This window comes from Watersipora subatra, chromosome 1, assembly GCF_963576615.1.
Source record: "Watersipora subatra chromosome 1, tzWatSuba1.1, whole genome shotgun sequence".
Classification (NCBI taxonomy): domain Eukaryota; kingdom Metazoa; phylum Bryozoa; class Gymnolaemata; order Cheilostomatida; family Watersiporidae; genus Watersipora; species Watersipora subatra.
The window spans coordinates 8820165-9039660 of record NC_088708.1 but is presented as its reverse complement, the minus strand read 5'-3'; the positions used below and the strand labels follow the sequence as shown (position 1 = coordinate 9039660).

The 219496-nt window shown below is 36.9% G+C and overlaps 10 protein-coding genes across 14 annotated transcripts; 5 read left to right on the top strand and 5 right to left on the bottom strand.

Moving 5' to 3' along the window:
- Nucleotides 1-12163: 12163 nt before the first annotated feature.
- Nucleotides 12164-42634, bottom strand: LOC137410542 (proteasome assembly chaperone 3-like). Of its 3 annotated transcripts, none has more exons than XM_068095975.1 (4): nt 42553-42634; nt 42356-42457; nt 42136-42219; nt 12164-12764 (listed from the first exon to the last, which is right to left on the bottom strand). In XM_068095975.1, the coding sequence occupies exons 1-4, from the start codon at nt 42592-42594 to the stop codon at nt 12621-12623; spliced, it is 372 nt and encodes a 123-aa protein (XP_067952076.1). In that variant the 5' UTR covers nt 42595-42634; the 3' UTR covers nt 12164-12620. The 3 variants fall into 3 exon arrangements, with proteins under 3 accessions (XP_067952076.1, XP_067952078.1, XP_067952077.1); XM_068095977.1 differs by lacking the exon at nt 12164-12764 and adding an exon at nt 35716-35856; XM_068095976.1 differs by lacking the exon at nt 12164-12764 and adding an exon at nt 41114-41341.
- Nucleotides 42635-46998: 4364 nt separating this feature from the next.
- Nucleotides 46999-80493, top strand: LOC137409269 (phosphatidylinositol 4-kinase beta-like). Of its 2 annotated transcripts, XM_068095551.1 has the most exons (14): nt 46999-47130; nt 50085-50594; nt 51339-51456; nt 64370-64656; nt 65971-66276; nt 71057-71193; nt 71839-72081; nt 73271-73303; nt 73730-73885; nt 74445-74627; nt 75187-75452; nt 76940-77075; nt 77731-77851; nt 79912-80493. In XM_068095551.1, exons 2-14 carry the CDS (start codon nt 50114-50116, stop codon nt 80094-80096), a joined length of 2652 nt encoding a protein of 883 aa, XP_067951652.1. In that variant the 5' UTR covers nt 46999-47130; nt 50085-50113; the 3' UTR covers nt 80097-80493. The 2 variants fall into 2 exon arrangements, with proteins under 2 accessions (XP_067951652.1, XP_067951653.1); XM_068095552.1 differs by lacking the exon at nt 73271-73303.
- Nucleotides 80375-86640, bottom strand: LOC137409296 (cytochrome b-c1 complex subunit 7-like). The gene is made up of 4 exons (XM_068095553.1): nt 86590-86640; nt 83421-83486; nt 82799-82971; nt 80375-80643 (listed from the first exon to the last, which is right to left on the bottom strand). The coding sequence occupies exons 1-4, from the start codon at nt 86600-86602 to the stop codon at nt 80563-80565; spliced, it is 333 nt and encodes a 110-aa protein (XP_067951654.1). The 5' UTR covers nt 86603-86640; the 3' UTR covers nt 80375-80562.
- Nucleotides 86641-95386: 8746 nt separating this feature from the next.
- On the top strand, nt 95387-110742 carry LOC137396666 (protein hunchback-like). The gene is made up of 12 exons (XM_068083011.1): nt 95387-95487; nt 106009-106217; nt 106338-106545; nt 106700-106725; nt 107133-107273; nt 107407-107555; nt 107639-107809; nt 108167-108447; nt 108939-109212; nt 109340-109511; nt 109654-110122; nt 110225-110742. Exons 1-12 carry the CDS (start codon nt 95387-95389, stop codon nt 110505-110507), a joined length of 2484 nt encoding a protein of 827 aa, XP_067939112.1. The 3' UTR covers nt 110508-110742.
- A 123-nt stretch (nt 110743-110865) lies between these two features.
- Nucleotides 110866-128521, bottom strand: LOC137398685 (uncharacterized). The gene is made up of 14 exons (XM_068084880.1): nt 128349-128521; nt 123382-123548; nt 119685-120263; nt 117983-118300; nt 117523-117701; nt 116930-116979; nt 116506-116618; nt 116315-116402; nt 116039-116124; nt 114946-115070; nt 114646-114719; nt 113182-113425; nt 111580-111682; nt 110866-111300 (listed from the first exon to the last, which is right to left on the bottom strand). The coding sequence occupies exons 2-14, from the start codon at nt 123528-123530 to the stop codon at nt 111066-111068; spliced, it is 2343 nt and encodes a 780-aa protein (XP_067940981.1). The 5' UTR covers nt 123531-123548; nt 128349-128521; the 3' UTR covers nt 110866-111065.
- A 333-nt stretch (nt 128522-128854) lies between these two features.
- Nucleotides 128855-141425, top strand: LOC137401647 (nuclear transcription factor Y subunit alpha-like). Of its 2 annotated transcripts, none has more exons than XM_068088101.1 (8): nt 128855-129017; nt 130240-130354; nt 130515-130688; nt 134464-134577; nt 135623-135743; nt 137879-138021; nt 140425-140709; nt 141046-141425. In XM_068088101.1, the coding sequence occupies exons 3-8, from the start codon at nt 130551-130553 to the stop codon at nt 141088-141090; spliced, it is 846 nt and encodes a 281-aa protein (XP_067944202.1). In that variant the 5' UTR covers nt 128855-129017; nt 130240-130354; nt 130515-130550; the 3' UTR covers nt 141091-141425. The 2 variants fall into 2 exon arrangements, with proteins under 2 accessions (XP_067944202.1, XP_067944210.1); XM_068088109.1 differs by lacking the exon at nt 128855-129017 and adding an exon at nt 129042-129147.
- An 80-nt stretch (nt 141426-141505) lies between these two features.
- Nucleotides 141506-149988, bottom strand: LOC137401637 (transcription factor SOX-5-like). Its single transcript, XM_068088089.1, has 11 exons — nt 149835-149988; nt 148118-148490; nt 146989-147034; nt 145703-145759; nt 145285-145398; nt 144416-144645; nt 144017-144170; nt 143754-143909; nt 143505-143610; nt 143160-143299; nt 141506-142665 (listed from the first exon to the last, which is right to left on the bottom strand). Exons 1-11 carry the CDS (start codon nt 149867-149869, stop codon nt 142544-142546), a joined length of 1533 nt encoding a protein of 510 aa, XP_067944190.1. The 5' UTR covers nt 149870-149988; the 3' UTR covers nt 141506-142543.
- An 8941-nt stretch (nt 149989-158929) lies between these two features.
- LOC137385837 (poly(A)-specific ribonuclease PNLDC1-like) lies at nt 158930-187753 on the top strand. Its single transcript, XM_068072411.1, has 19 exons — nt 158930-159087; nt 159899-159950; nt 160385-160458; nt 160674-160707; nt 167150-167225; nt 167679-167726; nt 168196-168391; nt 172080-172165; nt 172613-172695; nt 174520-174580; nt 176632-176787; nt 178094-178220; nt 178421-178516; nt 180823-180865; nt 184221-184323; nt 185511-185600; nt 185750-185838; nt 186110-186208; nt 187617-187753. The coding sequence occupies exons 1-19, from the start codon at nt 159003-159005 to the stop codon at nt 187681-187683; spliced, it is 1665 nt and encodes a 554-aa protein (XP_067928512.1). The 5' UTR covers nt 158930-159002; the 3' UTR covers nt 187684-187753.
- Nucleotides 187754-188056: 303 nt separating this feature from the next.
- Nucleotides 188057-190467, top strand: LOC137385838 (uncharacterized). The gene is made up of 3 exons (XM_068072412.1): nt 188057-188174; nt 188455-188742; nt 189708-190467. The coding sequence occupies exons 1-3, from the start codon at nt 188152-188154 to the stop codon at nt 190426-190428; spliced, it is 1032 nt and encodes a 343-aa protein (XP_067928513.1). The 5' UTR covers nt 188057-188151; the 3' UTR covers nt 190429-190467.
- Nucleotides 190461-204324, bottom strand: LOC137385839 (CD2 antigen cytoplasmic tail-binding protein 2 homolog). Its single transcript, XM_068072413.1, has 7 exons — nt 204155-204324; nt 196535-196646; nt 196282-196400; nt 194357-194489; nt 193251-193445; nt 192470-192619; nt 190461-190917 (listed from the first exon to the last, which is right to left on the bottom strand). The coding sequence occupies exons 2-7, from the start codon at nt 196635-196637 to the stop codon at nt 190661-190663; spliced, it is 957 nt and encodes a 318-aa protein (XP_067928514.1). The 5' UTR covers nt 196638-196646; nt 204155-204324; the 3' UTR covers nt 190461-190660.
- Nucleotides 204325-219496: the final 15172 nt, after the last annotated feature.

The window sequence follows — 219496 nt, the reverse complement described above, 5'->3', positions numbered from 1 at the left end:
GCACTTATTAAATAAATGATGTTTATTTGTTTCCTAATCATACTAAAACCCTGAGAGAAAGCCGAAACACGCCCTGCTTACAACAGCCTGTCTTTTAGTTTAGGCTACATTGGCTTCAATTACTAAATAACGCAATACATTATGATATCAAGAAAAATATGCATTGCGAAGTTTCAACATGTTTATGGTTGTTTTAATCAGCTTCAGTTTCTGCTTAACATTTTGCAGCCTACGCTTCAAATACTTATCAATACTAATTAGTGGGCAGTGTTACCATAAAAAAGGTTAATGTTGTTGCAGCCTATCTATACTTTACACTAAATCATTAGTGGACTTTATTGGAGAACTGGTGGTCATTTATTGTTCACTAGGTTGTTAAAACTACTTATTAGGTATTTTAACAAGTTATGGGACCTATGGAATTACTTTTGCAAGATTGATGCTTAAGTTTAACAAAAGACATTTTGTTCTAAAAAAATTGCATCAATTACCAATTGGCTAATTGTTTTAACACTACAGTACGTGCTCCTTCAATGTAAATAATCCGTTCCAGGAACACTTACGTTAGAGAGATTTTGTGTTATAAAAACAGTAAAATACATGTAAATTACTTAATTCGTTTCAAGATCTTTCCAAACTCACCCCTTTGGGCAAACAAGAAGGAAAAACTTGACCTTTTCAATTTGTGGGCTGTACTGTAACTTCAGCATTACCAGTTCACACAGACAACTTTGCTCTTTTTATGATCAACCTTACTGGTATTTATAGACCATGATTGTGGTAATTCTACAATAAGTTGATACGTAACATTTTTGTAGTTGATACGCACATCTTCGACATTCATTTACAACTACTTGCTTATTCATCTAAACAGCAATATGTACTTTTCAAAGTAAAACTAATAACAAATATTTTACACGTTTACAAAAAAGCAAAACAACAAAATATTTTATCCCATGTTTCCAGGGGTCAAGGTTAGGATAAAAGGGAACTTTCGACGATACTCGGATATTCGTGACATTCGGATTGGTGGACCGACACTGTAACACCTGCACCAATCGATTGCCTTTGTATTTATGAACAATGCGCAGCTACCCTATTCTATGTTTTGTCGACACGCCTGACGTCTATCGCGACGAACTAAGTTGTTGCAAAAGTTGTATTAGTATATAATATGTAGGTACAACGCTGTACGTACGTCGTTTTTTCTTTTGCAACTGCAGTCACATAAATTAACGTTCAAATCGACTTTGAGAACTCGCCTGACTTGACAATTTATGGAATTTTTACGCCGTACGTAACAATAACTTCACATAAGTTTTTTACATTATCTGGAATTTATGTTGTACAAAGTATACGTTATAGGAGCCTCTACTGTATTTTGCGCTGTCTCATGTTGTTTCTATGAGCGTTACAACTGTTGGAGTTGCTAAGTTTTAGCTACAACTGCCCTCAATATTTCTTTGTTTAATCGACATTTCAGAGTCAGTTTCAATCAGTGTTCTACAAATTAATTCCAATGTGCAAATAAATTTATATTCAACTCTTTAATTTGCATCCATTTGATTAAAATCTAAACCCATGAGCTACAACTTCCTGAAGACTCTGCGTTAATAGCATAATATATCAGATTGTGTTGAAATTAGCTATACATGTATATCCAAAGTTAACAACTATGAGTGGAGTAAAAATTTGATGTACCACACTTGGGAGAGATTCAGGAACACAATTTTATGAATGAAAATTGAGAAATGGCTACAAGAAATCTATTAGATAGCGGCACACACATTTTTGAGCAATTGTTCGTATGATATGTTTATATTGATAAACTGAGTATTTTCAGATGCTTGTGAGATAAGTCAAATATAATACACCCCTGGAAAAGGTCCATACTAAATGGGGAGTACTCATGAACCAATATTGGTGAACTGGAATCTTTTGCTTGGATGGCAAAACCATGTTTTTAATAGTCATCATTTGTGATTGCAAATAGTTGTCGCTGTTGTTGTTCATACCTAGTTTTCTCCTTTTCAGAATAAAGGTTCCCTCCCTGTGACTAAACTAAATTCTTTGAGTATCATGTAGCTAAAACGTTTAGTTTATTGCGCTTGTCGTTATTACTGCAACTCATGTTATGTTGCTATTCCATAACGTATCAAACATTGATGAACTTGATGTCGACATATTTCATACACATGGTGTTTAAATATCAAGCTAATGAAAAATACTGTCTCCGTATTTAACTAACTGAATATAATAAAAAAAGCTCAATTTTTTCAATTTTTAAACAAACTGCTTACTGCATAACATCTAGCAAAAATCACAAGGAGCAAATCCAAATTTTTTTTACTTTCAAGTAACAAAAATTTTCTTAAAACTCTTGTTTTACCATTACATTTTCTGCCGACATTCAATTTCATAAGTCTCCCAGTGTTCATATGTTTGTATGGACTAAACAATAAAACAATTTGGGATCATTTAAAATGGCTGACTGTATGAGTATCTTGATGGCTATGCGATAACACGTCATCTGTATTTCAACACCATTTTGTAAAACTTGCTTCCTGTGTAAACAAAATATCATCAAAAAGCTATTATTTTATTACAAAAAACTCTTTCTCTTGCTATAAAAAAGTTGGATGAATTGTTTAATGAGTGTATGAATTGCGCGCATAGTATTTTGCATGTATATATATATAGAAGCAAGCTTGTTTACTTGCTCTTTAAACCAGATAAAATTTTTCCTTGGGTTCATTGTCATATTCATACCCTCTTACACATTGATGAGGCAAGTTATAGTTATTAAAATCATCCCTTGAAAACTTCTTCTGACCACACGGAGTTGTTTTTCCTATTATTAAGAATTTCTCTCTACTACAGTGTTACTACTATGGTACATTGCTGACTTAACATGACATTTTGTTTAACAAAATAAGGACTTCAGCAGCATATCTTGCCGATTCGCTTGTTTTAAATTGAATCTAAAATGTGCATAGTGAGTTATGGCCTTCTAGCTGAGAAATAATTTAAAATTTAATGGTTACAAGGATTTAAATACTGTGGATGCACCTGTCCAATATCTGTTACTTATAACCCATGGATGATGTGATGGGAATCATTGCAAAAGTCGCAATGCCTATAAATTATAATCAGCAAATAATTTCTATGCTATCTAAAAGTATCATAATAAGGTCACTGTTTACACGTCCAACTAAGAGTATTTTTATGCTAGTATTGGAAGATGACGCTGCAGAAGAAATGTTTTTTTGTTGCTGTGTGAAGTATGAGGGAGAGTTACATCATTACATATCACTTGGAACACTTAGACAGCATTATGGAAACCTCTATAAAGCAGTTCGGTTACATTAGATGTGTATTTAAAACCACTGGCAAGCTTGCAAGAACAGATATTAAACAAAAATTGAGATGGAGCATTTCAATTGTAGGAAAACCCGTTTGCGTCCATGTTTTGTTGTATGGCCATTTTTTGGTTTATTGATTATGAACTATAGTCACCTGAGCATAGATATTCTTATCTGATTTATATCGGTCAGGTCTTGTAATTATCCTAGTCGATGTGGAATTGTAAATTAATGCGTTTGTAAATCTCACACTTTTTCCCTTGCATACAATTTGAGATGTACATTAACTAGCACTCATGGCTTCACTGCTTATTAGATGAAAAATGGCAATGTGATCTCTGGCAATTTTTGTAAGCAAAATTGTATGTAAAAGAATTTTACTAGAAGAATAATACGTGCCCAAATTTTACCAAAATGCTATGACTATACCGGTATGTATAGATAGCATGAACTTAATTAAAGTTACAACACACAGAGAAATAAATGAACACCTTTATACTAAAGTTAGAATGGTATATGCTGATTAAAACTAAATATTCTGCACAAAAACTTATTTCATTACCTGTGCAATGCAGGGAATTCAACTAGTTTAGTGTTTATGACACATTTGCTAGGGATAATGTGAGCCTAATTCATAATGTCCTTTACCCACATACGTAGCATTGCTTCTAAAGTAAGGTAACAAGAGGTTTTACAAAGTATCATACATAGGCTTTACGATTACAATGAAACCTCTATTTGAACGTCGCCATATATTTGAACATCACTTTTAATAGAGCACCACCTTTAATAGAAGTAGGGGTGAAAAATACAGCACCATCCTTTAATTGAATGCCATCTCTATTTGCCCGCCATTCTGACATTCTATGATCTTGACAAACCTATAATAGAAAGTGATCAGTAGAAAAATGTCCACAAAATAGTAATAATAATGACTCCGTTACATCAATTAATTACCTGATTAATTTGTTCTTTGTTGTGGTAGCCATGATGTTAGTGATGGTGTACCTGAGAAGATCAATCGTCACAATCATCAGAACTACACTCCGATTAAGTCTCTAAGGTCTAAATAATATCCATCGTTTTCAGATTTGTCCATAATGTGGTTTACAATCTTACCTGAAGACTTTGAAGTATTTTGATGAATGATGAGAATATTCTTCAGGAACACCGTCTGATGTAATAGCAACCATTGTTGTAGCGTATTTTAACTTTAGAACATTAAAAAAGTCTTAAAAATGAATAATGTTATGTCCGTTTTTTTATCTCAAAACCTTTGCGGTTTTTGCGTTGAAAACTGAAAGTAACACCATCAAAATAATTAATAACAGTACCACGCTAATATTATATAATCAAAGAACAAAGTTCTTTGTTTAGCTCGTTCTGATACTTGGATGTATATAACAAAATGGTTTCGCAAAAATGCTAAGGCCGATAGCATTAATATCGATCTGCATGAAGGAGAGTACAAAATATAGGCAAAATTAGCACCACTGCGCCTGTAAAAGGGGTTGAATTTATTTGTTCAAAATTTTGATGTGCTAGTCCAAAAAACTGCCATTTTTAATTAAACGCCACTATAGACAAAAGGTTGAAAAATAGAGCGTCATGGCGTTCCAATAGAGGTTTTACGATGCATGTCTAATGGAATCTGTAGTGGTTTGAACACCAACCGCTATGTGGGCATTAAATTAGTCTAGGATTCTTCAGATTGTGTTCACTAGTCTGCAGTTGTACGGAACGCTTTTGAACGAAATCATAAAAGTATACAATGGCTATGCTGTTATTTATAATGTGTCACAATGAATGTAGCACTTCATACGAATTTGGTTGCATTGGTTTATAGCCTACCAATAAAGGCTTGGCTTGGTCAACCTGCTATTTTTTGCTTTCGTTTGCGTTCTGTTTTATTGGTTTATCTTCCTTAACTTTTTTATTCTACCAATATGTAGAAATTTGATCAGTTAGTTTATAGTTCAAGCATTGTTTATAGTAAATAGATTAACTATAAACATGTTCTTCTGCGCAACCAAACAAGCGAATAGCTTATAGTCACAAAACCTACAATCAATCACCTTGCTACAATACGATTACACACTTTAAAATTTTCATATGCATGTATGTATCTTAGACTTGAATATCTTGCAAAATATTAATTCAAGTTTTTGCACCATTTTCTTTACTTGAGCAATTTTTATATCTCAAATGTAAAATTTTACATTGTACTATAATAGTAATGAAGCATTAACGCTCAGCATGCCTGTTTCCTTTTCACAATTTATTTATTATTTGACTCAAGACACCACCAAGCTAAATGGTCATGTAATAAAACTGTTCTGATTGGCAAGACATGTGTAATAACTATAAAACAATAAATTGCGTCAACCCAATGCTGTTAGATTGCTGATGATTATCGCCACTCAGCCAGCTCAATCTACACTTTACACATTGAAAGGTTATATTAGACTGTGATTGTATGATCTCCTACAAAAACATCGGGTGCATCCTTTCCTTTTTTGTTATGTTTTGCTTCCGACAACTAAGATTATTTTCTCACTGAAATCAGTACGATTACTTTAGGGTATTTTGAGTGGTATTTATGACTGGGATTTGTGACAATCTGATAGATTATGTAAATAGATGCATGCTATGTACTCAACTCGGAGATCTGTTTGCAAAAGAACACCTAAGCTTTTACACCCTTCCTTTCTATATGTGTATTCTATTTCATTTTAAATAACACAGCACTCTTAGTAACCTGATAATCTGCTGCTGTACTGTATAGTGCTATAATAGCATTTTTGCTCTATGCACACAAGCACATGCGCACCTTTTACAATTTATGAGTTTCTTAATATCAGGGCCTTTTGAACAGCCTATCAAGTAATTTGCTTCTCTCTATGGTTGTTGCATGAAAGCTGCAACTACTGTGGCTGCGTATGTATGACTATATGTTTCACATTCTGCCTTCCGGGAAAATGAAAAAAGTTCCAATAAATAATTTTGGGGATGAAAATATGTCAGGCTTGCCAACAGATGTGATTGGTATGAATAGAGGGCAGTAATTGGAACAGTGATTAATTATGTCTGATTTTCTGACTACATGAGTTTTGTCTAATTATCGTGCTACTCATTGCGTTATTCTTAACGCAATAATTCTCTTGTATCAAAGTTCATAATATAGTGTTTGTTTTTTCATCTGTAATAAGGTAGTTCACCACAGACTGAATTTTATCATGGTCTATCATTCCAAAGTGGCATACGGGTGCCCTCATGGTTTATCCAGTCTCTCATTACAGTCAATAGGAATTATATATCAACAAGAGTATTCGAATGTTTAGAGATTGGAGTTGTTTTGCATGTATTTAGAAGAGCTGCTGATGTTTTATCTAAAGGTGCTTTTGGAATGTAAAATTTTACACCTAAGCATTTAATTATACAAGCTTACCCTGCGTTTACTTAAAAATGACTTCACTCACGTGGTTTAAACATGTGCTTGATATACGCTATACACAGATTAGTCAATACACATATTGCTATTGGTCTTTCGATAAATGTTGTGATAGTTTGACTATGCGAAATAGCAAACACCCAGCTGATTATGACATTACGTGCATAGATATTAAACTGCGAGGAGCAAGAATTGCGCCTAACGGGTTATTGACCATTATATTGGTAAAACAAGCCTTTGCAGAGCAGCAAGTGGCATAGCTCAGGTCTAGGACAATCAGCTTCTTAATAGACCTGAACATTCAGGTCTGGCTTGGTATAAAGCTGCCATATAAACCAATAAATGTAAATGGGTTAGGAATCTAGAAGTATGCATAACGCATGGATGGATATGAGTCGATGCCAAGGGCTTCATAGTCTGATAGTAAGCCTGCTTGGTCATAATATCTACTATCTTTAGAATTTATAGTATTAACATATGCTTGTACGGCTTTGCGTCACAGCTCGAATTTCTTGTTTATTCATACTGCTTTGTATTGAAAATCTATCTATTCACAAACTGCAAATTTTTATTTATATCCACAATACACAATTCTATGTAACGTTGTTAGTGCAATGTCCAATCACTCGGGTATAAGCTGAATGGAGGTGTAATTCATAGGAATTGAGTTTATTAGAAAAGTAAAACTTGTTTACTAACTTGCTTTGTGAAGGATGAAAGATTAAAAAGTAAGGCTGTAGTTACTATTTATTCAATGCAATAAAATCCAATTTTAGCATGTACTAATCACACATTGCTTTTGCTACACAGCGCTCAATTTTTCTGTCGAGCATATGTAGAAGTTATTTTGAAGAATGTTAAATTCATACTGATTCATAGTTTAAATTGTCTGATGAGGTTATAAATATGAAAATGCATAAATCACTCGCGCCTCATTGCTTTATATTGTTGGTTATATTGGGTTTATAGTCTACAAAAGTTACAGAGAGAAGACTCCTGCTCTCCATTCTTACATCCATAATTCAATGCCTTATGCATCGCTGTCCAACATACATTTACTTGCTGGTTACATTAGTGGTTAAGTGATTATGGTGCAGTGTTACTAAAACGTGATGTATAGATTTTCTGTCCTAGCCTACTAAATCATTCATGAAAAGGTCATTTCTAGCGGATGTAGCCGGCCAGTGTGACAGAGAAAAAGATCACTACAGCTGTAGGATATTACACGCGTGCTCATTTAAAAGCATTCTTGTCCAGCAAGCGTATGTAGGGTAGACGTTGCACCCGTATGTAGGGTAGACGTTGCACCCGTTGCGATTTTCTGCTGCCCTGAAGGCTTACCAGTAGGTAATCTCTCTAGTAGATGTAGGTAGTAGAATGTTGTTGGCATCCATTTGTTTTTGAACCACTATCGCTGCTCTGCTGAATCTTACCAGCTGCGCATGTAGTTTCAGTTCTTGCTTACATTCACTTGTAATCAATAAAATGTTTGGTATTGGTGTTTAAGAAATCATTAAATTAACTTTTATAATGTGTCACACTTTGGAAAAGTTACATGTGGCACGCTAGCATTGACCTAGCTGGCATTATTTGCATAAAATGCTTTCTTCGGACTACACCATTAGATACTATTTGCAATCGCACTCAGCATAAATTAAGCTTCCTGTAAGTGAAGAACAAAACAACTTTTCGAATGTACTTGTGCTTCCTAGAATTTCCATTGCTAGAACAGTATTAGCACTCACAAGTAGGAAATAAAAGTATAACAGGCAGCCTTTGAGAAGTAGTGATAAGTTTGTACCCCATTTTTAATTAGTGTATTAGCAGTGTTTTTAGTTCTAGTTTACTAGAAGGTCCTGTTGCCGAGTATTTGTTACAAAGCATCGGAACTATGTGTGTCATGCTATTGGCAGGTTGGTAATTCTCATGTGGGCTTGCGAATTTTGTACCATTCATCTCATTTCCGTGTGCATGTTTGAGAAATCAGAAACGATAATCTCTTCACAATGATTCTAATCACCAAGTAGTTCTTTAGTTAACCATGCATGCAAAATCTACTGTAATGCGGTGTTGAATTTTTTATGACCCTATGCATTGACGCTTGAAATCATTTATCTGCGTCATACATGGCTGGTATAGTTAGCCAATCAGTATGCATTGTTGTTCAATTGAGCTATATAACAGATACGCCATAAGCTTGATCCATTACTGTATGTAAATTGGCTACGACTTATCATGCTCTTTGACTTGATGTAAGTATGTTTTGGTTGTCATAATGAAACTGAAAGGTTAGCTCTGCTCTCATGAGGATAAGTGACTCGCTAGTTTGCTATGGAGTGGTTCAAATAGTCACATATTTGCCTTCCTATAATAAACTATTGATCAGGCGTGGAAGAGATGGTGGGGAGTCGTGGCTGTTGGATTGGCTTGAATTTTCAAGAGGCAATTATGTTTATTGATTACCACGATCCTTTCATAGCATAGACTTTGGGACGGTTGATGCTGACAGGATATGCCCTAAGAGTACCAGTAGTAATTATTTGCATGCTAGCTTTCACCGCAGTCAGCCTAAGGTTAAGGCGTAGTCAGGTACGTTGTGTAGTTAGTGACTGCCAATGCTTTCATAGAGCAGCTCTAATGGTGGTAGTATAAGACAGGTTTGTGTTGCAGCCCCACAAGCCGTGTAGGCGTAGTATGTGACATGTCTAACCATGAAGTAGAAAGTGGAAAAATCATAGAGGAATTTGCCAGAGCAGGACGTACCGGCCGTCGGAATGCGCTACCTGATGTATTCAGCTCATCGCATGCATCATGTGGAACGACAGATGTTACAGCAGCTCTGCAGAAGCTCCAAACTGTTTCCGGTTAGCAGATATACTCTTATGTGTTGGATTTTAGTGCTGTTTGGATTAACTAGAGCGGATAAATTTCAGAGCAGTCATACATCAAATAAGATATTTTGCTGAGATTACTTCTACAGTTGTTCATTCAATGCCTGATGCCAAACATTCATGTAACTTTTCTGTGATTGCAGGGGCAAGTAATAGTAACGGTGCGGCAGCACAGGGTGAATCCGAGCTAACGGAAGAGAACAATAAATGAGTTTTTAAGATCAGCCGGGTGTCCGTAATACATCGGAATCTCAAGTATGGGATGATTTATACACAAGGGCCGAAGTGGAGGTGTAGTGCGATCAAATTCTGTTAAAAGACCTGACACCGTCGGACCACCAGTATTGCCTATGATGGTGTTAGCATTTTTGCACGTCGCTAAACATTGTTGTTTTCATCGCATTGTAACTTTGTGCCATCCAACAGGTGAGGTGACAGTATATAGATGTGCTATGACTGCTACAGTTAAGCCTCATCATCGTCATTCGATGTTTTTTTTTACCTTTGACAATCATCTAGTTTATATGGACAATTTTTGTTATGTCATTGTCGGCTTCGACTATAACGAATGGTCAACCTGCTTGACATACAATTACAATCGTTGTTGTTGTAATCATTCTATTGCTAAATGTGCCACGAGATTGTTCGTTTAATTGCAAGCTATTCATGTACATACAAGCTCATCAAATAATATAGTACGGTTTTTTGACAAAATGTCGCAAAAATAATACTTGTTTTACATAACACATTACACTCTGTATAGCTATAGAAGTAATGCAGTAGTTATTTTCTTGTGGTTCGTGAGACACGTTATGACAATCCAGCAATGCAGGTTGAAATATTGCAGCTAGGAGCTGCTTTTTACAAGTACACCTGTCATATCCTTTTACATGCAATACCCTACCTGTTAGTCGAATAAAAGCATTAATATCAGACTAATTCCTACAAACTACCAGCATGTCATGTTGCATAAATGAACAAGATTGATACTAAGCAGTGCCTTATAATTTTGCGCAGACATGTGTGGCACTTGTCTGCCCTAACATGGCAAGTTCTGGAATAATCAATACACCCATTAATACAACTCTTCCGTTTAACAGTATTAGTTTACCTCTGTTATAACCCTACAGATAAGGCGGTGTGTATATAGATACATATATACAAACAAACTGGTTGATCAGCTATACTCTTGTTGAATGCAACTGCCATAACCAGTCTTGGGAATGGGCGATAAAATTACAGTACATGTATCTTTGGTAACATTTAGTCGGTTGGGAAAGCATATCACCAGCAATCATTAATATGCAAAGCTAAATCGACAACTCGAAACTGTTCGCTGGGAAAACAGTGACTAATGTCGACAGGTATCCTAATTTGAGCATACTGCAAGCTGATTATTCAGATAAAGTCAATGATTGTGCACAGATGTCCTCGTAAGCTTATTATCCAGATAATAAAAAGTTGCAAAAGATCATCAAATTTGTTAACAATTGAAATACCAAAGCGCCGAACAAGTTAAGCAAACAACTATGCAAAGTAAATGAGACTGCAGCCATCGATAGTGAGTGATTTACACTAGTGGAACACAAAGTTGCTAGAATACGGTGCAAGAGTGTAGAATGCCAAACCACTACATACCATACTGAGTCATAAAAATTGACAAAATCCAAAATGCTGAAAGGAAATCCAAACATCGAAGAGTGAATTGATGGTCTTGAGTGCCGAGCTCATGCTATGACATCTCCAATACATAATCTGAGTGGCTGTTGTGTTGACACGAAGGATTAACAGTTGTTGTCTAGGAGAAGCTTGAGCTTGAGTTAATACACATGAATCACTCTGAAAAACTCCAGCTTAGGTTCTGTTGACAGGCGCAGAGATAGTAAGCTACGTAAAATTCAGCCAATGGTTACCAAAAGACAATTATATTCTCGCCGTGACAAGTATTTTGGACACCATCTTGTGGCAGTTACATGAAAGATGAATTAAACTCACATGACTGAGACGTTGTTATAACAGATGTCAGGAGTTGGAGAAAGTCTGTAACAAGTTTGTAACAAGAAAGATCTAGCTGGTAGACAGCGGTCTTCAAAATTCGAAAAGCTTACATAAACTACATCAATCCTGTCGATTTATCATCTGTTCTACTAATCTTGTTCAAAACCGAAAGTTTGAAATTTGACTTCTAGTAGAAGTCAATTTTAATTTCATTATTTTAAACCTCTTATGCCTATCTAATTAGTCACATTAAAAATTGAAAACAAATTTTTTGGTCACATGTTAACTTTTAATACTTTGATTTTTGCCCAGTTAGTTCCATATCTGTACAAGAAATCTGATAATACAGACCGGGTATGCAACATTAATGTTTTTTTTAGTTGAGATAAGCTTGATAACTGACCATCCTTGCATATACACTACTGCAGCTGTAAACCACTAAAGACATCTTAAAAGAAGGCATACATGTATATATTTTGTTTCGAAGCTGAAAGCCATCTGCAATGTATGTAATAGCCAACATTGAGCGAGGATCAAACGACTGCTATATAATATGAATTACAGCCACTTATTGCATTCTGATGGTTTACTAATGGTTCGCTTTGCTTATGCATTCTCCCTGAACAAAGAATGGCTGGCGGGCATCCTGAGATGTATAATCAATAAAAAAACGCTGCTATCCAGGACATCCAAATGTGAGGGAGACAAATATTTGACCAGAGCTGATGACTTGTGGCTAAATAACAGGGTACGCGCACGTCACAAGCTGATGCGATATCCAAAAAGTGCATAATTTCCTCGTAGTATTTGGTTCCTATCCAATCCCCTACGCTAAAGCAGAAGTGATTAACTGTGAAAGCGAATTTTAAGGCCTTGACATTGCTATCAGGTATCTGCAGCTTTGACAACACGACAGTGTCACCTCTTTTGCAGCTTTGACAGTTCTTGACAGATAGCTTGAACCATTTCTTTACTCGTGTCTTTGAGAGCTGCCGTGATGAGCACTGGCTTCTTTACTTGACACGTTTTAGCGAAGCACATCGCTACCACTTGCGTAATGTTCTAAAAACAAACCACAGTTATAACTAGACAGCAGATACGCTGTTGGCAACAATCCATGATACAGATGAAACATTTCATACTTGAAGCTGGCAAATAATAAATACGATGCTTCAAATTAGAAAACTTAGACAAGTAGGCATGAGCTATGTTACCATATAATAACACTATGTTACCATATAATAACACGGTTTCCTGAGGGAGGAGAGATTTATGTACTGGCCACTAGGGATACTTTATTGATAAAAATAGTGTTTCAAGAATGAATGGCGCAGGTGAACTAGTAATAGACAGTGCAATAAAAACTTTCAGATCATTTACTTGTAGACGCCCCCGCTATAGTACTGACTGTTTAGAATAAAAATAAGGCAATGCAACAATGTTTCAAATAAATTTTTTCCATAAACTGAAATTCCGCAAGAGCTTGTAATGAGTGACAGTCCATATATACATTGTAGACACTACTAGATAGCTACTAGCTAAAAACAAAATGCTTGAACAACAGGAGTCAGACACCCATAACCTGAGCAGCACTCGCAGCAGCGGCTCCCAGCGTCACCGGAGCAAACGACACGCAGCAAACGCTCACAAATCTAGTGAGCAGGACAACAGGTACCGCTATTTAATGTAGCTATGCCAACACTCAGATCAAAAGGCAAGATTTATGATCATCATTGCAGTCTGATAGTAATGACAGGAACATCTCTCACCATTCATTGCAGCAGTTTTTACTCAAAATTTAAAGCAGTAAAATCCCTGGGCATTCCGCCAACAGAATCATTGTCGACTGACTGGGTGACAAGCATCAACAGGCGTCGGGTTAGCCTAATCTCCATCTTTAACCACCGGTATTGGTGATGAGACGGCGAGACTACCAGTTTCCTCTGAATTATCAATGCCAGATCATGTCATGGTCTCCCATTAATGCTCTATCCAAGGGATTATATTAGATTTTGCCCTTAATAGTTGTACGAGCTTAACAGAATAAAATCTGCATGCGTATGAGAATTTAATGCAGTCAGGAAGTCAGTAAAGTTTCTCACAGGCAATCTGCCTAACCACATAAGGCGGTTAGTTTGTTTAAGCTACGCAGGCTAGTGTTACAGGATATGATGTAAGGGAAGCGAGCACTCTCTCATACGCAAACCCAAGCATAAACAATCAAGTCCAATTGCAGCAATATTGTTTGTAAATAAAGAAGCTTTGAGAGGGGAAAGACCGTGTCATGAGGGTCTAGATAGAAAACGTTTGACATAGTGAGAAAGAACAGGTGCTTGCATGCGTGTGGGAGTGAGATGAAATCAACGATTTCAAAATCCTAAGATTATCTGTTGTGAAATAATACTTTAGTACTTGACAAGCATTGGCAAGATCATTACTACTCGCAAGACAGGAACATCGATTGATGAGGCTGTATGAGTATATCCCATGTAGATTTTATGCAGTGTTCAATGCGGTGAGGGTGGTGAGGACTGCGATACTGTGTGTCCGTACCATTTGAGGCAGCATGTAATTGCATTTGCATTTTTCAAAGATTAGTCTTTCATAGCATCCTTCAACGAGTAGAAACTGAAAACTCGAAAAGTTTCTCTTGCAAAGAAGGCTTTACCACGGGTTCTTTAGTATCAACCTAATGAGGTCTACAGCAGTTAAAGTTTTTGTAGATTAGGCATACCAATTCACTCGTCAGTGCATCCTTTATGACGCTCTTTTTTTTTAAAAGAAAAGACAATGAAGGAGCCGTCAACAAATGGAACAGTTATCTTCAAAAACTTCAGCTGCTGAGAGTGACACCCAGTTTACGTGAAAGACTCGCAACTTTGCAATCATAAAAATTAATTTATCACAAATTTAATTTGTAACATTCATTCTTGAACTCTGATTATAAACGAGTCACTGATGTAGAATCGATAGCGATAAACAACGTGAACGGGTTAACAACCTTGTAAAGTATTGCATTTGGATAATAGGTTTGCGTATGCTTGGTCTCAGCATAACCATCAACTAGAGCTATTAACATTTTGTTACCTGAGTTCTACTCTGTCTGCTTGACAAGTATAACCTGCCCCGGAAGTATTTTCTTGATGGAATACAGACTACTGCCTTATGCAGTAGTCTGTATTCCATCAAGAATTTACGATTTAGGCGTAAAAACTCTGGGATTAGTAGTCTGACCGATGGTGCCTTTATAAAATTCATTAAAAAGGACATTTTATGCTGCCACTGACCCTGACACCGGCATAAAGATCAAAACACTCTGAATCTCGTTTCCTCTCAGGCTTGAGACTAGCTTAGAAATTACATAGCGTGCTGTAGAGGCTTTGTCCGTTTAAATTACTCATTACACTTGTACCATTCGTTATATTGACTAGATTAATCCAAGAAATGTATCAACAGCTGTCGACTGCATGATTAGTGTGGCTAATAAATGAAGGTGTGGCGACGGCAAAGTCAACACATTTTATGAAAAATGTCCTTCGCAGACAACTTGACATCAATTACGAGTAGCTTCCTCAAGAAAACATTCGTAATCGCTCGGCTCACTTGCGTAACAGTAACACGGATAAACAACGAACGCAAAGCCTTGTTGTTATAGTTATATAACTGAATATTTACTCAACTAAAACTTCTAATGCTCTTGGCAACACATTCCCATATTGTCTGCTGAGTTGTTTAAAAAACTTTTGAAGATAGCCTAATATTCATTGAAGCAGTGAATCCTATTGCGAATGTACATGTAATTAAGTGTGTGTTATCATACTTTTCTAATTTATCAAATAAGCATAGCTAAAGCCTGGCTCTCATATATGTAGCAAAGCACCGGCGACAGCACCGCAGGCTATTGCGGTGAAATGTGAACCTACACACCGGTACCGCGGTCAACGCAAGAGTTTAGGGCTGTTCAAATTTCGTGAAAAGCCGCAGGCAAAACCTTCCCGAAATGCACTGTACAGGTGAAGGTCACCATTATCGAAACGGCGTGGCGAGCGAACATTTCATGTGATTATGCGATTATGTTTAGCGATGCAGCTTTATATGTGAACAGAAGCCGCCGAGCCTAGTGTCACAAGCGTTTTGCTGCGCAAGTTGCCGCCGTAGTCTCGCAATCATTATGGGAACCAGGCTTAAAGAATCAGTCTATTGGGTGTTGCTGCCTAATAATGTGAGTATAGCTTATTGCTGTTGCCATCGTTCAAAAGCAAGCAAAATTGAATTCTAGTTTAATTTTCGTTTAGTTTTTATAAAATATATTTAACTATAAAAAAAAACAACGCGTGCTAAATATTTTATGAAAATTGCACAACAAATACATAAACAGCCCAGTTCTTTCATTTTTTGCTATGAATGCATATTTGAAGTACTCAGTACTCGGAGATCAAAATGTACTTGTCAGCATTTCGACATCCAATTGCGCAAAGGGGGATAAAGGAAGGCAAATCTACAATTGGTTTTGGTCTAAAGCATGACGAAGTTATTACTATACAAATTTGTTAAAATTGTCATGCCAAACCACTTTTAAATGCTGACCATTTTATGCAACTCTGGCTAGAACACAGCCTTTGATCATAAACAAGGCAGAGGGGGTAGAGCGATACACATACAACATTTCTATCACTATGTTTCCATGGTGCGCATCATGCAGATTTGGAGTTGCGTTACCATGCGAATTAGATGTTTCTAAGGACATTTGCATGATGCGGATTGACTCAAGCGCCTTGTTGAAAAAAGGTAAGGAATTGTATGTCATAAGTTAATAATTAGCGATGCAGTTAGCTACACAAATAAGTGAAACTCAATCGAGAAAGGATGACTGAAGTATTGAAAATGTTTAAAATTGAATAGCTAGCCAGAATTTTAATGCGCATCGTTCGCAAGAGCTGTTTCCATTATTCGCAAGTCGCAAGCATGATGGATTCAATAAAGTTTAGCGAAACGTAAAACTCGCTTACCTTGCGGACTTATGCCGTTTCCATGATGCAGTTAACTTACAAATTGGCTCAAATTTAAGAACCATTCATGTCATGGGAACATAATGTGTTTGCTCTGCACATGATATTGAGTAGCGTGGTACCAAAGCCCACCAATGTCATGCTGAAAATGTAATGTTTGCTTGACAGTGAGCCGCAGAGAGAAAGGGACCATGCGACTAGCGGAGCAAGAGGAGGAATCGTCAAGAGCAATGGTTGGTGGCACTAAACACGATCTGAGGACATTAGTTTTCCTTACAATTTTCTATTGGCAGTTATTGTCATAAACCTATCAACTATACTTTAATAGTTAATAGTGTATAGTGAATAGGTCTATGGTTATTGTATAGGACTATAGGCTAATACTTCCTAGTCAAATTTAGAAATATACAATGCTTTGTAGTTGCTATAGGCCCTGCCTCCTTCAACTGATAATCTACGATTTTTTGAAACTCATTCCAAAATTTATTCGTCAAATTACATTTCAAGTGAATAAACTTTGTAAGCCAAATTTGTTGCAGACTAATTTACCCCTGTATTTAATGATCCAATGCCCTAAGTCTGCAGGTTAAAGGTTAATTGGTCTTCACCACTGCTTACCCCTTGAATGGTACATTTTTGAACAGGAGATTTGGCAGAATAAGGTTTCATACGCATAGGATATATGCATTTGGGGTATGGATTACAATCACGTACCTTTTACAATTACAGTAGTTAGGATTCACAACGGTAAGCGATAACTAAGGTAGGCTTAGCTGACAGTGAGTAGCTTGTGCCCCTTGATGTCACACTGAAAACCATGGATCTAGACCTTTCTAAATGTAGCAAATGAGTTTAGCAAATTCTAAAAATACTTTTATTGTATTCATCAATTAGAGATCAGGCATTAAGGATCAGGCATCATTTATAGTGGTATGTAGAAGACAACTCCAACTTGATGGATATGCAGACTCCTAAACTATTGCTCATGTACATTGCATACTTTCTTAATGCTAGACATTTTTCAAGCATGTATCAGAGAAGCATGCGTAGAGAACTTTAAAGCACCTTAAATCTTTTATGAATTGTAAACTTTATGTAAAATGACTGCCAAGCTAAGTAGCAAAGGCAAATATTGTTATCAAATAAGATTTAAAAAATTCCATGTACGTATGTTCTTTGCTAACTAACTGAGATTTTAGTGTTTTCAATCAAATTTTACAAACAATTTTCATTTAATTTCTGAACAGTCAGTCTAATTCTCAGAGGTACCGTACCAATTGCAGTGTAGCTACCATACTGCTTATAGAGCAACCCAAAACTTACCATTATTGTCATGACAAGTTTGTGACAGCCTAGCTCTATTAGAGAATGCAACTCCAGTTTATATTACAGTAAGCATTCTCTCAAAAGCTGTTAAGAAGAAACTGAAAAAGATTAAACGCGGCACCGCGAAGGCATTGGGAGTTGGAAATGAAGTTGATTACGGTGAAATACAAAACATTCAAAAAAGACGAGCAGATAACTTTTCCGGTGTGACCAGGGTAAGTGAGACCAAGCAGTGTTTGTAAGAAAGTAACCATAATACTGTATGTTAGGCTGACCACAGCAAGCCCATGTACATGTAATACCAATAATACAATTAGCGCTTGAACACAGCTCCTACAGAATACGGTGCACAATATTCCACTTCTTTGTCTCACACATTATACATTAGCAGATGATAGCTTCGGTGGTTAGTAGCTGCGGTAATATTTGGAATGTACATACACATTTATGTACATGTACAGTGGTGTGCATAAACTTGGAATCACATTGTTTTGTTCAATCTATATCGAATGAATCTTCCATTTGCTTTCTATTTTTCCGCCAATTATGATGCCATGCCAGATATTATATATCAATCTGATCAGCAGAAGATGTGGTTGTTCTCAGAAGGCAGTCTACACAGCAATCAAGACTTGGACCTCCAATGGCAGTCTTAAACCCACCTACTCTGCTGGACGACCCAAGAAGACTATCCGTGAAGATTGGTACCTGGTACAAAGATCCCTCGCTGACAGACATCTGAACAGTACTCAACTTTGTAAGGAGATCAAGGACAACAGAGATATTGAGATTCACCCCAGTACAGTGCGAAGAAGACTGCTTGCAAATGGTTTGAAAGGCTGCAAGGCAAGGCGCAAGCCCTTAGTTTCTGAGAAACAGCGAAAGTGTCGTCTAGAGTGGGCTAAAGATAAACGGTTCTGGACAACAGCCCAATGGCAAAGGGTCTTGTTCAGTGATGAGTCAACATTTACCATCCAAAACCACTCTGGAAATTGTTCTGTGAGGAGACGACCTGGAGAGGAGTACAGCCCGGCTTGTACGCTACCAACCATCAAGCACCCTACTGGAGTCATGGTATGGGGTTGCATGACAGCTTTTGGTGTGGGAAGACTCTCCATTTGTGAAGGCATGATGAATGGAGACAAATACATCAAAACCATGGAAGATGTCATGCTTCCAAGTGCTCGGAGCCTGTTCACCGGCAACGACCAACCCTGGTACTACCAGGATGACAATGCACCCTGCCACCGTGCCAAGAGAGTCAAGGAGTGGATGACCAGAAGTAATATGAGGGTAATAGACTGGCCAGCACAAAGCCCTGACCTGAATCCCATTGAAAATCTTTGGCAGCGTATTGGTGTGATAGTCAGCAAAGATAAACCAAAGACAAAACGGGAGCTCATAGAGGAGATTATTCATGCTTGGCATCACATCATCACTCCTGAAGAGCTCAGAAAGTTGGTAAACAGCATGCCTCGACGGTGTCAGATGGTGATCAAGAACAAGGGCTGGCCAATAAAATACTAATGCTCAGCTCAAGACACCATACTAGTCCTTCTGAAGACCAACAATAACCCAACGGCCCTTTTCAGGGCCACCAATTTGTATAAAAGAGTTTGTTTGTATCCTATTTTATCAATTTTCACTAACAACATTCATAGCCTGCAATAAATCTGCCTTTCGGTAGATCCACCATCAGCGATAAAAATCTGAGAATATTTTTGAATATTTGGCATCATCTTGTTCTTCAGAATTTTCCCTTTCAAATGATATATATATATTGATGGGGTTGAGGCACTTAACTCCAAAGAACTTCTTAGACAACAGCATATAAACATACATATTTGAAGATTTAACTGGTGATTCCAAGTTTATGCACACCACTGTATGTTGCACTGGCACAGCTTATCTTAACCCCTCCCTTGTTGAGAAAGCTTGTGTTTGAAGTGTAAATTTGAGTGGGATGAGTAACATGTTTTCTTAGTCTGCAATTTTATGAACACTGGTGAGATCTGAATTGGTTCCTTGTACAGGTTTTAGTTAATTTTATTGGTGTTAAACTTACACAAATGTTATACTCAAAATCATTGGTTTCGCACTTAAACCAGAATATGTTACTTATTTATTAAAACCTTTTCAAATTACTAAAGCACTAACAGCGCATTTATCTTAGAAAACAAATTGATTGGGTAAAGCTTCTGGGTATGACCTAACAGAAAACTACATGTACAGCCAAAAAGATTATAGCGGTCATAGATTCACAGCTCTGAATAAGTCTTTAAACCAAACTGAGCAACAAACCAGATCTGAATATTAGAGCGGAAACCATCAGAATCGTGTGCATCGTTAAACTTTTGGAAACTTCTTTTTATAGGAAGACAGGAATGCCGAGGCCCTTGTTAAAACCTTGGCAAACAAAGCACAGCTACAAGATAATCCAAGGCTAAACCAGCGGCTACGTTCTCGAGAAATAAAAGCTGTAAATAGAGCATTTCAAGAAGACCTCAAGCATTTTCATCGTAGCGGAAGTGAGAACCACGAAGACAGGGCATCACCTCAACTGGCACGATTCACCAACCGGCAACCCTCATACATTAATATTGATGAGGTGTGAGTTTAGCGGTAGCATACTGTTGGCTAGTGATTGCTGACTAATGAATGTTGACTAGTGACTCTTGACTAATGAATGTTGACTAGTGACTCTTGACTAATGAATGTTGACTAGTGACTCCTGACTAGTGACTTTTGACTAGTGACTTTTGACTAGTGACTCTTGACTAGTGACTCTTAACTAGTGACTTCTGACTAGTGACTCCTGACTAGTGACTCTCGACTAGTGACTCTTGACTAATGAATGTTGACTAGTGACTCCTGACTAGTGACTTTTGACTAGTGACTCTTGACTAGTGACTCTTGACTAGTGACTCTTGACTAGTGACTCTTGACTAGTGACTCTTGACTAGTGACTCTTGACTAGTGACTCTCGACTAGTGACTCCTGACTAGTGATTTCTGACTAAGAACAAGTGAATGCAGATAAAGGACTATTGCCTAGCAATGAGTGATACTTTAGTAGTTACAACTGACTACTAACAGGTGACTGCTGACAGGATGTAATGTTGAAACCATTCATTTGCTGTCATATATGTATTTCTTTTCGGCAAATGATAAAACAACCAAAATTTGTGTCTCAAAGGTCATAGATCATGGGGCGGATGTAAATGAAGAGGTCTATGATAGTCTGCTTGCCCATCCATCGGACCCTAAACTACGACGAGCAAATGTCTTCAAGGAGTTTAAGAGAGAACAGAAGGTAATATTAGCTAGTAAATTTGTGAGCCTAATAGTGACTTGCAGTCAAACATTCATTCACACTAATACTTTATGTATTTGGTCAGCTTTATCATTATAGTATCATACAGCTGCACACATTATGGAACCCGATACTGTTGTTACTTGGACAGATTAGTAACACTCCAAACATTAGACGCAACAAATCAATAGAATCTTACATATCGAGGCACCTCATGCATAACAGGAGTTGTCCAAACAATTAATAATAGACCTATTCATACTGTTAACGATATCACTTGTGGCTCAATACGCCTTAAGCTGATTTCTGTGCGCTAATGGGAAGTCGGGCAGTGTTGCTATTTCCACAGTGGGCAACCATAACCCTCTACATCTACCGTTAGTTAAATCTATCAACGCTGTGTGTGGAGTCTGACATTAGAACTAAAGCTCATATGAGCAGCTTTGCCCTGTGTTATTCATTTTTTTATTTCATGTTTCGGTACTCCTTTGTGCTACACGCGCAGACGACTCTTAAATTCTTAAAATTTTTAACATTTTGTGCTTATGATTAGGTATTTTAAATATATCACAAAATTATTGTTAGATGAGCAAAACTTTGGTAACTTATTTAGTTTTATTGCTAATGTATGAATTTCAATGAATTTATTGTGATTTTACACACTCGGCACTCAAAGCTGATTAAAAATTCTAATGTTTTGAATATTTTAAAAATGAATAGTTTTCAAGTTACAGTAGTAGCTTTGCACTGGGTTACTCAATTTTTTACAATAAATTTTATAAATAAAAATAACCGTAAATGGTGATTTTTTTAGTAAGTTATATACAACAATGTATAACTTGAAGCGAACTACATCTGTAGCGAAATAACACACCCTAATGAAAATATATCTTCAGCTGTATGTCAATTGCACAACCTATCATATAAGCTAAAGGGCAGCGACGCGTAATTACTTTTCCCCAGCCGGGTGGTCTATTCGTGAGACATCTAACTGGCATCTCACTGGTGGAGCATTCTAAAAAAAACTTTTCTTACATGATGCTGTCCGTGAAGTGCTCTAATCTGAGTCATCCCCCATGTAACGGTGGTACGTGTCTGGCTATATTACGAGCTTGCAGATGAGGCATGTCCAGCAGGTGCTGACGTTTATGGATTGTGAGCACTTTATTTTAAAGTGAAATGCAGGCAACAGTATTGTAGCAAGTCGGAGACAAATACTATATATACTGTATATACTATATATAGTAAATATAGTATATATAGTATATATAGTATATATACTATATATACTGTATATACTATCACCTATTGACAATTCCTAAGCATGATGTAAACTCAAATACATATACCAAGTTTGGGATATAAACTAAGCACTCATTCAAACACTAGATTTAATCACTACTCCACAAACAGGAAGTATATACAGTACTTGTAAATGATCGGTAGTGAAAATTCATAACATCTAATAATTTCCCATACTGTGTTAATTCTCTAGTTGTGCGAATGACATAGAGGAGTTCCTAATATAAAAAATCACTAAGATTTAGGCTAGAAGGATCATGAAAACTGGGTCTACCGAAATCTGCAGAGGTGTCCCAGAGTTTTTAATTAATCCATACGCAAAAACTTTTTTAAAAATATGTAATAGAATTACACATGGGCTGCAAATTTAGAAAGGAAATAGCTGTACAACTCCTCATTGCTTGGGTAGTAAAAAAAAAGGTCTTTGGACAGAAAATTTATTTGTATTGAACATAATTATAACAACATTTGCAATTCTAACTTTCAAACTACATATCATGATAAAAACAACTGTAAAGATTTTCAAACTGTCAAATAACTGCAACTTTCAAGCCACATATCATAAGGAGAATTTATTGCGCTGGTGAAATGAATTTAAAAAAAATAAAACAACTATAAAAGGGTTTAGATGTAAATGTAAAATAATTTACAAGTAAGTAATAGCTAAATTAAGTCTGTTTTGCTATGATTACAATAAAATATGATTCGGTAATGATACAATTAATACGAACTGAGAAAACAAAATAAGAATTCTGAATATGTAGAATTAATAATAACAATTCTTGCATAGAAGTGTGTGTATAAAAAAGGTTACTGTTCTATCAGAAGCTATCCATCAAAACTTTGAATACGAAGATACTGGTAAAAATGAGATATCGTACAGTTTTTGTCTGATCGAACGGAGAGAGAATGTCGAAGCTCTTACCATAAATGTCCGCGTGGGAAGAATTGGCCTTGGTCCCATATATAGTAATTGAACCTTTAAAAAAAATTCTTAACAGGGGCATCGTAACGCGTGGGGGCAGTGCTAAAATAATAGCTATAGCTGGACAATCAAAACAACGAATACACGAATATACATACGACCAATTTTGAGAAATATAGATTAACAAATCGCTGTCCCACTTGTATAGAGAACTAGGACTATTAGTGCCAGATGAACCCTAGATTAGCTGTTACAGTAACAGTTAATTAATTAAGGGCTTTAAAATTTAATATTGTCAGGCTGCTTATAAGATTTTCCCAATTAATGAGCAAGGATCAGCCAGACTAGCCCCACAGAATGCCTTGTAACAACCGTACAGTCTCCGAGTCCCACAAGCAAAGCGTGAGATTTTATTATACCCTAGGACACTTACATTTCGCTAGTATTTAGTTTCATGAGTGGCATACAGAGTAAAATTTCACTGCATCTTAATTTCGCAGCTCTGATGAGTGCGAAAATATAGTGGTGTGAAAATAAATGCAGTGGAACAAACATAATTAGATTCCTCAGGTTCAGTTCACTGCAGGCCTGTATTCACTGGTTGCAAGTTGGGGCGGCTAATGTTAGGCGACTAGTTATGAACACCTGGGGGTGTTGAGGGGGCGGTGTAAGCCCCAACAGGTTTTTCTTATGTAGGGCCTCAGCTGGGCCTCTCGTGTGAAGTTTTAAAAAATTTTATCGGAAAGTATCAACATTTTTTTATTTTTTGAGATTTGTTCTTTTTTAGGCAATGTGACTGACGAGACGTTTTAAAATTAAGATAGGCAAAACATGACCGCAGTTAACACGCTCAGAAAAAAGACATCTTTTTCTTTTGAGCGTTTTAACAAAGATCAAATTTGCCGATTTTATTTTAAGTTGTTTGGTAAAACTTGATATTTTGCAAACCTTTATAAAGGTCGTTAACAAGAATACTTTGCAACTGGTGATGATAATAATGACGCCTAAGAACTACTAAAAGTTGATGTTTGTCTCTATGGCGTCGAATAAAGTGATATTCTACAGCGATAAAAACCGTCTCTATAGCCATTGGGCAAATAACTTTTCGAATAAATGATGTTGAGGTCGAGTTATCTGAAGCAATTTATCATTGCGTGGGAACGGACCAAACAAATCCGTTCGAGTTAACCTTGTGTTTGAGATTAAATGTTACATTTTATCCGAGGGCGAGTTATCAGAGTTTGACTGTACTTAGCCGCGGAAAGTTCCTAAAAAGTTGGGACGGCTCAGCCGGCCAGCCGCCCCAGGGAATACGGGCCTGGTTCACCGATAAAAAAAATTTCAATTTGGGACTAGTTTGTAATTGTGAACCGCAGGTAGAACGGTATGGGCGAGGTCGATAATGCAATTGGATCGCTTGCTGCCATTTGTTTCTCAATGAACAAAGCTATTTAATTTCGCGTTTTCGCTCATTCGTTATGATAGTTTAGTTTCGCGCATAAAATTTTTGCGAGAGGATGACTCCGCGAAAACGCGAAAGTTAGATGAGGCGAATACATGTGTCCTAGGGTAGCTAAATTCTCTTACATTCAATCAAGCAAAACGCATCTTAAATTGAATTATAATAGAAATACTTTTCTTGCTCCGAATAGAAACATGTTGACCTTGACATCACCAAAATAGAGTTCGTATGAACCACGTTGGGACTGAGAGCACGTTATTGACTAATTTGTCAGGTGTTCTCAATTACCATAACCCCAGTTCTTTTGCAGAGGGAAACTAGCAGTGCTAGATTAAAATCTGCTGAGGAGTTTCAAAAGAACTATATATCAGCATCGCCGGTGCCAGTCATGTCAGGAGAGTTCGATACAACGAGAGTGAGTCGCAAGAGATCGAGTAAGAGTACCACAACGCTCTACGAAAATTACTGTGAGCCAAAGACTGTCTCCAAAGCTGGCTACTGCACTGCCAGGTTCATCGCAAGAAAGCAGGTAACGTAAAGCCCCGTGTTCATTCCTTTACCCTTCTGCACATAGACAAGCCTGTTTTAGAAGAATTTTTCTAAAATGATCTAAGCGGGGGTTATTGTGACAGAGCAAATGTCTTTGACGATTTTATAAGCTGCTCTCAGATTTCCTATACACGTTCGCTGACGGCATAACTGCAAAAAGATCTGTTGATAGCCGGTAGTATGCGATCACACAAGCTTCCAATCGCAACCTACGAGCGGAGTTACTACTGTTATGAACGAATCTAACCACAGTATTTCTACCAATAAACATGTCTGTTATGCGACAAGCAATAGATTATTATAGACTACAAACATAAAATATTGACAAAGATCCCTTTTGAATGACACAATGTTTAGGCCAAGGCATACTGCCAACATGGAATGCCCTAGAGCTCAATGTTTGCATACCATCAGGTACCAAAACAATCGGAAAATTTTTTTCTGATTGTTCTAGAATTTGAATGGTAAACTATTGGAAGCCGAGCTCCATAAGCATATCCCATTCAAGTAGAGACTCCAAACATTCACATTTTATTCTGTACTTACCAAAATATGCCCTCAACAATTATAGTGCTAATTCTCTTAAAATTTGGTCAAAAGAATTAAGAAGTATACATAAGCATAGTAGTTTCAAGTCTTTGTATAAATTTTGTTTTTGCGTTTATGGCATCACATGGCAATACCTCTCCTTTATTCATTTTATCTTTTATGGCACGATACGTAAAAAATTTAAATAAAAGATTATGGACTGCCCAATAAAATTGTATATACATTATCCATATATATATATTTCTCAGTTTGTTGTGTATATATCCAGCTATAAAAATTAAAATCTTCTATGAATGAAAAATCCGCATTGCAGAGGATTGATCGCAATCACATTGCAACGAGAGGGTCTCTGAATCTCCCGTTCGAAAGACCGACAGGATCTTCGAACCTCCTGTGCACTGTATATACACAAACTTTGAGATTCATATACAGTGAGTGCACCCTCAGGATACGACCACCCTGATATACGATTTTTCACTTTACGAAATGGAACATGATGATTTTTTCACCTCACCATATAAATTTTATTTTACCATACGAATTCAACAAAATTTTCGCTCGAGTTCGAATTTGGCAGTCAGTATGCTTACTACATACGTCAAAATAACAAAGACACCATGATGCAGTTCGCCAAAAATATTTTCACAATGCTTGAAAGAGACACAATGACCGATTTCTTTCAGTTCAGCAATTCTCGTGTGTAAAATACGGTAGTAGACCTGAAATATTTTCTCTTCAAAACGAGTAGCAAAGTTGGAGTTGCAACCTCTTCATACAGAAGGTCCCGTGGTCAGACAACTTCTTTTAACCTGCTAATAAAAATCTACATCATTACAAAACAACATTGTTCGGATTTTCTTGCCGAATTAGGTTGAAAAGTTTTACAGATTGACTTGCAACAAAATTCACATTACAGTTATTTGGTACCAAAAGATTCACCATGTCTTACTCTGTTGTGTTGTAGGTGCCAAACGCGTGGAAATGGGATTACAAGCTCTTAAAAGCTCAAAAGCGAAAAGCCGCCATAGATTGGAATCTCTTTATTTATTTGACGTATTCATTACAGTTTGGTTATCGTCTTGTCAAGTGATGTCCTCACGTGAATTGAAAGGCCAATAAAAAGCTCAATATAAAACTTATTGTAGCACTAGTTTATGACAAACACTTCGGGTTTTACCGAAGACCCCGTATCAAATATAGATGCTCACTACTTTACAGTTTTGTTTCGGCTTGGACTAATCGTCAAGTCGTAATCTGATCATGTGACCCAATACTTCGAAAATAATTTTTGCAGCACTTTTCGATTATCACAGGTAACCAACAGGCTCGTCATGATTATCAGACAATGATATGTACTCATTCGAGCTACGGTTGAAAAGTTTAACGATTTCTTACAGTAAGTTGTAAGATATCAGTGCTAAAAGTGACAGCATTACAATGACGATAAAATAGACGCGTAAGAACAATAGACATGGTTTTATTGCATGCGTGAAGGATATTTGTGAAAATATTTTGACGAATGAGATTGCATGAAAGTGTAAACCAAAACCATCCTGTAACAAGTACGTCTCATTTGAGTCGTTTTGGAAAGAGAATCCAAACTACAGCGGTCTCGTGTGGCTACGATTAACTGTTCGTTTTTTAGCTTTGAAGAGCTTGTAATCACATTCCCACATATTTTGCACCTACAACACAACAGAGTAAGACATGGTGAATCTTTTCATATCAAATAACTGTAATGTGAAATTTATTGCAAGTCAACCTTTAAACAGGTCCGCCAAAAGTTATAGCAAAATCGAAGGCAGAAAATGATAAGTGATAAAATTTTAGAGATAAAAAGTTGAAAATCAGTAAAAAAGTTAATAATATGTACTAGAACTTAGTTTTAAGTGTGTGTGTGTGTTTAGTAAGTCAAACTTATTTGAAGTGAATTCAAAGTTTTTGCTATACGCTATAAATAACTAAACTGTTAGAATAGGTTTAAGCTACTTATCTTTTTTCTGGTTGATGTTTCTTTCTGGGGTCCCGCGACAGCTCTGTTTCGTGCTTTTGCACCCTTCAGGTGACTAGTGATGTATCTTCAGGTGACTTGTGATGTATTTTCAGGTGACTGGTGGTGTATACATCACAAGTCACCTGAAGAGTGCAGAAGCACCAAAAACATAACTGTTGTGTCCACGGAGAGAAACACAAACCTGGAAAATGATAGTAACTTTAACCTATTCTAACACTCTACGTAGTTATCTATAACACTCTGTACTTTTTTGTGTGTGTGTGTGCGCGTCTATCAAAGTACAGTGGAACCTCGGTTCTCGAACATAATCCGTTCCAGAAGGTTGTTCGAAAATCGAGTTGTTCAAGATCTGAAACAAATTTTTCCATTAGAATTTATGTATGTAAATTTGAACCCGTTCCAAGTCGAGAAAAAAAACTTTGGTAAAGTATTATTTTTAACATTTTACACCATAAACTGTATAGTATACTGCATACTATAAATAAAAATGAGTAGATATAGATCGTGTTAAATTAAAAAAAAGATTTTCTATCTATGATGCTGAAAAAAGAAAAAAAACAAGTAAAAATTTTGTATGCTTTGCTCTTAAAACATCGAAAACATTAAAGGTTAAGGTACAATACCAAAAACGCAGAAATTGATAATGAAACAGCAAAAAATGCTCAGATAAGTTATATTACAAATCTTGTGAAAAAGAAAATATAAACAGCATGGCACATTTACTTCACATCTTTGAACGAGAATCCTCCTCCAAAACAATTTAGGGTAACTCGACTGGAAGAGTTGACTCCTAGCAAATCTCTTCGGCAGAGGAGACGTCGTCCCAGATGGTTCCTTCCTTTTTGTAAAGATTTTATGAAGCGTAACTTGCTTCTCCCTTTGTTAACGAATGTTTCCATGCTGTTTACGGAGCTGTTCCGAACATTTAATTTCAATGCGCATGCTCCGATTTGGTCAAGAACCAAAAATATGTTCGAAATCCAAGACAAACAAATCTCAAATTTTTTGGTCGAAAACCGAGTTGGCCCAGAACCGAAGCGTTCGAGAACCAAGGTTCCACAGTATGCAAAGCATCTTTGTGTTTCTTTACATTATTGTGATAAAAGAACATACTCACTATTATGCCTTGATGCTAGTCAGATAGCAGAAAAGGACCCAACTATGAATTATGGGGTAGCGAAGAACTGGTCAGCGAGGAATCTCTTATAACAAGTATAAACAAAGACTACGACAGGGCAGTAGAGAGGGAAACAAGAATACAACCAACCTTGGAACTTAACAATAAGGCGTTATTGAATCCAGACTACACTAATATGGAACAAAAGAATACAGGTAATATGATCAAAGCTAAACTTGAGCACTTGCTGGGCGTGGCAGCTGTGGACTAATCTAATAACAAACAGTATCTCTTTTAGACAAATATAGGTGATAGATGTGATTGATACAGATCGCATAGATATGCATATTTACCGTAAGTTAAAATGCCAAGTTTTGTATACAAAGGTTTAGGATAAAATGAGCATTAGAAAAAACTGTTTAGCGCTTCCAACAACGACATATTCACGCACAAATATTGAAAACCACACAACAAGTGACTTATTGAATATATTACTGAGCGTTATGAGCTCTCAGAGAAATAAAATGACAACTCCTAGCTTGCAGTTCATCAACGCGATCAAATGAATCACTCTTGTACTTGTAGCCAGTTCTTCTTCGAGCAAGGAATTCCAAGAACTCAACAGAAAAAAGTCACCAGCAGGAAAGAAAAAGGAAAATCAGTTATTGTATGGCCAGCAGGGTTACAGACATTATCTAAAGTTTTTAGATTATGAAAGAAACGTCTTACACAAAGCGCAGATGGCATCAAAAGAGGCGACTAGAATGGGGCTAATTAAACAGCGCGTAGAGATAGAAGAGGCTTTAAAAGCTGCTAAAGGTGAGTTTTCTGATGAAGAGCAACTAGACAGAGTTGTGTGAACTCTGTTAAAACCAAATACCATTTGAAGACTGGTTCACGCTGTATCCAGTATGTTGGTGTTTTCCTTTTGGCGGTTATTGTGCACCATGAACTGATGATACTGTCAAAGCAACACAAATACGTCGTGAAAAATTGCAGCTGACAAACTTTACAGATAGTTCGCCGAGCATCTGCGACAGCCCGTGCGATGTGCATCAAAGTGGCTGTCGTGGATTGCTTGATCACATGTATTTTCTTTCATGGTAGTTGCTGCTGGACTAGTATTTAATCATTTCCGCGAATTAGTTTGTGTTAGTGTGAACATTGTTACCGCAGACGATCACTGAAGTATTGTGTGACCAATACTGACATACAGTGATAGAGTGTGAACCAGCCTTAATGGAGTCAAATATATGAAATTTAGGAACATTTGTTTACTAGAGTAGGCTAAACAACAAGCCAGCATGCTGAATAATTACTATGACATCATTCTAGCGCTGTGTTTATGAATTCTCGTAGAACATTATTCTGATAACCGAGAAGAAAAGTCTAAATCGGGAGCAAAAAAACGATTAAAAAAAATTCGAGCAATATTTGGGGAGATAGGGTCTGAAGATAAACTCGAAGCAAAGGACAAAGAAATGGCCATACTCCGGACTCAACTGAGCAACATAAAGACCTACACACCGTGGTTCATTTTTGTTGTAACTGCACTACAGGCATTGCTGATCACAACCCTGCTTGCTATTGGAGGCGTCACACAGATTGGCATCACTCCCATCCGACGCATTTCATGTGAGTCCAATTACCCCCACCAATTCATATCATCAGCCATGGGCATATCCATAGTTAAACATATCATTAGCTGTGGGCATATCATCAACCGTGGAGATATCATAGGTATGGGCATATCATTAGCCTTGGGTATATCATTTTTTAGCTATAGGCATATCTAAGACGATCCAAGTAACACATTATACTATGGAATCCATTGGGATATACGTGTAATATTTCATGGTAACAAAGAATGGTATTTCTTTATCCTAAAGAAAAAACTATCTATAAAATATTATTCTACAAAGAGTAACTAGAAATTCCACTGTCATACAGCCCACGACCAAAGTGATAATGGAAAAAAGAAAGGGTACTGATGGTTGTTGAAAAAGTAGTTCTCAGCAGGAATTGCAGAGTATAGTGTAAATGAGACTTGTTTGAGATGATATAAAATAAATTTGAGGGAGCACGACTCTAAAAAAGTGCAACTAACAATTTATTTTGGAGGTAAAGTTGGGTTGAAACCATTAATGCTAATAATGCTAATTTAATAATGTAATTTAACAACAATTAACAATAAGGAAATATTTTTATTATAACTATGAAATGCAAAATTAGAAGTAAAATGGCAAGCTACTGTGTACTACTATACACAGTTTGACAAGTTGGTTGACAACACAAGTTGGTTGCGTTGAATGTAGAATGGTTTTGATAGCGATCTTTAACAGAAAGCAAGTATGAGCGTTAACGCTTCTGTAAGTTTTCTGCAAACTGGAGCAAAATAAAAAAAGGTTCTCGTCATAAAGGTGCGTTGTAGTTCAGCCCTAGCTTGTACATAAGTTGTAAAGAATTTCGGCTAACGTTTTAAATAATGAAGCCTTCGGTGATTAGACAAAAAACATAAGCTGATAAACTGTGTACCACAATTTCGTACCTATAAATCGGTCAACGCCTCAAACGGTCGACGTTTATTACAGAAACCTTTGAATAAATTCGATTACAAGTAAACAATGCCATAGACTGGTGAAATGTGCACGTTATTTTTTCGCGAAATGCGCACGACTTCATCGTTCTATTCTCTGTCGACCGCCGTTTCAATTTCCGGTCTTAACTTTTATTAAACCAAGCTTTTCAAGCGTTTTGTGACGATTTTCGTCCTAATAAATCTGTCTATTTGTGTATAATCCGATCAGATGGGTAAGTTTTTAGAGAATTTCGATAATTTACAAAGACTTGGTAACATATTTAAATAGGCCTATATGTGTTTTGTATCGTTATTATACTTTAACTAATCTACAAAACGATGGTTAAATTTGTTGATGAAATTTTCAAACAAGGGTTCGTCTCATTGTTGATGAATAATTTTCATAAGTTGTGTGCACATGCATTTATCATAAAAACTCCCACACTTCGCATCCGCTCGTTTGGTTGTGGGGTAATATTAAACGATTAAATTGACATGTCATTAAGGAGAACAAACTGGACCATATTAACAGATTAAAAACAGTTAGGTGTATTACTTTCTGGCCTAAATTCGGATATATTATCACATGGAAGAAACTGGAATATTTATGTAGTATCTCATAGCACAGATATAAAATCCTATGGAATAAACTGTGAGATATTGCTTGAGATATGTTGCCTGAAATATATCAGCCCATAAGAATGCTATTTCTATAAACCAAGCTGAGATACACACAATTAAAATATATTCTTCTTGAAAAACTAATATGAACTATCCTAGGGATTCAGTTAGATATATTATTCCAGCTGCCATCTGAAATAAGTTCTGAATGCATTACATGTAAACTGCATTACTGATTTTCATTCACATTATGCCCATAAAATGATTTACTTTGATGATATTGTAGACCAAGAAACATGGGGCGGGGAAGAAGAAGTGGAAGAATTTGATTTGCCTAACATATGGATAGGGCCAAACGAACTCATAATGATTAGATTTGGAGCAACGTTCGCTCCATGCATGAGATTCGACATAGCAGTATCCAGTAAGATAGCTAAATGGCACGGTGTGACTGAGAATAGTCTTGGCTGTTGCGAGCTCTTTGGTATCGGGGCAGGTAACTGGACTTTTAGTGCCTCTAAGAATATCCATCTTTTAGGAGTTCCTTGCAAAAACAGTAACTAATTTGTAACGTCATGCCAGTCTTTAGTCTAATCTTTTATGATCTTACATGAGTCGGCAAAAATTCTTACAACTGAATTTATTCTGAGGTTTAATATTTAGCATCTAGAGCTTGGTTCCCATAGTGGCCTTGAGATGCTGTATGGGTCTCATGAAGCAAAACAATGTGAGATGACGCTTGGTTGCTCGTGCCCACTTGAACACAGAAGTTGTTTAGTGGGATTCCCATATCGGCCAAGCTGAGTCGAACGCAATTTCATGCGGGCCTTCACTTGTTTAGAACATTTTTGGAAGGTTTGGTCTGTGGGTCACCTGCAAAAGTTGAACAGCATTCAACTCTTGCTATCACTGTCCGCCGCTAACCGTGGTTTTTGAAGCATAGGTTTCTATTTCATCACATTAGTCCATTGAGCTTGTTGCCGAGACATGAAGCTCATATGAGAATGCACCTTCATCCTGTGATGATATCAGCTTGCATGTTACAGGTACAACAACGGAGACCGAGTGTGATGATCTTGTAAAAGAACATAAGGTTCCTAATTACTTGTGGCGGAATGGGACAACTTGTGATGGCAGAAAAAAATTGGTCATTAGAGGGGGATTTGAAGTTCACAAATTTAAACCTTGTTGCTATGGATATACAGGTATTGTAAAAATAAAGAGACTATGATAGACGAGAGGCCTTAACTGGAGAACAGAAACCTTAATTTTGGCCGATGCTTTTATAGAATTTTTATAACTGACAAGATGCGGGTTAGAGAAGCTGAAGCATGTATTGGTTCTTGAATAACGTCGCTCATTTCTTTTACACAACTGATGTGTCCAGGAGAATGTCACCAGTCCCAACACCTAACCATTTCCACTCTGGCAATTCCATAACACAGATTTATAAAAAGATAACCCAATCAAACACATGAGCAATGCTAAGTTTGGCACATTCCATTTAAGGGTACTAAAATGATGCAAAGGGTCAACTCCTAGCCTGTCTTGACAAACTGTTGTTTTGCGGAGTTGTCCCCCGTCGAGCGGGCGAGCAACAACAGCTTGTCACAAGACGTACTGCACCTGATGCATCAGCTGCACTTATAGGGAGTTGTTCTCTTCTGTCTATGCGGCTTAGTTGCGATGTTATATCGGTCGCTCCATTGGTAATCATGTACATGTAATCATAACTGATTTCGCTCTAAAATTTATGTAGAAAAAAATAAGATTACAACGTTTAACCAAAGACTGTTGGTTGTTTACAACTCTGTTGTGAACTTTAGTCAAACTTAAGAATAAAATAAATTGAAAATTAAATCCATAAAAACAAATAAAACTGACTGATACAAAAATAGAAATTAAACTAACTGAGCGCACAAATAACGACATGTTTAGTTGCCGTTGTTGCCTAAGTTCTCAAGTTCTACTAAAATTTACTGCAGAGACTAGTCGCTGGTTAAACGTTGTTATCTTATTTTTTTCTACATAAATTTTTGCGTGAAATCCGTTATGATTACCAATGGAGCGACCAACATAACATCGCAACCAAGCCGCATAGATGGAAGAGAACAACTCCCTATAAGTGCAGCTGATGCATCAGGTGCAGTACATCTTGTGACAAGCTGTTGTGTTGCTCGCCCGCGCGACGGGGGACAACTTCGCAAAAACAACAGTTTGTCAAGACAGGCTAGTCAACTCCATACGCAATCAATTTCTCTGGTAAAGATCTGTAGCGATTAAGTCTCACTCAGTCATTTATTTAACCTATTTTAATACTATTCTCTGATTTTTTATAACATGGTTTCTTCTCAAGTGCTCTAATTTTGACATGCACCACTCCATCTGGCAAATTGTGAGAAAAACCGGCTTCCATCTAGCACAATATGTATGTATCATATAATTGCTGAACTAGTGTCATCTATTGGCATGATTGATCTCGCTCCGTGTTTTGTAATAAGATGCCATTGTACTTCACTAGGGGACTGCATCTTGGTCAGCCATGCTCACTGCCAGTTTCTCTTTGGTCTATGGCACTTGAATGGCCCTGAACACTGTAGCCAAGCGGGTTGCCATGGAAGAACGTGCTACTTGAGCTTCCAAGACCTTGCCATTGAAGAGTTTGCTTCAGTGAGTGTGGACAAGAATGCACTAGAGTCAAATGACATACTCGATGGAGTCATCGACATAAAAGAGGTAAGCCGCAAGCTGAACATACATGAAGTCTTCCCTTATATCATAGTTTGAGCAGATGCCCATTTACAAGACGGAACTATAAATAATTTTGTTATAATTTTGTCCAAATCCATTAGTTTATTTGCTATCAGTTGCACCTCTTGGAGCAAAACTGGTACCAATGCATAAGCCAATCACATTAGATTCTTGCACACCTTTTAGAGGACTAAAACAAAATTAAGTTTCCTATGCCAACCTGAGTAGAGTACTCGGTAGATTAATATGAATGAATCTCTGAAAAAGTGAACAAAAAATTTAAAATGCCTTTTAACAGACTAACAGCAAAGGTGACCAGACATACAGTGGTGGCTATCAGCAGCTCTGGAGGTTACCGCTGTCACTTCTTTACCACCATGGCTTTATTCAGTTCTGCCTCGTTGCCATCACGCAACTGGTTCTTGGGGCGCAGGTAGAGAAGCTAGCCGGGTGGATACGAATGGGAATAATATATCTCGTGAGTGGTAAGCAAAGAATTTGACGTCTAGTCAAGCTAGTTTAACCAGATGTACCAGTAGAAATAGTAGCTCTGGAGTGAAGGGAACTATCACCATCTAACTTGAAACTCTTTGGAGCTATCTTTCCCATAGCCAATTTTCAACCATTGCTGCAGTAGTCCTGAAAGTTTATTCCGTTAATGATCTTTATTAATTTTCTGTTTTAAATTAAATAAAATTAATTTAAATTTTATCAATTCATTTCATAGTCTATAGTTATATAGTAGTTTTACTATATATAACTGAATGCCCTGCGTTACACGGGTAATAAAAACAGCTTATAAACATTACATTACTTACATTACCTTATCTACTCCGTTAACTGTTTATAAGCTGTTTTGGTTTCCCTGTGCAATGCCAGAAATTTACCTAGTAAGGCCAGCTGGTAATTGTTGCATGTGACGTAACGCCGTTATGCTGTATTTTAAACGATGTAATAAAAATCTTAGCTGATCAAAGCTTTACTTAGCTTTACTTAGCTGAACGCTTAGGCTAATGGATAAGCTCAATGCCTCCAGAACTGGAGAATTGATGTATCATTACTAAAACTTTATCGCTAAGACTGAACAGACGGACATTGAGATTTATATATCGGCACTAATGAATGTCCATCGGTGCCTGGGTAATAAAAAGTCTTAGTACAGACAACTTATTTTTATTTAACATATACAGTATGCGCTCCTACAACGAAAATATTCCGTTCCAGAAACGTTTGCGTTATAGAGATTTTACATTATAACAGTAAAATACATGTAAATTGCCTAATCCGTTCCAAGATCTTTCCAAACTCACCCCTCCGGGCATACAAAAGGAAAAACTTGACTTGACTTTTTTACTTTGTGGGTTGTACCATAATTGCAGCATTATTAATTTGCATTGACAACTTTGCTCCTTTTTATGATCAATCTCACTGGTTTTAAAGACAGGCAGTTATTGCGGTAATTCTACAATAACTTCTACATCTTTGACATTCATTTACAACGATTTGCTTATTTTTCTCAACTGCAAAGTGTACTCTGCAAAGTAAAACATAACAAATATTTTACAAAAAGCAGTACTACCTGTTCGCAGTCTATCTGTATCCAGGGGTCAAGGTTAAGATAAAAGAGAACTTTCGACGATACTCTAACTCGTGACACTCCGATTGGTGGACTGATGCTGTAACACCTGCACCAATCGATCGCCTTTGTATTTATTAACAATGCGCAGCTACCCTACAAGTGCTTTGTCGGCACATCTGGCAATCTATCACGATGAACTAGATTGTTGCAAAAGTTGTATATATAATAGGTATAACGCTATACGCACAGCATTTTTTCTTTTGCAAGTGCAGCAAGATAGATTAACATTCAAATTGGATTTGAGAACTCACCCGACTTGACACTTTACATTATAGGGAATTTTTTATGTAGTAGGAAGCAAAAACTTGTCAAATTTTTTTTATGTTATCTGGAATTTTCGTTACAGCATCTACTGTACAACATTTATCATCATAACTTTTAAACTTCATATCATGAGAAATATTCTTTTGTGCAGTTCAAATAAATTAAGAGAACAAATAAACAAGTACATAGGAGTATATGTATAAAAAAGATTACTGCAACAGCAGAATCTCGATGTATTCAAAGTTTTGATGGGATGATTGTGGTGCCTCTCGATACTGGTATAAACGTAAAAATGAGATATCGGACTTACTTTGTCTGACCAAACGGAGAGAGAATGTAGAGGCGATTCTTACTCCAGATAATACAATTTTCCATGTGAAAAGCATTTAGCTTTTAGAGACTTACCGAAACCGAAAATATGAGAGCAACAGCACATTTGAAATTGAAACGACACAATTGAAAATTACAAACTAGAAATTCCACTGTCATACAGCCCACGGCCAAAGTGATAATGGAAAAAAGAAAGGGTACTGTTGGTTGTTGAAAAAGTAGTTCTCAGCAGGAATTGAGAGTATAGTGTAAATGAGACTTGCTTGAGATGATATAAAATAAATTTGAGGGAGCACGACTCTAAAAAGGTGCAACTAACAATTTATTTTTGGAGGTAAAGTTGGGTTGAAACCAGGTATACGAGTAATTGGTTAATTGTTGATATTACAATACCTGTTATAAGTATACAGTATCTGTTAAAGGTCGCACAGTCTAGCCTCCTCTCTTTTTCGTTGTAAGATTTGGTCATTGATAGCTAATAGAGTGATGCGCTCCCTAGCGAAGTTGTTAACTTCTAGATTAAATTGTTAATTAAAGCTGTAGGCCTAACCTACTGTAATTTAACAACAACAATAAGGAAATATGTTTATTATAACTCTGAAATGCAAAATTAGAAGTAAAATGGCAAGCTACTGTGTACTATACACAGTTTAAAAGTTGGTTGTGTTGAATGTAGAATGGTTTTGATAGCGATCTTTAACAGAAAGCAAGTATGAGCGTTCACCCATCTGAAAGTTTTCTGCAAACTGCAGCAAAATAAAAAAATGTTCTCGTCATAAAGGGGCATTGTAGTTCGGCCCTAGCTTGTACATAAGTTGTAAAGAATTTCGGCTAACGTTTTAAATAATGAAGCCTTCGGTGATTGGACACAAAAACATAGGCTGATAAACTGTGTACCACAATTTCGTACCTGTAAATCGGTCTACGCCTCAAACGGTTTACGTTTATTACAGAAACCTTCGAATAAATTTGATTACAAGTAAACAATGCCATAGACTGGTGAAATGAAATAGTTCTACTATCTGTCGCACGGCTTTATTGGCGTATCATAGGCCGGTCTTAACTTTTATTAAACCAAGCTTGTCAAGCGTTTTGTGACGAATTTCGGCCAAATTAATTTGTCTATTTGTGTATAATTCGATCAGATGGGTAAGTTTTAAGAGACTGTCGACAATTTACAAAGACTTTGTAACATATTTAAATAGGCTTATATGAGTTTTGTATCATTATTATACTTTAACGACTCTACAAAACGATGGTTAAATTTGTTGATGAGATTTTGAAACAAGGGTTTTCGTCATAGTTAATGAATAATTTTCGTAAGTTGTGTGCACATGCATTTATTATAAAAACTCTCAAACTTCGCTCCCGCTCGTTTGGTCGTGGGATTTAAAAAATTGTTAATGGTAAAAAATATGCTTTTAAAAACATCACAAAAATAAACGCAAAAAGTCATATTAATTGTTAATAAAAAGTGTGCTGGCGAGTGCACTCACAAAAAGGATGTGCAGTATATGGTAAGAGTTATGGGAATGTTAAGATCGACTTAGCCTTGTGGTTACACAAGCAGTGTTAGTAAATTTGTGATTTGCAGGTTGCGAGTTCAAATCCCCTACGAAGGTGATTTTTCGTTGCAAAAACTTTATCGCTATAATTGGACAAATGAACACAGAGATCTATATCTTTCTATATATATTTCTTCATGTTGGTCATCTGTTTTTTATCCATCGGTATGTCCAGCTATAGCTATTAAGTAATATCTTGGAATAAAACATCCATATCGCAGAAGATTTGATCTCGGACTCTCTGGTTCACCAGTCCAATGTCTAATCAATTCAGCCACACAAGCTTGATAGATTCATAAGGCGATATATGTCGCTAAATGGGAGCAAATATGCTACTGCTCTACACTACAACGCAAAGTGATGGCGTAACGTCATAAGAAGCCGTAGCTCTTATTAGTAAGCTTACTCAAATTAATCATTTGCAATGTGCCAGGTTAGTAGCGAATGGCAGGCAACTCTCATTACCTCTCATGGTTTATAAGCTGATTTTTAATATCCGGGCAATGCCGGTAGCACAGCTAGTACCGGTATATGGATAAGCCAACAAGTGCTAGCGAAAAATTTCATCAAATATGTTATATGCCTAACATATAGGTAATTCTCGACATAGTGCAACTGACATAGAAACAACGCACAATGATCCTGCCGTCGGTGACGCATGTTAATGCTGTTGTAGTAAAACATGAAGAAATTGCTCATCAATACGTAAGTCTAGCAATGTTAAAACTTCATGCAGTCAAAAACGGTCAACATACACCATCAAAAACGTTATAAAATTCATGATTCTACATGCGCTCATCGTCGCAAGTAGATTTTCCTACCTTTTTGCATGCAAACGTTTCCTGCATACACGAATTAATGTAACACATGTGTAACCCAACAAAACATCTGGATGGCCGCATACATGTTTTTGACACCAGATGAGACATATCTTGTCAAAATTACTAAAGGACTGACTTTTTTCAGTGTTGTTGACACATGATGGCCTAACATGTATTAACACGCATCACTTCTTCAACTTTGTAGGTTTGGGAGGCTTGATGGCGGGTGCTGCACTGCAGCCACTGGAGGCGACAGTGGGAGCTGGAGGTGCCGTATCAGGATTGATTGGGGTACATCTTGTTGAACTTTTTCAGTCATGGAAACTAGTTCACAAGCCATTCACTGCATTATTTAAACTCTTAGGTGTGCTATCTCTGTTTATCATCTCAGGATTTTTACCACAGGTATGTGTGTGAGATACTTAATCACAAGATACAAGTTCAAACAAGCTCATTAGCTTGAGAAGTCCTTTAAAACTGATTAAAAAAGCCAATATATGCTGGATAATACTGCAGTAAGGCTTAAAGAGTTGTAGTTCTAATGCTAACCAAATGTTAGTTTTTAAAAACATACATTTTTTTTATAATGGCCAATTATTAATATCAAATCATAAGCACTCAATCTACATAATCCATGCAAACAATCAACTAGGTTGCTGTGCCAGCTGATCTATCTCTAATGTCATTTACAAATGTGCTTGTTGTGGTTGTCTACACACATTTTTGATGTTACACGCATAAGTGTTGCTAGAGTTGTCTGCTCGTGTTACATAAGCTATAAAGAACTGCAATCAGTCGTCACAAGCTTTCAGTGAGGTGTCGTGTTTAGACAATCTTATAGCGTATGTGAGTAAGCTGCTAACTCATTCTACTGTTTATACCCTTGTCTATTGGCAGAAATCAATTTTTTTTGGCAGGTGAACCAATTTGTGCAGCTCATCGGATTTGTCTTAGGAATATTGATGGCTATAATCTGCTTACCCTATGTCACACTCAATCGCTGGACCTCTCATGCTAGAGCACTGCTTATTCTTATAGCAGCCTCCATACTACTTGCTCTTTCTATTACTATATGGTTCATATTTTATAAACTGCAGCCATATAGCATAGCCTTTTTGCGATATTTAAACTGCATGCCTACTCTAAACTCATGCAGGTAGAGCGGACAACTCTATTAACCTTTTTTATTGTTTTATCATATTTGAGGGATTGTACGCAATAAAACTATCCATATACCAGTTTGTTATCAGAAAAACATTTCCATCAATTGTGTCTATTTTGAGATGGTGAAAACTTATTTGCTATAAAAGGTTTAATATGAAGTTTAACGTTCTTATACTAACGAGCTGGTGGATCTCTAGCAATGACCACATGAAGAATCATAACTCAGGTATGAATTGATGGATTGACAATCAAGAACCATCTACGCCTTGAAAATATAATGGAAATCTGTTTGATGTTCTCTTCCAAGAGTCTTACAAAGATTGAGAGAACAGGACAGCTCGCTGAAATGATCAAGTCAGCTGGTCTAACAAACCGGGACTGGAGACTATGAGCCAAAAGTAAAAACACGTCTTCTCATCCCTTTCGTGTGACGACAACTCCATAACAAACTCAATTATCCAAACCTTAACAACAGCACCATACTATTAGTACTAACACAGAATCACTAGATTAAAAGTTTAGTAAAAACATATTTAAAAAATGCTTAAATGGGCTGATGTTTTATAGAATTGATGTTGAGGCAGCTCAACAGAAACATACAAAATCAGTATCCTTAAGATTGCCTAAGTGCTTGTAATTCGCTAACAACGCTTCCTGTCTTAAGGTCATTTCAATTATGGCTTTGCTAGACGAAAAGAATTATCATGATGGTCGGCATATTATTTCCTGCAACTTATCAATATGAATAAAAATTGCTTGGGGCTAAAAGAATTAACCAATGAAACACAAGCAATGTAAATGGGTTCCAAATAAACACAAATATATCTAAATTTAGTACCCATGCTACAGAAAGACGTGTCAATCACATTGATGCCGGCAGTGTAAGTAACATCAACTTGAGTAGCCATGTTTATGCTTAATCTAAATGGCCCTTAAATCACAGTGAAAAAACTGCATCTTCTCATACTTAGTTTAGCATTTTTAGTTTTGTCTGATGACATGGTGAGCCAAAGTATTGCTGAGAGCTGTAGAGAACTCAACATCGCTCAAATGGTCTTCATGCTGAATAATATGCTCTCTTTGTCCCCATTAGCCCAACCCAAATAAATACTATTTGTATGTACAGTATACTTACATCATCTACTCCTAGTAAAACTTGAGCGGTGTGGGTTTGTATGTTCTCAGATCCAGGCAAAGCTGAGTCTTCCGTTACTAAAGTCTATAAAAATTAGCAGTCTACTAGACAGCATAACAACTGTAGGTGAAGAATAAAAAACTGGCACGCTTATACACCTTATTTTAAAAGTATTGTCAAAGTAGTTCTTTTTTCCACAGTTATAAATGTAATACATTACCATGGTACCAAGTTTCCTCCACTGCGTTACGACTATGAAATATTTATCAGAAAATTCTTGACAGAGTAAATTAGTTGAGATTCCATTGATATCCACTCTCATCTGCAATAGGAACCCACAATGCATTAATACCTGTGCTAAAAGTCAGTCCTAAGAGTTAGACTCTTATCTTAATTTCAAGTTCAAACTGCGTTTACCTGAGATGGTTCAGCCAGACTTGAGCGCCCTTTCTCCTCCATTTAATCAAGAGACACTAAATCTGCAAATGGATTAATTACTTCTAAATTTATGGAACCGAACCAACCAAATACATGGCCAATCTGTACATACACGAAACAATGTTTTTATTTTTAGAATATAAAATGACACCTTTTTTCCATATAATTTAAAACTACGGGAGATTTTTTAGCAAAGATTCTGAAATTCATTCCATAAATGGATTTTCAGTTATGTGAAATTGTGATGACAACTCCAACCAGCTTTGAATGAGAAAAACAATCGAAAGGTTTGATAACTCTAAAAAATATGTAATTATAAAATTGAATTTTGAGCAAGGTGGAAAAGGATTTTTTAGTCATCTAATTTAAAAAGAAAAACCTTTACGTAGCCTTCTTAGATACTTCCAAGGTTCAAAATTACATTAATGAACAACACTTGCCAACTACTAAACAAATAGTAATCATAATTCAAAGCTGAACAAATAATATTAAGCCTTAAAACTCTGAATGCTAAAACGCTGACAGAATAATAAAACACATAGGTAACTACTCAGTTACTTCCTGCTACTAAGAAATTACGACTTTATAATGAATGTTGGGCAAAAAGTCTTAGAGAGAAGGCTTTACTTTACAAAAGTTTACAAACAGAAAAATTAGAATACTACTCCGTGTGATTTAGATGACTGAACATAGCTTTAACAATGGGTTAAAGTTAATGTGCTAAACAGTCAACACCACTACAGCGGTTAGTATACAAGACAATAATAGTTGCTCTGGCAGACCATCACAATATCCCCAAAAGAGAAACCTTTTTCGTTGCCTAACAAAACATCATATAATTACTTACGAAAATGCTTGTTAACAATCGCAGGCCACAAAATAGTAGGTAACTCAGTTCCACACAATCTAAGAGTCATGCTTGTTGATTGGGTATTTCTGAACCATACCAAAGTGCTTTTTTGCAAATAAACAAATGAAATTATTTTAGTGGTAGCTTTGATTAACACCTCCACAAATATGCAGCATCAAAACCAGTGAACTCTACACCCTAAGCCCAGCCGTAAATGAGAAAATCAGGAAGAGAGTATATCAAGCCGTGCTCATGAAACAACTTATAGAATATAGAGTATGAAGTGAATATGTGGTAGTGCTACAATTGTTTCGAGATGCCGTTTTCTGAACATAGAAGCAAAGAAACTAGGACTGATAGACCAGCTGAACACAACTAGCGCTGTCCTGCCACGAGTACAAGATGGTTACGACTGTCAAATATTTTACTAGAACAGAGCGTAAAATTATTACTACATGATCAGAACAGAATCACTGGTTATTAGCAAACATGCCTACTTGTACGGTATAAACATACTGAGAAATCTGCATAGGTAGCTGAAAAGCTGAAGAATCTGAGTAGAAGAATATCATAGAAGATGACTTAAAAAGCACCCACTGCAAATTATCTTACTTGGATGTTCTGTAAATACTGTAGGAAATGTTACAAGGTTAAAATATCATTTGGATAGCCTTAGAATTTAAATAAATCCTAAAAGAGCAAAAATGCTACAGAGGAGGTACTTAAGTGTTAATACTATTCTGAGCTATTTAAAAAAAGACTGTAAAAGACAGTAAAAGAAGACACTGTGTTTGTGCCAGTTTCCTTAATATAAAATACATATATATGAGATAAACACAAAAATAAAGTCTGCTAATCTGTTTAGAGGATTGCCACTGTTGATAACCATGCGGAGATCTAAAAAGGTATGAATCTACAGAGGCGAATTTGTTTCCAGGAGTTGAAAGATCAGGCATTGGGCGCAGAAATGCTGAAACAAATTGAGCTAAGCTTTGTAATGGTCAACCACAAATGTTTTGGCCTAGTAAGTTGTCAAGGACTAGCCGGAAGTGAAATGCTATGTTTAGCGATGCGATGTCATGAGAGGGTAGTACTGTGTTAATGCTTATCTATATTCATAATCCCACATTGTCACTGTGTCTGTCTGTGTGTCTGTGTAAATGCTATGCGTTTCCACATTTCTGGCCAATTTCACCCAAACTTTACACACATATGCTTTGTACCTTCTACCAGGCCACTAAAATATTTTGTTTCGAGATCCACCCAGTTCCTGAGAACAAATCTTTTAAACGTCCACCTGCCGGCTAACTGATTGAAAAAAAAGAAAACGTCCAAGACATCGCCGAGCTTACTGTTAGTTTTAATAAAAGGTGAAAAAATTTTGGTTATTCGATATATTGTTTGCAAAGAGACTCGAAAAACTAGAATGTCTTACCAGCAAAAACCATAAGGATACTACAAAAACTCTAATTGAACGCCACCCCTATTTGAACGCCACCTCTATTTGACTGCCACTATAAAGGAAGGGTTGAAAAATAGAGCGCCATGGCGTTAAATTAGAAGTTTTACAGTATATTTACGAGTTTGCATGGCTTTGTTTAATGCAAGAAAAACTTTGGTGGATAAAAAAAGTCCAGTCATCAGCTTGCTTTGTGGTCTTAGTAAATCGCTAAAACTGTTAGTACCTTGGTTATAAATAAACCCAATACAAAAGATTGAGTGTGATGGTGACAGTTGTATCAACAGACATGATTGCGAATCTAACAGTTTTTAATGGACAGTTCCAGTTTGAAGTTTAATCGATAAAAAATTTATTTTCAATCTCAGTCCAGATGATGGGAATTCTCTTCCATTGGCTATAAAAACAACTTGGTCACATGATCATAACAAACAGATAACTCCAACATACATAATACATGTACTCATAAAATGGATTAGAGTTGCTTCACTGAATACTACAACGACAAATTGATTATAGTATTAATCCAGTGCTATGATAAATGACATAGACAATGAACTTATATAGTAGGAATGTGCTAGCACAGACCTTTAATAGTGCCTAATGCCACACTTTTTTGTTTGTTAGTAGTATTCATAAGTAGAGGCTAAATATATTCCCCCATATTCTATCGGTTTGTTATATGCCAATATGTGCATTGATGACCTTCCACTGAAATTTGCTGTTCAAGCTGTGGTCATAGTTTGTTGGTGTGAAACTCGGTCCACATATATTTTGCAGTCTACAGTCAGACTTAATGTATGTTACATGCCACAGTTGTTTTGCCATGGTTTCGATGCCTGATTACTCACATATGTTCTAGATACCCATAAGAGAAAAGCTCTCATTTGTCAGGAGTTGGTAAGCAGTGAAATCGTTAAGATATGCACACTATGTGTAGGCTTTATAAAAACAAACAAAAAAGCTGGCAGGCAATAGGTAGGAAAACAGCTTCACAAGCTGTTCCTAAACATTTTATAGTATTTTTTTATTGTATGACATCGCATGACATTTTAGTGACGCTAGACTTTTGTGTACTGCTGAGTCATGTTTCTATAACTATCACATTAATCACATAATCACCAACGACATGATATAATTGTGTGTTGTAGTTACCGGTATGCTTGTTGTGTCATGTTCATAGTTATACGCAAACCGGGCTTTTAGATAATGTTAGCCAAATTGCATTTTTGTGGATAATAGAGTGCTTGCAAAACCTTGTTTAAGAAGTCACGCAAACCATTGTTAGAATTAACTGTAACTCTATATTGTGTGCAATATGAAACAACGCACCTCTGTCAACAAAAAGAGAAACGCAAAACGCTAGAAGAAAATTGGTGAAACAAATATTGTACCCTTATATTTTCATTTCATTTGACACCAAGAACAAACAAAGATACACGAAGCCTGAACAAATACACGATAATCTCACAAAAATATCATATATACGACACAACACACCACAAAATATCACAACAGCTTCGTACTACGACTACATACGTAGACCTATTTATATGCACGGGTAATACATGCGTTTCAAAAGTCGACCTTCGTAATTACCTCATATTATCTCGTAGTTGTCTTCACACTAGACCACTTAATGTGGGAGTGGTGTGCCTCATGATTTAATTTATTTTGTCAGTGTTTTCAACTTTAGAGTAATTGAGTTTAATGTTAGTCAGTAGTGCAAGCTTAACTTGCTATATAAATTTATAGTTCTTTAACTGAGTGGTTATCTGTAGAATTTGTAATGGTGGCGGTAATCGTGTTTACATTGTACATGCAACAACTGCAAAATATATTTAAACGTTCTAAAATATAAATTTGCTATCAGTTTTTTTTACAATTGTTAAAATGTGGAGCCGTTAAAACACTATGTAGCCCCAAACCTTTTAAAGCATTTGCATAAACGTATTTTGCTAAAAAATATTTATGTATTCATAATGATTAGTTTTATTGTGTTTATGCAAACTTAGGTGCGTTGTTACATCTTTACATTTCTACTTGGACTTACATCGATGATTACGCGCCGAATCGGTATTAGTACTCGGACCGTTTCCTGTAGGTCACTAGGTCACGCATTTTTGACGAAAAATTATGAGTCACACCGGATAATGGATTAGACTTACACAAAAATTCAATTTACAACGAATGTCATGCGTACTTCGCGAGGTTCTTCCGCAGATACAATAAACAATAGTAAAAACCGGTAAGAAATAAATGTTCGATATTCTGCTTGTAAGATAAAATAACCAGTGTTCATTTTCTATTCATGCCGTGTTTACATATGTAGTCGAAATTTTGTATATGTGTACTTTACTTTGTTTAAAATTCTCTATGATTACATATTTACCGAAGTATAGGAGTACATTTATAAACAGAAGGCTAATAAAAATCTCACTTTATTCTATCCAATAGCTTGATAACAGAAGAACTTAACAATATAAGTATCGTAAGCATCCAGCATGCAGTAAACACGACTACATATACATTATTGTTATTAGTACTTCTAAGTTAAACAATATATTATGCACACATCATTGTAACCTTTTTGCGTGGTTTTTTAAAAATTTAGTTCTTTAATATCGAGGTTAATCTAATTAAGTTAACGGTTTACCATGAATTATAGAGACTGGTTTATTGACAATTTGTCTTCATTGATTTATTGGAATAGAACTTGCTGCTATAGTAAAAGCAACTAGTTTTGATTAATTTTTTGATGCAGTCTTTTGAGAATTAAGGATAAAAAAGATAATAATCACGTTTTTCAGCGTAGTAAATGTGACTAGCCACATCTATCGTTTTACTTTTTTTTAAACTAAAAAAAACAAAATTAACTAACTTTTTTAATTTACTCGTGAACGTTGCATCCCATGCTTTTTATAATATAGGTATTGTAAAGACCCGGTAAACGGAAGAACCTTGCTTTTCTAGCACATACTAGCTTTATATCATACTGGGCCTCGGTTAAAGTAGTTAAAACATATTTGATGTTACAGGTTAAATGGAATGCTGCATAGTTGCTCCAGCAATTATTTATTTTGCTTGATTGTTTTGTATTTTCACAATCACAAAATTATGTTTTTTCTTTTTCAATCGAGGATTACACCAAGAAGCAACAAGTGTAACAACCATCCTGTCTTCAACATTTTCGAAACAGTATGAGTGCTCTCTTGTTTATTTTTTCAAATTCATGAAATAATTTTATGCTTTAGTGTTCAAATAATTTCTCAGAATGCACAAGTGTGATTGTTTGCATAAGCAACAGATAGTAGAGTAACCAATCTGTTGTATCAAGGATTGAAGTTTTTAGAAAGACATTTAAAACCTCAATCTTTGTAAACATAATGTAGCTTTTTGTTCAAATCTTCTATATATTCTGTACATTTCATAATGAGACGCAACAAGTTTATTTAATAATTTGTCATGTTCAACTTCAGACTTATGTTCATACATATCGCCATTCCTACATAACGTTTATATTGGTGAAAAGAGAAGGGTGAGTTATTTGTATGGCAAGAGGAAGTAAGAGATCAAACACAGGACAAGCAGTGCTAATTAGTTAAACGCATCCAAGGTTACTCGTTCTGGTTCACAGAATAGCAAAGTGTTAGTTACTTTTTTTAATAATTGTTTATCTAAATGGTTTGAGTTCAACTTGATACTGATTGGTTACTTCTGCAATAAAGCCGGGTTACTTTCCTGTGCGCTCTGGTATTTAGGAAGAAATGTTGATGGCATCAGCATTAGGTTCAACATCCTGTCTTTTGTTTGTAATGATTTCTTGTCATTCATGTCTCATTGGCTGATTTTGGTAGCCTGTCATGTAGTCTCATGTCACCAAATAAAAAATAGGGTCGATAAACACTATAAACATAGTAGTTCATCGACTAATGTTCAGTATCCAGGTTTGACAAAAATAAAGATAACGAATAAAACATTTGTAACAAAAACATTGGTATGATTCACTGCTTTGTCTAAATACACATACTACGCTTCAATGTGAGCATTCCTAGCTATAGCCAGGCCTTGGAGAGAGTCATGAACCAAGACTATGTGGTCTTGGTACTTGACGAAGCACTTTGTCATCCATATTGGCGAAGGTGAGGTAGAGTGCAGAGAGTATTGATGCAGCATTGTTAAAGGTTGACTTGCAACAAAATTCACATTACAGTTATTTAGTATCAAAAGATTCACCATGTCTTACTCTGTTGTGTTGTGGGTGCCAAATGCGTAAAAATGTGATTACAAGCCGTTAAAAGCTCAAAAACGAAAAGCCGCCCTAGATTGGAATCTGTTTATTTATCTGACGTATTCATTACAGTTTGGTTATCGTCTTGCCACGTGATGTTCTCAGGTGAATTGAAAGGCCAATAAAAAGCTCACTATAAAACATATCGTAGCACTAGTTTATGACAAACACTTCGGTTTTCACTTCGGGTCCCCGTATTAAATATAGATGCTCACTACTTCACAGTTTTGTTTCGGCATTATTCAATCGTCAAGTCGTAATCTGATCATGTGACCCAATACTTCACAAATAATTTTTGCAGCACTTTTCGATTATCACAGGTAACCAACAGGCTCGTCATGATTATCAGACAATGATATATACTCCTTCGAGCTGAGGTTAAAAAGTTTAACGATTTTTTACGGTAAGTTATAAGATATCGGTGCTAAAAGTGACAGCATTACAATGACGATAAAACAGACGCGTAAAAACAATAGACATGGTTTTATTGAATATGTGAAGTATATTTGTGGAAATATTTCGACGAATAAGGTTGCATGAAAGTGTAAACAGAAACCATCCTGTAACAACTACATCCCATTTGAGCCGTTTTGGAAAGCGAATCCAAACTACGGCGGTCTCTTGTGGCTGCGATTAACTGTTCGTTTTAGCTTTTAAGAGCTTGTAATCACATTCCCATATATTTTGCACCTACCACACAATAGAGTAAGACATGGTGAATCTTATGATACCAAATAACTGTGATGTGAATTTTGTTGCAAGTCAACCTTTAAGTTACGTATTGTGGAAAAAACATGAGCGAAATTTGTCTCTCAGTCTAGCCACCCGGTCCAAGTTTGAAAACCTCAATTGTCATAATGAAACATGAGCTTATATGGTCAGGCCTCAAGTCTAATCATTCTATGTTACAGGTCGCTGTTCCATCGACATTGCGCTTTGTATGGATATGCCGCTGCCCCGTGTGCACATGGTACGCAAGAAAACTACTACTGAAAATTCCCATCTCTTGCTATCAGGTGCGGACTCTATTGAATTGAACCAAAATTCATCTGACCCAAGTATGACATCATTTGTTGAAGGCGCCGAACGCTCAAAAAGTTCTAGTCACAGTCTTAAAGAGGGATTGGAAGATTCCGGTGAATGCAATCGTCTGCAATGCATATCTAGTACACCTATTGACTCTTCCCAAAGACAAAATGTATCTAATGCTAAAGAGGGCTCAGTGAAACAAGACAAATTTCGGAAAGATCTCTCCTTGCCATTCGCTGTCTCGTCCCAAAGGACCCGGCATGACTCATCTCATATCCCTAAGTCAAAACAGTCGTGGCTGTTGCGTCTCTTCGAATCAAAACTCTTCAACATGTCATTGGCTATTACCTACTTGTTCAATTCTAAGGAGCAAGGAGTACAGATTTATATCGGTGAGCTGTTTGCAGATTTGTACATAGATCCATTATGTTTCTTTTCCTCATTCCATATGTTTTACTATGCATAATGGCGTTGCTCACCGGATGCTTTTACAATAATTTTTTCTCGTGTCATATTAAAGTGATAATTTTGAACGATCTGCTGTTCTTTGCTAAGATTCATCTTGCTTACAGTTTTGCAAGCAACTAATTAAAAGTAGCGATTTTGCACAAATGTTTTTAGATTGCTCAACTGTTTGTCAGTACGGTTAACTACATGTCATTAGCTGAGCATCATTTACAATCTCGCGATTTTTAAGCCAATGAAATAAACAAATTTAAATAAAACAGAAAAAAGAAAGTTATCAAATAATAGAAGACGCAGTATAGCCTACTCATTAGTTACTTTGCAATAATTTTAATCATTTCTGCCTGTAATAAGTAAATGCAATTGTACACTTTTGGAAGCAAATTAATGGCTTTGTCTTCTATCTTCAAATCACAAAAGCTTTGCAAAAAAAATTAGAGAAAAAGATAATTAATGATCTTATAAACAAACTGTTAACTGCATTAATCTAAAATAGTGAGAGTGCAAGGTGGTTTGTTTCTGAAGCAATGTCATCAACATTGTATGTATCCTTTACTCTTTCTATTGGAAGTAAGCTTAGACTGTAGAAGCTGCCAAGTGTCTGGACAGCTTCCTGATACTACCTGTTAATCTTCTTTGTTTTGATTATAATAGTCATTGTGTTGTTTTAGGTAACCGTATGTTCACATTCCAAGATGATGATGTGGACGCGTACCTACCGCAGTTATTAAACATGTATGTACAGATGCGAGACGTTGCAGAGGCTATACACGCCTATATTGTGCAGAGGTGGGTTTAAATAGTAGGCCTTTTCACTGAGACTAGTTTCTACAAATTCTTCCATCGCAAGGTCAATCGATTTTAAGAACCTGAGCAAAGATAAGTGACTTCCTGCTATGTAATGATTGTAATATTTCTCCTGAGCGGTGTCCACAAAGGCTAGTATTTGTGTGTTGTGGAGGGCACTGGTATGTGCATCGATGCTTTCGATGGCATCAATATTTGATGCAATGTGTTCGCGTTTGATCTGAACATCTACATCGTTCGTATTTCATTTGTTAACTAACCATAAGCCTGGCGTTGCCTGGGATTTCTTTCAGGTTTTCTCAGATAGCCTGCGGTACATGTAGCCTGTGGTGCATATTTTCAACATCTGTATGAATCGCGTGCAGCAGGTGGGTGTTTGAGAGGCTGGTTCTCCGGAGTTTTGAAACCAAGTATTTTTATTGGCCTAGTAAAGACATGAGCATATGGGTGTGAAGTTGTGATGAAATGGGCCAAAGAATGTGGAAACGCATAGTGTTTACACAGACACACAGACAGACTCATAATGACAGAGTGAGATTTATTATTGGTTGATGATTTTATCGTTAAAGTTTTCCAGAAATAAAGCGTTTGCTAATGTGTTATCATATATTCCAGCCTATAAGGCGACCCTTAAAGTCAAAATCACTTTTAAAAATTAAGGGTCATCTTACACAACCAATATAAAAGTCAGATCAGGAATTCCAGGTTTTTAATTTTGCATGAAAAAATAAGTATCGCTTTGGTTATAAATAAAATTGATTGATGACATACACCTTTGTTTCTCAATAAAAGTAGATATTACAGTGTAGTTGAACCCGAGATACGGTGGCTCTAGTAGGTATATGGTTTTTTCGGGTTATGATGTGGAATACGATGTTTTACCCCGCCTTATGGTATTTTCCCCGCCTTACGGTCTGCCCAAGAAGTTACTAAGATTCCAAATCGTTATGTGACAAAATCTTCCCACAATGTCGGAGAGTGATCTAAGTGTATAATTAAAGGTTGCATCGTTTTTAATAAATGTGAACACAGTTAAATTAACAGTTCTCTTATGCAACCAATATATGTTAGTTGCATTTTTATGTATATATATATGCAATCATATACAATTATACATATATATATTGGTTGTATATTTTTATGAATTTATCATATATGATAAATTCATAAAGATTTACTCCAATTTCGTACCTCATCTTTTCTATGGTCGCCTTATATGCTGAAGTATATATATATGGTATTTTTTCATCATTAGAAATGAAATGGTATCGTTAAAATTAGTTTTGAACACATAACCTTTGTTGTATCTTGATAGCCCAATTATCATTACACTTCACTCTCGCTAAATGGAATGCTTATGTGCAGAATAGCTTGGCTTTCATTCGATAATTCAATGGTTTTTGCTGAATGCTGTATCTGCCAATCATTCAAAAAAATTGTTCAGACTGATTTCATTATAATACCTAGTCAACAATCATGAGCAGCTATCAGTTTCACTTTAAAGGACATTTGAAATTTATAAAGATAATGCTATGAAGTCTTCTACAGTGCTGTTATTACAAGAACTATTGCAATTCAATGTTTATTTTCGACTCAAGTAAATATGTTAGTAACTAGTAGTCTTATATTAATAAGTATTTTATCTGGAGTTGAGTGCTGTGAATACGCTCAGCTCTGTAGGAAATCGCTCAGCTCTGTAGGAAGTCGCTCAAACTTATCAGTTGATTGCATATCTCAGCAATGTAGTTGATAGTAATTGTTATTATTTCTCTGTCATGCTCATACAAGACAGTTATGAGGTATTATGATATGCATAAACACAAGCTTTATTAAGTTGGATTTCTATTATCAGATATTATAACATTCGTTAATTTTTTTACTATAACATGGTTGTTAATAGAATTGCCTGTTTTTGCTCGTTTCAATAACTTCAAAAAATCTGTGAAGTGTTTATATCTCGTTAAACCAGAACTCGTATCAACAATTAGCATTCCAAGAAAGACTCATATTTATTGGAAGACTCCATTGCTCCTGTGCAGTGTCACCTTGTTGCTAGGCAACGATTAAATAATGTCTACATCTTTGACTTTTGAATTAGATAAAAATGTTTGAGTTGAGCTGCCTACACATATAATAAATGGAAATAAATAAAAAGTTTTTCCATGAAGCTCAGAGCTCGTATTATTAGTCGAAGTCATTGCTTACATCACAAGTTGGGTAGCTTGTGTGTGGACAGTTCAAATCCTTTAGCGGGCAAGCTTTTTAGAGTTTCCCCTCCTCGTTGGCAAATAAATTTTGAAAAGTTGTCAGCATGTTTAACTTTTAACATTTTGGTCATGACTCATAAGGGTTTGTATGAACCTTCAATAAAAGTTGGTCAGTAGAAGTTATCAACAAAATAATACTATTAATGACTACATTACATCGATATACATGAATTCTTTGGTATAGTTGTTTTCATGGTTGACATGGTTTTACTGGCGAGTGCGTCTGAGAGGGTTGATCATATAAATCATTCAGATTGCATTCTGATGATCCCAAAGCCTGGTTCCCATATCGATTGCGAGACCCCAGTGGTAACCTGCGCAGCAAAACGCTTGCGACGCTAGGCTCGGCGATTTCGGTTTACATATAAAGCTGCATCGCTAAACATAATCGCATAATCACATAAAATATTCGCTCGCCATGCCGTTTCGATAATAGGTACTGACCTTCACCTGTACAGTGCATTTCGGGAAGGTTTTGCTTGCAGTTTTTCGCGAAATTTGAACAGCGCTAAACTCTTGCGGTGACCGCCGGCAACTACCACCGGTCCTCGGCGTGTAGGTTCACATTTCACCGCAATAGCCTGCGGTGCTGTCGCCGGTGCTTTGCGGCGTATATAGGAACCAGGCGTTAGTCATCAATGTCTAAATGTGACCCGCTGTCTTCATATTCATTTATAAAGCAGTTTACAGCCAGATCTGAAAACTTTAAAAATGTTTAGATGGATGACTAGAATACTCTTCAAGGGTCATTATTATTAGTGTCCTTCTCAAACTCCAAAGTACTTCTGTTTTTTTTTCTCATAATTTTTAAAGTAAAACGATCAAAATAAGTAACATTATTATCAGTCTAGTTTGTGTTACTTAAACTAGTACCTTGTTTAGCTCCGTCTCACACTTTGAAGCGCGTAAAAAACTGTTTTAAAAAGAAATGCTGACGACATTAATGCCGCTCTGCCTGTGGAAAACTGCAGAGTATGGGTGACATGACGTAACTGTCGTTTCACCAGTCGAACAGCTAACATGACAAGTAAGTTTTTTCTAGAGTTTGTTTGGTTGACCTTGGTTGTTTGGCTCACGTGAGAACTTGTGATCCACTCAGAACTTGCACCCTTTTTGTATGGATTAAGAGGCGGTGTTGTCAACATGCTTACTGGCGTTCATTCGCAATTTGACTTATAAAACCGGATATTCATTTGTCAGAAAAGTAATACATACTGCAGTAGACGCTCCTACAACGTAAACAATCTGTTTCCGGGTTGTATAGGGATTTTACGTTATAAGAACAGTAAAATAAATGTAAATTGTCTACTCCATTCTAATATCTTCCCAAACCCATCCCTTTGGCTCTTCAAAAAGAAAAATAGACTAGACTAAACTTTTTAATTTAATAACTGTACCATAACTGTAGTATTATTGATTTGGATTGACAACTTGTCACCTTTTTCTCATCACTACTCGGTTCCTGGTCCATGATTGCGATAATTTTACGAGTTATGGAGAATGCACACCTTCAATGTCAATTTACCTTGATTTTTTCTTTCATTCTAGACAGCAAGGTCTATTTTGCAAAAGGAAAACGATAAAAATGTTTCATGTATCTAAAACAAAGTAAAACAAAAAGTTAACTTTACTATAATAGGAGCGGTGTTCATCTGTCCGTCTGTCTATGCATCGAAAAAGTTGAAGAATTTAATAAACAATAACTTTCGACGATAGTCCAAGTAATGACAGTCAGAGCAATAGACCGACACTCCAACACCCACACTGAATAAATTTGCAGCTACTTATTACTGTATCTGTGGTTCATCACGAGATGGTCTCTCACAGCGAACTAGACTGTCACGGTACTGCTACAGTACCGGTGCTACAGTCACGGTACTGCTGTATGTACGATAGAGATAGCCCTCTAAGTCGTTTTCTCTTCAAGTGCGGCAAGAGAGAAAGCGATATTTTTAGGGCTGACCGCAAGATGGGCGCTATTAAAATTGAATTTGAGAACTTACGCTGACTTCATGCTTCATGTTGTGTGAAATTTTTTATGTACTACGAAGCAAAAACTACATAAATACTTTACGTCATGTGAAATTTATGTTAGAGAAGGTATATGTTATAGAAGCGTTTACTGTATTGCGATGGACAACGAGCTGAGAAACGTTTCTGTCATTCGCACAACTTAAAACTTACTAGTGGCTCTCACGATGTATTTATTTTCATTAGTGGCTCAGCCAAAGGCCCTTTTGTGTTTGCACCCTTCTAGTATTTCCTGTGACCAACAATAATCATGGTTCTGTATAAAATATCGGTCTGCATAGCCTAACTCTATGTAGGCTCACAGCACACAAGGCTTGTAATGGAAGTTGGCGCAGTGAGATTATAGCTTCATTTAACTTGGTCAAGTATTTCCCTTTTATTATTGGATTGCGATAATATCACTCAGGTTGAGGAAGTGTGTGCCAAGCTCTTTTAACTGAGCTAGTCCTTTGTTCAGAGCTGTACTATAGTGCACAGCTAGCGCTGCCTGTTGCGCAGCTATAGACATGTAGGCGTAATGACTGCGAATTGCAGAGGTGTCACATTTGTGTTTGCTGTTCTACAGTAGAACGAAGGTCTTCTGATGATCTCTGACCATCTAGTAGAACTTCTACTATATGGTCAGAGATCATCAGGAAACCTTCGTTCAAACTCACTTCTGTACTCATTTTTAGGCCGTGCTAATGTAGAATTTATGTCCTTGACGCTTTTACCAAATCCTGTTCCAAGTCGAAGCTGCCATGATAGGCGTTTTCACCTAATGTGCTGACGGTATTTAGAAGCTGTGGGGTAAAACTCCATTGCTGCAATGTTTAACAAGGATGACCAAAACTTATTTCAAAAGAGACAACTTTATTTTGCTCGGGATTAATCACCACATAGAACACGTATACAAAATTGTTTGGCATGCTTACATGCAGGTCAATAACAAACACGAATTACTATGGTTATACAGTGGACCTCGCCATACGATTTAATTTGTTCCAGTGTTGGCATCGTAAGGCGAAGATTTTTTAGAGAAGGGTATAAAAGCCCATAGTATTATTTAATGTAAATACCCCCTGGTAAAAATCATCAAAATTTTATGTATGTATCAAAAATAGTAACGAAATAATATGGTAACCTTAGTAACTATAGTTACCTACAGTAGCTTTAGTGTATTTAGTCGTTATGATTAGCAATAAAATGTAATATCACCATGTAATATGTGCAGTACGTACCGTAGGGAGTTCTTATCTTCCCGACAGACATATAACGTAAATGTTGAATATAATTTAAATGAAATTAGTTTATTAAACACATACTTAAAACTAAGTTTTAGTATGTGTTTTTAACGATTTTACTGAACTTCAACCTTATGTCGCGAAAATTTTATCACCTGCTTTCGGTTTCATTTTCACAATGACTAATAACGAATAACGCTGAACTGAACGAGATTGAGCATCATATCTCTTTCATTCGTGGGTAGAGGGATTTCGGCGAATAGCATATTGGCATATTTGCTATTCCAACATATTTAGCATACCGACTACCAAATTTGAATTTCGATAGAAATTTTTGTTGATTTCGTATGACGAAAAATATTTCTTATAGAGAGGATGAAAAATCAGTCTGTTCTACATCGCAGGGCGAAAAAATGGTATAACAATGACATTATCTTAACTCGAGGGCGCCCGGTAGTTTGTTAACCGACTACTTAATCAGCTAACTAGAAGAACTCAATAAATTGAAAAGTGCAATATGATCACTTCATTTTCTTTTTCCTCATATTTTGTAGAAGTTTATTCCAAGTTGCCTAATTCTGCTACATTCTGCAGTGTAAATTTTGCTACAAAAATAGTTAGAAGTACTTTGTTATCTCAAGAACCGTATAACCTGTTGGAACGCCATGGTGCTATATTGTTCAACATTTTTCCTATAGTGGCGTTTTATTAGAGGTGACATTCAATTAGAGGGTGGCATTGCATTTTTTGACATGCTTGTCAGAGTTTTGAGAAGATAAATTTAACCCTTTTACGGGTGAAGCGATGCTAATGTCATTCATCAAAACGTTTCAAAGTCTTCAGGTTAGATCGTAAACCACATTATGGGTGAATCTGAAAACAATAGATCAGATTTAGACCTTCGGGACTTTGAAAGTGAGTGTAGTTCTGATGATTTTGACGATCGATCTTCTCAGGTACACCGTCGCTAAAGCCATGGCTACAGCGAAAGAGTTAATTGTTATTGATATACCCGAGTCATTATCAGTAGGTACCATTTTATGAACACTTTTCTACTGATCATTTGCTACTATGGATTCATAAAGATCAAAGAATGTCAGTGGTGGTCAACTAGAGGTGACGTTCAATTAAAGGGTGGCACTGTATTTTCCACCTCCTCTCCTATAACAGTATTTTATGAAAAGCGTCATTCAAATAAAGGTGGTTTTTTAACAGATCTAGGCTTTACAGTAATTTATAAGAAGTGCATTGCCATAGACTGAAGTATATTACATTCCACTCTCTAATATCCTGAGAGATGTTATATGGTTATCGCAAAATGTAGGCCCTAATAGTAATTTCATTTTTGCTTGGTTTGTGTCAAAAAGGTTTAAATGCTATGAAAAATGTCAAATTCAGAATATCCTAATTTTGGCTTTTATAGGAGCATAAAACAGCCAAATGTTTTTTCAAATTTTCACTATATACGCTTACACAGAGTTTTGCATTGGCAGCGGTAATATGCCTAGCTGGCAGCATTTAAACTCCTTTCCCATAAAGAGTAGACCATGCAAGGCAAATCTAAAATGGGTTTTAATAAAATTAAAAATGTTACCATACAAAATATGTCAAGTTCTCATGTGGCACTTCCTTCAATACATTGTCATAGGAAATTTGTTCAGATTTTCTCTGAATTGTGTTATTGCTCAATGCCTTTGTATTAGGTGATTCTTGTTTACTCATTTTGTGATTGAAATCTGATAGCCATCCGTCTTTATATTGCCTTTATATTTGCTAAATTAGTCTCGTGCTGTCTTAATGTTTAGATAAAAGGCTTTAGAAGCTGATATATCAATCAAGGGTTGTTGAGACTGAGATATTAGCAAGTAAAAGAGATAGGGCTGCCTGTCAAATGGTGAAGTGTGGTTCCCATATCCGCTGCGAGACCCTGGTGCTAATCTTGCGCAGCAAAACACTTGCGTTAGGCTTGGTGGCTTATGTTCACACTAGCTGCATTACCCGTCTACAGGAACAGATTCACGTGCAGCATAAGGTTTATTGAGAGTTGTCTTTCATACTGTAAAACAACTCCAAATATGCAGTCTACTGAAATTGTTGTCCTGATCAGAGAATGCATACATGTCAATGTTGGGGAGAACAATGGAAATCTGCAATGTGTCTTACAGCTAGATGCGTGTAAAATCTAGTAAATATTCTAGATTCATGTGTCTAGATTCATGCATCCGTTCACCCTCGTCTATATTTGCAGTTGACGATCGTGCACTGCTTGTCCGCGTGACAAGTAGTGACCTTAACCCTTTCATAAGCGATGCGACATTAATGTCCCCCGTAGTTTGAGCAAAGAGACATTTATGTCGTTTGGGAAATCCCAAAAGCCGTTATTCGTCAGCCGTTTTGTTATTGGCTATTTTTGTTTAGTTCTTCAAATATTCTTTCAGCTTTATATTACCAAACATAATATTATTGTGTTCGCTATAATAGTCAGTCAAACCTAACAAAAGAACAAAGTTCTTATGGTCACTACGGCGATCAACTACCACCAAAACATCTTCTATCGCGAACTACAACTACGCCTAAAACTACTATCGAAACAATGGCAAATCAAACGAAATGACCGCATCGAAAACTTGCTACGAGAACCAACTACGAGGAAGATATTGCTGATTATGTGGTTGAAACTGATGAATCTTGATCCAGTGGAAACGAACTTGATGCCAATGATTTTGATGTAGAGTCAGAAACCGGTAGCGATAGTAATGAATCTGAACGTGCCGACGGTCATGATCCACGACGACGGTGGGGTTATGCAAAGGTGACTGCTTCAAGAAATATTAAATGTAGTGACCTCTATGTGTGTGAGCTACTTGTATTTTAAATTTCATGTAGTTATTCCTGTAAATAAAAAAGTTATGACGTTTTATGTATCCCTATGTACAAATTGCTAGTCATTTTGCAAATATATTCACTCTGTACACAAAGGTTTAATCAATTAATATACTTGCGACAGGGTTAACAGCGATTAGCAATTGAACCTTAAGAAAAGCCAGAAATAGAGGTTCACAAAAACGGCATCATGTTTCATAGAGTTAACAAAATTTAATCGCCAAGTTCTAATATCGAGAGAGTCTATTGTCAATATCGTTTTGCCGAAAACAAATTAGCCCTAATACTTGGAGGACAAAAAAGCATCGCGTGCCATAAAGCTAAAAAAAAGCCATAGAGTTGTAATTATTACGTCATTTTTGTGTGAAAACGGCAAACGATGAATAGGTTATGTATAATAGAGGCGTGTACTAACTGGAGATTCCCGTTAATGCGCCCTAGATACCTAGTAGCGGCTAATAGTCCGAAAAGTACGGTACTCTATAAGGCGGACACTCAATCTCACGTGCAGACAGACAACAATTGCCGTTTATATAGTAGATAAAGCTGTGTCGCTAACGATGGTATAAAAATGGCTGCTCACCATGCCGTTTCAAAAGTGCTGACCTTCACCTGTACAGTGCATTTCGGGAAGGTTTTGCCTGCAGCTTCTTGCGGAAGTTGATCAGCGCTGAACTCTTTTGTTGATCATCGGCAACTACCAGCGGTACTCAGCGCGCAGGTTTTCATTTCACCGCTGATAGATCTGGGAACCAGTCTTTAAAGGTTTACTTGCAAAAAAATTCACATTACTGTTATTTTGTATCAAAAGATTCACCATGTCTTACTCTGCTGTGTTGCAGGTGCAAAATATTTGGAAATGTGATTACAAGCTCTTAAAAGCTCAAAAATGAACAGATAATCGCAGCCATAGTTTGGAAACACCATAGTTTGGAATCCCTGTATTTCGATGACGTACTCAACTCGACATGGTTATTGTTTTGTCAGCTCCTGTGAGAGCATAACATCCAAAACTGTCCAGTAAATATCAAGTCATGTCATGTATGTTCATATATATACCGATTTTTTTTAACAATCAACAAAAAATCACACAACTTTTGGATGTTGTTTGGAGACTGGGGTTAATCCGTAACACGCAAATGTCCATCGAAAGACTTATCACTTGATAACTCAATGTGGGCCCAATTCTAAATCCGCACAATGAAAACATAGTGTATGGCATGAGTGATTGTGTATGATAGTGTATGGCAGCATGAGTGATTGTGTATGATAGTGTATGGCAGCATGAGTGATTGTGTATGATAGTGTATGGCAGCATGGGTGATTGTGTATGATAGTGTATGGCATGAGTGATTGTGTATGATAGTGTATGGCATGAGTGATTGTGCATGATAGTGTATGGCAGCATGAGTGATTGTGTATGATAGTGTATGGCATGAGTGATTGTGTATGATAGTGTATGGCATGAGTGATTGTGTATGATAGTGTATGGCATGAGTGATTGTGTATGATAGTGTATGGCAGCATGAGTGATTGTGTATGATAGTGTATGGCATGAGTGATTGTGTATGATAGTGTATGGCATGAGTGATTGTGCATGATAGTGTATGGCAGCATGAGTGATTGTGTATGATAGTGTATGGCATGAGTGATTGTGTATGATAGTGTATGGCATGAGTGATTGTGTATGGTAGTGTATGGCAGCATGAGTGATTGTGTATGATAGTGTATGGCATGAGTGTTTGTGTATGATAGTGTATGGCATGAGTGATTGTGTATGATAGTGTATGGCAGCATGAGTGATTGTGTATGATAGTGTATGGCATGAGTGATTGTGTATGATAGTGTATGGCATGAGTGATTGTGTATGGTAGTGTATGGCATGAGTGATTGTGTATGGTAGTGTATGGCATGAGTGATTGTGTATGATAGTGTATGGCATGAGTGATTGTGTATGATAGTGTATGGCAGCATGAGTGATTGTGTATGATAGTGTATGGCATGAGTGATTGTGTATGATAGTGTATGGCATGAGTGATTGTGTATGGTAGTGTATGGCATGAGTGATTGTGTATGATAGTGTATGGCATGAGTGATTGTGTATGATAGTGTATGGCATGAGTGATTGTGTATGGTAGTGTATGGCATGAGTGATTGTGTATGGTAGTGTATGGCAGCATGAGTGATTGTGTATGATAGTGTATGGCATGAGTGTTTGTGTATGATAGTGTATGGCATGAGTGATTGTGTATGATAGTGTATGGCAGCATGAGTGATTGTGTATGATAGTGTATGGCATGAGTGATTGTGTATGATAGTGTATGGCATGAGTGATTGTGTATGGTAGTGTATGGCATGAGTGATTGTGTATGGTAGTGTATGGCATGAGTGTTTGTGTATGATAGTGTATGGCATGAGTGATTGTGTATGATAGTGTATGGCAGCATGAGTGATTGTGTATGATAGTGTATGGCATGAGTGATTGTGTATGATAGTGTATGGCAGCATGAGTGATTGTGTATGATAGTGTATGGCATGAGTGATTGTGTATGATAGTGTATGGCATGAGTGATTGTGTATGGTAGTGTATGGCATGAGTGATTGTGTATGGTAGTGTATGGCAGCATGAGTGATTGTGTATGATAGTGTATGGCATGAGTGTTTGTGTATGATAGTGTATGGCATGAGTGATTGTGTATGATAGTGTATGGCAGCATGAGTGATTGTGTATGGTAGTGTATGGCAGCATGAGTGATTGTGTATGATAGTGTATGGCATGAGTGATTGTGTAGGATAGTGTATGGCAGCATGAGTGATTGTGTATGATAGTGTATGGCATGAGTGATTGTGTATGATAGTGTATGGCAGCATGAGTGATTGTGTATGATAGTGTATGGCAGCATGAGTGATTGTGTATGATAGTGTATGGCAGCATGAGTGATTGTGTATGATAGTGTATGGCATGAGTGATTGTGTATGATAGTGTATGGCATGAGTGATTGTGTATGATAGTGTATGGCAGCATGAGTGATTGTGTATGGTAGTGTATGGCATGAGTGATTGTGTATGATAGTGTATGGCAGCATGAGTGATTGTGTATGATAGTGTATGGCAGCATGAGTGATTGTGTATGATAGTGTATGGCATGAGTGATTGTGTATGGTAGTGTATGGCATGAGTGATTGTGTATGGTAGTGTATGGCATGAGTGATTGTGTATGATAGTGTATGGCATGAGTGATTGTGTATGGTAGTGTATGGCATGAGTGATTGTGTATGATAGTGTATGGCAGCATGAGTGATTGTGTATGATAGTGTATGGCAGCATGAGTGATTGTGTATGATAGTGTATGGCATGAGTGATTGTGTATGGTAGTGTATGGCATGAGTGATTGTGTATGGTAGTGTATGGCATGAGTGATTGTGTATGATAGTGTATGGCAGCATGAGTGATTGTGTATGATAGTGTATGGCAGCATGAGTGATTGTGTATGATAGTGTATGGCAGCATGAGTGATTGTGTATGATAGTGTATGGCATGAGTGATTGTGTATGATAGTGTATGGCAGCATGAGTGATTGTGTATGATAGTGTATGGCATGAGTGATTGTGTATGATAGTGTATGGCAGCATGAGTGATTGTGTATGATAGTGTATGGCAGCATGAGTGATTGTGTATGATAGTGTATGGCATGAGTGATTGTGTATGATAGTGTATGGCATGAGTGATTGTGTATGGTAGTGTATGGCATGAGTGATTGTGTATGATAGTGTATGGCAGCATGAGTGATTGTGTATGATAGTGTATGGCAGCATGAGTGATTGTGTATGATAGTGTATGGCATGAGTGATTGTGTATGGTAGTGTATGGCATGAGTGATTGTGTATGGTAGTGTATGGCAGCATGAGTGATTGTGTATGATAGTGTATGGCAGCATGAGTGATTGTGTATGATAGTGTATGGCATGAGTGATTGTGTATGATAGTGTATGGCAGCATGAGTGATTGTGTATGATAGTGTATGGCATGAGTGATTGTGTATGATAGTGTATGGCAGCATGAGTGATTGTGTATGATAGTGTATGGCAGCATGAGTGATTGTGTATGATAGTGTATGGCATGAGTGATTGTGTATGATAGTGTATGGCATGAGTGATTGTGTATGATAGTGTATGGCATGAGTGATTGTGTATGATAGTGTATGGCATGAGTGATTGTGTATGATAGTGTATGGCATGAGTGATTGTATGATAGTGTATGGCAGCATGAGTGATTGTGTATGGTAGTGTATGGCAGCATGAGTGTTTGTGTATGATAGTGTATGGCATGAGTGATTGTGTATGGTAGTGTATGGCAGCATGAGTGATTGTGTATGGTAGTGTATGGCAGCATGGGTGATTGTGTATGGTAGTGTATGGCAGCATGAGTGATTGTGGGCTGACTGTTGACAGCCGACCTCTGAAACAAATCATCAGCTATTCATCTCTTACAGGTGCCGGAAAAGTGTAGAGTTTGCCATAAAGACCACGTGGCTTCTCGACGCCTACACAGTATACCAAACTCAAACAGGCTCTAAGTGCGGGCAAGGTGTAAAACTACGCAACGCTATTATAAACGATGGCTTAGTTCCTCGGACTAATAACAAAAGTATGCTGGGTCACCTCGCTTTGTCCTTCAACAACAGTGGCAGCCACCATCTCCAGAGCCACTCTGATCTCTCTCCTCGTGTTAACAAGACTTTTGTTAAAAGCCATTCTAGATCTCGATCTGATGCAACAGGTACGTCTTCAGGTTTCTCATGCACAAGACGCGTGCGCATATGATTATAATAGCCCGATCACAGTCAGACAGGATCACCAGCGTTTTTCTCTATGTTAGACATACATGTATATACAATATTTCTATTTTTGCAGCATAGACCATGCTGTCGAGATTAAAAGTAAAAAAATCTTCAACTTTCAAAGTGACTGTGAAGGTGTTCGCTCCAATTAACTTGACATAACATCATAGTGATCGTGAACCAGTAACCAAATGAAAGTGATAAGAAAAAAGAATTTCTCTACACACACCAATACTGCCACGGTTACTGTCGAAACAGTAAATCACCAAAGCTAATTCTTGTCATAACATTAGACATTTGTATCCATTGCGTACATCTTGCAATAGTGTCATTTGTTTTAACAATTTTTCTATAGTCTGAAACTTTCTTTCTTTTTATAACAATGGCGAACAAAAAATAGCATACAGCTGCCTAGAGAACAAAACTTTCTTATTCAATACAAACAGCTAAGATGTTTCATGTGTTTTTATTCTTACACGCTATGCGCTGTTTGCGTATTCTATCATGATCCAAGAGCTGCTAGCAATCTTTTATCTTCATACGGGTGTCCTTGAGTGATCCATGAAACGTCTGTCTTTATTTCTAGTTAATTGAAATTTCTCGGCATTTTATATTTACTAATTTTCTGTTGAATTCACTTGAAATGAATCGCACTGCAAAATGTTAGAAGCATTTGAGAAAGCCATTGACCCAAATATATGTAGGTAAAATACATGTACATATAGTATGTGTAAGTGTAGCAGTAGATGTACGTATAGTTCTGTCTTCATCTAGTTCAGGCTCTAAAGTTTACAAATGGATCTTTAAGCAAATGAAGCTGTGTTCATTTTGATTCTGTGTTTGTGTACTGCTCAGGAGCCATGTTGGTTGTGTCACTCGCCTTGCAAGCAAGGGCACCCGCTGATGGCTGTATATCTAAGGCTCTGCTATCTAGTTCAAGTTATATTGTGTTTTTAAATATCTACTGTATTGTTGTGCAAACCTTTCCACACAGTTCTGGCATGCAGCCAACTCGTGATTCGATACGCCATAGCAATACACATCTGCAATCAATCACAACAGGGTAATTAGGATAATGTCGACTTTTAATCTTTGAACTTTAGACTAGTAACTTTATCTCCTAACTGGTCATATTTCTGTTACCTACTGTTGATGAATAGTCTAGTGTTTAGGCTGTTTATGCGGCGGCATCCAACTCCTGACCATAGCTTCAGTATCATCCTGAGGCTATAATCATGTCAATTTCTTTCTAGGAATGATGAACTTTACACTGACTCCATCTCCAACCGATCCGATCCTCATCTCCGCTGCCATGAGCAGCAACGCTGCTGGTTATTTGTCAATGGGTAACAACGCTGCCGGAGATCTAATGTCAGGCAAAGCTTTTGATAACGGGTGCATCTGTCAGCAGGCTAGCTACTCAGACATGCTAGACAGCATCTTAAGGGGCAGCGCGTGCAAGTGCTGCGCTCCCCAGCTTCAGCCCGAGATGGAGTTTGTCACGGCGCTCATGAATATCGGCCAACGCCTGGGCGCCCTTGAGACCAAAGAACAGAGAAGTTAGTATAAAACAAGCTAGAGAGTTCCCCTTTTGTTCCTCTGTTTTATTGTAACTATCAGCTCAGCTAGATGGTTAGGTTGAGCCATGGGTATCATGAACAGGTCTGGGAATCCTAGGATTGTAACTATTTGGCCTGAGTAGGCTGCGTACTCTTTCAATTCTATTATAAACTTGGAAACTGAAATGGTACTGAATGCATTAGCTATAAGATCAAAGGTCGTTGCCTTGGCAGAACTTCTCAGCTGCCCAGCACACTCTGTGCCAATAATGTCTGGCTCATTGCCATGCACTCATTTACTTGAGCTACTACAAGGCAATGCAGCCTTTCATAATGACCTTGAAACTGGCTTACACGCGTTAAAGCACATAAATTACACTTTTTTTATTGTATATTTCAATACATCAGTCTTGGCTTTCGAATGAGCTATTGTTTGCCATGGTGAGACAGACATGGTTTGGTGTTTATAGGATTTCCCCAGAGCTCTACCGCAGAAATGTTTGCTGGCATAGGCTCGGAAATTATGACGTCACAATTTTCATATCTGTTGTTGTGTGCTCTTACCTCCTATTTTATTGCTTACCGCATATATTTATCAACTACGATAATGACGCTAGTCTCAGGCGAAGATAGGACAACTCCGGAGAACCAATGAAGATGACAAAGGAATCAGTGTCATTAGTTCTCCATGTACGGATTATTTCTATGATAAACAACTCAGATTCTAAGCACCATACTATGTTTTCCCGATGATATTATGCACTAGCCCTCTCATTTTATTGTGATGTTGAAGGTCGACTGAGACTAATTAGTTTCAAGCATCACGTGATCTCCGAAAGTGCGATTGACATGTAGTCCTAGGGCCACGCAACCGCAGGTCACAATTTAATCGATGTGATTTCATTACCTTTATTAACGACAGTACATTTATTGAAGCATAATTAATTAACCCAGAACATGTGTTTTTATTGGTCGGTGTTAGCACGATCCCGGGCATTGTTGATTATCTAGAATCCTAGTTTATTATTAGCGCTCTCTGGGTTTAACAGCACCGATTGTCACAGAAAAGCGCAGCCTCAATGGCAGCGAAAGGGATCGACTACCTAAGGCTAAATAATAATTGTGACATCACATTTTGAGAACCTGAACCGAGTGTTTTTTTGCAGGACATACTTTTGACACCCTGTTTTTCATAGTTCTATTATTCTTTGTGTAGTCAATATAGGCTCATTCGAAAGCCAAGACTGATGTATTGAAATATATAATAAAAAAATTATGTAATTTATGTGCTTTAAGTGATTTATTTGGTTAGGTTCATTTGAAATAATATTACCTAATTTCACAAGCAGTAAGAGTGCTAGTAAGAGTCACCAATGCTTAACTCTTTCACTACTGCAAGCCGGCTACTACCATGTATCGGCTCGGGTTACCTTCTCTTTGTGGCCGGAAGCCGATACAGCGGCTTTTAAACAGTGCGTTAGTTTATCTATGATTACTCAGCTTTTGCTTCAGACAGACCGATAAGATTTGGTCTCCATGAAAACAAGCTTGTTGCTAACGATATAGACTGATCAGCGGGCCTCTCACTGGCAGCCCACTTATTATCAAACAGAAAGTTTACCGCGGAAAAATCATGGACAAAAAGGAATACCACGATCATTCAACTCTTTCGCTACCGTAAGCCGATGTATCGGCTTTTCAATAAGGTTTCACTTTTCTTTTAATTACGAAGCCCATGCAATAGCTAGGCCAATAAAATTTTGTCTTCAACGAAACAACTTCGTTGCCAATCACGTGCAACCAATGAAAAATGTTTTTGCTAAGCAATTCAATTTTTATTTCTTTTTCAAAACGGAAAAACCATATCGTGATGGAAAAAAGAAAGTCACCGCGTCTGTTCGATGCAAAAGAAACGTCTGAAATTTTGCAAGACTGGGATTCAGATAATTCACTCATTGATGTTAAATTACAGTATCGTCCTTGTATTAATTGTCTAATACAGATTATCAACAATTTGTGCTAGTAATAACATTTGTGCTTCTATATTTTTGTTTAAATACAAAAGAAGCCATGTTAATAGTGAAAATAAGTCAAAACAAAAAAATTTGGGTTCACAAAATGAACCACGCTAGAGGAAAACTTAGCATTTAACAGATTCAATTATCTAAAGAGTAAACCAAAATTTTTCACTACTGGAGTATCCTTCAGGTCTATGTTACAATGAAAGTACAGTGCACCCTAGTATTACGATTACCCTGTTATACGGTTTGTTCGCCTTACGATGTAAAACATGATGTTTTTCCGTCCTTGCCATACGACGTTTTTTGTCATACGATATCAACAACAATTTCTCTCGAAACTAAAATTTGGCAGTCGGTGGGCTGAAAACGTCGAAATAATGAAGATGCCAATATGGTCTTAGTCAAATCCCCTCTCACAAGACTTGAAAGATATATATATGATGCTCATTCGCTCTCAGTTCAGCATTATTCATTATAAGTTTTACTGAATTTGAAACTAGAAACAGATAGGTGATAAAATTTTAGACGAGCACAAAGTTGAAGTTTAGTTTAGTAAAATACATAATAAAACTTTGCTTCAATTGTGTGTTTAGTTAGCTAAATTCATTTAAGTTAAATTCAACATTTATGTTATATGTCTGTCTCAAAAGTAGGAACTCCCTACGGTACATACTGCACATATTATATTGTAACATTACATTTTATTGCAGATCATAACGACTAAATACACTAAAGTTACTGTAGGTAACTATAGTTACTAATGTTAACATAATATTTTATTACTAATTTTTAATGTGTACAGTATGTATATAAAATTTTGATGCTCTTTTACCAGGGATGTTTGCATAAGATAATTACTATGAGCTTCTATTACCCCTCTATGTGACATTTTCGCCTAATGGTGCCAACACTGAAACGAATTAAAACCGTATAACAAGGGTGCACTGTATGTATTTCTGTGTGATTGATCCTTACACACCATAGCGTCTTGTCATGTATATATTAGTATGATGTTAGAAGCTGTTACAAAAATTTTGTTTTTCACCTAGTCATGTTTTGAAAGTATGTCAAGTTTTTTGTTTAGGAATTGTTAGTCTTTCTAACGATAGAGGATTATGTGTCTTTCTAACGATAGAGGATTATGTGTCGTTCTAACGATAGAGGATTATGTGTCTTTCTAACGATAGAGGATTATGTGTCTTTCTAACGATAGAGGATTGTGTCTTTCTAACGATAGATGATTATGTGTCTTTCTAACGATAGAGGATTATGTATCTTTCTAACGATAGAGGATTATGTGTCTTTCTAATGATAGAGGATTATGTGTCTTTCTAACGATAGATGATTATATGTCTTTCTAACGATAGAGGATTATGTATCTTTCTAACGATAGAGGATTGTGTCTTTCTAACGATAGAGGATTATGTGTCTTTCTAACGATAGAGGATTATGTGTCTTTCTAACGATAGAGAATTATGTGTCTTTCTAACGATAGAGGATTATGTGACTTTCTAACGATAGAGGATTATGTGTCTTTCTAACGATAGAGGCACATATGTGTTTATTGTTTTTTTTATAGCGTTTTAATATCGGTCTCGAAAACAACACGATCGACATAACAAGCTCCGCCCATAAATACTTGACGTAACCTAGCTTTTTAGGAACAGAAGTTACGTAGGGATGTTTAGACCGATTTAGAATAATAGAGATTGGTGTTTTAAAATCCATTAATATCTAAATTCAGCCTTAAAAATAATATCAGTCTTTTTTGAAAGGTAGATAAGCTATTTAGCATTGCATATTTAAAAAGCGCAATAACAACGCCAGCTCGTGATAAAACCGCGCTTTTTGAGCTCATTTTTCTCGGCGTCCAGCCCATTTAAACGTCATGTAACAAGCTGCGAGCAATTTTAAATAGTTTATATCCCTTTCATAAAAAACTGAAACTATTTTACAGGCTGGATTTAGATAATAATGGGTTTTAAGACACCCATCTCTATTATTCTAAATCGGACTAAACATTCCTAACTTCCGTTTCTGAAAAAGCTAGGTTTCGTCACATATTTATGGGCGGAGCTTGTAATGCCGATTGTGTTGTTTTCGAAACGGATATTGAAACGCTTTAAAAAAGCCTAAATGACTTTGAAGGTTAGTGGACTAATCTTTATTTTGAGTACAAAATCGGAATCAGCGTGTCTGATTTACCTAGTATATACGATAAAAGTTGTTCGTGACAGTTATGGTTTAAATTGTGGTTTATATTGGTTTCATAGGCTACTCAATAGTAACCTGAGGGCTAGGCCTCAGATACAATATCATAGTTATCTGTCATGCAGTAGGCCTGTGCATGTTCGTAAACTTGGGGTTATCCACTATATCGCTTTTATCGATATAGGATCTACGTGGTAATATCTCTATTGAAGAGCCCCAAACAAATCCGATAAAAAATCCTAAGCGTTTACAGAACTTGTTTGTTATAAGCAAACGTTTGATTATCGTAGCTGCCATACATGAACTGCTTGCTAAGATCTCAGGCTTTTAATGATGCTGTTACCTTCTGTTAACGACCCTTACCCTCTTGGTTATGTCGAACTCCCATGTACCTTAATCAAGGTAAAAGACTTGGTAATTCACTTACGACTAAATGTTATGCAACTGTACGTGTCACACATGTACCCCTTCGCATGCCCTCTATGCGTATGGACTTTAAAAGCAGCCATAGTGTCCTTGAAGGTTGACCTATACATTGTCAATTGCAGCGCGGCACCTTATTGCCGAGTTGGGCATGCTCAACCTTAACCTGCCAGCTCGAGTATGGCTGCCTGTCAACCGCTCAACTCACATGGTTGTGAGAATACCAGCCACTTCAGCTGTTGTGCTCAACTCTAAGGAGAAGGCAAGTCTCGTGTAGCAAATGTCTAAGACTGGTACCAGTAGTTCCTCGCTAGCCTGTCTGATCCGCCGGCTGATGTACTAGAGGTGACCGTATGGTACAGGCTGGTCGAGGCTAGCCTAGTGCATGATAATTGTTACGTGGGACTGGATGTGTTTCTTAGAGAGTGTCAACTCTTTTTACTATTTGTGTCTAGTTTACGGTGCAAAATAATTGTCTATTATGATTATTTATTAGCTATGGGATTATCTTGGCACCTTGTTGTAATTAATCCATAGTTATTTCTAGCCACATTCCGTCTTGCCCTAGTCTTAAACATGCACTGCCATATGAAGTTTATAGAATTTACTGCGTAGCCATAAATCACTCGCCTGTGTTTATCACTTACCCTGAACTATACTTTATCACAGTGGTTGACGACAGGTGGTGCTTTAGCTTTGGTTTATCTGTCTGCGGGTAAATTTCTTGCTGAGCCTGAGTTCTAATGTCTTCACTTGAGAACTCTGATGTTTTTACTGTTTGCCACTGCTGATTGAGAGAATTCTCAAAATGCTCTGAAAGTAGAAATTTCAACTGTTTGACTTTTTTCCATAAGGCCGTCAGTCCATCAAAAATTAGTGCTGTTTTAATTCTAACTAAACGTTTCAGTGCCCGTACCTAATCTACGTTGAGGTGCTAGAAACAGATGAAGACATACTGGCGGCGCCCCTTCCTCCGAGAATACCTGAATCACAGCTAAGGTTGAGTCATTCTGATGAAGACTTCTGTCCGTCCCCCACTATCTATGATGAACCATCTCTTAAACCATTTTCCCAGCCAATGGCCGCAGTTTCCAGCGATATGTTAGACGATCAAGATTGCTGGTCACAAGAAGATGATGACATCATCACAGTAAGTCGATGTCTGCTGTCGGTCTCACCCGCTTTCAGAATTGTTTGTTTTGCTTGAAACTTCTGTTGCCCATCTTGTTATATGCTAACATGCATCTCCAATACTTATACTGGCTAATCGATCAACAATACATCTCATGTAATCATATCTACCAACATTACATCTCATGTAATCATATCTACCAACAATACATATCATGTAATCATATCTACCAACAATACATCATATGATTGTATCTACCAACAATACATATCATGTGATCGTATCTACCAACATTACATATCATGTAATCGTATTTACCAACAATACGTATCATGTAATCATATTTACCAACAATACATATCATGTAATCATATTTACCAACAATACATATCATGTAATCATATCTACCAACGATACATCATATGATCGTATTTACCAACAATACACATCATGTAATCGTATCTACCAACAATACATATCATGCAAGCGCATCTACCAACAATACATATCATGTAATCATATCTACCAACAATATATCATATCTACCAACAATACATATCATGTGGTCATATCTACCAGCAATACATATCATGTAATCATATCTACCAACAATACATCATATGATCATATCTACCAACAATACATATCATGTGGTCATATCTACCAGCAATACATAAAATGTGATCATATCTGCCAACAATACATATCATGTGATCATATTTACCAACAATACATATCATGTGGTCATATCTACCAGCAATACATAAAATGTGATCATATCTGCCAACAATACATATCATGTGGTCATATCTACTTTTAATTATGAAAAATAGCCATACACTTTTCAAATGCATATCACATTATCACAGGCATTACTCACAAATCTTGCTCATCATACACGTCTCTAATAACTTGCATTCACAGGCATTTACAAAGTATATCACAATGCATATCCTTATCTACTCACTTTCATTTCATTTACTGCAGTATGTCCTGCTCACACAGTCACACATGTTGTAGATTCAAATCAAATTTTCATATTTTAAGAGATGTCACATAATCAGATATACCTCTAAGATATTATGTGGCCACATTTAAACTCTAATCTACATCACAGTCATAAAAATTTCAAGTTTGTATCACACGGTGACTCTCTAACAGATATCACATGGTCATATGCCAGCCTGTTTCTACTTGCATGCTTTAGAGCAAACCCTTGGGTCAAGCAGCCCTTTCAGAGGTAGGTTGGTGCTCCTTAGCTTAAGACTGATGTTGTTGCTGGGGCGGGTTTTCCTCTGTGTCATCATTTTGGTGACTTTATGATAAATTGTTAAAGTAATGAGGCTAGGTACAGCCCGGAGGCTTATGCCCTGGGCCGTACTAATATACTGAAAGTGCAGGTGGGTGAGGATTGTGAGTCACTATAAGCCTGTTAATGCTTTTGCCTCAGATTCGCTTATTAATAGTCCAATGCTAAGGTCAGGGGCCGGTGACATCACGTAAGGCTACTTCAAATCTAAGATTAAATCGCAACAAGCCTGACAAACCGATTTGGACTTTTAATCAATACTTTGACAAACTGATGACTATGAGGATGTTTATTATAGCAAACCAATCTCGTCACTCATTCTAAACTGATCTACCAAACATTCTTGTTATTTCTTAGTTTGCTATGAAGTCGAGGGCCAGTGACACCCTCTCTCAGTACAGTTATGAAAGTTCGCACAGCGCTGACTCCAAGGATGTATATGTAACGGCGAGTGACATCAAGCGCAGGCTCACTGAGAGTCTGCAGAGACCAGGAGGCAGAAAGAATTTCAAGGTACAAAAATTATGCTTGTATTTGTTATCTATTATTCATAAACGATTATCCATAGAATGTAATGAACAGATTTACAAAGTCAATAAATCTGGGCTGGTTTAGCTTTTAGAGTTCTTCGCTGTAACCGTGGAGCCGTATCTGAAAAGCCATGTTGAGATTGGGTGCTGTGTCTTGTTATCAAACACTATACTTTGCCTGTCCAATAAAAATAGTCAATGCTCGGCTGTGCCAATTGTGCAGCATCTACCAGGGTTAATAATCAACAAAAATGAAGATGTCAAAAACGGTGGCAGAATGATATGCCAGCAAGATTGGCAAATATATTATCTAGTCATTTGCTATGTCAGCCAACCTGCAGTAGCCGAAGTTAAAACAAAAACCAGATGCTTTACTATGTCTCTGATAGAAGTTTACAATGTATACTATATCATGCTACATATGGAAGTACTACACAGTTGCTGACAGTTGGGAGTTGTTGGTCCACAATAATTTGCACATTAATGTAACTATTACCTTCATACCTCTTTGAATGGCATACAATCGATTGTTTGTTTTACAGAGAGATCCGGATGACCCCTCGGCAACAGCCATGAAAGAGCCATGGCACCAGAAAGTCCACAGGCTCCGAGAGGCATCTCCGTATGGCCATCTAGCCAATTGGAGACTGCTGGCAGCTATCGTGAAATGTGGAGACGACTTGCGGCAAGAGCTGTTGGTACACCAGGTTCTTCTACAGCTACAGGTCAGTATTCTTTCAGTTTATGGTCAGAACTCTGACTGCTACCAGTCATTGCCCTTATATTTAGTTACATGTCAATACTCTTACAGTTACAAGTCAGTACTATCATAGCTGTAGGTCAGTGCTCTTACAGTTACATGTCAGTACTCTCATAGCTGTAGGTCAGTGCTCTTACAGTTACATGTCAGTGCTCTCATTGCTGTAGGTCAGTGCTCCTACAGTTACATGTCAGTACTCTCATTGCTGTAGGTCAGTGCTCTTACAGTTACATGTCAGTGCTCTCATAGCTGTAGGTCAGCGCTCTTACAGTTACATGTCAGTACTCTCATTGCTGTAGGTCAGTGCTCTTACAGTTACATGTCAGTGCTCTCATAGCTGTAGGTCAGTGCTCCTACAGTTACATGTCAGTGCTCTTATAACTGTAGGTCAGTGCTTTTACAGTTACATGTCAGTACTCTCATTGCTGTAGGTATTGTTTTTATATTTGTACATACTGGGATATATAGTTAGCGAGGTTTACACTTCAATGTTGACATTAAAAGATTCTCACTAATACTTGTAGCAAATATGGAAGGAGGAAAGAGTACCTCTTTGGCTCCGGCCATACACAATAACTGTCATCTCCGCAGACAGTGGTATGATAGAACCTGTTCTTAATGCTGTATCTCTGCATCAAATAAAGAAACAAAGTGAAACATCCCTGCTGCAGTATTTCATCCAAGAGCATGGACCAATCACGAGTGAGGAGTTCCTTACCGCGCAGCGTAATTTTGTACAGAGCTGCGCTGGATATTCCATTTTATGCTACCTGATGCAAGTCAAGGACAGGTAGGGGTGTTTAGCCTTGATAGACAATTGGTGTTGAATGGTCTCTGAGTTGCTAAATTTCTAATCTCTTCCACTTCTCATTTTTTAAATAGTTATAACTCAAACAGTTCAACCTAACTAGTCAGTCATATTTTAGCTGTTCATTTATGTATACCCAGTGAATGGTAGTTGTGCAGCCATTTTAACATGTTCAAAATCAATAAATCAGCCTAGCTTACTTCATAATGTGCAGACAATAAAAATTTTTACAATCACAACATAAACTTATTGCGTCAAGAAATATTTTGTGAGCCAATATTTGGTAAAAGTTCGGCTGCCCTGACTCAAGCACAACGAAATCTCTCTTAGTTCATAGCAAAACTGGCACAGTGGTGTACAAGAGCACAACTGATCAAGTACTACAATATTGTATCTAGTTGGAAAAATTAAGTGTTACCAACAGCTCTTCAGTCCGTTTAGCTAATTCAAGCCTGTCTTATTGTCTGAATCGCTACACTTACACTTCCACTCCCACTCCTGATCACCTCAACTCGTTAATTATAATGTTACATTTTAGTGCAGGTCGAACCTCTAAATATACTAAATACTATAAAGATACTGTAGCTAAGTATAATTACTAAGGTTGACATACTACATATTTTGTTACTAATTTTATATATGTACAAGTTGAGGTGATCACCTCAACTCATGATCACCTCAACTTATGACATTTTATTATATAATGGAAAATCTGAAAAATATTTGTTTCGACCTACACCTTCGAGGTGGTTTCTAACGAATTGTTCAAAATGAGACAAAATGGTGGTCAAAAGTAACAAAAACTCAGTGAAATAAAAATAAAACGTAATCAAATTTATCAAATTGAGTAATAATACTGGTAAATGTATTTAGTGTGAAGTTAAGTAAGTTCTGTCACTAACTCTATCACTAAACATACATTTTGCTGAATCTGCATTTCTGTACTCATGTTTTTAAGGTAAAGTAACAATAATAACCTTCTTAATTTTTAATACTTTATTATTTTAGTTTTTACATATAATTTGTATAATATATTAATGCTATATTTAGCTACTTCAAAAATTTATCATTGTTTCTATGTTTTGAAATGAATTAAAATACAACGATGCTGATTAATGCTATTAATTTAATATTTACTTTCTGTTCAACCGGTTTTCTCTAGAGTTACCTTGTAAGCTTATTAATGGCAACAACATGATTTTATGCCAAACATTTTTTTTTGCTTTTTAATTCAAATTAATATTTTTAATAATTGCATTAAGCTTTCGAATCATTTCATCAAAGACACAGTCTATGTTCGAGATTGCTTGTTGCACTCGAGAATAAGCTTTTTACACTAAACTAGAAGTTTGTGTATTGTTTATGCTGTGCATGCCCAGTAGATATCTGGTTACATACAACTCTGGCGAGGTGTTGTTCAAAGGTCACACATACTTGGTAAGTAATTGTTCATCAATGTTATTTTGCAGGCACAATGGTAATATACTTCTAACTGCTGATGGTCACATAATACACATTGACTATGGCTTCATCCTATCGATCTCACCGGGTAAAAATCTTGGGTTCGAGATTTCAGCCTTCAAATTGACGCATGAGTTTGTTGAAGTAAGTAACCATAATAGGTAAATATTTGTTCTCGTATGTCAGGGGTAAATAATAAGCTTAATACTGCTAGAATAGATGCATAGCGCATCCTAGACCAGGTATAGCGAGGACGATGGGTAAAAAAGTCGACGGGGGTTATGGGTGAGACTGCTTTATAATGAGTTTTTGCAGTTTTTCAAAGCTGTTTTTTCAGGTTTCAATTAAAGTTTTTTTTAAATCTTAATTTGCAACTTTTTGAAACTGCATGTTTTGCTGCTGTAAAATTGCATGTACTGCATGTTTTATTATCTTCAATGATAAAAATTATTTTTTAATTCTCTAGACACAGGTGCGTGTGTCTTCCCAGTTTTTAACATGTCAAGAGCCTCTAACATTTCTTTCACTGACCATGTTTCGGTTTTATCTTTTTTAACCTCCATTTTCTCTGTTATATTTGGTACTACATTATAACGGACCATGTTATACCTAGTTGGGTTTTCGCGGGTGGGTAAGGGAAACCCGTTGGTTAAAATCAGTCTTCTGTATGGGCTGATTTGTTGCTAGTATTTACTAAAAGAAATGTGTTCTATGTTATATAGTAAATAAGATTGTGTAACATGTCTGCCAGCTTGATCCCTATCAGTTGCTAATGAAATTTGCTTATCATTTTCAACAGGTAATGGGTGGAATTGGCAGCGACATGTATAAGTACTATAAAATCCTCATACTACAAGGTCTTATCACTGCCAGGAAGCACATGGACCGAATTATTCCTATGGTAGAGATTATGCAAGCAGGTGGGTGTTCTCATGTAGTTTCTGATTTAAACATCATAGCTATTGTTAGACATAGAAATTCAGACTCTTTGCTTTTAAAGTTGGTTCATCAGCAGCTGTACGCTCTGTTCTTGTTGGGTTAGCGTATTGAAAGATGTAAGCAGGTGTTGTATGACTCAATTGTTTTAATTAGGCTTTCAATGAAAAAGATTCACAAATCTTTAGCATATATCAGTGCACAGTGGAACCTGTACTTATGAAATTAATTCATTCCAGGAGCCTTTTTGTAAGTAGAAAATTTCGTTAGTAGATACCCATTTAAATGCCTTAATCCATCTCAAGCCCCTAAAACTTGGCATAACATTTGTATAAATTATGAATACATGTAATGATTAAAATCTGTAGCAAATACGCGCTAGAATTTTATTACTACAAAATAAATGAGAAAAGTGCACGTGGAAAGAGGCGACAAGTAAGAACTACGAATGGTGTGTTTGTTTATCTTTGGCGTTTGACTGTCTAGATGGACTTAGATAAGCGTAGACCGTGGGAAGTGGGAGAGCAGCAGTCAGACGAGTTGTTGTTTTATTGCTGTCTTAGTTTTGTTCAGAATAAATGTTCCTAAGAAGGTGAGTTGAAAGATTTATTTGCATCAGCCCGAACAAAAAAACTATATCATCGTACAGAAAACGCAGAACTAGAGTTGCTGCAAACGAAAGTTGTCCTACTTTGTATGTGATATAGGACAACTCCAAGTTATCAAATAAATGAAACCAACCACTTGTTCATTGATTTTTGTTAGCCAGTGTAACTAAGCTGTATGTTGTACCCATAAAAAAATACAAAGCAAACAAAAAATCAGAAATGCCTTTCGTACTTCGAAACATCTTTCATTAGTCGAAGCAAAATTTCCATGAAAAGACATTTCGTAGCTTAGAACTTTCATATGTAGTCTTTCGTAAATAGAGGTTCCCCTGTAATTAGCAATTGTAATCAATGCTAATGGTAGCTACTGATTACAGATATGCTTTCTGCTATTGATTAGCTGTTTTCAAAGTTTCAATCGGTACAGATACTCTATTTGTCTTTTTTGTAGCTGAGTGCCAAGTGTAATCCAAAATTGTATCACTTCTCAGAGAAAATGTTTTATTTAGTAATTCCAAATACATTTTTTTCATGCATCACAACTATTCAATTTACCACTCTTAGGCAAATCTGCAATCTAATCGCATAGTTGTAGTCTTTCAGCTAGTCAACGAAATTACAAGTGGAAGAATTTTACTTTTAAAAAAGATAAATTTATGTTTGTTAAAAATATATGTGGCGCCATGTAAAAGATTAAAAAATAAATGAATTGATTTTTTTACTGTTATGCAAAATTATCAAAAATTCATAAACTTAGCTGACTCTAGTCATCCTATATTTGTTGTGTAGGTATTTTGTGAGCACACATTGCTCAGCTTAATTAAATATAATATTCTGTTTGCAGAAAGAGTATATGCATATGCAAGTGTTTAAATAATTTTTAATGTTTCTCCTGACATTTTTAGTTTTTTGACAAAAATTTAAAATGTCAGGAAAAACATTTAAGGAAACGCAAACTTGGTTTTTAAATTTTTCCTAAATTTAAACCTGTCAGCAGGGCACTTTAAAGTTAATTGAAATCGTTCCAGCCTCTTTAGTATCTACATGTAGATTGTAAAAATATAGCATTTACTTTTGTTTGATCAAACCTCCAGTTGCAATCTTAATAGTAATACATACAGAGTTGTTTGCCCATCATATAGAGCCAATGATAGATCAAAGCTTTATTGATTTAAATAGCCCATTAATTTGTTACTGGTTCACTGCCAGAATTTATGGTCTCATAGTAATAAAACCATGATGTTGATTGGCTGAACAAGTTGTTGTTTTCACATCATAAACATACGAAAAATAATATAGGCTTCAGGTAACAATAAGATAACTCCAGGTCTGGTGTAGGGTTGCCTCCATCTCAGTTATTTGATTATATGCCATGTTTGAGGTTGTTAGATTGTTGTTGCACCACAGATGACTAATACATATAGCATTATTTGCAGGATCAGATCTGCCATGCTTTGGAAGAGGCGTGAGTACTATACGAGCTATGAAAGATAGGTTTCATCTTAACCTCACAGAAGAGCAACTGCAGGAACTCGTCGACAATATGGTCGAATCTAGCCTCAATTCTTTAACTACAAAACTTTATGACGGTTTTCAGTATTTTACCAATGGCATACTGTGATAGTAATGTGCCAAAAACCCTGATCCAGGTCTTTCGCTCCAGCTCTCCGGCGTTTCTACTAGATTGTTCAGTCTTTCCATGGGTGCTTTAATTTCACTATACTTAGATATTTATACACAACTTACCATAGATTTTATTAAAATGATAATTGTATTGAGGGTCTTTTTAAGCAGCAAGCCAATTGCATGAAGCGAGAATTGCTGCGTATCTCAGGATATGTTATCAGTACCCTCATTTATACTATTATCATAGTTGGTATGATATGATTATCAGCAACGTGTCAATGCAGTTTTTGTATTATTTTACCACTGCAGTTCAATTGTGGCATTTCATTCAAATAACGCTGTGAACTGTTTAGCAGAAAATGAAGCCAAATAAATAAATGTCCATTAGCAAATTGATAATTTTATCATATATACACAACAACTGAGCAAACACATAAATATCTCAATTCCTTCTGTAATGCCTAGCAATACTTCTTCCACCACACTTTCTCATCCATCTCATCCCTCACATCTTCTATTATCTCTTTCAGGTAGGGCTTATCCTACAAATGACAAATAGCAACAAATGACAACACATAGCAAGTATTTTGCCAAGGCTGTGACTACACCCACTGGTGAAATTTCATCATTCGCGTAGCCAATGTGTTAGACGAACATGTTAGTTTATGTCAGTAAAAAATGAACACCTCTTTCATTGGCCAAAAGAGTTGATTCCCAATGAACATAAGGTAATCCTGATTCTATTTGGTCAATTTCCAATCCAAGTTGATTTTGAGATTCACTTTCAAATGACAGCAATAGGAACAACAGCAGTATCACATCAGGAACTCTTTATGTGACACTTTCACCGGCTAATGATATGTGAAGGCTATGGTGAACATTGGAATTACAGTCGCCGCTCCTACAATATCAATAATCTGTTCCAGGAACATTTATCTTATGGGGATTTTAGTTTATATAAACAGTAAACTACATGTAAATTGCCTAATCCGTTCCAAGATCTTTCCAAACCCACCCCTTTGGCCATACAAAAGGAAAGTCTAGACTAGAGCTACTTATTCTCTCTGTTTTGTCAATGCCGTTTTTGTCCGACAATTTATCACGGCGAACTCAAATGTCATGAAACTTGTAAACATATAACGCTATACCTATGTCATTTTTCCTCTCACAAGTCTGGCGAGTGACTGACAGCGACACTTCAAAGTTAGTCACAAAATTATCATTAATTAAATCAAATTTATCAACTCGCACCGACTTTACACTTCACATTATATGGATTTTTATGCAATATGAAGCAAAAACTACATAAACTCTTCATGTTATGTGCAATTTACGTTATAAGAGCCTCTACTGTATACAAGCAACTTCAAAATAATTCATTCATTTTTATTCACTTTGTTTTATTTTACTATCATCACTAACATTAGCATTTGTCTTCTTGAGCAAAAATGTAATGCCAAAATTGTTGAAGGCCCAACATTAATAATAACAGAAAACCAGGAAAGATGTCAGCCCTCTGTCTAACTCGGTATAAAGGATGTCATAGCTCAGTCTACGCCAATTCTCAGTGGTCAATGCATTTGTGAGCGCAATGCATTGTTTAGCTGCATGAACAAGTAGCCGCAGTAGATACCGCTGTTACATATAAGTACCTGAAGCACCCATTAAGTTTTTGAGCAGTGGAACAACTTAGACAAGACAGTTCCATTTGACCATGTGTTGTAAGGAAATTTGTTCCAACAGATGAAGATTTTTACTGACATAAAAATCTCAAAGCTTTGTATGTTGAGACTTGACTGTACGTAAATTGAACTTAAAACCTTTAAGAAGAATGTGTAGTCAAGTACGATGATATAAATGTAGTAGATTACTCTCTCTGGACTTAAAAAGAATACAACTCCATAAGTGCAATGGGCTCACTTTTTAGGCATTCACGAATATTGTGTTACTGCAGCCATGGACAATATTAATTACTGCTTCAACTGTCATAAGAAATGTAATTTTGAGAATACCTAGATTTGGCAGAGAGCAATCCTACCAAGAGTGCACACTGCCAACAGTAGCATGCTAGTAATTATTGATAAGATATATGATGCCTTCTTACAGAGAACTGCAACAACAATGTCTCATTTTCTGATTGCAGATCTTGTGGGTTTGCAGACAATGCACCACATGCATGATTACTAAGTGTAAGCAGTTTACGGCATACAATTACCTAATGCATATGCACACCGGTAGATTAGCAGTTACATATCTTTAATGTTGAGCTTTTAAGACCTCAGTAGACAGCGTCTACTACAAGGATAAACAAACTTCTACTTTAAATTAATACCTTTTATGATGTGCTAAGGCTATGTGCGTTCTAAGGCTAAGTTTAAAACTTATTAAGTTTAATTTGCTCATTTGTTACTTTCTCATGTGATGTATGCATTGAATCAGGGTGCTGATTAAATGCATATATCATAGTGCAGTAAGCCAATGGTATACTGCACTCGTGCTCAAATCAATGTGTAACTCAGATCAGAGGAAATTCTTTAACCTGACATTAGATTGGAGCCTTACAACAGCCAGTATAAAATTAGCAAGTGTTTATGCTTTTGAACCCTTGCAACGCGTTTGAAAGTGAAATCTTAATACTTAGTCTTACAGAACATGATTTAAAAAAATTTACGAGTTGAAAGGGTACATCGAACTTGCCTCTTCATAAACAGTCCACTCAGACTTGGGAAGGAGTTCTTTTTGCAAAGAGAGCTGAACAGCTCTGCTAATTCGAAACTCTCTCTCATAAAATGTTTTTCTAGGCAGCCTTCTTAGTGCCTCTTTCACGTCAGTCTGACCTTCATCGTAGTTCACGTCATCACTCTTGAGCCCTGCCATTATTCAGTCAAATATAATCATACTGCCACAAAGCATCAAACAATGATGATCAGCAGTGTTGTATATGCTGGGCATTTATGCTTAAATAACTTTGCATGCTCAAACGTGTTCAGCAGATAGATATGCGCAAGCTTACAAGAAAAACTTCAGCAGAAATTTGCTGGGTTGTTATCGAAGGAATGGTAACTGTGCAATGGTCTGGTTCATTGAACACTGCAAACTCAACTTCTAAAGTGTTACTCTATCCAGCAGTCATAACGCGCTTCTCAATTTGTCATTAGTTAGTATAGCTGAGACTGAAGAGCTCTGTCATAAATCTAAATAGCTTGTATACTTGTAAGGTGATGTATGGCAATCATCAAAAGCAACTGTAAGTGGCTGAGGACATTATAAACTGATCGGTGTTGAAAACCGTTCTGGATGAAAAAAAAACTATACTTACCTAGTTGTGGAAAGTAGCACCTGTAGTAATACCACTTTTGGAGTTTTTGCACGGGGTTGGCAACATCTAAATAAAATAATATACTATTTTACATGAACATAGACGGTTAGTGAACAGAAGAGTGATGACAACAGCTCCAAATAACTAATGCACAAATCAGTATTAGACTGATACTATTAGTCGCTAGGTTACTTCCTGAAATGGAATAAAATAATATTTCAAGAAACATTTACAACTTATATACAGCAATCAATTGTTGAGATTTAATAATTCCAAGGCCAGATCTAATGAAACAATTGAGAATCAAAACAAAAGGGTTAAACTAGTTTTTGGAAACCCGCTGGAGTGAAAGTGCTTTCGGGATTGCATGTTTGACACAAAGTATGGTATTGGCAAAAGAGTCTTCGTATTTTGGCGAAACTGTGGAAGGAAATGGCCAGTGAGCAGGCATTCTTTTACCCCCCTTTTGTCTCCATTTTTACACGAGGTGGTTCAATATAGTGCATGGAAGGCATTGAATAAAACTAATTGCTAACAGCGTGCAATGAGCCAACTAGCTAGCGCTTCCTCAAGCCTGTAATTACGTCATCTTATGAAAATCCTGATTAAACATAGAATTTAGCATCAATTTTATTAAGTCATCTTCTATATTTAAACCCATGACTTTTATGAGCAGCGCAAAAGAAAGTGTTGAAATGTGCATTAATGCTTTATTACCAAACCTGCATATGCACTAACATGGATATGCATATGCACTAAACGCGCAAGGTAAATCATAACCTATAGGTGTTAAGAGAACCAACCGACATCATAGTTATGCTGCCGAAATTCAGTGTATTTACATGAATATGTTATAGGTTTTGGTTTGCTTGCTAATAACTTTTCCAGAATTAAATTTTATGAAACGGGTGTCATAAAAAATTCTACTCTCTATGCTATTAGGCAAAATGTCTTATTTTAATCATTTGCAAGCATTAGCAGACATATTCAGCTAGATGTTATGATAGTAAGTTGATTGCATCACATTACATCGAACAAACCTCCGGGCCTTGACACATCACCATGTTTCTGCACAAATGCTACAGAATTCACTTAAATCTTGCCTTTGATTAGAAGGTTTTCAAATCAAATTCAAAATGCTTTTCAGCACAAAATACATGTAGCAATTAATAAAAAATCTCCTTTTTATTGGCAACAATTTTAAAATCCTGAAAATTGCTACATAACTTCAAGAATTTTAGTACGTTCACATCAAACAGCAAGCAATTGCATTCTAAACACCGCAATATTCACATAGCCTTCTAAGATAAGCAAGCCAACCATGGATAGCGTTTGCCAAATAATAAATTTAGTATTTTAGGATGATCCTTTCAACTAATATCTTCAACTAATTATTGGTTTGAGATTTTGTGTCAGTTTTGCGAATGTGAGTAAAAGTTTTTGCGTCAAATGTATAGAGCACTCAACTTCTGTTAGATAATGTTCTTTACATAGACAGAAAATTATATAGTTAATAATGCATTAGCTTTGTCTGAACAACCGAGATGCTGTGAGATGAAGATTCCAATAACTGATTCCCGTATTCCAGTAACTCTAGTCACCTTTGCTTTGTAAATGCTTATATTTCAACTTGTTGTAAGTGCACCTTGTTTTCAAGATTATTTTAAAGAAGTAACTTCAAAGGTATAAACAATTTTGAGCTAAAAATTTTAAAACTATAGCCGCTTCAAAATACCTTTCATCAAAGCTTACATAATTGTTCAAGGCTGTACAGTGTACAGTCACATGATATTATTACTATTTGATATATTAAAAAACTTCTAAGTTTTCAAGTAGACGTTTTCAACTAAATTTGGTCAATTTAAATCTGCCAGGTTGAACAATAACTATTAGTAGTTTTAGGAAATGTTGATACAGGCAAGGCATTGAGTAATCCAACAATAGTTTTACCACCACAAGCAATACTTATGATGGAAGTTATAAAATAGCTTGCTATATCTAATAACTCTTGAAAAATAGTTACAGTTGACAACCGTTACATTTGTTTTTAAATAATTTTGTGTAGAGCCTTGTTTTTAGGGCCTTGTTTTTAATGACACTTAAGAAGTATGTATAAAAAGAAAACAAATTTTATTACATGTATTACAGGCATTACTATTAGCTTATATATATGATGCAAAAACATCGCATCAAACATCCAACCCTCAGTAACCTGCCTACTATTTGGGTTCACAGACTAAGCTGTTTATTAAGTTGTCTTGTTACCGGTAGCCAATTATTTTAACAACGATTAAAATCTCAGATTAAAAACTTTGCAGTGAGGTGTCCGTTGTAAATATTGCACAAAAACAAAAAGGCTGCACAAATTACCAAATAATGTAAAATAATTTTATGCACTGTTGTTTTTTATATCTTTGTAATCATTGCCATTGGGAAACTACACCATAAAACTGGTGGTTTCCCAATAGGAACCATTGGGAAACTACACCATAAAACTGGTGGTTTCCCAATGGGAACCATTGGGAAACTACACCATAAAACTGGTATAGTTCCCCAATGGGAACCATTGGGAAACTACACCATAAAACTGGTGTAGTTTCCCAATGGCAATGAGAAACAATAGAAACTACACCGTGCATATTATTTGTAACGGCGGATAGTGAATGCCATCAGTAGAAAAAATGAGTTGGTTCGGAATGGTTTTTTTCAAAGCATGTTTTGTCAAATCATATTAAAAAATTTAATCAATCACCATTGTGTTAACGACAGGTGTCAAAATAAATAATGGACTTAGGCCTACTTGTTATTATAGCTAAGTTGGCTGCCATATCTCAATATTGTTAGTAAGTGAATTATATTCGTAAGAATCGTTATTAATTAAACACTTCAATGTCAAACTGTTAACATTTGGTTTGTTTCATCATAAATTAGTCAAACAATCAAACGTAGTGAAATGGTATTTTGTAGGACTTGACTCTGATTTATTGACGTGCGCCTCAGACATGGATCATAAGTGAACACATAGAAGGCAGTAGCGTCACGTTAACAATTTGTCATACAACCTTGAGAATAATAAAATATGACTTGATAAAATTAAATGTAAATGTAAACACACTTGTATAATAGAAACTTCAATTCTGTTACCTAACTCAGGTATTATTGTACCTACTTTTCGCTGCCATCTTCGAAGCCGGCACTAAAACTGAGAATCACTCTTTGGAGAAAAAGGAGTTATGCGAAGCGAGGCGATCGATATCGCGCTGTTAATCTTGGCAACCCCCATAAAGTGCTTGTGCACACAATATTTGTACATAGTAATAATTATGCGTTTCTAAATTACTAAATATCGATGTTTATTGAGTCATTACCGTATACGTGATGTATTTTGGCTCGAAAGAGTGTATTTGTTAAAGCGTGAGTTCGTTATTCATGCGCTGTACCATATGTTTTGTTTAAACGGCCATCTTTCTTTGGGTAGCAACGCCTAGCAACAGATACATAATTGACTACGCGTTAGTATCTGTATAACCAATAATATACAGCCCCAGCCCCCTGGGGGGGGGGCCTGTATTTCATTGGTGTAACATCTATTTAAACATTTTAACCAAACATCTTAACTTATTACCATTATTAATTATCAATTTAAAAAATTCGCTTGACTGTTGGATTATTTTTAGTTTACATTCAGCTAGCTTGATGAAGTTTAGTGCTAGTGTCAAGGGAGAAATTTGTTATTTAGGTCTAATTTATTATATTTATTTAAAGTTTATTATGATAATGAATATAAAAAGTAGGCTAATAATAATAATTTGATATTTAAATAATAATATGAAATGTATCGTTTTTGTGAGTTTCCTTTGAGTGAAATACTACAATGGTTCTATGGTTCTATGTGTAATGGTTAGCCTCTGGACCTTGAGTTCAATTTCTCCCAAGACAAATTTTGACCGCAGACAAAGTGGCACTTCTGCCCCAGAAAATCAGACCGTTGCTATAAAGCAAAATTGAAATACCAACTCAATCAATGGAGATGGGCACTACTATAGTTATCCTTGCAATTTGTTTTGATAGTAAGGCGTTGCTGTATCGATGAGCCCAAGTATCAAGTATTATTGAGATTATGAGGCCTACTATCTTTTGTAGGCAACTATCTGCAGGTAATTATCTTATAATTGACAATAACACGCCAGTGGTTTGTTTCTAAGTGTCTGCAAACTCTATTTTCCTCTAAAGGTCAAAATAACAATTATTCTGTCAAGGCTTACTAGCTCAAGCAAAAATAACAATATGCTTAGCCCTATTTGTTATGGCCTTACTAGGTTAAATGAGTACGTATCTGTTAGGCGTGTAGCAGTAGCTCTTACTGTAAACAGGGGCGGCTGAGTTAACTCTCTTCTCTCAGGGCTTTATGGCTTCCTGGCTTGCCACCTCTTGGGTGAATCGTGTTTGTTGAGTCTATCCTCGGCGCGCTGGTTGCTGCTGGCTCCTTGGCTATCTTGGGCTTATGTTAATCCTCCTATCTTGGCTCTTCCTTGCGGCGCCCCTTTGTCGTCTGGCTCGCTGCCAGCTTCTCCCCTGCGGCTCCCCTTTGCCGTCTGGCTCGCTGCCAGCTTCTCCTTTGCGGCTCCCCTTTGCCGTCTGGCTCGCTGCCAGCTTCTCCTTTGCGGCTCCCCTTTGCCGTCTGGCTCGCTGCCAGCTTCTCCTTTGCGGCTCCCCTTTGCCGTCTGGCTCGCTGCCAGCTTCTCCTGCTCTTTCCTTGATTTTGCCCCTCTTTTATACTTGTCCTTGAGCCATTGTCGAATGTCATTGGTTGGTTGTGTTTTACTTGCGGTCTTTGCGTAAGCTTTTGTGTAATTTCTATTTCAGATTCCTTGCGGTGAGCTAAAATTCCTTACTGTGGTTGGGATTCCATGACGACAAGCGAATGAGAAGTGAAAAATATTCTAAGTCCGGTAACAAATTGTACAAAACTGGCCATAACTCAAAAACTAACAATGGCAGCATTATAAAATTAATTTTACAGTAATCCTCGTTCTAAGACGCTATTAGCTAGCTAATTTATATGAAGCAAGAGAAACTATTATCATATTATGCCATTCTTTTTACAACCATTTTGTCGATATTTTCTTATAAAATACAATATCTGTGTTAATGAATAATTATACTATATTTTTCTACTGCTCTACAATACAACATTTTCTAGACTATAATGATGCCATAAGCTATAACTAAATATACTAAATAAAGTGTTGTAAATGATTCTTCCACTGATGGCTGGTTGCTGATCTGGTGCACGCCGGCTGCTTCTTCGCTTCAACAAGTCATAAATTTGGCTGGCTCCTGTAATATTGGCGATATACCTCCATTTTTGCCTGATACTCTGTAGAGTTGTTTGCTTCGCTGAATATCCATTAATAATTGTTGTAACCAGTTAGTCTCTTTCATATTAAGTGGTGTTGATCAATAATAATCGTGATTTAGTAACAATTTTATGCTGTTTTTCATTCATTAAACTTTTCATTATAATGATCAGACAACTCCCAATCGAACTGATGTCCCATATATTCATATTGCATTGCATCAGCTGTGATGGTTGGACAACTCCCATGATTGATATTTCTAGCAGCATAGCAATTGCCATATATTTCATGTCTGCTTATTGATGCATCACAGTGTTTGGTGCAATGTTTTGCAGCAGTTGTGGTATTAGGTGATCCCACAATTAATCATTTCTTTTGACTTTTGGTCATCTATTGCTTCAAACCCTGACACTAGCTTCATGCAGTTTCTGTGAAAGTATAAAATATAATACGAAAGAATATATGAAAAATAATTAAATAAACTTTATAATGGAGTAATGTTTAAAATGAGATAGCCTTACGTTTTAACAATAATTTGCTTGTAGCATTAACGGTCTATATGCTGCTCATTCACTCATGCTATAAAGTCAAACAAAATTATATCATTAAGCATAGAAAAGTCATAACCTATGAAACTATGAAATAATGACTATGACTTATTTGCTCTTTAAACAGCTATCAAAAGTAGCATTGCAATTTGAAGCCTATACCAAAATTACTATCAAAGTGGCTATCAAATTATTTTTACAAAAAATTAAACAACAAGATTTAGTTAATACAATTTTGTCTATTTATTAATCATTGTTAGTGAACAAACAGAAGCTACATTAAATCTCTATATTACCATAATCACTTGGCTATGCTAAAACAATATTCACAACCAGCCTGCTAATTACTTATCTCTAAAAAACAGGCAAGTTTATAATAGAGTCACACTACTCTTTGCTATTGTTCTTTGTCTGCAAACCACAAGATCTGCTACTCACCAATCAGACAGTGTTGTTGCAGTTCTCTCTAAGAAGGCATCATCTATCTTATCAATAATTACTAGCATGCTACTGTTGGCAGTGTGCACTCTTGGTAGGATTGCTCTCTGCCAAATCTAGGTATTCTCAAAATTACATTGCTTATGACAGTTGAAGCAGTAATTAATATTGTCCATGGCTGCAGTAACACAATATTCGTGAATGCCTAAAAAGTGAGCCCATTGCACTTAAGGGAGTTATGTTCTTTTTAAGTCAAGAGAGAGTAATCTACTACATGTATATCATCATACTTGACTACACGTTCTTCTTAAAGTTTTCAAGTTCAATTTTCGTACAGTATCAATGATATACTCATTGATAGTGTTGATGGCTAAAGTAGCATTTGTGGTATGTTCATCAAACACTCAGTTTATTCAAATTCAAAACGCAAGTGAATCTCTAACACAACGTCATTGCACCAAGCATGACGTAATGTAAGCATTGCAACAGGCTGTACATTCTACATAGGCAATACATTCTACATCCCCTTTTGATCTCAAGATCAACTGTTGTAAAACCATACAGCATAACATCTAATAGATCTCAGGATTAACTGACTTGTACAACCATTACAGCCCAAAATTTGATAACCACTTAGGAAGACGTCTATCTCGAACAGGTCTGTTTTCAAAGTCACTATTTTGATCGAGATCAGAGTCAACAGGCTCTCGATTCAACTGAGCGTTATTATCCAGCAGGTCTGAGGTATTAAACTCAACTTCGACCTGATTAGACTCTCTAGTTGGCCCAATTGATACATGTATACCATCTACAATGTCGTCTTGATGAGCCAATCTAAGGTCAGACACATGCCTATTTGTGCCATCGACTTCAACTGAAGTGCTAGAATTTATCTTTGTCACTTTTTGGCATTTCCACTAATCAAAGCGCCTAGCATTAACTGGCTTGACATAAACAGTGTCTCCAACTTTGTATGGGATAAGGCTGCAGTCTCTAATGTCACTAAGCTTTTGTGGTATTTCTGTCAAATTGGTCGCCCCTGCTAAGTCACTGCGGTAGCTGTATAGTTCTTCCACAGGCACTATACCATTGGAGTTTGGTGAATTGTTATACCAATATGCCATTTCTTCAGGTCTTTTACCAGTTCTCATGACTGCTCTTTTTATAGTACGGTAATGTCTTTCAATTATTCCATTTTCAGTAGGTTTATAGGCACAGCTGAGGATCTGCTCTACACTCCATTTCTGAAGAAACTCTTTCATTCTAGCGCTTGTGAAACATGGGCCATTGTCACTCAAAAACTCCTTAGGAGGTCCACGTTCTCAAAACACATTGTCCAACTGTTTGATTACTACATCTGATTTTTCATTAGCCAGTTTGAACCAAAGAGAAAACCTGCTAGGCCCACAGTCAATAATAGTCAAATAAGGTCAACTGTTCACATGAGTAATATCTGATGCAAGGCGCTCCCATACATTTGCTACATTTAGCTGACCATGATCCCATTTGATTGGATGAAGATCTACACTGTTACACATAAGACAAGTTTTCACTACTTGCTCAACTGTCTTTCTTGATTGTTCGTCCAAGTTTTTTCTGTGCCAAGTACAGGGTTTTGCTGACACCAAAGTGGTTGTCTTGATGAACTTTCTTTACGTCTTCTATCTCTTCTGTGTTACAAAGTACAACCCCTCAGCATGCAACAACTTGTAGCCATTTCTTTGGTACTCTGGTTAGGACATCCGACTTGTTCTCACCTGATGGAACAAGTTTGATCATTAGTGTTAACCCATATTCATCAATTAGCTGACCAATAATTCCAAGTCTACGTCGAATGATCAACTCACTGAGGCCAGTAACCTTAAGCCTTCTAGTATCTTCTATCACTGAATTTATCCACCCATAAACAGTAGCTGAATCTGTGATCACTTGCACATTTGTCATTTTCCACTTTAGCACTAGGTTGATTCCTTTCAATGCAGCTTCTAGCTCAGCAACATTTATATGAGCACCATCATCCTCTTTACGTAGCCATGCTGCATCCTCAACAGTGTAACCATCTACCTCCAGAGACACTCCGAGAGCCAAGTTGCTGGCATCACACCACACAGTACACTGAGAGGTCTTCTTGACATTCCACTTGCCTCTCACTGGGTCTTGCTCTTGTACTCTTTGAAATATTTCATCCAACAAAGATTTCACAGAACTAGGAACTGTTTCAGACCAGTCTATGTCATTGGTCAATCTCTTTACATAGCTACAAGCAACTCTTAACCATCCAGCAACTGGGTAATGTCCAACTAGTTTGCCACAAATGGAAAAAAGGTCTATTTTTGTAACCTTTTCTGAAACTACAGACAAATCACCATCTTGCTTCCAGTTTTACTGACCATCTTCTGCATTGTTTACTCTAGACCCAACACACGAGTATCTGATAGTGTCAATGGGTCTTTTGCCTCAAGTCTAAACCTTAGTAAGTGAGCTTTAACAACATCAACATGAACCAACTCCTCGTTTACCCAAATGTCATCAATGTAGTGATCAGTTCCATTGCAAATCTGTTCATCCAATGAGAGCATTTTTTCTATGATCTTGGACATTATCTTGGGAGCAACATTCAAACCAAATCCCATGCGTGTCATTACATGCGTTTTACCGCTGTACTTCACTGCCTGGAATCTTTTCAGACTGGGCTCTATATGAATTTGTAGATAAGCCTTATTCAAATCTAACAGACATGCTTTGCTTCCCCCTAACCTCCAATCTCGCAGTTTTTCTTGGCAAATTGCAGTCTCAACACCTGGATTACTGTGAATATAGTTGTTTAGTTCACGGTAATCCATAACAGGACGAATCTTATTGGGCTTGTTTGGTCATTTTGTGGCCATCAATGGAATTATCCCCTCTACATGACCATGGACTCTGCTATCATATAACTCCAGCCATTCATCATCTATCCAGCGTTGCACTTCTTCATCAAACACTTTTCTGTCATCATCATTTATCTTGTATTCAGAGCAATGATTTTGTCAAATCGGTTCATCAACTTTCCATTTCCATTTGACAAAACCATGCACTACCATCAAACCATGCTATGAAATCTTTATCATCAATCTCTAAACTACTCTGGTGTCTTGTGCCAACACTTATCACTGGCACCTCACCACCAAATTTAACACCATTGTGAACATCAACATTAACTCCACCGAGTTTAGCAATAGCATCCATTCCCGATATCACTTGTGCTCCACCTACTAGTGCTGACGCAATCAAGCACTGCAGAGGAAGCTCTTCATTTCCTGTGACATTGACTTCTAAAACAGTTTCACCCTTACACCCAGTAGTTTTACCATTTAACATGCTGACAATTCGAACAAGGCCGCTAGGCCTTTTACCCAATTTAACACAAAAATCATCTAAAACCACAGTCTGTTCACAACCAGTATCTACAAGAGCTCTTACCGATACTTTGTTTACATATACATGTATATCAATAAATGGTAGCACCTCTTTGTTCAGTGACTTGTAGCGGGGGAAGTATCCGGTGCAGACACTCCCCCATTCTCGTTTCCCTTAGCCTTAGAGCAATTCCTAACTATGTGATTGCCAAGCTCTTGACAGTTGTAACACTTTATTAGCCTTTTTGCACTTTTTACAACCTTGGATGGGCACTGGTGGGCTCCATGACCTCTGCCATTACAAATTGAACAAATCTGTCCAGCAGGTTTTGAGCCTACATACCCCATTGCGCAGACTCCTTGTGCTCCTCCATTGCTAGACATAATCATGCTGGCTCTGGTGGCCAACTCTGACAACGAAAGTTTTTCAACTGCTGAAATGGATTTTATCTGGGTAGCTACATCAATTGGTAACCCAGCCACAAAAGCACGCTTCAACAAGGGTTCTGGTACTGTTTGGCCAATCAGAGCTACTAGCCTACGCAAATCTGTCAGGTAAACATCAACAGTTTCTCCTTCTTTGTATATCCTTCTTTGTAGTTGTCCATATGCGCAAAAGCTATTTACTCCAAAAGCAGTCATTAGCTCCTGTTTAATCAGTGCATAATCCTTTTTAGTGTTGGCTGACAGTTGTTTATAAATCGCGAATGCCTGTCCAGACAGAAAGAGTAGCACAAAAGATTTCAACTCCGTAATATTCTGCAGCTCAGCTACAAGCTCTAACTTGTCACACCACTCAGAATAGTCACCACTCTTCTCTACGTCTTCATAGGTTTTATTCAAGTCTGAAAGTTTTACTGCCATTATTGTCACAGTTTTGCCGAAATAGCTTGTGGTATGTTTATCAAACACTCAGTTTATTCAAATTCAAAATGCAAGTGAATCTCTAACACAAAGTCATTGCATCAAGCATGACGTAATGTAAGCATTGCAATAGGCTGTACATTTTACATAGGCAATAGGCAATACATTCTACAGCATTATGTTCATGAACGCTTAAAAAGTGAATCACCTCACTTATGGAGTTGTCTTCTTTTCAAATCAAAAAAGTATTTTACTGCATGAATGTCATTGTATTTGACCAGGCAAATGTTTTTTCAAGCTTTAAACTGTTCAATTTACATCACACAAGTCTTTGCTTACAAAGCTTTGAGATTTTTTATGTTACTGTTAGTAAAAATCTTCATCTGTTGGAACAAATATCCTTATAAAATGAAATTCTATTTTGGTTAAGTTGTTCCAACGCTCAAAAACTCAATGATAGATGCTTCAGGTACTTATACATAGCAGCAGTATTTGCTGTGACTCCATTCGTTTATGCTGCTCAATTACACATTGTGCCCACAAATGAATTGATCACTGATAATTGGTCTAAACTGAGTTACAGCCTAACATCCTTCTCAGTTTTCTGTTACGTGTATCATTAATGTTGGGTTATCAACAATTTTAGCAATACATTTTTACTCAAAATAAGAGATGCTAATGTTAATGATAAAGTTGCTTTCTTTAAGTCCAAAAAGAATCCTCAATTGTATGCGACTTTTTATATTCGATCTCATATAATTCCTGAAAGCTGCCGACAAATGGACTAAAATACATCATGAACTTAATTGTTAGGCGAAAAGTTTACATTTGATAGCTGCAGCCCTGTTGAGGTAAAATGCCTTGAACAAAACTGCTGCCATGTACTAGCAAATTATTCAGTAAAGATGGTTGAAACAATAAAGGCTCACTAAAAACTGAACTTCTCTGCTGAGATCAAACTTGTGAGTTCTATAGCGTCAGGTCCAAAATTTTTTTAGTCAAATGATATTCAAAAGATTCAATGGCTCATCTTCCTACATGTATATCTAACTGAAGTTGTGTGCCCACATCCATCAATGGTGATTGGAATATTCACGTACCCTTCTAGTTAACCCGAAGAGGCTCAACAAACTTTGTTACAGTTTGCAAGAACATAGTAAAAATAAATAAGTGCACTAAGATAGCAAGTATTTTGTTTTGTTACAAAAACTGGCAGAGCTAACAAAAAATTTTTTAAAAAAGCCAATGATTTTAATGTGGCTTGTGACTACCGGAGTTGCGATATCTCTGCAGGTCATGCTTGTTTATCATATGCTTGAAAAGAACAAGAAAGTTTAAAGAATAAAGTTGTATAGGTCATGGAGGTCATGGAGGTCATGGAGGTCATGGAGGTCATGGAGGTCATGGAGGCCATGGAGGCCATGGAGGCCATGGAGGCCACGGACTCCGTGGCACGGAGGTGTAGACATGATACAGGTTTAAACTAAGCAACACTAAAATGTGGGTAGTCAGCAATCATACAATTTGTAGAGTTAACAGTGTTGAAATATCTAAAGCTGACAGAGTTGAAAAGCTACAGAAATAAAGTTACAAATCACACTACTTCGAGCTTATAAGCGCTATTTATAGCGGTGTGATATTCTTTTATTATTCGATTAACACTGTTATTGCTCTTGCCTGAAATTGGGAACTACCTCAGTATTTTACGCACAAGTGTAATATTGTCTTTTTTCAATGACTGCAATTAAGTTTTTGAGCTGGAGCATGATTATGGTATAACCAATCTATCAGTAACATGTAATCATCGAAAAATACTCAAAAATGATGCTAATCGACTTTAATCCTCCAATTATTGATATCACTTGTCTAAACTATTTATAAAAATTTTCTTTAATAATGTTTTTTTAGTTAAAACCGCATTTTTATCAGGAATAGCTTAATATTGTATCACAACAGCCTCAGAGTATCTTCTCTGTAGTGATTTCAATAAACCAAACATAAGTTTACCCAAAACTTTCTTTATTCCTCTATTCCTAGCTCCTGCTTAATTTATTTCATCTTATTTATTTATTTTCTTTCAATCTCAATAATTGAGTCCTAAAACATAAATCCTAAAGCTAACGAACAAGTTTCAAAAGATTGAAAATTAAATTTTCAGAGTATCGGCTCTGATCTTTGTTTTATACAAAATAATTTTTACGAGAGCGTTTCATATGGGAATAACATAGAATTTTTATATCACATCTACATACTACTAACAACTATTTGAGAATCTTACATGAAATTATGTCATACAGGCACATTACTGACACTTGGTGAAGTTTTTATTTAGAAATATCATTGATAAGTAATTTTATGGTATAACTCAAGAGAAGGTAAATATAATATCAACAAAAAACTTGTGAAAAATAATTCGCTTTGCTGCAAGAAAAAGATTACTGGTGCGCCAAAGCATTTACCTCGCTGTACTTACTATGCCTACTCATTCTACTTACTTACCGATGGTGGGTATGAGCCAACTGTCCCTATTTACCAATGGTGACTCTAAGCCAACCAGACCTACTTACCAACGATGGCTCTAAGCCAAGATAAATTTCTTATCGCACCGCTTGTTTTTATGTCATTTTATAACCTGATAAGAATGTATTGAAAAAAACATGCGGGGCTGGTGATAGCGTGTGAGCTGAATGACTATTAGTACTAGAGTGTGTAGAAGAAGCAGAAAGTTAAAGCCAGGGGAATGAGTAACAATATACGCCTAACTATTGAATAAAATGGGGCATAGGATATGATCAGCTGACACACTACAACTTGACAGAACACAACATCCAAAGGTCAGTAGCACCCTGAACTCCTTTGTATTCAACTTCTGCTGAAATTCAGCAGCATGATGAACTTTTTATTTAAAGATTTGATGAAGCTCATTGATGAAGCTTTTCCAATCAAACTGAGAACCTTGTATTAGTTTATATTATTTAATACCCAATCAGAGACGATGTTTGTTAAGTTACAGGACTTTGCAGCAGATATAAGCTTATTACGCATTTTTTTGGCCAAACAAAAGCCAGAATAGCCATGATGTTAGAAGCCAGGAATTGCCAGTACACAGTGAGTACTAGTAACTCACTAAGTTTTAGTGTTAGTGTTTAGTATCATGGTCACTGGAAAAAGCGATCCAGTCGAAATGTACCATTTACTAGCGGCACAGGATTTTTAATTAGCTTTTACTTGTACATCGGCATGTCATAGCAGAGCATATTCTAGTGTTACTTTTCCTGCCGTGCCCAGAGGGAGTTTTAAGTAGAACCGGGGAAGGAAGAGGGCTCAGTAGGTATAGAGTTGAGTTGATCACTGATGTGTGATTATTAGTCACCAGTGTGGTGTTGTTAGTCACTAAATGTAGTGCTGTTAGTCACCAGTGTAGGGGTGCTAGTCACCAGTGTACGACTGTTAGTCACTAGTGTAGGACTGTTAGTCACCAGTGCAGTGCTGTTAGTCACTAGTGTAGGGGTGTTAGTCACCAGTGTAGGGGTGTTAGTCACTATTGTACGACTGTTAGTCACTAGTTTAGGAATGTTAGTCACCAGTGTAGGGGTGTTAGTCACTATTGTACAACTGTTAGCAAACCTAGTATGAGGACAGCACTGAGTTGGAGGTCAAAAACTAGGTTAAAAGTAAGCATTGTCCGGCAGCAGTTAGTGCTGACAAGCAAAGTTTCAGCCACATAATCAATAGTCCAGAAGTCTTAGGCAGAAGTGAGGTTATTGAAATACATAGGGTATCTGTCTAGAGATGGTGCTTGCGAGGACAAATCCATATGGTGATATATATATACATATAGGGTAGATAGTTTAAATAGGCACGTTTCTACTCTGGCTGATTGCTTCAGCGGAGTTTTGTTGAAGAGCTGAGCTCCAATCTCGAGTGGCAGGTTTGACAGCCTTATTAAATCTTAGCAATCAATAGAAAAATATTACATAGTTGAAATGTGTCGCACATTTCACACCCAACCTTTCATACCACGGACAGGCTAAAGTTTAACATTTTAATAGTAGTTGGCCATAGACTTATGGATAACATTACTTTTTAATAACAACAAAGTTTAGCATTTTAATAGTAGTTGGCCATTGACTTATGGATAACATTACCTTTTAATAACAACAAAGTTTTGTGAATAATTTGGTCTATGAACGATAGAATAACAAATAATAAGCTAAACGGAATGCTTTATTTAATATTGAAATGTAACTAAAAATTTGTAAATGGTAAAAATTTGACAAATCTGATTAAATCATCTTAGAATTTAGGATAATCCACGGTGATTTTGACATGACAGGGTAATGCATATGGAAAATTTTGGTTTACTCTGATTAGACTCTGATCCTTATCAACACGGAGTGACTATATGCGACGAAGGTGAAGGTCTTAAGCTACATTATGAGAAGGTCTGACGAGTAGTTAATTATGACCGACAGCACCTCAACCTCAATAGTAGTCCTTTGTAGTTACTACTTTAAACAATGATGACCTGATAAAGAGGGCAGCAGCTGCAGTCGTCACAAATCCTCAGTTTTAGCCTGGTTTATTTTTACGAACTTTATTTCATTATTTAAAACAAAACTACACTATTTATTGAGTAGTCTCCCTGTCACCACATAATAATTTAACTACCAAGTATCAGAACGGATGGAAAAGCTCACGCCCACACCTGCTGGTAATACAATGGAAAAATTAATGAAGGAGTATAGAGAGAATACTGAATGTATAAAATAAATTCTGAGACTTATCAGCCCAGCAGTAGATAGTGAGCAAACATTACACGGAGGTGCACAGCTCCCTGTGGAGATAAGAAGAGAAAAAATAGTTTGTGCGACATGAACGACCTTAGCTGCCCGCTGGTCAGCCAAGAGGAGATTACGCAGTAGCTCATTAGCTGTATGAATTCCCTTATTAAAGTGCTTCATAAAACATCAATAGTAAAATATAAATAATAATAAGTATATGAAATACTTGTAGCATTGGTAATCTTCATCTATCTTGAGTTGCTAGATAATCGCTTAAACCGTAATCGGTAAACAACTCTTTCTGCCAATTCGTAGGTTCGCTGCCAATTTGTAGGCTGGTCACCCGTATGTTTTTATTCAAAGTTTTTGTTCTACTTCAGTTGCACTGTAGGCCACCACTTGTTCTTACACTTTTTCCTAAATGCGTGTATTATTTTTAGCCATTTCTTCAAAATATTTTTAGCAAACATCAGCCATAGACATCTTTGTCCTAAAGGTGTAATAGATAAATGGTTGAATAGAAGTGTCATGACTATAAAACCAGTACATTTTTAATAAATACTAATGCTTTTTCCAGTCTTTGGTTGCTGGGATAAATAAGCTTGAGAGCTGCTGCGGCGTTGGAGCCGTTAGAGCGTGTTTCATTGGCGATTGGCGTGGCTGGGACTACGACTATTTTAGGCTCCGAATGTGCACTAATTTTGTTTAGTTTTTACATTCTCGGGTCATTTTGGTGAGCTGTCTTCTCTAGACCTGGTCAGTAGAGCAGCAGTCTGTGTCCTGAACAGTATGGCTCAATAAGCTCACCATTATCGGTGATAAAGTTTCTAAGCTTACAAAATTGTTCTTTTAAAAGTTCCAAAGTCTACAATATTTTCAAGTTTATTCTTCCGAGACAAGCTTCGGAAGGCAACAAGACTTCACAGTGAGCCATTTGGGTTAAATAAAGTCGCATGAACCACATTTTCTCATCAGTAAAGCTTGCTCTCCATTAAGGCTTGTCACCCTAGATAGCGCCTGTCGCTACAACCGGCAACAATTGTCATTTTTAAGCAGAGTGTAGTTACCAACCTACAGTGTGAGCAATCCATCACAGATCAAGTATGATGGCTGCCTTGCTTACAGCAAGCAGAGGCTGAGCATTTCTTCTAAGAGCTGCGGGATGCGCAAATAACGCATCCATGAACATCATCCAATAACGCTGGACATGCCTGAGTCCAGTGGTATATCGAGAACTAAAGACATGCCCAGTTGCAGAGAGCAATTTAAGGTTGGATGTTATTCTTGTCACGACCGGTGGCCTTATTGGGAATTGAACCCCCCACCAGGTGTGTGCGGATCAGACGCTCTAGCCCACTAGTCCATGGCTGCTCTCAACCTTTAGGAGGGTTTACTTGAAGGTAGCTGAGCACTACAACACCTTCTTTATATTTTAATGCTTTAGAATGATGAATGGGAAAACAGTTGTCATCAGATGGAACTAAAGACTGCAACACTTGGATACCTCCCAAAATCTATTTTTGTGACTTTTTGCAACCATCCTAATCCAGGCATAAGCCATCGGCCATCCCTTCCAGCTATCGCTTTCCATCATTGCTTTCAGGCACTAGCAAAGTACACATTTGGTAAGCAGATAATGAAACTCATGCCTACAAAATATCATGTTAATATATTTTACATTATATGTATATGTTACTTGATATACATATACCGGTATATAGGCTAATGTTAGTATTAATTCAAATCATCCAATATGTCAAAATTATTTTGGTAGTTAAAAGTAGTATTAAACTCTCAGGCTGAGAGAACCTGTCAAAGAAAAATATCTACTAGCTAGACGTGTCTCTGATGCACACCTTAGGAAACTATTCCTTTAACCAGTCATCTTAATACCTCTTCAGTACTTCCCAACTGATATTTTATTCGCACCAAGGTACTAAATTCTCATCCAGATATTGTTCATCAAGCTTGTGAATCATTACTTGGCTACGGTTGATTAGCAACTAATAAATACTTGAAAATCCTTTTTGACCTTGAACTCTATCAACAGTAGTTAACAAAAAAATTAAGAAAAAAAAGTTCAACGGTTTTTTCACATTTTGCCTAAAAATTACACCGAGTTTACTTTCCCAAAAAACTTGTTAATCTATTAAATTTTGGTTTGAATGCGGGAAAAGTTGAGATACTGCAACTTTTGGCATCTACTTCATGAATAAAAACTTGTAGCCAAAACTGGAGATGAAAAATTAAAAAAGTATTTTCTAGAGGCTTCTGCTGTATTGACAAGTGCGCTATCAAAAAGGCTTTTTTCATAGAGCCCAAATTCTAATGACCCTTGCTGACAGATTGAAGAGAATCACTGCTGTTAACTAGCACTCGGCAGTCAACTGTTCTCGTCGCAAAAGGATGGATGCAATACCAGCGGTAATATACTTGCATTGACTGGCGCCAGCTCACAAAAGCTCATTTCAGTTGCTTGGTGTCAGAAAATAATAGTAATAATGCACTGGCAAACAGATGGCAATAATCCCTCGTATACACAAGCCAGCGTTGAAATACTGGCAAACAATGTTACATAACAAGCTGAAGGTGTTATTTTTTCCTTATGGCAACTTGAATAGAGCCTCTGAAAAGGTTTCAAACACACCGAGTAAAATAATCACGGCAGGAATTGATTAATCTTTTCCAAAGGCTTATGTTGTCAATATTGGCTCTTACTAAAACCACTCTTTGAATACAAACTTCAGCTAATGTTAGTCTCACGCAATGGCCAGCTAAAGTAATTTCGATAGAAAGTGTGAGAAAAAGAGTCTATATAGACGAGCTCTCACAAGGCTAGTTTATGAATCAGGATGCCACAGGAGGCTGTCGAGGGTTTCATAATGACTACATCTATACCATGCACTCGAATCAGCCGAATGCCTGGCGCTTTCACGAGTGTCATTACGCAAGTCCTTAATGGAATGGTACTCAAAAAACCATTTTCTGTCGCTACTCAGTCGACGAGCTCCATCGTTAAACGGCGCTTCTGCACCGAGAGAGAAAAAGTGTCAAAGCACTATTCAGAGAGAATTAGGTTCGTTTCGTCTCCATAAAGATTAGTTGTCTAATTACTGTTGCTTAGAAATCTCCTTTGTTCTTTGTCTCAAGTACCCAACAACACAACTTTCAGACTATCACTCATTGGAACAATACACATTTCTAATATTGACATTTAGGTAATGGCCAGCGACTTTCTACATAAAGGAGTTATTTAAAAGCTGAGAAACAGAAAGGATCAGTTTTACTGTTTGTTCATAAAGGCATTGGACGGGGAGATAGCTTCTTGTAACTTCTGCCTTCGCGGTGCAATGAGCATGAGTAACACGAAATCTAATATACACTTGTCAGGTCCCTTCTGCCACTGCCATACCGCCCTACTTTGATTTCCACAAAGGATGATTCGAAACCATCTTTTTATATAATAATAATGGCAACTTTACATATTGCGAATGTAAGAATTAAGAATATAAAATAGTCATGCTGATAACACATCATATGCTGAGACTCTCATCTGAAACTCTCAGCATGCCTGCACACGTCTACCACTAACTTGTCTGCGCCGTCTCTTCATAGTTCTATATAATAAGGAGTGTAAATATTTTTGCGATCAGCGCTGACCAGCTTTTACGGATCTGATTTGATTTAAAAGTGGCTCACCGCATTCAGTGTACAATGTGACTTCTCTCGCCACTATCACAATGGCGACATGTAAATAATAGCTTATATAATTCAAATATCAGCCTAGTGTAATTACGCATTGTAGTCCCTCCCACTTAAAATACGAAAATTTGAAAATTGATTTTCTTCTCATCTCAACTCTAATTATATTTACCAGAAGGCATTTTGACATTTGCATCAATTTTGCAAACAAAGCTTGAAGAATTTTGGTGCGGGTTCAACTCGATGGTATAGGGACATGCAGACGGCTTGAAGCCATTGTTTTTAGAGCTCCAAGCAAAGGCAAACAGTTTCACCATTTTCTGGATGCAATAGTGGTCTTTCCTAGCTTTCTGTTTCAACACTTGCACGTTTATTGATTTTTTCAAGAAAACTCTGTGTGGGTGCACTGCTGCCGTGGCAGCGTGGCAAGTCAATTGAAGCAGATGGTGACATTTAATCATTACCTTATAAAAGAGCTTATTTCTCTGAGGAAAAACTCTATGTAATCACATTATTATCGTCTGCATATTAGTGAGCGTTCAACAGCACTGCTTTCTCGATTTAATAAGGTAATTTTTGTTCAAGCCTAAAGAACTAGAATAAAAGCGAGGTCTTACTGCCGTTACGTAATAATTATATAACCAACTGCCACCAGCTAATGTATTTTCTATAATTTTTAAGTAAGTACAATTCTCAACGGATTGCTTAGTAAATCCTATGCCAATACTGGTCAAATCAACTGCTCGTGAGTGGTCAGTTTTTTGTCTACTGGCCAATACGAAGCGAGCACTAGTGGCTATTGGAATTGTGTTTACTAGAGATGTTATGTAATCCAGTCTATCATACATGGCAGATGCTAGTTTTTGTACTAAATAAAGCTTCGTATGCCTGAGTGACCAGTCATCTAAAAACTGCTTAGCTGTGAAGACGTGAGGGAGCTCTCTTCTCCGGGGCCAGAGTGATGGACAAGGATGATGATCCAAGCGAGACACGCGAGGACAACATCGGGTAATAAATAGTTTTTTCAATATTGTTACACCTTGTATTGCATCTAATTTTTAGTGCTATACATTTTGTTTGAAACAATATCTAAAAACTTTATATAATTTGGTTATGTCTGGGGCAGCCTGCACTGCTACTGGGTATGACTATGGCGAAGGTGTGTGACATTGAATAGTAGATAAGCTAAAAGATTTTTGTTTTTTGAATAATGCAATTTGGTTTGAGACTGAGCTCAAGAAGGGTCAAGTTAAGTGCAAAAACAAACTTATTGTGTTATTTTGAATGACACAATGACACACTCGTAATGTGTCGAGCGTTCCAGCAATCATTGCTCACGCGTAGATGAATAATGAAGCAATCCAAATCTGTCATCCTCTGTGCCCATTTGAGAAGTTAGACTGAACTTTAAAAAATTTGTTTCAAAAGAGGCATTCCAAGATTGCGTTTTCAAATTATGAATTACAATAAGGTCTTTAACCTAGTGATGAAATTTGAACTATGGAATGAAAATTTGTTTATGTGCCTTGTTTTCACTGCTGCAACTCGCTCAACATTTAAATAAAATAACAATTACTGAAAAGAGATATCAGAAAGCATGTTGTTTTCAATATAAATATTTTTTCTGATGTTAAGATTAAAAAAATGATTTTGTTTTTGTATATTTGATTGTGTATCTGTATGCTATAATAGCAAACCGGTATGCTAACTTTATTGCAATGTTGATTGGTTAGCAAATGGGTACATTTCTGGTTTGTTTCCAAGTAATGTGTTGTAACAACAGAAACTCTTTTCGGTGTATCCTTAGCATAACTCAAACTAATAAAGGACAGCATGTATCTTATTACTACTTTAAACTTTTTCACATATTTTGTGGTTTTATGGCACCTTCCACCCACAGTCAGGTTTTTTGGCAGACATCCTCACCCCATTGCTGGACAGTCTTGCCTTTAAGTTTTATTTTATTATTTTCTGCCGCCCGCTCTTTTGCCGGAATGATGACCTATATATTTTGCTACAAGAGTGGTCTCTGTGAGAGAGTCCTTTGAGAGAGAATTGAATGAAGATAAAGGAGTGGTTAGAAACAACGCTGCTCGTTAACATTTTGGCTAGGCTTTTCGAGATAAAAGAGAATCTGTGGCCATTGGTTACTGTTGATTATGTAATAGTTATAGATTTCTCAACGTTTGCTGAGCTATATCCCTATGCATGCAATATCTATTGTGGCAATTAGGTGCCAATTGCTCTTCTTTGCCTTTGTGCGTCTAGCATTTTTGCCTGCCATCGTTTGTCAAATACACGAAGGTAGCGTAGAGATGCTGCAATTAGATGCGCTCTTGACTATTTTCAAAAGGTGGCCATGATTACACGCGTAACCTATAAACTATTTCACACACGATGTTATTACGGCTTGGCGTTGATATAATCAGCCGAGTTGGAAAAAGAAGCAATTAGTTTTTGCTGAGAGCATACCCTTTATTGAAAGACCGCGGCACTATTACATAACAAGGCTCTTAGCTCTGCATTCATACGACTGATTGCTTGCATGCCATCCTCGAAAGCACTATAAACAAGCTTTGGAAAAACACCATTGAAACTGTAGCTTTGTAGAAAGTTTTTGTTTGGCTTCACAAAATGCTTAAAGAGGCACTTGTTAGATCTCAGGGATTAGTCTCTAACAACCAATATAATTTTCTTTGAAACTTGCATTAACTAGAAAAATAATAATGCTATGCTGATAGATTTGTGCTCGAACTTACGAGAAGAAGCAATATGAGAGATGGGAGCCTTATGTACTTAGAACTCCACATCAATCTTTACATTCTGGTTGCTCCGTTTTTGGTTGAGCTCTTCTGTTTGTAGACAATCAGTAAATCAGGATTGGTTTTTATCTGACCACTTGGGCACCATTTAGCAAGCAGTATTACGTAAGACAGCTATTCAAACTAACCAGTCTTTGCCTCACATCTTCACATCATCTTTTTTGTCTCATGGCATTTGTCTAATGTTAGTCTGTAAGGATATTATGTAATTGTGGCCAGCATGCTATCCCCACCGTAAGTGAATTATGAAGCCAAATAAGGCACCAGAGGAGTATGTTATCTCTAAAATGCCAATTAAGCTTGTTTTGCAGCTGACCCTTCTCCTTTCCAGCCGTCTACTCACTGGCAAGGTGATTATTTTGGCATAACTAATGAATGGTATTACATAACGACAAATTTTTCCCTCATAAGTGGGAGCTCTGTAAATAGCAGATGTGGCTAATGTGGGTAATTACAGGGTCTCGCTAAAACCTCTATAGCATCAGTGATTTACACAGCTTTCAGTGTTCCGCAGGACTTTTCCTCCACTGTATCTATTTTTACAGAGCAAACTTTGGCCTCAGGCTTCTCCTACGATGTTGGTGAGAATACGGAGCGCTGAAACCAACAGCGCTCCGTAAATGCATAGCAAACTGAATTAGATAGTCTCATTTAGTTTAATCTATGATGTAGGGGGCAGAACCCTTTCATCCTTGCTACCTCATTTGAACCTCAGACGGTCCATTCAACAACGCAGCTACAGAGCCTCAACTCTATGAGATATCTTGGCAACCATCCTAACCACGCTTCTGATCGCTACCATATGGAGATGCAGAGACCTAGGCTTGAACCGATACCCACCCTGAACACTGCTTCTACTTCCTATAACGGACTTCACATAGGTAAAAAAATATTTCAAGTTCTTTCATTGTCAGTTGGAGTCTGAAGATCAAGCACAATAGTCTAAAACGGATTATTCTGTTTTGTCTGCTGGTACAATTCAAGACCTCTTGTAATTTCAGAGAGCCCTCAAGAGACCCCCAATGAAACGGAAGGCTCGTCTGGTGACGCATTTAATTACCAAGGAGATGCTTTGTCACCCGAGCATCCCCGTAACTTCCGGATAACTCCAGTGATAGAGGATGGGAAGGCTTTTTACTACTGCCACTTGTGCAGCTTCTGTGGTGAGTCAACAGCTGCCATTTTAAATACGGGGACAAAAAATGCTTGGTAAAATTGTTAATTGTCTGAAGATGCCTTGCTACTCTTCCAGGCTACAATAGCACTTTACCTCTTAGTGAGTAAAACTTTGCTGTACTACATTGTTTAATAATGCAATGAATATAATCAGAAATATGCTGACATGTCCTTATTTTATATTAAGGGAAAGGCTATCGGCGACCTCTACTGGTGAGATCCTTGCAGCGTCATTTCTAGCCTTATTCTGTTTATACCCGCTTTGTCAGCTTCTTTCACTTCTGTTGTTGTTATCAACTGGGAGGAAGCAACTGCTTTAGCCTGCTTTTTGCATTTGGTTTCAGCTTGACAGCAATGGGCACCTTACGCTTAACGCGACTAGAGCTTTTCGCTTTGCCTAACTGTGCATGAATCGCTATGCTTGGCAGAATCTAAGGTTGATGTTTGACAATTTACGAGCTAATATGTATGGACACGCTGAACACCGATGTAAAGCGTTTTCTCGATTTTTATGTCTAGCAACTATTGTAAGCCAATTTAGCTATGCACCATTAGAAATGTGATTAGTGGACTCGTAAAAGGTTTAGACATCTAATCTCAAAACTACCTGTTATGACTAGGCGGAGAAAAAGAGTCACTTAAGCAACATTTAGAGAAGCACTTTCACCATCGGTGTGTCAAGTGTGATTACACGTCCCGTACGGAGGGGCGTCTCAAGCAGCACCTGCAGAGATTTCATCTTGGACAAAGCGCAGCGACCGGTAAGCTATTTCTATAAGAAACTGTGGTAACAATAAACCTTTTAGTCGCAAAAAACATTAAAAAAGAGCACTGCAACACTGATAATTGCAAAGTTTAATGAAATGTGTAGTAGAAAGCGCTTCTTTCTGTTAGAAGGCAGCCCAAGTGATAAACCGGTACAGCAAACCTTGGGAGATGCTGATAAGCAAATCGAAGCTGCAGTCCCAGCACGCCCAACACGAACTCCTGTACGACGCAAGGTTCACCGCTGCAAACAGTGTGAATTTACATGTGTCAACAAGGTAAAATTACATTATTTTATGATACAATCGGTTTCACATTGCACTTTTGTTGAAAAAACCTTTTAATGTGAAACTGGTTGCAGAACGACTTCTGGGCTCATGCTAGAACTCATATAAAAGAAGACAAGATCTTGCAGTGTCCAAAGTGTAACTTTGTTACCGAGTACAAGCATCACCTTGAATATCACTTGAGAAATCATTTTGGTTCAAAACCTTACAAGTGTCAGAAATGCAACTACACATGCGTGAACAAGGTAGGCACACAATCTATACATCGTAAGTGTAAACATTACATTGTTAAAGGTGGGCCATCAAATTCTTACGCAAAGGTAAAGTTTAATGTCATCCTCAAATTATATTAAACGCGCTCTATGAAGTTGTTGACGACCATTTCCTCTGGTAAGATATATATGAGCTATCGCAACCCATACAAGGGTTTCAATTGTCAAATTACTGTTTTGAATTCTGATAGCTCAAAGATTAACTGTGTATAGTAAGTTCTAAATATGAAGCGCTGATTATTTTACCACCCTGTTGTAGGTTCTACTTTTAGTGACACAGTTGCCGTATAGTACTCCTAGTTATGTCATAGTTTTATATTTGTGTTACAGTCAATGTTGAACAGTCACATGAAGTCACACACAAGCATCTACCAGTATCGCTGCGCATCCTGTACCTACGCTACTAAGTACTGCCACAGTCTCAAGCTTCACCTAAAAAAGTACGATCACACTCCGGCCTCTATTCTCAATCTGGATGGTACCGTAGAGCACGACACATCTTCATTACTTACCATGAAGCGAAGTGGGCCAAGAAGCGCAAAAGTAAAGGTTGAAAAGAAATCGAAGAATGATAGAACATCAGCTCACACTCCTTTGGTGCAACAACCTTCGTAAGTCTAACATATGTAGCGAGTTGGACAGGTTTGACAGGCTGTTCGTTATTCCTGCTGCAGTAATGAAAAAAGACATGGCGGTTTTTCTTTAAGTAATGCTGTTTCTTTAAGAATCAATGCTGTTGAAGACGTTGACCAGCTAATAAGCATATGTTTTATTCTATGTCAGATACGCTTGGTTTCCAGTTCTTCGCAAGTCTAATGCGTTATATGAGTATAATCAAGTCTGGGTAGTCGTATGTTGTACGATTTTTCAGTAATGCCCATCGTGATCTCTGAAGATGTAGTCTTAAATTTTATAAATACGCTAAAGGACTAGGCTCAGCTGAGTGATCTTAGGAAGCTACATTAATTAGCGCATAGAGCACAGGCTACAATCAATATGGATCTAATCAGGTTGACAACCTTCTTCAGCTCATATTTTATATAGTCTAAGAATAAAGACAAACCAAACCTTTTAATCAGACTAAGATTTTGTGTACTTGTAGTAGTTCACATAACTTTCCTCCGCCACCACCACCTTCTGGAGTGATGCCATTCTGGCCACCAGCACCATTTGGAGGAGATATGGCAGGTTCCCAGTCACCTCTTGTCCCGATGGCTATGAATCAATTGTTCAGGGGGTTGATGCCTCCGGCCCTCAAACAAACTAAGACTGGCCATGACTCTGCAAGTGGCTCGATGTATCCCAACTCTCCCAAATGCGATGAGTGTGGCCTTGTCATGAACACACAAGAACAGCTTACACAACACAAGGCTGCAGTAAGTGGTCATTCTTGCATGATCTACAAGATTTAATAGCATCTTTTTAGTTTGTTAGGAATATTATCGTTCTAAATGATAATGAAGGTTAAAGGTAAAAAATGCTGCAAAATCTCACACATTGCAGCGCCATGGTAATCATCAGACATCAGGCATGCTGGGACTGTTTGGAAACATGCATGCTGACAGACTCCCAAATGGTATGATGTGGCCACGACCTGACATGCTTGGAATGTCTGCTGCCGTCAAAGCTGCCATGTCGTTTCCCCCATTTGGGCAGACAAATCCTATGCAACTTGGTAAGTATTAACCTTGATGCATCACTGGACGAAATTGTTGCACAAAATATTTATGCTAGCTTGGATGGTTACATCTCCAACACCTTACATGTCTTACTATAATAAAAATAAAAAACATAATTTTAGCTTCAATGCATTTTAGGATTTACTAGGCCTTCTGCTCATCCATTTCCATTCATGAAAGGGAGTCCACAGACATCATTCAACAGTGGCACACCTGTTCCCGTTACTCACGCAAGCTCTGCCAGTAACGAAAGCAGTGTTGACACTGCTGCGACTGTAGAAACCCCATTAGATCTCACAAAATCTGGTGAGGTAGAAGACCAGCAGAAGGGCAACCACGTGGCCAGCAGAGCCAGATCCAGAAAAGGCAAGGCCTTGAAATTAGATGCTCTGTGCCTTCGACTGCAGGAGAAGATGACTTCAGAAACTAAAGATAAGGCCGAACCTTCAACCGCAATTGCTAGTGATGGTTCCAGTCCTCAGCCGGTAGATGAAATGAGAAGAAACCAATACCCATTGCCTGCTGAGTCTGGAGAAGCTTTTTCTGACAATAACCATCTCAAGCTGAATGTGGAATCAGTTGATAACAATAATATGGAATGTGAAAGGTAAATGTTGATTTTTAAAAATATCATCAATTCCATGTGTGTGCAAGCTTTTTCGCTTGCATCCTTTAATGTTTCACTGATTCGAGCCAATATCTGTTACAGTCCCAGACAGTGCGAGGAAAGTTCAATGGAAGAGAAATCTCTTTCTCATGAGATTAACAACAACATGGAAGGTGCTGAACCAGTGGCAGCAGTAGAGAAGCACAATGGACCAGAGAAGTACACATGTTCACATTGTGATATCACATTTGGTAATTGTGCCATCTACGCAATGCACATGGGCTATCACGGCTACCGGAACCCGTTTGTGTGCAACATGTGTGGCGAGGAATGCGTAGACGAAGTGGCATTCTTTTGCCACATCGCTCGTGCCGTACACCCATGAACTGCTGTCGTAACTATTGATATACGGACACAGATATATACACCTTTTATGTATTTATGTTTATTTATCAAAAGCGCCAGTATGAACTACCTCACAATCATCCAAAACTTGAGGCAAACTCTTCAAGACTTTTACAATTGTTATGACAATCAATTTTCATTCAGCTAGTAACATCCAGTATTTTACTACCATATACATGTATATACACTTATTCCAATGCTTTTAAACTTTGCCAGTAGACCCTCTTGTAGACTAGTTTAGACATCCTCTATGCTATCATCTTGTTTTATATATTTAACCTCAAGCTTCTAACATTTCAGTATCTTTAACTTTTCAAAACTAAACAATCTTTATCTGTCTTAACTATATACATATTTACACTTTATTTATAGTATTATACGATATAATAGAATAAAAAAATAGTAGACTGTAAAAAGTCGTATCCTGATACCTTTTTGCAGAAATTGCACAAAAAAAAGCAGCCTACAGATAGGCTAAATCTTGTGAAAGCACAATTTGGAGGACAATCAGATTAGAACAAGGTTGATTCATCTTCAATCATAATCTCTCCTCTAGGCTATATTCTTGAAAAAACTCATCAGATAAGACCATTTGAACAGTTGAAGAATATCCAGCACATCGGGTGTATAGATTTATGAGTGTTCGCTTCAATTGGCTAGCGGTGGGCGTCTGCCCTCGTGTCGATGGAAATGACTTGCTCTTGATCAACTTGTCCAACAAATACCGCATCCAGAGAACATTAGTTATGCTGTGGAAGTTCTTCCATTCATTGCTATTAAAATAAATACTAGCCATTGAAAAACCAAGAACGAATTCAGCAATGACGGCATCAATAGTAACTAAAAACATTCCAGAACAGCATACGCTTGAAAGGAAGTCAACAATCGCGCACTCAACCACATACGGCTCTACACATCTCCACGGCCACAAATCACTATACCAAATACTAATGGCAACAGAAATAAAGGAATGTTAAACAGGAGAACTTCATCTTAACTGCTATAGTTGACCCAAAAAAAGAGCCCAACATAGTATGTGTAGTATTAATTACCCAGTTACATCCTTCATTTGGCGATAGACATCAAACTGATAGTCTCCAACGCCTTGAAACAGCGTTTCATCATCCGCTAGATCAAAGTGTATCGTCTCATTGTCTGAAAACACCAAATCATAGTCCGAATGTAAACAAGGGTGGGTAGACAACTTCTGAAATGATGGCCAAACTTTCTAAGCGTTAGAAGCTTGCTTAAAGAATAGAGAAAGCATAATATTATTATGCTTTATTATTTATCTTGAGGTGTTGACTGATGTTCTAAAAAAAGAATCAAGGAGATTGACCAACCAGAAGCTGAGATATAGCCAGCCAAACACAGGTCTACCAAAAAACATAAGTGTTTTGGTAATCATCAATATATGACATATGAAATCGACTTGTGTGCCATTGGTCAATTAAGCCAACTAATGCGCTCTCCTATAACAATCACGGCATTTTAATTGGTTTAATCCCTGGAAGTATAGAACAATCAAATTGGGCCTAACAATCATTGCTCTGAGAATTCCGAACCAGTCCCTCTGACGTGTAGATTAGTTTTAGCATAAAATAATTACACGCATCTATTATTTCGCAACATTTCGCTATATTTAGTTAGTTAGGTCGCTATCTTGCTAGTTCAACTCAGTTTTGTTGTTCTCCCACTTAGCTTCCCTATTCAGATTCATCTTTAGCGCTGTTCAGATTTTTTTAACTATAGCTAATAAATGGGATCAATTAAATCAATCATCAATCTCGGTTATCATTTGGAATTTTCTACAAATTATATTAGTTACATCATTTATTCTAGAGGCAGTTATATTATTATTTTGTATAATATGCATTATGGTTATTATATTAATCATAAAAAATAATCATAGATAAGATAATAGATCAATAGAAAAATCAAATCAAAAGTTATCGTTTTCTTTTCTTACAGCAAGAGCAGCACAGTCAAGTTATTCTTTTTAAAATTATGGCTGTAGTGAACTTACAGTCTGTTAATAGTGACGATAATCATGAAAATCAACTGAATGCTGCAGTAGGTACACAGTAGAAAAATGATGAATGAACAAAAATTCACATTCCCATTTCTTATTCTAAACAAACTGCAGATCGCAGATGTCGCATATAGACTATACACGTGCCGTTCGTTGAACAGAGGATCTGCGGAGCATATCCGTGGAGATCGAGTTAAAATTTGAAGTACAATAGTCAAAAACTGCTCTTCTGTTTTGAAAAATCATGGCGAGGGGTTATGGGCAAATGCCTTTACCACACAATGTTTGCTTGATTTTCTTGAGAAACCAGAGCTAGCCTGTAAATTCTTTACTATCGAGAGAAGCGTTTCACATCTCGTAGCCTAAAACAATCATTATACTCAACGGCGGTAAGGGTGCGCAACTCCGGCACATTACCAATAAGTCGATTTCATACATCAGTTTTTGGGATTTTCGAAGGGTTTTCCTCTGATTTGTTATTAGGTAGACCTGTGTTTGGCTGGCTATATCTCAGCTTCTAGTGGGTCAATCTCCTTGATTTTTTTTAGAACATCAGTCAACACCTCAAAATAACTAATAAAGCATATTAATATTATGCTTTCTCTATTCTTTAATACTTTACCTTTCCGTAAACGTGACAGCGTGAAGTCGATAATGTTGACTCTGATGCCTGATGTGTCGACTTTGTAGGCGAACTGCTGGCCTGTTGAGTGGAATTTATAAGTGATGGAAGGAGTAGAGTCTTGGGCTATGAGCACATTGCCCCAGTGCAGGTCTCTGTGTTCAAACTCGCATGCATCCTCTGCCACGGCGAGGGACCACCCTACTTGCAGCAGGCAGCTCAAAGCCTCAGCGGGACTTGCAAACTGTAAGCACACCATTACATGATATACAAGGTTGTGGCTATTCTGAATCAGGCTAACTTGACTGCCATCCGACCTTATACTTTCCTTCATCTATTCTTCCCTTTAAATCTCTCTTCATTCATTCATAACACCCTTCCTACATAATCAAAGGTTACACAGTATGTACCAACCCTCCTACATAATCAAAGGTTACACAGTATGTACCAACCTTCCTACATAATCAAAGGCTACACAGCATGTACCAACCTTCCTACATAATCAAAGGTTACACAGCATGTACCACCCTTCCTACATAATCAAAGGTTACACAATATGTACCAACCCTCCTACATAATCAAAGGTTACACAGTATGTACCAACCTTCCTACATAATCAAAGGTTACACAGCATGTACCAACCTTCCGACATAATCAAAGGTTACACAGTATATACCACCCTTCCTACACACTTAAAGGTTACACAGTATGTACCACCCTTCCTACATAATCAAAGGTTACACAGTATGTACCAACCTTCCTACATAATCAAAGGTTACACAGCATGTACCAACCTTCCTACATAATCAAAGGTTACACAGTATATACCACCCTTCCTACATAATCAAAGGTTACACAGTATGTACCAACCTTCCTACATAATCAAAGGTTACACAGTATGTACCAACCCTCCTACATAATCAAAGGTTACACAGTATGTACCACCCTTCCTACATAATCAAAGGCTACACAGTATATACCATCCTTCCTACGTAATTCAAGGTTACACAGTATATACCAACCTTCCGACATAATCAAAGGTTACACAGTATGTACCACCCTTCCGACATAATCAAAGGTTACACAGTACGTACCACCCTTCCTACATAATCAAAGGTTACACAGTATATACCACCCTTCCTATGTAATTAAAGGTTACACAGTATGTACTACCCTTCCTACATAATCAAAGGTTACACAGTACGTACCACCCTTCATACATAATCAAAGGTTACACAGTATATACCACCCTTCCTACGTAATTCAAGGTTACACAGTATGTACCACCCTTCCTACATAATCAAAGGTTACACAGCATGTACCACCCTTCCTACATAATCAAAGGTTACACTGTATATACCACCCTTCCTACATAATTAAAGGTTACATAGTATGTACCGCCCTTCCTACATAATCAAAGGTTACACAGTATGTACCATCTTGAGCACACAGCCTATAGTTTACCTCGTAGGACTCTAAAGCTTCACCGCCATCGCCGAACTCGAACACTGCATAGTGCTGATCAGGAAGAAAATAGTCTACAAAGGGACAAAAGTCAGATGAACAATTTGTAGTATCCAAAACACATAATATTGCTGCGCCATACACACATAATACACACATAATACACACATAATACACACATAATACACACATAATACACACATAACACACACATAATATACATAACACACATATAACACACACATAACAACAATCTTCCCATAAGCATTCTACCATCGGTTAGATGACCTTCCTGCCTACCTGGACGATCATTCTCCGAGTTGGGGTAGTTGTCCCATTTCTCCAATAGAATATCAGGATACTGCCCTTGCACACAGACTACTCTCTTGGTGTTAATGAAGTTGTATCCAAGCCTACTTAGTTCCCTGTACCAACAAATAATACCAACATATGCAAAGTACACACCATAACTATGCAGCATTTAAGACCAACATAAATTTATTTCTAGGTACAGCTGCCAATGTGCAGCACATGGCAGCAGATAAGCAATACACAGTAGCCTATGCGCAATTGTTACAAAAATAGTCAACAATAGAATGGGTTGTGTCTAATTGCTTGAGTGTAATTTATGAGTGGCAATAAGATTTTCTTTCAAGCTATTTTATATTTTTAATGAAAATAAAAAACTGGATTGACATCTTTAGCAATGCATCAAAAAAAGCCGACCATTCAACCTCGTGCTCAGGATTTAATAACCACAACAATTGATGACGAGCGCGGAAACACTGGTGTACAGTTCAAGTTTAAACAAGGGCTGTTAAAAGTCTGAGTATATTGGCTGAAACAGTTCTATGAAAAAATGTATAAAACCTATTGAACTATCAAACTTCCTAGTCTAGTCCTAGTTCCGTCGCTATCAAAGAAGGATAAATAGAACAGGTTTCTCCAGACAATGTATAAAATATGTAGCCTTATACATCTATGTCATATTTTTTAACATAAATGAATAAAAGGAAATTAAAGAAATCAGGCATTTCAAACAGATCTTACTCCAAGAACAAAATGTCTAATAGCGTTGTGTCACTTCCTGTGTTCTGCCTTTCAAGAGTCTTTCTCCAGACCTACACATCATGAAAGCCTTTCAATGAGTCATAAACTACTTATCCTTGTCATGCGGGGAGATAACTTCCAAAAACTAATTCTTAGCGATGAAAGGATCTTTTAAACACACCAGCACTGGTGAGACAACCCTAACTTACTTAGCATTTGTCAATAAGACTGATATTGATATTACCTTATCATGTCTTCCAGTCAAAGCTATCACTATTCAAATGTCTTCACAAACCACTGCAATTGGCTGCTACTCAATTGTAGATTATACATACACACATACCTTGTCACTTCTATCTCGTTTGCCATTTCAGTAAATCGTTTCTGAGGTTCATCATTCACAGTGCATTCCCCATCCATAGGGACTACCTGGTAAGAAATGAGTAGAGCTACGATCACATCGAACGTAAAATGATATGCAAGCAATGCTAGTCAAACAGAAAGATCCACCATAAACAGTCCATAGATGCGATCAGCTGAGAAGCACCAACAGAAACTCTTTTAATAGGGCTACAAAGTACTTTTATTTGCTAGCTGAAAATGTTTGCAGGATAGTTACCTTTATTATAGTGACTTCACCATCTTTCCTAAACTTGAATACTTCTCCATACACACCTTCCGCAATCTTCACAAACTTTCGCAGTTCACTGAATAATAAAATAAGATGCAATTTCAAAGCATGATATCGATCCTGCACAGCAATCACACAACATTATAGAACATAATTGAAATGGTTTAGCCATCACTTACCTAGAAGGCCTGTAGTCTAACCAGCCATAGACTTTAGACTGTAAGCAATGCCTTAGTATTTGCTTCCTTCGAGTCTTCTGTGCAAGTTCCTGTAAGCTAAGGCGTTTCATTTTCTACCAACAATAATAAAGTTAAATAAAAGCGACAATCAAAGGACAAAATCTGAGAGCGATAGCGAGGCATGTGACTGGATTGAAGGGGTGATTGAGTTGAATGCACACAAACAAACTATGGCTGCTTTATCACCCACAGAGAATGATCTAGAAGATTACAACGTAGCCGATATTTCGGCAAAATGCAAAACTAAGACCAACTCACTTACACCAAAAACCTAGCAAAAGTCTTAAAGCAACATTAAGCGATCTTCTGCCATAGCATTCACAAGCGCAATGAACAAACTAGCTATACATGCAGGTGAACACACCTTCAAAGATAATAAGAGAGCTTCCTGACACTCAATTGACAGCTTGTGACCTGCAAAACACAAAACCAGAAAACACTATAGAGTGAATGATAGACTAAGATCAGTCGAATGGAATGTTAGAACAAAGTAGAAAATCAGAGTATCAGACAAAAAAGAACGATTACGAGATATAAAAAGGAAAGAAAGATGGGAGAGAGGGAGTTAGTAGAGGAAAGATGAAGATATAAAGGTAAAGAGTGGCTCTAAAAAGAGAGGAGACACAGAGTGAGGGGTGTAAAGAAAGTAAAGAGACAAAAAAAGAGAAAGATAAAAAAATAGACAAAAACTTTTAATTTTTAAGAAATATTTGCTATAATTTTTCAAATTTCAGAATGTAAACAATATCACATCAATATGTGATAGTAGCATATGTAACATATGATTGTAGCTACATCAATACCTCGGTACTGATGTTAGTGGAGCAATCAAAACGAGAGACACGCAGCAAATAGACAGAAGATTTTTCGGTACTCAGAATACTCTCGTTACACCATGTACCCTTTGTGTAGCAGTGATATTATTTAGAAATAGATTGTACATAAAAAGTTTGTAACCTCTGCTAGGGGAATGGCCAACGCCGGATGTCGGAGTTTTCTCAGGTGTCATATATTCAGGCAAGTTGGAGCTCAAGCCTGACTCTATTCTGCTCTCTGAGCTATCTGTGGTCGGTTGACAGGGTAGCGACGAGGGATCCTCTTCTTCTTCCGATATACCATCTAGTGTGGAGCCAGCCCTTCAGAGAAGACCATTTACCTGTTCTGACTTAGCTCGGAAATTGAAAATACATTTCTTACCAACTACCTGTACTAACTGGTTGAATGGTCAAGGGCATGAATTTGAGTGGCGAGTGCATTTTTTGAACTACTTGGTCATTTCCAACTATACAAAATAAAGTTCAACTAGGAAAAACACCAAGAGTTACTATGATGGAAATTATGTAACAACGCAACACTTTGGTCATCCCATGACATAACGTGATGCTGTAGAGTGTAGAACATAAGGCAGCCATGATACCTGTAAGATAGAGTGAAGAGAGAGACGGACTGTTGCGGGCCAGTAGAGTGGTCTATGAGATGAGAACTCTTATCGTCTGAAAGGGAGAGCACGGAGAGACTGTTAGTGGTAGCCACCAGTGAGTCAACACACGAGGAGTGCACTGGCATGGCTTCCTCGGCATCTGGAGAGAGCGGTGGTGAATGAAGACCCTTTAGGGAATCATGAAGAGACACATGACTCATGCCAGATATCAGTTCCTCCGCTTCTGTCTCGACATCATCGATGTCTAATGCAGGTATGTGTGACAGGTCTAACCTGCTTGCAGGAGAATTTATTCTACAATATCCAACAACCTATGCTAGCTCAGTCATCGGAATGTAGACCTAAAAGATTTTGTAAGTTTTAGTTTCCGCATAAATACTCCAAGAAACATGAAATTCATTAGCGCAGCAGTCTGTTAACATACCCTAGGACACTTATATTTCGCTAGTACAGTCAAACATGGATAACTCGCCCACGGATAGCTCGAACACATGGTTAACTCGAACGGTTTCTTTGGTCCGTTCCCACGTAATGATAAATTGCTATAGATAACTCGAACTCAACACTGTTAACTCGAATTGTTTCTTGCCCAACGGCTACCGAAACGGTTGTTATCGCTTTAGAAAATCACTTTATTCCAAGCCATAGAGGTAAACCTCAACTTTTCGTAATTCATAGGCGTCGTTCTTACCACAATCGGTAAAATATTTTTGTCAACGACTTTTCTAAAGGTTTGGTGAAATTTGATGTTTACCAAACATTCGCTTAGCGATGGCCCTTCGGAAGCAAGGTAAAGTGAGGTAATCTTTGCATAAACTTCAAGAAAAATCGGCAAAATTGATCGTGGGTAAAACGCTCAAAAGAAAAAGATGTCTTTTCTTTTGAGCATTTCAACAACGATCAAGTTTTGCCAATGTCAATCTAAAAAACGTCCTGACAATAACATCACCTCAAACAACAAACCAATCTCAAGTGATAGAAAAATCTCTATACTTTTTGATAAAAACGTTTTAAACTTTACATTAGAAGCATTTAATCTGAAACAAGCCATTTGTGCTTTTGATTTATATTATAGTTTGTATATGTACATGTATCTAATAATAAATAAGTAAATACATGTAGTTGTGACAGTGCTCTGATAACTTGAACGCTCTGATAATTCGACACTTTCGATCGGTCCCGTGAAGTTCGAGTTATCCATGTTTGACTGTATTTAGTTTCGTGAGTAGTATACAGAGTAAAATTTCGCTGCAACTTAATTTCGCAGTTCTGATGAGTGTGAAAATATAGTGATGTAAAAATAAATGCAGTGGAACAAACATAATTAGATACCTCAGGATCAGTTCACCTCTAAGAAAAAAAACTTCAATTTGGGACTAGTTTGAAATTGTGAACCGCAGGTGGAATGGTGTGGGTGAGATCGATAATGCAATTTGATCGCTTGCAGCCATTTGTTTCTTGGACTATCAATGAACAAAGCTATTTAATTTCGCGTTTTCGCTCGTTCGTTATGATAGTTTAGTTTCGCACATCAAATTTTTGCGAGAGGATGACTCCGCGAAAACGCGAAAGTTAGATGAGGCGAATACATAAGTGTCCTAGGGTATCTAGAAAACTAAGTACAAGAAGGCATTCTGCCACGCCTACTCAAGCCAGAAAACAAACTTAACAAGCCTACCTTGAGATTTTTTTGCACAGTTGTTCAGGTGTACTTGTATTCATGCTAGAGTTGCTCTCCCCCATCAGCTCCCTAAGCCTCTTTGCTCTCCTTGTCTGCATACTCACAGGAAGACTAGAGACATAACTGCCATCATAATGGCTACCACTACGACTACTGCGAGTAAGCTCGTTCTCACTACAATTCTCTCTGTAACTTGGTAGTCTCTCCAGACAGATATGCAATGGCTTACATCGGTCTCCCACATTTGCAGCAAGATCTCTTGATCTGACGGCGGGTGATAAATTAGCAATATGTTGAGACTGCTTCTGGCAGCAGTTTAACTCCGTCAAAATCTGCTGACTAGGATAGTTGTCCCAATTATCCTCACTTGTTGGTATAGAGAGAGAAACATGTGTTTTAATAGGTGTCACCTTCTGAACGAGCAAATCATAGTCATCAAATGAATCAAAGTTGGGAATATTCTCTTGCGCCGATCTATCCTTTTTTTTAATTGGTTTGTTCCGCTTTGGCTTACTATCAGCATCCGGATGAGCTACATTACCAACATCTCTCAATGCTGTCTTGCCCGTCAAATGTCTGCAAGACACGACCACATGCTAGAAACCTTGATGGTCTTAGAGCATACTTTGTCATGCCAGTTAGATCATATTCTATACATAACTATACTAAACATAACTATATACATAACTATACTAAACATAACTATACTAAACATAACTATATACATAACTATACTAAACATAACTATACTAAACATAACTATATACATAACTATACTAAACATAACTATATACATAACTATACTAAACATAACTATACTAAACTACACATAACTATACTAAACAACTATATACATAACTATACTAAACTACACATAACTATACTAAACTACACATAGCTATACTAAACTACACATAACTATACTAAACTACACATAACTATACTAAACTACACATAACTATACTAAACTACATATAACTATACTAAACTACACATAGCTATACTAAACTATACATTGCTATACTAAATTACACATAACTATAATAAACTACACATAACTATACTAAACTATACATAACTATACTAAACTACACATAACTATAATAAACTACACATAACTATACTAAATTAACTATACATAACTATACTAAACTACACATAACTATACTAAACTACACATAACTATACACAACTATACATACCATAAAACCTGTAACTGAACACCATGGCGCTCTATTTTTCAACCCTTTCTTTATAATAGTGGCAGTAAATTGGAGGCGGCGTTCAAATAGAGGCTGGCGGTCTATTTTTTAAATGGCTCGTCAGAATTTTCGAAAGATAAATTTAGCCCTAATACGGGTGAAGCGAATGTCGCCTATATTTTCCTCTCTGTTTTTGGGGAAGTGATATTAAACTTTTGGATGCAATAAATCTGCTAACTTACCTCGGACTTGTCAAAGATCTCCTAATAAATATGCATCGAGAAACAAAGAAATAGCTCTAGCAGTTGATATCTATTGCTTGCAATTGACCTGCGATGATATTATAGCCTGTGTCCTTCTTTGCAATTTGTTGACATTTTCAATTTTTATTTCATTCTAAATTTGAAAACATATTTTTATTTTATATCTATATTTAACATTGCTGAATAAAGGCTCATTGCACTCACTGATATGTTTGCTATAGTTTGCAGCCAAATCTAGCTTTTTATGTGCAATAGAAGTGGAGTTATGAGAAACGATCCATTGCAATACGTGTTAAGATAGCCGCAAGGATGTTATTAAATAACTTGCTATAAATCTGCATATTTATAAATCTATTTGTAAGTCTGCACAATAATAATCTATCAAACGATACAAATATATATTTATGAACAAGTGACATAAACTAATCATACTTATATTACATGCAGAAACAGAAATTAACCTTTATAGAACAAAAATATTTCCACCGTTTGCTCGGATAGCTGCATTCTGATTGTTGCTTTCGATAAAACGAACATCTTCTAGTTGTCCAATACCTTCCACAATATCTTCTGGCCTCAAATCTTTTTCTGCACTGCTGAACTAGCCGATATTAGCATCCAAACAATTTTTGGCAGAGCAAAACTTTTACGTGCTGCATTTAGCACAATAAAAGTATGCTAGGCAAACGTAACCTTTGGTCCAAAACTTGCAAACTGGTTTTTATATACATGTCCTTCGAAGTATTAGGACCACGTTAAACAAGGAACTACTATTAGCCTGAGACAGTTAGTAGTTATTTCTATGGCATTGCTTTTAAAGTTTCATCCTACCATCGTAAATTTAAGCCGTTTTTATATACATGTAGGCTACTTCGAAGTAGAAAGACCGTGTTAAACAAAGAATTACGACTAGCCTGAAACTGTTATTGCTACGATGTTGCTTTTAAAGTTTAAACAAAAAAAAACGAAAATCTTTGGAATTAGACAACGAGAGAAGTAATTGTTATTGATATAAACGACTCATTATTAATATGATTTTGTGGACACTTTTTTACGGGTCAGTTGGTATTATGGGCTCGTAAATATCAAGTAATGACAGTGGCGGTCAAATGGAGGTGGTGTTCAATTGGAGAGTGGCGGTCTATTTGTCAACCCTTCTCTCAGGGTGGCGTTCAATTGGAAGTGCGTTCAAATAGAGGTGGCATTCAATTAGAGGTTTTATGGTAACTATACTAAACATAACTATAGCAAACTATTATAAGTAACTATAATACTGAACTATAAATAACCATAGTTACAATGAACCTGGAAGCTGCGGTTATGTAAAATTCACCAACAATAAGTGCTAGATGTATAATGCCAATCCTTTGGTTTTTGTGACGTCATTCCATGAGTGCGGGACTGTGAATTATTGTGGCCCGCCATCTTTGTGGACAACTTTTACCATTGAAAAGACGGAGCTTCTGCAATTAATTTTGCAAACAACGCCGTTGTTTGCGATGCTGAACACTTTCTTCCAGAGAAGCTCGATATAAACTTGACATAACACCAAAAATACTATTCAATAATGCAAAGTGAATGAGAATGATGCTTGTTTGTCTACACATATGGTGGCGTTTCCGCGAATGAGCGCATGCGCAGACGAATTGATGACGACAAAAAAAGAAAGGATTGCTAGTTACAATGTACTATTGCAAATTATACCATGCAGTTGTCGGTTAGACCATCCAATCGCTAGTTTTGCTACAGCTGCTTTGAGCTGACTGTACACAATGGCCAACTGAACACAACAATACCAGCTACCCCACCTTCATTTGTATACAGATATTGCTAGTATATCAGACCTGTATTTTTTCATTTCCATGGACGTACATGGCGGATAAGAGTAAAGATATAAATATAATATCTGAGAAGGTTGCTGTCAGAGACTGGCTAGCAGATTTTTAAATACAGATTGCTATTGCAATATTTAATCTTACCACAAAAGCTACGAAAACGCTGACAAAAATGACAGTAGTTTTTTAATATGGGCTACTCTGGTCCACTTTAGCCTTACATAGACTGGCTAATGATCATTTAAATGCCTCCCGAATGCTATGCTTGTAGTTATCGAATACACAATACTTGAATTACCTCCGAACCATTTATTAGACAAAGAAGCGTGTGGTAAGAAGTGTCTCAATAAATTCCATGCTTACCAGAAGGCATTTGGCTTCACCATAAACTTACCTTCTGGCCTCAGCTTTCTGGATTCGAGTTTCCATAGATGAGTTGCTGGATGATGAACTTATAGAATCAGAGAAAACATCTTGTCGTCTCCTCTGGCCAACTGAAACTATGCCCTCAAATCCATGAGATTTTCCATATGTCTTCCGCATTATTGATGAAAAGTAGATCTGCAAGAGAAATAGGAAATGAACATTGCTGTTTATACAAGCAACATAATATTACTTTATTAGCATTAAGGTGTTTGGTGAACAGCTTGTTGAACGTACTTTGTGATTATAAGGGTATGTCTGTCAATGTACTAGTCCATGGAGCCTTCAAAACCGTATATTAAGCATACTTTCAACTCATTAACAGTGCAGAATGAGGCTAACATGATAAGCATAATTTAGATTGATAGTCAATTTCTCACTATTTAATTAAATGGTTCATTTGATATATTTGTATGAACTAGCTGGATGACGTTACACGGGTAATAAAATAGTTACTCAATGAATTTGAGTAACTTGAGCTACTCCAAATCTTTACTATAAGAGCTGTGTCTGCATCCAGCTTAATAATTGTTACGCGCAATGTTCTCTCACACAATCATGATGTTCACGCGCGCTAGTATTTTCTAAGACGCTTTAAGCATGCATACTTTAATCGATGTAATTAGTATGACTACAATTATTCCATCGTATAGCAATGTAGCCGTTTGGCCTAGAGGATAGAATGTCTGCCTGTAAACCGTAAGGTTCTGAGTTGAAATCCACAGCACAGTGGATTTTTGTACCTAAAACTTTATCACTATTACTGGACACACGAATGATGAACACGGGAGATTTAAACATAGATAAAGGTTTTGGTGCCTCCATCAAACTTTGAAGTTGGAAATTTTCATTATAATAATTTCTTGTTAGTTGCTTCTTTTACCATTATTCTTCCCAGAGGAATGGCTACATATGGAACATCTAATTATTTTTAGAATCATTAACGAATGCCTAGTAAGACATTTGCTCACTTGTCTCAGTGCTAAGGTAGTTTGTAATTAAAAAAATATAAGCTCGAATGATATTCCACTTTGGAAACTATTATTTAGAGTTGCCCCGATTTTGGTATTGGAATCGGTGCCGATATGGGTGTTAAGTATCTGAATCGGTATTGGCTGATCTTTTCTTAAAAAATCTGAAACTTTAGATACTTTTTACAGATCAACTATTTAGCAGAAAATAGTATGTTAGCCTGCTACACTAATAAAGATCATCAGCTGCAAATTCCTTACTCTTACCTAATGAATTCCAGGCCTGTCACACTATTTATTTTATGTCTATAGCCTGATCAACATCAACACAGCTGAGGAACCTTTTTGCTTTAGTCAGGACGTGATCACAAAGTGTGGTATTTCCCAATTACAGATTTATATATTCCAAGGATTTATTGCAGACAATCATGAACAAGATAACAAGGAAGGGAAACAAGAATGAAGTGTAATATTTTTATTTACAAAACTCAAATTACAAAAGTAATTTGAGCAGACGATGCATAAAGTTATCTATTTTTCTCTTGATCCTGGCAGTACAATGCATCGTACAAAATAACCTAGTGGTGTATCGGTATTTAGCCTGTCCTCTATCATCTGTGGCAAGGGAGTCCCTCTTCAGTATAACTGGCTACATTGATAGTGATAGAAGAAAGAGACTTCACACTGAGAGAATTGAATCACTAACAGTAATTAAAAGAAACATTGATTTGCTCTAAACTTGTACAGGCGCAGCAGTTCGTTCGGCAACAGAAGAGAGACTTCATAATCACAGAGAGAGCTGTACCAATAACAATAATTACTATTAATTACAAATTACAAAAAACATGGACTGTTTTGTTACTACAAGCACAGTATATCAGTATGTGAATATATATATTTATATCACTTTTTCCATAAATACACTAAATTAATACAAACAAATAAATACATTAATATTCATATTTTTTATAATAAAATGAACAATTATATATGCAAAACAAAAGATCTGAATCAGATTATTTTTCAATAAGAATCGGTATATCGGATCGGTATCTGAATCGACTGGTGAATTTAGAATCGGGGCATCTCTACTATTATTGAACAGATCGGATGCTGAGATAGTCACCAAACTAACAGCCCATCCTTGGAGGAATAATTAATCATATATTTTTACTGTCTATTGATGTAGGTCTTTTAAGCGGTTTAAATGAGATTGTTTTGATTATTTTTTGTAATTCACAATAGACTGATCAAATACTGTCACTAATCATCTGTATTGACGCTGATTAACAGTATATACAACATTTAATTATAACTTTTGAGCTATTCCTAGCTTCATCAGTCCAAATAAGTCAGTTTGGCATTGTGCATTTTAACCCGGTTTTTATAAGCATATTTATGGATTTGTTGCATGTTGACACAACTGCCTTGTCTAAGAGTTTTAATAAACACCACTATTAAAAAGGAACAACAAAACTTTAAAGGTTGACTTGCAACAAAGTTCACATTACAGTTATTTGGTATCAAAAGATTCACCATGTCTTACTCTGCTGTGTTGTAGGTGCAAAATATGTGGAAATGTGATTACAAGCTCTTAAAAGCTCAAAAACGAACAGTTAATCGCAGCCATCACGGAAATGCTGTAGTTGGAATATTTTTATTTTGATGACGCTCTCAAACATTTTGGTTATTGTTTTGACATGTGATGTTATCACATGAATTAAAAGGCTAATAAAAGGCTCAATATAAAACGTCTCGTAGCACTAGTTTATGACAAACACTTTGGGTTCTACCGAAAAGCTTGTATCAAATATAGATGCTCGCTACTTTAAAGTTTTGTTTCGGCTTGGTCTAATCGTCTAGTCGTAATCTGATTGTGTGACCCATACTTCCTGCCAAACAGCGAATAATTTCTGCAGCATTTTTCGCCTACCACAGGTGACCAGGCTAGTCATGTTTATCAGAGGATGATATGCACTTCTTCGAGCTAAGGTTAAAAAGTTGAACAAATCTTTACAGTAGGTTTTGAGATATCAGTGCTCAAAGTGACAGCATTACAGTGATGATGAAAAAGACGTGTAAGGACAATAGACATGGTTTTATTGAATACGTGAAGTACATTTGTGAAAATATTTCGACCAATGAGCTTGCATGAAAGTGTAAACAGAAGCCGTTGTGTTCAGCTACGTCCCATCTGAGCCATTTTGGAAAGGGATTCCGATCTACGGCGTTTTCATGATGGCTGCGGTGAACTGTTCGTTTTTGAGCTTATAAGAGCTCATAATCACATTTCCACATATTTTGCACCTACGACACAGCAGAGTAAGACATAGTGAATCTTTTGGCACCAAATAACTGTTATGTGAATTTTGTTGCAAGTCAACCTTTAAGGAAAAATATGTAACTACTACTTATAGCATTAAATCTCTGATAAAGCTCAGAATGCTGTTGTAATCGAGGAGACTAATATAACCAGCATATCTACAATCAATTGGTTTGAACTTAGGAATTAAACATGAGACATGAAGATATGAATATCAGGGGTTCATGAGGAAGAATAGAGCTGGTAACAACTTTAACATTAATACTTATTAACAGATTCATGAACAGCCTTAAAATTACAAGCAAACTAGAAAATGCGGTGCAACCTGGTGAGAAGGAGAATAAGGTGGTAAAAGATTGAACATTACTAATTTATTAAAAGAAATTAATTATTTTAACATAACCTCCTCTTTGGATCACGTACTGTCACAAAATGTCTACCAAACACATTACTTAATAATATTGATGAGTTGTTGACAACTGATGTAGACAAGTGATAAACCTTAAAAGATCAAGGTTTATTAAACAAACGCTAAACATCTGTGCTGCATTATGATTATACTATAAACGGTGCGATAGGGAACATTTTCAATTTGGTCTACTTTAACATTTTCAGCCTTTTCCACTTTCATAATATTTTTATATTAAAACAGCTTCTAGCCATTAACATGGGCAAATTATCTCTGAAGTTCCATCATGTACTTCAGCATCAAACAGAATCAAAATCATGTGACAATTTTTAGCTAAACAACCTCGCAACATTCCTGTATCAATAAATTGCCTGTAGGCTTCGTTTCTTTATGGCTATACATGTAATCAATAGTTGATTAGTATATTACAGTGTTCGGCGTTGATGTTCAACCGACCTCTATAGATAGCGAAAAGCGGAAACCATTGATGGACTAAGTGTAAGTATCTATGTACACGCCTGGATACACAGGAAGATATAAAATCAAGAAAGAAAAGTGCCAACATAGCCATAAACAATATAACACAAATAACTGAGGACAAGAGAATTAGAGTAAATGCTAAAGCGTTCAATGCCTATGTAGCAAGTATATTCCTGTATAACAGTGAAACTTGGTCCATCACTAAAACTATTGCAGAAGCAATTGACAACTTTCACAGAAAACTACTGAGACAAGGCCTCAACGTAACATATCTAGCAAAAATCAGTAACATCAACCTATACAATCTTAACAAGGAAAGACTATGGAGTAAGACTATTAGAGGGCGGAGACCTTGTATGAGGAACAAATAAAGAAGACAGTGATGGCAAAGCAACAAATTACTTCTGTTTCATCTTTACATATATACAGATCCTTAGTTTGTGTATGCATTATAAATGACGTTCTATATTTTACAGCTCAATGTGCCTCTCACACATTAAATTTTAATAATGCCCAAGATATTTTTCTCCAAAGTATCAGCGTAGCACTGTGTAGTAGGCCTTTGTTGTATACCTATCATATTTGGCGGTAACACATTACAGTATGTCATAATGACAATTATTGCATTCTTTGTTTTTTTTCATACGCGACACTAGTGTAAAAAAAAACTATGAGCTACATTCAAAAACTCTAATTGCAGGCTTAACAACATTTGAACACCACTTCTTTGCGAAAATAAACATTACATAACCAACCTTTTGGTTTTAATTGGTTGCCCTGTAAACTTTGCTTATTCATTTACAATTCTAGCGGTTTGGCCCACTCAGCATTAGAAATTTAATTTTTTGTGCCGAAGAAATACAAAGCGAAATACATTTAGCGATAGCCATTCGAAAGGCATCTAATCAATATGTAGTCGGTTAGTGGAGACATCTAGGAATTATGTTTAAATATAGCGGCTAAAAATAATCCGCAATCTTGCGATGAAAAAAGGAATCGCCTTAATGCCGAAAGGTAAACTCTAAAGGAAATGACCTCACTCTTTGAACTTTTTAGGCTATTTGTTAGTTATATTTACCTCCCTTTTAAAATTGTTTTCAAACATCATGGCACATTTTTATATTGTTTTTAATTAAATATTTTTTAATCAAAAATAGTGTTTTTCAAAAGATTTATGTTAATATTTACGTATTTTTGCATTGACTTTAACAACATCTTTTAATGATTGCTCGTAAACTACTGGTTTGTCCGCCAGAAGCCATTGGACAGTTGCGTCTCCAATGAAGAAGCCGCTATGCTCTATATACTGCAGCGATAGGCCGTCGGAAGGACCATTGAGAAATAAGAAGGAAAGGAATTTGTAGCCAATCACATAATTCAACTGGTTGGGGAAACACCAATTTTCATCCAACCATCTGACATATGTAAATATTTAGTATAGCTATATAATGTATTTAAAACGACTTTCAAATTACACATCGATACATATTAGAAAGAAACTATGTAGCGAACTAACTCGTTTAGACTAATAGTAGTCTACCGTACATCGATGAGGTAACGTATAAGCATTTCAGTTATTGTATCTTTTGTGCCATTGATGCTAGGGTAATAGAGTGCGTTTATAATGTATCACACTATTTAACGTTAACGGTAGCCTGTCGTATTTCGTGGCACTTTTATGTTCTTTTTGTATTTGATTTGCCAACGTAAAACGTCCTAAAGTTTTTGGGAAACGTCCAATGATTTAGGATGTACACAGTACTTTCAATTTTTTAAGCTTTCTATTCCATGCAGATAACACTACAACATCAGATTTTTAAAAACCAATCTACCTTTACCATTATTTTATACTGCTTCTGGTCAAAAAACATTCGAATACAGAGTACCATCACAATGGAACAATCTTCCAAGAGACTTACGCAAAACTTCTGCATTCACTTGTTTCAAAGTTGATGTTAAAGGCCATTTGTTAAGTCTAGATTAATCCAAACCTACTATTCGAGCATGCCATTTCCTGTGGGCCCAGCACCTCGACTAGCTGCAGTGCTACTGCGCATGCGGGCCTCATCATGCCTTAACAAGTAGGAACTAAGCTTTCATTTATTTTTAACTTAATCAATATTATAACCATATCTTCGTTTTGCTTAATATTATATAAATTTATACTAATTGATGAAATAAAATACACACACACATGCTGTTGTAACACACCCAAAATATTGAAACTAAGTTTACCATAACAAAATATATCTACATAGCCTAGACATTAACCGTTTGAAATATTTGTAATATTAATAATTTGTAATATTATCATTTGTAACAGCCGTTTGCAATGAAAGACAATCTACTTTATTCTGTGACATCACACGAAATGAACCCGTTTACCATATCTTTCCAAATGTTTTACCATTTCTTCCAATGCTTACCATTGTGAAAAGATGATTTTAGCCTCTTATTATTATGTGGAGGACAAAAAATAAGCTAGCATTTGAAAATACACAAAGATAATAAATGAGCCCGCAAATTTTCAGAGCATCATGTGTAATTGTGGCTGAGCTGCCAGAACATTCTAATTAACATAAGCATACTACTACTATTGTGTTAAATAATTCGGACTTTATATTCAATGATTTTTGATTTTTGTAGATAAATGAGAAAGCTGAGTATTGTTTAACCAGTACTTTACCGAAGTTGAAAGGATAGTGCTGTTACATCTGTTAACCAGAAGATTGAGATAGACAGCGTAGACATACATTATAAGGTACGTACTTTGCATCACTACAATCATAGGGCCTTCAGTTGGAATAGACATTTCAGGCTCAACAAATTAAACCTCCAAATAAAGCAATTGCATTAATTTTGGAGCCATGACAGTCTGTAGACATCTTGTTGCATTCCTAGCTATGCTGTTTTTGTTTTAGACTCGAGTGGGGTGCTGGTGGCATTGAACAGTAAAAATGACAGAGATGGCCGACTTTCAGACAGCTACTTCTGTCTCTGCTGGCGTCGCCACAACAGCGGCTGAGACAGCCACTGAGCTACAGTCAGTTGCCCAGCCAGTCATAGTTCAGACTGGAGCGACTCCACAGGCACAGGTAAGCCTCTGTTCATTCTTCTGCCTAATCCTAGTTGCCGAACCACACAGAGCCCGTATGGCTTCATCTGGTCGTGTTTAACTCCTCAAGTTTGAAAGTTTTAGCATGAACGATAAATCAATCTCATTATCCTTAATGCCAGGAGAAATGTGTAAACTTGAACACAAAAGTGCTTTTGACCTATTCAAACAGTCGCAAAAGATTTTTAAAAATATGTTAGAGCCCTACTACTGCTAACTTGAACTCAGCTGTAAGTTTATTGTATCTGTTTGGAACTAAGTATTATGTCCAGAAACATGTTTGCTTAGCATTCATCATATTTAGTATGCACTATATAGAAGTAACACACTTATAAGGTTTACCGTATAAAAAGTTACAGCCCTGTAGATGCTTTTTCCTATCATTAGATTTAAATTAGTTTGCTTATTCCTTAGCCAATTATTTATTTCTAACTCGCGTTGGAACATTTCATTGGTTACTTGAATTGGCATTTGTCCATATGTAATCTTTTCTGTGATGCGCAATAAGGAAGGAAAATCGGCCAATCAAACTGCATGACAATGTATGTAATAGGTATTTACTTCCTTGTTGCATCATGCAGCCACTTACAGCTTATATCTTTTAGCAGGCTTATATCTTATAAATATATATATAATATATATCTTATATCTTTTAAATCAGACTTAGCACGGAAAGGTTACTGCTGATTTTGTGGGTTAAGCGCGCATTATGAAAAATATTTTTTAATTTTTAGCGTTATTATAAGAAATCATCATTTGGAAAAATGCTTCAACAACAAAACAACAGTAATGATATTTAGACCTGTTCTACATGCTTACTATGATACAGTCTTTTTATTAAGGTTATATCTGATCATCAGACTTAGAGAGATAATTGTGTGATCCAATGTTTTATAATTGTTAATATTGTCTGTAAAAAGATGTTAACCTATTTTTCTGCAAACCCACCAATAGAAACTTGAAAAACCTTCTAGTCAAAAAGGATTTTCAAGTTTCTTTAAAAAAAATTGTTGGTCAGGATTGCGTTACACTATAAATTCATGCATACAATATTTTTGTGTTATAAAAACAACTCTTACAGATTACAATTGGTATAATAGGACTGATTTGAAGAGAAACTAAAATTAAATTAATAATAATTGTACCACATTAGCAAATTAATTTACATCTGTTTAGACGTTTATCATTTGATCCTTGGTAGTTGTGGTTGCATACAACAACCACTGCATACAATTATTAGTAGTAATATCTCGTGAAGCCGTTGCTGAGCAGGTTTATAAACTCAATTTGTTTCTTCTTGTGATAGCTGTGAAAGTCAGTCAGTCTTAGCTCATCAGTCTTATTGTGGCAATGATATATATCGGCCTATATCCTCAAATAATCTTATTGTTATTCAACTAAAATTGTAAAAACCTTTTTGGCCTTTTTGCAGTCTTAGCTTAACTTCATGTGACAATCATTAATAAATTTTAATGAGACTCTGTGGTGGTTAGCGCTTGTGAGTCGTCGCTTGACGAATGGTTTGCCCTTGGTCAGACATTGTTTATACATTTTATTATGCTAATACAGTCAAACATGGATAACTCGAACTTCAAGGGACCGAGCAAAAGTGTTCGAATTATCAGAGCATTCAAGTTATCAGAGCACTGTCACAAGTCCATATATTTACTTATTTATTAGTAGATACATGTACATATACAAACTATAATATAAATCAAAAGCACAAATGGCTTGTTTCAAATTAAATGCTTCTAATGTAAAGTTTAAAACGTTTTCATGAAAAAGTATAGAGATTTTTCTATCACTTGGGATTGGTTTGTTGTTTGAGGTGATGTTATTGCCAGGACGTTTTTCAGATTGACATTGGCAAAACTTGATCGTTGTTGAAATGCTCAAAAGAAAAGACATTTTTTTCTTTTGGGGTTTTACCCACCATCAATTTTGCCGTTTTTTCTTGAAGTTTATGCAGATTACCTTACTTTACCTGGGATTCGTTAAGAGCAACACTCCGAGGCAGTTCAATTAGAAGTTTTACGAGGTTTTACGGTACATTCTATATCACTCACGCTTTTTTAATAGATACTTATTGAATGTACACACGTATTCTGTGTTTAGGTCAAACGATGAATAGTTTTTTGTAGCTCAGACAACGTATACGTTTAATTACAACATTTTTTAAGACGTTTTAAACATTCAACATTCCGACGTTGATTCAACACGGAATCAACGTCGGAAAACTATTCATCACGGGCTAGCCGAGTCACGCACTCAAGGATTTTCGCCACGCACATACAAAACAACATGCGATTTTTGTTTTGTATGTGCGTGGCGAAAATTCTTGCGCGCGTGACCCGGCTAGCCCGTGCTATTCATCGTATCGCTGTATAAATCAAATTTCACCAAACTTTTAGAAAAGTCGTTGACAAAAATATTTTGCCGATGGTGGTAATAACGACGCTTATGAATTACAAAAAGATGAAGTTTACCTCTATGGCTTTGAATAAAGTGATTTTCTAAAGCGAAAACAACCGTTTCGGTAGCTGTTGGGCAAAAAAACAGTTCGAATTAACAGTGTTGAATTCGAGTTATCTATAGCAATTTATCATTACGTGGGAACGGACCAAAGGAAATGTTCGAATTAACCATTTTTTCGAGCTATCCGTGGACGAGTTATCCATGTTTGACTGTATTTGCATTTAGTAATGGAAAGTAGCTTTAGGTTAAGTAGTAGTTTAGTATGATATGATAACTCCTTATCAATCACTGGCATGCGCAACCAGCTTTATGTTTAGAAAATCTGATTTTTCATGTGCATCTGTTTATCGATACTCTAAGTATTACGAAGTTAAACTTTTCAAATATTATATATAAATGACTCCAATTTGTTGGTCATTAAACATTAGCTTGAAATGGTTGGACTATTAGCCAATCTCAGCTCAAGTAGTAAACTAATAACAACATGCTGTATGAAAATCATTAGCCTAAAATATTACAACTCGACAGTTTCAGTGCGATCATTTTCTGGTGGTTCGTCTCAAATGTCGGGATTTGTTTAGAAATTATCGAAGTTAGAATCAATCATCGCCTACACCCCATTTATACCGAATACGCATGCGCGTTATGCTGCATCTTGCTTCATGCATAGATTAATAGAGCTACATGGATGAAGCTATGAAATGCGCTTGTAATTGTAACATTACCATCAAAATATTTTTGTGATTTATTATGCATGTATAAAGTTTTGCGAATAATACATGCATTTTGATTGGTAATGGTATACGTTACCAATTTGATATAGTCGAGCGAAATCTTGGTGGCTTCCTGTAATCTTTCTTTTAGGGAAAAGGAAATTAACCTGTTTACTGTATCTCCATGTTAACTAAAGAAAAGACTCTGTTGTTGGTTTTGCTAATTCTAAGCATTACAAAAATTAGTTATGACGCGTCTTGTCTCAGCAATACCAATGCCACCATGAGTAATCATATATTGATCTTTTTATAGAAGTAATGTTCTCTTATTTCTAAAAGTTTTGTTCTCTTATTTAAAGAAGTTATGTTCTCTTATTTATAGAAGTTATGCTCTTAGCGTTCTTTATAGTTGTGGGTGTTTAAGACCTGTAACTCAAGTTTAGGTGGTAAACAACATTAAACTGGGTGTAAACATCTATTAATTTTTATTCGTACCATTGCCGGTATTTGTTATTTTCTTCCCCCCATTTTTCACCACCTTAGTTAAACTGATCATCTACGCTTCAGGTCTTCCAGCTAGCTCAAGGTGGTCAAGTTATTCAGCAATCGACAACTGCTTCTACCCCGCAGTTCATGACTGTACAGACAACAACACAGGCCAACCAGCCACAGTACCAGCAGGTATGTTCTGTTCTATTTAGGGAATTGGGTTGAGCTTGTGAACAGCTTATGCCCCGTGATAATGACAGAGTTAGCTTCATAAAATCGGTGTTATGCTTGTTCGTGACAAGCTATTTTACTCAGCGTGTCTAGTAAAGAGCGTCTGGATAGCAAGTACTTTTTACTGAACTATCAATATCAACCCACCGAATTTAAATCTTCGAATATGTGAAAATTTTGGTGGAATTTTTTTTCAACATTTTTTTTTCCTTATGCAAATAAAGGTGGCATCGTGTCCCAACAGTAAAAAATTAGCTCATAGTCTTTGCAGATTGATGTTTAGTGGAAGATGCCTGGTTTCTCAAAAGTTTAGCTCATAATTGATATTTAGATGTAATTGATCTCTGAATCTCATTGTCAGTATACAAACATACTCAGACAGTTCGCTCGTCGGGAAAAGTTCAACCCTTGACCTACATAGGCAGAGAGTGTAGGCCGATATCTCTTTAATAATAAAGGCATGTGATCCTACAAATTAACTTAAATGTATTGTGGTTGCGAGTACTATGTAGTGTTTACTGAACTACAGAGTCTGCTATTCTATGGCTGTTTTTAAGTGGTGGCAATTAGTTTCACTAATGTGATGTCTATTTATCGTGTAGCAAAGATCTGTGTAGATTGCACAGAAGTTAAGAGCAGAGCTTGAGTGTTTAAAATTGATTGGTTTACAGCTTGTGTTTTTGTGCAATTTTGTCTTGTATAAATATATATTAATATCTTTCCTATCTACCAAATGTTGTTCAGCGGCTATACGGCTGGTTTAGTGTAATGCTGATTGCTTGCTATCACGCACGCTTACTTGAGGCCAAAATGCCTAATTATAATGCATAACTTTAAATTGTTTCGTCACCTTAATTAGTCATAAAAAATGATCTTTTTTGAGCACACTGCATTTTCTACTGGCCTTCAATCTGCCCGATGATTTTTTGCTGACATCCTTGTTCTAGTGGCGCGGGTTGTGTTTATAGTTTACTCTTATGTAGTAACTAGTGGGAATGATTTGCAGGTGCAGGTGATAAATGGACACACACAAGTAGCCACACAACAGAATGCTGTTGTTGTTCAGCCTGGCTCTGCAGAAAATCAAATTGTATATCAACCAGATGGTTCAGCTCAAATACAGACAGGTATTGTAGTTGTCCCATCTTTAGATTCTTGTGATCGAGCAGATGACTCCGTGATGTGCTCAAATATGCCCTCATAACAAAAAGGCATGTTTTAATCGTTAAGGGTGCCATTATTTGTTGCTATGCGTGAAGGCGTGTTATTACTACCATTGGTTCTAGCGATAAGTAGAATAATCTTCTCAGGTAGTAGGTGAAGACTAGCTTAGAAGAGGTTGTTGCAGACTCGCAACAGAAAATGCAGATTTATAGGCTAGCGTTTAACCATTCGCATCACAACGATATGACAATACCTCTTTTTAGTGATTCATACTATATTACTTTTGTTTTGCATGGTTACTTTAGTGTTTTGCGTAGTCAAGTTTTTTACATGTATTGTTGTTTACGTAGTTTTATATAATTCATTCATTTTAATAGGTACTGTTTGTAATTGTCTGATGTATTTATTGTTAAACATTTAGGCTGTACATCAGATTAAATAGAAAAAAATGTATTCTTTGCTCCAACCTACGATGGCCTTGGCATGACAAGTGCATACGGGAATCGAATAACTTCGATCGAATAATAAGTTAAGGTTTGATTGTAAGAGTTTTATATGATAGAGGGCAATGTTGAATACAACTTATCAGGGTAATTGATAATGATTTCTTAATTTGTATTAAACAAAGCCGTTGTCTGACACAGGGTTTAGGTTAGCAACTGCAGCTGTGAGAAGAGAGCTGCTCCTTATTATATCATTTATATGAAATTCCTCATTTGTGTGTTTAATCACGTTGGCAATGACAATGCCGAAAATCAGTTTAACCAATTAGAATTAAAATCAATATATTTGGTATTCTTTCTTACCTGCTTATTTATAGGTCACACCACTTATTTATAAGTCACACAACTTATTTATAGGTCACACAACTTTTCTGAAAACTTTTAAACATTTTTGTTTGTGAAATTTTGTAGATTTACAAAAAGAAATATGTTTTTAGTGAAACTTTATGTCAATAACACTGAGCGCTGGGAAACATTGAGGTCTTATCGTTAACAGCACCGTCAAACCCCTGCTTGTGGCCAGTTCAATATACAAATTCTCTTACATATGATGTGAAAGTTAAAGTAATTTACTGTGTTTGAAATTCCTTGAAACATTGCAGTTTAGTAAGTGAAAGTAAAATGGTTGGTAAAAATTTAAAATAAAACACAAAAGATACATATATGAAAAGGTTGAGTTAAACATATCCTCACGTTTGTTAGACGGAGTTGTACCGTATATCTCTATCACTCTACTTCTGCGTGTATGCATTGTCGTTTATTAGATGGAGTTGTGCCATATATCTCTATCACTCTACCTCTGCGTGTATACATTGTCATTTATTAGACGGAGTTATGCCGTATATCTCTATCACTCTACTTCTGCGTGTATACATTGTCATTTATTAGATGGAGTTGTGCCGTATATCACCCTACCTCTGCGCATATGCATTGTCATGTATTAGACGGAGTTGTGCCGTATATCACCCTACCTCTGCACATATGCATTGTCAAGCCTATGCTTCTTTACTCTAAGGCAGAGGAACAATAAAAACCTTTTTTATTGATTACTACCGTACTACCTTGGTTTCACCAGCATTGTACTTTTTTCCATGGTTTTATGTAACTACCCTGTGGTGTTTATGAAGGAGTTATTGGAGATTTTTGGGCTATAATGCAAATTAAATGAGTTAGGGCGTAATATTCTGAGGGCGTAATATTCTGGGAGTTCCGATATAATCTGATCGGTTACTAACTGGTACGAATGGTAAAGTTGGTAGGAATACATGTTGTAGCACGACTGTGCTGAAACCTGAGCTTACCCAATTTTATAGAGCAAGACCCAATTTTTAAAAAGTAAAACATTATAGGAAGAGTTTTCTTTGAATTATTACATATACGTAACATGCATGTGTAGAAGGATGCTAGGGATGAGCAAATGTTGGAGAAAGGAAACCAAGTGATAATCAAGAAGATTTTCAAATATCTATACTGAAAGTTGGCTCAGTCCGTCTAACCAAACATTGAGCATATCTTGATCACTTTTTGTAAAAAATGTGCATTACTTCCTTTTAATTATTTAGTATAATGGGAGTTTGATTACTGTTTATTCACAGGTGGTGGCAGTGTGATATCATTACCAGCTTCCTTCACCTCGCAACTCTTTGGTGGTGGAGGTGGAAATACGCCTGTCATGGTCGTCGTAGCTCCCCAAGTGACTACTTCAACTCCGTCTAAGCGTGTGATCGGCGGAGTGCAGGTAGGCTATAGCATACGCAGCCATAATCAGTAAAGCCGGTTTCCTCGCGTATATATTCAGATGTTATTTCGGGCACATCTCGGTAGCAGCCTTATCCAAGATATACATACAGCTCTATGACTGTGTGTTAAGTGCATTTGTAAGATTTTTATGAAATAAGTCAGTAATATAGAAAGTAATTGCTTTTAATGTTCATTAAATTGTTGATAATGGTTATCATCAGTTTGAGCATCTTCAAATCACTATTGAGACTCGTGTTCATTTATTCCCCCCCCCCATGAGTTTTTTAATTCTCATTTCGTTAATAATTTCTAGGAAAATAGCTTCGTGAAGCTTGTTTATTAAATGGTAATCAAAAGGCTGCCTAGCTGTGAGACTGATCATAGCTAGGATTAACGACCTCGATAAGGTATCTCCGGATTGATGTCTCATGACTCAAGTCTTTAATGAAAATATATTACAAGTTCAATATCGATCTAGCATCATCTTATTGCCAACTCGCTATGAAGGTTAATAGAAAAGTGATTAAACGTGGATGTACAGGTGTGTAGCAGCCGGTCTGTTGACATGCTAACTCTGGAATTCTCTGAGCCATGGGTAATTCTCGCAACTTCCAATAAAGTAATTTCTAAAAAGGTTGCTGCAAATCTAAAACATTGTGTGATTAAATTTTGCAATAAGTGAAAAAAATTATTATTCAGAAGATTGAGTGCTATACATTTGGTGAATGCACACTAACAGTCCAAATTCTATTGGTTGTCAGGCAGCCTGCAGGGTTTCATACATGTACTTTTCAGTTTGGGTCAATTATTCTGGGTAATTATTGTCCTCAGCCAGTTGCAAATAACTGTTTTGAGCTGACAACTCTTCACATATCCTTTCTACGTGGTGTTCTAATTTCAGTTCATTTGTTTGCTGCTTGCTTGAATGCGTAAGCACGTTTAGGAGGCAGGAAACCAAGGTTGTTACTATTGAAAATGAATTGCTTCAGTTGAAGTGACTAGATATTGTTAACAGTAAAACCTGAAAATTTTTGTGTCATAATATGGTAATTTTGTTGATCGATAGAAAATGATTTTTGTTATTTCCACCACGATTTTAAAGGTCTCTCTTTATTTAATATACTCAAATTTTTAGCAGATCGTAGTATTTCATGACCACAAAATCTTGTGGTGCTAAAAAGAAATTGTTTCTTGCAAACATTTTTGCGCAAGTCACTGCAAGCTTAGAGTTTATTTTGGTTTTGGCAACTCAAAGTCGAAATCAAAGTGACATTATTGATTGCAATAATGTACGTTGTTCTGTTGTCGACGGTCATTTGTGTTCTGGAGCTAGGCTCTCCTGTACATGCGTTGTCACATTGCTTTAGTTTATAAAAGATGGAGAGTACAACTCGTTTTTATCCCTAGTTCCCTGGTCTTCTAGCATTAGATGAAATACGGTCAAATCTCCAACTAGGATCACATCTACCTACAAATCTTTTGTAAGAGAGCATAAACTTAGAAGAAATATTTGATTTCACATCCAACGTAATTTTAAATATGCGACGTGCGTCATTTTTTGAAACACTGCAATTTTGTAAGCATCAAAAAGTTGGTAGAAATGAAATAGAAACATAAAAACAATAAAGATAATATAATTTGAGTTAAACTAGGTATAGCGTAAGTTAGAATGAGCTACATAGCATTTTGTATATTCGTCTGTTTGTATATTCGTCGTTGTATATGTGCAGCTATAGCGATTTTCAATTCTTGGAATAAAGAATCCGTAAAGCAGAAGATTTGATTTCGAAACCTCCCATTCAACAGGCGATAAACTAACCCATTGAGCTAGGCGCAAGATGCAATTAATTCATTGGGTGATACGAGTCATTATCTGGGTTAAAATACGCATAGCGCTCCGTGTTACTGCGTAACGTCACTAAAGCTTGTTCTCACGGTTCTCAATAGTAAGTTTAGTAGTCTTACTAGCTTACCCAAATTAGCCTTTGGCAATGTGCCAGGCTAATGGGAAGCAGCAGGCAACTACATGTACATTACCTGCCACTGTTTATAAGCAGTTTTTTAATACCCGTGCAATGTCGGGCATTCGGCTAGTTGTCTCTAAAGTAGCAATAAAAACTTTGTTTTACTGATTATTATGGTTTGACATACAAATTCAGTATCAGAATCATGAATTTCATGTGCCAAGATACCTAGATGTTTGGGATTTCAATTTATCAAGGCAGTTCCAATTTTATACAAAAATGTCCAGTGTAAAAACTATGTTATAAGAATATGCAAGATGTGATGTTTGCGTGGTACAATCATATAATGAATGCCGTTCACAAAACTCCAACTGTGTAACTTGTTCATGTTTCACTTGTCCATGTTTTCAAGTGTCTCTCAATTTGATGTTTTCTAGCAAGATGTAGCCACGGATGATCCTCCTCTCTACGTAAATGCCAAGCAATATCACAGAATACTAAAGAGGCGTCAGGCGAGACAAAAGCTTGAAGCCCAAGGAAAAGTAGTGAAAGAGAGGAAAGGATACCTACATGAGTCACGACATAAACACGCCACAAATCGAAATCGAGGAGACGGTGGACGTTTTATGTCCAAGGCTAAAAAAGAGGCAGCAGCCACTGCTGCAGCTACGGATACCCCTGGAAAAACTACAACAGCTGCCATCAACGGAGCTGCTCAAATGGTAAGCTAGTCAGTTACACCGATAGTTGATTATCCAGTCTCCCATATAGTTGGTCTCAATTTTGGCACATGAACAGATGCGCCCAGATGAGTTGTTGTGGAAGGCATGTATCGTAGCTATAATTGTCTGGCTTTCTCTCACGCCCCTTCAACACTGAACATCATCTCAGAGTGTTGCCCGGGTTGAATCGTCAACTAAATGGGCAGCAGATAAATGTAAGATTCGTGAACTGTATGCATTTTAAGTGCTATGAACTGTGCCACTCAATACCATGCGTCAAGCACCACTTTGTTGTAGCTTACTTTGGTTCAGTGTTGTCTGTCCTTTCTTTTACAGGGTGACGGTACTGACATGCATGTAACATCTGCAATAATGCAATAAATCTATGGAGCAAATACAATGCAATCTCATCAGGGAAGGTATCGTTGACCAGCGTTTATAACCAGCCCCAATTGAACGCAATCTATTTTTTCAATTTTGCTATTTAAAATTTTTTGTTGCGCTAGCGGCTTCCTCCCTCTATTATAATACATGAAACTCTATCATGTATATTTCACTAAATTGTATTTGTCAAAGCAGTTTTTAGACATGATTTAAACCGAGTACCTCGTTTTTCATGAGGCTCTTCCTTAGAGCTCAAAAGGTCATTCACTGTACTCTCTACTGTTGTTACTGTACATACACATATATATATATATATATACCCTCGAAATGAGTCAGCAGCAATGGACTTCTTTATTTAAGTGGAAAGGTGCAAATCATCAAATAGAAATTGTTAATCGACTAAAATTCGTGGTCAGGTTTAATGTTTGTATATATTGTAATGATCTACACAGAAAAAACATGACAACAATGTTAAGGACCAAAAGGAAAAAATAACAATGTACATTCTAAAATGCATTTAAACATGAAAATATCAGCCACAACTGTTGCATTTAACCATTAGAAGCAGCATACGTAACAGATGTATGCTGCCAGCAAACAAGCAGGATGCGACAAAATGATTTACAATACGCTGCCGTTAAAATTTAATAATAATTTTAACTTCTGTAACAAAACAATATAATTTTGTAGAAAAAACTTACAGGCGTGTGAAGCAATAAATTCTGGAAAACAAAATATTGTGCATGCTGCTTGTTGAATAGACAACAATAACAATATACATGTAATTCCTTTTCTGGACCACATGTGAACATTGAAGCAGACTGCCATAAGCATAAGCTATTTGTGACACTAGCCTGCAGGTGTGCCTGCAAAATGGCAGTTGAACATAAGATAATTGATGTCATTCGTCATAGCAGTAGTGTACGAGTGTAAGCTATATAGGAGTGGTGGAGCCAACAATCTAACCAAATTTGAAGATTGTCTTAAGAAAATCAAGGTGTCTTTACTAGCAAGAGTTGTCAGCACCTGTCGTCGAAGCTAAATGAAAGTTTTATGCACAATGAAATAGAATTTTTGCAATATCTATAATCGAAATGCTGTCAAAAAGCTGGTACTTGCAATATAATATTGTCTTGCAAAAATATATAATGTACAACCTTTATCGAACACGAAGTGCTCACCGAGTCACTCAATGAACAGAAAAAGACTAGAAAAAATATTCTACCGGAGAGGCAAGGTAAGGAATCTGAAACAACATAGCACTTTCTGCCGCGTGTGCTATGTCATTCGTCAGCAGATAACAACAGACAAGGTGGGTAATTTCAACACCGGCAACAGTTCAGCATCTTCTACTCATCTATCAAGCGATGTATAATATAGAATGACTTAAAAAAATATTTATATACACAGATACTACAGTAATGAAAAATCCTAATATCTGAAGAAATGCTCATTCGATGTGCTGAACTGATTGTGCTGCTGTCGTAGCGCTGCTGTCAACCTTGGCATCTCCTGTGTGTCCCGGAAATATAGGCTGCTGATCTGTAACCCCATTTGGCGAAGCTTCACCATCTAAATAAAGTTTAATCGTTTTTAGATTGTTATAAAGCAATTGTTAGATTATTGTTGCCCTCAAGAGCTTGCAGAGTCTCCCTCTCGTAATCAATTTTAACTGTTATAATGCGGCATCTTAGTTGGACCCAAACAAGACTGTTTATGGAGTATGTTGTTTGTTTACTTTGTAAATTGTTACATCAACCAAGAGATTTTCTGACTACTTCTCACCGTGACTTTTTTCCCATTGAGTGTGCCTTTGAGAGCGAAAAACATGGAAAAGAAATTTAACACAAAAATTGATAAAAGAATTGGTTAGTTCTGGATTAGTCTACTATATTAGGATTACATATGTATACAAAGCAACAAGTGTAGCAACTGAATCTAATCAATTTTTGTGTTTCTTCGCGTTTCATTTATGTAATTTTTTATTTAAACGTAATTCTAAATTTTAATAGCATATTTCTGTCAAATCTAAAAACCAGACTATACAAAGTTAACGTTTAACTCACCGTCTCCTTCCATTTCATACATTTTGCCATTGTCCCACCATATTCTTTGCATCTCGTGCCGTCTATTTCGCATCAAATTTTTATATTCTGATATTCGAAGCTTTTTCCCATCCACAATACAAGTACGCTTTGGCCTTGGCCTAGAAGGTATCATAAAACATAATTCTAAATTTTAATAGCATATTTCTGTCAAGTCTAAAAACCAGACTCTATACAAAGTTAACTTTTAACTCCCTCTCTTTCCATTTCCTACATTAAATCAACAACCACTAACTAGCTCTAAACTGCAGCAAAGGTTAACGAGTGTAAATACTTGTTTAACGACGCAAACAGCTCAGAACTTACCTATATCTGTAATCTGGATGATTTTCCATATGTAACTTGCTAAGCCGTGATTGCTCCTCGTAATATGGCTGTTTCTCTGAGTTTGACATGTTTTTCCATTTAGCGCCTACATTGAGAAATAATAGCTTGAATATTAAACTAAAGAATGAAAACAAGATGTGTGTGAATCAGTACAGACTTGCGTAGAAACAGAGCTTTAGCCTCTCCCCTCCTCAGAGAGCGTATGATAGCGTGAACACCGTTTCTTACCTAAGATTTTACTGATGTTTGAGTTGTGCATATCAGGACACTGCTTAAGGATCTGACGTCGCTCCTCTCTTGCCCAGACCATGAACGCATTCATCGGCCTTTTAATATGAGGTTTGTTTGGTTCCATCTTATCTTTTGGTGAGCGAATGATCTTGGCTATGAAAATTAACAGCAATGTTAACATGGCGCTTCTGTAAAAGCTGACCAGACATGGTAATTTTAGATTAAGGTAGAGACATAGATTCAGATGGTTTTCAGATTACCTTGAACTTCGTCATCACTTCCTGCGCTCTGGTGACGATTATTGTTGTTCATCATGGGAGGTGTATGCATGGGCATAGATGCGAGAGCTGGCATTGACATCGACATAGCTGGATGGGGCATCTGCATAGCCAAGGCTTCCTGCACTAACTTCTCCTAAACATATTTCAACAACCAGATAAATTTGAACATTCCTGAGTGAGGACAAACCCAAACAATATAAAAGATACGAGTTCATCTAGAGGTCAAGAGCCATAAGGAATTCAGCACTGAAGATGCACTAATAACAATTAGCCTGCCAGCCCACAACCTCTATCACCGGTCACCTCTTTTACTTGAATTTATACCCTACAAACACAACTACTGTTCCTCTCCTACTTTACTAGTAGTGACTCTACTACCTTGTCAATACAGCTGTTGGAAGTGGAAGGTATAGCCATGGGTAAGCCAAGGGCTTGTCCTGATGCCATTAGGCTATGAAAAGCCGGTATGAATCCTTGCGCTGTTGGTAAAAACTGAGTCATCGCTGCCGGGATGCCAGCAGCAGTCATTGCCATGTTGCCGTGTAGGGTGGCTGCCATAGAAGTCTGTGATAAAGGAATTTGTCCTACTGTTGTAGGAGTCGTCATTGCTGCAAATGATCAATTATCGGCTGCATGTGAAAGTAACCATTTTGTACACTACTAGACAATGCAAAAACTCATTACTAATTATATTTGGAAGGAAAAGACAGCAGTGAGGAGATTGTGTAATCTGAAGGCACCAATAAGACCGCTAATGGAATTCATGCCATTGATTACTAGTAATCTTCAAGTCATAAAGATATAGCCCCAAGACTCTCTAACTAGAATAAAGCATTGTCAGTAAGTTCCCTCAAGGACTCTTTGTCCATGCAGCTCCCTCGAGCTCCTCAGTTCAAACGTAACAATTATCTCAATAACAAGAGTGACAGATTTATTAACAAAAATCTGCGTTTGAACATAATCACTGTAAAATAAATTAGAATATTACTGCCAAGATCCAAGTCAAATTTCTCCACACCCAAATTAAATGAAAAAGACTACTTTGATATTCTATATGCCTCCGGTCAAGCGCATTGCCTATCATGAAAAGGGTGTCTTATAGCAGAGTTCATGTTTATTATCTCCTCTTTCAACTACCTAATTGAACATATTTTTTTCTTTTTGCCTGATGCTATGATGCTCCGAGCTTTTGAATATGTAGAAGACAAGCAGACGTTGAAAAGAGCAAATTTAAGGGAAAAACTTACCTTTTTTATTTTCGATTGTCTGTTTGGAATTTAGATCTCCGTTATGCATCTGACGCGAGCCAGCTTTGTCAGCTTTTGTCCGAGGTTTCGTCAGATTCAGCGGAGCATTGTCACCTGAAACGATGCAGTCGAGCAAACGATGCAGTCGAGCAAAACGATGCAGTCGAGGAATCTCATGAGTCAGGTCCTATTACCTCCTTCAGCTACCGCTAATAGAAATACCAGCTAATAGAAATACCAGCCTACGTAGCGCTGCGCTTTCTACCGCTTTTCTCTATGATTCACCCTTTACTGAGACAATGGATTCTGTGGAAATGGCAGCGTTAGACAGATCGCTGTCATTAGATGACAGACAAACTAATTGCATAAATGGCACCATTGTGCTCAACTTGTGAGGTTGATTGATTTCAATACTGACCAGAATCGCTGCTCCAGTCACTATGGGGACTAGCGCTGCTACTTCTGTTATCTCCTTCTACAAAGGAATATCAACATTACTTCAAATGAATCAACCGAGCAGCAACAAATTTGTTGGCAGCAGGTTTGTTGTTATTAACGTCAGATGAAGGCTGTAAATGAGAGCATTGTGTGCTGCCTGCTCGCACAGCAACAAGAGATGTTGATAATAATTGGAACAAGTGCTTGCGTAATGTTAAGATCATTTGAGCTAACGCAGACCTCTCCCAGTCCATACTCGGACAGCGATTAAGGAAGCCATTGTTAATGCACACATTGTAATGACTATTGTCGCTGGGGGCTGTTATAAACCTATTCTCTGCGACTATTGATCCGCTATCACGGTGGAGGCACAATAGACAGTTCTGATCCGCGTCAGCGCTGACTACAGCTAATTCTCACACACTACTTCCTTTCACCTAGTTTGATAGTTGCTTGGTGTTCCTCAAGTATCTATGCTGTTGTTAGGCTAACAATTAGCAACTGTCCTTGACCAAAATTCGATCAATTTTGCTAAAATGTAAAGTTGCGATATTCGCAAGCTGGTCCGTGACACTTCACAAGATCGTCTCACTCGGTCTGTTTATGAACATAAAAACAGTAACTGTAGTTGCCATGCCAGCATTCCATATGATACTTAAGAAATCGTTTGATTTTATTCGACTCTTTTATTTTGCATCCTATTGTTACTACGGGAAAACTGTTCTCGCATGTATGCTACCTGTTCACCATATTTGTCGCTTTATTAAGCGGCGACTACTTCTTGGTACAATCAGCTTGATCTTTAAGGACTGACTGTTTTCAAGAGCAAATTTTTCTCGACGCGATGTATCTTTTAAAATGAGGACCAACATTTGTATCGACCCAACTGCTATCGCTCTTTGCTGGTGTGATGTCAGGCCATTAGCTATGTTTTTTAACAATTTTTTAACGGATCAACAATTTTCAGATAAAGGTTATGTCATTGACAATGGCTCAAGATCGAGAAATGACAATAACTTCAAAGTTTGGTTTGTTTAGCCAAATTCATGCTGTTCGATGCTATTATATTCCTTGTAAATAAAATGAAAAGAAATTTTATTGTTATATAATGATTTTATAAATAAAAGAAGCTGAACACAGATTAGATCATAATGACGTCTCTAGTTGACACAGGCTAACAGAAAGCGATAATAGACACTATCATATAGTCTCTCATGTGAATAGCATAGACAGAAATGACGATAAAAGTGAAAAGAGATCGCTTACCAACGTTGCGTGATTTGAGCGGATATTCTTTGCTTTCCTCAGCTTCCTACAACACAGAACAAGCGCTTTCAATTAGTTTTTGGTCCACACACACGAAACCTCAAAAAGTGAAAAAATTTAGGAAACAAGCAAGTGAATATGGCTACGTATAACAGCACAATATTATATATATACAATAATATATGTTCAATATATATTATCTACGTATAACAGCACATTATTATATATACAATAATATATGTTCAATATATATTATCTATATATATATATATCATATAATAGCTGTTATTATCATTTGCTAGCCCAACCAGCATCTTCAGAAAGAAGAAAGGTGGCAGAGTTGGCTTATCGCGATGAACTTCTACGCGGAACCAAAAATATTCTGGCCCTATATAGATATATCAGCTTGAATGTTTATAGGTATTTAGGAAAAGGAACTGAAGTCAGCATGTGAACTATCGTGAGCTTGTCAAGCAGAGATGAACTCAAGTGTACAAATTGGTGAATGTAACAACTAACAAATAAAGAAAACTGGTAAATAAGTTCACCTCACACGCTCATCTACAATGGAGAAAGAATGACATGCAAGAAAGGTTTTTTAATGCCAACTTCATTGACAGCAAAAACAATGGGGAGTTTGCCCTATAACAGTTATTTATATCCACATACATCCCTCTAATAACTGTTGTTTCAGTAAGAGGATGACTGACTGAGTTCTTACTGAAAGTTAGGGGGTTAACAAATTACCCTACCTAGGCATATCATCAATCTCTTGCCAACTGCTCCGATATTTGGCAATGCCACCAAGTTAGTAACAATGATGTTATATTGTGTTTGATATAGGAGCGTGACTAACCCCTTGGCCTAGATAGTTAAATACCAGGGTTTGGCTGCCACTTGAACAAGAAGTTTGTTTTTCCAAGATTCTAGCCTCATCAAAACAACCACACGCATTCATTAGCGGTCTTACAATCTAAAAAGCAGTAGTCACATCAAACCGATGATAAAACTGGCTCCACCTATTATTCCATCGAAGTGTAACTTGATGAAAAAATAGAGGAATGATTCACGGCATTTGTTTAAGGCATGCCTCAAAGCTTTCTATTTTATAAGCAGTGCTCGTACTCACCGTCTCCGGTATCATCTCTTCTCCGAGGTTTTGTTGCAGGTGTTGCAGTTCAGCGATCATCTGGCTGAGTTGCTGTTGTTTTTCGGAGACGCTCGTCCGGCTGCCCATAACCACTTTTTTTACTGTGCTCATCATATCATCGTTGACGAGTGATGAGAATATCCTCGCCTTTTTACTGGCGGGAGGAGAATGAGAGTCGTCGCTACAGTCTGTGATTGAGCTGTGTCGTTTTGAGTTTACATCTATTTGTAGACCGGCCTGGTCACCGCCGAAGGTGTGGTCAGGCTCGAAGGAGCCGTCGTCAAGCATATGTGATTTTGCCATCGTAGGTGAGAGTTTTATTGGTACGTTTTTTCGTTTAGATGACATATCACTGAAAATTAGAATAAACGCGGAAATTAGCGCTGAAATGAGCCAGACAAGAATATATATTGAAAGAAGCCACTAATACATGCCTCCGCCACCCCTTCCCATGCACATCTAAGGCTGTATCTAAAGGAGCACATATGACGCTTGTCCGTGATTGATACGAAGGCAATATACAATATAAAAATATGCCAACACTTAAATGAAGAGATAAGATTACAATGAATTATACATGACATACAATCTGCATGCAAACACAAAGCAATTACTTCAGCAGCTAAACAAAAGAGACAAAGAGAGAGCTTATGCTGCCGCTCCGCATTGTCCGCAACCAATCAATAATGGCCAACAATGAATAGAGACCAGTCTCTGACAACAATGGATTCTAATGCAAGCACATAAATCTTAGTGAGCCACAGGTAACAAATAGAAAAATCAATGTAACGCTACGCTAAGTATAGATTTGAGCCACGAGCAGAAGAAAGGAATCACAAGGTTTATTGTTATATCGAGGAGAGGAAAGCGTTCAACACACGCACCAACAATACAATTGTATTAGGTAAAATCTATAATATTTTGAATACAGTATAATGGCTGCATTAGAATCCAATGAAATTTCTCATCCTTTGGCCCGCTGAGAGTTGTCTAAGGGTAAATGATAGCCATAGCAAGCTCGGCCTTACGAACACAAATGGATACATGTAAGCCAGTGGAAAGTGCTACCGTCTCAAGCATCCCTGGTTGTAATAACATACAGGAGTCACTCTCGACATCATTAATGTGAAATCAGAACAATAGAGCAATAGATAACAAGAGAAGTAGCGAGCTATCTACCTTTCAATCCAGTAAAACGACATGTGAGCCAATAACTCCTAATCAAATGCTCAACCCATTTTCGAATTCAAAAGAATTGAAAACTTTAGACAAAAGAAACCAACCTCATGATAAAGGCATGATAGTTCGTGCGTAAAAGAAGAGAAGATATCAGTCTCACGAATGCTGATGTCTTGCAACAGCGGTTCAACCTGGCAGCGTGTGCTTGAGAGAACACAATGCATCACTGTCTTTATACACAATAGACTGCTCCATTTGATTACAGATGTTAATAAAGCTCTATCTTCAGTCTCCACACTGATCAATACGCGCATATTATTACGAGCACGATAATAATTGTGCAGAAGACAATAGACTGAATTAGCCAAGTCCCAAAGTAGAGAACAAGATTGCATTGCAAATCGATGGACTTGGTCTACACACGGCTCAATCCATAGACTTAGAGATAAACTAGAAAAGACAATTAGAGAAGGTACAATAGAACACTTCTGCTGTCTCTGACGCAGCCAATACATACCAGAGAGCTGGGTATTGAATCCAATGCAAGCGCATTCTGTCGCTTTGTGTCCAAATACTATGATAGAATAAAAGTGAAGGGGATCTTTCACTGGAGCGTTGATTCGGCTGTCTTGTATACTAGCTAGCCAGTAACGCTAGCTCTCAATCACCTCACTCACTCAACTGATAATGCCTTCGTTGGCGAGTTTTTTATGATAGCAGCTCGGTTAGCGGTTAGAGAGGTCAGATGTCACAATGAGAAACAATCAAAGGAATGCCAAATAAATCAACAGCCTATCTACTACAGCATCTCCATACAAACACAATAAAACCAACCGCTTCAAATGAGACAAGAAATATAAAGACGAGCAAATCAAGCAGGGAATGTGATCCATCCGTGAATGATATATTTTAGTTTGAAACTAACTGACTATTTAGCATTTTGTGAATTGCCCTTCAAAGCTGTCAGCTAGACTGTCTTGACATCTGTGTTGGAGAAATCACAGGTCCAAAAACAGCTGATCTGAAAGGCTTGTAAGTGACAGTGCGATGATGAATGGTTTTTAACACCATCTATAAGGTTTTTTTTTTAATTTGTTTGTCAAGAAGTAAGAATATACTGCCATGCTGTGAAACATCAAACATATTAGTAAAAAACTACTCTAGAATACTTTCTCACCTGTCCACCTCTGAACAATCGTTCGCGGTAAGAGCACACCTCATTCCTTAGAAGCAGTGCCTTAGATAGAGGAGAGAGATAAGAGACACCGAGTGATATTATTACTTACCATAACTGACAATATTGCTCAAGTGCAGGAGCACATGCCCACCCCTATCCATTGATGAGCTGAGCATGAGCTTGCAGACGTAATACAGTGAAAAGATGCATATTGTTAGAGCATTATTTATAGCTCGTTGAACAATGCCTGCTCTCTAATTATGTAATGGATGCCATTGTGGTAACACAGCGCAGCTAGTCAATTATATAATGCTTAGCTAGCGAGCTGGCAATTGATGCTCTCTTAAATGGTATCCTAGGTATTGTCTGCTATGCACATACCTGCTTAATTGGTCTTTGCTCATCAGTTGGAGCAGCACTCCGCTACTCTAACCAAACGGCAGCGAGAACTGAAGAGCATCCGTAGAATATCACTTGAGTTACTCTCTCTAAGATAGTAACCAAAAACCTTGGTTCGAAGAAGGAGGCAACGACGCAATGTACACAAATACACAATGGGACGATATGAATTATTACGCAGGATTGCACAAGGGTGTTGAACAAACACATGCAATCCTTTGTACCCTACGAGCTATTGTGTAAGAAAACAAAAGGTTGGATAGAATTGTGAAGAATTAAATCTGGCTGACAATGGCTCGCAGGATCAATGGAGCCTATTGAAGACAAGTCTAATAAAAACAGAGCTGCTCGAGCTACTTGACAATGGAGTTTTGATTTAAAACCCTAGCGACCATAGAGCTTTGATAAATCGTGCATTGTTCACATCAGAAGACTGAGTTCTGCTGCTATAAAAGCATTACGTGACATTCTATACAAGCGAGCTATTGTTACTACGAGGCTGTTTGCCAGAATGAGTGCCCCATTACCGCATTGTGTATTAGTCTCAATGCCAGGTTTTGCAGCTGCTCCTGCCGATCGCTGCTGCTATCCCTAATAATGGCCTTTTGTTGTCATGAAAGCCATAGATGGCCGAGACAGCACCAGACCAAATAACCATATAGGCATTTTATAAAATTTCAAAAAAAATCATGGTCCGTTTGGTAGACAGTAAGAATGGCGATGATGTACAACAGGAAGCAAATCGCTAATCGCTAGCTAATTTCAAATCGCTAGCAGCATATTTGAAATGCTAGGGGGAGTCAAAATGCTAAGGTGAGTTGAGAAGACTTGCTAGGTAGACCATTGTTAAAACACACTAAGCGACTATCAATTTGATATCTCAGTATGCCAAGCATTTATACCTGCGCTCACACCTTGAGACGTATAATTTGTCTCATGCTCCAATGGTCACACAGCAGTTTAATGCTATTGTTGGTTGAAAGTATACAAATAGTACAGACAATTTTATGCAAATTATAGTTTATCCTGGTAGAGATTCAGTCAGCAACCCTTCCATGTTGTCATGAAAATATTTCTTCATATTAATAGCTATATATAACCATAGTATCTAGTCATGTGTATCGCGCTAGTATATAGCGATGCATACAGCACTAGTATATAGTGATGTATAGTGATAGTATATAGCTATGTGTATAACGCTATTATATGCAGATGTATATAGCAATGTGTACAGCGCCAGTATACAGCTGTGTGTATAGCGCTATTATATAGAGAAGTGTATAGCGATAATATATAACAATGTATATAGCGATGGTATATAGCAATGTGTGTAGCACTAGTATATAGCAATGCATAGTGATAGTATATAGTTATGTATCGTGGTATAGTGATATTATATAGCAATGTGTACAGTGATAGTGTATAGAAATGTGTATAGCTGTACAGACTACCTAATACTATCAACTTACTCAGCTCCATCCAACTCGTATAACAGACTCCAGTTTCAAAGCACTTTTACTAACAACAACTAGATGAAAAGGACTCCGGAATGTGTTGGGTGTTGAAACAATGACATACCACAGATGAAACTAGCAAAGGAAAAGCTTGACCTATGACTAATATGTCTATAGCTATTTTAAAAAGCTAGTAGCCTTGACAGCATTGACACAAAGCTAAATATCCGCAAGATGGACTTACACGAGTTGTCAGCGGAACTGATGAAAACAAGAAGTTGGCAGCAGACGACAGAAGTTGGCAGCAGACGACAGAAGGTGAACAGTAGAAGAGATTAAACAATAGAACATGGGTAGCTGCTGTGAGCTTTACTCGAGCTAGACTTGGCTCAGACGCGATCGAGGATAATAATAGATGAGGCATCGAGATCTTGGAGCGCGTAACGAACAATACCAAAGAGAATAGCCATACTTGTCTGTTATATAATACAGCCTTTGTAACGTCCAACAAAGTCCAACAATATGATACAAAGAAACGGCAAATAGCTTGCCAACACAATGCAAAGCAAATAACGCGCACCTAGCCTAACAATACAGACACAAGAAAAGATTGTACAACGCAAACGCAAGCGTAAAGCTAACAAGCATTTTATCAATTCAGTTTGCGTACTGGTCCATAAACGAGGGGCACATGTGTTACGTAAAGGTATTGTTCGACCTGACAACCAGTGGTCCTATTGCCTTGTCACGCTGTTTTCAAAAAGGATGAGCACGATGAGCTGAAAGTGCTAGGTAAATAGAGAAAAGAGATAGTTGCGGGAGTTGAGTGAAAGGAAGTGTAACGCACTGTTAGATAATAGCTTCTCTGCTATGTTGTGTTATAATTACATTTATTGTTGCAGAGGTTTAATTGTATACGGAATCGCAGTCTAAGCTTCGACTGACTGCACTCTCGATAGAAATGACCTATATTATTGCATAATAATGGCTGGCTGCGTACTAATATAACAAAGCATTTAGGAATCGCCCTCCCGCTATTATCAATTCCACCTGTTCAATCAGCCAATATTGTCTACTCACATTTAAAATAGCTCGTGGCATAAACGCTGCTAGTTAGGGGGGACTAGCAACCTTCCGATTATGGAAATTTTGTCATGCTGAGAGCAAAGGCAAACTATGTGATATACCTGATACAGGATATAACTGCAATGAATCAAAAGGGCTTATACTAAGGCTACAACTAATTGTAGGTTAAGTTATTAAGAGTGCCAAAATTTTAACAATTACTTTTTCTTGAAAGGCAACATTTAAAGTCAGCGAGTGCTAGTAATGACTCATTCTAAAACTAAAAAACTACCATAAAACCTAATAGCATACGCTGCCTATACATGCAGCAGACTCAATGTTCAGTGGGCAGCTGCGAATCGCAGCTACCCCCTGGTATGATTTGTTACCAGACCTCGTTGTAGCTGAAGAACCTTGCTGCTAGTTAATAGCTTGTATAAGATCAATATCATGCCACCCTCAGCAGGTCTTCAGACCTTTTGCAGCCCATTCTATCCGCACTGCTAGTACTGCTGACACAAAATTTACATTGAAGTGGAAGTTACCAAAGTCAGACTATATGTTATTCATATTACAATCTCAAAATATGCCTGTGCTGATAACAGGTAGTTACGAGAGAATTAAAATAATCATACCTTCTACGCTAAAGATCATATATTCGGCATAGACTGAGTTCTTTCCATAAACTACTATCACCAACATTTCTAGAAACAGACTTTGGTACAAGCAAGGAATTGTGTAAAGCTTGAACATTATCTAAAACATGCTGTTTTTATGTGCGAGGATGACAGCTATTGTCTATTATCCTATCAGCACCAGGTTATACTTGGCTTAAAAGAGTCATTAGGTGACAATACTTATAAACCTAATCGCCCGGCCACCACAATTTTATCTTTTAGAGAGCAAACAGTCTTTCAAACCTTTTCAAGATAAGACAACAATAGCAAACAACAACTCTTAAATCCTTGGTAACAATCCTCCTCTCGGTGAATGCGAGAGATAAGATATAAGGCATCCTCCAACACTTGATGCGAAATTAAAGAGAGATATCAGTCAGCTAGTAAGTTTATTGAAGGACCTTTGCAACACTCGGCTACCGGGAAGGCTTATCTGATGCCTTCTCAAAACTTAAGCCTGAATATTTCATGTGACAACTCAAATACCAATATTATCTATCTTCCCAAACAAGTTATTCTTGGCGTATGTTATCCTGAAAGACTTCAGCTTGTAGTTTTATACACTTTCATGGTACTAGGTTTAATACTTGGCATTTGTATGATGCTAGTATCATACGCTATAACTAGCTACTATCTATGCTTTTTTGGCAAAAAAGGAATTTTTTTCTATAAAAACTAAAAATAAGGAAATTTGCTGTCATATAAGAAGACGTCTAAAGAAGTGGCAGTACAGGCTGATGTCTTCGGGCACTGATATGTTCAGCATATGTTTTAGATAATATTAGCGCTGAGTTCAGCATGCTGGTGGTTTTTTGCAGTTCTTTTAGACACATAAAGCATTATTGGGAAAGGCAGCTATCGATGAGTATTATTACTTTTTTTTGTTTTTTTGTTTTTGGGACCAGAGTTAATAGACTTAGCACTATAATAATTATTCTTTTCAATTGATAACAGAAAGAAGTTTGTTGAAACTAAAAATTTAGAAGTACAAATTATCACCTTTGAGTCTGTTATTGAACTTTATGGCCTATGAAATTCACTGAACATGGGAACATCAGTCTACGTAACATTCTTCTTCACTTGATCAAAAGCCACTTTATTGGATAGCATTTCAATTAGTGACTATTTTGTGAAAACTACGTGCTAAAATATTGGTGGCTATCACATCCGCTTAAACAACTAGACATCTTGGAGCCAGCTTGGATTCTAAAAGATCTGCTTTGTTATCTGACAAATACATTAGGAAAGAGAAGACAACTACTGTAAAAGCAATAAAAACTGAAATGTTTATTTAAAACACTTTCTCAACTTTTTAGTGAGAAAGTTTGCATTTTTAGTGACCATATTTGCATTTTTAAATGCAAATATGGTTGTTTAAATAAAGAGAAACATACTATTACATTATATACAATCCTAGATTTAATCCCAAGTCTCTGATTACTCTCATAAACTAATTTACATTTGTAGACAATCAGATGTAAATCAACTATTTATTATGCAGAAAAATTTAAGTTTTGTCTCCTCTCTTGGTAAAAGCTGTGATACACTATTACTACTACTGTGGCTGCCTAACCATTATTTTATAGCCCAAACAACAAGCTGCTCTGTAGAAAACTTTAATGGAAACTGCACACTTCAACCATGACAACAATGACTGTATTTTACAATAGGTTATATTATTGCTAGTATACAACCAACAGAAAAAATAATTTCAATGACTTTGGACATGACCACGGTAACTTTTACTGTTTTGGCTAAACTCAGGAAGATTTTTTGTGCATTACAAGAATTATTTCAACTCAAATTATTATTTTTTGCTACTAAAACCACCAAAAATTCATTACAACCTGCTAATAAGATGTATAATTATTTGAATGCTCAGTTTTGAAAAGCTATTGCATTATTTTAACTGCTTCCATTTTGATATTTTACTGTCAAAAAGAGAACAATTGAGATATATATACATGTATGTATTATCTATTTGATGATACTTGATCGTGTGCGTGGGGTGGAGTCAAACTCATCATATAGATTTACAATTATTAGCGATCTAAAAGTTTGTTAACTTAAGTAAAGCTACCCGTACTCTCAGTCTTACTGTGAGCTTTGAAATTGTTTGGGATCGCATTCGTGATAGTTGTTTAGTATGGAGCTGCGTTAGCATATAGAAAAAGTATTCAGTTAGCTAATAATACGATGTCTGCAGACTGGAAGAGTGAGAGTGGATGCAACTCAGTCCAAGGCTATTTGTGCTGAGCTCCTAAAAATGGTGACGGAGAACAGCACATTTCATTAAGTTCACCATGGCACTGAAATGGTTTTTTTCAGTAAATTATGCTACTCACAGGCTAGTCATAATTTGAGGTACACTGAGCAAAAAGTCAATACCTGTAGAGTCTATCGAAAGTACAATAGTCAATATAGCATGTAAATCTTATGCCTAATGCCTTAATTGAAATTCCAAATGTACGTTGTCATTGGCTATCGTTGACTCGAGTAGACCTACAGTTAGCTTCTGTAAGTGTAATTTGTTCTATGCTACATTTGCCGAACAAGTTGCATTTTGTGCGTAATAAAATTTATGCTGCCTGTTTCGGTTTGAAAGTTGTTGCTGACATTAACATGATGGGCTAATATTGGTGCATGTGAATTATTGTCTGTGAATGCAAACAGTGCTACGTCTAACGCTCAAAAGCATGCATTACATATGAACATATATTTAAATTCTTTAGGTTTTTTGTAGAGTTCACATCTACATGTGAATCATAAACTGTTTGCAAAATCACACTACTAGTAAGGAATATATTTTTATGTTATAATTTTAATTCAATAATTTATTCATTTTGTTTTTCTTAATTCTTTGCACTGCATTATCTATACCCGTAGTTGTTAGTTTATTGTTTCTCATGAAAGTGACAGAGCTGATGGTACTGCTTTCAAAGACATCATTATTAACATTCTGCATGAGACTAATGATGTCGATCTACATGTAGTCTGTGTGACAAGTGATATGGGAAGTTCTAATCGCGCTATGTGGAAAGATTTCAATGTGGGGTTTTGGTTTTCAGATGTTTATATTACATGTACATTTTATGTTTATATTATACTTTTAAACTCTGTTCTTTAAATATTCATAAATTTTTTATATTGCATTTAATCAATACTTGTCTACTTGAAAGTTTATATAGAATTTCTAAATGCTAAACTTGTTATAGCGACTATAATTGAACATTTATATTGAATGTTGCAGAGAGGTAGCCTATGAAATCGACTATATTTTGCAATCTTATTTCTGACTGCAATTATATTTAATAATCATCAAAGAAGCATTCTACTTCTAGTCAATCACAAAATATATTATGTTATTTGATTAAACTTCCATTCACCACTTACTATACATGCAGGTTTGTTATTTTGATATTTAACTCCTTCTGGCTACACATTTAAATTTAGAACTTTCTTCTATGTACATATTGTCATATACATATTAGTTGCATACATGATAAATGATATCATGTATCATGTACATTATACCACAGAACCTGGTTAATGTATAACATAATATGAGGGGAATTGTGCACTCATGTATACATTCTGGTGAGTAATTTTCTTGGGAGAGGTATATGAGTGAATGTCATATGAGTGAATAGGACACATTCTGGGTTTTTCATTAGTCACTCCTGTTAGAGCCTTTGCTTCTAAGGAGTTTGATAATTCAGAGACAAAAATTACAATTCGTAGTAGCTCTAATCGTACAACTGGATATTCGCCACCAGGGCTTTACCGGAAGTCGACCGATGCATATACCGTACTTTCACTCTTCTACCATGTCATCTATAGAGCGAAATCTTAAATAACCTGTTGGATTCCCTCCTAAACCCGGAAATAATATAATCACCGGTCTCACCCTATCCAAAAGGTCACGGCCGGCCATACACGATGTTTCTATGAAACACCTCAACCAGCGGCACTCATCATCGTATCGTTCATAAAATACAAATTATTATTATACAATATCATGGCATTGCTAAAACTTTTTACCATATAGCATAATTTTTGTACCGTGTGTGACTAAAACATGCAGAGTAGCTTTGAAAACGCATAACCATTGGGAAAGGGGAAACATAAGAAACGCAGCAATTTGGTTAATGTTGTTTGTGTTGCAGATAATCTATTCTGACCGAAAGGTACAGCCCAATAAACTAGTATTGTGTGCACAAATCAGCAGTGTCCGTTTTAAAACAATGCCATTATAAATAAGGTTTCATTTGAAAAAAACATCCTTATCATAAATCCCTAATACATGTACATTTGTTTCTTTGACTGAACTCAGCTTCATTATGGCTTATTAGAACTTCACCACGTAGTTTTTTTTACTGATTAATGGATTGATATTGCTATGACAACACAAATTATATTTTCTATTATATATCAGATAAAACACATGAATAGAAAAAAACTACAAAATATCAACTTGAATCATTCCAAAAGTTTATAATCACATTAACAGCAACAAAGGTGTGTAAAAATGAGATGTTTGTATTATACTCCTGTTGCAAACAACAATGGATACTACAATTACTGTATCGAATGAGACTTATCCAGCATTTTACAAGCATATGATCTATCTTATTGATAATTGTGCTTGTAGTGTGCTGCCACATATAGGCAAACCTGCATTAGTGCAACGAGGGATGCGGGAATGTATTTTGGCAACCACAAAAATCAATTATAGAGCGTTAAATCAAAGCTTTCCTTTGTTAAATGATTTTCTAAATTGTTTTTGGCAATTAATAAAAAATATGTAGTTTTCAGGGTAAAATCTGTGGATGTGAAACGACTGCATTCTTTGGGCCTTTCTAATATGCTGCTTGGAGTGAAGACAAATACACCCATTTAAACTGACCAACAAAATGCTTGGAGTTGACGTTACTAGACAAACCTTTATGGAACTGCTACCTGTTATTAAGGGAAAAATTGATCAGGCCGTATTTGTGGGTAAGCTTTTATTGAAATAGAAAAGTAATTGTTTCTAAGCAGTGTAAACAGATTTCTTTAAATGTACATTACTTGCAGTTTTGTCCTTTCTCTATTTATATTGACTATTATTGTGTATTAATTGCTGATTAACTAATTGAGTATTGAGGTTGCCACAGCGACAAGACAACCAACTCCGAATACTGCTACATTATGCATGTGAGTGAGCTATTTTTATAGCAAATAACTCATGGCTCGTGCAAATTTTAATAACTGTTATCTAATTATTAACAGAATGGGTGAGCCACAATATTATTCAGTTAACAATTAAATGGGAAGTAATGTTATCTTGTTAGTAGATAAGTGTTGAATCATATCATCCGGTTAACAAATCAGTAGTGAGGCAGGTCGTCCAGTTATAAACTGCATTGATAAATTGTGTTATCTTGTTAACATGGTAAGTCATGCTACTAACTAAATAAGTCGTGTTATCTAGTTAACTACTGAATGAGTCATGTTATCCTGTTACTAACTGCGGGAGTAAATAACTTAACTAACAATATCTGAATGCTATAATTTGTTTGAGTCTTATATTTTACCGATATACATTTGGTCTTTGACACACAAGTTAACTACTATCTGCTTCACGACCACCAAGGTAATAAACATCACAAAGCATGTCTGCATGTCTGTCTTATATGTATAAATTGTATATGTATATTGCACTGGGGCTTACAGTTTCAAGTGTCTAAAGCATATTTATGATTAGCTACACATTTAGGTACAATCTTTGTTTTATTTCTCATTTGATACAATTGTCTGTACCTTACAGCTGTAGACTTGGAGTTTACTGGGCTGAACATCAATAGCCATACCAAATCTAGGTCAGTAAATCAATTTAAAGGTCAAACGGGGCTGTTATAATTATTAATGTTGTGTATTTTGCTTATTTTTCTTGCCCAAAACTGGCTTCCAATGTCAAAGATTATATTGCTCTTTGTGATGACTAGAAGGGCGTAGTGCCAAAATCTGGCTTTCTGTTTTTTTTTCTTACCTCTTCAACATAAGAATGCAATGCTGCTAAGTTAATAGGAGTTATCAGGAGTTGCTAGAGAGTTTGGGCGTCTGAGCTGAGCCGCTCCTACAACTGAAGCTAGTCAGTGCTAGTGATCACCAGCTCAGTTTCTCTGGGCAGCAAAACATACTGCTGAGGATGATAGGCATGGCAAGTTTTGGTCCGCTTGCTGCATTTACCCATGATTAGATTGAGCTAGGCATTTTATAGGCTGATCACTTTGGATGCTGCTTTTTGTTGCAGTTTGTTTGATTCAGCTGATGACCGATATCAGAAGGCTAAGAGGAATATTCAGGACTTCACAATTGCCCAGTTTGGTTTGTCACAGTATTATATTCTACGATTTTCTGTTTCATAAAATCTCCATGTATCTGTTGGTATAATTTCTCTAAGCTCATCGTATGCAGCATGTATATTTATGTACAGTATGTACATATATGTATGAACATATATATATGTATATACGTGTATACATATATTCATACAGTATACTGGACGGCTATTCCATCACATGATATGTTTTCTCTTTTAGGATTGGCTGCTTATCATAGCGTTGGTACAAACAGGTAAGTCTGTAAAAAAACTTTATGTGGGCCAGCTATTGCTTTCAGATTTTGTATTTCATAATATATATATAAAATTGTTTCCTCACCCCGGTTAACCCGTATGGGTGGTAATTTCTGCTCTAACTCGGGTCTCCTACCAGAGACTTGGGAGTTTGAGCACTCGCCTCAAGATCTTAGCTGTTCCCAATAGCGCACTTTTCTGCAACTCACCTGAGTTGATTGCTGTTGGTATTTGGGCAAGCCACATTTTATGCGCCGGGTTTATTGCGCCCAGTGCCCCAATGACTACTGGGATTACAGTTGTTCGTACATCTCAGCATTTTTCAATCTCTTCTCCAAGAGGGAGATATTTCTCTACCTTTTCTTTTTCTTTGCTGGCTATATTGTAGTCACTGGGTACTGCTATATCTATTATAGTAGCTCTCTTGTTCTCCTTGTCCACCACCACCATATCTGGTTGGTTTGCTAGGACATGCTTGTCAGTCCGGATGTAAAAGTCCCAGAGGATCTTAGCGCGGTCATTTTCATTGACCTTACCAGGAGCTTCCCACCAGTGTTGTGGTTTATTAAGGCCATACTCATCACATAGACTTCTATACACAACACCTGCGACATGATTATGCCGCTCAGTGTATGCGTTTCCTGCTAGCTTCTTGCATCCACTGATGATGTGTTGAATGGTCTCAGGTGCATCTTTGCACAGTCTGCATCTAGGATCGTCTCTAGTGTGATAGATTTTTGTTCGGAGTTGCCTTGTTGGGAGCACTTGCTCCTGGGCTGCCATGATTAGCGACTCTGTATTGGCCGTTAGGTTTCCTTTGTTCAGCTACATATACGTATGTCTGGTGAAGATCGCCAACTTTAGATATTTGTCGGTGGTACGCACCATGAAGAGGTTTCGTGTGCCAGTCAATTTCCTCATCATCAGGGCAAAGCTCTATTGTAATGGAGTCTATTGACCGCTCATCGCAAAATGACGTCATCGCATCCCACTGCCCATCGTTCTACGTCGATTTGAGCGTTAGTGTGAACGGGCCTTAAAGGCCCGTTCACACTATTGCTCAAATCGACGTTGAGCGATGGGCGGTGGGATGCGATGACGTCATTTTGCGATGAGCGGTCAACGCAATCGCTGCTAGCGAAGATGCGATGGACTTTCAACACGTTGAACTTTGACACCGATGATCGCAACTATCTGCATATTGATTGGCTGTTTGTGGATGACATCGAATACAATTTCAACAATTGTCAAGGTCAATGTCATTTTGCAGGCATGGCGAATAAGTATGCGCGCGACGAATTAATAATCAGCTTTGTTAAAGATTACCCATGTTTATATGACTTCACTTCACCTTCTTATAAAAAATCCAAAAGCATGAAAACCAATGCTTTTAATCAGATAGCTGCACAGATGAGCCAGCAGCTCGGCAAACCTGAAGATGGTTAGTATACAAGTATTATCTGCGAGTATTGCTTTCACCAGATAATATATAAAATCAATAAATATTTTATTTTGAGTTTGGGTTGTTGCACAAAGCATATAAAGCAGTTTTGTAAGATTTTTTATGATACCCCGATACTTACTATTATTCATACTGTTAATATTTTGCAGGTATCCGTATCCAAAAGCGTCGGAAAGATATAAGAGATACGTTTTCCTCGTACGTGCGGAAAGAAGGAAACGCCAAAAAGAGTGGTAGCGGGTGAGCACCATTAGTAACATGGCCACTATGGTAGCACCTTCAATGGTTACAGGATTACAACAAAAAAAGATTGTAAGTTAATATATATCATTAATTTTTTATAAGTTTCGGTTTATAAAATTGTGGTCATTGTTTGTATTTTAATTGTTTTTCAACTTGATTATAGGACACAGAGTAACTACCAAGCAATAATGTCACATGCAATAGAGGCCCCCTGCTCTGAAGCAGCTATAATAAATAGAGAGCGTTGAGTGCCGTTCCACCTCAGCCTCCTTAAGCAGCTCTCCTGCTGCCTCACCTGCACCTTCAACGTCACAAACACCAATGATGCGTGATATGCCACCGACTAAAAGAAGGAGGACTGCAGAAAATACCGAAGATCCATTCCAGTAAGCATACGTAAAACACTAAAAGTTGGCAAGTATGCATAATTTATGGGATTCTTGTAGTCGAACTCACATGCACAACACTGTCCGATTTTACAGATTGCAATTCCAAGCAATTTCTAAGAGAGTCCAAGAAAGGATTGCATGAGAAGAACAAGAAAAAGACATAAATTATCACTTCGGAATGGAGGTTGCAGGATGCATCAGAAAAATGACACCATCAAAAGCACTCAGAACAAAAATAAAAATCATGGAAGTTATCGCAAATGAAGGAGTTGATGAATGAGTTGACGAAAGAGATGATGAAGCACCTCCAGCGTCATATTTAGATATGCTCAACTCTAATTAGATTATTTTATATACATTTATATTTAGGCAATAATGATGGGACAATTAGAGTTATTTGATGCCAACTACACATGCACATTTGCTCTTATTAAAGAATTCTTTGAATTAATCGATGCAGTATTTTTTTGGCTTTTAAATAATATAAAATTTACTGCTTTCAAAATAGTAGTTCCGAAGCTATGAAAGGCAACATGCACAAATGATGGGACACCACAAATGTCCCACCATTTACGCATGTTGCACTTCATAGTTCCGGAACTACTATTTTGAAAGCAGTAAATTTTATATATTTGAAAGTCAAGAAAATACTGCATCGATTATTTAAAAGGATTTTTTAATAAGAGCAAATGTGCATGTGTAGTTGGCATCAAGTAACTCTGAATGTCCCATCAGTATTTATGAACACGCTTATTTATTCAAGCAGTCCACTATATAATAAAAATGCAATTTTAGAAGATATAAAATATTAACTGTTTAATTTGTACGGTGTAAAACATGATGCTCTTGATAATCAAACCTGCCGCTGTTGCAATAGAAGTACTGCATAAAAGAGTTCCTCATATCGATTGCATAAGTTGCTGAATTCCTAGGTGCATGTTGTCTAACCTTATCTAAAGCTGTTCCAGAATTTCTCCACAAGCTTTGCTCATCATCTGTGTCGGTGTATCTTGCTGGCATATAATGTGCTGGTTCACGACACTGCAGCAGATTGTGCAGCACGCACAGAGCACGCACGATGGTAGATACTCTCTCTGGGTGTCCTATCATTGTTCGCTGAAGAACACGCCATCTAGAACTTAGTACACCTGAAAAATTACAGCATACCTTGTGAAATCATGTTATTTTAAGTTAATAACTTATTTTTTCCAAAAACCCAACAAAAACTTTAAGTGATAAAAACTAGCTTACCGAAAGCATTTTCAATTGTTCGCCGAGCTCGAGAGAGTCTGTAATTGTAAACACGTTGTTGATTAGTAATTGCGCGTCCAGGGAATGGTCTCATAAGCCATGTTTTCAATGGAAAAGCTTCGTCACCAACAAAGCAATATGACAGTGCATTTGGGTATCCTTGGATGTGTTCGTCTCCAGGTATTGTCATGGTACCTGCGCATTGACACAAATATTGAACAATTACGTTACATTAATTATATTAGCAAACATGTATTTGAGGCTGCCAATTGAACATTACTGCACATCACCATCTATGTAATATAATACATCATCTTCACATTTTCTATCGTACCGTTTTTTATATACTTGCCATTCATAAGAGCAGTCCCAAAGGAACACGTTTCGAACACACCAGCATCGCTCCACCGTCCAGCCTGTCCTACATCAATGAGTGTAAATTTTAAATTAGCGTCACATGCTGCCATTAAATTGAGAGAGTGAAAACCTTTATAATTGTAGTATTCTGAGCCAGCTGCTGGTGGACATTGTATTCTGATGTATTTGCCATCAATGGCTCCCAGGCAGTGGGGAAAGTTCCAATGTTCTTCAAACCTGAAATAAAAACAAATCAACCCTCTCAGTTATACTTTTTTAATATAACTTTAGCTATACTTTTCTAATAATAATTTTAAGTTGAACATTAATTCTTGCCGCCTACTCACCCTTTGGCTATTCCTTTCCAATCATCTAGTGTTTGAGGAGGTTTTAAGTATAGTGGCATTAGGACATCCCACAGGGCATTGCAGGTTTCATGGATGAACATGCTTATGGTGGATTTGCTGATTCTCCAATGCTACTTGATCGAGTTAAATGAGCAGCCTTCTGCCAAGTAGTGCAATGTCACTGCCTGTCCCATATCAGCGGGAATAGATTCTCGCAGATGAGTATCCTGCTTTTCTATTCTATAACAAAATTTTAAACATAAATTCTACTTAACACTCATTTCTATAAAGAATATTGCGTACTTAGGCGATTCGTAGTCAAGAACGTTATAAACTCACCTATGCTTGATCTTGCTAAGAATATAATCAAACGTGTTTCTTGTCATGCAAAAATATTGATGATGGCAGTAGGCTGGATTGGTACCTCCTCTCAACTCTGGCAATAACTTGTAGTACAATCTTTTTTTTCGTTTTCCTACGATTTATTAACGGAATTTCCCAATACATTCTTTGCTAGCTCGTTTATTAAGCTAATGCTGATCATAGCACAACATCAATGCTGTGAGCTCAAGTTGAACTAGTTCCCAAAACATGCTGCTTTCGTGATTCTGTGAAGATCTGCGTAAAGATAACAAAAGGACTCGTGATATCAGGAATGCTTGTTCGTAATTTCTATTGGTTGTTGGTAGCGATCAGCCACAGTTGATCGCTCGTAGTGTGAACACCTAATCATTGATGATGACGTATTCACAGGCCATTGCTAATCGCTAAGCGTCGATTTGAGCGATAGTGGAAACGGGCCTTAAGAGGAGCCGATTGAAATTCAGCTAGCAACTTATCTGAAGTGGCCATTGAGGCTGCATATGCTTTGATGCTTTGCTCTTCCTCTTTCACTGTCTGCTGTACACTTTTGAGTCCCCTACTGCCATCTTTTCTATCAAGATACAATCTAGTAGTATCAGATTTTGGGTGGAGTGCTCCATGCATGGTCAGCAGTTTATGAGTTGCTATATCTGTTTTCTTGATGGCTTCCTCAGTCCACTTTATTATGCCTGCTGGATATCTTATTACTGGCAGTGCGTAGGTATTTATTGCCATGACTTGGTTCTTGGCATTGAGCTGGCTCCGTAGGACTTGCCGAAGGCGTTTCTTGTATTCAGTTATGGCTTTGTGACGTACCTCGGCTTCATGGTTGATGTTGCTTTGCATAATTCCCAAGTACTTGTACCCTTCTTCTATATCTTTGATGGTACCATTTGGCATTCTTAGGCCATCTGTGAGCATAGAATGGTCGTTCTTAAGAATTAGCCTTCCGCATTTCTCAATACCGAAGGTCATTCCGATGTCCTTGCTGTATACCTGAGTGAGGTGTATTAGCGAATCAATGTTTCTTTCTTTGTTAGCGTACAGCTTGATGTCATCCATGTAGAAGAGATGGTTTATCTTGGTGCCACTCTTAAACTGGTACCCATATTGTGTCTTCTCCAGCATATTGCTTAGAGGGTTTAGGCATATGCAGAAGAGCAGCGGTGATAAGGAGTCACCTTGATAGATGCCTTGCTTAATTTTTACACCAGCCAGCTTTTTGCCATTAGCCTCCAGTTCCGTCTTCCATTTGGTCATTGACATCTTGATGAATGCTACAAGAGCAGGGTGAACATTGTACATACTGAGGCACTCAAGTATCCAACTATGGAGAATTGAGTCATAGGCCTTTTTGTAGTCAATCCAAGCCATGGCAAGATTGGTTTGCCTTCTCCTGCTGTCTTGACAGACCGTCCGATCCACCAGTAACTAATGTTTGGCTCTTCGGGTGTTGCGTCCAATTCCTTTCTGAGCACTGGTCATATAGTGACTCATGTGCTTTTCCAGTTTGTCTGCAACTATTCCTGAGAGCAGTTTCCAGGTGGTGGGCAAGCACGTTTTCGGTCGATAGTTTTTGGGAATCGGCCCCTGCTTTGGATCTTTTATCAGAAGTACAGTTCGTCCTTTGGTCAGCCATTCTGGATGGTCACCTTGTTCTATTAGGCATTCCATCTGCTTAGCCAGATAGCAGATAAAAAAAATATATATATATATATATATATATATACATGTATATATATATATATACATGTATATATGTATATAAAAGCCATGGTTTAATAAGGAATAGATCATTTCTTGTGTATACCTTGTTTCACTTAAATTAATTACCATTTATTTTTGCTGTTTATGTGCAATAAACAGAATAACTAGACATTTTTAGACATCTATGCGGTATGTTTGTCTGTGATATCTCTTTGTTTATCGTCGCAAAATAGCGCTGGAGTAAACGATCCATTTAGTGATATTAGCCTTATGTGGCAGGTACAGTATATACATGTGAAACTAACTTTTGTTGTACATGTAGGTATGATGCGTACATATTCAACTGTTACTTGTTTCCAGAGGCCCATGCAGGAATGGATTCGTGCATCTCTATGCAGGTTTGTTTACAAAAATAATTATAAATTTATTCGTTTTGCATTTTTGTATACTTTTACATCATTTTATTTTTTTAACTTGCTAGATATGAGTACAGACTTGATAAACTTCATATAGACTTTATATAGACTGCATATAGACTGCATATAGACTTCATATAGACTTCAAGTAGACTTCATATAGACTGCTTATAGACTGCTTATAGACTGCATATAGACTTCATATAGTCTGCGTATAGACTTCATATAGATTTCGTACAGACTTCGTATAGACTTCATATTGACTCCGTACAGACTTCGTATAGACTTCGTACAGACTTCGTACAGACTTCGTATAGGCTTCATATTCTTGCTTTCTTTTACAAGCCACCTGATGTGATAAAAAATTTTGTCATGAGTTTGGTTAAACTTTGTGCTTTCTAAACATGTTTCCGAGATTCTTTATCTTTATTTCAGGCCTCATCTATCCAGTTCCTCACTCAGTATGGATTCGATTTTAACAAGGTAGCCTTATACTGGTGTACTTGCCAAAAATTGTCGTCATTTCTTGACACCTGCATTGACCCAGATACTATTCACATCTCATCTTTTTTGTAGAAGGTTATGTCTCGCGATCTATAGTAACTACTGGGGGTTACTGATAGTTAATATTGGTTATCAGATTATGGAAAAAGCTTCACATAGATGCTGTGGTTCAACAGTGTTTAAAAAGGCTCCATAGGATAGATTTGAGCAGGCGAAGGAGTCAGAAATGTTGTTCTAAATTGTGAACAATAATATGTATCATTGAATATGTTTAATAATGACACCTCTGCTGGTATGAGTTCATACAGTAGTATAATGCAATTTAACATAGCTGGAATACACATATCTAATGTATGCTTACATGCAATCTAACACTTGTTGGCAGCTGTCTCTGTTAGCAACAGCAGAGGCATCACGAGAATTTCATAATATTGTTCTATAATTGTAGATGTTGTACGAGGGAATCCCATTCGTAAACCAGAGTCAAAAAGTACGCATGGAGAACTACTGGACGAGACATACTAGCGGTCGCCAGGAGCTCACTGACACGCAAAAGAACATATTGAGGGGCTACAGTGTTCGGCTCACGAGGTGGCTTGTACAAGCCAGAGACGGCGATATATTCACTCTGGATAAAACCTCAGGTTGTGTCTGCTTTTCACTGTCTCTGTCTCTGTGTTCCTCGTGCTCGCTAAAAAGTTAGTATTGCGGTTGGTTGATAGAGAAACAGCTGTGAGTTTGTGAAAGCAAAAGAGGAGGTAGCGGGAAGGAAATCTGAACGTCATATTGAAGAGCAAGGCAAATAAGTATCATAATTGTTTCTGTCATTTCTCATCTGGTTTAATGCATGATTTTTCTAGGAGAGAAATTTTTTTTTGTCAAATTTTAATTTATCAAAAACAGCTACTCTAAAACTTGAAACCGTAAAATATTTGAATGGCGTGATCTCTCTGGTTGTTGTTTGTCAACCAAAATCCAAATAGGACTTGACAGCAAGTAGTACAATGAAGCCGTGTTCAAGCAGTACCCGTGTTCAAGTAGTACTCGTGTTCAAGTAGTACCCGTGTTCAAGTAGTACCTGTGTTCAAGTAGTACTCGTGTTCAAGTAGTACCCGTGTTCAAGTAGTACCTGTGTTCAAGTAGTACTCGTGTTCAAGTAGTACCCGTGTTCAAGTAGTACCCTTGTTCATGTAGTACCTGTGTTCAAGTAGTACCCGTGTTCAAGTAGTACCTGTGTTCAAATAGTACCCGTGTTCAAGTAGTACCCGTGTTCAAGTAGTACCTGTGTTCAAGTAGTACCCGTGTTCAAGTAGTACCTGTGTTCAAGTAGTATCCGTGTTCAAGTAGTACCCGTGTTCAAGTAGTACCCGTGTTCAAGTAGTACTCGTGTTCAAGTAGTACCCGTGTTTAAGTAGTATCCGTGTTCAAGTAGTACCCGTGTTCAAATAGTACCCGTGTTCAAGTAGTACCCGTGTTCAAGTAGTACCCGTGTTCAAATAGTACCCGTGTTCAAGTAGTACCCGTGTTCAAGTAGTACCCATGTTCATGTAGTACCTGTGTTCAAGTAGTACTCGTGTTCAAGTAGTACCCGTGTTCAAGTAGTATCCGTGTTCAAGTAGTACTCGTGTTCAAGTAGTACCCGTGTTCAAGTAGTACCCTTGTTCATGTAGTACCCGTGTTCAAGTAGTACCCGTGTTCAAGTAGTATCCGTGTTCAAGTAGTACCCGTGTTCAATTAGTACCCGTGTTCAAGTAGTACTCGTGTTCAAGTAGTACCCGTGTTCAAGTAGTACCCGTGTTCAAGTAGTACCCGTGTTCAAGTAGTACCCGTGTTCAAGTAGTACCCGTGTTCACGTAGTATCCGTGTTCAAGTAGTACCCGTGTTCAAATAGTACCCGTGTTCAAGTAGTACCCGTGTTCAAGTAGTATCCGTGTTCAAGTAGTACCCGTGTTCAAGTAGTACCCGTGTTCAAGTAGTACCCGTGTTCAAGTAGTACTCGTGTTCAAGTAGTACCCGTGTTCAAGTAGTATCCGTGTTCAAGTAGTACTCGTGTTCAAGTAGTACCCGTGTTCAAGTAGTACCCTTGTTCATGTAGTACCCGTATTCAAGTAGTATCCGTGTTCAAGTAGTACCCGTGTTCAAGTAGTATCCGTGTTCAAGTAGTATCCGTGTTCAAGTAGTACTCGTGTTCAAGTAGTACCCGTGTTCAAGTAGTATCCGTGTTCAAGTAGTATCCGTGTTCAAGTAGTACCTGTGTTCAAGTAGTACCCGTGTTCAAATAGTACCCGTGTTCAAGTAGTACCCGTGTTCAAGTAGTACCCGTGTTCAAGTAGTACTCTTGTTCAAGTAGTACTATTGTTCAAGTAGTACCCGTGTTCAAGTAGTACCCGTGTTCAAGTAGTACCCGTGTTCAAGTAGTACCTGTGTTCAAGTAGTACCTGTATTCAAGTAGTACCCTTGTTCAAGTAGTAACCATGTTTATGTAGTACCCGTGTTCTAAATAACTTGAGTCCATTTTGTGGTTATGAACTGCAAAAAATGTAAGATTACAGTGTACTACGTGCAGAGTTCTTACCTTCGAGACAAACCTATAACATAAACGCTGAATCTAACTTGAACGAATTTAACTGACTAAACACACGCTTGAAGGAAGTTTTAGTATGTATTTCAGTAAACTTCAAACATTGAATTAAAATTTATTACCTATCTGTTTGCGAACCCATTTTTACCATAACGGAGGACGCTAAACTGAGATACAATCGCCAAATCTTAATTTCGAGAAAAATTGTTGTTGATATTGAATGGCAGAAAATAAATTCGCCCTAGTATGGCGATGACGAAAATGCATCGTCTTTCATAGAGTTGAGCAAAAAGTATTTTATAACAGGAGCATCGTAACATGTGGGTGCAACGTATTAATTAATACGTCATTTAGCATGTGCAATCGATAAAAGGTTGTACGGTATATGATAACAGCGATAGGGTTCTAAGGAGCTACCAAGGACGTGTGTAGCTTAGTGGTTAAATGGGTGGTTAAAAACTTGCGATTGCAATCTTCGCGAGTTCAAATCACACACATAACGAGCTTTTCATTCCAAGAATTTAGTAGCTATAACTGGACACACTGATTCACAGACACAAATGTTGAGATTTGTATATATAGATACAGTACCATTAACTCAAAAGATCAACAACTGTAACCCAAACAGCGCCATGTTACTCGCAGCACAAGCATTTTTAAAATTAAAGTTTTCAAGAAAGAGTTTAGAGAATATCAATTCCGTATGGCATATCAAGATTTATTGTAGACAAATAGAGGAGAGTTAGATTACCCTGATCTCCAGAGTATCACCATAAAAGGGCACAATGGGAAATCTCACCCTTGTTCTCTTACAGATTATTTTATACAATTGCCAGAGTTAAACTTATTCTATAAATGAAGTTTAGTAACATCTAAGATTATACAGCTGTGCTGGTGATATAAAATACCAGAATCTCGTAGCACGGAATCTGAATATGGAGGAGTAACACTAACACCATTCAATAAGCTAGAAACATTGACTATTGTTACATTTTGACTTACGGAGACGTTAAGAATGCATTTATGCAATGCAATTTATTGTTTGGTGAATCATACAACTCATGGATTTTTCTACCCATTCAATTGTTAACAGCTGATGGTAAGATAACCCCCCATAAGATAGCTTTATTACAGTAGTGGAGTAGTTTTAGTTTTCTTAATTTAAAGATTGATAAGGTGAACGAAAGGTGAATATTATTGTTAACAGCTCTCCTTATAGTATATTTTATATATTAAGTGTTGTCTTAACACTCACCACAATCACCACTTAATCACAGAAAAAGGCTTCTCAATACGCCCTGTATATATATATATATATATATATATATATATATATATATATATATATATATATATATATATATATATATATGATTAGAGCGTCCAAATCTGTGCCATTGTCAGGCTCCAGTAGGTCTAAATACCTTAGGCGTGACCTCCCGATGCCGATCTTGGGTTCTTAACCTAAGTTCCTGCAACGCAATCGAGCTTGTGATAAACATCCCATATGCACCCCTTGAGATGATTAGCTGACCGCAATCAACAGTAAACCGGTTAACCCATTTCCAGTATGCATGACAAGGCAGTTGTTGCTAGTACTTGGTCTATGCATCTGGCCTGCTGTCTTTTGGTCATATATAAGCGTTATACAATCTTCAGCACTAGATATCTATATCAGTTAATCGTCCCCTACCCTAGTATCAGCAGAACTTGTTGATACTTGCAAGCATCGTGGTAGGTTATTTTTGCAGAGAATGGTGATGTTCCTAACACAGCTCTACATGAGATACTCCTACACAGAATAGAGAACATCTGGCCTCGACCCTCAGATGACGATGTAAGTAGGATGCTCAAGATAGTACACCCCCTACCAAAGATAGTTCAACTCCCTACCAAAGATAGTTCAACTCCCTACCAAAGATAGTACAACTCCCTACCAAAGATAGTACACCCTCTACCAAAGATAGTACAACTCCCTACCAAAGATAGTACAACTCCCTACCAAAAATACATGTAGTATACTCCCTATCATATATAGTATACCCCTACCAAAGATAATGTGCCCCTGCCAAAGATAGTATACCACCTACCAAAGATAGTATACCACCTACTAAAGATAATATGCCCTTGCTAAAGATAGTATAACCCCTACCAAAGATAATATGCCCTTGCTAAAGATAGTCTACCTGCTACTGAATTCCAAATTTGCTAACTCCGATAAGCCCATGCGTAGCATCTGATTTATTTGCTCAACTCATTTTGATACTAGTAGCTGTCATTTCAGGTGTTAATTGTGGAAAAAGTGTCAGCTGAAAGGCGGAAGGAGCTTATGAAAACGTCTAGCACATTCATCCAAGACAAAGATAAGTAGGTACCGGTTACTTGAAACCTATCATTGTCTGCTGCTGTTAGTTTGTCATACATGTGAGTCGAGATGTTTCAGCAGCATCCGCTGCACCTCCACAAAAAACAGTTCAATAGTATAAGTTGAAAAGATGACACAACTTCCTTCCGTATCATTTAGTTTATAATAAAACCTGCAAGTTGAAGTAGGCGAAACACATTGTCTACTGGCACCACCGTTTCACTGACGTCATTTTAAGATCTTTGCTACTAGAGACATTCCGCTAGGGAATTCCTCTAAGGACATTCCTTTAGGGAAATTCCTCTAGGGACATTCCTTTAGGGACATTTCATTAGGGACATTCCTTTAGGGCCATTCCTTTAGGGACATTCCTTTAAGGACATTCCTCTAAGGACATTCCTCCAAGAAGATTCCTTTAGGAAAATTTCTCTAGGGACATTCCTCTAGGGAAATTCCATTAGAGACATTCCTCTAGAGACATTTCTCTAGGGACATTCCTTTAGGGACATTCCTCTAGGGACAATCCTCTAGGGAAATTCCTCTAGGGACATTCCTCTAGGGACATTCCTCTAGGGACATTCCTCTAGGGACATTCCTTTAGGGATATTCCTCTAAAGAAATTGAATCACCTATCAATACACTCTTTGTCTATCTAGTACTTTCCTAGCTTGAAAGAATTCATATAATATTTACACTTTTGTCTTAGCTGATGTCTCTATTAACCCTTTCACTGCCGTAGACGCATTTATGCGTAGTCTATGGTCGACTGCTGTAGACGCATTTTTGCGACTTTCCCAGCAATGGCGTAGTAACTTAATTTTATTATTCGTTGACAACATAACCAACGATCTTTAGGACTTTTGTGGTATTGACAGTGTTTTCCGAAGATTTCTCTATAAAATTAGCCTAAAATCACGAAGCAATTTAAAATTTTTGTTTGGGAATTTCCAACTTGAAAATGAATATTTTTACTTTCTGACGTCTTGAACTATTTAGTGTTATTATGGCTTTCGTAAGTACCTCCCGAGTTAGAAAACAGAGAATTACTTATGTTGATGACATTATAACCGATTCAGATTTTAGTGATTACACAAATAATTAAAGTAGCAACACTGGCTCTGATGGTGGTGAATGTAATAGTTTTTGTAAGAGTAAGGAACATGGTAGAGGATTGTTTTAGCTTCGTAGCGATCGTAGCTTCACATAGCTTTAACAACGAACAAAGTATAAATACATTGAATTTTTTTGCATAGCACTATTTATTAACACGTTGGCAAAATAAAATATATAACAAAAATTTTCTAGATAGAGGTTGAAGTTGAAAAACATTGTATACATGTCATGAAGCAAAATCGGCAATTTTCAGCAAAATGGCTGGCAGTAGGCCGATAGCTAAATTTGTACATGGATGGCAGTGAAAGGGTTAAATCATATAATGTGAATGTCTGACAATACAACTTCAAAACCAATTTTATGTTAATGTCATTGCCCTAATGTTACTGCTCACAATTTGTGTAATACTGCTGGGAAAAGGTTTGGTTATGGATTGTTGATATACATAGACATTTAGATATGTTACAGGAGCTGTGTTTTGTTTGTAACATTTAAGAAGTCAGTGAAGTTTATTGCCACAAATAACGTGCCTTTAGAAACAACAGTGGAAATTTAGATCCTTCTGTTTTATTTATATATACTGGTACATAAGTATAAATACATATATCAATATATGTAAATATATACATATATATAATATACATGCAGGTTGATGAATTCTCTTGTTTCTCAATATTCTCACTCCCTGAGTCATTGTTCCCTACATTTGACAGGTTCGTGGAAAATAGCACTGGATTCACACGTGTCATAGATTACCTGATCAGCAAGAAGAAGGTAGGTTACACACGGAGAAGAGTCGAGGGAGTAACTCTAAGAATAGGCAGCACTGTGTCAGCGCTTATCGTGCTCATAAATGGTCTATCTGACATTAGCGCTTTGCTATAGATGGCCAGATTCTAACAGGGAATGCCTGTCCTGTATAAGTTTATTCTAGTTTGTAAACTGTTTTATATTTTGCTTCAAAATTTTATATTCAAATCCTGCGTGATCTATTTGTAACACATGAAAAAATAGATGTACTTGACATGATACTACTGCAGCTGGTGACTTGAGGCTTAGTTGCTGTCCAATCTGAAAACTGCGAAGACTTTTTGAAAATTTAGACTTTAAGATTTATGAAAAATATTTTGGTAATTGTCATACCTAATATCAGGTGAAGTTGGTGTCATCAGCTGACTGATGTTGAGGTATGCATATTAGTGTGTTAATACTCTGGCTGATCTGTGATAAAGTGACACGTATGATGATCCACAACAAGTCTAACAAGTGCTCATCTCAGACTCACAAACCTGAATCAGTAAATTAGAGGTTAATACTAACTCATCTCTAACTAGTATTGATTATAGATAGTTTGCTTAGTAGAGCCGAGTAAACTAGTTGGTTTGCATATCATTAACCACATGTTTGTTAGTTGTCATGACAACTACCTATATTTCATGCTTTTTATAAAACTACATCTATGATTACTGAATATGAAGGATTCAAAGGCGGGTGCTCAGTTACCGACTCACATTCAATTAGCAGTGCATTGATAGAGATTTTAGTCTATTGCATTACATTATTATTACATTTGAAATATTGACAGGGCTTAGTCGGAGTTTTTTTTCTTGTGAAAAATGCTTTTGAAGTTATGACAAATTTTTACGTATCACTTTTGTACTAGACAAGTGTAGTGCCTAGGCAGGGACTGGCCTCATTGTTTATATCGTTATGTGAAATTTTCAGACCAAGGTTAACAACTTCTATTTAATTTTAGCTTGAAATGGATGAAGTTGTTGGAGTTTGTAAGATTATTTGCATTTTTTTTAACACATAAGTTGTTTTATAAGCTGCTAGTTTTAAACTTGTACTTAAGTTGTTCTTCAAAAAATTTGACAGAACAGTTCCTATTCCATTAATTTTACTTTGGTTTCATGTCAGCATGACATACAACAAAATATTTGTTTCACCGAATCTTGTTGCTTGATTTGAATCAATGAATCCTATTTAGGTTGAGCAATGATTTGCATTTGAATCGCTTGCCTAATAACTCGTAAAATGATTAGGAGTTGAGTATTATAGAGTATAGTGTGGAATCATAGAGTGTAAAGTTGAGTTGTTATAGCACATAGAGTTAAGTAGCAATAGAGTTGAGTTGTTATAGCACATAGAGTTGAGTTGAACATAGAGTTGAGTTGAACATAGAGTTGAGTAGCACATAGAGTTGAGTTGTTATAGCACATAGAGTTGAGTTGAACATAGAGTTGAGTTGAACATAGAGTTGAGTAGCACATAGAGTTGAGTTGTTATAGCACATTGAGTTGTTATAGCACATCGATTTAAGTTGTACATAGAGTTGAGTTGTTGTAGCACATAGAGTTAAGTAGCACAAAGAGTTGAGTTGTATAAGTATTATAGTGGAGTTATATAGGCGTTAGCTCTATAGATTTGATTTATATAGAGAGAACACAGAGATGATGTTCAAAGGATTCACTTGGTGAATCTAGTTATGTCGAGAATCTACAAACATAAGATTCATGCTCTATTGGAGAATTTTAGTTCCAGATATATGCTCATTTATGTAAATAATTGTTAAAACTTTTACTAGAAACCGGAAGAAGGTTTGAGCTAAATACAGAAACCTGTCTATTCATGAAGCGACATTTATACCTCGGTATCCTAGCTGAATCATGGTGCTCAAAGAATCACTTAATCTTATCGTACCATATCCCAGAATACAATGTCACGTCAGATCTCCGGTGCGCCAATGTTTCTCAAGGCATATCTAGTGTTTAAACCTCGAAAAGCTTTCAGAATAGTTGCTCCTCTCTGTTGTATGATTGTAGATTATAGTCGGGCATAACCTCTATCTTGATCTGATGTTCATATATGAAAAGTTCATCAACCCTCTTCCTTCGAGTTACACAGAGTATAAGGCTGTCCTCCATTCCTGTTTCCCCCACATATATGACACAAAGTTCTTGGCACTGCAACTACGCAGAGTAAGTTGAACCTATGGTTCTTGGTTATATGCCAAAACTGCAGCTGGCGCCGGATTTGTCTTACCGTTCACCAAAGATTGGTGAAAATTAGATCAGTAGTCAGCGAGCTTGTGCAATATAGGACCTGTATGCAACTCTGTTGGTCTATGCAAGATCTCTGCGAGATTGCTTATGGATTTGGAGGAGGGTTAGAGTTTGGAAACCTGTTAATTTGCTATGTGAAAGATTTAATGTTTGTGCAAACCACTTTTGGTGATACAAGACTAGCTCAGTGACAATAAAAAATATGTCTGTTCCTTTGCCAATATGATTTTATTATAAGTTGCTAAATTCCCCTGAATACTCTTCCAATTTACTGGAGAGAGAGACTTCACATTTAATGACATTAACTGCCAATCGTCAAACGTATGTATGACGAAGAGAGTGCTTGCTATGACATTTTAGGACTGAAGGTGAAATGTTACCTTCACCACAATATTTCTAAAAGCATTGTGATAAGAATTTTAACAGCGTTATGAACTCATACCCTCATCATGCTTGAATGCTAAAACAAATTATAGATTTGCCTCTTTTGTTTGACAACTACGCAGTTTAATTGCTCAGAACACAGCGCTTCAAATATGTGTGTATAGGGACAAATCAAACAGGTTAGCGGTTTTAATAATTTCAGCGCAGCTAAAATTGTAAGATTTTGTGTGTGATACTTTTGTAATATTTCAACAGGTTTAATAAAAATAAAAAATAAAAATAATATTAAACTTATTGCATACCTATATACATCTGAGTAAACAACACGAGGGCAGTTCATGGGATCATGCTACACTTGTAGCTTTATAGTTGTACACAAACTGATTCTTTAACAGATAAAGCTTTACATTTTCATGCATTTTCGTCTTCATATCAAATCTGAGGTTTTCTTGATTGCTAGTAAATCATTATAATTTTTAACATAAATGTGACTCTTTTTTCATCTTAATTTCTTCAACTGCCATGATCTGTACCACGACGGTTGTTATGACTGGTGTCATAACAGGTGCTACAACAGGTGCCATGATATGTGTCCGGAAAGGTGTCATGGCATATACCGTAATAAGCGTTATGACAGGCGCCATAACATGTGCCATGGTAACTGCCATGATTGGTACTTTGATGAGTGCCATGACAAGTGTACAATAATAGTGACACTATAATGCAATGTGGACATGTGCAACCAACTGACAAGACAAGCTAGTTTCTAGATATTTTGTGCATAGTTCCCTTTCCTTGAGCTCAAGGATGACCAATGAATAGTCATTGCCATTTGCAGTCACTGGAGAGCTCTGTTCATGGGTATGACCAGACTAGCCTTTCTGAGCTTTACACTCACATGCGGGACAGTGATAGAACCTCCGGCCTACTCTTCGCTCCCTCTGTTCACATTGCTAACTCTACTAGTAAGTAACTCTACTATCATTCCTAATAGAAAACATTGCTGACATTAGTACCTTGTATCAGTTGGATCTGAGCAATCAAGAATATCTGTGCTTTTTGGTCTTTGTCCAAAGAACTATCAACTGTTGTGTTCCAATCATGGTTCTTTTCACCAATTTACTGCGTTGGTAAACCTTGTAAAGCTGTGATTGTGTTGTTGAAGGAGACGAACAGGAAGGAGGACGAAATGGCCAATCTTCAGATGACGTTGAGGGTCAAATACATGAGGCTGGCTTTGACTCCTACATGTGTGGATATGGTGTGTTTGGCTTTATTTGTTATGAGAGTTTCTGGAAATTATAAATATCGTAAAACCTCTATTTGAACGCCACCTTTATTTGAACATCACTTCCAATAAAATGTCTCTTTAAGGAAGGATTAAAACCTACAGCGCCATGACGTTTAAATAGAGGTTTTACGGTAATTCTAATGATGGGTGCCGATATTCGGCAAATCTTGATCCACTTGATAATTCTTCCATTTACTTAGTTGAGATCCATGAAAAGTATGTCATAAGTGTTTGTCAGTTGATTTTCACCCAACTAGAAACAAGATTAATCATTACCATAGAGCATAGGCTTGACTACTAGTCCGGTATAGTTCTGAGAGACTTGCTGAGTCCTTCATTTAATAAACTTCCTAAATCCTTGCGCATGGCATGTGAAGTTGTGTGAGTAACGCAGGTCTAATCATAAATTCGGTTTATTATGTGGAGTCGTGCGCTCAGTTGAAGTGGTTAGGTTTTCGACAGTGTCTACATACATTATGTCTCATCTAACAGTTGGAATTCATGAAAGTGCGCAAGATTGTGCGTATATACTTCTCTTCTTACCTTCATCCATAAAGCATCTGTGAAGACCACACCCTTTGCTTCAGGTTTATGTTGATAATATCAACAATATCAATATTATTGTCGTTGACACGCAATAACATGTAAAATAGTGAGCCATAGTCATTGGTAACATAGTTAACTTGCGCTTCAACTTCTCAGACTTAATTGCACTAGTTAAAAAGAGCTAATGGATGTGATGAATGAGAATAATTATTAGTTAATTTATTGTGATATAGTTTCAGTATGTTTGTGAGCCATGTGAGGGTTTAGGAGATGTACGGGAGAATCTGCTTAGAGACATAAAACAGCTTTTATAAGTTAGATAGATGAGTCTAAGCAACCACCTTAGCACCAAAGTGTCTAACAATGACATTCGCTGGGCTAGAAGTTATTTTAGCTACTTCCTAGATAAGAAAATAATAGAACTTTATTTTCAGTGAACAAAGAAGTACTACTGTATTTTAAAATGATTCTGTTTCATCTCATTAGTGTATTGTTTAAATAACGTGTGGGTGTAATCCATAAGTGTTTGTGTGTGTTACTACTATTGTCAAAAGATGTGTGAATGTGGCAGTCTTTCATGAAAATCCTTACCGAGAAGACAACTACTTCAATCAAGACTAGTCTTTTTGTAAAAAAACTTTGTAGTCGGTTGGCATATTTACAGTAGTAAGGCAATTCAAGGACACACGTTAAGTCTTGATATAGTTATGTTGCCAACTATGTACTTGACCAACTAACAAGTTATTTGCACCGGGCAAGTGATTGCTATTGTGTCGTTTTCTGTTCTCCCACTCAGCCTAGTTCAAGGTCACTTGCGTAGTTAAATTGCAGTAATAATTCAGAACATCTCAGAGTTCTAAAAGCTAATGAAAGTTTACGAATTAGCAAAAATGAACTATTAAAATCAAAGTTATCCAATGAACTACCGTATATGATATTTTAAGGTCTTGGCTATGCTAATGGACAGACAATTCTTACATATGGATGGAGATGTTCAATAATTTTGTGACAGCTTAAACTATCTAGATGCCTGTAGTTGTTCACCTGTATGAAATGGCGAATCTATGACTCTAAATTCTAGATTGTCTGCTCCACGTCCTACAAGAAGTGGAACAGTAATCTGAAAGTTCACTTGTGAAATTTGCTTATTCTACTAAATTAATTGATATTCATATATGAATTATATGAATTCATATATGAAGTTATTGTTGTGTACATTTAGTTATATTATTGTGTTAATTTAGTTTTATTATTGTGTAAATTTAGTTATATTGTTGTGTACATTGAGTTATATTATTGTGTAAATTTAGTTATATTATTATGTACATTTAGTTTTATTACTGTGTAAATGTAGTTAAATTGTTGTGTAAATTTAGTTAAATTGTTGTGTACATTGAGTTATATTATTGTGTAAATTTAGTTTTATTATTGTGTACATTTAGTTATATTGTTGTGTAAATTTAGTTAAATTATTGTGTAAATTTAATTATATTGCTGGATAAGATCGGTGAATGTCTGAGCAAGTTAACCAAACTGGGCATAGAAACCTCCTCATGGTTCTGTACGAGCCTCATTCATAATCTATCGCAATTTCTAGTTATGTTTAAATCTCAGTGACAGTTATGCGTCTGCATTCTGCCTTTGAAGAGCAAGACCCTTGCTCTGTCTACTTGAACATGTTTTATATATTAATTGAACTGTTATATAAAATAATTGTCTATATTTTGTAGTTTTCTTACGCCTGACACATCTGCTCACCCTCAATGTTTCCGAGTAAGTCTAGTCTTATATGACTACGCATACCTCTTTCCTCTCTCTTCACTACATTTTTCAAAAACATACCCTCCTACCCTATGTCTATTGTTAGTGCCAACTCTATACCCTGCTACCCTATGTCTATCGTTAGTGCTAACTCTATACCCTCCTACTCTATGTCTATTGTTAGTGCTAACTCTATACCCTTCCAACTCTATGTCCATTGTTAGTGCTAACTCGATACCCTGCTACTCTATGTCTATCGTCAGTGCTAACTCTATACCCTTCTACTCTATGTCTATTGTTAGTACTAACTCTATACCCTTCACTCTATGTCTATTGTTAGTGATAACTCTATACCCTCCTACTCTATGTCTATTGTTAGTGCTAACTCTATACCCTCCACTCTATGTTTATTGTTCGTCATCTTCCACCTCACTCAACTTGCACTGGTCACAGATCGGAAATGAGGTCTAGCACCCAGCCTGTACTCAAAAGTTTAGAATAGGTTTGACAATGTTAAGCATTTCGTAAAACTCATTGGGAGACAGACACGGAGTAATTGTTTCACTTATTTTAATTTAATAAATTTATAATCACTTATAGTAATTTATTTATAATCATTTAATTAAACAATTCATAATCATTGGTCTTGCTTGTACTTGATCAATAGCGCAGGTTCATACCAAACACGAATTATTATTATTATAGTTAGGCAGCCAACTATGTATTCAGATAACTAAAAGAACTGACTTTTATGATAAATTATTATTATCGTGTCGTTTAATTTTTACCGATGATACTGTTAAACTATAGCCCAATATTCATCATGAAAATGTGTTCTATTACAGAATATAGTTATTACTTTTTGTGAACGTATAATATTCAGGAGTTTGAGTTTATTGCGTGCCACTGTCTATCGATGCATGTAATGCAGTGCTACCCTTGTAATAATTTGTGTCAGTTAATTTTAATATTACTCGTTTGTTTCCTTTTTATCACCACTGATTTAAATATTTCATTCAAATTTCATGTAAAATTTCTTGATTTCAACTTCTCTAAAAAATTTAGCAGAGTTGTTTTTTGAAATTTTCACAATACATATGTGCCTTTATGAGATGCTGCGCAGGCAGCGGTAAGCATGTTTAATCATGACAGGTAGACCGAAGGAGATATAGCTGGAGTTTGTTTTAGCACAAAGGAATATGACAAACTTATTGTTTTTTTAAAGTATGTAAAATTCTTATGTTGCGCCTTCTTTAAATTTTGGTGAAAGCTAATCACTAGCCTCATAAACGACTCTTTTGTTATGGTAATTGATAACTACCTTTTGTTATGGTAATTGATAACTACCTTTTGTTATGGTAATTAATAACTACCTTTTGTTATGGTAATTGATAACTACCTTTTGTTATGGTAATTGATAACTACCTTTTGTTATGGTAATTAATAACTACCTTTTGTTATGGTAATTGATAACTACCTTTTGTTATGGTAATTGATAACTACCTTTTGTTATGGTAATTAATAACTACCTTTTGTTATGGTAATTGATAACTACCTTTTGTTATGGTAATTGATAACTACCTTTTGTTATGGTAATTGATAACTACCTTTTGTTATGGTAATTGATAACTACCTTTTGTTATGGTAATTGATAACTACCTTTTGTTATGGTAATTAATAACTACCTTTTGTTATGGTAATTGATAACTACCTTTTGTTATGGTAATTAATAACTACCTTTTGTTATGGTAATTAATAACTACCTTTTGTTATGGTAATTGATAACTACCTTTTGTTATGGTAATTGATAACTACCTTTTGTTATGGTAATTGATAACTACCTTTTGTTATGGTAATTGATAACTACCTTTAGCTATGGTAATTGATAACTACCTTTTGTTATGGTAATTGATAACTACCTTTTGTTATGGTAATTGATAACTACCTTTTGTTATGGTAATTAATAACTACCTTTTGTTATGGTAATTGATAACTACCTTTTGTTATGGTAATTAATAACTACCTTTTGTTATGGTAATTAATAACTACCTTTTGTTATGGTAATTGATAACTACCTTTTGTTATGGTAATTGATAACTACCTTTTGTTATGGTAATTAATAACTACCTTTAGCTATGGTAATTAATAACTACCTTTTGTTATGGTAATTGATAACTACCTTTTGTTATGGTAATTGATAACTACCTTTTGTTATGGTAATTAATAACTACCTTTTGTTATGGTAATTAATAACTACCTTTTGTTATGGTAATTAATAACTACCTTTTGTTATAGTAATTGATAACTACCTTTTGTTATAGTAATTGATAACTACCTTTTGTTATGGTAATTGATAACTACCTTTTGTTATGGTAATTGATAACTACCTTTTGTTATGGTAATTAATAACTACCTTTTGTTATGGTAATTGATAACTACCTTTTGTTATGGTAATTAATAACTACCTTTTGTTATGGTAATTAATAACTACCTTTTGTTATGGTAATTGATAACTACCTTTTGTTATGGTAATTAATAACTACCTTTTGTTATGGTAATTGATAACTACCTTTTGTTATGGTAATTAATAACTACCTTTTGTTATGGTAATTAATAACTACCTTTTGTTATGGTAATTGATAACTACCTTTTGTTATGGTAATTGATAACTACCTTTTGTTATGGTAATTAATAACTACCTTTAGCTATGGTAATTAATAACTACCTTTTGTTATGGTAATTGATAACTACCTTTTGTTATGGTAATTGATAACTACCTTTTGTTATGGTAATTAATAACTACCTTTTGTTATGGTAATTAATAACTACCTTTTGTTATGGTAATTAATAACTACCTTTTGTTATAGTAATTGATAACTACCTTTTGTTATAGTAATTGATAACTACCTTTTGTTATGGTAATTGATAACTACCTTTTGTTATGGTAATTGATAACTACCTTTTGTTATGGTAATTAATAACTACCTTTTGTTATGGTAATTGATAACTACCTTTTGTTATGGTAATTAATAACTACCTTTTGTTATGGTAATTAATAACTACCTTTTGTTATGGTAATTGATAACTACCTTTTGTTATGGTAATTAATAACTACCTTTTGTTATGGTAATTGATAACTACCTTTTGTTATAGTAATTGATAACTACCTTTTGTTATGGTAATTGATAACAACCTTTTGTTATGGTAATTGATAACTACCTTTTGTTATGGTAATTGATAACTACCTTAAATGATGTTCTTACCTTTTGTTATGGTAATTGATAACTACCTTAAATGATGTTCTTACAAATTCTGATTCAATTCAGTTGATTCACAAGATAGATGCAGAGTTGATATTATCTTGCAGCGCCGCCCTCGCCTCTCACCCCATACCCTTCTATGACTATCAAATACCTTTATCAAAATACAAGAATAGAGTTAACATGATAAGAGGAGCTCTGCATCATATCGTAAGTAGTCATATATAGTCTGCACTTTTGTTTTTATGGCTAGTATATGTAACTACTACATCCGAGTAGAGAGATCAGTCCTGGTCACCATTGTGTTTAGCAGTCCAAAACCATTTGCCATGAACATGGAGTTGAAGAATCTGCAAGTTACTTGTTTCCTACATCTTACAGCACACATGGGGTTAAATGTTTCTGTAAGCTTATCACTGTTTTAACCACATCACCCTTTCCTGCCTCGCAGCATCAAAATACTTTTGGGTGTTTTCACTTTTCAGCTAATTCTCCCAGTGTGCTCAAGACTTAGCCTCTTATGTATCTTATACAGTCAAACATGGATAACTCGAACTTCACGGGACCGAGCGGAAATGTTCGAGTTATCAGAGCGTTCTAGTTATCAGAGCACTTTCACAAGTCCATGTATTTATTTATTTATTTATTAGTAGATACATGTACATATACAAACTATAATATAAATCAAAAGCATAAATGGCTTGTTTCAAATTAAATGCTTCGAATGTAAAATTTAAAACTTTTTTATCAAAAAGTATAGAGATTTTTCTATCACTTGAGATTGGTTTGTTGTTTGAGGTGATGTTATTGCAAGGACGTTTTTTAGATTAAAATTGGCAAGACTTGATCGTTGTTGAAATGCTTAGAAGAAAAGACCTCTTTTTCTTTTGAGCGTTTTAACTAAGGTCAATTTTGCCGATTTTTCTTGAAGTTTATGCGAAGGTTACTTCACTTTTCCTTGCTTCCGAAGGGCCATCGCTAAGCGGATGTTTGGTAAACATCACATTTCACCAAACCTTTAGAAAAGTCGTTGACAAAAATATTTTACCGATTGTGGTAATAACGACGGTTATGAATTACGAAAAGTTGAGGTTTACCTCTATGGCTTGGAATAAAGTGATTTTCTAAAGCGATAACAACCGTTTCGGTAGCCGTTGGGCAAAAAACTGTTCGAGTTAACAAAGTTGAGGTCGAGTTATCTAAAGCAATTTATCATTACGTGGGAATGGACCAAAGAAACTGTTCGAGTTAACCATGTGTTCGAGCTATCCGAGGGCGAGTTATCCATGTTTGACTGTATATCAGTTGTTGAAGTTGCGCTCATACATTGACTCTGTCCATTCTGATTCGCTACTGTTTTCTTACCGACTGTTTCGTGTTTCTTACTGACATATTAGTGCCTAGATGGGCCAGACCCGGAATCTAGTCGACCTGACCAACTTTTTGTGGCTACAAGGAAGTACAACTCTCAGTTAAATATCGATGAGGTAGGTTTGCATTCTTACACCATTATTTACATATTCTACACGTTAGCGCCAGTGTATCTTGAGGTCACTTACATTCCTGTAGTCAGTTACCACTACTAGCTTGAGAAAATACCTCACTAGTTGCTGTATTCTTGATTGGATCTTTACAGATATCTCTCTTGTTGTCTTCCTTTGGCTCTGTAGACATCAACATTATTTCCCATAACAAGGCGGTGGTTGCAGTCAACAGCTTTTCAAGGTAATTCTTTGAATTTTCTATTGCTAGTAATAGTTAATCCATGCTAATGTTAGACAACGAATTTGCATTTAATTTCATTGTCACTTACACCTTCAAGGTCATCCCAGTTTTGGCATTTCCAAGACTCCTTGCCAAAGCGATGCTTGTTGAATTCATTTATTCTTTGTTCTCTCAATGTATGTCCAGCTGTTCAAATGTATCTGATTGCACTGTAGGTATAAATATCAGCTGCTGCTGTGTATTGTGCAATTTTCATGTGCTATTTTTATAGCTCTCGGCGGATTCTTGAAGCATTCCGGCAACATGACAAGTTCGTCGTTAAAAAATACAGTTCATTTAGACATTCTCCTCGAGTCACAAGGTTTCTCATGTGAGTGATCCTCGGAGGCGCGTTTGCAGGCTAAAATAGTTCAATTTGCTTTAGAAAGTTGCTAAGAATCTTAGGGTAGGGTTGGCTTTTTCATGGCATGCACCTAATTTCTATTATTGCTAAAGGTATTTCTATCATTGCTAAAGGTATTTCTATCATTGCTAAAGGTATTTCTGTCATTGCTAAAGGTATTTCTATCATTGCTAAATGTATTTCTATCATTGCTAAAGGTATTTCTATCATTGCTAAAGGTATTTCTATCATTGCTAAAGGAATTTTTGTCATTGCTAAAGGTATTTCTATCATTGTTAAAGGTATTTCTATCATTACTAAAGGTATTTCTATCATTGCTAAAGGTATTTCTATCATTACTAAAGGTATTTCTATCATTGCTAAAGGTATTTCTATCATTGCTAAAGGTATTTCTATCATTGCTACAGGTATTTCTATCATTGCTAAAGGTATTTCTATCATTGCTAAAGGTATTTCTATCATTACTAAAGGTATTTCTATCATTGCTAAAGGTATTTCTATCATTGCTAAAGGTATTTCTATCATTGCTAAACGTATTTCTATCATTGCTAAAGGTATTTCTATCATTGCTAAAGGTATTTCTATCATTGCTAAAGGTATTTCTATCATTACTAAAGGTATTTCTATCATTGCTAAAGGTATTTCTATCACTGCTAAAAGTATTTCTATCATTGCTAAAGGTATTTCTATCATTGCTAAAGGTATTTCTATCATTGCTAAAGGTATTTCTATCATTGCTAAACGTATTTCTATCATTGCTAAAGGTATTTCTATCATTACTAAAAGTATTTCTATCATTGCTAAAGGTATTTCTATCACTGCTAAAAGTATTTCTATCATTGCTAAAGGTATTTCTATCATTGTTAAAGGTATTTCTATCATTGCTAAAGGTATTTCTATCATTACTAAAGGTATTTCTATCATTGCTAAAGGTATTTCTATCACTGCTAAAAGTATTTCTATCATTGCTAAAGGTATTTCTATCATTACTAAAGGTATTTCTATCATTGATAAAGGTATTTCTATCATTGCTAAAGGTATTTCTATCATTGCTAAAGGTATTTCTATCATTGCTAAAGGTATTTCTATCATTGCTAAAGGTATTTCTATCATTGCTAAAGGTATTTCTATCATTGCTAAAGGTATTTCTATCATTACTAAAGGTATTTCTATTATTGCTAAAGGTATTTCTATCGTTTCTATCATTGCTTCTTTTCAAATTCGAATAAATCTTTTTCTCATTTCATGCCTGTTTGGCATGACCCTTATATGATAGTTATACTCAGGTGTATTACGTTTCTTTATGGATTAGTCTACCAGTAGCTTTTGAAACCAACGGTATCTCACTCGGTTTTATTGTGTTGTTTCTTTTCAGGGCTGGTCTCGCCTTGACCGCTGGGATATGTGCGGCAGCATTGATTAGAAGTGTCAGGAAGCGATGACATCCTCTTAAGTGTGACTTTAGGAAACCTGTTCTCCCTAGTCAAATAGAAGTTCATATGATCCGCTTGAACTGTGTTATTGAATAGCAGCACTTGCAGCCATTAGTGTTAGTCTCCGGACATGATGAACTGTTTTCTATTGTCAGATAAACATTAGAAATCCATGCTTATTCGCGTATTTGAATTGCCATGTGAGGTGTGACTTTGTACGAGGCCTCCATTTGTCTTTTTTGTCTAGTTATAATGCGTTAAGTGAGACATTGAGTGGCAATATAAAGCATACAAATATCGCAGTAAGTGGCGCTGAGCTGAAAGGATGCCATATTGTGATGCGAACCACTTGAGCTGGCATGCTTGTATTGGGTTCTCCACCTGTCTCTTATTTGGTTTACAATACCAGCAGTGGAACATACCGGATTACCTCAGAGCAAGGGTGAACTCTCAATAAATACACAGAATCAAGTTCAAATGCATGGCTATCAATCTCAAGGGTTTGTATAAATACTTACTTTTAATATGCTGTATTTGTTTGGGTAAAGCTAAAGGTTTATTAGATATAAGCTGGAGCATAAAGGCAGTTCACCAGCTTATTGGACTAGACCATTTGCAATGCCTTGGTGGTCAGTGACGCAACAGACAAGATGTCAACCGACTACTGATTTTTAGTATGCTAGTAGTGTGGTCTGAAATATTACGTTTATTAGACACGTGCTGTTCATCTCTGGGTTGGTGGTTGCTCGATATCATGACACGAGGTATATCACTGTCCAGGTGTGATTGCGCTGTGATAAGAATGACTGGCATGTCACAATTGGCACCTTGGAGTGATTTCACGGACATCTGTTCTACTAACAAGAAAACGCATGCCAACCCGTACAAACCAGCACGAAACCTCTATGAAGGGCAACCTATCAAGTCCTCACCATACTTCAAGCATCACACGAATAGAGAGGATTACATTCATGAATACAAATTAGCAACGCAGAAATGTACACAAGGAGGGAAGATCAGTTGTCCAGCACTTGCATCGAGATATAACCTTCAGTTTCCTGCTGAGGCGTAAGTTTTTGATAAGTTACATACGGTAATTTTGATCCATACAGAAGTGGCCGCGACCTGCCAAAGTTATGCAAGCATTGTCCGCTTGTTAGTCCAGTTTTTTTGTAGGGATCGAAACTAGTATTTTTTCAGTAAGAAACTGAGCTTGTATGGTTTTTACAGTGTGACATATTTTTATTGTGAGCTCACCGTGTTAAGGAGCCTGTATGCATATAGTAAATTAATTGATTGGCCTCAGATCATGCTATATTAATACAGGTTATTATAATAATACAAAAGTTTATCAAACCAAACAGATATTTAGAGGGCATAGTGAGGGTGTATGGCATGGATTGTTGGAAAATTGATGTTCAGAAGAATCACTAATAAGTTAATAGGTAAACCAGTATTCTTTCTCATTTAACATTGTATGTTGTATCCTTAAGAAAATAGGCTTGTACACCTGCATTTTAGCTAATGCCTTCAAAAGTAAATAAGAAAGCAAGTAGAAGAATCATAAGGTTACTTATAAGCTGATGCTTTGTGTACGATTTGAGAATTGTACGTTGAAATGTAGGTGTGACCCAGCTAATCCTTTACTACAGTAATAATCTTGTTAGCTCATAACTTTCTTAGTTGTAAGCATTTTGAGAATTGGTGACTTCCCGACAGTTGTGGAGTCACAGCTTCACAGACTGATCTTGCTTACAATCAACATACCCAATGTACAGAGGTGAGTATGGCTGCGTAAACATGACCTAATAGCATTACGTTAATAGGATTATGCTCCTTTTAGATTTTCGTTCACTATCATAACTACAACTTTTTAATTTGTTGTTTCCAGAATTTTTAACAAACGATTCTCTTTCTCATTAATCCTAGGTATCTGTGTATTGTTCAAACCTTTTTATTATAATCAGATTATCAAGAATGTATCTACTCCGTTCATGAAATGAGGTTTATAGTTTTTATACTGTTATTTCTAGGGAAATGATCACTAGCGTCGATAGTGCTGAGAAATGCCCAGAACGTTGTAGCAACAGTGAATCACGGGCAGCGACTCTGAACAATGGTAGCATGCTAAGCTATGCCGACTTTCATGACTATGTCGCTGATATACCTAAGGAGCACAGGCTTCCCAGGAGGAGTAAGATAGAAATCAACCTGACAGGCAAATTTGTGAAACGAGTGCAAAGTTCTCGGTCATTACCGTGTTCGAATATGTGTTCGAATATGGGACAAACAATGAAACGTCATATCAAATTGCCTGTTCCACAGAGACCGCTACTCACCTGCAGCTACAAGCTGCCAGCAACACTGAAATATAAATCTGCAGAAAAAGCAGGGCCACCATCAGGTAGACAAAAAATGGATCCTTTAGAAAAATCATCAACCTCCTCAACAATTGCTGCCAATGACACCTCAACAGCGGTCGCTAATGAGAAATCTTTTAGCAGTGCTCTAAATAAAAGGGCACCCCCACCTGCCGCCCAAAAAAATGCATACCAACGAGATGTGAGAGCATTAACATCAAGTAAGGTAGACAGAAACCGGCGGAAACAACTCCGCAAGCTTATTGAACTATTAGGGGAGACCACTCTTTCACCATATTTGAGAACATTGACGCTCGAACAGAGTAATATAGCCCAACAAATACCCAATGCTGAGCCCACAATTGATGACATTGTGTTTGGCAATGGAATATAGGCTTAGTCCACCATCATGATGTTTACATAAAATCAATGTTGATAGGATATTTTATATATACAAAACTGCAAAGCCTTATTTACAACCAGAACTAGCAAAAGATTGCTAAGACATTGCTCTATACATAAGATCAGATTTAAGACACCCTCAACAACACTTGCCATTAGATGTTAACACAGCTATAGAAATTCCTTAATTCATGCCAGTATGTGTCATATAAATTAGAAAAACACTAAGTATATAGGTCAAAATCAATCCTTTTAGAGGTATAGAACTCTCGTCCTGACCCAACCTTGCGTACAAAAACTCCATCCGGAAATTTGTTGTCATCAACACATTTTTGCATATAAGTACTTGAAAATGGTCCACATATTTCTGCATCGTCACTGTTTTGCCACTTATATTCCCACTGCACTTCATTTGCATTTCTTGAATCTTCCCTTTTAGTAGTAGCTTCTTCGAATTTGACGCGCTTTGTTTCTGGTGCACCTAGACAGTCAAGCAATTTATGAAGGAAGGGTATCTGTTATATGGGTCATGATCTCAAAAAGTAGGGTAGAGTTGGAAATTATCAAAATTGAGATAGTTGCTCAGCTTAACAGAGGAAAATTTACAAATTTCCCAGCAGAAAATTCTTTGTTTCTATGTTGGTGCTTAGAACTGATTTTATAGTCAAAATTCTATTTGTTTACAGTTAGAATCAATTTAGCAACCACTATTAAATTTAGTCGTAATTCTTCAAATACACGGGTGGACAGAATTTTATGCTGCATCCGAACATTTAAACTAGAAAGTCCTAATTATTTTATGTTTAGCTACAAGTTGATAACCAAATTGTATTGATTGCCAAAATTTGATTTGTTATTGCACAAGCATATAGTAACATGTAACATAAAAATACCTTTCACCTTGCAGACAATACAATAAAGCGTAATTTTAAATTCAAATAGTTGAATTAAAATCTTTCCATTAAGAACGATCCATATTAGTCCATATCTAACGGCATCATATCATATTCAATAATGATCCATATCTAACGGCTTCTTGCTCTTCTTACTGTGCAATTATTTCTTCATAATCATCTTAAGCATCGATTGAACATGAAAAATCATCTACATCAAAGCCTTCCTCTTCATCGGATAATTTTGCATCAATTAAATTGCCAAAGTATCCTTCAAAGGTATCATTTATATCTTGATTACCAATTGTGTCAATGAAAAAAACCATTGTTTGACTTATGCGACGCCATGTTTTATTTCCGATTTGCATAGCAACGGCTTCGCTAGGCAAATTTATGCTGTTCTAAGCTTCTATTGGTTAAACAGAGTTTGGATTTTGAAAGAACATACTTGATTGATCTAAATAAAGGTAACTTTAAAAACACAACAAATGCAAGTGGCATTGAGTTTACTAACTTGCTATCGCTATTATGCAAATTTAATACGTGTGACTTAACCCCGTGTACCGAGATCGCGACCCATGTATTCATTATCCAACAACGGAGGAAGGCTAACTTCTTATTTGCTTAGATTCATTAGTTTGTTTCATGCTAAAAATTCAAGCTCTTCAAACCTTCTAGAGCATATGAGAAAATGTTTGACACAAATGATAAAAAACTTAATGAACATGGTCCGACACAGGAAAGCATTTGTCCAAAATCACTAACCACCACTGTGGATAACGAATAGCAGTTTAAACACAATCTTTTGAAGTTAGAAAGTTGCTGAGTCAAACAAATCTTAATATATATTATCTTAAGTCATCCAGGAGTTTTTTAAGATCAAACCAGGAGTTTTTTTAAAACAAAAAATTAAAAAATGTCGGTTAGGTTTAAGCTGCCAAAATCAAAGGCTAAGCATTGTTTTTGAGTTGCCTCTATACTTTACTCTAATGATTTTGGAAGTTCAACTAGATTTTTAGCTAAATATTGATAATCCAAACATGTTTGTGCAAATTATAGTCAATTTGTAACCGACTGCTATGTAATTTTGAATTGTTCTATAATGCATCTGCAACACATTTTCTAGAAATTATCACAAACCTTCATCTTGTTTTTCATCAAATTCTTCTCCAAACATATCCAGCGCAGCATCGTCCTTCGATACTTTGGCTGACTTGTTGAGTTCTTCCTCCTTCTGTTTCACCATGTAAGTTATTTTTTCATATGTGTCTTCATATATCTCCATATATCCTGCAGAACATGAGACATCGCTGTTTACATTAAACATGGGCACCATGCAATTTTGGGCTGAATCACTGGACAAAACATGCACAGTTACTACAGCGAGAGAGGCATATACTAGCAATACACAACAGCCTATTATTTCCTAACCAATTTATTTCCATCTTACAAAGAATGAACTTTCATCTAAACTGCATACACCTCAGGATGTAACAGAATCCTTGAACATGGCTATAACTTCATGTTTTGAACCTACACAAGTGAAAAAAGGAATGATAACAGAAAATATTTTAAAATTATGCATAATTGTTTAGATTTGTACAGCAACCACCCGTTTATAGGATGGTAATCAGAGGGAGGATTTTATGATGGCAACTAGAGCAATAGCAATGGTACATAATACTGCTGGCGAAAACCTAGGAGAAAACCATCTGTTATACGACAAATCTTTAGGAATGACAACTCCCAGACCATACCATGTGACATCTAGTTATGTTGTCATCGTCAGTCCTGATTTATTTCGTTTACTTCTTACAGAAGCATTACTTAAAGTTAAGCTACAAAATACTCTGCATTTGCCCATCTAAATGATTACTGTGAAGCTACTAGCAAATAAGTATACCATTTAAAATGGCCTTACCTGACTGTATCAATTTGTCAGCCAATCCCGTGAGAGCTTGAAATGCCTTCCTATTTTCCAGTTCCTCTTCAGTTGGTTTAATTCCTTGTTTTTTAGCCTTTAGCCGCTGTGCTGATGTTAGTTTTTTCTCTCCGCCTCCAAGCCTTCTCAAAGACTTGGCCACTGACTCTCCTGGCTTCATCAGCGGTACCATATCTATGGAAGACAAGTAAAACTACAGGACCGACAAAACTAGCGCTATATGTGTGATACAACAGTATTTAATCAAAACTACTGAAGTTCATTGCAGTGAATAAGATTCATCCGCTCCACCTCACTTGCACCTACAAAACTGAGAGAAAGGAACAAATCTTACTATGAATGGTGTAAACATGACTAATAATAGTTAATATAAAATTGATTTCAGACGAGCAACACATGCAAAAAAATGATAAAACACATTTATTTAAGAAAAACGACAATGTTTATGAAAATGTCAAATGAAAGGACAAGTTACATGTCACAACATTTAAAAGATGCTAACCAGTTTGTTAAAAGTTATCCATTGACAGTAACACCCAAAAAAGTTTATGAATAGAAAGTGAATGGTGTGGAGTTGTTTACCCTTTGTAATAATACTGCCAGAAGCCCAGAAGTATTGTACTGTGACTTTTAGACAACCACTTTTGCACATCATAATTTCTACAATATTTTAAAAAAAAAACTTTTAGCACACATTCTTTGTTTGACATAAATTGGCCATTTGTCCCAGATTTTCTATTGAGGGTATTCTAAGGATTATATTACTACCATGCAAATCCTCCAAATAACATGTAATCCTTGTTATATGACTATTTATTTATTGCTTGTTTTACGGGTTGGTTACCATGGCTATAGAGAGACATCCTCAAATAGAACACCCAATGTCTGGACAAACTTTTACAGCTGTAAACCTTTACACTGTTATACTGTAGTTACCAGTAAATATAATGTATCTGTGTTCAGAATCACTAATTTACTGTGAAGAACTGGAAATCCTGTGAAAATACTTTTTTTACCTCTAACTTTTTGAACAATAGCTTTCGGCAAGGAATAATAGACAATTTAATAATATTCTAGTTTTTTACCTTTCCACACAGAGAGTTCATCAATGGCCTCAGGCTCTGAATCGGATGACTCATTACCACCAGGAGGCTCCTTTGCATCCTGTTTAACTTTAACCCAATCTATGTCATCCATCCAGCTGTCTTTTATTTCACTCTGCAATTTGATAAATAGACTACGTCACAGATAACAGAAGTAATAAATAATTTACCAATTCGAATCAAGGGTCTTTAGCAAGACAGGACGCCACTATAATCGTCTTTAACTCAAAGCTTTCAAACCTGCTCAGACATGCAAAGCGAGGCAAACATTAAACCATGTAACAATGTTAAGCAACGACTGACCTTTCTAGTATAGAAGTGCTATTTGGAAGACCGTAATAAAAATGATAAATGTACGAAAACAGCGACCGTAACAGGAACAATACCTTTGCCATCGTTATTGCTGTTCTTCATAACGCGAAACAATCTGATTTTTGCTATTTAATTATGATCGTTTAACACTTGCTTAGAAATAGAAATGTTTCAGCATCAAATATTTATGGTCCAATGAGCATATTTAGTAACAATTCACTCAGGCGGGTAAACTGTCATATTTGTCTAAAGATTAGCAGAGACATGTCTTTAACCCTTTCAGGCCCAATTAAATAACTCTACTGCGTATCCAGGTCCAATTACTCAATTGGCTGCTCATAAGTGATAGATTCGGTGTTACTAAATTGGCCATATCTCATTTTCTATTAAGTTTATCTTAAATCTTTCTTTATTCAGGAAGACACCTCAAGCTACATCTCTCTATTAAAACAATAAATAGATGTTCAAATAAATAAACTTTTTATGAGCAAAACAAGTAAATTGCTTCAAATCACTAAAAGATTAAAAAAAAGTACTAGCTACTACATGTAAAAGCATAAAAAATCAACTCAACTTGGCAAGCTATGTTTAGGTTGTAGGCACATCTGTTAGGAAAAGCAATGAAAAACATAAAGATGCATGCACTACAAGCTGAAATAATCGTGATTTTGTAAAACATAATTGATCAATTTCTAATGGTATTCAGCTGCTATTGAGTAATTATTATTGTCAATATGCTCAATTTTAGCAGCAAGGGAAAATAATGCTGAAAATAATATACTCCATTAAAGTTTACTCAATTCGCAAAAAACTACTATCACAGCTATCAGAGTCAACCAGATAGTAAAAACTATTATTATTATTTCTTGTCTTGCTCAGCCTTTATTCAAAGTGTAGTACTTAATTGTGTTAACTTAGCTGTGTAAAAGTTAACGTACTTAACTTTAATCTTATAATCGCATCTGCTCTTGAAACCTGTCTAGGGCTAGTGGTAAAGTGATGAAGCTGAAGAGTTGGAATATATTAGAAATTATAATGATACTGCTGAAAAAACCGATCTTCCAATTTTGCCGATATGGTGGATTTTCATACTTCAGAGAAAGCCTTATTGGTCTGTTTTACAAGCTCCAACCTATAGCAAACCAGTACTCATTTAAAAGTTTGTAATGTGTACTTTTGAAATATTGCAACAACAAGATTACGATATAGCAAACACCCTATCAAAACATCGCTGAAAAAGGTACCTCCCGAATAATTCGGGATTCGGCACAGGAGACAACAACATCTTCCAGGATAATTGGGGAGTCAATCTAAAAGGGTTAATTAGAATGGTTGGTTGTCGTGACTCAGATAAATATTGTGAGTTTTAGAAGTTTTGTTCATCCCTCTTCCCTCAATTTCAGCATATATGGTTAACTTCCTTGGATGGGCATCACCACACTTTTGGAAGCTTGTTTAATAGAGAATTCGCAACTATTTTGCAGGAGAAAGCAAATCTTACAGAAATTTAGCCTCAGTTGCTATCTGGGAAATACTAGTAACATAGATTAACTGGTCAGAATGACTCATCGCATAAAGCCACCGCTTATATTTACCTCTTTATCAAATATGTAGGTTCCAGTTTTATCAAAATGCCCGGTTTCCATCTCCTCACGCATGTTGAAAGGCGTAATTGTTATACTACCATCAAATGCTATGGTCTCCTCCTCTTGACCTGCAAAAAGTTAGATAATATCATTGAAGGACAGCAGCAGGCAACAAAAGCACTGCTATACCTATTATAGAGGCAAGGCTTTTGGAAGAATAGATCCAATGAGACCAATACTCTGCATCAACACACAAACGTACCTTCGATGTCATCTTCATCCAATTTCTCATCGGGAACCAAATTGTCTTCTTCATCACTGTCTAAAGTGTGTTTTTTCAATACTTCAGCTGATTCAGCAGCCATGTCAACTTCCTGTAGTTACAAATATTTCATTGGTGCAAGAGCTTTGTGGAGCATATAGCAAGGAGGTTAAAATACTCTTACGGAAACTGATGCTGACATGGTACGATTATATAACGGATGTTAAAAAAGCTCAGTAAGTTGGTACCTACAGACAATAGTATAACCTACACAGCTAAATGTCCTTCAGTTCTTATTGATAAAGGTCTAATTGTAGTGTAGACACTTATATTATTGCCCAGTAATGATGCTGCACACTGATGCCAAGCCTTGACAAAAAATGCAACTGATAACTGTCTCTTCTTCAACACCCTAACAGGCTTAGTGGGAGAAGACCATCACGTTGAAAAACAAGGTGTGTGGCAGGTGTTTTGATTGTAACATAATAGCAATTTTATTAATCCCTAAATACAATGATAGACAACTAAAATACTAAATATTATATAAAAAGTTGACACCATAGTCTCGTGCAACAAATCTTTGTGAAACAAAATATATAAAAATAAATATATAATTTCATACAAGTCAAGAGCATTGCATGTATGCTAACACAGCGTGAAAACATCTAACGCCCGAGTTGTGATGCAGGTTATTATTCACTATCGAGTCGATTCACAAGCCACTCATGGGCGACAAACCACGGCGTGCCAACTCTAAAAATGACTCGTTGAAGAAAGCCCATATGCTCAACATTTCCTATAGCGTGTAAGTGAAGGTGTTTGATGGCGTTGAAGGGCGGCCAGTGATAACCAAATTTGTTACTTGTGTGCAAACTTTCACAGCCCTGCTGATGGAGGACTTGCTCGCCAACTTCTAGTAGATGCTTGACTAGAACAATATGATCTGCTGTCAGCTCTTTAGGACTATCAATATGTATCTTTGGAATAATCAAGTAGTGATGCTTTGTAGCTGGCCTGATGTCTTTAAATGCAATCACTGTGTCATCCTCATAGAGAATTTCAGTATTTTCATCTCTACTAACAATTCGACAGAATGTGCATTGGTTATCACTCATGGCCCTTCAGATAACGCCTGCAACAATCAAATTGCTAATTTTAGTATTCTTTTAGATGTAATTGTATTAGTTGCTTTTTAGCTGTGCATTTTCTAATCATGCAGCCCTTGGTGCTCTCACTGAACTTCTGCCGGGATTCGCCATGTTACGTTTGCATATGGGTATTTGATTCAATTCATTCAATTAATCTGAAGTCATTCAGCTTCAATTCAACTTGTTAGTCTGAATAATAACCAGTAAACTTTTGTCATTTGGACTGTGTAACGCAAAACAATATCTTCATTCATTAGCAAAGTTTACTTAAAAACATTCTCCCAAAATATGTTAATTAATAAGAATTTAACTAACCTTTCATATAACTATACAAGTAAGATATATATGCAACAAATATTTCACAAGCTCCATAAACTGCCCAACAACTTCAAGTTATTTTTGCTTACTTATAACATTAATTTTTAGCCTAAGGTTGTCGAGGAACTGACAGACATTCTCACTACGACTTGTTTTATTCCTTGGGCATTTCTTAAATAACCTTACCACATATTTTGCACTGAGTGAGAAATATTTTTGCCAATATCAGTATCATAATAAACTACCAATTCAGCAAGTTGGCAGCAACCTTCATATTTTAAAATTGGTTGAAATAACAAAGAATTTAAACTTCACGGTTATTCTCCTTAGAGTCTCACAGCAAATAAAAAACAATGTCTTTTTTGGAATAATATACTGATAGTAAATTTTATCTATTTTGTAACTTTTTTAAATCTGTGGTTGATGAAGTAATGTATATAGATGATGGTTGAAAACTGCTATCTTAGTTTATCAGCATGGCAATAATTGTAGGTCATATTCAGGTTTGTTAGAAAAACAGTTTCAACAACAGGTATTACTTGTTGCACTTATATACATAGCAGAGCATCATTACAGACAGCCCGACCATGTAGGAATTAATGACTGCATCACTTTTGGTTGCTTTGGAAAATATGTTATTCAATGATCACAACTGTTGTAAGCACATCATACGAATATGACACATATTCAAGAAACAGACAAGGTTATTGTCAAAAAAAGCTGAGGTACCAAAAGCCAATGATCATGATATGTAGCATGGACTGATGCAGCCAACAACAACACCATACAAAATATGGTTGTTTGATAATTTACTCATTTAATAAATTAATAGATGTTTTCATATAAAAAGCTCATGTATTTAATGTCTATTATCTTACATATCAAGTAATGCATAAATTTGTTGTTCAGAATTATGTTGCAAATGGAGCTAGAAGCTTGCAGCAGGAGTAATTAAATAGTTATTCTTCTAACCAAATTAGTGGTGAGTCGGTGAATACATGGCTGGTGCTGAGATGCATTAATCTTTTATAAATCATGCGACTCAGAATGCCAGTAACATTTTTTTCAAGTTTGGATGCTGTGGTAAGCCTCATTATGCATGACGCGCAGCTTTTATGTACTCATGATGTAATTGAAGCGATGGTGGGCAAAGAATGTTGACTAAGATAGGCCGATGACTGGTCAGGTCAAGGTTAAAAAGTGCAGTTGGTTTAACCACACACTTTGTTCATGCAAGTTATTATACGCTCAACAGCAGCAATTCTTGTATTAGCCATGCTTGAAAAAAGGGCATTAAGGCATTCTTAAAAACTTGGTTTGTCAATGTCATAATTAAGATCAACGTGGAATAATGTAATATTAAGACTATCTTATACATAAGTTGTCCACAAAAACCATAGATGCAAATGAAGCCTCCAATAGTTGAAATGCTTATCAATTATGAATATTTTGGAATTTGTACCAAGTCTATACAGACATGTACTATGCATGATAATAATTAACCATCAACAGATGCAAAATAACAAGGAGTGCCTTCCCAACTATTGCAGAGCAGTCATAATGGTCGTATGACTCTGAAAGCAGAAATTGTTATGTATCGGTAACAAGTTGACAAGAGTAGAAAAACTTCAATTCTTTGTATGTTGTTACGTGATGCTATTAAAAAATGCATGCAGGTTTCTAGCAAAAACTCTGAAAGCATAGCCAGCCTAAAAAATTCAGTTGTGAATACCATCATACGCATGTTTATTCCACCGGCATACTGTAACAATAGTTATACTGAGGCTTGTTTTCTCAAGATCACACTTCAAGTCAGACTGAAATGAGATCTTAACAAGCTTTAACAAATTTTAGGAGGAGGTTCACCGAAAGAAAACACAAAAGTCAATTAAGTAACATTTATTTTAATGTAATAAAATATAATACCTGCAGCATGATTTATAAATTTTTAAAGGTACTTCAGTAAAACTTTGAGCATGGTTCCGATTTACCTGATAAATTGATTTAGCTATTTAAATTTATTTCTTATTATCACTTAATTTTTAACATGAATGAAGTTTTGTGAATAGGTTTTTGCCTTGAGATACAAGAAGCCTTTGAGATACGAGCATGTGAGCCAGTTCTCGATGACTACTAAATGACCAAGTATGCGAAGAGGTCACTCTCGAAAACAGTACCGCCTGGTCTTTCCCGTCAAATCAATTTGAAAAAAAGTTTACAAAGACCGGCTAAAAGCTATTGCGAAAGCGAGGCTAAAAATGACAAAAAAACCATAAAAAAAAACCAATGCAAAAGTAGAGTTGAGTAAAAGATTAAAACTTAGTTTCATGCGTGTTTAGTTAGCTAAATTCATTTAAATTAAATTCAAAGTTTCTGTTGTTATACAGAGTCACAAAAGCCTAGCATATCAAGCGCTTTGCTGTCAAGTTTCTCTTACACCAATGTTAGCCACTATGTCTGCCGCCAAGGTGAGAACTACATACAGTACTGTACATAGTAATGTTACATTTTATAGCAGATCATAAATGTTAAATAGATACTTGTTACTTTGTGAGTGTACATAGTGAATTACAACAATTAAAAACATGTTTTCCCATTGTAATATTATATTTTTATAGGCTTACTCGCAACAAAATTCACATTATAGTTGTTTGGTATCAAAAGGTTCACCATGTCTTACTCTGCTGTGTTGTAGGTGCAAACTATGTGGAAATGTGATTAAAAGCTCTGTAAAGCTAAAAAATGAACAGGTAATCACAGCCATCACAAAAGCGCCATAGTTTGGAATCTCTTCATTTCGACGATGTACTCAACGTGGTTATTGTTTTGACGCGTGATGTTATCAAGTGAAATTACAGGCCAATAAAAGACTTAATATAAACGTCTCGCAGCACTAGGGTTCTACCCGAACCCGGTAGAACCCTAGTGAGAACCTAGTAGAACTACCGAAACACTTCGGGCTCTACCGAAAAACCCGCATTAAATATAGATGCTCTCTACTTTACAGTTTCGTTTCAGCCTGGTCTAATCATCTAGTCGTAATATGATCATGTGACCTATACTCCTCGCCAAATGGCGCGAACAATTTCTGCAGCATTTTTCAACTATTACAGGCGACCAACAAGCTCGTCATGTTCATCAGAGGATGATATGCACTCCTTCGAGCTAAGGTTAAAAAATCAAACGAGTTTATACGATAGGTTTTGAGATATCAATGCTCAAAGCGACAGCATTACAATGATGATGAAATAGACAGCGTAAGAACAATACACATGATTTTATTGAATGCGTGAAGCATATTTGTGAAAATATTTTGACGAATGAGGGTTGCATGATGGTGTAAACAGAAGCCATTGTGTTCAACTACGTCCCATTTGAGCCGTTTTGGAAAGGGATTCCAATCTACGGCGTTTTCATGATGGCTGTGATTAACTGTTCGTTTTTGAGCTTTTAAGAGCTTGTAATCACATTTCCACATATTTTGCACCTAAAACACAGCAGAGTAAGACATGGTAAATCTTTTGATACCAAATAACTGGAATGTGAATTTTGTTGCAAGTCAACCTTCAAGTGTTTTTTATAGCATGGAAACGGATTTATTCGTATTCAGTTATTTTTTTTATAGACAATAGGGCTTTGAGAGTAAATTGACATATGAGCTTGGTCCAGAACACATTATGCTCGTATGTCGAAGTATGACTGTATTATTAGTATGCATTTCAATTCTTAGTTTCTTGCAGCTAAAGCAAGATAATGTAGTGCCAGTTGAGATTTATTTTAGTTGTTGAATGATTAATAGGTTAGTTTAATTAATATTAGCTTGTTAATTAGGTGTATTTTAAATCACCCATATTAGCTATGTAAACATGAATTAAATGTGTACATAAGTTGTGAAATATGAAGTTTGCAAACTTACCAAACAACGATTTTGCATAATTATTGCTATTACATGCTGCTGGATTGCAGCTTAAAGTGAGTAATTTTTTCTTCACTTATTTTAACAGTTTTAATAGATGACCGACCCTTGGTCATTGTAGCCGAATTCAGTCGTAGTGTTGCCCGCCCTTTATTAAGTTATTAGCTGTAAACATAAATTAAGCTAATACCTTTTCTCGAGTCATATGACTATTGAAGCTACGTAAAAGAGATGCTTCCATTTAGATGTTAAATGAACTTACAATACTGCAGTTCATTTGTTTGTGATTAAAATAGTTTTTTTTCCCACTGTAAATATTGACCAGTAGCTAGCTTACGCCGACTGGTATGAAGTAAATGCTAATAGGAAAGTGATCATATGTAATTGTGTAGGCAAGTGTATGAAAGCTGTGCTATAGGATTCAATCAATTGATTGCTACGATTACACTACAAACGTTCTTCGCTTGATGCTTTACATGTGACATTACTTTGAAAAGCAGCAGATACTTTATATAAAATATTTGTGAATGAGAAACCAGATTCATCAAAGAGTAAAGTAAACTTCAAAGAGTATGATGACTATCGCTCTATTTGTGACAAGCTGTTAACTAGTAAAAGCCGGCAATGAGCTGAAAAATGGGCTGAGATAAAATACTTGCTGTGATAACATTGCTAGTGACATTGTGCACTGAACAAAAATTCTTTGCACTCTCTTGAAATCAGAGTTAAACTGTGTACTGTGATAAGTAGTGATAAAGTTTGGTAGTTGTATTATATAGATAGATTATAATTATGATTACTTTGAGAATATATACAGAACGATGGTTAGATATAAAGTAGGCTATAACGAGATATTGAGTTGCTCAAATATCGATTGAAAGATTAATGCAGGAACACAATATATACTGTTTGAGCGTCATTGCTGGTAAGTCAGCTCAATGATTTTTTTTATAAATATGAAATTACAGCAAGGGTACTATGTTAGTTGCGAAAGGTGCTAGGACCTTTTAAAATTTGCGTACCATTGGAAGAAGTGAGTGTTTTGAGTGGTAAAACTTTTCATTTTTATGCTATTCAAAGTCTAGTTCTTGTTAAGAGTAGTTGCAAGAGTGAATGAGATGATGTGATATTTTTGAAATATAGTATACCCTTCTTTTTTTCACCGCCACCTTTTACAATGTGTGTAGTATAAGTGAGTTACAACCTACAGGGTATTACATGACTTGATTTGGAAAATTCCAACACTTCTCATGGCTCATTTTATAAGAGATAATCTAATCATCCCGCCCAGGAAAAAAAGGGGTTTGCTCAATTATATCTTCAAAGAAGGCGAACAATTTGATTGTGGTAGGCTGGTTGAACCAACGTAGGCAAAACAAGTGAATGCTTCACAGTTAAAACAAAAAAAACACTTCATATACATAACCGCTAAATATTGGACTACAAAGTGTCAGGTATGTAGATCTTTTAAACAGATATACCGTAGTCAGCTGGAGTACCAAGATTTTTAACATACACGTACAGACCTGCCAACCCAAGAGTGGGTCAATGCGTGAGATTTGGTTTTGGGGCAATTGATGTATCAATGATAGTATATAAAAAATTGTGGAAATTGGGGCAAAAATCTCACGCATTTTCATTTTTTCTTTGGGGCGATTGCGTGAGTCTCACGCCCAATGCGTGAGAGTTGGCAGATATGTACACGTACTTAGTTTTTTGGGTGAAATGATTATTACAATCTTACAATGTTTGAGGTAGAACCTTTTTCATAGTCCAGTTTCTAAAAAGTGCCATTTTCCTGACCTATATATATGAGCAATCTTTATTGAGGTAATCAATAGTCATATTTTACTAATGTTGGCCACAAGGTACCACAGCAATCAACTAACTAAAAATCAGTGTACAAAAAAAAACTAAAGTCTAATTAAATAACTAATGAATAGTCTAAAAACTAATATAATAATGTTGGAGCTGAAAGCATAAAAACTGTGAAAAGCAAGTTTGGGGATTAATATGAGTATTGTTTAAACAAAAAGTGGACAAATACAAGCTCTGTAAAAATAGTTATGCATCTCTATGATAACAAATTTCTAGTTATGAAAACAACGTATTATAGAAAAATATTAAAATAGGTAAGGCTAAGTGGTGAATGGTATTATTATTGACCTGCTTCAATACATTTTTGTTTGTTGTTAAGGCGATACAACAGAATCTTAGCTTTCCCCCAAAATAACGAACCTCATGTTGTTTACTGTGATTTACATTTTTTACGAATGACACTCGCTTTCTCGAAGCCAGTTATATAAAGAGACTATCAAGGAACGTTTTCAAAACGCAAAACGTGCATTAAACTGATAGCAAATATTTAATATAGTAATACAGAGAATATGTTTCAACAAAGATTCATAGCTACCAAATGTAGCGCGGCAGGCATTAAACAAACCGGCTCCAGTGACGCTAAGCGATAATTTTTGACAACTCGACATAATATTTCTGCAGTAGTATTTCTGTCAACCCGAGATAAGAGTAAACAACTTCGCATTTAGTTGTTCAGTGACAATACATATAGGCTGCTTCTCGATATGCAAATAATCTACTTTCGGTTTTATTCTCTCTCCCTCGCTCACTTTCTTTAAATTATACACGATGTGTATAATAGCGTCATCAGCGAAAAGTCTAGACTCAGACTTTTCGCTGATGATGCTCTCTTGTATTCCCAGATTGAGTCAGACAGTGACTGTGCAAATCTTCAAGCAGATCTTGACTTGCTCATAGACTGGGCTGATAAATGGCAGATGGAGTTTAACATCCCAAAATGTGAGACAACTTCTTTTATTAGGTGTCGTGAGATCCCCTTTTCTCACAAATATCTCATAAAAGGCCAACAACTAACTTATGACAATCACTTTAAACACCTTGGAGTCATTATAGACAATAAACTCAACTTTAACCTTCACATAGAAAAGACTATAACCAAATCTTTATCCACACTCTACATGCTCATGAGGTCCCTCAGAAGTTGCTCACCCAAAACAAAAACCCTTTCTTTTAAAAGCATCTGCCGCTCAGTTCTTGAATATTCATCCACTGTCTGGTCTCCATATTTATCCAAGCACATAGACTCCCTCGAGTCTGTGAACAGAAAAGCTTTTAGGTGGGTGTTTAAGCTTAAAAAAATGAGAGGATTTCTGACCTCATGTCTGAGTGGTCATGGGCCACACTTGCAGAGCGTCGGAAGACGGCTGACCAAAATCTAAAAAACAAAATAACAAGGGAAGAAATTGCAATACCAAACCATTTTTTCTCAAATGCCCACTTACACAATACACGCCACAGAAGTACTAAAGGTGCAATCAACACCAATGTTAAAAAACACTCCTTTTTTGTGCGAACCCTTAACAGCTAGCCCCTTTTTTCTTTTTCTTTTTTTGCACAACCCTACTAAGAGCCTTAAATATTCATTAAAAGTTCTTGCCCCCACCTAATCCCTACCGTCCACTTTAACAACAACATTGCCTCAACCAAACTTAAAAAACACAATAAAAAAAGAAGGAAAATGGGAGAGAAAAGGAAAGGAAGGGGAGGAGAGAATTGAGATAAAAAAAGAAGAAAGGGAATAGGAAGGAAGAAGCTCAAACTAAGAGTAATCTACTCATGTTACCTAATAAAGATATCGCTCTAATGCCCCATTATGGGGCGAATGCGATTAATTGATTTGACTTGATGTGAATTGTAAATTTTATTCCGAGATAGTAACATATTACAATCAGCCTAAAGATTATATAATTTCATTGTTTTTAGCATTGAAATAACATATCGACTTCGCAGACAAGTAAGTTTTTCACAGCAAACTTGTATATTGGTTAATCCTTCAAAAAAGGTTGCTGGATGCATCAGTAGAATAAAAACAAGTGTACGCGTATAAAAAATTATAGTTAAAAAGCTTTAGCTGAGTGCGCTGTCACGTTATCTTGCAGTAAGGTAGTCAGAAGCCAATTTATTGACCTTGTGCATATAGAAATAGGGCCTTAAATGAGTAGACTTTTCATACTATTTATCTAATGCCCGTGGGCTGAAACCTTATTGATCTTTGATGTTAAAAGCTTCGCCATTATCTAGAATTTTCTTAAAATTTAAACTCGTCACCTTTGACAAGGAGATAAATCTAAATTGCCATGCCAGGAGCACAAACACGACAAATTTTCATGAAATGCTAGACTTCACCATAATCATACACATTCGTAAGTTACACTTGTGTTTCATATGTACATGTATCATCAGTTTATTCTTATTGGTGAGTTCATGTCAGATCTGTTTGTAGCTGTTTAGTGGTCCTTACATTAAACTACTGAAGTTCACACAGTCATGCTGATTATAGCTCACTAACACAATACTACCAACATCACACCCAACAACAACAAACAATGCTTGAGTGATATGACATTAACTTTCCAGCATTTAAAAAGCAGAACGGTCGGTCAAAGACAGAGGCTAGACACATACGTATTGAATTCTGGTCTAAAAACAATTGTGCGCTCTGGGCAACTATACAATATACTAATTGGATGTCTTTGTGAGTAAAAATACAAAACATTTCTATACTTAGCAAATATAAATGCATAAAATAGATTGACAATAAGTCAAGCAAAAAGAGTTTAATAGCACCAAAAAACTTCTTGCCTAAACTGCTCAACTCCTGGCTATCTTAATACCAGCTAACCTCTTAGACAGAACCAACCAAAGCAGGATTTTTAGGAAATACCGTAATGTCTTTATACAGTGATGCATGGAAAAATACCACAATATACGGGAATGTGGTATTATGAGCAGAAAGTACATCCCAACTATGCCTTAAGATCGCCTCTACAGACAAACCTTTTGACAGGCATGTAAAATTTGAGCAAGTATTTGTCTCAGGTAAACCTGGCTACAGTATTTGTACAGATAAACTTCCAACCTACAATATATGAAACCAAAGGCAAAAGAAATAAAGCTGGTAGAAAATTTAAAGCTATATTTAGTAAAAGCTTTAGTAAGTTATGTCGGGTATCTCTATCACTCACTCTATCACTGAGTAAGTTATGTCGGGTATCTCTATCACTCACTCTATCACTGAGTAAGTTATGTCAGGTATCTCTCTAACTCGCTATATCACTGAGTAAGTTATGTCAGGTATCTCTATCACTGACTCTGTCACTGAGTAAGTTATGTCAGGTATCTCTATCACTCACTCTATCACTGAGTAAGTTATGTCAGGTATCTCTCTAACTCGCTATATCACTGAGTAAGTTATGTCAGGTATCTCTATCACTCACTCTATCACTGAGTAAGTTATGTCAGGTATCTCTCTAACTCGCTATATCACTGAGTAAGTTATGTCAGGTATCTCTATCACTGACTCTATCACTGAGTAAGTTATGTCGGGTGTCTCTAAAACTCACTCTTTCACTGAGTAAGTTATGTCAAGTATCTCTATCACTGACTCTGTCACTAAGTAAGTTATGTCAAGTATTTCTATCACCGAGTCAGTTATGTCATGTATTTCTATCACTCACTCTATCACTGAGTAAGTTATGTCAAGTATCTCTATCACTGACTCTGTCACTAAGTAAGTTATGTCAAGTATTTCTATCACCGAGTCAGTTATGTCATGTATTTCTATCACTCACTCTATCACTGAGTAAGTTATGTCAAGTATCTCTATCACTGACTCTGTCACTAAGTAAGTTATGTCAAGTATTTCTATCACCGAGTCAGTTATGTCATGTAGCTCTATCACTGAGCTTACACATCATCTAGACTTTTATTGATGTGTTTCTAAGGTAAAAACAGCAATAAGAGAATTTTTTATTTTGTTTTTACTTATAGTATAAGTTTTTACATAGTTTCAAATGATGCAGTTATTTTAATACTGAAAGTAAGTTTTTGAAGTATTCATCATGGTTCATGCCCACAACATTTCTTATTACTAGTTTGTATTAGTATCTGACTTTCCATATTAGCTGCTATCGTTTGTTTTGATAGGCTTACTGTTGACAGTTTAAACAAGAAACGATTTTTGAGTTTTTGATTGAATTAAACAAAATACAAAGAAATTCTATAAGCATATGACTATGTATTTAAGTAAATGCTCTGTAGTAAAGATTCATTCTTGCACACAATATACCTATGACTAAAAGCTTCAAACCTCTCTGGATTTTTTAAGCAATTACAAAAACAATCTTAAGGTGGTTGGCAAGCAAACGGCAAGAAGCAAGCAGGAGCTGGGCTGCCTATTTTCTACACTGCAACAACAAGGCAGTGGAGTCTCCTTTGCTACATTCACTTATTAGGACCCAGAAAGGTAGTGTCCTCTAATTTGCTGCATCAGAAGAGTGATCTCTTGGCTAAAGCCTCAAAGAATGGACAACTCTTTGTGTAACATCTCTCCAGGTTAAAATTAAGATGCGGCGAAAGGTTGCAACTGATGTTAGAATGGTGCCAATGGTGCAGTTTATTTTATTTAGTGGCCGATTGTTGATGCCATAGTGAACATCAATGTAAACACAGTGAAACTATCATACTAAAAATAGGTAAAGACACATAATAATACAAACTTGGGATATAAAATTGACAAAAGAATATACTGGTTTATAATAACAACACTGTATTAATTTCAGTTTATATCACATATATTACATCAATAATTGAGGAAAGCATGCCTTTGTCACCTGTCCAGGAGAGATATATTTTTACGCATGATAGGCTGAGTAAAATGTACGGCCCGCAGCGGCAAAAAAGTAAAACCAGCAACTTGAATAGTATTCTGTCAAAGGGTGGAAATGAGACTGAAATATTTTTTTGCTGTCTAGGCTATCACATCACAAAGTAGAGATCAAACCAGAAGTAATCAAAATGTCCACAGCCATCAAGCTGCAACAGTGCTGGCACACAGACAGTTCTTTTGCTGAGTGAATCATGTACGTCGCAATGTACCATCTAAAAGAAGACTAATAGGCAGCAAATGTGATTCAACAAGTTGAGTGAAGCTGTTTTGTAGTGAGAGCTTCATAATTATAGATCAGCAATAGCTACACCTAGTTAAGAAGCGCATCTGCATCCACATAGTCTATAAATTGAAGCCTAATATCATATCAGCGCAGCTATTACTATGCATGCAAACACATATATTACCAAACTTGATTGATTATTTTCCAAGTGTAGAACGTAGCAGCGCAAAATATAATGGAGCCAAACATGCCTAATCACTATAGTTTGTAATAAAAAAAGTGGACGACAAGTACGACACCGAGTTTCCACCATTGTCGTCGCAGAACAAAACACTTAAAACGGAAATGATAGCCCTGAAAAGGGCTGAGGTGGTTGGTGAGACTACTGGCACTCAAAAATCGATTTTGACTGGTGAGTCCAGTAGCCCGAGAGGGTCACTGTCGTCCCCCATAGGATCTACCGATGGGCGAATGGTCTTGGACCCCACTTCATGCTTGTAAAAGCGAATGAGCTGTCAATCAGTGTGTACCCGTATTTGTAGACGTCAGAATGCATAAGAGTTGATGACGTCTTTTCTAAGCCTATAATCAGGCAGCTTCAAATTGCTAACTCAACGGATCTATATTACGTTCATCGCAATTAAGACAAATTTGAATAGTCATTTATAAGGCGCACGCTTAACACTTGTTCAATGTAGAGTGTATGTATGTGTGATACTAGCAATTTTTTTATGTTAACCATTTATTACCATATTGTACTAAGATTTGCATGTTACTATACAAACACTAAAAAAATTATTAATACTCGAATTGCGTGATTAGTTAGTGACAAATGTTATTGTTTTTGTATTCGAAATATGTTATTGTGGAATTGGTTGACCTGATTACTGTGCAGCCAATCAATTGTGGATTTTTCTTGGGATTGCTATATAACCTGCCGGTTTGATCATTGTCGGTTGTTACTGCTTGGTACTGGGAGATATAACACCAATAAAGATACTGCGTTCTTTACAAACAAGCTCTGGTTGAGTTTGAAAAGCAAATAGGTATAACATTCTTGTCACTGTTTCTGACTTTAGCATTGTGATATTAGCCAGCGTATCATAGCTGCATTCACTATAAGTGCTATTGACCGAACATCAAGAATTATTGCGCTTGGCTTGCTAGGGTGTAATAGTTGAGAAAAGACACCATCGAGTCTGTTCATCAGCTCACCCACGAGTCTGTTTATCGGCTCACTCTCGAGTCTGTTTATCGGCTCACCATCGAGTCTGTTTATCGGCTCACCATCGAGTCTGTTTATCGGCTCACCATCGAGTCTGTTTATCGGCTCACCATCGAGTCTGTTTATCGGCTCACCATCGAGTCTGTTTATCGGCTCACCATCTAGTCTGTTTATCGGCTCACCATCGAGTCTGTTTATCGGCTCACCATCGAGTCTGTTTATCGGCTCACCATCGAGTCTGTTTATCGGCTCACCATCGAGTCTGTTTAGCGGCTCACCATCGAGTCTGTTTATCGGCTCACTCTCGAGTCTGTTTATCGGCTCACTCTCGAGTCTGTTTATCGGCTCACCCACAAGTCTGTTTATTGACTTATCAAGCTGGTGTGAACTCGCTCTTGAGTTGGGAGTTGTCTATCCTCGTCGAGTAGAATTTACTTCACTGGTGGCAGCAGTGGGATCTTTCTGCTAGAGCAATCTAGACGAACCCAGAATGCCTACACGCACTCGACGACAAAGGTTAGAAAAGGAAAGGTTAGAGAAAGAGAGGCTAGAAATGGAACGGGGGTGTCGTGACCATTACAGTGGTGATGAGGAAGAAATAGGGCGACCACACATGAAGGCAGCTGTCCCACCACATCATCCAATCTCCGCACCCACATTTGATGGAACAGAAGATGTAGACACATTTATCACTAGCTATGAAGCCATTGCTAAACATAATAGATGGAGTGATGCTGAGAAGAAGCTACGTCTGCGGCTATCCCTAAAGGGCCCTGCTACAATGGGAACTACTGGCGACTCATGTGAGGAAGTGTACGACAAGCTACAATCGCAGTATGGACTCACTACAGATATGGCAAATACTCTTTTGCGGGGGTTGAAGTTAAAACCTAAAGAAAGCGTTCATAAATTTGGGGAAAAAGTAATGACATTGGTGAAAAAGGCGTACCCAAATTTAACGACTGATCAACAGGATCAACAAGCGAAACAGGAAGTTCGGTGTGCAGTGTCAACAATGCCACAATTGGCATGGACATTACGGTTGTCACCACCAAGTTCTCTCGCAGAGGCAGTCGATATCATCCATAAATATCGCTCAATGACAACTGGCGATGTAGGGATCCACCGGTTAGAGACAGAGGACGTCCAAAACCTGAAGAAGCAAATAGAGCTGCAGGCTGAAGAGTTTCGCAACTCTCAAAAGGAAATGCTGGATAAATTTGCTTCCATGCAAATGGAACTAACCCAGAAATTGGTGGAATCACAAAGACAGTTGGCAACCTCCCAGCGTGAGCTGTTAAATGGACTGGCGGCTAACCGGAGGCCTCGAACCACCAAGGACATACGCTGCTACAATTGTCAGGGTTTAGGACATATTTCTTGTGACTGCAGACAAAAGAAGGCGGGAAACGAATCAGTTCAGCAGTCATAGGCCCCGGACAAGCTGAACCAAACCTAAGGGGTGACACACTAGTTAGTTTCTGTCAACCTTCCGAGGCCACATCGTATTATGTTCGGGCTCAGGTAGGAAAGACAAAATTTACGCTTCTTCTCGATAGTGGTTGTTCCTGATCCATAATTCCTAAAAGAGTCCTACAACAGCTACCCCCGTCTTTCTTCACCCACCCCCTACCTTTTGAAGGCCAGGGTGTGCTTGCAGATGGCCAACGAATTCCATTGGAAGGGACAACAAAAGTCACATTGAAGATGGGCAATGAAGTGTTTGTAACGAACTTTATTATTGCCGAAATAGATAACCATATCCTGCTGGGTTTTGATTTTTTCAAGAACTTTAACTGCCAGATTGATTTCAAGAACAATCAGCTGGTCTGCCAAGGACAGAAGATCGATTGCTGTGCTGCCAACGGAGAGCCCTTGCAGGTCAAGGTCCAGGCCAAATACACTACATCCATTCTACCCTGTAGTGAGAAGCTCGTTCAAGCTAGGTTGAATAGCGTTTGGAGGCATGGGGCAGCGTGTATAGAGCACACTGGCGGGCTGCCAGGGCTAGTAGTGGCCTCATCCATACATCAACCGAAAAATCAAGATGTCTGTATACGCATAATGAACTATTCAGATGCGGAAATTGAGCTGAAGTCGGGACAGGTCATCGCAAGCTGTTCCATAGTTGGGGCGGTGGAAGATAACCCAAACATGGGGCCGACCAATGGAGCGCTTCCGGAAGACCTTGAGAATGCTTTTCAACAATGGTGTCATAAGTTGGACGATAACCAAGTAAAAAGGACAATGGGGTTATTGCAGAAAAATCAGTCAATTTTCAGTACAGGCAAGTATGATCTTGGAAGGACAGCTGTTGTCCAGCATACCATTCCTTTGGTTAGAGATGCACGACCCATCAAACAAAGGCCTTATCGGCATGGCCCTGTTCAAGAGGCAGAAATAGAGAAGCAAGTGCAAGAGCTCAAGGAACATGGCCTAGTCAAGGAGGGCCATGGCGCTTGGAGCTTCCCAGTTGTGTTGGTGAAAAAGAAAGACGGCAGCTGGCGCTTCTGTGTGGACTACCGTAAGCTGAACGAACTCACCACCAAGGATGCATACCCTCTCCCTAGAATTGATGATAGCTTGGATGCCTTGGGTGGTAGCAAGTGGTTCAGTACTCTAGATCTTGCCAGTGGCTATTGGCAAGTGGAGCTAGAAAGTTCTGCCAAGGAAGCTGCCGCTTTTACTACTAGATCCGGTCTTTGGGAGTGGCAAGTTCTTCCTTTCGGCCTTACCTCAGCACCATCTACATTCGAACGATTAATGGAAACAGTTCTACGGGGCTTGCATTGGCGCACACTGTTGATCTACCTAGATGACATAATTGTGTTCTCTGCCGATTTTGACACTCACCTAGAACGCTTGGAAGAGGTCTTTCACAGACTCCAGGCTGCCGGATTAAAGCTGAAGCCATCTAAATGCACGCTTTTCGGGGAGAGGATACATTACCTGGGGCATGTGGTGAGCGCTGATGGGGTGGAAACCGATGCGATTAAAATTGAAGCTGTTAGCGAATGGCCCTTGCCCAAGCATAAGTCTGATGTCAGGGCCTTTCTGGGCACTTGTGGGTATTACCGCAGGTTCATTGCAAATTATGCAGAGCTATCTCTACCACTCAGCCAGTTGTGTTCTACCCGAGCAGAATTTTGCTGGGACAACGAGTGTCAGCATGCCTTTCAGACTCTCAAGAATCATCTGGCAACTGCGCCGGGGCTGGCCTATCCGGACTACTCGAAACCATTCATTCTAGATACGGACGCAAGCCAAGTGGCTTCTGGAGCGGTCCTGGCACAAGAACAAGATGGTCAAGAGAGAGTAATTGCATACTATTCTAAGATGCACTCACCGGAAGAAGCGAACTATTGTGTGACGCGGCTGGAGCTACTGGCTATTGTGAAGGCCCTAAAACATTTCCGTCCGCAACTATATGGACGGAAATTTGAGATACGCACCGACCATGCCAGCTTGCCATGGTTACTGCGAGCTTCAACGCCGACAGGTCAGCTAGCCCGATGGTTCGAGGTACTCTCGGAATTTGAATTTACCTTGAAGCACCGCAAGGGGCTGAAACATAATAATGCAGACGGACTAAGTCGGCAGATCTGCCAAGATTGCAAGCAATGCCAACGCTACCTTGTCCCCGAAGCATCCCAAATGCAGCCAGTACGCATTGATGCAGTATCCACTCATCTAGCGGGACGGCAAATTGATTTGGCCAAGGCTCAGGAGTTGGATGAGCACATTGGGGATGTGTATCATGGGGTCCGGGAACAGAAACCCCCTTCAGACCGGTACCTGGGATGGCAGGCAGAAAAGCTAGTTAAATTATGGGAGCACCTAAAATTAGATGAATCTGGTGTGCTGCACGTAGAGTTGCCTTATCAAAGTAGACGAGTCTCAAGGGTGATATGTCCCCGTGTTAAACAAGCAGAGGTAACACAGACCGCGCATCAATCTGCCCATCTTGGTTTTAATAAGACCCTGGCCATAATCCGCCAAAATTGGTTTTGGCCTGGCATGACGAGTTATGTCAGGAAGTGGGTGAATGGATGTGTTGCTTGTCAGAAAGCAAAACCAGCACGCCACCGACACTCTGATCCCCAAAACAAGCTGGGGGCCGGAAGACCATGGCAGGTTATTGCGGTAGATTTGTGGGCCCCTGCCAGAGACTACCGATGGTAACACCCCGATTTTAGTCCTCGCAGATCATTTCACCAGATGGTACGACGCCATTCCAATCCGTGATGGGCAGGCCTCAACAGTAGCTAAGGTTCTAGATGAGCGAGTGTTTAGCTACTTTGGGATCCCTGAAACAATACACACGGACCAAGGAGCACAGTTTGAGTCAGCTCTATTTAGGGTCTGCTGTGAATTATGGAACTGCAAGAAAACCCGTTGCGCTCCCTATCATCCCCAGGGAAATTTGATAGTGGAAAGATTGAACCGGACACTGGGAAATTCCTTGAGGGCTATGCTGGCCGAGTCAGAACACAAGGAATGGGATCACCTAGTGCCCCAAATCATGCGGATCATACGGGCTACGCCACATCGAAGCACTGGAGAGACACCCAACTCATTGATGCTAGGGCGAGATGTCCGACCACCGGGTTGGATTTTACAGAAGACGAGTATGCTGCACAACTACAAAAAGACATGCAGACCGCATACATAAAACTACGACAGCATTAAAAATTCAAACCTCGGACGGATGACAGTGAAGAAGAGCCAAAATTTGTCAAAGGTGATCAAATCTGGCTCAAATCATACTTTAAGACAAAAGGTAGAGGAACAAAACTTCAACCCAAGTATGTTGGGCCTTACCGCATTACCAAATCTCTGCCCTATCAAACGTACGAAATGGAGCGAAACGGAAAATTGTCTGTACAGCACGAAGACCGGATTAAACTGTACCAGGAAGCTGGTACAAGCGCTCCTCCAGGAGAGAATGCTCGGGCCCGCAGACCAAGATTTGGGGGAAGTGCAGAAGATGTAGCAACTAGTTTTGAGCTCGAACCCCCTGCCGCGGAAACGTCGGTGAAGCCAACCAACCCTGACGCAAAGCAGCGACCTTCTAGGGTAACCAAAAGGCCAATGCATCTACAAAATTATTGGCTCAACAAAATGCAAACAGACAATGATAAGCTATCAGCTATTCTGGGACAGAATTCTGCCTTAGGAGGGGACAGTGTAATAAAAAAAGTGGACGACAAGTACGACACCGAGTTTCCACCATTGTTGTCGCAGAACAAAACCCTTAAAACGGAAATGATAGCCCTGAAAAGGGCTGAGGTGGTTGGTGAGACTACTGGCACTCAAAAATCGATTTTGACTGGTGAGTCCAGTAGCCCGAGAGGGTCACTGTCGTGCCCAATAGGATCTACCGATGGGCGAATGGTCTTGGACCCCACTTCATGCTTGTAAAAGCGAATGAGCTGTCAATCAGTGTGTACCCGTATTTGTAGACGTCAGAATGCGTAAGAGTTGATGACGTCTTTTCTAAGCCTATAATCCGGCAGCTTCAAATTGCTAACTCAACGGATCTATATTACGTTCATCGCAATTAAGACAAATTTGAATAGTCATTTATAAGGCGCACGCTTAACACTTGTTCAATGTAGAGTGTATGTATGTGTGATACTAGCAATTTTTTTATGTTAACCATTTATTACCATATTGTTCTAAGATTTGCATGTTACTATACAAACACTAAAAAAATTATTAATACTCGAATTGCGTGATTAGTTAGTGACAAATGTTATTGTTTTTGTATTCGAAATATGTTATTGTGGAATTGGTTGACCTGATTACTGTGCAGCCAATCAATTGTGGATTTTTCTTGGGATTGCTATATAACCTGCCGGTTTGATCATTGTTGGTTGTTACTGCTTGGTACTGGGAGATATAACACCAATAAAGATACTGCGTTCTTTACAAACAAGCTCTGCTTGAGTTTGAAAAGCAAATAGGTATAACATTCTTGTCACTGTTTCTGACTTTAGCATTGTGATATTAGCCAGCGTATCATAGCTGCATTCACTATAAGTGCTATTGACCGAACATCAAGAATTATTGCGCTTGGCTTGCTAGGGTGTAATAGTTGAGAAAAGACACCATCGAGTCTGTTCATCAGCTCACCCACGAGTCTGTTTATCGGCTCACTCTCGAGTCTGTTTATCGGCTCACCATCGAGTCTGTTTATCGGCTCACCATCGAGTCTGTTTATCGGCTCACCATCGAGTCTGTTTATCGGCTCACCATCGAGTCTGTTTATCGGCTCACCATCGAGTCTGTTTATCGGCTCACCATCGAGTCTGTTTATCGGCTCACCATCGAGTCTGTTTATCGGCTCACCATCGAGTCTGTTTAGCGGCTCACCATCGAGTTTGTTTATCGGCTCACCATCGAGTCTGTTTATCGGCTCACCATCGAGTCTGTTTATCGGCTCACCATCGAGTCTGTTTATCGGCTCACCATCGAGTCTGTTTATCGGCTCACCCGCGAGTCTGTTTATCGGCTCACCCACGAGTCTGCTTATCGGCTCACCATCGAGTCTGTTTATCGGCTCACTCTCGAGTCTGTTTATCGGCTCACTCTCGAGTCTGTTTATCGGCTCACTCTCGAGTCTGTTTATCGGCTCACCCACAAGTCTGTTTATTGACTTATCAAGTTGGTGTGAACTCGCTCTTGAGTTGGGAGTTGTCTATCCTTGTCGAGTAGAATTTACTTCAAGTTTATATAATAGTGTTGTAAACGTAAAAATAAAGCGAGATATTCTAGAACAAACTCTATGAAAGGAGTGGTGGCCATGAAAAAGATCGTGGGGGAATAACTCCGAAGAGTTGTCTTATTTGGATGCTATCGGTCTCATGGACGTCAGGCTCATCAAGGCGCTCCGTACACCCGTCGCAGAAAAACATGGTGAAGTGATCAAAGGGAAAAGGTGACGTAGCCAATATATATACCGTATATAGAGAAGAGACTTCTGGGATAGTGGTTGACCTAGAAAAGATAACAGACGCCATTTATTAAGGCTTTTACGCAGTGAACAATCTTCTATAATTTATTTCTTACCGTTCACTCATTGGAAGACATTTTTTATGTTCATGGTTACATGTCAAAATATTCTAAGTTTCTGTTATAATTAATTGTTAGTGGTTTAAGATTACTTAAACAATATTGTTTCCGTTTTTGTTCTACGTTTTCTCGAGATAAGATTTTGTAATTAGCCCTTTTCATTATCGAAATATGTCTTAATGTTTTTTTACACTTACTGTTCGCTACCCAGTATATGTAGAATTTCCTGGGCTTTTTGTTAGTGTTTAGATTGTTATGCTATAATGGCTCATTGTCTAGGAATAATTTTTTATTGTTCTGTATGTGAAAATTCTTAGAAACTCGGCAGTCAGCAAGACGATATGATTGGTCGGTTTGAACGATAACCGTCAATCTCTAGGCCAATCGCTTATGTAATATAAATACTGCCACTAATTTTTAGGCAGTTCAGCTTGGGTGTGACTCTTGAATTGGATGCATGACTAGTATTACTATAATAAAGTCGTTATAGTTGGAGGAATATCGTTTATAATCGTCACTAACAGCAAGCTCACACAAAATGACTACAAATAAATAGGATAATTAAATAATTATCCTTACAAGAGTTGTGTTCTCCCCTGTTGGTTTCAGCAGGTTACAGCGTTGGTTTCGGCGCACTCTGTTGGTTTCAGCAGAACGGAAGTGAGTTGGGTTCAGCTCCCTCCTGTTGGTTTCAGCAGGTTGTACAGTCAGCAGCGTTGGGTTCAGCGCACTCTGTTGGGTTCAGCAGAGCACAAGTGAGTTGGTTTCAGCTCCCTCCTGTTGGGTTCGGCAGGTTGTACAGTTGGCAGCGTTGGTTTCAGCGCACTCTGTTGGTTTCAGCAGAACGGAAGTGAGTTGGGTTCAGCTCCCTCCTGTTGGTTTCAGCAGGTTGTACAGTCAGCAGCGTTGGGTTCAGCGCACTCTGTTGGGTTCAGCAGAGCATAAATGAGTTGGTTTCAGCTCCCTCCTGTTGGGTTCAGCAGGTTGTAGCGTTGGTTAAAGCGCAGAGAACTAGAGCTAGGGGTTGTCCCCACCCCACTCTTGCGAGTTTTCTTCAATAGTATCTAACTCTCCAGTTTAGCTGATCACCTTTGTTTTCCTATTTTTGACACTTTAAAATCTGTTCATTGATAAGTTCATGCTAATAATCTTTACTCAAAACATATCGTAATTATATTGTTATAAGAATTTTAATTTTTAATGTTAATATTTTAGCAAGCCAAGTAGAAGCACAATAGCATACTATCAATCGGTTTTAAATCAGCAGACATGTCACTAGACATCTAAAAGTCAGAAATGCTGCGCAGCACGGAAAAACCCCAATACCCATCTTCTTTCGTCTTGTTAAGGAATTTTGAGTCCGATAATCGCCAGATAAATTCACGGTTCCAATTAGCACAATTCTGTAACGGCTCGCTATTTGAATTTAGTTTTGATTCTGCCAATGGTCCATCGCGTTCCGATCAGATTGTTTTCAAAAAGACGTGCTGCACAGCACGTCAAACATATGCGCTGCACGGATATGTTATCGCTGATCTTTAATTTTTAACTTTTGCTGCTGCTAGCAATATTTTACCAGTCTTAATACTAATACTTGTTTTATTGTTACTAACGATAACAACTACTGGAAGTGTGCGAGCTGTGAGTGTTGTGTGAGCCGCCAGTGTTGCGTGAGCGCCCGTTTCAGGAGCCATAAGTGGTTTTTTGGCCTTTTTGTTTTTTTCGCTCCGGTCGTAGTCTCTTTTTGTTAATTTTTTTAGATTTACTGTAGGAAATTGTTAATACTACTTTTATCTCTATTGCGCAGTGAGCCGTACTGCTGTTTTTGCTTTTCTTGCGTTGTAATACTCGGTGAGCCAGTAATCCATGTCTCAAAAGAAGTTTATAGCTACTCGGATTAATACTTAACAAAGAAGAAGTTCACAAAGTTTTAGCTCCTGTAAATCTACAGGTAGTGATAAGGCAATTATGGAGCACTGTGGTTTGCGTGAAGTTCCTTTAAAAGATCAGGGTGATGATTCTACTTGTTGCGACTTGCCAGCACTAGTACCATCTAAAATGCGTAGATTTGACTAAAGAACATGCAAATTTTATAGCTAGTCTTAAATTTAAGAATGTATAGTGGGCTTGTCGAGATGGTGATGTAAATGGTTCTATGCACAAAACGATCGACCACAGCCATTGAACCGCATCGATCAGGTAATCTTTGGTTTTTGTGGATCTGGAGACAAAGCTTGAGGCTATAAAACTATCTTATGCTAAGGTTGTGTAAAACGTGGGAAAAACTCAACA

Bases quoted from the DNA above. Each gene is read 5' to 3' on its own strand.
- LOC137385838 (XM_068072412.1), top strand. From the start codon at position 188,152: ATGCATGGCTATCAATCTCAAGG. The intron at 188,175-188,454 runs GTTTGTATAAAT...ATCACTGTCCAG, and splicing joins CATGGCTATCAATCTCAAGG to GTGTGATTGCGCTGTGATAA. The intron at 188,743-189,707 runs GTAAGTTTTTGA...TGTTATTTCTAG, and splicing joins CTTCAGTTTCCTGCTGAGGC to GGAAATGATCACTAGCGTCG.
- LOC137410542 (XM_068095975.1), bottom strand. From the start codon at position 42,594: ATGGAGGAGAAAGGGCGCTCAAGTCTGGCTGAACCATCTCAG. The intron at 42,220-42,355 runs GTAATGTATTAC...TAATTTTTATAG, and splicing joins GGAGGAAACTTGGTACCATG to ACTTTAGTAACGGAAGACTC. The intron at 12,765-42,135 runs GTAAGTATACTG...GTTTGTTTTTAG, and splicing joins TTTTACTAGGAGTAGATGAT to AACATTACGCAAGTGGTAGC.
- LOC137401647 (XM_068088101.1), top strand. From the start codon at position 130,551: ATGACAGAGATGGCCGACTTTCAGACAGCTACTTCTGTCTCTGCTGGC. The intron at 134,578-135,622 runs GTATGTTCTGTT...AATGATTTGCAG, and splicing joins ACCAGCCACAGTACCAGCAG to GTGCAGGTGATAAATGGACA. The intron at 135,744-137,878 runs GTATTGTAGTTG...GTTTATTCACAG, and splicing joins TTCAGCTCAAATACAGACAG to GTGGTGGCAGTGTGATATCA.
- LOC137409269 (XM_068095551.1), top strand. From the start codon at position 50,114: ATGGATATGCCGCTGCCCCGTGTGCACATGGTACGCAAGAAAACTACT. The intron at 66,277-71,056 runs GTTAGTATAAAA...TGTCAATTGCAG, and splicing joins TGAGACCAAAGAACAGAGAA to CGCGGCACCTTATTGCCGAG. The intron at 75,453-76,939 runs GTAGGGGTGTTT...GTTATTTTGCAG, and splicing joins CTGATGCAAGTCAAGGACAG to GCACAATGGTAATATACTTC.
- LOC137385837 (XM_068072411.1), top strand. From the start codon at position 159,003: ATGCTTGGAGTTGACGTTACTAGACAAACCTTTATGGAACTGCTACCT. The intron at 160,459-160,673 runs GTTTGTCACAGT...TTTCTCTTTTAG, and splicing joins CTTCACAATTGCCCAGTTTG to GATTGGCTGCTTATCATAGC. The intron at 178,517-180,822 runs GTGTGTTTGGCT...TATATTTTGTAG, and splicing joins CTCCTACATGTGTGGATATG to TTTTCTTACGCCTGACACAT.
- LOC137398685 (XM_068084880.1), bottom strand. From the start codon at position 123,530: ATGCGGAAGACATATGGAAAATCTCATGGATTTGAGGGCATAGTTTCA. The intron at 116,980-117,522 runs GTTACAAACTTT...TGTGTTTTGCAG, and splicing joins TGGCCATTCCCCTAGCAGAG to GTCACAAGCTGTCAATTGAG. The intron at 116,619-116,929 runs GTGTGTTCACCT...TATTGTTGGTAG, and splicing joins CTCTCTTATTATCTTTGAAG to AAAATGAAACGCCTTAGCTT.
- LOC137401637 (XM_068088089.1), bottom strand. From the start codon at position 149,869: ATGCGCTTGCATTGGATTCAATACCCAGCTCTCTG. The intron at 144,646-145,284 runs GTAAGTTTTTCC...GATCATTTGCAG, and splicing joins GACAATCGAAAATAAAAAAG to CAATGACGACTCCTACAACA. The intron at 142,666-143,159 runs GTGAGTTAAACG...AACTTTATTTAG, and splicing joins GTATGAAATGGAAGGAGACG to ATGGTGAAGCTTCGCCAAAT.
- LOC137385839 (XM_068072413.1), bottom strand. From the start codon at position 196,637: ATGGCTGCTGAATCAGCTGAAGTATTGAAAAAACACACTTTAGACAGT. The intron at 196,401-196,534 runs GTACGTTTGTGT...AACTTTTTGCAG, and splicing joins GGATGAAGATGACATCGAAG to GTCAAGAGGAGGAGACCATA. The intron at 193,446-194,356 runs GTAAAAAACTAG...TGTCTTCCATAG, and splicing joins TGAACTCTCTGTGTGGAAAG to ATATGGTACCGCTGATGAAG.
- LOC137409296 (XM_068095553.1), bottom strand. The intron at 82,972-83,420 runs GTAAGTATAGTT...GAATAATGGCAG, and splicing joins GTGCTACTTTCCACAACTAG to GGCTCAAGAGTGATGACGTG. The intron at 80,644-82,798 runs GCAAGTTCGATG...TGTCATTTGTAG, and splicing joins AGTGGACTGTTTATGAAGAG to GATAAGCCCTACCTGAAAGA.
- LOC137396666 (XM_068083011.1), top strand. From the start codon at position 95,387: ATGGAGGTCATGGAGGTCATGGAGGTCATGGAGGTCATGGAGGTCATG. The intron at 107,810-108,166 runs GTAGGCACACAA...TTTGTGTTACAG, and splicing joins ACTACACATGCGTGAACAAG to TCAATGTTGAACAGTCACAT. The intron at 110,123-110,224 runs GTAAATGTTGAT...TATCTGTTACAG, and splicing joins AATAATATGGAATGTGAAAG to TCCCAGACAGTGCGAGGAAA.